Raw genomic sequence first — 288,358 nt, forward strand, 5'->3', positions numbered from 1 at the left:
AAAGTTTGGTTTTGATGCATTTGAAGGTCATTATGAACATCCATTAAGGCATTATAAACGTGACCTCTTTTAGCATGCATTTGAGAGCTCACTAAAATTCATCAGAGGGTGAACAGATGGTGGAACCATAGAGCGCTTATATCACAATATTGTGAATACATTTTTTTTATTGTAACCCTTGAATGTCAGTGGGTGGATGTTCAGTACTGAGGCAGGCAAAGAAATACTCTAATCTGCCATGTGGTTTTTAATGCCTGATTTACTGCATTGTTTAAACATTCCAAAAAGAGCCTTAGGTCACCTCTTTTATCTCTATCCATGTCTGTTTTTATTTTTGCACTAAGAGAGAGTATAGTGACCGACTTTTCTGAGTGCCTTAATAAAATACCATGCATTTGTAGGTGGTTGTGTACTGATGAATAAAAAAGGATGTCCACAACATTGGGTACAAAAGGTTTTTGGGTTAGTTTTATGTAAGTAAATGGGTTTGTCTTGGCAAGATGAGCAAAATGAGCATGTGAAGAGAAGACACTTTTGATGTCTCTCCTGCCCTACACTGTATGTGTGTTTGGTGTGTGTTTCTGTGTGTGTGCTAGTGAGGGAGAGTGAGTACTCTTTGCCTGAGTACACAGATAACACATCTCAGTCCATTGTCTGCCATAACATTGACTGTTTTGTTGCAATAAATAACCAACATGACGAAAACCCTCAAATATTGGCTTAAAATGTCACAGAGTGATTAGTTGGGCATAACCGTTGATGTCATAAGCTCTTGATTTTCACACATAAATACACATAAACACACTGTCAGGGTTTACCTTTGATGGACCAGTCTTTCTGCAGTCCAAACATTGTAAAACTGGAAATAATGTTGTACATACATTGTGAGTAATAGAAGAACAAAGACACACATAGCACATCATTTCAAACATTTTAGAACAAATAAGGCTTTTCTAATCAAGCATTGAGGCACTTTCTATGATGTTGTTGCTCAAGGATTTACGTGTTTTGATTATATTTAGGTTATTTGATTATATATGTATTTTTAAAAATACACTTATCAGATTCATATGTATTATGATGTGAAGTTTATCCATGTTAAGTTGTGAGGCTAATATTCAATTTCTTCCCAGCACATGACTAATTAATGAATTTCTCCTCAATTAAATTGCGCTAAAGCTGTAATAAACCTCACCAAATATTTGCGAACTAATAGAGTCAAAGCTATCATCTTTTATTTATTTACATAATTCGACCATATCCAGAGGGAGGAAGGTAAGAGAAGAGAATGGATTACTGCGCAGTGCTTAATACACCTCTACAGCTCGTGGTCTTACTGTGGAGTTTGCGCCTGGTCTGTTCTCAGCAGGTAACACTTCCCTTGGATCGTCTGTCTGATATCCATCCAACCCCACAGAGATGGAAGGGCAATATGCCAAAGCACATGGCCAAAATAAGGAAGCATCATTTCACCCACTTACTCTCATAGCTGTGCCTTTTATATAGCCTTCAACAGTGTAAAGATACAATACATATTCAGGTATGTGTGCGTGCATTTACCATTCTATTTGGCTTATAACTCATGAAGATGCATTTCATGTTTGATGTAAGTAATAATCTTAACTTAGATATATAGTATAATCAAACTCAATTTGCCAGCCATAACGAGCGTTTGTACTGTGCCTTTCTCTTTAATTAAAACACCTCTCTGTATTTCTCTTTTAGGTGTTGCAATTACAGCATTGACATTGCTGATTAGCGCTACTTAACACAGCAGGAGGACTCTATTAGAGGCTTATGGAAGATTTAAATGATAGCCTTTTCATTATTGACAAGAGGAAGATTTAAGTCTTTGAGAGACAAAATATATTCAGAAAATAAAATCAAGAAAACTGTAGTGTAATTAAAGCAGCTAGGAAATGACTGGTCTTCATTATTTATATTATTTTGTTAAGGCATCTTTTCCAGGGCAGGAAATACAATTAACCACATACCTACAGTCATGTAGTATTGGAGGTAATATAGACTGTGTTTCTCTTTTGCAATTTTAACGATTGGTCTGGTTGGGATTTGTATATATATATGCAGTTGATTACAAAGCAATATATTTTCCAACGATATAGCATATAAGCATAAAGTAGCCTAGAAAGCAAGTACAGTATATGAGGGTATGGGTATCTCAAAATTGTACTCGAACGACAACTATAGTTTAATGCATGTTTGGTTTAGTAAATTATATTGTTCATAACATAATAATCAATGAAGTTATTGCTATTGTGAAATCTAAGGATGTTGTGACATTTCTAAAATGGGTTATATTGGGCAATAAACAAGCTGAGAGTTTAGCCAGATAAGCAAAACTAGTTGTTCTCAACTGGGGGTCGGGCTAATGTAAGAGAGTTGTGACTCTTCTGATTTCTCAACGGTTTTCTCCTAAACAGAAGTTGACTGACTTGATTTGGAAAAAATATGCAGTGAGTTGGTCACCGCAAAGTAAAACAGTAACTGTCTATTCTATCCAGCCTGTTTACAACCTGTCTGATTGTCACCTAGGTGGACCAATTTATTTTTTTGCATTTCAAGCCATAACTTTTGGCAGCTGATGTAATAACCCTAGACCTCTTGCACACATGCACCACTACCTTAAAAGTATCTTTAATATGACCAGCAGGAGCTGTATCTTTGAATCATCCGGATATCAACCTGACTTTAATTTACCCGCTCCCTAGTACAATGATGAGCCCATGTGTAAATTAAGCCATTCATTCTCGGGCAGAATTAACTGTTTTGCAAGTGGACACGTTAATTACATGACTATTGCATCTTTGCACAAAGACGCCAACAAAAATCGAACTTGAAAGACAGCAAGTTTCAGAATATTTCCAATTGAAACTGAAATAATTGGCTTCAGACTTTTTCCTGCACCCAGGTTGTGAGAATCTCACTCTAACTGGCAATAATTATGACCTTGTCACCAAACCCCACAAAACGGTTGGCCACAATACTAATAATTCCTTACATTTATTATAGCGCTTTTCCAGATGCTCAAAGCGCTTGTACTACCTACAATGTTTATGATCGATCCACCCATATTCACCTTAAGAGCCCATCGACATAGACTCAAAATACCCCTTGATGTGTCCTGAACTGCAGGGGTTTCAAACACACCCTGGGGGCTGTTGTTGGCCAAGATCTTCACCTGTCCCTGGCAAAATGTCATGTAGTGGTTTCAACCTGAAGATAAGCAGGACAAGCGAAGTCCATCAGCCAACATGTATACCTCATTACCCTCCCTCTACCAGAGGAGGCGAAACCTGCTACCTTCTCAAGGTTGCGGTGTCCTTCCCCACCTAGTACCCACCAAAACAGAAGATAGTTGGCTGATTCCTTGCCTCTCTCTTAATCTCTCTCTCTCACTCCTATTTCACTCTGCCCCTGACAGACGTTGGTTAACACTGCCAGAACTGCTGACAGCTGTCCAGGGTGAGTGTCAGCTTTAGCCACAGTTGGAATGGTTGGAAAGATGGAGGGCGTGATGGAAGGAGGGAAGCATAGGATTATTTGAGTACCTCTGCCAAAAGCCCCTCTTTTGGTGTCTTGGCGTCAGAAGTGATGGTTTAGAAGATGACACAGGATGGCAACACAGCAGTTGGCCTCTAGTGTCGCCGTTTCACCATGCCACCTGCAGATTACAAAGATCAAGCGCTACTGTGACACAGTAAGGCCAACACATGACACTGAAAGTCGGGCTATAAATTCAACATGGCATATCAGCTATTCAAATAAAGGAGAACATTTATGTAGATAGGACCAAACTGAGATATATTCTCAAACTATTCACTGGACATTAAGAAAAACTCAATATTAATCATATTTTCTTTCCTGCTGTCTTACCAGCCCCATTATGAAGTGAATACAACCAGTACAAACATATATTGAAAGGCTGCATGTATAAAAGTTACCCATGTTTTTACATTTATCTCCAACCCTAGTTAAAACCCAATTAGATGTAGGTTTAAAATTAGATTTAGGGACTAGTTATGGATTTCTTTTCTTCAGAAATAACTACTTAAAGTTCCAATTTATTTAAGTCAGTGTATTGAAACTTTGACAGAAAACAAGCTGCTTTGACCAGGTCAATCTTAATCGGATCAAATCAGTTTGAAAACACAGTTTTGCAAAGTTGCCAGAACAATCTCTGCAGGCTGGCTGACTTTAACTTGACATTGATTATTTGTCCATAGCTACCACTGGTAACCATAGCGACTGCATACTAAATCTCTATTCTTACATCTGCGGAAGAAGGAATATGATATGCACAGCAAAGAATGAAGCCTCAACTAAATTATTTGTATGTTTGTCATAAAAATACAAATTATTATAGAAAAAAACATTTATCTCAAAAGATGTGTGGCTTCTCTGTTGCATACCATGGTGGTTTATTGTTTAGTGTGTAAACATTTGCAGAGATTTTCATATGGAAATAGTTTTCTATTTATACAATTGTCTTGATTTTAGAAATTATAAAGGGATGTGCCATTGTGATGGCAGGGATTCAGTCATCAATCATTATTTTATAACACATAGATACATCACATGTTCTTTGTTAAAGTGAAGACCAAACTAAGTTACTGGCTGCACAGTTTGTATTGATGTGATTGCAGTTAATGTTTTTGAAAAAAGGCAACAGTGTTAAGACAAACATATTAATAGTTTAAAAGAACTTCTCATCCTTAACAACATGGAAATGTAATGTTTACTTACTAACTTGTTTGTGGACTCTGGGAACCACCAACAGACCTGCACTCTGGGATCTTAATGCCCTAGAGGGGCAATAGGAGATTAAAAGATCCTGTAGGTAGGATGGTCCCTGACCATTGAGCGCTTTGTATGTGAGTAAAAGTATTTTAAAAATCAATCCTGGACTTAACTGGTAGCCAGTGCAATGCTGCTAAAACAGGAGTGATGTGGTCCATCGTCTTTGTTCCTGTTAAAACCCGTGCTGCAGCATTTTGTATTAATTGAAGGGTATTTAATGATGAGTTTGGACAGCCTGATAAAAGGGAATTGCAATAATCCAGCCTGGAGGTGATAAAGCATGGATTAGTGTTTCTGCATTGTTGTGATTTAGGATGTGCCTGATTTACAATATTCCGTAGATGGAAGTAGGCAGTCCTTGAAATTTGCTTTATATGGGATTTAAAAGACAAATCCTCATCAAAGATAACACCAAGATTTGTTACAGTGGTGCAGGAGGTCAAGGTAATACCATCCAAAGAAATTATGTTGTTGGACAGTTTGTTCCGAAGGTGCTGGGGGCGAAGTATAATGACTACTGTTTTGTCAGAGTTTAATAATAAAAAGTTGCAGGTCATCCATGTCTTTATGTCTGTGAGGCATTCTTGCAGTTTAACTAATGGAAATGTTTCATCTGGTTTAATTGATAGATACAATTGTGTATCATCTGCATAACAATGAAAATTGATGGAGATATTCCTTATGATATTGCCCAATGGTAGCATATATATGATGAACAGGATGGGTCCAAGTACAGACCCTTGCGGTACTCCATGACTGACTGCAGTTTGTAATGTAATATAACACACACACACACACACACACACACACACACACACACACACACGCACACACACACACACACACACACACACACACACACACACACACACACACACACACACACACACACACACACACACACACACACACACACAATATAGATGTGTTCCCCCCTCCTCTTATGTGCCCATCCCCCCATGTGAATCACACACAAACACACAAATACACACAGAACAATTTGATACATTTCCCGCTCTTATGTGCCCATCCCCCGACATGGATCACACCTGGCACACACAATACATGTTCAGTGTCTATTCTTTGTATATTTACTATAGTTTTTCATGTATACCAGTAGTCTTACAGTTGAAAAGGGTGTTAAATGAAATTTGGTGATGATTAATGGGTTTTGTGTTAATGTATTGCAGTTTAAACAGGACCGGTCAAATTTGACCGCAAAGACAATAGGAGGGTTAAGTAACACATCCCTCAGCAGAACACATCTATCTCCAACCTTAAAACCCAATCATATATATGTTTGATATGAGTTTTAAAAAGTTAAACTCCTAATCTTTAAGTGCATTGTGATTGTTTTTGAAAACTTGGGTTTTACCGTCTTTGTGTAATTCACTGGGGGCTGTTGGCCGAGTTTAATGCTGCTTAAGTTTCTCTGCCAATTCTTGTTCATACCTTTTTTGTCTGATGTTTACAGGTCAGCTGAGGTAGTAGGAAACAACGTTTTCTTACATTTTCTTGCAGTTACAAGAATCAGTCACCATAGAAATGGTCAAATATGTGTTTTATATACAGTTTTTTCATATGCAATTTATTTTTTATTTGCTTAAGTTATATATAAATATATACAGCATAAACTATTGCATTTACAGAAAGATGTGCCCCACGTGTTGTTCTGAAAGTCTGCCATTTTGAGAAAAGATCAATTATCATATGCATAACATTTACATTTCAATAGCAAATAGAAAGCCTGAGGCAATTAAGTTCATGAATTGAATTTCTGTGTTTTATTGCTGCATTAATTTCCTCTCTCTGTACTGCGGGCTGTTGGCAGCTGTTCATTGGGAGTATTTTGGCTGCACTCAGTTGAAAGTTCATTCGAGGCAGTGAGGACAACTATTTTCTCAAAATCAACATTTATTTTATCTTTCTATGATATAGTTTGGTCACCATGGAAACTGCAGTGAAAAAAATAAATCCCAGCGTCGAATCGACTGGAGGTGGTGCAGCACATCATGTCTGAAGGTTTTTTTTAGCTGATGTGGATGTGTGGCTATGGGGAGGGATGCAGGCTATAGCCAAAGTGAGTCCAAAAGTTTTCAAAGAAGGTGTTCACTGAAGCAGAAGCAGCAAACACAAACTGCAAATTATACGAACACTTACCAACCCTCCTATCATCTACAAAACATAACCTATACATTTAAGTGGGAATCTCAAACATCATGATTTATTTTCTAAACCCCTGACTTTCAACCACTACCTAACCATGACCCCAAATTAAGTCCTAACCCTCCTAACCTTTATTACCTCAAAGTATGGACAGAATGGACAACATTCTAACTTTACCCTAACCCTTATTCCCAATCAATTTTAGAAGCAATGACCAGAAATTCTTCACCTTTCCTTTCTTGTGAATACATTTAGTTCTCAATAGTCTAGAAATACTCCCCACACACACATATTTCGCCACCCATGCTGAGCTTCTTCTACTGTAAGTGGTTACCATAGATACCACATGGTGAGGCTCATGAAGTACAGTGGGTCCATCTCACGTGGGAGCCATTGCTTATTTATAGAAGAACTGTGTGTGGTGTGGCCAGAAATTAGTTTAGACAATGCACTGTTTTGGGGAATAACAAGCAATGAAGTGTCATAGCGTGTAAGAGGTACTGTGCACCACAACATACTAGTACCTCAGTAGTGACTTTTAGCTGTCATTGTGTGTAGTACTTCAGTGTTATAATAATGATAAGTTGGATGTTTGAACTGTGCGTATTGCTGAAAGTACAATGAGGCATTGAAAATATTCAGATCTTTAGCAAAAGAGTTCTTCCCTTGTCATCCATTTGTACAACATTTGAAGGACTTGAATAACGAGCACTGAACAAACAGCTTAGCCAAAAAACCTTTCAAGTGTTGCCATGTGAGAGCTCTTCTTCCTTTAAAAAGGTCAGCAAGTTTTGAAAAGTTACTTTCAATAATATGCAAGCTCTGCACCACACAGCGTGTTATGGGGAATCAAACACAGAGTACATATCATGACATGTTTAATTAAATCCTATTTTGTAGAATAATGAACTAATTAACAAACTCCTACTGAAGGCTTTTCTGTTCTCCTTCAAAACACGTTGGATTTGGAAGTATGTCTCCTTATCTTGCCGAAGTAATTGTATTCCCTAAACTGACATAATTGAATTGCTACCCACCCTGGCAAATGAGGTGTATTGTTCTCAAGGAATGAAGCATACCTAATTGCAATCCATCATAATCACTGTGCCTTTTTTATCTTAATTCACACCTAATTTTAATGCATGAATCAGTGATTATATTTTGTGGAAATATTTTTCTATTACATAAAACACCTTGTACTATTGAACACTGTTCACTTGACACACGCTTTAAAAACTAATGACCAATTACTGAGAGGTATAATTTTGGCCCTACGGATTAGAGAATGAGATGTCAGAGAGGCTTGCTATCAAATGATGATTGTCAAATGATTCACCTGGGCTTATTATAAGCTATACTGACTTTCAGTTAGGAGGATTACTATCTGTTTCATATAATGAACTGCATTTATACCGCTCCTAATTGATCCAGTCCAACCATCTGCTTCTCTACTCTGAAGCACTTGTGTTTCTGGCTGGGTGCCTGACGGAGCACACTTGCCTCAAGACTTCGTGTCCAGGAAGACAGTGATCCAGTCAGGAAGACAGGCATTACATTTTAATAGCTGTCTCTAAATCAGTCAGTCTTCCGGCCATTTACGAGATGCATATAGTGTCTCAGTACACCCTTCTATCAATCGGCCATTTAGCCGGCCAGTCAGACCATCAACCAGCCATCAAGCCTGCATTGTAAGGAAAATAATCACCGCACAAATACACGAGAGTGCACTTATATACGAAAGTTGATTGAGGCCATGGCAATCATCTCTAATCTAAATAATATTGCGTGGTTGCAGAACCCTTTTAGTCTCTACTGAATGCATGCGCTAATTATTTGTGAACACAGAATGCAATTGTTATATGTGGCATGCCTGAAAAGATTATAAATGACCAAAATGTATACATATGATTTGTAAATATGCTATATAGAGGTGGATTAAAGAGCAATGACTCTTGTCTGTGTCACGTGAGTGTGTGTGTGTGTGTGTGTGTGTGTGTACACTATACACATGGGTCTCTGCTAGCTTGTGATGTTAGAAGCCACTTCATAGCATGCTAAGCAAATTTGCACGAATGAGGCAAAGAATAAGTTCACTCTTGTCCAGGCTCATCCACAACCTCATCTAGTGGCAGCAGAATGAATCAGGTCAGAAAGCCTTTCATGGGCAGTGCGCTGTGGTTGGTCAGATGAGCTGACCTCACGGATAAGATCAAGTTGATCAAGGCATTAGGGTCAGATTACTTTTTCTACCAGCAAGCCAACAGAGTAACTGAAATGCAACTTGGTCACAAATCATACAAGATTCATTCTCAATTAGAGCTACAAATGTTACTTCTCCAGTAAGAATACATATGACTACCGGTTCTCTTGCACCTTGCTTCTTCTATGTTTACCATTCATGCTATTCTGCTTTTTCTACTCCTAATAATGCTTTTTCTTCTATTGCCACAACTCTCTAGATGATGGGTTGCTGAGGATACAAGGAACAATACAACTAAATGTTTTCGGGTTAGCCCCAATACACCCAGCAAGGGTACATATTGTTCCCTGAACAACCGACCATACCAAACAACCTCTTGCACCACATGAAGCTGTTTCACTGCGACCTCTCTGGAATAACATGTACACTCTCTGCTTATATGCAATGTACGGAAACGCTAATTCCAGTAATCTAATGTAAACTTGAAATCCTACTGAGCCTAGCTTTACTATGAGTATACAAGCTAAATCTACCCGTACTCACCAGAGGTTTTCCGTTAAAAAATTGGCTCGTTCCATCAGTAATGTCTAATCTTTAAAAAGGATGTGGATGTGCTTGATCTGAGAGTGATCCATTGTTGTGTGCATCATATATATCATATTTTGAGTTTGTTATATAACAGAGTTGAAGGATTATGTTACGTAATCAGACTCCACATGTTAATGCTGTCAGAAGAATATCCTATATGTTTCTCTGCTCACATGAATTATTGATAACATGACTATGATACCACTCATGATAAAAAAGTAATGATGTGCTCAAATTATTTATTCTAGCTCATTGATGAATGGAGACACAACACAGGGAAGGCATTGGAACACAATAAAACATTGGATATTTTTGTCTATTTAAGGAATTTTTTATTATTTTGATTTAAAGGGTTTATTAGTTATGTTCAGTGCAAGGGTTATAATTAGCATTTAATGTAGTGCAGGCAAAAGATTCCTCCCACACAGCACAACACTCAGTTTTTCACCAACCCTAGATCTAAAAATCAATACATTGAATGTAACACTGGGGCAATTATAAACTGTAAAAATGTGACAACTTCACACACACACACACACACACACACACACACACACACACACACACACACACATACACACACACACACACACACACACACACACACACACACACACACACACACACACACACACACACACACACACAAATGCAAACACACAAATTCACATACACACAGTAGTTACAAAAGCTAAGAAGGCAGTGGCAAAATTATATTTAAAAATTATACTGCATTGAAAAGGTCACTGGGTAAACGTTTCATTGATATGATAGCAATATATTTCTGCATGCTCTCTTCCTCTACTTCTCCCTCCCTCTCTTTTTCTCTCCATCGCAATTTTCTCCACAATCTCCTTAATCACAGGCACAGTATCCGTCATTATTTCCACCAACCAGAAACATTTTCTGGATATCTAAGTTTCACTTAAGAACAGTGTATGTCTAAAATGCATTGTTCCGTTAATGTAAATGCCCCCCTTGTTCCTCCTCTTCACTCTCTTAAAAACTCTTCAGGTTTTTCCAACTGAGCGATTCTGAGGCGGGCGCAACCGCACTAGAGGGAGAGTCGTGCTGGACTGGCGCGATATCCTCGCACGGTTCACAACTAAAAGAAGACCTGACCCGCGTTTAATCATGATTTTAAATGATGGAACATGCTGATTTTAAAAGTTGATCAGGGATTTCTAGTTGTGGGTCGTTTGCGAGGCATGGCTTTCCTTTTAACTTGCTTATTTCTGTCTTGGTGAGTATTGCAACTCTTTTCTCTGCATGTTCGGACTTTTACGCACGGGAACCAAAGACTGTGGATAAATGTGCATTTGAGAAACTCTGTATTTTCAACTGTTTTATTATTTGTTGTAATTATCTGTCATAACTGCATATGTACTTTAGTTACAGTGTGAGCAGTGTCTGGGGAAATAAGCCCGTTGATACCAATATTTATTTGGATAACATCACGCGCATATTGGATAGATTACTGGATGGCTATGACAACAGGCTGCGACCCGGATTTGGAGGTATGTTAATGACCGTGTGATATTGTATTTCATACGATATTTCCTCAAACAATATTCAATCGAAGTTCCTTTTCTCAAAATATAAAGTTATACTGCAGTAGTTAGGTGCCTCGTTTGTATTTAGCTGCTGTACTGTAGTGGTTAAAAATTGCAATTCATTTTCGTTTATATAACTTTAAAACAACTACAAAAATGGTCACCTAACAACTGGAAACTGAGTTTGGCACTTCATTTAGAACCATTTCCATGTTATTTTTAAGTTTCATATACAATGTTGCTTTATGCATAACTACACAGTTGATATAGCTTTATTTTGTACTGCTTTATACTGTGTGTATAAAAACATGAAAATGTCTAATCGAAAGTTATTGTTTTTGACTGTTTCCTTTTGTTGTAGGTCCAGTCACAGAGGTCAAAACTGACATTTTTGTCACCAGCTTTGGACCGGTTTCAGATGTTGAGATGGTATGTAAACTAACTATGGCTGAAACAAACAGATACAGGGTGCACAGGCCAATTCAATGGCTATCATTCACAACAAAGACCATGTCAATGTAAGAACACAAAAAATAATATGTAATTTTTTCCCGGTAACTCTCAGCATATAGCATCTCATCATGGCTCAGCTAGCCTAGCCTTCATTATTACAGCATTTGGGCAGGATGTCATTAGTGCAGCTTAGAATTTTAATCTGTTTGACAATCCCCCCGTCTGAGAGCGAGAGAGAGAGAGAGATGTGGCTGATGTTGGGACGGGATAGGTTAGCTACTTCTGCCATGGGATAGGCTAAGCGCTGTATGTCAGTTTTGCTCTACACTTTTCAAGCTTTAGGCTTTCACTGCATATAAAGCCCCCTTGATTTGCCATGTGATATGTTGGTTGCAGTTCTATAGAGATGCATATAAGAGGCTATTCAGGGCAGCAAGACCAACGTTTTTGAACTAAAAGCATCCTATCCTTTGTGCTGACTCTTAAAAAAGTTAACTATATTTACTTAATCTTTTACGTGGCAGTCCATAGAAAATCCAATAAAGGCACCATTAAGTTAATCATTGTATGTCTTATTATCTGTTGCATTGCTAAATATTTCGAAGGAATTTAATATACATGATAAAGAAACATCTTTAAGTGTTATCTTAAGAGAACATTTCTCTATGTCCAAGAATATAAATTCAATTTAAACTTGCTTTAAAGAATCAACGAAAGATTAATGTCTGGATTTTAAAATGTATAAATAAGTGCAAATTTGTGTTTTCAATTTGATTAGTACTGGCTGGCAGCAATAGTAGAATAGCCCAGAGATGAAAAAACAACAACAACTGACTACATTGCCAGTACTGCATCCAGCAGGTCCAACAAAAACCATTGCTCACAAAACCATCTGCCATCCTCTCCGGGGGTAGTGGATATAGTAGTGGCAGGAGCAGAACAGCATCAACAGAATGATTGGTAGTAAATAAATCTTTAACCCACACTCCAACCTCCATCCAGGAATATACCATGGACGTGTTCTTCCGTCAGTCATGGATCGACGAACGGCTGAAATTCGAGGGCCCCATTGAGATCATGCGGCTCAACAACCTGATGGTCAGCAAGATCTGGACGCCGGACACTTTTTTCCGGAATGGCAAGAGGTCCATCTCTCACAACATGACCACCCCCAACAAGCTGTTTCGCATCATGCAGAACGGAACTATCCTCTACACCATGAGGTAACAGTGCTGGACAGTGAGCTCCAAACCAAGCCAAGACCGGAATAGAGCACAGACCTTGAAAGCTAATCAAACAAACAAGCATCCAAGAATATGCACAGACATGAAAAGAAATGAAGAGCGCCATTCCAAAAAACAAAATATGTACCATCTGATTATGAAAACAGGTCTGGAAAGCAATTCAAACAAACGTGACTTCAAATCCCTGTTGAGTTACTGATGGCACAAAAAACACATTTTTAGAAAGAATTTGATTATTTAAGTGGGTCAAATTTACTTTAAAACACTGAATAATTAATTGAGGACTTTATTAAATCCATTGTGTCATTAGTTACTTTCAGGAGATGTACAGTTAAAGGTTTTATGACCTTTTAATAGGGCAGAATTCATACACCCACTTCAAATCAAATACTGCAGCATAATGACTGGATCCATCTTAAAACAGTGATCATTACTTGGCAAGTAACACTGTATCAAATATAAATCAAACACTTCTTTCAACTCTTCTCTATTCTGACAGATTAACTATAAATGCAGAGTGTCCCATGCGTCTGATGAACTTCCCGATGGATGGCCATGCCTGCCCGCTCAAGTTTGGGAGTTGTGAGTTGTTGTTTTTTTAAACCTCACTGGAATGACATGTGGTATCGCAAATGATCCCTCTGTCACTGAGTTACTCACTGTCTGACAGCATGTATTCAAGATTTCCTATCCGCTACATTTGGTGATCTAAAACAAGTCAATCAGCAAAAACACAACTCATTGCTGCTTTCATTGGCTCAAGGAGTAATGTTTTAGTATTTTGGTCAGGCATTTCGTATATGGAAGTTATTTTTTTCAGGTTTATTCATTTACATGCTTATTTTATTTATTATTTTTGAGAATACAAACAATCGGGAAAGTTTTGAAAGCCAGAAACTAGGAGGCAAAAAATGGTTTAGTCACTTTGTGTCCTAAACTATTTAATAAGAATAACTTTATATAATGGTTAATGTCTATCTTTTAACAAAGTTCTTAATTGCCCTGTCTAGATGCTTACCCCATCAGCGAGATTGTGTACACTTGGAAGAAGGGCCCTCAGTCCTCTGTGGAAGTGCCCGAGGAATCCTCCAGTCTGCTCCAGTACGACCTCATCGGCCAGACAGTGTCAAGCGAGAGGCTAAAGTCCAACACAGGTGAGCAGGATTCTTAAATTGGTGTAAGGTCATTTTTTTACATACATACTTTCTTTAAGTTTTCACTGGGTTCATATTTTGCATTGTACATTACTTAAATAATTGTTTTCTAATGTAACCTAAAAAGATGGGTGTCTATGTCTATGAGTTACTGATATGCCACCGAAATCACAAACATCGTTGCTGTTTTCTCTCTCAGGTGAATATGTCATCATGACAGTCCACTTCCACCTGCAAAGGAAAATGGGATTCTTCCTGATTCAGACTTACATTCCCTGTATTATGACTGTCATCCTGGCCCAAGTGTCTTTCTGGATTAATAAGGAATCAGTTCCAGCTCGGACTGTGTTTGGTAAGTTTCCTTTAAAATTAATATTCTGAATAAAACCTGATGTACATTTCAAGGGGAAAAGGGACAAAACATATCAAATGCCTGTATTGCTTTCCTGCTGGCAAGGAATCATTTGGAAAATTCAAGAGCATTTTTATTTTTGCTGGCAAGAAATGTACTATGACTTGTAGAAACAGTTTGAAATACTTCAGGTTGTGGTATTGGGTCTTATTTTTGAATGTTGCAAGCCTTTATGTTAAGTTTTCAGTTCTCAAAAGTCAACTTCATTTTCTTCAAGTATCTAAAACTTAAATGGGAATGTATTGACCCACCACCCACTGCTTGACCCCAGATGGAGTATCGCTCTGCAAACTTTAAGCAAGTGTACTTTTCCATATTTACTGTGCTCTGATTAGTTTGTACTTAAAATAAAACCTTCCTAAAGAGAACAAACATATACACAGTCACCACAGTATGTGTTAACCTTTCTTCATTAGCTCCATCTCTATTAAATGTCCTTTTTAAAATGTGCCATGCAATGGACGAGAGAGGGAGGATTTTTACTCGAGCCTTTTCCGAGCACTCACAGGTTCCGCTTGGTCACATTACATTACGCTTAAGTTGCCACCAAGCTCTAGCCTCAGGAGCAGAGAGGGTAAGAGACACTGAAGAGAGACAGGGAAAGTAAGACTGGGAGGAATGCGAGGGACACAAAGACAAAGTAAAGACAAAAATCACTAGAAGAAGGTCATCTTCTTTAGAATTCAATTTCCCCTTACTCTAATTTCCAACAAGCTGTTGCTGAGCAGACTAACACTTCTGGCCGCTGTAGATCACGGTTGTGTAGTTTGTGCCTGTCTTTGGAAGAAAGCCAGCTCTCCAACGAGCCTGCGCACTTATTCAGAATAGATCCAAATCATTAGTGTTAGTGTGGAAGTCGAGGCCCCATGCGGAAAGCACATCTGTGGTAACTCATTAACCTCAATCGTCTTGCTGTTTCCATTTCACTCACTATAAAAAATGATACAATAAATGCTCATTCTCTGGATGCTATGCTTTTAAAAAAGAGCCCTGGGCAGACCCACGGCATGCTGGGTAGAATAAGGTAGAAGAAATGATATATGTTGGGTATTCTGTACTGAAAGAAAAAGGTCACGCTATATCTTCAAACTCAAAGTCTATTTACTAAATTAAGAGCTCTTGGAGTCACAGTCAAATATATGTTAAACAAAGCCAATATTAAGTTAAATAAATGCTGTCGATGTGAGGTTTAAGAGAGGAAGTAAAGAAGAGGATATGAAATGCTATGTGGATGTGCTCCACTCTGAGAGTACATTAAGTCATAGTATGTTCTGTGCCGGATTGTCAACAACCTCTCTAAGAGCTCAAAGTCCCTTGAGCACAAGTCTCACAGACTTAATTGAGTGTGGCCTAATTTGTACCTTGCTTTTTTCATATAAAAGCACATAAATGCCCCAAGCACTTCATTTCTATCCTGTCTTTATACGTCATCCCTCTCCCTCCTACACTTTTTCTTTATTTCTTTCTCTATCCTCTCCCTCCTACCCTGACAGGCTTTCTTCCCATGTCCGTCCTCCCCTTTGCAATCATGTAACTTGTGCTTGAGCTATTGACAGTCAATGCTGGCTGGTTATAGGAGGAAGTTGCACTCCAGAGCTGTTAGCTTTCACTGCAAAAGTGTTGTGTAGAAAATGCCATTGAGACATTATTAAGTGCATTAAATCCCCAATAATTCCCTGTGCTGCTAATGAAATGTGCACAACTACACTGCACATTTGGTAAAAGCACGGAAGGGAGTGTTCAATGGCCCCTTTTCCCTGCTTGCTTTAGCTTGATGAAAGTGAATTAGATATGTACTTTGTAAATGGGCCATTACAAGAGATGTTCATTGTCAGCATCTTTATCTGATTGAATAAGATTGGAGTCTGTGTAAGTCAGAGGAAATCCCTTTTCCAGTGTTTTGTCTAACACTAACAAAATATCCTCTGTCACAGATATTTTATATATATTATTATGTAATCAAGAGTATTTATGAATGGCCTCGGAGTATACAGTGTTTTTCTTTCTGTTGTATACTTTGAGGCTGTGCTCAAAGTGATCTTTGCTCTGGGCTGTGGTTAGAAGTTAGGAAACACTTTTGACAGACTTGGAAAGTCTAGTGCAATCCCAAGAAAGACATCAGACAACCATGTTATTTTCACTCTCCCACATTCACCATTTATGCATGTATTTGTTTTCTTTAAAAGTGTTTCCATTATATTATCCATAGTTTGCAATATAAACAGATATTAGCAAATTATGTCTGGCTTCTGTCCGGGTCATCTTCTTGAATCGCTTTTTCTAAAGTGCTTCCAGATATTTGGATGCCCTTATTGGTGTGATAGTGCGGGGCATGGGTCAGTCTGCTTATTGACAGATTAGTATCTGGAGAGAGGACTTTTTAGCAAAGCCTGCTGGCCTGAAATGTCACATGGCCTGACCTTTCTGTTATATACCATCTTGTATTGGTGCCGCTATGTGTCAGAGTTATACTTGGGCAAATCAATTGTGAGTTCATTATTATTTGTAATAATATAACATGTAATGCATTCATGTTACTATTTTTATAAAAAGCTGAAGGATATACACATACGTTGTGTTGCGTAATAAAAAAAAGCCGATTTATTTCGACATCCTCTTGTTCGTGGGATTAAACATTGATTAATTAACTGCTTTTAATTTCAATTTGTTTGTAGCGTTCATGGATGTTTAAAATGTCAATAATATTAATAGTTGATTTAAACACGGTGCAACATGTTGTAACAGATCTCAATTTGTGCACATTATTTACTGTAACAATTTAATTATTACATTTATCAACATCTATGATTCACCACCGTACATGCTAAGATCTCGGTAGGAAGTCATTTTGAATCATCTCTGCAGCATTATTGTCTTATAAACATCGAAGCCACGAGTGTTGCAACTGTCCTCTTTGCAATGCTAAACAGATCACAGATGTTAAATGCCAGATAGTATATTTTGCAAAGAGAGTCAAAATGAATCTTTCAAAATAAACTCTGCTGCTCCGTTTTCCGCTCAAATAATATAACTGTTTTGGTGAGAAGTCCTGATGGAATTGACTGTGTGTGTGTGTGTGTGTGTGTGTGTGTGTGTGTGTGTGTGTGTGTGTGTGTGTGTGTGTGTGTGTGTGTGTGTGTGTATGTGTGTGTGTGTGTGTGTGTGTGTGTGTGTGTGTGTGTGTGTGTGTGTGTGTGTGTCTGTGTGCGTGTGGTCTCTTATAATCAAGCCTCTACACTGTTATTCATTAATAAACATTTCCAGGCATTGGTCATATGGATCACCAAGTGACAAATAAATAAATAATAAAAACAATTAGACTAAAGACTAAATTATAGCTACTGTAAAGCACAGGGCAGCATAAAAACAAAAGAAAAACAAACAAACAGGGTGATAGACTCGATAATCTCTGCCAGCTCAAAGCACCTAAACAGTTTCACTTACATGGGACTACATCTTGCTGAAATAGTGCTAGCATACACTATATGACAAATATATTTTTTATGAAATCTTAAAGTTCAAATTCTGGGACAGTTGCTGTATTGCCCTCTGGACTGTTATCTGGAACTTTGGTTTATTTAAAAAAATGGGAAGGTAGATTTCTTCATAGGAATAATACTAATATTGGCTTAAACAAGGGGGACCAGCAGCAAAGCTTCCCGCCCCGAAAAACTAGATTGAATTGTACCGAAGTACCCACGTACTTGATTGGGCCATTTAAAAAGGTACATATTTACTGAGAGTTTACGATATCAATGTCTTTCTGATGTTTGTATGCTATGTTTGAAGCTAGAGCCAGGAGGCTGTTATCTTCAGTGTTGCATTTACACAAGAAAAAGCAAGCATACTAATTTGCATAAAATAACTATAAAGCTGAAGTTACTATTTGTGGGCGAACAGTGGATAAGCGAGGTGACTTCTTGTGTGCAGATTAAAAAACCTCATTTAGTTATTCATTTGTGAACTTTGCAGAAGTTTGTAAAGCAAGCATATTTTTGAAAGTTGGAAAGAGAAAGGCAAGTCTTTTTCCCTGTGCTTTCAGTTCAAACCGGAGAGATGTGATGTAAGAATTACATATTTATTGTTTACACGTCATATGAATGAAATGATTGCCATGATAATACAACAGGATAATGTAATGGTGTTTGGCGATTAGGCCCCGGTTTGCAGGATAATCATTCAGGAGGGAAATAACCGCTCCGATGAAATCCCCGGGGTCTAGACACTGGTGGTGGTGATGAGTAGGTGAGACCGGTCTGAAGGAGGAAGGTTTAGCTTTGTCCTGAAGGATACGGGAGGCGAGAGGGGTGGAGGCGGGTTGCGTGTGATCATCTGCAATGACAACTGACAGGGAGGAAGAGCAGGCATTTAATTAATTTAGCATGTGCAGCGATTGGCTGCTGAGGGGTGACGCCCTCGTATTTAATGAGGGGGGAAGGGAGCCATAGAGTGACGTGTAAGTGACTCGTGTTAGGTCTTCCTTATTGAACTTGCGCTAAAGCTTTCATTTCTTATCCAAAACAAGGCTTACTGCCTTCTGGCTATTCTCACTGACATGTGAGTGGTATTGATCTTATCATCTAGCTCTCTACAGACAAAGTAAATAAAAGCATTTCCAAAGATGTCAGATTATTCCAATTCTTTAGGTTCCTAGCTATGGTATACCAAAGCAGTAAACACATGACTAAATACAAACCAATTTATCCCAGTGCTAGGTCAGATAATATTGATTGTTGTGCTTTTATTTATGTCTTAATGTGTGCATATGTATAAATGTGTCTGTTGATTGTGTATATAGGATATACATATTTCATATTTTTGTATTTGGTGATTTGGCATTTCGACTGAAAGATTGACAATAAAGTTGACTTTGACTTTTGACTTTGACTTGAGATAACATGTGAGATTCCTAACTCCCGTCTCCTTTTTGTCTCCAGGTATCACCACTGTCCTCACCATGACAACGCTCAGTATCAGCGCTCGACACTCCCTCCCTAAAGTTTCTTACGCCACAGCCATGGATTGGTTCATTGCCGTTTGTTTCGCCTTTGTATTCTCCGCCCTGATTGAGTTTGCAGCCGTGAATTACTTCTCCACCCTGCAAGCTAACCGAGAGTTGAGGAAGGCAGCAGCCATGAAGGTGGCGGCCCAGGAGGCAGCGGCTGCAGCAGCTACACCGACCTCAGCCACGGGGATTGACGGAGATCTTTCCTCAGTAAGTCTACCCCTCTGTTTCACACTTGCTTTGTTTACATGCTTTGAACAATCAGTTCTTAAAGGTCATCTATTATGCAAAATCTACTTTTTCATGTATTTTATACATAAACATGTGTCTCCTCTGTGTAAGGAGATTCTGAAAGTTTCAAAAAAGATTCGTCTCACTTTTTGTCCAGATCCATTTATATAAAAACCTGTCAGAAAATGAGCTGATCAGATTTTGGCCACTTTATGATGTCATAACGATTCTTTGGCTTGTGTAACCATTAGCCAATCACCAACCAAGGTAACCCCCGCACACCTTATCACCTGAATCTCCTCCTAGAGCACCATTCTGTTCTTTTTAACCAAATATCTCACAGAGGGGCGTGGGGAGTGGCTTCTTATTTTCATTTAAAGTAAAAGACAGAGAATCAGCACTTTTGAAACAGGGCAGAAACAGAGTGGATTATGGGATGCTACAATGGGTGATTTGTTTGGTGTGGGGAGGCTGTGGCTCAATGGGATAGTGCGCTGAACTTTGAATCAGGGGATAGCAAGTTCGAGTCCCACTGCAGTGAGCATGTCGTTGTGTCCCTGGGCAAGACACTTCACCCCAAATTGCTCCTGTGGGGATTTTCCACATTATTGAGTATGTAAGTCGCTTTGGATAAAAGCGTCTAAAGTGACATGTAATTTAATATGTTTTGAGCAAAACACTTCAGAGACATGTTTGTATATATTTGTGACCTATAATATATCGACGAAAAACAGTATAATAGGGGACCTTTAAGTTCAAACCTGTGTGAACGTACAGGTTTACCATATATTTAGTTGTCCGCAAAATGCAAAAGTTACTAATATCCATGCTCCATGTAATGTGTTCATCAGTCAGAGGATGGCAGATCGGATGGAAACATGATTCAAGTCTTAGAGCTGTACCAATTAAAGTGTTTTCACTTAGACATGTAGGTTACACACAGCAGTGAGATTACTGATGCTGTATACAGATACAGACCTTACACGTTGCACAGGGTTGCTATGATAAATGATGATCAGAGCTCACAGGAAGAGGGCTTCACTTGGCCTCATTACATGCCTCTACATCTCCTCATCAAACCACTCCACCTCTCGCCCCACCACACTTCTGTCCTTTCTCTCACAAATACAAATTGAGAGCTAAATAACATTACTGTCCTCAGAACTTTGAAGTCCATTTGCTGAAAGTTTGTGAATGTAAGGTCAGTACTTCATTTGAACCATTCCCCTTATTGGACTTTGTCAAACATGTTTTTTGCCCATGTAAGGCCCTGTCACACTGTCCCGAAATTGACACCCGATGGACACACGAATATGGAATTGTGAATTTCGCACGAAGATGGCCCCGAACCACACACGAAGGCAACATTTACATTACATTTAAGACATACAACTGCAATGAAAGTACCAAAAACAATTATGTTACAGTACTATGATACTGTACTGATATCTTCAGACTTTGTTCTTTACTTTATCCGTCGTTATATGTCGAAAATATTACGTTTTCTCCGTAATGTTGTTTCCATAACAACAACAACTTCCTGTCAACTGTCCTTCAAAATAATATATTATATCGTTTTTAGTTTCACAGAACACAAATTGGGTTATTTACATAATATATTTACATGATTTTGTTGTGCAATAAAACAACCCGATGGACACACGATAAAGGAAATGTTCAAATTCGGCTGTGATCGTAGCAACATCGGGCCATTCGTGAGGGCATCTTAAGCCATCGTATGACCGCCGGTGGAGTTTCTCAGGCTCCGGCAGCAACTTCGTGAGCGGTGGCAAAATCTTTGGCATGCCAAAAAATTGCCGAAGGACCTTGCGAAGGTTCATTTTCGTGTTGAATTCGTGTGTCAATTGTGCCCTTCGTAAGGCCATCGTGAGGGCATCTTGTTATCATCGGTGCCATCGGGCATTCGCCCCGATCAGAGTGAGGGTGAATGCACCGATGATAACACGAAGATGACACGATTTGACAAGATGCCCTCACGAGTGCCTTACGAAGTTGCCGCTCACGAAGTTGCTGCCGGAGCCTGAGAAACTCCACCGGCGGTCATACCATGGCTTAAGATGCCCTCACGAATGGCCCGATGTTGCTACGATCACAGCCGAATCTGAACATTTCCTTTATCGTGTGTCCATCGGGTGTCAATTTCGGGACAGTGTGACAGGGCCTGTAAGGTTTCCCAAAATAACGTCTAATTGGAAAATGCATATGGAGTTTAATTTAGGTCACTTTGATGAAGACAAACACACCAGTAACACATCAATGATGTACCACTGGTATGGTTATGTAGCCACTGTAGCTTTGTTTATCAGAATGTGTTAATCCCCGCTAATTGATAGAGAACAGTTCCATTTATGTGGATGAGTTGCATGTGGCTGACTTGAAACCTTACTTTATTTGTTTACAGTTTCAGAAAATTGCATCATGCAAGGTCATGCTGCACTAGCTTAAAGACGTTCCTCTGTCACAATAAGTATACAAATTAAAATATCATGTGTATGACTTGTCAGTTATTCTGTTAAGTCCTGACTCTGAGTAGATAGGGAGCGGTTACACAGGCAGTGTGTGTCTATCAGCGACGTGCAGTCAGGGGAGGCAGAGCCTCACCTGTCATACTCATAGACTGGCCATACTACAATGTAACGGAAAAACAACTAAAGAAAAACTAAATAGTAATAATAATAAAATGTCTCCACTGATCTGTGTTGTAAATGTGATTTATGTATGATTCCAATCGCTTTTTATAGTCAAAATCAGCAAATTTGCCGAGCTCCGCTACAACTACATGGGAGCGATGAGGAGTGAGGCAGGGACGAGCTCTGCCTCACGTAAGCCTGCAGTAACTTGCTGGAGCGCGGGCACTAATTTAGCGCGGGCACTTATTTTGTGAGCGCGCTCAAGCCAGTTACTGTGTGGTAAGGTGAGGCACAGATGAGCTCTGCCTCACCTCAAAATGCGTCACCTCACAGAAACTGGCTGGAAAGCGGGCACTCAGCGCATGCCTGCACCATCTCACTGTATGTCACCAATGTAATGTTTGTAGATCCCTCTATTACATTTATCCTCGCCATCCATAGTCTCTAAATAACTTATTTCACGTATATATGATATTTAGGCTCGCTGGTCTCATCATACAACGGCAATGAAAAAAGCACCAAGGGAGGCAGCCATAACCTCTGCCGCACTGAAGGGGGCGAACGTGATCCCACAGGTCCTTGTTGCTACTGTTATTCTATGCAGAGACGGTATAGACGCGAACAACAAACTAGACTTTTGAAACTAGAGGAAGATGGACTTTTACAAAAAAGTAATAGAGATTGTTGTCCAGAAGGATAGCATGGACTTCATCTTCAAGTCAAGGTAAGACCACATTGGTAATGAAAATGGGATCTTACTAAGAAAGAACAATCCAATATTTAGATTGTGGGTATCCTTTTGTTGAACGGTCTGTTTAAAATGAATCGAAACATCAGACCAAAAAAGCTTTTGAAAATAACAGAATATTTCGATTAAGGTCAGAATATAATATTTGTAAATCTGACTCTGAAAGAGTCAGTGCCTCACCAGCCATGAACCTCACCGCACGTCACTGGTGTCTATTGGGTGCAAAGTGTTACCCAAAATATTAGATAATGTATAATCTTTCTTTAACTTTCATCTGTATTTGGTGCTTTTATACTTATCATGCCTTTCATCTTTGCATTATTTATTAGTAGTTGTTATATCTTGCTAACCTTTTCTTTGTTTCTTCACCTGGCTGTCTCTTTGTCTTTTCTGCTGTCTGAATCAGTCTTTGCCTTTATGTAACCATTTCCATTTGAATGTTCTGTATTAGCGTACGGAATGGTAGAAATGGGTTATTATAATACAAACTGGTGATGAAATAACATATATTGTGCACAGGTGTACTTCCAGTGCTTTTGCTCTAAAGCCGATTGGTTATACTGGTTAATAGCCTATGGTGAAGGTTACAACATAATATAACATTGCACTAATGCCTCGATAGAGTGGTGTATGAAATTGTGTTTGGTATTGCCTGGTGTGTGCCTGGTATCTCGTTTTCTTTTCCACTTTTTGATTTGCTATAAGTCTACAATATCTCTTTCTTCTCCTGTTCAAACTTTTGCTTATTTGCAGTCACAAATGCAGCCTGTGCAATATAAACAATCCACACTATATACAATCTTTCGTTCATCCTTTGTCTCCTACCAAAGAAAGTCATACTCTCGCTTACATCTCATCCATATCTCTTTTATTTTTCCACCTCAACACACACAAAACGGCACCAGCATGTAACAATTTCCCTCTTTTGCAGCCCTTTCTCCAACCCCTTGCTGTGCTCTCCATGTGAACCCTCTACACACACTCTCTTACGCACACACACTTCTTTTGACAACCCCTCTTTTGTCTCTCTCACCCTCTTTTTCCTTGTATGTGCTGTCCAAACATGCACACTGAAACCCAGTTATCTCCACTTTAGCCACGCTTGTCCTCACAGTACAAAACGAGCACAGGTCCATGCATAATCTGCAGGACACACTCACACCAATATACCAAAGGCTCGTATATATGCACACACGTAATCTGCAGCAAAGGATGCCCACACATCCATACCCTCATCACTCTATACGATCATGTTTTATCCATCCATCCATCAACAGTATCTATCACCCATCCATCCCTCTCTCCCAGTCCTCTATTCTGCCCTGTAACTGTGTGATAACCACAGAGTGACACGAGGAGACAGCCAGTGGCTCTGTGAACGATGTTGCTGCAGATTATGTAAGAGCCATAGATTAAGGGAATATCCAGCAGATCACTGCAGGCTCACAAGAAGGAGGGCAGCCACCACAATGAAGCGGAGTGGGGGCTGAGAGAGCTGGCCCAGTCCATTTTTGTGGAGCAAGATGGAGGATTGGATGGATGGTGGGGGGGCCTGTGTGGTTTTGTTTGTGTGCATGTGTGAGGAAGAGTTACACTAAGAGAAAAAGAGAGTGGGAGGGATGCATCATGGAAAATGACTGCTTTCAGAAAATATGTAGGAGGAAAGACTTCATTACACAGAGAAAAGGAAAAATACACAATGGTGTATCATTGGGAATAAAATAACCGTCCTGCAGTCACGATTTTTTAAAAACTACGTCCAGTTATGACTGGCAGGTACAGCCACAACAGGACTGAATACCTTATAGTGACATAAGATAAATATGTCATTGAATGATTCAGATGTCCGTAAACACAAAGGGAAAGGGGGTGTTTGCAAGTGTGTGTAAAGTGTGCTGCTTGCTCTTTCAGTGGCATGTGTGAGTAGGTGGTGCAGTATGTGGTGAAGCAAATAAACAGAAAATAAAACATTTGGTGGGAGGAAGAAAAGGAGAGACAGAAGGGACCTTTATTTATAGGCCAGGGCACATGTGCTGGTAATCAAGCAATCAGTGACAATTACTGGGATGAGGAGATGTAGTTATTAAAGCGGGACACGTTTGATTTTTAGATTCGATTTCTGATTAGTTGTAGGGTGTAGAGTTATGGTTTTCATGTACAAAAGATACCAGGGAAGTTTTTTGTTGCTGTCCCCTGAGGCCTCCCACTACTAACTGTACAGTAGATCATATATATTTGATATATATGATATATAATGAATAATTATATATAGGAATAATTATATATGTGTATGTCTAGTTTACATACACTATAGATGGACTACATCAAAGTTTTGTAAGTCTCACCCATAGCCTGAGCACCAATACATTATCCTGGGACTTTGTCACACAACACTCAAACCTTATGGGTAATAGAAATGTATTTTTTGACTTGTTAACCTGCAGGAGGTTCCATCTTCAAATGTAATTTCACAACCTCATAAATATGATCTGCCTGCCCGGAATGAGGACAAATCAGCGTTGAAATTCCATCACATAAGAAGCTAGGGGCTTGTATTATACTAGAGTTAAATCTGGAGTGTGATCTTGTTTAACTAACAATAAACTAGAAAGCAACATTTCTTTCAGAATCAGAAGTAAAAGTAGTCTTTTTCCTGCATGTCATTCAACAATCCTGAGATTTCTCCACTGTATATGGAGTGGATAATAAGAGGACCTTGGATACATTTGTTGGATGATGATCAGGTCTTACATTCATAAAAACATCTGTGGATTTTGTATTTCCAGCCATATAGCCAAATAATTTGTTGTTCTCTCACTTTCTAAACCTACATTTTTTTATAAAGAGCACTATAGTTGTTTCTAGGATACCTTCTTATTTCAAACACATTTATATATTTACATACACATGTACATCTTCCCCGTCAAATTATAATCCACACACCCACTCAACACCCACATAGATGAACCTACAGTACATGCACTTACTCCCATGCCATATTGGTAGTGCACAGTTAGAGTAACCTTATGTCACATGCACGCCTACACACACATACACTATGAAACACACTTAGATGGAGAGACCGCCCACGCATGCACATTAATAGCCACACCCAAACAACATCCATGGATCCATCAGGCAGCGCCCATCCTCCCCTGTCAAAGTGGGTCTGTTGAAAGTTGAGCAGTGGATAAAGAGGAGAGGAACTGATCCCTCTGGGATTTGACCAGGAAGAAGCCAAGGCAGCCTGTTGTCATTAACACAAATAGCTTGTGTATCAGATCAGATGTGCACAGTACGCCACACAGGCCACACTCCCAACATGTACTTAAAGCATGATCTTTGACTTTAAAAGGAACCATTGTACTGATAGGGAGCTAACATGTAAAGCTGCAGCCTGGTGTTGTTGGAGGTTTGGACATCATCCTGTAACAATAGAAAACAAATAGACCTCCATGTTTAAATTCCTGTTTGAACTCAAATATGTTGCCCTTTAAAATGAGCAGTTATTCAACACAAGAAAGCACACCTAACTCAGAGTTACGGGCACACATTGTAATTAAATGAAGAGTAGATTAACGTATGGATGACCAGCTGTTAGATTGGCAGGACAGGACAGGACCCCTCCCCCTGTCATGTTGCTAGAGGGTTTAACACATCACAATCTAATGTTGTGTTTTATTCTACTCAGAGGACCTTCCATAGCAACCATTGTGTTTCAACTCAAGCCTTTATCAAGAATGAAACGGTGATACTATTGTTTTACATGTTGAACTGGAGCGCAGTTCCTTAAATAAAAGTCTCACACTAATGAAGTCTGAATAGATTAGAATATGTTTGTATCTCTCTGTGTAGCATCATTATTTCCATTCCATCTCTATCTATCTGTCACTCTCTTATAGGTCTTTCTCTCCTTTTGTCAGAGTTAGGAAACTATCAGTACTATTCCACAGTTAAATTGATTGTGTTTCAGTGATATGATGATAACAGTTTCACCATTTTTCAAAGGGAAGGACATTTATTATATATTGGTTTCTTTTACTATCAATACAAAAATTATATTTTCTCGATTTACCGATTTACCTAAGCCCAATACGTATAGATATTCAGTTAAATATAATATCAAACTGGGAGAAAAGCCAAACATTTTAATATTTCATATTCCTATTTGGTGGGTTTTTTCTGTCAATTGGCACATATTTGCAGCTCTATTTCTTAGTAGAAAATGTTGTCCTATAATTAACCAACATACAACACTCTCTATTTATAGACCTCCACTGCTGTTTTTCTCTGTTTCATGTTTCCATGGTTATGATCATGAAGTCAGACCTTCATACGGATTAGAAATGAAAAGATTTCTCAATGTAATCTAATCAGCAATGTTAAAAGTCATCAGTTGTACATCTGAAGATAGCTGCCAAAGTAATAACACTAGAATATCATTTTATCATTTAACAAACAAGAAGTACACTGAACATTTATTCGTGGGGGAAACAATCGTGTTCGCAAACATTTTGTTATATGCAGAACTAATCTAGTTTTATTTTTAGCTTGGACAGAATACAGGTTTGGAAGTGTTCCCCTCAGCCAGAGGATTGTAACAGTTTGTTTCTCAACCTGTATGAGCATGTAATCCTGTAGCCGCACAAATCCAGCCTAAATCTCACAAATTCAGTTTTTATTCCAAGACTGTACTCAGCAAAAAAACATCCACTGAGAGCTGAAAATGCCCCGTTACATGCAAGCTGGAGCAGTCGGTGAATTATACATTTTCTGAAACCTCACAACCAAACTTAAATGGTCAGGTTGTTTAGTAATAAATCCATTTGAAAAGGTACAACATATGTGAACATTGTTTTACCAATAAACCTGCAGTCTTGCATTACAGAAAAAGAGATGGCCCTCTTTCAGTCTCTCTCTCATTTCCTTTGACTCTACCTACAGAGACTGTACACATTGTGCAGCTGATTCACTGCTATTGGATCAGGGAGCATGTGTTGAGATCACACTGGTTTACTGAAAGTTGATGAGGCATAGCGATATGTGTGTCAATATGTATCGAACCTCTTTTGTTTAATATGTTTTGTTTGCCTCCCACAACTGTTACAATCTTAATGAAACGGGTTGATTAAAAACACATGAAATCAAAAACAAACATCATTGATTTCCTTTGTTAAGCTTAATTACTTGTGGTACTCATTGGTATTCCAGACAGTTTCTGGCAGAAACACACATTTCCCGCATGCGCAAATCAACTCAAAGCTGAGCAAATATGGCACTGACATCAGGCTGAATCTTCCATTTTCTCTTTAGTTGTTTGTAATGTGTTGATATCAATTCAATTATGAGAGGTTGTTCTTTTCCATGAAGAATCAGTATTACTATTCTAAGCACTATGAGGATTTTCTGACCCTCTGGAAAAAGTACAGAACCACTTTTATTCTGAATACCCACATATTAAATCACGTAACATTCTCTTTAATGCCAATTGCCTCTAACAGATCTATACTTTTCTTTCTGCCTCTCCAAGGTGGATGCGAGCAATGTGCTGAAGAAGAGGATGAACTCTGCCCTTCTGTTTGAACGGCCTTCCAAAACATTTCCCAACCCACCCGTCAATGCCCAAGCCTTCCTGCAGCAGGGTTCGGCTGTACCAGACAACAACGTTCTGACCGGCACCAGCATCATCGACAAATACTCCCGCATCCTCTTCCCTCTTTCCTTTGGCGCCTTTAACCTGGTCTACTGGATCGTCTATCTCACTAAGGACACAATGGAGATGTCAAGGTGAACAGATGGCATGGTTCTTACAAACATTCTAATTCTTAACTGAAAATACTGTGTTTGGAGGAATCTAGCACAACCTCAACCAGGCTACAAAACATATCCAAAAGTTCCAAACGTGTGTTAAAGTGCCACAGTATGATAATGTCTTTGTCCCAAAACGTAACATACAATATTTCACGCTAAGGCTATCAACGAGGCGATACTGGTTGGCACATGCATCATGGCCGCCGGGGATTTTGGGCCCCATGAAAATATATCACATTGGTTACTTAAACATTTTGTTCTTAATGTTCTGAAATTGTTTGGGCCCCTGTCAGTCACGGGCCCTTAGAATCGTCCTAACTGTTCACCCCCTTACGGCGCCCCTGCACGCAACCACAATCTATCACAGTACAGTCACAGCACACTGAGTATTTTTTAACCCATGGTTTTCCAAAGTACATAAAATGTATATTGTGGAACATTCGCAATACGCCACCCATAAAATAAGGCCTAACAGAAAAAATGGGCATTCATGTAAATGGCAATATACAGTATGAGAAAACATGGCTTGGATTACTTCTATTTGTTGGTGCATGCCATTTGAATAAACAAAACCAAGAAAACAAGGCAGACAACATCATATATCTGGACCCTGAGTCTGTAATAAAGTTTTCATTCATTCATTCATATATATACTGTACTATAAGCTATTATTGTTTTGATGTTACATGTATGTGAGTATGTCTTTACATTATTATGTATGTATGTATGTATGTATGTATGTATGTAGGGAGGCTGTGGCGCAGTGGATAAGTGCGTTGGTGTTTGGATCAGGGAAGCACAGGTTCAAACCCCACTGCAGTCAGCATGTCGTTGTGTCCCTGGGCAAGACACTTCACCCCAAATTGCTCCTGTGGGGATTGCCCACAGTATTGAGTCGCTTTGGATAAAAGCATCTAACAAGTAACATATGATGGAGGGGAATGTACACTATGTTTTTGTATGTATGTTTAGCCGCCCGGTAGTGCATATTTTATTTAGCAGCCAAACAAAGCTCCTACACATTCAGCTCTAATTAATCACCATATGGCTTTTTCGAATACGTCAGCAGAGTTTAAGAGTTGGTCACAGGCTTGGTACAGTAGTTAAGTCCTAATTGCGATACAAGACCACAAGGCAAAACTGGCAGGCTATGTATTTGTCATTTCTACCACTGTACACTGCCAACGGGCTGCAGTACACATACCCTGCATGCATGCTCTGTACACAGTGAACATAGGCCCAATGATGGCAAGACAGCACACGCTGACTGGTAGAAATGTAGTTTATTAGAGTAGTTAAGAGTTTAAATACTAACAATAAAATGCTATCAAAATCCTTACCCTGACCACAATTGTATGTTTGCTGCTGAACAATTTAAGTACATACTGTAATATCTGATGCACTGTTTATATCACATCATGCTATATAAAGAATGTCATTTAAAACAGCAAACATGCAATACAGCTGTCATTGCCATGCTGAATTGTGAAGGCTCAAAGGCACATTAAGGTCATTTTCACAAGTGGTGTCTTTCAAATGCACATGATAAACTGAGACATACATATGACTCACATGTGTAACTGATTGTAGATACACACAGCACTCTTCATGGCGTTGCTATTGCCAAAGCAATATGTCTGTCAACGGATTAATTCACACTGCAGTGATAATATCAAGGGATGTTGCTCTCATACATCACCTTTCTGCATCCTGTAAGGTTCGACACTTTGTCAGAGTGCTTTGGGTTATGAGCGTTAAAGGAGAACGCTCTGTTATGATGCACGTGTGTGTATGCAGGTTCAAGTGTTTAATTAGTCTTAACCATATGCTCTAAACAGCTGCATACTGTATGCCTGGTTGTGCATTTATGTGCACGCTATCAATGCACTCCAACCCTCCTAACTCATGGGCTTCTGAACCGGTGGGTTCAGCTCCTTTCATTTTCTCATGCTCTTTTTCTAAATAGGGAATAGCCCTAAAGCCTGAGCTGAGACAAACCAGATGACATGACAGTGTTGGCAGGCATTGGGATAGCTATGTGTGACTAACCCTCTTAGTGACACTGTCTCAACAGTTTTTATTAATTGATAGGGAGTGTAAGCGAGAAGCCCATCCTGACAAACTTCATGTAGGCAGCAGAGTGCTGGCCTTCAGGCCCTGGGAAGCAGAAATAAGGAAAAACACATGCAATATAGCTTGCATGCATGTTTCTAAAGGAATGTGGGTGTAATACACAGGAATGTCTCCATGCAATCAAGTGTATGACTGAACAAGCGCTGGGAGTAGGGGAAGTGATGAAAGGATCAAGGAGGTGATACAACACAGAGCCCAAGGGCTAAAAACAGCAAATCCCAGCGGTGTTTGAACCTAAAGCTCACCAGTCAATGCAAGAACACGAACAACCACAGGTTGTCTCGGCCATTGATTGTGGTTTCATCATTCTCACTGAAACATTCAAGATGTTTTACATGGAAACAATCTATCACACACACAACAGATGGATAGGTACAATACAAAGTTGAGTTAATTTTAACTTACAAAATGACTGCATCAACCAACAATTAAGTCAAGGTCCTAGTTAATATAATGATGATGTATATATTACATATAGTGTTGATACATGTTTTCCTTTTTTCTTTCTATTTTCAACAAAATAAATGCATAATGTCAATCTAAGCCAGCGTTCTTCCAGTCTTGCGGAACTTACAGAAGGCGTTATATATGTTTTTACTGTAAAATGTATCTGATCTCAATATCAATATTACTCCTGAAGGATCAGTATAGATGAGAGAGCAGTGATCCGTGTGGGTGAGGGAGTTGCGTGAGCCTGGGATAATGATGGTAAGATGCATTATTACAAAAGCCCTCTGGACTGGAGTATGGCTTGTCCAGATTTGCATATAACTCAAAAATAGATTTGGCTAATGGAGATGAATTCAAGTGACTAGGTGTAGGTTAGAGATAAGATTACAACAATGGAGCTGAACGGCAAATCTGCACAAAGCTTTAGCAGTAACCAGCTCTAGTGCTAGAGGAGCATTCCTGCACAGTTCTCCGTACAATGCTTCACACCTTCATAATTAACACTTTACATTTCATAGTTATTTTTATGCAGCACCACCCACATAGTGAACCCTTAATTATGAGTTATATCCACCTTAATCCAAATATCACATCCATTAAATGAAAGGAAGCAGTCCTTTTCACTCCAGATAAATAAATATACAGCTCCAGTGGCCCCAACTGAAAGCAGTGCATGTCACAGACCCCTTTGTAGCTCTGCTTTTATCACAAAAAGCCCTCCTGCAAAGATGAGCTGGACCAGAAGAAAAGTGTATATATTAGTGCAAGTGTGTGTGTGTGTGTGTGTGTGTGTGTGTGTGTGTGTGTGTGTGTGTGTGTGTGTGTGTGTGTGTGTGTGTGTGTGTGTGTGTGTGTGTGTCTACTTATGTGAGGATACAAGCAAACAAGTGTATAAATGTGCGATGGCAGCAGTGCCTACCGACTGGAGGCTATTTTAATGAATAGCACCATTCAGGGCGGGACATGAAGGAAACAAATTTGCTGAAAACACTTCCTTCCATGGAGGGCCCCAGCTGGTTGACTGACTGGTTGCAAGCTGGCTGGCGGACTGGTGTTAGAGTGGTTACAGCAGGCGATAAGCCTTACCCCTCTATTGCCCGTCAGAGTGCCAAGCTTGAAAAACAACTTCCCTATTGTTGCTCATAAATCAAAACCACTGAATGCTGTTTCAAACTCAATTCCTATTTTCGACTGCGGGGCCGTAGCAATAACTTTGGTATAATGATCATTCAATTACAGGCCACTCAGACAGGGAGTGAAGAACACCGATATAAACAGCAATCCCCTATCTATCATATTTCTCTAGGCGGCCTCATTGGAATTGCTACATCCGCCTTTGACACCTTGTTTGTGTGTGTTTGCATTCACACATTTCTCACACATCTACCTGTTTACACGGATGGATGGATGTGTGCCAACTCAAGTGTGTAAATGTGAACATTTACAAGTTGTTATCACAAAAGATGTATTTCCTTTCACATATGCTCCCTCTCTCCTACTATCTCTCACGCTCAATTGGTTTCTCTGTTTCCCACTTAATCTCAGGCCCCGGCCACATGAGGACGATAACGGTAAAACGCATACGCAAACGCAATCGCAATCGCAATCGCAAAAAAGCTTCCGTCCACACGCAATATTCACCGGATAGTGTCTGTCCACACCAAGCCCCCAGGAAGTGCGCCGGAATCAGATGAAAATATTCGTGCTGGCCAAACGGCGGTACTACACTTCCGTTTGGTTGCCAGGCCCAGAAACACTTTTTCCCATTGACTTACATGGGGAAAGAGTGGTCTGTAAATCGTTGGATAATTTTTTTTAAACTATATAAACTACCCAGTATGAACACTTGTATAGCCCTTATTAAAAACATTCGTTCCTCAAGTTGTAATGATGTGCTAATAATGTTATTCTGAGAGTTATTTCCCTCGGAAATAACTCGGGGGTGGTAGTACCCCTCACTGCAGTGAGGAGTACTACCTGCAGTGCGCAGTACCTAGATGGGCGGGAGCTCAACATGGGCGGAGCCTCAACGCCCCTCCTTCTCAACCTTTGAGGCACGTGACGAGCTTCACAGATGACGCGTTGCATCCTGTTTCCGGGGTAGCAGTTCTGTTCTGTTAATCATAGCGTCAGAGTATTAACTATTTTAACATATTATATCTTATATTATTAATATATATTAATAATGTGATCATTAATGTGATAATACATTATATATATATATATATATATATATATATATATATATATACAGTATATATAATGATACCGGTAATATAATGATACCTTGAGGTCTGTGATGATGGCGAGTGATCTGTCGCCATGGCAACGGCATTTAAAAATGTAAAACTCAAATTAAACACATTAACAGCCTTCAAATCATATTTTAATGTGTATTTGCATGTTAATTGCATCAATTATTTCAGTTATGACTTCAAGAAAGGGCCTTCATTTGTTTTTTAACGTACACCTTTTTAATTTTAATTTCAGAGGCAATATTGTATATTTACTCACTTTTTACTGAAAAACATGTGATATAAATGAAATCATATAGTACTGTATTTTCTACCAGTATTTTAAAAAAAAAATAAAAAAAGTGCCATCGTATTGACAAATTGATAGAATTGACAGGATAATATCAATGGTAATATAATACTGTGAACAGAGCCATTCCGCATGTACTTCTACTTTTGATACTTCGAGTACATTTAGCTGATAATACTTATACTCTTTTACTTAAGAAACACTTTGAATTCAGGACTTTCAATTTTATTGAACACAGAAAGCAACAGACAAGACAGGACAAAATAATACACAGACAGATCATGACAACTAATACATTTTGAGGCATTAGTGAACCTAATACAGCTGATTGTAACAGCTCCCCCCAGCAGCGGTCACTCATGACCCCATCTCAAATGATGGCCTGCTTCTTTTGTGGAACCTCACAACCTCTTCATCCTGAAATATATTTGACAAAGAGAGGTTAAATGTTTAACACTCACACTGGTTCAAGACATTTGTGATTCAACAACTTCTACCTGCATTGTCTTTTCCTCCCGTCGCCTCTTGCAGTCTTGCGACCTCTCTTGTTCAGACCTTGGTGAATGAAAGACATTAAACATTAAAAACATTCATTAAAAATGATATAGTCAGGTTACAGTGTAACAAATAGTTTCAAGAATGCAAATGTAAATTGTAAAATTAAAGAAACATACGGCATGGGAACGTTTTTGAGGAGAACTAGGCACCACCAGTGCCTAATTTGCTGCATGTTTGTCTTGGAATATAAAAAGCACACAACCAGATGGGTCAACAACACATGTCCTGAAAAGTCTTGTATCCACAAGTGATATTAATGAAAAACTGAAATATGAAACCCTTATTTCTACATACCTCATTGAAATCAAATTGGGCTCTTGCCACAATGTAAAATGCGTACTGTAAATAAAGAAATAATATATTATGTTAGGTTGTTGTGATGCTATGGTGTTCATTGACAAATAATATTCCTCCGTGAATGTTGTTTTGGATATAAATAAATCACAGCATGTCTCAAACTATGAGTAATAATGGAGTGGAGCTGAAAGCATTATACATTTGTATACATTATTATAAACAGAAAAATAGGACTACTATATGTATACTGTATATCCAGTATCTTACCATCAAAACAAACACCCCACAATTGTTCGAGAACCCTTGTCTTGGTAGGCCCTGTAGTGTGAAAAGTCAAAAGTGTCAAAAAGGACAATTACATCATACTCTTCAGTAGAATAATTTTAACAAATCTAACCTGGACATCATCCACACCAAGACTTGCCCAAGCCCCAGGGCACAAGATCTGAGCAAGGTTTCTGTGAACACAATGTATGTGAAAGTTAAGAATAAGTACAATTTAATTCAACTTTATAAGTGCTCAAAAATCATGCAGAAAATATTTGAACACTGTTGGAACAGGAACAAACTTGAACTTCCAAAATAAAAGTCATTAAGGGGTAAAACAGAACAGCCCCGCTGTCAAGTGGCATCTGTGGTTCTGTTCAATGCCTTTTATTTAATACAATGTATCCCATGTTAGTTCAAATAAAACAGAGCCATAGATTAAAAAAAGATAGACAAGTGGTCTAAAACAGAACTACCACTATCCGGATGTGATGTAACTGTGCACCAAAAGACCTGAATGGTTTGGTGCGACTATCATCTCTCCAGCCAGTGCCACGGAGGGGATCTAGAAAGAAAATCTCCCTAGCTTGTGGCCTCAGTATCTGTTAATATCACACGTTCCAATATCAACAGGTATACTTTGACATACAAACGTTATATTATAAAGTTGTAGGATCTGTATTATACAACTAAATGAAGCGTTGAATTTAAAGATAGAAACACTATTTGCGGCATGGCAAACTTCATTGTACAGTAAACAACAATAGCAAAGACTGAACTACATGTACTTACACAGAGTGTCCAGTGTCCAGGTTCCCACACTGGAAGGAGAAGCCATTGGAGATTTGCTGCATTGTCCTGGAAAAGCAAAAACCAGTTGTGTTGATGTGACTACAGTAATGAGTTGGTACAAGAATATGGAGCAGCAACATGGATAATCATGATCAAAATACCGGCAGGTGTTGCATCGGATTCAGAGAAGATGGTGGAAACCAGGCAGCTATAACATGGCTGTTGGCAGCAAACACGCCATCTACTCTCTGTAACAGATGTAGTTTCATAATGTAATATCTTATAAGTGTTTGGTATAATATAGTATGTTTTTATATTTACATATTTTAGAACAGCTTCAATACCTTCTCTATAACTGTAAGACAGCTGTTTAGGATCTGGCAGAATACAAACACACCGTCAGTAAAATACAGAGTACATGAAACATGTCAACAATTAAAACAAAATCAGTTAGAAAAAGTACAAGAAACAAAGAGCGTGATCACTCTGATTACCATCCCATCCATGTCATTAGCCAAACCCAAACTCCAAAGATCTGACCGCGTGAGAACCATCTTGCTCACAATGGCTAGATGTGTGTTTGGATTTTGGGTCTTGTCCAGAACCTGTGCCAGCGAAAGGAATAAAAAAGAAAATGAAAACCGGCATTTTAAGTAATATTTAGCATACATACAATATTTTGAACTGTTGACTAGTTCACTTTACTTGTTTGTTTTGAACCTCCTGAAGCTCCTGTCCCCAGCAACCTTTGCTTGCCATAATTGTGTTGATACTAGTAAAGTCTCCCTGGTCCTTGGCATCATTCACTTGATAACAAATCAACAACACAAAATGTATGTCTGTATACAGTACAACTTGTATGAATACAAGTTGTCAATATCAAGCAGATAACTTACACTCCTGTTGCTCCTGACCATCTCTGTGGTGTTCTGAAAATGCAGTGGCCATCCCAACTTGTGAAGGAGGAGCTGTTGAAATTAAATAATATTAGTTCTCCAGATAACCACATAAAATAACAAGAACATAATGATTCTACGAAATGCTTCACCTAATGATATCCTCCCATTGACATCAAGCTGTATTTCCATATCTGCTGGGATGATTTTTCTGTATTGTTCTTTAGCTTTGTTGTTTGTTGTCACATTGTAGTGGTGCAGTATATTTCTTTGCAGAAATATGTGTGTTAAGGGTGTTGTCATGTTCAAAAAGTAGTTGTTTTTCCTCATTCCTGAGAACATCCCTTTCATCAGTGTGTGATGTGTTTCTGGTCAAAGAAAATAAACACGAACAAAATAGTTAGGCAATAGGCAGGAATAAAATAAGCTGCATATACATTTATTTTGTAAAAATCGAATTGAAATATAGGTTATGCATAGTAAGTTATTAGTATTTCTCAAGTAGTGCAAAAATAATATAAAAACTTTCCTAAAGTTTTCAGGACTTTGCTTATACAGCAATCCTACTATTTTGAAGCAACACAAATGTAGTTTGTAGTTAATTAATAGTTATTAAATGTAGTTAGTTTCTGCATCATTAGGACATGCACGTCCTAGTAGCGACAGCGCACATTTGACAGCAAATAAGTGAGACTTAAAATCAACACATTTTAAACCGCAGCAAAAACAAATAGTTAATTTATTCAGGGATTACTTACCTCCATTTTACTCTGACGACATGATTAACAGAACAGAACTGCTACCCCGGAAACAGGATGCAACGCGTCATCTGTGAAGCTCGTCACGTGCCTCAAAGGTTGAGAAGGAGGGGCGTTGAGGCTCCGCCCATGTTGAGCTCCCGCCCATCTTGAGGTACTGCGCACTGCAGTGAGGGGCTTCTCCACACGAAGCTGTTGGACCCCCCAAAGCGTTGCGTATGCCGTTCTATCCACCTTGGGACCCGTTATCGCTGCCGCAGTCGTTTAGTGCCATACTCTGTCGTCCTAGTGTGGCCGAATGGTCTATATGACACAGAACGGTAACGGAAACGACCGTTATCGTCCTCGTGTGGCCGGGGCCTCAGTGTCACACAATCTCACTCTCTCTGCTGCCCCCTCCCTCAATCTCGCCCTCTCCCATGGTGACCTGCCTGTATTCTGCTTCCTCTTTGATAAGACAGGATAGCCCAACAGGGTCTGCAGAGTGGTGTCCCTCCACCTCATCTACGCAGCATTAATCATGCAGTCATTTAAGAGCAAAGAGCAATCGTGTCTCAGTGAAATGTGTCTCGACAACCAGTCTTCTTTACCGACAGCATATATGCATATTGCAGCAGCGCAGCCTCGTTTAAAAGAGAAATGGTCCCATCACCAAAAGGTCAACAGTTCACTCACTCAAAGAACCAATATGAGCCTGTCAGCAGTTCTGTGACCTGCCAGTGTTCCCTAGAGACAGACACTGCATACTGCTCCCTCATTAGTCACACTGGATACAATTATACGTTATTACTCTCTGGTGGGCCTTTTTCGATGACTGGTGACTGATATTGGAAAGCCTGTCAACAATCAAATGCATACAATTCACACGTTTATAAATAACAAGGACATTAAGTGTTTTCTGGCTTGTATTTTTAAATGATTTTAAGGTTGTAGGAAACAACATGTTAAAGTCACTACACGATACAGTAATATCATTTAAACTTCATATAATGACAAGAATATTTCTGTTCAAAATGTATTATCAGTTTGACACGTCATTTTCTGCAGCTATGGGTCTCTCGGAAATTATTGACAGCAGCTGGCGGACTACCAACATTTGCAAAGAGGATTATGAAACGAACCAATAATACAAAACTACAGATTTTTATATATTTGAAAATGGCAACATTTGGGATAGTCTAAGTAAACAACTCACAAAATACACAACACATTTTGCAGGGCGAACATATAACTCTCAGAGGCAATCATGTACCAGACAAGTACAGACAAAAGGTTAAATAATTGAACATGACAAATAAGACTGAACATTTGCCCTAAGGTATTTGTTTGCACTGGTTGGTTTTTGAGACTTTTATAGGTCTATATGCATTTATCTATAATAACCAATTGCATATACATACAATGTGTGTTAAACCTTTTATATATTTGAATCAAGCAAACTATAGTTTGTGTTAATCAAATATAGACTTGTAGCCATTGTATGCATATGGGCAGGCTACTTATTATTCAGCTCACATTTTCACACCAGCCCACAGTCAGTCTTAGCTAATCATACAAGCACACATACTGCAAACATTTGAGAAATAGATTTAATTTGCAATTTCAATTTAACTAAAGAAAAAGTAGGCCCATGTTTGCCTTTTAAAGCACAGAGACACAGTACCAATTATATCGAAACATGACTTCCCAACCTACCTAATTACCAAACAACACAGAAAGTTGGAATTTTTTGCCAGCTTATAGGTTCTCTGGCTGAAAGGGGCTCTCAGTGCTGTCAAAAGTGCTGCCTGCTCTAACACATCACGCGGAGGAGGTGGAGGTGGAGGTGTGAACTACCTGGCACAGGTTCCTAGACGAGTTTCACAAGGTCTTTGTAAACAACATTGGCAGCGAGGGACTGAATACATTCAAATGTTAAATTCAGCCTGGAATGGATGCCAACCTTCACAGCAAGACGGAACTGGAGCATGCTGTTACATCATACCAATGTGTGTTATGCAGGCAGATGTGGACGCATGTAAAATGGTGGAGGTGTGTGTGGAGGTGTTTGCATATATCTGTATGTTTGAATATGGTCAAATATAACCCTTTAATTACTCAACATACCAGGCTCCCCCTCTTTCTCTCCATGTCTCTCTCACACATTGTCCGCAGTTACCGTTCTTACACTAATTATACCTTTCTCTCTCTTCTCTCTGTCTTACAGGGACCCTGTTTAAGCCACAAGTTCGTCTTTCTGGAAATCACACGTGCACTCACTTTCACACACATGCACGAGAAAACACACATATTTACACACAATACAAAGATGACAGACCCTTGCCAAGCATTCATTGATGCCACCTCAGTGCATTGTATTTCTTTTTAAGCACTCTCCTGGAAAGTGAGTGTTTTGAGAACAGATGATTCAGCTCTTATTGCCAACATGACCAAGGAGCTCAGAGTGAGTGGGCCCAAGGCTCTGGAAACATTTCAAACAGGTACTGCATCTCTCTGTCTTTACCTTTTGATGTTTATTTACCCCAATATTTAGAAAAATGTATGACACTTTTTCCCTCTCCATCCTATATCCCCTGTCTGAGTGGACGGGACAAGTTGCAATGGCCAAGCTAACTAGGCTGTAGATCCAGAGGTAGATCCGTTACTTCGTTGTGTGTTTTAATTTATGTGTGCTTGCGACAAGCATGCAGTTCAACACATGATAGTGATTGTGCATGTGTTTTTAAAATGACACATTCTTATCCATGACATTTAGAGCACACTAGAGGGAATGAGTGAACCCGTTGTCCTGACTGGATCCAGTGTGACTGACTGAACTCATTCCCACAACACTCGCTATGTTTTGGTTCATTGGCTTAATTTCCCTTCACTGATGGGAGTACAAAGGATGTGAGGCAACATCTTCAAAGGGGTTTTATGATGTGTTCCACGAATACATTGGCCTGGCTGAATATACTGTAGACTGGCACATGCAAATAATGACCGTGAAATGTGATGTATAATGACGAAATATATAGACAACTCGCTTAACTCCCTTTCCATGATTTCCTGTGTCTTGACATACCTTTAGACAGAAATTAACAAAAGATCTGCACACTGTATTAAAAGCTCCCACATCTTAATTGTGCAACGTTTCGATATAACACAGATCTTCCTCAGGCATTGTCCGATTAGATTTCTGGAAGCCTTTCAATACAATGTGCAGATCTTTGTCTTATTCTTGCCTAGTTTGATTTTTTGGTCCAGCACCTGTAAACGTTTTCAGTAAGTGCTGACAACCTGTTTATCTATAGACAGAAATAAACTTTCAATCCTCACGGCATGATTAAATGACTATCATAGAATAGCTTGTGTCAGCTCAAAACTGTAATCAATCTGGTATCACAAATGTCTTCTTTTTTTTGTTTACAGAAGACACAGTACCTGACTTTAGGAACACTAGGAAAAATGGTTCTTAAAACACATAAACTAGTTTAAGTGCGCCACATTTATGTAGTGTAACAAAGAATGTAAACACAATGGAAATAGTGGGAGAAATATAAAACACAGTAAACCCACTACAGTGAACTGCAGAAATACTTTTTCCAGTAACCTGTATCCTGGCAACAGCCAATCTTACCCCAGAGAAGATTTAAGCCTTTATACGCTAACATTGTGATCGTTTTCATTTTTATTGTAAGTATTTATTGTAGTGTTGTTAATTGAAGTAAAAAGGTTTCTTCTACTGGTTGCCAATTATTTCTTGATGACAGCTCTGGGATCGTTTTCATTTAAAGAACCGGCAAAAATAGAATCCTAAACCTATCATCATCAATTATACAACATGCCAACACATATTCATAATAATCTACTTGTGTGGATTTGCATATTATTATGCACATTTTCCAATTAAGTAGAGATGGTGACATGTTAAACCCATGTGGTGTCTAAATATAAGCTCATGTGTGTTTGCTTCCTCATGACATCCATCATCCAAGAGGATGTTCTTATTAAAGGTGTCTCTTATTAACACTGGCACCGATTGAGATAGAAAACCTGCACACGGTGCCAACAGATGAAAGTAGTCTTGAAAAACGGTACAGCTACTTTTTTTTTGTATCAGTGGATATTCAATTCTGAAAATTGTCAATTCACATAAACGTTATGTTAAAACAAACTCAACAATTAGTGTAAATTAACCCTGTGTTCTTATCCAGTCTTGCACATAGGCTACTGCCCTACAAGTAATTGAACAAGAACCTGGTTCTTTAATATTGTGTTAGGATTGTTTGTCCACTTTGATTTTGTTGTAATTATGTATATCTGTTATGAGCCCTTTCATTTGTGAACAGACAAGCATGGTATAGCTAATTTAACAATACTGATCGAATGAATTAACAATGCATGATTAAAGCATCATTAACATGAACACGTTTTTATAAAACAAATATGCAATGTTATATAAAATGCAATATAGACCATATTGTTGAATCTTTCATGAACTGGTTGCAAATGAGCAACTCTATTGCCAGAAGAGGCAATTCAGCCAAACCCTTGAATTACAATCCTGTGCCATGGATATTAAAAATGTTGCTTCCTACAATATCTGTACATTACAACTATGGTATAGCTGAAGTAGGTTAAGGGTCAGGCTAATAACACATAAAAAGGCAAACTCCGGGATGAAAAACTGATGTAATAGGACTGACTACTTTTGTACTTTAAATCAGCTCAGTTGGCGTTGAAAAGACGTCCAACCATGGCCTGGTGTCAATTATGGAGTGCCAATGATTGGTTCTTTTTAAGGTCTGTGGTTGCATGTTCTTCTTCTCTTCAAAATGCACACCAAAGGATAATAAAAGCAATGGTGTCAGGCTGTATGAACTGTTTTTGTATCCTCCCTTCTTCTCTACTTCATTCATCACCCTCCTCCCCTCTGTCTTTGAGGCAGAGGCTGATAAGACGGGGCATTTCAGCCCCATTGCCCTGTATGTCAGGTCCCAGCCAGTGAACTCGGACTGCTACACAACTGCTGGCTTAACCCCAGCGGAGCCTCAGAACATCGTCGACCCCCCGCCTCCAGTGAGGACTCAGTGTGTTGCTGGTAGAATAAACTTTTGTGTAATAGTTGAACATAAATAAACTGCAGTGAGAGGGTGTGTATGGATGTGTGTGTGTGTTTTTTGTATATGATTGAGCTTGTTTGCTTTTATCAGTGACCCGGATAATCGGATTTCTGACCCCAGCCCAGCTACTCAGCTCCATCTCACCACCACACTTGCATGACTACCAACTCTTTATACGTGGTAGGCCCTGACACACCAAACTGACACCAAACAACACGTCCCGACGGAACACGACTGTTGTGTTGCCTCACGTCTCCTGCGTCTTGGCCAAACAGTCACACTGGAACACACCGCAAAGACTTCAGCCGACGGCCAAGTAGCACGTACGCACTACGCATGCGTGAGTGGCAATAACTCTCCTTACCAGCAGGCTGCAGTAGTGTGTATTTGTCATTCAAAAGAGGCAACCGGAAGACAGACTACGTGATATACAAACAACAAATAGCGTGTGTGTTCCATTTTCACTCGTCCATCGGAAACATGTTTGCCGTGTTTGGCGTGTTTGGCATGTATGGCGGTATCAGCCCTTGGACTGTTGCTTGTGGAAGCAGATAGCAAGAAGAGACAAATAATAGCTGTCTGATGTTTGCCTTCTTAATCGTTTGTTTGCGTACCTCACTTCCGTTTCGCTTCTCATGCACTGATTCGCTAAGCTGAACAGCCAATCGGAGTGATTTATTTTGCCGACAGCCTCCGCTGCCGATTCAACTTGGTCAATCGGCAGCGGAAGGTGTCGGCACGGCCGAAAAGACACGACGGTGCGGGACACACCAATCTGAATAGGGCTTGGTGTGTCAGGGCCCGAGTTGTTGAATGTAGAAGGTTATGTAGAAGCTACATATAATATAGAAATATAATGCCATGGTGATGGTGGCCATGAACTGCCCTTTAGACATTATATTTCATTCCACAGGCATGGGCTTTATTAGGCTCTTTCATTTAGCCAGCGTTATCCTATTTTTATTTGTTTCACTGTACACTTGCCTGAAAATTGTTGACACAATTTAGAAGACAATGAATGTTCTACGGGGACGTGGAACGTCACCTCTCTGGGGGGGAAGGAGCCGGAGCTTGTGCGGGAGGTGGAGCGTTACCAGTTGGATCTGGTTGGGCTCACCTCTACGCACAGCGTCGGCTCTGGAACCTTACTTCTGGATAGGGGTTGGACTCTATTCTTCTCCGGAGTTGCTCAAGGTGTGAGGCGCCGGGCGGGTGTGGGGATACTCACAAGTCCCCGGTTAGGTGCTTCTTTGTTGGAGTTTACCCCAGTGGACGAGAGGGTCGCCTCCCTACGCCTGCGGGTTATGGGGGGGGAAAACTCTGACTGTTGTGTGTGCTTATGCACCCAACAGCAGTTCAGAGTATACGGCCTTCTTGGAGACCCTGGAAAGAGTCCTGTATGGGGCTCCTGAAGGGGACTCTTTAATCTTGCTGGGAGACTTCAACGCACATGTGGGCAATGATGGAGACACTTGGAGGGGCGTGATTGGGAGGAACGGCCCCCCTGATCTGAACCGGAGTGGTGGTTTGTTACTGGACTTCTGTGCTAGTCATGGATTGGCCATAACAAACACCATGTTCGAACATAAGGATGCTCATAAGTGTACGTGGTACCAGAGCACCCTAGGCAGAAGGTCCATGATCGATTTCGTTATCGTATCATCGGACCTGAGGCCGTATGTTTTGGACACTCGGGTAAAGAGAGGGGCGGAGTTGTCAACTGATCACCATCTGGTGGTGAGTTGGGTCGAGTGGCGGGGGAAGCCTCTGGATAGACCTGGTAAGCCCAAACGTGTAGTTCGGGTGAACTGGGAACGTCTGGAGGAGGCCCAAGTTCAGGAGGCCTTCAACTCACACCTCCGGCGGAGCTTTTCGGGCATTCCTGTGGAGGTTGGGGACATTGAACCAGAGTGGTCGGTGTTCAAAGCCTCTATTGCCGAAGCCGCGGCGGGGAGCTGTGGTCTCAAGGTCCTAGGTGCCTCAAGGGGCGGTAACCCTCGAACCTCCTGGTGGACACCGGTGGTCAGGGAAGCCGTCCGACTGAAGAAGGAGGCCTTCAGGGATTTGTTATCCCGGGGGACTCCCGAGGCAGTTGCAAGGTACCGACAGGCCCGAAGGGCAGCAGCCTCATCCGTGGCCGAGGCAAAGCAGCGGGTGTGGGAGAAGTTCGGAGAAGACATGGAGAAGGACTTTCGGGCGGCACCAAAGTTGTTCTGGAAAACTGTCCGACACCTCAGGAGGGGGAAGCAGGGAACCATCCAAGCTGTGTACAGTAAGGATGGGACGTTGTTGACCTCAACTGATGGAGTGTTAGGGCGTTGGAAGGAACACTTTGAGGAACTCCTGAACCCGACAACTCCGCCCTCTATGTTAGAGGCAGAGCTGGAGTATGACGGGGGATCAACACCAATCTCCCGGGGGGAGGTCACTGAGGTCGTCAAACAACTCCACAGTGGCAAAGCCCCGGGGGTGGATGAGATCCGCCCGGAAATGCTGAAGGCTCTGGGTGTTGAGGGACTGTCATGGTTGACACGTCTCATCAACGTTGCGTGGAAGTCGGAAACAGTACCGAAGGAGTGGCAGACCGGGGTGGTGGTTCCCCTATTTAAAAAGGGGGATCAGAGGGTGTGTGCCAATTACAGAGGCATCACACTACTCAGCCTCCCCGGGAAAGTTTACTCTAAGGTACTCGAAAGGAGGGTCAGGCCGATTGTCGAACCTCAGATTGAGGAGGAACAATGCGGATTCCGTCCTGGTCGTGGAACGACGGATCAGCTTTTTACTCTCGCAAGGATCCTGGAGGGGGCCTGGGAGTACGCTTATCCGGTCTACATGTGTTTTGTAGACTTGGAGAAGGCGTATGACCGAGTTCCCAGGGAGTTACTGTGGGAGGTGCTGCGGGAGTATGGGGTGAGGGGGTCTCTACTCAGGGCCATCCAATCTCTGTACTCCCAAAGCGAGAGCTGTGTCCGGGTCCTCGGCAGTAAGTCGGACCCATTTCCGGTGAGGGTTGGCCTCCGCCAGGGCTGCGCTTTGTCACCAATCCTGTTTGTAATATACATGGATCGGATTTCGAGGCGTAGTCATGGGGGAGGGGGTCTGCAGTTCGGTGGACTAAGGATTGCACCACTGCTTTTTTGCAGATGATGTGGTTCTAATGGCTTCATCGGTCTGCGACCTTCAGCACTCACTGGATCGGTTCGCAACCGAGTGTGAAGCGGCTGGGATGAGGATCAGCACCTCCAAATCTGAGGCCATGGTTCTCAGCAGGAAACCGATGGACTGTCCACTCCAGGTAGGGAATGAGTCCTTACCCCAAGTGAAGGAGTTCAAGTATCTCGGGGTCTTGTTCTCGAGTGAGGGAACAATGGAGCGTGAGATGGGCCGGAGAATCGGAGCAGCGGGAGCGGTACTGCAGTCGCTTTACCGCACCGTTGTGACGAAAAGGGAGCTGAGCCAGAAGGCAAAGCTCTCGGTCTTCCGGGCCATTTTCGTTCCTACCCTCACCTATGGTCATGAAGGATGGGTCATGACCGAAAGAACGAGATCGCGGATACAAGCGGCCGAGATGGGTTTTTCTCCGCAGGGTGGCTGGTGTCTCCCTTAGGGATAAGGTGAGAAGTTCGGTCATCAGGGAGGGACTCGGAGTTGAGCCGCTCCTCCTTCGCGTCGAAAGGAGCCAGTTGAGGTGGTTCGGGCACCTAGTTAGGATGCCACCTGGGCGCCTCCCTAGGGAGGTGTTCCAGGCACGTCCAGCTGGGAAGAGACCAAGGGGTAGACCTAGGACCAGGTGGAGGGATTATATCTCTTCGCTGGCCTGGGAGCGCCTTGGGATCCCCCAGTCAGAGCTGGTTGATGTCGCCAGGGAAAAGAAAGTTTGGGGCTCTCTGCTGGAACTGCTACCCCCGCGACCCGACCACGGATAAGCGGGAGAAGATGGATGGATGGATGGATGAATGTTCTACATTGTTATTTTATGTGTATATTTTGTGAATATAATTAAGTATTTCTGTAGGTTTCTATTTGTATGCAAACTATGACCCTGCTTGATGAGCAGATGCACTGCATCGACTATTTGTACTGGTTTGAATGACAGACCAACAACTTTTGTATTTATAGCTGTTTAATTCATCCACATGTGTTCCTTGTACACATTGCTCTCCATTAGTGTTCATTGTCATCAGGAAGGCCTGTTTTTATTGCAACTTAAAACAATATTTGCATATTCAGGTCTCTAGTCCCCTGTTAATAAATGAACTCCGACACCCTTTTCCCAGAAGATTGTATATTACTATGTTCAATAAAGCCAGATTATGTACATATATATTTATCTCTTACTGTTTTATAAAACTGCAACTGTGCAGTAAAGTATACTATTTTAAAGTACCCTTTGAGGCTCTGCTTGCTGTGCGATTTTGAATATACATTCTTTGTCGTAAGACTGAAGATGCTGTAGCCCTTCTGAGCAAGACATTTTATTTTCATTATTGCCACAATATTCTCTATATGACATGTTATGTAAGGAACTGTTTGTTGTCAAAATAGATGCCTTCAATTACATCTCTGGATAATGTTTACATTCCACCCTTGTGCAGAAGATCACAATGGTAAATCTAACCAGTTCTATTTTAAATCACCAAGTATAATACCAATGATTCCTATTTCACACATGAATGCAACTGTACACTAAATGTGATTATGTTACTCGTTCCAATGCTTGTAGTTTAATTATGTGATATGGAATGATGTGACAGAACTGTAGGGATGTGGTTTTAGTAGGTGACTCACACATTTATATAATTAAATTTCAATATGTTCTAATATGTGAGTGGGTAACACAAAGGTTAACTACAGCTTATGATACTGCGTGTTGGTTGGCATTCAGTCAGACTGCATTGCACACACAACCCTGTTAATGCAGCTATTTCTCTACAGTTACACACTTACTTTCTGCATTTCAACCTTACAAACTAGTCAGTAGTTGTTGTTTTTTTTTTGTTTTTTTAACTTAAAACATCAAATGGCACACATAAATGTATGCATTTACCCCTTGCAGCGTTAACTCTCTTTCATTCACCCAAAGTGATGTAAATACACCCCCAACCCCACACTTCACACTCTCCTCTCACTCTGCTTTCCTTCCTCTACACACTAAGAACAGCAGGCAGGACAAACCAGGGTCCTAGGACAAATAAAGGAAGTTTTATCATCCAACTTCCTGTTCCTTTCCAATGCAAAAGCATTAGTTCTCAGACCTGGCTCGGTCTAACTCACCGTAGCCAATCACAAAAGGGTAGAGTGCCACCTATTGGTGCAGCACCTGAATCCTCTCTCCTCTCCATCACCACCTATCCACTCTCCCTCCTCCCACAGACTCACTGGCGCTCAACTCCTACACACTGACTCACCATATGTTTTTTACACACGCACAGAGAAAATCACAGTTTGACTGCACACAATAACCACACAAACACACACACACACACACACACACACACACACACACACAAAGACTGACATGTAGCAATATCTTGGTGTGTGTGCATATGTTTCAATGCAACACAGATGCTTATGCATGCACAAATATATAATATATATATATAAATATAAACATTTACAACAAAACAATATTAAAAAGGTTACACAGCTGAATAAAGTATCAGGAAACATTTTGTAGGATTTGGAATTAAATTGAATCAAATGAGTAGCTGGTATATAGAGGTATAAGGGGCCAAACATGAACCACAAGCCCCCCGTGCGAGGTCAGCTGTTGACCTTTATATGGAATCCACCATCCCTCCCCCCATAATTGCCCATGCATCATTGAGCCACTGTCCAATCTATAATAAAGGCATAAAAATGACTCGCAAATATATTACAAAAATAAAAGAGAAATTGTTCTCTGAATATTGCATGACCTTTGGCCTCAAAGTGTATTGAGAAATCTATTTAGTATGTAGGATTAATTTTAATTATGTGTTTATTTAATTTATTTAAAGATGCAATATGGTCTTAAAGCAAGTCTTTAGGGGGAAAACCCTGAACAACTATATTTAAACAATATATACATTTAGAAGAATAGAGAAACATTTACATATTTAAGAAAATTCAAATATATCAAGTTATCAATAACCTTACTTGAATTACAAATGTTAGTATGACTTATGCAAGACAGGAAATAAAAACATATTGCTAAATCCAAGGTAAGTGATTGAGTGTCAGAGTAAATAAAATACGTTTTAGTTGAGCATTTTTTTCGTGGAAAATGACCTTATTCAAAGTAAACCAATATGCAACATGAATTTTGTGAGTACTTTGGTTTCGTGTAAGCCCAACGCTATGACGGGAGGTGAATGTGAGTATCACTTTAATTCATCCAGTGAAGCTCATTGGTTGTCCCTCTCCTGGGGATGTGCACCCTTGACGGAATAGCTGTTAGAGAACGGATGATATGTGTGGGCATAGAAAAAGGGAGGCCGTTTACTGTATGCTGCTGACCTTTGACCACAAGGAAAAATTGTCCATGCACTCACACTTGCAGAGGTAAACACATGCTCCCCCCACGCAGACATTGGAGCAGCAGAGTGATAGAGGGCAGCTAGGCCATAGTGTAGCTGTGTCTCAGTGCTCCTCCACTGTGAACGATTTCCACAGCGCTGTCAGCAGGCACCATATTAACCACATCAGATTCACTCAAATGCCAGACTGTCACTTGGAGTCTGATTCATCAACTTTCCACACTGTCAACCCAGGAGAGGAGAATATAGAGAGACAGAAGGCAGGAGAGAGGGAGGGGGCATAGAGGGAAGATGCAACGCTGGAGAGGTGAGAGGATAGGCAAGAATAAACTGAGAAGTGGATAGCGGATAGAAACAGAAGGGGTGAGATACTGTAAGTAGAAAAAGGGGATGGGGATAGGAGATCCGGGTACAAGATGAATAAATAAAAGGGGTACACAAGCAGAACTCTCTCGTGCCTGACATGCCAAGCTGGTGCTCGAGGAGAAACACAGCGGCGCAAACCAGCCAATAACCCGGAACGGAGTGTCACACAGATGGTAAACATATACTGAGACTCTCTCATTCTGTCTGTGTGTGTGTGGAAGAGCCTCGGAAACACTGGCTGAATCTCATTTCATTTCATTCCATCTCCTTTTCCTCTGAAGAATGATAATGGTAATGTGGTGTCATGCACACAGATCTCCAATTATTTTTGCTGCTTAGTGGCAGTACGGTACATGAAACAATGCTTAGGAGGTTTCATTTGATGTGGAGCATTTTTAATAGAACCACCACTGATCATACTGTATTTCAGCTGTTGAATATATGGAACACTATGGGCCTGAAGTGTTTCGAAGAGTGAGGCTCCTTATTCAGTCTATCTTTAATCGACCCAAGAAGATATTCCTTAAGCAATGTGTCCCTGTTTGAAATGTAAATGAGCTCTAAAGAGGCTCCTCACAGCTGGAGTGACTTTTTAACTGTCTACTTGTTGCAAAATCATTTTAAACAGGGAGAGTTTGCTCTTCACAACTTAATTGATGATGTGTCATAACAATTGTACCTGTTTTCTTACCCAAACATGACACTTTTACTGATCTTAGGGTACTGCGAGATGAAACTCCATTTGTAAACAAGCAGGACGAAATGTCATAAATATGATTCGACTCGTAGTTGTAGAATATAGAAAGATGATGGGCAACCTTGGGCCATAACTCTAATAAATACTACAGATCTAAAATGCACAGGTTACAGAATGAATCTTTTTACTATGTAGCTGCTTTTATATAATGTCTTATTCCAATTAATGGCCTTACATCTACAACAAAATAGTTAGCTTGTCACAGGTAACTGATACAATATGCAGTTAAACTAAACACTTAGATGTTAACTTCAAGGTCCACTTCAAACAATGTACTGGGCTTTACTAGACAAAGGAAGAGATTCATTTCCATATTTTTGTTATGGTTTCTATAAAAAAGAATAAAGAAGAAGAAGAAAAAAAGAACTGTGCTTATACTTTTCATTAAAATCAAATATGACTGTGTCAGTGTGTTATTGCCTCATTACAAGGTAACTAATAAGCTTAACCTCCGCTGGTTCTGAGCTTTTAGTAGAAAAATTGCGATACTCAACTCTGCATTAGGCCCCAGAAACCCTCCTGTGTAATCGACCTTAGTCTGCTACATCGTGGTAGGGTATACGTTCAGACCCAGTCTCATTTCATGAAAATATATTCCTGGTTAATTTGATGAGGAACATCCTGTTCTGATTAGACCTGCACACGGGGGATGGTTAAAAATAACCGCAGAATCACTGACGAACGACCTCCTTCGATATACTGCATACCCTCTTGGAGCGGAAACACCACACTTGGCAGATGAGGAGCATCTATGAGAATTTTAATGAAAGATCAAAATCTGAAAGGAATACAATGAGAAAATGCTCCCATATTTTCCCATTATTTGATTCAAATACTTCAAAAAGAGAGGTCTGAATGCTTGTTGCCAGTGTCTTCTTTTAAGGCAAATACCCAGACAATCAAAAGGAAATGTACTGGTACGAAAAGGTTGTGCATGTTTTACTGCCATTTATACCACTCATATTGATACGAAAGACAAGCTCCTAACTAAATATTATGATACATTAATTGCATTCCCAAACACTGAGCTCAATATTTTCTAATCAAATATAATGTATCATATCCATTAGACAGATACATGCTGCATCCGCTGCCAGCTCTAAACTTGTCTGCATAAAGTCTCTTCATATGGCAACAGCATATCATTTAAATTCCTCTTGATACCATAGCAACCAAGTTTTTCATATTGCGTGAGGTTAGTGGAAGTTTGCAGAGAAGATGGCAGGGTAACAGCGGCTGGGTCTCCCATGCTGGCAGGTTAAAGGTCAAATCTCAGCTTCTGCTCCGGGTTTGTGTTCTCCTCCAACAAATGTCTCATGAGAACACTTTTCTCTTTTCCTGTAACTCATGACCGAGCCATATTTCCCAGACACTCAATAACTCTAACTGTATGCCACACTAAGACTTGTTTAGTGTTTATTTTTCCCACGTTCACGCTGTGTTGTCACAGAGAAGATGAGAAAAGTCTTCGTTTATCATTCATGTTTCATTGATTTCTCTCTGAGACACAAATATCTCTGTCACAAATATCAAACTAGTAATTCATACATTCAAAGTATTACAAATGGCTTGTGTATAACAGGGTAACAACATCACATTTGGTTACAATGTGTAACGAATGTATCTGAGTTGAAAGCTACACTTTAGTCATGAAGTTGCTGCAGTTTGTCTGACCGGTGAGGACAAATGAATAGATGCAATTCTGTGGGCTGGGCGACGAGCCTACTGAATTATAATCAGAATCACCTTATTTAATCAAGGCTTTACAGATGCTGTGTTTGTTTTAGACTGCATGAGGGACAAAATAACAAAACTGTGAAACACCTCTTTTTTCCATACACATGGTGCCTGGAAATAAGATTTTAAATACAGTGCAGTTGCAAAATGGAAAAAATGCAGATGCGAAATAAATGAGTCTTTATAAATGAGATGTTTGCTTTGAATTGACTCTGATACACTTGCTTTTGTCAGACAACAAAATAAATGCGTCATGATGCTGTTCATTGTGAATTGAACCTTTAAATGACATCAAGGTGCCACCCACCGTGACTCAAAAGGTGTCCAGCAGCATGAGTTAGTGAAGTTGAAAAATGCATCAAATGTGTCTACCATTGCGGGGAGGTGACAAACTGTAGATGCCTATAGCTACATGTATTCATCTCCCTCGGGAAACGTTAGCTCTGTTGTTTTTCTATGCTACTGCAAACGTTCTGAAAACAGAATAAAGGAACATCTGATCTGCATCCCACCGATCTGAAGTGAACATGGCTAGAAGAAAGGGACAAGGGGGACTGTTTTGAGTAGCTTTATGAATTATATTGATTATGTGTCTCATGATACGCAAAATACAATTGGAGGCTGACCTTTCTTTGTCAGCCTTTCAATGGGCACACAAAGGTACTAAGGATAGCAAGACTTAACACTCCTTGACTGTATTGATCATCACAGACTGTGTTGGTGGTATTAACATTAGACATGTATTTTCATTGAATTGTTTATTTAAATGTTAATCCGTTAAGTGTTAGGCTAGTATTTTGTCCATTTTGTTGTCACCAATTCAAATCTCACTTTAACATTTTCCAACTGTTTTTTTTAATTATGGTTCATCACATCGAAGTGGAAGTTTTATTTGACATATTTAAAAAATAAATAATAATCAAGCCTGGTAACCATTTGACCGACATAAACATATTTTGACTCTACATTGGTGAACAAATTAACAGGCAGACCTTATAATAAGAAGCAATCCATTACTGCCTACAATAAGTCTCTATCAGAAATCAATCATGATAGTATAACATTACAATGATAGTAATAGGGATATTGCATGTATTCACCCATACGTCAACATGGCTGAATCATATTCAATACTATTGAGAAAGTACTGCTGGTTGCTCAGCTTTTGACTGATATGTGATTTAACTCCGCCCCTGTCCACAAACGGGTACAACTAAATCTCACATTCATTCACTGTGAAGTGTAGTGTTACTCCTGACACTGCAGTTTAAGTCAAAATGCATTCATTCTGAGGATTACAGCAGGGAAGAGAGAGAGAGAGAGAGAGAGAGAGAGAAGAGAGAGAGAGAGAGGAGAGAGAGAGAGGAGAGAGAGAGAGAGGAGAGAGAGAGAGAGAGAGAGAGAGAGAGAGAGGAGAGAGAGAGAGAGAGACAGAGGAGAGAGAGAGAGTAGAGGGTGATGGGTTTAGCCGATCTGTACTTGCAGAGGAAACCAGTGCTATTAACAGCTTGGTGATGAAACTCAACATCTAGATTATACTGTACTGTAATACAGAACTGTGGATGCAACACCCAGCCATTAGTTCCACGTAACATGAATGAAGAAACATGCTGTGACGTCTGTAACATATCGAACGTCAACTATTAACATGGTTTGCATGTTGTTTTTAATTTAGTTTCACATTTGTAAATGCGTAGTAGCATTGCTTTAACAAAAACAATAGGAACATAAGACGACATACGCACATCCTTTAACATCCAGCACTTACACGATAACAACAACACTATAGGCAATTTATAGCCTCCATCAATATATTAGGTACCATGATTTAGCATTAAAGGATCTCAATACATCAACTGGGCTTCCTGGCACCATGCACTCAGGAGGGAAAACAGTTTTATTGGCAGGGAAACCTGCCTTCATAGCAGTAAGAACTCCTTATTGAGATCAATGCATTTAGAATTTTTGATTTTTGGGCAATTTAGAATAGGTCATACAAGATGCAGGATGAGAGTGTGAGGAGCAAGTTCGTTAGCCAGTAAAGGAGGAGATCAAGATGTAAAATTCAATATAGATTTAAGAGGGCTGAAGGTTTCTTGTACAGCAGTACCTGCAGTAGAGTTTATATAAATAAAACACTTACTTAACTAAAATAAATCACAGGCTGTACAGAACAGAGAAATTATTATGCGCATAAAGAATATGAATATGAATGAAGCTCCAGCATGCATCTTAATCATATACTGTGGCTATCTGCAATGTGGTAACCACTTTTCCATTTCAACAGCTCTTCCCTTTCCTTACATTTAGACAAAAACTCTGTGGTTTATATGAAGAATAACGCACACATTAAACATAAACATTGAATTGTGATTAAATGATGGAAATTCTAAAAGTACAATGACCTACTCTGTCAGCCGGTATTTGACTGTGTAACATTCACCTGCTGTGTCTGATTTTTTTCCTCCTCTTTTTGTGCTGCATGTTTGAATATCTTAAGTAGAAGATTGATGACAGGCCTCATGCTGTGGACAGAACCTATGCTAATGAGCAGCACTGGGGACCTCCCCTGGGTTTAGAAAGCACGTCAAACAGAAGAGGCAACAGTGACTCTAAGCACAGCGGGGGCTGCCTGATCCTGCTGGAAATAGTGGTGTACATACGTGTGTGGGCAAAAATAAATAAAGTGTTTGTTTTTTGTTGATGGGTAATTTAACAGTGTGTTTAAATGGATATCCATGTGAGCCATTTATGTGTATATAAGTATGTACATATATGCCTATATCAATTTTCCATAAAGGAGTTTTATAATAATGGTCGGGGGCAGTAGAACTAAGACACAAATAAGGTCAAATCCACATTACCATGGTAACCCACCAGAAGAGACCAGCTGGTCCATCTGTTCCACGGCTAACTTTGAGTCGGTTCTCCCACACCTCATACCAGCTGCTGTTGTTATATTCATACAGGATCTGCTCAGTCAAGCAGCAACGTTCCTGCTCTATGCAGATTCACTGAATTCCTATTCTCTTAAAGTACATACAAAAGCAAATTAAAACATTCGCCGGTATGAATAGGCTATTATTATTTATGAAAAACAAATAACGCTTCACGTTTTGGTTAGCGGAAAGGTCAGAAAAAGTATTTATTATGTTTACCGAAGGCCGATCAGGGTATTTTTTGCCATGGGTCATAAAGGTAAAACATATTCTGTGTATATACCTTTAGATTAACTGATATGTCATTTTTAAGAAAGACAATACATAACCAGTTATTTGAATCTCTTTTTCATTAACTTACCTACACAGTAGCTCTTGTACTTTGGATCTCAGCAGAGTCAAGAGCATCCTACCTTTCTCCGCTAACTGAACCGAACAAAGTGACACCTAAAGTTTACACTCATGTGTCCCTTTGGTCAAAAATCCAAATCAGCTGTGCAAAAAAACAAGTGTACAGGTGGAGCCGCTGAGCGTGTGAGTCATGCAAAGTTGTCTTCTTCTAACCGACAGGTCAGTGACTATTAGAGTTTCAAGAGTTATAAACTAGTTTTTCTGATATTTGCAGAACAATCGTTGCTTTCTATACCAAGACATGCCTGTTAGCAGTTTCTCCAAAAAGATTACTGAAAAACCTTTATTTTAGCCTAGAGCCTTTATCGTTCCCCTGTTGCACAGCAGTCATACCTGAGTTTTCCCCATACCAAACCTATTAATGTTGCAATGCTTATATGGAGCATCTTCTAGCAAATACTGCCACATGAAGTGCACCCTGATTCAATAAGCATTCCCGTAACACAGGACATTTCAGTGCCACACGCTCTACTCAAAACAACTGCTATATTGCTCACTATTGCAAGGTGAGGTATAGTAACAATACTCTGTTTTGAAATTAAACCATATCATAACCCATTGGCTTCCAAACTAAAGTGTAAGAGTTGTCTCTTGTGCCGGTTTAAAAGGTCAGTCATATAAAAAACCTTTTACTGTGTCATTTAAATCAGCAGACTTGCCTTTTCTGCCCCAGAGCCTTCACTCCTGCAGAGCACAGAGACCAGGGTCACAGTTGCATAGCATTTCCGGCTGGAGTGCTTTCACTCTGTTTGTCAAATTGATACTTTTCTGGGTAATTTCTCACCATGGCGGCCACTCTGATTATCATGTGAGTGTGGGGGTCCAGAGCCGAGAAGCTAATGAACTGCTTACATAAAGTCTTCTTCAAAGGTCTCCCCGTCAGGATGTCTGGGAAAAAGGTTCACTGCTCACTGGAGCAGTGAATTGTGAGTGAATTGTGAGTTCATATCATAGATGGGATTTGGGAGAGAGAGAGAAAGCAAGCCAGAGAGAGATAACAGATGAGAGAGGTTGAAATAGAAGGAGAAAAAGTTGAGAAAATAACAGATGGCTAGCTATAGCTTGCTGGCTGGGTTAGTGGGTGAAAGAGCAGATGAAACAGGGATACACAAGTGGATGGATGGATTCTTGGATGTATGGTTGGGTGATTTCAGCTCACATATCTATAAAATGTGAAGAACAAAATGCCACTGGGTGAAAACCTTTTGGTCATCACACATATGTTGCTGCCTGCTATGAATACAATGCAAAGAGACAATGAGACGGAAATGGCAATCATCTGAGCAAACCTTTCCTTGCATAAAATCCATGAGAGTAAATCTTACTGAATACGAAACCTTCAAGCGAATGATAAGCTCTGACCGGACAGTTGTGTCACCTGGGTCGAGGCATGGTTGAATGACTATAGCTTGTCTGCCTGGACACTTGACCTAATCCTGACTGCCTAACCCTCATGACGTGAAAAAGTAAGAGAAATGTCAGCTAAATTTAGAATTTGCAGTGTGTCTGATTTACAGTGGATTCATGTAAGCTTCCTGATGGACTTTCTGTCTTTTTCCCCCCCTGAAATCATCATTTTAGTTTTTGACTGTTTCAGCATGAATGCTACTGTTGATCAGGTTTGATATAGAAACTAAACAATGACTTATAGACCTCGATCATGTGTTATTTAAAGCAGAACAACGTACTTGCTGTCTTATATGACTGCAGTACTAACAGTCGTTGTTTGCAAATGTATTATGGCTCTTAAAGGATTAGTCTGGTGATCTAGCGAGCACATATTTATCCGCAAATGAAAATATTCCCCAACTGAATGTACTATTTATTCCGTGCACTTTATGTACTAAAGATGTACGTCATGCAGTGGTAAGGAGCATGCACAAAACAAGTCTGTACCGTCAGTACAGTCTGTACTGTCAGAAGGATTAATTCAATACTGACTAAGTATGATACACAAACCTGCCCCTGAAGAACTTACCATTGAGTAATCATATAGGCTACAACAGACCAAGGAGGAAAGTAATGTTAAGGTTTGGTTGTTTTTTATTGTTTTTTTTAACAGTTTTCCAAAAAAATGCATGCGAGTTGTTGTTTATTGTCTCAAAATAAATTATGACTTTCTTACAACTATATATTCTGCAATAACTCTAAAAACATCTAAGACTTCAAGTGATCCGAGTGTATTCACAGACAATGTTAATGTTGTGTTAAACAACGAGTTAGCCTAAATCAATAACAACAAAGGTTTTGCATGTGGTCATTTGTGAGTCATTCGCAAACTAGGACACTAAGAAATATTGTCTAAAGACAAAGCACATACACCAGTGTTTTACATTCAAAGTAGCTACAGACTAAATGTTAAGACTATAGACATTTTTACAGTCTTACAATAGCAAACCTGTCCTGACCTTCTAATATGAAATGTTAAGGACAGATAGGTAAGAGGAGAAAGGCAATGAGGGATAAGTACAGTATGTGTCCTCAGTATAATGTAAGTAAAGGGCTGGTGGTGGAAAACAGAAGGGGAGAGGGGCAATAACAGGATTTTTGGAAGATGAAGTAATAGACAAATGGTAAAGGTGAAAGGAATTATTGGAAAAAGTGATTCCCCTTCAATGAGCACTGGAATGAGGGGGCTAAAGGATCAAAACAGGGGCAGAGGTAAGATTGTTGGGGGTTACAGGTCAGCAATTGAGGAGGCAGAAGAGAGGAGAGGAGAGGAGAAGAGGCAATATGGGAAAGTAGTTCCTATAATGCCAAAATGGTGAAAGGAAACTGGGAAATCTGTCTTGTGGAGGGATCATGTTGCTACAAAATGAAAAAAAAAGGCAAGGAACTGAAAAATGGTGCGAAGAAAAGATACAACGAGTCAGGGAATAGTAAGGCAGAGGGCTCAGCAGAGAGTGAATTAAAAGAAGATAAATCAGCACTGGAAGGGAGAGGAAGCAGATGGGTGGAAGACATAACAGTGGAACGAAGAATAGGAGATGTAGGAGGATGTAATGGACACTGTTGGAGGAGGATAAGGTGGTTGGATGGACAGTTGGACGTCTATGGGTGAATAAATGATGCTTGATGGGTGGGCGATATCAATGAGAAAGAGGAAGGTTTCCAGAGAAGACAGATGACAGGGGAGGCCTCTGAACATGGCCAGTGTGCTGTACAGATAAGTGAGAGTGGTGAAGTAGTATTAAATGATAAGAGAAACTGATTAAGGCAGAGACACATGACAAAGCACAAGTATAGTGATGTAGTGCACTGATTGGTTAACAACAATAACAATGACCGTGAAGCCTCATAAAGTCCATCTCCTCTATTCTGTGTCATCCCAGCATAGATGGCCTGTTTGGCAGAGATTGCTTCCCACATAAATACACATGAGGAGGTGTGCGGCCGTATTCTCCATCAACCAATTTATAGCCTGGTCCAATATGCTGACGGCGCTCCAGTAAATACCTGCTCCAAGGAGAACCTTCAGGCCAATGTTGAGTTGACATATTTCGCATCAGCATATCTTTTTAGGCCTGACACTCAACCTGAACAAAAGAAAACATTCCTCTTCCCATACCCCTCGAGAGCACAGCTGTCATCCAACAAAAGCTCAGCCAACAAAAGATCCCAAGAAAATTATTACTTCCAGGCAATTGAACGTTGACAGCGTATGCCGTAACATGAAGGTCACAGATTGTATGTACTTTTTGCTATATTATAGCAAAAGTAGTTTTTTTGTCACACATGATTAAATGAAGTTAATGGTCCAAAAGAAGCTACAAAGGAACAGGTTAAAATATGAAGTACATCAAGGACTTCTTAGTCTTTGATTTTTCCTTTCACATGTTAGCTTCTCACCAGCCTACAGGGACAATGCAGGGTTTTGAGGCAGGTACATGAACCAGATTAATATGTTTTCCAATGTTTGATCTGGCTAGGCACCAGGGCTAAAACATGATATTCACCAGGTGACTTGTTCTCTGCCAACCTGTTCAAACCAAGTTTGAAATGCCTCTTTTTTCAATGGGCTTTTTGACAAGAAATAGTTTTCCTTTTAATTCAAGATTGCTCTATTTACTGTCCTGTCAGACATTCACTGCCCATTTTAAAAAGCTCTTGTTCAGAGCATCAGCTGCATGCGGATATGTAAATAAATATGTGCGGCCACTTCTACATTGACTGGGGCATGGTGGTTAGCATCATGTGTCTTTAAACCAATTTCTGTGCTTGAATTGTTTTTATCAAAACACACTCAGGCAAATTATGAACAAGATAACCACAAAGCGTTCAAAGATTCCAATAACACTGCCTCAGAAAAGAGATAGCCAACCGGAGAGTTAAACTAACCCCCATGTCCTGGAATAGGGCCATCACCATAAAGTGGATAAGTCATCTTAGCAGAGTGAATGGCTCCAGGTGTCTTACACAAATCTATTCCCTCTTCAGAGATTGATGTCATGACCCTGGAGGTCAGAAAAAGCATTACCATGACGATTCCAAATCATAGCCTGAGAAATGCCACAGGTGCAGGAAGGACACAGGACACACAGGGCAAGCTAGAGAGGATTACAGGGTTGGCTTCAGGGCAGATGTGATATATGATGAGTCAATAACTAAAAAGGAACACATATGTTGTCCACAGGATCAAATGCTCCACAAATATGCATTGTTATACATAACTGTTAAGCAGCGGCAATTCAATTAGCATCATGCATCCCATGACTAGTTTGGATCAGTAGCTCGTTAAAAAATAAATGATCATTTAAAAAACACTTTTTTTGCTTAAAGAATGATGTTTCTATATTTAACATCAATATGTCAAGATGTGGCATACTCATAACCAACATTTCAGCTGAAAAGAAGCTTGAAAATCAGTCATCAACCAGATTAAAAAATATATATAAAACAATCACTTAAAGGTGGGGTAGGTAAGTTTGAGAAACCGTCTCGAGATACACTTTTTGTTATATTGCATGGAATGCTCTTAACATCCCGATAGCAATGAATATCTTAAGTGCTTTGACAAAAAATCCATAAAAAAACTTCATCAGTGGAAGCTGTAGTGCTGTAAAAAGCACGACCAATCATCTGAGCCGGCCCGGCTAAAGTAACTGGATGGCCTACCTGCCTGTCAGCCTTCCATATGTGCACAAACTTATCTCGTGCCCTCATTGGTCATGTGCGCGTTCGTGTGTGTTGGAGGAGGGGCTCTGTAAGGAAATGGCAGATTTTTTCCGGCTGTGTATTTTCAAATTCTAGCGCACTCGAGCTGGTTTCTCCAAAATTACCTACCCCACCTTTAAAGGATCAATTACCACTTGTGCTGTCACAATGAAAAATCTTTAATAACAGATCATTTTCGTCTAAGTAATAACAGGGGCATGATAATCAGGTGTGAACAAATAAAAAGGCAAAGAACCCCAAAATCATAAAATAATTAAAACGAGCGTTGTGTCATACATGTTGTAATATTTTTAGTGTCATGATTTTTTTTATTTTGTAAAATGAAAACCTGTAGAGGAATTATTGTTCCCAAGAATCATCAAGGAGGGACTACCTTTGAACACATTTAAGCCAAAAGACTCTCAAAGTGACACAACAAGCTCTTCTCACCAAGGTGCTTTATCTGAAATGGGATTGATGCTTAAGAGAATATGAACCTACATGCTACTGTATGAGACACTAATACATCTAACCACCATCGCACCTTATTACCTCTGTAAGCTCCAGTGGTCACCTCTCCCTCACCATTGTGGTCTAGTGCCTTTCATCAATCATGGTCAACTAGCTATGGAGGCTGAATGGAAGCTGTAGGGGGCTGAAAAGCAATTGGGACAAGCTCATGTAGCCTAAACACACAGCCTGTAGACACTGCTTACAGTTATATGACATCTAATCTGAAATGTATTTACACTCTTGAAACAGTCTCTGTGTGATGTTGTCCATCTTTAATTCTCACTTTCCAACTTATTTCCTGTTTACACACAAACACATCCCTCCACACACACACACACACACACACACACACACACACACACACACACACACACACACACACACACACACACACACACACACACACACACACACACACACACATACACACTGCCGCACAGTCAATGCTGTCAATTTTAGTCTACATCACAGCAACATCAATCTTCATTAAGCATCTGACCTTGGAGGGGACTGGTGAAGAATGGATGATATCATCTAGTGCAAACCTTGAGGGCCATTGTGTACAACATGCTTGTATGTCCATATGTGTCCATGTGTTGTTTCCAGTGCAGCACCGCATTTTAACTCTCAGCAGGAGAGCTTGTTTGATGGCATCCTTTTCAATTACAAAAAACAAAAGACAATTTTGTTTACAGGACTATTAAATGGAAATGCATGTCAACACAAAAACAGGCCTTCTGTGTATATCTACAATCAGAAAAGCCTTTCAATCAGCTATTATGAGTATATTTTAGCATTATCAGTAATGACTGATGTTTGTATATTTTAGCAGCCGTTTGTCCCTGGCTTTTGAATACATTTAAATTAGAAAGCTGTTATTAATTTTCCATTAATGGTCGAATGAACCTTATAGGAAATGTAACCTTATGAAACACATCTTTAACATGTTATTGATCTTTCCACATTAGAGGTAGAGTATACCTCATCGGTAAACAGTACATCCCGTAAGCTGTTTATCCGAAACACTCTTCTGTTTCCTGCTCTGCAAAACAGTTGCATGTCTGAAGGTCAGAGATGAAGGCAGCTCATTCTGACAGGAAGCGATGGTGCTCATGCTAATCTCTGAGGTTTTTGTCCACAGGGGCTTAGAAAGTCAGCCAAAAGTATTAGTCTGGATTTCACTTCCGCTGAATCACAGGCTGCACTGTGATGTTTAATTTACACCACTGCTTTAGATCTGTAAGTCATTTAACTGCAGAATATTTTTACTTCAGCTATTTTGTTGATGGTTTGTTGCGTCCTGTAATGGATTCCCTGGTTAATGTGTCCCAACCATCCATTGAGACATCTAAGACTTTCCAAATCACAAGAGAGAGAGTGCAGTCCAGTCTCATAAATGGCTTCATAATTTCTGTGAGTGGCCCAGATTGCTATTGAGGCGATCAGCTCAGGCTACCTCTCTGTGGCTTGTGTACAAATACTGTTTCCTTCAGCTGATTGGGAAAAGGCCTGACAACCACTTACAGTAAGACCAGATACAAGTAAAAAGGCTTTCTTAGTAAATAAAGTATATTTATTCATTAAAGTTCCCCTACAATAATACAAATAAATCCTCCTACAAAATAGGCAATGTGTATCAATGGTGTTTTATAACAAAAAACTATACAAGTTATCAATTAGCAAGCATAAACTGTATTTTGCTAACATCTGCCTTGATACGGATAACCTAAATGCATCTTTTCAGTATTCACTCCAGCTAGGTTTCAAAGCTGAGAGGGTTAAGTCATCTAGCTGCTCTCATACAGTTCCCACACTCTGTGACATTAAGTCGAAATAAATGAAGAAAAGTGAAAAGTAAAGAAAAAAATGAACGATTGACACCAACCAACCAACTAGCTATTGTTGTTGCAGAAAACCAATCACCTTGGTTCAGTCAAAACAACTCTAATGGAATGGATTATTATATAAATGAAGAATTTGTAAACCTTATTAGACCCAGAGCTGACAGACGGATGTTAGCTCGGAGGTGGGTTTGTTAAATGTTATATGAAAAAAAAGAATTACGGTGTAGCTTTTCGGAGAGCACTGTTAGTTACCTTATTCTACTTATTTAATCAGCAGTGTTTTATAATGAAAATCAAAGGAACTGCTGTGCTAATGGAACACACTTGTCAATTCAGTTTTGAAGTCTCTAGGTTACCCTGATTGACCTCTTTTTTGTAGTACTGCTTTAGGCCAGCAGCTGTATAGAGGCAGATAGAACATAAGTCTTTTTGCCGTTATTCCAAATACGACTCTCACTTTCTCTCTTTTTTCTTTCACTCCCTTTAACATATTCTGGGTGCTAAAAGAATAAACAAAAATAGTCATAATGTTTATGTTTCCCTTCTGTTTCGAATCTAGGATGGGCAATTGTAGGTCTGTGTCTGTTGAATTTGCTCATGTCAGCAACAAAAGATTGCAGTCACAATGTCTGAAGTGTGGCTTAAAAGTCACTTCATAAATGTTTTGATTTTCTCTGTTGGTGATGACGTCTCATTGATTAACTCCTTCTTTATCTTTGTTACACTATTGCATTGCTCCCCATGAGAAAATAAAACCATTAAGTCCCTTAAAAGCATTGCTACCATACCATTATAGTTTACAGTTTAATTATATTTTAATTATACGTTTATATCTTTCTTTTTTAAATATATATTTTACACATGGATTACATTATTTGTTTCCACAGTTAACCTAATACCAGAGTACTATTTTTAGAATGTAGCTTATACAACTGATTTGATATTACACGGTATATACATTTAATGTATCTATAATGTAAGACTGCTTCTCTCATTAATCCGTATAAGCAGCTTCTTTTTTTTTCTTCTACAGAGACCTAATGGCAAGGGTAACTTCAAAGCACACTGCACTGCACAACAGCCGAAGCACCACCACTTTCAACACAGTCAATGGGGGTGGACATATACGCATGCTATAAAGAAATTCAGCACAGATCAAGGATCTTCAGAAAGAGATAGAATTGTAAAATCATGGTTTTGAAGTGTATTCACAAATGATAATTAGGATTCATGTTATGTACGGTATATGTGCAATACATTTAAGTCACAGCCGTTCCAACTGTACTGAGTAATTCCACCAGCCTAGCTTTGTGTTAATAAGACAATGGAACTAGAGTTTGTACAGCAGGCCATTTTTCTGCATATCTTACCATTTGACACGTTAAAATGTACTTAGAGCAACTCTGAAGGCATCGCTCATAATGACAAGAGTCAGATAGAAATATCCTCAGTCTTGGCTGCCTGACGGGACAACACTTTTTTTGTGGCTGCAACCCAGAATAGCATAATTCACAGTTTTGCTGAATGACTGGATGATAGGCTCTAATGAGGTAGGGGATATGGGAACTTTTTATTTTAATGTTTCCTCCAATCCTCCCCTCTCACTCTATTCTTTCTCTCTGTCACTTTCCTTCTTTCACACACACACACACACACACACACACACACACACACACACACACACACACACACACACACACACACACACACACACACACACACACACACACACACACACACACAAACACACACTGACATCATCCGTATCTTTTTCAATCATACAGAAATACACACGCACGAACACACACACACACACACACACACACACACACACACACACACATGCATACACAAATACTCCTACACTTCCAGAAATAGAGGCAGCAACAATCTCACTGAATCTCTCAGCCCACATGTTGATAATGTCACCTTTTCAGTGTTGCATTACCTTGTGCTAACAATCAGAGAACATCTCTCTCTCTGCCTATCTAGCTTTCTCACTTTGTCTTTATTTTAGAATCTGTGGGATGTTGAGAGGAGCTGTCATTTGATATAATTGCCATAGTTACATTAATGGTGATACTCTGCAATTTCTCCATCACATCTGGAGTGGAAAGAGGGTTTAAGATCCATTAATGTCAGTATGCTAACTTATAAACTGCACTCAGCGGGAAATATTGGACATGAAGGAGGATACATGGAAGTGAGGTCCATCGCAGAGGAGGTTGAGTCATAACAACAGATGTCGAGGGTTCTTTGACTAAAACATTATGTTGATCCTTATAACACAATTAGGTTCTCGAAGAATAGGTTTACAGAAGAAATGCTAACCTAATTTTCTTTTGTGTTTTCAAATTTCAATATATTTATCTTTTGTAGCATAAACATAAAAATAATTGCAACAGTCAAGAATCAGAAAGGAGTTGTTCTGTAAAACATAATGGACTGAATACAGCAAGGTACTTTACACTTGACATAACTAGTTCTCCTAATCCGGAAACTTTTTCAGTAAAGGTTCCCTGATCCTTTAGAACACACCGCCCCTGTCTTCAGTACAGTATAAGATCTCAGTATCTTCAGATGTGATACATTTGCTATTTCTCTCAATCATAAATCATACGCGGGTAAAAAAAAAGGCAATTTCTTGCAAGGTTCACTTTTTTCGCATCGCCATCGCAAAAACAATAGCCATTTATGTGTACCTTTAGGCAAGACATAACGTGTTTGTAGCTTCAAGGAAGGCATAGGCACATCAGACACATTATCATTTTCCAACAGCCTCAGAGAAACAATGAAAGGTTGTCTTCTAATATGTAGAAAGTTTACTGCATGACCAGAAAGAATGTGGTAAGTTATCAATCATAGACTTAGATTTATCACAATAGTTGAAAATCTGTAATAAAAAGTTTTAAATAAGCTGTGACAGTTCCCTTGGATAAAACAGTCAGTGTAACATTTTATCTGTATGAGTGTATGTCTGATATTGACATGTATAGTGTTTAAACGTATGCCTCAGACAACAATTGTAAGTTGCACATTTAGCTCATCCTTGCACGCCTGTCCAAGTATTTAACAGAACTCTGTTCTGCGAGTAACAGGGTCAAAACATGTAATTGCCTCCAGGAACTCATGCTGGTTGAAGATTTCAAAGTTAGCCGTATGCCTTCTGACATAGTACACTTTTCTTAGCGTTGTGACACTTGCAACAGTTCAATTTCATGACTACACTCTACTTATGTTATAGAGATACATAAAAAAGTAAGTTTACCCTTGACTGCATCGCTGGCCACTATTTCTCACAGACCTTGAAAAGAAAAATGGTCACTGAAGGGTCAGCTAACCTTAGAAAGTGTTCAGAAATGAACATCTCAAACTGCAGGTTGGTGTTGGAATTGAGTTGTTGTGGTCTAAGAGGTGGTCAAGATGTGTGGTCTGAGATATGACTGCGATAACATTTACATATCGTAATGTTTGCTGTAAAAAGATGTGTACTGTTCAGAGAAATAACCATCAGAATGTATTAAACATGTCCTGCTTTATGCAATGAAAATATAGCTGTCACTTTAATAAGTCACTTACTTTTACTGATTACAGGAAGTCCTGAAATTAACACCCAACTAGCCCAAGGCATTCAAACATCCTGCTTCATGTTGTAAGATGGGGATCCGGATATAGGAGCAGGCGTTATAAAAGTAAGCTAAATATAAACATGAATGAAGAGAAAACTAGTGAGGAGAAGTAACCATTATCATCAAAATGTGTCTTTCATCACAAGCTTAAACAAGCGTTAGACACAAGAGGAAATACAATTAACAATAAAATACTCCCACAGTAAAAGTATACTAAAAATAGAGGTCTTTATCATTTTCAATCAGCATGTTTATATATCGGTCATCAACAAAGAGAATCAGTCTATGATCATTCTGCAACGCTGATCATTCAAATGTCTTCCCATGTTTAAGATGTACTCAAAGTAAAAAGCTTGCCAATTGCCCCCCAAAGTCTCCTCAATTAATTAAGCTTCCGGTATATTGAATATTGGTCCTGCCAGTCGGCTTTGACATTCAAATGTATTGGCAATAGTGATGTATCCCTTTACAGACTTTGTTTCCATTAGGTAATGGCATACAGTCAATATCAGAAAGACAGCTAAGCCTAAAACCAGGCAAAGTGTGCACATTTATTCTCAGCCATGTTGTTTTATTGAAAATAGATTGCTTCAATCTTTAAGAACAAAAGCTCTTGTGCTTGTTAGGTTCATAACTTGCCTTTCTTATATACTCTTAACTAGGATAAATATTAGTTATACAAGTGATGTAGAGTACAACATTTGTGATAAAGTCACATCATTGCTCTGGGATTCTTGAGTGGCAGGAGCATATAGTTTCACTAGGTAGAATCAATGTCCAGGGAAAGTATTTGAAGGAAAGCAACTAAGCAGTGGAGCAGATGGTCAGTGAGATTTTAATGCCCGGGCCAAACTAAACTGTTGCACGTCGGTTGGCTCAATCTCAGGGTTATAATCAGTGTTATGTAAACTGACGAGTGAGAGTGATGCTGCTGCTGTGGGTTCTGCCTCCGCTCCATGGCCCCACTCACCCTCTACCACAGTACTGTTTGTTTGTATGTAGAGAGTACTGATGGGAAGACATTCATGTTTTTAGAAGGAGAGAAGAAGAATCAGTATGGACGGAAACCAAGAAGCATGAGAAGTAATAATATAAAGGCTAGAAACCATAGGCCAGCAGGAAGATAACACATATGACTTTTAATATAATTTAAAACATGTGATTAATATTTACATGTCTAAAGTTAATCCATATATGCAGCAACAACCACAGTTGAATACTGAAGTCAAGTGTTCACTGAAGCACTTCCTCTTATGGCCACTAGAGGCTGGCTCCATAAAGCTTTAATGAAGTGACTGGGAACCATAGCTGGGAACCCAGCATACGCAAGAGATGTACAGATCCACTGTTCAATCAAACAAAACAAGCTCTAGACAGTTCCATCTTTCAGTTGTAGACCATATACATATACTGAGTATCCACAAGCAGCTAATATACTCATGCTCATATTGTCAGTGAAGTGAGTTAAGTGAGTTATAGATGAGTCAACTGAGAACTGTACATATGAATGGTTTATGTAACGCTATTGTAGAATTTACTAACAGTGAGTGGGAAACAACTGCATTGGATAGCATGAAAGGGAAGTGTTACATTTAACCTTGCTGGAAATTGTGTCATTGTGATGATAAGATGCTGACATAGCGTGTTGTGGGTGTCTTGGTGTACAGAAAATCCAGAGTATACTGTGTGTACTTGGTGGTGCAAAGATGCAGCAGAGAGGATTCTAAATTATTTATCTCAGCACAAATATTCTAAAATTAGAGCTGAGCCGTGTACTTCCTTTTAATATTTATACACATTGTGTTTACAAATCATGACGTTTAATTGGATGAATATTTGAGTGTGAAATAAAAAATGGTTACATTATGAAGTTACCTGCAGAGAATTCCAGACAATCCCGAGCTTTAGCTTTGGATTTAACTCTTCATGTTGTCCTGCGTTGTGTTGTGCATGTGTGTTTGTGTGTGCATGCGTCCAAGTAGATGGATGTCGGTGTGTGAAGCTCATTCCAAAGCCTTTACCACAGCCTTTAACTTAAGGATTGATATTATTTTGGACCACTGCAATATAACATTTTACTTTTATTACTCCAATGATTATTATTTCTCACGGAGCAATACTTTGAATTGTTTATGTTGCCTATTCATGTCCAGTTGTGAGAATAAAAGTAGCTGGTGGACCTGGATTAGGTACAGTATGCTTAGCCACTGTACTTATACACTGTACATTTCAGTCAAATACTTATTTTAAATTAACGTTTTTGACTGTCTTGTGTTGTGTCCATTGAACATTTGTATTTAGTTCAGTGCACTTGCATTGTTTTATATGAGGTATAACAAGTACAATCTGAAGTGCCTAATGCTGTCAAACTCAGGTCTTTAAATACACAATTAAACAACACTGGTTTATGCTTTCCAGTGCTGTTAACATCAGTAATGAAAATAATTCCTCATTTGTCTAAAATAATATGAACTTCAATGTTAAAAGAAACATACCTATCATAAGTTGTGCAACATCCTATTTTAAGAAATAACTGTTTAAACCTCTTCACCATAGATGTTATAAATTCTCAATTTTAGCAGATGTATAGGTCTGTGATTGTGTACACATAAAGTAAAGCTATATTAATGTGTTCACATGCAGTCTGTATGTGAACAATATGCATTGTCTATGTGTGCATGTCTGTTAACATGAGATATAATGTTCTGGTAGGTATGAATGTGAACTTGTTCCCCTGTGTGTGTGAGTTACGCTGGACCTTGTGCGACACAGTGATTCAGAGGAGACGCAGCTTATGGCTGATTGCAGAGAGCAACTCACAGAGGGGAAGCACTATTTTGTCTTTAACAACAGCCTGATGCATTCCTCAGGACGACTGATTGAGGCAACTCACCCTTAATTCTCTGCAGAAAGGGATCCACAGGCTTTAGCCACAAAACTGCCTGAAAGTATAGATACCCTGCAATTTGTCAGAATCAACTTCTGACACTGACGTCAAAGGGCAATCTAAACACACTGGTTCCAAACTTTGTTCATCCCCGATTTTTTTACTGTGAGTTTCTCGTCCTTTTGCTACCAAATGCCCATAGCACCTCACTGAAACACACATTTGGAAAGTCTCTATTAGCCTGATCCAGATTGGATGGATGAGGGATAACAGATGATACCAGGAGCTCGAAACGAAGGGAATGAGACACTGTTAAGCAGGCACAAAGGTTCAAGAGACTGCTGGCACTGTGACATGAAAAATACTCAGGGGCGAAATAACGGCAAGCAGAAATCAAGCTTTACTGCAGTAATTGAAGGGAACAAACTACACTTGGGTTTATCCATGTCACCTGCTAAAGTCTCAGTCTGAGGCCAGATGGGAGCACTACCTGCTGCATACTGGATAGAGATCCTCATCACCGAGGAGCAGCCCGACCGCGCAGGAGCCACAACATACCGCTGACTAACAGAGCCTCAGGTATCCCAGGTCCAATATCACATGCCAGTTAAGACATTCCTCCCTTTTCAAGAGTGGTTCATTCCACAAAAACTGGAAAATCTGTAAAGCCTTGCCCTGCTTTTATACATTTTAATATACTATTAATGCTTGAGATAATCTGAGGTTGAGATCCTTTTTTGTTTCCTGCAGTGTGGTTGCGGACCAGCACTCTTAAAGAATCTGTGCTAGTTGAGAATGTGACAGTGTCATTAGAAGCCTTGTGTTCACTTATAAAAAAAAAGGTCAGGAAATCCTTTCAGGGTCACCAGTGTTCAGAAGGCCACTTTTGCTTTGAGAGTCAACAATCCCTTTAAGTGCCGGATAAAAGCTCTATAGGACGCCCGAAGGAGCAAATGGTTGTGCACTTGAATTTGTTCACATGAAAACACTGATATAAACTGCAGTGTTAATGAATTCCCTTTAAAAGGGACACTAAAAACACACTGATATATTAAACGCTGATTGGGCACATTCACAATTAAAAAAAATGATGTCCTAAAACAGAGTGACACCAATGTTCAGTGTGAATACACAAAGTTGTTATGACAAGATTGACTCTGCCACATATTGATGTTGAATATGAACTCACAGCAGTTGGTAGCCTACTAAGTGTGTGTGAAACGGAACAAATGATGAGCACATATGGCCCCCGTGATAGATGCACACACACAGAGGGAAAAGGGGGGGGGCGTATTCCGTCAATATCAGTTCTTTTAAAATATAAAAGCACTGCGAGTGATTATTTATCCATAACCTGCACATCTCTCACCGAAATTACCGTCATCCATCTCTTTCCGTTTAGTTCTCACACACACACACACACACACACACACACACACACACACACACACACACACACACACACACACACACACACCCACACACACACACACACACACACACACACACACACACACACACACACACACACACACACACACACACACACACACACACACAACTTTGCTTTTCGTTCCCATCAGCTGCCCAGAGATGGAGCTGTTAGTGGGCAAGACGCCTTTGCTGGTGTCTATTTGTTAGAGCGGCATCGCTGAATGTTCGTCTTATATGATCACTTGCAGTGTTCTGAAAAAGCTGTGTTTTGTTGCCCACGAATAACTGTTCCTCGTTGGCACAAATGAAGGTTATTAAAACGTGAGGAGGCGTGCAGAGAGACCAGAGCTATATACTTTTTTTCCTCCTCTCCACTATCCGTCTCGGGTGTGCGCGCCAACACAACTCGCACGCGGGCACGTGTTGGTTATGCATGCCCGCACGTGCACGCGCGCGCACAGGCAAATCGAGTCACATGCAGCGGTTGCGTCTGGCTTTAAGGAGGAGGGAAGCAGCTTGAAATGATACTCCACTTGCATTACAATAGCATTAATTCTGCGGGAGGAGCTCGGTGGGGTTGTGGAGGGGTTTCTTGTTGTCATTAGTCAAGAAATGTGCGCGTGCAACCACAGCATCAGGTTATAGGAACAATATGAGAAGAGCTCAATAAGAGAGGGGAGAAGTCCATGTCAAAACATTCGGGTTGATTTCTTGTCATTTGTGTCATTATTTTAAGGTTTCACAATGTTTCTATAATGTTTGTCCTGAACGTGGAACAATCTCAGATAGATAAATAGATAGATGGATGAGAGAATACAGAGGCACGTATAAGCCAATGACGTCCCTCATAACTATAACGCTCATCCACTACTTTAACTACGCGCGAGGAGACAACACACATACACACAAACACGCACACTGAGGAAACGTTGCACTGCAGACCAGACTGACGTGACTACACTGCCAGCTCACTATGCCTGCTCTGATGAAAATAAACCCCCAGTCAGAACTGAAGGCGAAAAATGAGTTGTTCCTCTGTCAAAAGCATTCCCAAATCAACAGCTGGGATTTATAGGAGGCTTATGCAACCATGAATTACGATGATGTGATATAAACTGCCCATAAGAATGTTCTTGTTTTCCTTTTATACCTCCTGCTGTAGTCCTTGGAGATGAAAATGTCTTCTGATTTGTAGTTTAACTTGAAATACGCAGATGACTACAAAAATATACGCTGGGTATCATCAGCCCAATTTTTTTTTCCCTGCCTTGCAGATGCACGCGGCTCAGCGCTCCTCGCCGTTCTCAGCTCTGTGTGGAGTGGCGCGGCTGTAGCAGCAGAATATTTGGCTGTAAACTGAGACACAGTGCGGTTGTCTCGATGCGAAACGCAGGCTTTTAGGAGACGGTGAGTGATACGGTGAGTGATTCGAAGAGGATTTTATTGCAGAGAGAGGCTCGTCTCATCAGTGCAAGCTGGTGAGGGAACACGATTTTCTTTACATTTTGGAGGTGTCTTTTCCCCTTGCTTGTGTGCGCGCGTATCCGAAGCCGTGTAATCCATTCGTGTTTCATTCGCTTCTTTTTTGCTTCATCGTAAATAGTCACTGTCCGTTTTATGACTATTACTCATGTCAATTAGATGCCCTAGCTGTCTTGGGTTTTTCAACGGTCTTTTGATGTATGTCAGTTTTATCTCCTCGGAAATCATCACGTATAGGAGCGAGACAGAGAAAACACGATGGGGGAAAAACAAGGGATCCCAGTTGAAAATGTAAGAGCATTTTTGTATGGCAGCCACTAAAAAGAGATTAGGGGCGACAGCAGTGGAAGTTAAATTGTGCTGCATATAAAATGGGCGGGCTAGTCTTTATATTAGGTTGGTTCAGCCTATTCCAAAATGAAATGGTCTGCGGTTGGACACAGTCTGTTTGCCATGCACTTTATTTACAGGCACTATTGATGAACTAACTGTTATTTTGGATAGGGACCTTGGTCCATAGACCAGATGTGTTAGTTTAGTGGAACATTTTTGTTGTTGCCGACAGACTGAGAGAGTTCAACTCACTACAGCAGCACCAATGAACAGTGAGAGAGACCTGCGCATATCGTCAGCAGCCGCTTCTCCAGCCTCAAGCTAAAATTCGTCAGATCTGAGATCACAGAGGATCTTTCTCATTCAGTCCGGCTAGAAAAGATATTCTCAAAAGTTTGGGGATATAGCCAGCGGACACCGAATATACCCCGACTCGTCAGCTGTAAGTGCTATTCTCAATTGTCTTGCCTTTTCATCAGGCAGAAGAAGGAGAGAGGGGAGTAACACTCGGATTTAGAAAGGGATGGTTTGTGTTGCTGGACACCGCTAGAAACGAAGACGAGTTTTATTGGGGAGAAGGGGAGTTCGTCGTCGAAATTAGGACCGTTTAACAGGTATGTTATGGCAAAGAAGAACCATTTGATGTTTTAAACGGGAGACATCATCACGGACGGCGCTCAAAATAAAACAGCATCAACGTACATTTGCTTAATTACTCCGCCACGCACCAATTGGATCGCCATGCATGCATTTAGAGCAACCTTGCAGGGATGCCAGTTGCATGCTTAATGTCTACCCAGCTCGACTATGTGCATGTATTGTAGGGAAGAGGGTGACATTTCCTCTGAATAACTTAGAAAGTGTGCCTGTGCGGGATTTTCTGATCCAATCGTTAATCTGCATCATCCCCGCTTTGTCAAATCCTTGTCAACCAAAGGATTTATTTCATTTTTATTTCATTTTATCAGATTATTGTACGTCCACTGACTCCCATCCACTCCCAGTGCACCTTGGAACATCACAAGCAAGTCGCAGGGGCATTGTCTTCTATGTGGGCTGTGTTTCGCGGCAGGATTCTGTGGTCGTGTGTGAAATGGTTTAGCGCTTTTCTATAAGTAAGTAATTGGTCTTCGCGTGGACACATCGATTATCCCTTCAAAAATGGACCGTGAATGTGTTTTGCATGCACAGTAGAGCAGGCTAATTGCTTACATACTTTATGAACCGGCAGACATTATTGCTTAATGATTGAGGAGGACGCGAACGCTGTTTTATTTAGGTGGATTTGGTTTGATATTGCGGTAACGCGCTGTTCACATTGCAGGGCATTAGAGGAGGCTGTGTACAGGTGCTACGAGCTCACGCAGGGTGTTATGTGGTCGATGATGTGTTGCCTTCTTATTTCGTCTTAATTATTATGCGCTACAGATGCAGCCATATCGTATGCGTGTGTTGTGCGCGTCAGTTATGAAAGTCGTTTTTCCACTGGGTCCCTTTCTGATGATCGAAATGCTGAGCTGCTATTTAAATTCGATCCCCCACATAGTTATGGTGTCTGTCAATGTGACACATCGTTTAAAATGATGATGTGAAATCTTTGGCGGGTGCGTGTGTCAAGTGGCATGTGATGGCCCAATGCATGTGGCAGGGCCATTTGGTTTGATTCATGTGCTGTCAACGAATCTGTGAATTAAGAGCAAGGGACCAACAGCCTAATCTTTTAAGGAACAAGCCTTTATCTACACAATAGCTGTTTGTGTTTAACACATCTGCATGTTTGTTGACTCTTGAAGAGAAGAGATGTTTGGGTTAATGGTGGAACATTAACTCACATGACTTGGTAATGATGTCAATTATCCCTCTATTTGACCTCCAACAGTGAAAGGTCCTCATAACGCAACTATGGGTGGACGGAGCAGGACGGCCTTTCTGTGTCTGTGGGCTTCCTTACTTGTGGCCAACAGCGTTCTAGGTGGGAAAAGGTAAGAACAAAACTTTTATTTACAAATGCATGTATGTATGTTTCATTAGGATCATTGGATAATCCTAAATATATGACCGCCACACTAGACATGCACACTTTTCATATGATTTGGTTTTGAAGCCTTTTGCAGAGTTAGAGATAAACGGTCAGTGGATTTAAATATTGTTTATATGATTGAGATGTTAATGGAATGATGTGATTGCGCCTAGTGACATTTGGAGGACAAACTCTAAAGACCACCTTGTGTTAAATGCACTTTTGTTGGAGGAGAATTACAGTTTATTATTGGTCTCAGTTCTTGCCAATGGTCTACTTGCTAGTAAATATGTCAGTAAATCAGTCAGCCAGCGAAGGAGGCAAATTACATTACATTACATTGCATTTAGCTGACGCTTTTATCCAAAGCGACTTACAATAAGTACATTCGACCAGGAAGACACAACCTTGAAGAAAACAGAATCATATAAGTACATCAGGTTTCATAGAGCCAAAACATTTCAAGTGCTACTCAACTGGCTTTAGATAAGCCAGTCCTTTATTAGTATATAAGTGCTTTGTTAATAGTTCTATCGCTCGAAGTGGAGTCGAAAGAGATGAGTTTTCAGTCTGCGCCGGAAGATGTGCAAGCTATCTGCTGTCCTGATGTCAATGGGGAGCTCATTCCACCATCTTGGAGCCAGGATAGCAAACCCACGTGTTTTTGCCGATGGGAACTTGGGTCCCCCTCGCAGCGAGGGCGCAGCGAGTCGTTTGGCTGATGCAGAGCGTAGTGCACGCGCTGGGGTGTACGGTTTAACCATGTCCTGGATGTACGAAGGGCCAGATCCATTCGCAGCAAATGGTGGTACACCTGCTGAGTTTCAATTATATCTTCCTGCCTAGTGTTCGGTATATTGGGTTACACCCTTACAAAGCAAATTCACTGTGGTTGTAACTGCATCCCCACAGGACACCATGCTTAGAGTTGCATGGAGGCAATAATAAATGCAACACAGGGAAGAGGTTAGAAGCCAAAATCACAACCTTCTTCCTCCCCTTTTTTCCTTCACTAGTCTTGTGGGACAACATCTACATTCTCAGTTCTCAGACCTATAGACTGTGGACAGTGGGTGATGTGTGTTGCATTGGGGCAATTGGCAAAGATGTGTGCATGTGTTTCTGACGGTGACTGTGGGGATGGTAGGGTTGATGTTCCAACACACATCTCAATATCAACACTGAGGTGTCGGATGTCGTCTAACAAGAAGTAGACAAACATATTGAGGGAAAGACGGAGAGTGATTGGATAAGAGGTGGCAGTAACTCACTGTCATATGTCTGCAACTGCATTAATTCCCACTGGAGTCAAATTCTGGGCAGCCATGTAGCAAACCTCAAAATATCCTAATTTGACAACACTCTTTGGATTAACGTGGATAATTTTGACATTGAACCCTACATTAAATAAGAACGCAGACTATTTACAGTCAAAAATAAAACACCAAACATGCAATTCATTAGCTGTTGCAATGGCATGAGATCATTTTAGCTCTTTCGTAATCTTGGAGAGACTCAAGAGATCAGGCTTTTCTGCATGGTTGAATTATTCAGTAGAACTGTCAGAGGCAGTTCACTTGAATGGCGATGTCTTGAGATGGACCAGCTCGCTTCTCTCTTAGTGACAACAACTACACCACAAAAACACACATGCATATAGTACACAGTACATGTTTCATCTTACACGCCCTGAGCGAGAGCAGAACACAGATGGAACCTGTCCTATTTTAAATGTATGATGAACTACAATACGTCATGATTTCCCACTGGTTTGATTTAACTGATTCATTAAGGTTGTAGCTAAGGTTTTGGATACTGACTAACAAATGGAAGGTTTGATTTACTGGGTCTGATGTGCTGAATGTTGAGCACATTAGAGGACATGTAAAAGTACTGATTACTTTACTGGGGAACTGTCACTGCAATCTGCAAAGCAATTATCACCGAAAGATTTACTGTATAATCCAGTCCCTCTTTTGAAGTCAAATACAGAATCTCACACACAGACGTACACACCTTGGGGGATTTCAACAAGACACGCTAATCAGGAAGACCTAGCACTCTGCTACAGTATGTTGCCAACGAAAGAAATTGCCTTATAATTAGATATCCGAGTGACGAGAGCGAAGGGGACTGAGAGGGAGGAAGAGAGAGAGAGATGTACAGTAAAATGGAGAAAAGGGGAGAGAGTGAAAGAGAGACATTGGCAAAGTGAGTGTGAACGGCACTGTTGCTGTTCAGATGACCTGTAGATGGGGATGGTGTACAATGTTTTATGAGGAAGTGGCCCCTGGCTGATAAACATGTGTATTCTTCCACATCACCTTTCCTCTCTGCTTTCTTTTCTTTTTCTTGACATACAACCCCCAACCACCTGTATTTCCCATTTACACTGTGAAATAAAGCCATGTGTTATTCCATCAGTTCCTAATGTGTAAAATGGTTGCTTTCTACTATAGATTATGACTTGTCAGTACCTTAAACCAATGAAAAAAACAGCAGCCTTTCATTCAAAGACTGCAAGGTCAAAGAGTAAACCTTATAAAAAGTGTTTTTTCCACTGATTATTAATCACTTTTTTTTACTTTGATTTGTTTTCCTTGTATTTTCGTGTATTTAAGTACGTTTTAATTATTGTTGAACTTGAAAGAAATACAGGACATCCTGACTTTTTTTCTCGGTTGGTGGAGAGAATTACAAAAGGACTGTAACCCTTGGAGTGGACCAAAAACTGCTTTGGTGTTTTGTTCTGATATAGGGCAAATTAAAATTGCCTTAATGAATATGAAAAGTATGAATAATAATCAGAATCAGAATTCCTTTTTTGTCCCACATAGGGGAAAATTACAATAAGGAAGGGAAGAGGAGATTGTGTTTTATTTTAGCCTGTCAATGGATGCAAGTTATGTTTTTGTATATACATCATTGGCTACCAAGACCAAACAAAACAAAACAGACCAGTTATTGTTTTGAATGTGAATATTTCAAAGCTGTTACCTTCAAGACTGACGTTAAACAAAATTGCTCATTGCAGTTTCCACAGTTTAAATGCTGGCTCAGATAGTTGCCTTTTTTTGGCAGATGGAAGGACGCTTGCAAATTGAGCAAAATCGGTTGCTGAGAGAAACACATTAACCATTTTTATACAAATCCGCGTGTGATGCGGATGTGGCAGCCTTATTTAGAAAGCAAAATGTTTAGCGGCTCATGTCCAATCCAACAGCTTTGAACATGAACTGTTTACACTTTAATTTCCTAACCTTTTCCCAACCTCGCTCTTCTTCCTTTTATCCGCCTCACATCCATCTTTTTTATCTCCAATCTTTTTTTATTTTCTTTGTCTTTCTTTGGAGCTTTACTCACATGTTTCTCCAGAAGCCACTTTCCATCCCTCCTACTTTTCCAACCCTCCCGTTGCAGGTCCCTGCTAAATAATCGTGATGACCTCTCCCTCTCCTTGGAGCAGTTACGCTTGCAGAGCTTGTTTCCAAACACTTTCTGTTTATTTAGGATGCAATCAAACCAAATGCTATTGGCATGAAAAGAGGGAGAGGATGATTCCTTAGAGGCATACAATGCCTAGTGAGAGACTTTCATCTGATTATTATCAGCCCTCACCCACATGCAAACATATGCATGGTATGTACCAAAGCTTGTGCGTAGACCCTAAGCCTATGCATTTCTTTATTCGGGTGTGAGAACACACACACACTTTCCTGTCGTATCCTGCCTTTATACAATGTAATTAGGGGCCATATTCCTGATTATGAGTGCGTTGAAATATTTATGCGGGGAGATGCTTCAAACTCTGCTCTTGCAATTACTGATTGTCACTGTTTTCGGCATTGCTCTTAGCATTTTGTTTCATGTTGTTCATAAAGCACATTCAGCAAGGCCTTTGTAGTCTGAAAGACCATATTATGGTATAAATAATGTATTATGATTTCTCTATTCTCTCTGTGAGATTGTGTCTGCGCGTGGGTGCACTGCACGCTCATGTGTGCTTGCATGCCCATTTTCACATTTGGATGAAAATAACTTTAACACTCGTCACACTTTCCGAAGGGATAATACAGGATTATCTGCCCTTTGGCAACAACAGTAAAATGCGGCAATTTTGTCAATTTTTTCAACAGAGCTGTCCTGCTAACTACAAAGCAGGGATCTTTCTGTTTTGTCTTGATATACAGTATGATTCATATTCAGAGTTTGTTCTTACTCTTTTGGAAGTTTTGAATGTGGTTTTGGACTCTAGCTGTGACGACTTTAAATCTTATTCTTTGCTTTGCCAGCTCTGGGACGAACGGCATGACAGATGAACAGAAAGATAACACTACAGTGTTCACCAAGATCTTAGACAGCCTTCTGGATGGCTATGACAATCGCCTCAGGCCAGGACTGGGAGGTCAGTAAACCCTTTGTTCCCTCACAGTGACTGTTTGAATATTTTTCTTTTTTTTCAAATGTCATTGGAAAAAACCTCTACAAATAGCTTTATTTTCACATGACTACAAATAGAAATATCCACATGACTACATCTTGTGGAGGTGGGTTTGCTTTGACTGTCAGATTGTGTGTGTTATAATTGAAAAAAATAACCGGGGACTTATTCTTCAACTGCAGCTTTTGTAAAACAGTGAATTGCCATAAAGCCAGGACTTCTAATATAACACAGTGAATGACATTTTATCGTGTGGGCTGCTCTTCACTCTATTGTCAACTGACCATTGTAAGAGAGAGAAACAAAATGTCAGGGAGACTGAGACAGATCCAGATAATGGAACATGAGAAAAATAGAGAATAGGAAAGAACAGAGTAAAAGGGAAAAAAGAGGAGAGATAATGTGAGAATTGGTGTGTGAAGGACACCGAGGACTGTGTGATGTAGCAGGCATCAAACCGACAGGCGAATAAAACCAAGCCTGCTAAAAGTTCAGCAGCTGAGGGGAAGAAATTATGGTTTATGATAGGTATCATTCATAAATCATGCTGTCGTATTTTAGTTTCAGAATCGCAAGAAACCAACCCTAACCCATGCATCGCCTCTGCCACCAACTCCAATTGAATCCCCAGTAGACCCATTTTGGTTATCAGTATTATGGGACCAGAGTGGTATATATTCAGTAACAGAGCAATGTGCACATTTATGAAGGGATTGAACCACTGGCCCGGTAATGGAGCTGACACTGAAACCAATACCAGCAGAAATGGTTATCGATCTACAAAATGGACGTTTTTATTGTGGTGTGTTTATATTTTTCCAATTTATGTGTGTGTAAATGTGTTACATAATGTTGAATGGATCAGAGGCTACAGCCAGGTAGGCTTGTATTAACAGGTAGTTAGGGGCTAATGAATGCCACTGATAGTCACTCACTCTGGCAATTTCCTGCTTCAACAGAGCGTGTAACTGAAGTCAAGACTGACATTTTCGTGACTAGTATTGGGCCAGTTTCGGATCATGAGATGGTAAGACTCTTTTTGCTTCTTTAAATGTCACCAGTTGCCCCCTTTCCCTGTTCCTCCACCCTCACCCCTGTCTTATAAACTCTCCAGGCAGACTGTTGTGTAAACTGTCAAATAAGTATTCATTTGATGATTGATTCCATTAACTCCTGATTTGTTAATAAAACTGTTACATGTGTGAAATATATTTCCTTGTGCATGGTTCGTAACCCAGCTCTACATAAATGCCACCCCGTCTCGTTAATACGACTGCATGTGACTTTTATGTGTTGATATATGCTTTAAAATTTGACCCTAAACAAGTTTTAAAAAAAGTTTAATGTAAAAGATAAATAATAATAATACTAATAATGTTCGGGTCTACACATATGCTGATCTGTCTCTACTAAAAAATACAGAGCTAACTAACAATATATTACAATTGAAGAACTGAATGTGCTGTAATGTAAAAGTAATTAAAGGGCAAAATATAATTACAGGGCAAACATAGCACAACCAATATGTTATGTATTGCCTTTCTTTTTTAAATTCAAGCTGTTATCATATTCCAAATGGATTGTTCTAGTCATTACAGAATAGTGAGATGATTTGGCAGTAGATGGCAATACAAATAATAAGCTACGATTCCATATTGAAATAAAATGCTACCTAAAAATATTGAGTCATCATATTTATGTTTTGCTTAGTCTTCTTCAGTATGCTACCTTAAAAAAAAGCTGTGGGCCGCTCCAACATGAGCATGATCTGATCTTTACTCTCTGCACTGGAAACCAATTAATCTCATCCAAATGTCTCACTGCCTCTCCTTTACCGCTTTAAAAAAAGAAAGGACTTCTGTTATCTGCACGTAAAGTGTGGTACTCTATTTGACATAATCTCAGTTAATTGCAGTGGCTGACATGCGGGCCAGGACTGTTTTTCTGCTGTGTTATAAGGCCAGATGGAAAGCCGAAGAACAATTTCTCCATCTCCAGCCTTTCCCTATCCCCCTATATCACCTCAAAGCTCTGTTTCAGCTCACACTAATTATCTTACGTGGGCCAAGTGGAATGGGGGAATAAGAGAACAAAAGAAAAACAGGCTGCGCTGTAATTTTTACAGCCTCTCTTTACTGTGCCGGGCAGTCATGTGGAACCATTAGAATCTGCTCTCAGCTATAGTCATTAGCTGCCTTCAAAATGAAATGTCTTCCTAATTTTGTTGTCCAGTGCTTCCTTTTTGTGTCCATTATTATTTAGATTACTAAGCGAAGAAGTTTCCCTAAAGACAAATGCTAACAATGATCATGTTTGGCACTTCCAAACAATGCCCCATTTGCATACATGCCATTACACTGACCATAATTGTGTCACAATTGTGTCAACATTTAATAGAAAAAGCAACCAAACATATAACTAAATAAAAATAGAGAACAATTACTATACTTAACATTAGAGGCATTCTTTTATAAAAGATACCAGCCAGGAAACCATGCACCTCCCTATATTTGTGAAAGGCTTTAACACGAAGAGACAGCTACCAGCAGGGAAACAAGGCCAAGACTAACATGAGAAAGTCAAAGTGACATGAGGATCAGAAAAAGAAACATTGCAAAAAAAGTAGAAAAATAAGGTTACTCAGCATCTTGAGCCAGCAGCAGTAGATGGAGGTGGAAATAAAACAGCTACCGGGTTGGGGGGGATGTTTTATGTTTCCTTCTTGACTTTTATAATTCTTTACCCCTTACTGTGCACCCGTAGGAGTACACTATTGATGTCTTCTTCAGACAGAGCTGGAAGGATGAAAGGTTAAAGTTCAAAGGCCCCATGGCCGTGCTACGTCTCAACAACCTGATGGCCAGCAAGATCTGGACCCCCGATACCTTCTTCCACAACGGCAAGAAGTCCGTGGCTCACAATATGACCATGCCGAACAAGCTGCTGCGAATTACAGAGGAAGGAACTCTGCTGTACACCATGAGGTAGGCTGACTGGATTTTAAAAATCTGGTTTAGAGCTGATGCTGAAAGTCTTATATTACTCAAACTGAATGAAATAGTGCATTCTGTAGGCACCATTTTTCAGCTGTGGGTAAATACACAAGTGGTGTGCTTCTACGTATTTGTGGCACCAGAGCAATGTATGTGGAATTGAGTAATGATACATTTCAGTGCCTATATGCATGGAAAATAAGTAATGTGTCACCCAGTCAAAGGGTGATGTTTATTGATGTGTTCTTAATAGTTTTTGGACATTTTAGAAGATTTGTGGCACAGAGGGAAAAGGGTTTTCTGGCTTTACTGTTGGTTTTAATCTTGGTTATTTAAAATGTAATTTATTAATAGGACTAAAATGAAAAGAATGACCAGCTTTATTTTTAGGCTATTTATTAAACATTTTCATTGAGTAAATGTTCTGAGGTAGATTGCTTCTATCTGTAAAAAAAAGGCAGTATTATTATAGTGCTGCATACTGTCCTTCTCACAGAAAGATGATTCATTAGTCTTCTAAATGTATATTCTCTCTATTTTATATATCATTTTATATTAAGTATTGTTCTAAGATTATAGTCAGCCATTTAGAAGTTCTGTGCACCACATACATACACAACAATTTGTCATTTTTCCATTGTAGTGTTCACCAGGAAAAATGAAATAGTTTTATCCTGTCATGATTTATTACTTTGGGGATTCTACGGGACAGTTGCGAGCAGGAAGATAAGGTGTGTGACCAGCTGAGCTGAGTTTAGAACAAGTCGTGGCACCTCTGTATCCTTCGGCAGAATGCGGGTAAATAAAAGCCTCAGAGACGGCACAAACCTTGACGCACACTGCAGGGTGATGCTAATGTGAGGTGTCAGAGTCAAGGATTGTAAAACATTTGTTTTAGCATCTTATCCAGCAGGGGAGGGGGTGGAGGCGGAGCCCATATTGCTGTCACAGATGAGCGAGATGAGGGATGGATGGGAGATTAGTGTGTCACGGGTGACCTGACGAGCTGTTTTTCAAGCTGTCAGGAAATAGAAACCCACAGCTCAGGGAGCTGGAGCGTTTCCGTGGGTTTGGGTAAAGTATAGCTGCTGTTTAACTGTTTGGTGCAGAGATTTAGAAAAATAAATAAGTAATATATTACATGTTTGTGGTGCTTGAATTTGAATTGTCATTTTTGTGCCCTAATTCTTCCAATCCTCTTCTTCATCCTTTTGACATCATTGTCGCTTTCTTTCTTTCTTACTGGCTTTGCTGTTCTTTTCTTATTTGCTTGCTACGGTTTAGTTTTTTCTAATTCACTTTCCATGTCTGTATGAATCTCTCTAGGCTTACAGTAAGAGCAGAATGTCCCATGCACCTGGAAGACTTCCCGATGGATGCCCATGCTTGTCCACTGAAATTTGGCAGCTGTAAGTGGCCGCTGCACTCACACACAACCTTACATACAAATGCACCCCACACAGACACATGCCTCTCTGACACGCTGTCACTACTTCATCTAACTGGAAGCGTGAGCCTGCACTAGTCCCAGATACGAGATGACAGTGTGGTAACAGCTGTTCTCCCAGAGCAACTGTCCGCCAAGTCCCCTCTGGCCCCCCCATTCAACCCTGCCAGGCCCTGAAAGACCCTGCAAGACCCTGGCAGGCGCACAGACCTGTGTTTATCCGAGGCAGCACTCTTTGTAACGTTTCCAGAACATCACACCAGCTGCTCACCGCTGACAGCTACCCCTACCCTGCATCATCGTTGAGAAGACGTAACAAGATATAGAGTGATTGAGGCCGCAGACAAGAACAGAGAGAAAAGCTGGATGCAAAAAAAACTGCGAAAGTGAACGTCAAAATGTCTCTGTACCATTCTTCAGACAGCTGCACAGCGTGAGTGAGAGGACCTAGCATCAACCCCCCTTTAAATTGAACTCACTCCCTAAATATTTCAGTGATGAGCTCTCTTCTGTATGCTGCAGTCTGCAGTGGAGCCATCCTTTCCTCTGCAGTGGTCGAGCCACACTGCAGCTTTGACAGGTTGGGTGGCCGGAGGGGAGAAAAGACTGGCTTTGCTGTTTTAAGGTCATGTTGTCCTGTTGGGAGGTTGTTTGTTTGTTTTCTTACAAGTAGAGGGACGACATGACGTGATGTGAAAATACATCACATCAACGCATGCTTAAATGTTTTAAAAAGGACAGCAAAATATGAGACAGCATGACCTGAGGAGTATTACATAAATCAGTGGAGATGACATTAGCAGACACTCTAACAAGGTGAAAGAAAATAATGTGCTTAAGTAGCAAATGAGACAAGACAGGCAGAATTAAGATGAGAGTAGAGTAGACGAGATGAGAGAAGACAAGATGAGGTAAAATGGCACTAGGGGATTTTAGTGGAGAACCGCACTTTAGATGTGTCCTTTTCTTTCTTCAAATGGCATCCCTAGCAACACGTGACAACAGACAACCGGCAGCAAAATAATGTATAGGTTTTTGCTCCGTTCTTCCTTCCAGATGCCTACACTCAAGCAGAGGTGGTGTATGTGTGGACCAGAGGGGCCGACCTATCCGTGGTGGTGGCGGAGGATGGGTCCAGATTAAACCAGTACGATCTGATGGGGCAGCATGTGAATTCTGGTGTGGTGCAGTCCAGCACAGGTAGGTTTTAGTTATGTAACAATGTGATCAGAATGGTACTATTAACCGTGAAATAAATAAAAAATGCATTTGAGTTTACAGATTTAACCTTATTTCAATGTTAACACTGCATTGGCCAGTCAAAAAAGCTCAGTAGAAAGACGTTCCCTACATAAACATTTACACAGTAACTAATCACTGCACCAACTACTGGTCTGAAACTGTTCATTCGAGACAGCTGCAACAGTTCATCTGTAACGTCAGTGGCATCAGTTTGACGCTTTACAAATGACATGCCCTAGATTTATAATTTCCCTACTGGGCATCACGTCTTTTTTCCATCTCCTCTTTTCTTCATTGATAGTGGCAAAAATTAGTGACAGCATAAAATGGGTGACCTGTTTGGAGTGGCGCTAGCTGCAGGCGGAAAGTAATGCTTACTGTAAAACAGCCCAAGACCCCAATCTGCGCTTTGCTTTATTAGCTCCCGAGTGACGAAGTCGATAGGGACTTGGCTTGGCAACTGGAAGGTCACCAGTTCAAGTCCCGGCAAGACCAAGTGCTACCGAGGTGTCCCTGAGCAAGGCACCATTCCCTACACTGCTCCCCGGGCGCTGTTCAAAATGGCAGCCCACTGCTCCTAACACTAGGATGGGTCAAATGCAGAGAAACAATTTCCCCACGAGGATTAATAAAGTATATAAAATATCAAATAATAGACTAAGCTTGATTGAATAAGCAATGTTGATGTATAAAGTCATTCTATTTTGTATTTGTTCCAGTTATTTACGTCTTTTGAAAGCCTCAAAAGCCTCAACATATTTCTATAACCCTTACCCATAACATAAATCTCCGGTGCTGGTCCTCTGACATATTATATGTTCGACCCGGTGTAACTGCCTAATGAAATGGATCATGCCTTGGTATTGAGTTGTTCTGACGAATGACACCCACAACTATGCCAATATATCTCTATACTTAAACTGAGCACAGCAATACATTTAAACAACCCTAGTACAATAGATGTCCTAAACATATATATTTTAAAATGTATCTGTGCATTCTTTCTGACTTCATTTGTCTGCCCACTACAGGAGAGTATGTCGTGATGACAACCCACTTCCACCTGAAGAGGAAAATTGGTTACTTTGTGATCCAGACATATCTACCCTGCATCATGACAGTCATCCTCTCCCAAGTGTCTTTCTGGCTCAACAGAGAGTCTGTCCCTGCCAGGACTGTCTTTGGTGAGTTGTCTGCTCTTCTCACTTCTAAACATCTGTGGCTTGAGAAATTAGCACTTCATCAGATGCTTTCAAATCTGGTTGTGGAGAAAATAAATGTGAAAGATATGATGGCTTGACATCAGGCATGCTGTTGAGAAAGACTACAAACTAAATAAGAGTCATAATTAAATTAACGCATGAAATGATGTAAGGGTTTGACCTCACAGTTTTTACACCAATGTTATTGTTGCCCAATGATAGAAAATGTTGTTACATAATACTAAAACATATTGCATGGTTTGAAAAAATATATCACTGAGATACAAAAAGTATCCATTATTTCATAAGTCACTCTGACATTATCTGATTTAATTTTTAAATAAGAGCTTTTTGACTCAAATGGAATATAAATGAAAATAGGACAACATGCTGTAACAATTTCATGAAGAGTGGACGGGCACAGTGTCTTCCTGGTGTCTCTGCTGGTTGCCTGGCAACCTCACAGAGATAACACAGTGGTATTAATCTTCTCATCTAATCCTAGGCAAAAAAGCTAGAAAGCCTATTTGCCAAAATATCAAACTATTCCCTTAAAGGATATTAAATGTTAAACAAAGACGGGATATATTGCCTATTCAGTCCAAACGTCATTGTACGATAGTTCCACTCTATTCTCCTCTGTCTCTGCACCAGTGAGGGGAACAAGAGCTTTAATCAGTGGTGGCTGGCTGCGGTAGAAATTCAAGCACAAGGCTCAGTGTGAATTTGGATTTACGTGTTCGGAATGTTTGCCAACAAGTGTGTGTGCGTTTGTGATCTAAGTGTGTGTCAATGTGTGTGTGTGTGCGCACTGACTGACCTATGTGTGTTGTGCACATGTGTTTGGGCGTGTGTATGCAAGTGTCTGTATGTGAGTGTGTGTATCTGTCTGCCTGTCACACTAAGGTCTTACATAATACCGCCCAAAAGGAAAGCTCTTGCTAGTCTGCAGCATGCTCTGTAGCAGCAAAGAACAGCAGCAGCAGCAGCAGGCACAATGTCCTTGAGTTACCTCACCCCGCACTCTTTCTTCCTCTTCTCCTTCTCTCTCTCTCTCTCTTTCTCCCTCTCTCTCCTCTTCTCATGGACGGCAGTGTCTCCCTTTGCCTATTACTTAAGGAGCTTTCACAGAAAAAATAATTCAGACGCCAAATGTTGCAGCTCCGCAGTCTCCAGCATGTTTTTTTACTCCTGCAATGTCTCGGTGTCTGTTTGTGTGAGTTGTGAGTATCTTCATGTGTCACCGCAAGCTACCTGCGGTGCCCGTCACGTGTCGAGGGGAAATGAGGATGGCCTAGATTAGATACGAACAACTATCTAGGGCATGTGTGTGTCCCTCATGCTATCACTGCTGGTTCTGCTTCATGAGATTACATGAATGCAGGATGTGCATACATGCGCACACACACACAGTTGAATAAACACATGTACGCGCTTTTCGCGAATACGCAGAGCAGCGCCACATCCCAGTATACTAGGTAGATCATCCATATGATTAATATGCATCATCTGAGACAGCAGATGAATGAGCGTGTTCTTCAAAGATGTTACAATGTCAATATCGCTGTAAATGAATCATTAAAAATACATAGCCGACAATCAGGATGTTTTATTGCCATCTTAATCCTTTGGCGATAATCTAAGTCAAGGATTTATGTGGTATATGGTATAAGCGACCTTGGGTCCCCTGAAAGGCGCTATAGAAATCGAAGCTATTATTATTATTATTATTATTATATCAAACCATTGTACATATGTCTAGTGCTATTAGGATGAAGGAGTGCATTGAGCAGCCTTTACTCAGAAAATCCTTTATACAATGTGTCTTTATTGTGGTATATCATATGGAAAACGCAACCTTAATAACATGGTTTCTGGCAATGTTCAATGTATTCTCAGGAATAATGCTTTCATGTTATATAGAGGTTACGGTCTCACTGCTTGCAATGTTGCTGTGCAAGGGGAACTACGCACCTTTGGTTCCACTTGTCTCGTTGCAACTTTATATGCCTATTTACATTGATTATTTTGAGAGCTGGGCTTGTAAACGGTGCTTTAAACATTCAGCATGATGATGTGAGGCAGACAGATGTCAGAGTTTTGAGAGAGGCAGCTCGACAGGAACAGATGCAGAATGCTGATAGGCACAACAACACAATGGTTTGTAGTCCCTTCAGAAAGGCACCTCATTACCTAAATGTGATTACAATGTTACAGATTTGCCCAAGTCACAGTGATCCTTTTTACAAGGTCTTACATTGTAACATTTCCGACATAGCACTATGCAGTCACAATAACACAAAGGTTACAGTTAAACACGGTGCAATAAATTATGTGCACAAGCCGTTCCACAATAAATATAACACTTAATGATAACCTTTTAAGCACAAATAATGTAATATAGTTTAATAAACCACATAACTGAAATGATAATCAGACCAGCATAGCCATCTTATATTTTTGATTTTCAATAATGCCAACTTTGAATGAATCAACAAAGCACTTTAACACATCATGGGCATATATGAATCAATTGAGAGTCCCAGTGTGCCGTGTAGTGTTGCACGGTGTACCGATACTTGAGAGGTACCGCAATACCCTGCCGTTAAAAACGTTACGATTCCTCCGTTTCATTAGTATCGGTACTTTAAGAAAAGTATCGAAAAATAATCGGAATCGCAATTCTTGACTTGGTATCGGTATCGAAACCAAAATGTTGGTATCGTGACAACACTAGTGCCGTGTGCATCAAATCTCTACAAATGATAAACATTTGTATTTGTATTTGTATTAAGGGTATTCACAGCAGGAGTTGTGGAGGACTGTCACTCATGCCCACACTGGTCATTAATTAAACCTTCAAAGGTCAAATAAGTTTTCCATCATAAACACAGCCTATGAAAGAATAGAAAACACTTTAAACAGGACTATTCAATTCACCACTGTTTCCATTTGTACCTCTGCATTATGGCTCTTTCCATAGTGGTCCTTTCAACCCTAATAAAGCTGTGCAAAAACATTTACATAAAGCTCACATATATCTGAAAGACAAAAAGCCATTATTTTTAACATATACGTAGATGAAGCCAACAACACTTTCAAAGTGCAAAACAAAAATGTGTTGTTTTATTATATTTACAGCAGGAGTCCTAACTAAATGGCACACATTAACTTTAGTCATTCCTCCTGCAGACACCTATTCACAGTTTGACTTCTCTTTGTTTTCATTTCCGAACAGAATCATAATGTATCAAATGGTGTACGGATACTTAGGATAAACAAACAACTACTGTAATGCTATGTTTTCTCTTGTTACAACTGATGTGATCAGGTTCATGTTTCCAGCACAGATGTCCAAATGTGACACAGAAACCTTATTAACATGAACAAGCACGGCATTGCAAACACTGTTTAAATGCCATTGTGACTATGAATCACAGCCGCTGCTCTAAATCTCTTCTCCTAAAGCTTTCCCTGCAGATGAATAGGCAATTTAAAAACACAGCAGTGGGTAGAGTTATCTTATTTATCATTGTGCCAATTAAGAGGCTGATTAGTTTAGAGCCAATTTGTTGTAGTGGAAGACTGTTTGCTTTGTATTTATTTGCAGTCCAAAATATAAAAACCAAAAGGAAACAGCCACTGATGGTGCTCTGTCTCACTTCCCCTCCCCCCTCCTCCCCTCCCTCTCACTCTGTTTCCGAGCTGTCAGGGAAAGCAATGCTCAGATTATCTTGCTTCTTCCTCTCCTCTTTAAGTGATTGACTGGGTATTTATTAGTTTTCCCATGATGCTGTTTAATGTATCGGCTCATTAAGGAATAACACCGTGTGTGTGTGTGTGCGTTTGTGTGTGTGTGTGTGTGTGTGTGTGTGTGTGTGTGTGTGTGTGTGTGTGTGTGTGTGTGTGTGTGTGTGTGTGTGTGTGTGTGTGTACAAGTGAGACTGTGTATGTGTCACCGCATGTATTTGTTTGCTTTGCGTGCACATGCTGGTTGCGTGCCAGTGGGTGATCATAAATTCATGATTACTTGCTGACAACATTGTAGGCACTGCAGCGATGTACCGTGTATGCGCACGCATGCATGTTTTTGTATGTGTGTGTGTTGTACAGTTCTCACAGCTGTGGTGTTGGCACAGTCAGTTAACTTAAACGCCAATCAACATGATTTATTTCTCCATTTATGTAAATCAGAGGTGATGTAGTGACACTGAATGAGATTTGTTTCTGAGTGAGGCCCTCCTGAGGCTTCAGTTATTGATAAGGCATGAATAAATAAGTAGCCAGAGCACAGTGGAGATGTTGATCGACATCCAAAAAGGACAGCTTTACTCCAGGGACTGGTTGAACGAATACAACTTGTTTGACAACTCCCTACACACAAATTGTCTTAATTCATCAACAGTCTTTACAAATTATGGTTACTAAACTGTACTTCACTAATTATACCCTGATATTGGTATCCTTACTAATGTATTAGTATATGGTCCTTTGTGTTTTTATATCTGAACTTCTCTGAAAAGATGCTCAACTATGACTAAACTGTTCTCTGATATTCATGCAGCCAACCTGTTTTTCAAAATGGTGTTCATTTGCAGCTTATGTGAATCAGCATATTATTTATTTGTCAATTCTTTAAATCTAGAGTTGTTGTATTTGTTTCCCGACAACATTAACAAATCACTTGGATAAGGGGGGATAGACAAAGCTGATGCTTGAAAAAGACTAAGCTGGCACAAAGCTCAATACAGGAGAATTATATTTAATGTTAAACAATCTCTTATCTTATATATCGATTAAGTGTTTTTAGCCAAAATCCTGTGGTTGTATGCCCGCTATCCAGCCTCCGGACATTATAGTGTAATATAGTCATAGTCATACCCCAGCTGCAATGACGGTGCAGATGCCAAAAACACAGAGAGCACAGACACATTGACCAATCAGAAGAGATCTGGCTTTCGGGCCGTAAAGAGTCAAGCTGCTTGAACGTAGTGTTTTAGACAGAAGGTGAATGCAGGTATATTCAGGCAGGCATCTCAATAGAGTTTATGTCACACATAAAGGATTAAATACTCTTGGATTGAGCGGGCATCCCACTTCACAATGTCCTTTTGACCTTGCCCCACATTTTGATTGTCATGTTTGGTTTACTGCTCAGTCAAAACATTGTCAGAGGGACATTTCTACCTGGAACAAGGCAGCATAAGCGTAGAGGGAAGTCAGCCATTTTCCTGATGGCTGACTCTCCACCACACAGATGTGAGATCTGTGGCTTGGCTGCAATCCAGTGGCTGAGAAAAGTATGTTTTACTCACTGACTTGAGATTGGTCAGATTACCAGAAGCTTCATTCAAGGGTTGTCAATCAAGTTGTCAATCGGAACCGAACAAAAGGAAACCATAGAATGACAGAAAAGTCAGTAATGATAATAAACAAAAACTCCTATAGCACCTTAGGCAGGAACAACGTTTGGCCAAAAGGGACAATAAAGTTGATCTAAAAAGGTCTATTTATTTTCTTTCCATGCATGGAGCAATTTATTTTGTTATCCATGGCTTTTCACTTAATTTGAACTAGACTGATTACCCTGATAGGCATTAAATCAAAAATGATATAAGCTTTACCTTGCTGTGTCAGAAACCTGTTAACCAATTAGACATAATCCTCCCCATATTCTCTAAAAATGCACATATGGACTGCTTGCCTGCATATACGCATATCAAAATGAATTATTGCCTGAGGCAGCAGGGATAGTCACCCTACCTTGAAATAGTTTGAGTCACCTTGTCATTAATCACCATACAATCTCTAATTTAGTTTCCCCACATTAGCTTCCTTGCACCGTCTTTCACTATGTCTTGCCATTTTATTGTCAAGTTTGTGTCTGGAAGTGAATCTGCAAACAGAGGCCAAACCTGTGTTTGTGTACAGTGAACTAAATTAAAGTGAATTGAGTTACATCACTATTAATCCAGTTAGAACTTTCCACATCAGTGACTTTGTTCATTAACATACTTCAAAGCCTCAAGTCTATTAGTTACAACATGTCAAATGGAGTCATTTAAAACCAGCTCTGGAGTCATGTTATAATGAATCAACTAACCAGTGTTCTAAATGATTCCTAAGTAGGCCTCACAGTTAACAGACAAAGGGTAAGCATTTTTCCTCTAGGTAGGAAATCCATACCTATCCATCACACATATTCACAAGTATACATAGGCTTACAAATATATTATGCAGAATAATGTAACCAAAGATAAATAAAACCATCAACACATCACTGTGTGCAAGCAACAAAGCAAACCAACACGTAACATCAGTCAAATTCCTGCTTCATTTAGATTTCATCGCTACTTTTCTTCCTCTGGTGGTATTAAGATCTTGGAGGAGTTGGAAGACTTGTTTCCATGACAACAGAGCTTGTCAAACACAGAAAAGTATAAATGATTTCAAGCATCGGGCCGCTTTTGTGAAGACTTGTGTAATACCCAATGGTGCTGCCTTCCTCCTCCCCCACAAAATTAACTGATTTACTGGCAAACAAAGTACCTGACAGATTGACACCAATCTGTTGCCCTCCCATCTTTCCGTTCACCTTCCTTTACCTGCCTCCATCCTTTCCTAATGCTGTAACCCACGTATCTCTAAATATATTTGTACCTCCTACATGTATATTTGGTTTATCTAGTTGTTTGATATCCCATTATGCATCTTCCTTCACTCAGCTATAGCTCTACAGAAGCAATGGATGAGAGGTGCTTTGTTTTTAACTCCAGCATGTCCTTACGCCATAAGCACAAATGATTGTTGTCAACATTGCAGCAGTATTTAGATCTAATATGAGACCATTTTCGTTGGCTTAGTGTTGGCAGAGGTCACACAAAGCGCTTGACTTTGACAAATCTCATCCTTTAAGCATTCCTTTTATTATCACTCTTCAACCCAACGGCCCAGTTCTCACATAAGCAAATGTAGTACTACCATAGTCATGCTGAATTTGTCCTCTACAGATACTTTATTGAAAAATAAATGTGAACAAAATGGAAGCAGTTTTCAACATAAGACATTACCAGCCAAGCACCTGATTTAGTTTTCCTGTTGTGTGTGTGTTGTTTTGTATTCCTAGATGGAAAACAAATGACAAATGTAGTCAGGAAACAGCTAAGTTAAATGTGATGGTTTTGTGACATTTCATAGTAAAATGCACCATACATTCCCCCAAAATGTTATTTAGCTAATACAAATGAGTTATATGAACATAATTCTCGGTTGGGATGGAGGGTATGAAAATCTGGTATGAATTTGTGACTAAGCATCATTTAATATTTTAATATCTCCTGCCGCCATGCATTCCCATAACAACGTATCAACACATTCAATGCCCTACTTAGCAGTGGGTGCAGTGCAGCACATGCTCATGTGTGGACTGTATTGCATCACATAACTATTTTAATATATAGAATTTACTGCAGCATATTTTTTTCTTTTCTTTTGACATTCACATATAGTGCTCATGCAATGTATACATGCACCATGATGATGAGGCAGTTGCTACTCTTGATTATACTGTAGCTGTATGTCCTTTCTTCATCTAAACAAAATATATATATTTATCTAGGGAAATCTAATAAAAGAACAGGAAGAACACATTTCGACAATGAATTATGTCAGAATAAACCTCTGATTAGTTAGTCCCTTTTTAGTCATAGTGAATACAAGAACTGTAGACCCACACTGTGTACCCACTATGCCTATCCAGTACATCAATCAGAGGTATCTTATTCACTGGTTAATGACCAGTTATTTGGTTCAGTCTAATTAGAACATAACAATCCGCCTTTACGCTTCATGTCGCAGCAACAAGTCAGTACTGCCAAGAGCATGTGAAAGTGAGTGGGAGAATGAGTAGTCTGTGATTCATCTCTTAACACTTCTTCATAATCGCGGAGGAAGAAGGAGTGGAACGATTATAATGTAACATTTCAGGACACATGATAACCCAGTACCACCTGCTTATTCAGGCTGTAGGTGGTGGATACATCAACAGAAACACTCTTAATATATTACAATCCAATACAAACAATAACGTTCTCTTTAGACTCTGAAAAAGGAGGTTTTCTTAGATCAAAAATGATAGGATCACCTGGTGACAACCATGTTTTCATCATAATTCACCAACCCTTACTTTGCCATGTGTCACCATTAATCCAATCCAATCCACTTTATTTCTAGAGCACATTTTAAAAACAGAGGGTTTGTCAAAGTGCTTCACAACGAATATAACATTATCACAAAATATAATATTACAATAATAGATAAAAGGCACACATAAGAATAGATAAAAGGCACACATAAGAATAGATAAAAGGCACACATAATAATAGATAAAAGGCACACAAAGGCTATGGACAGACAATAAAACCATACAAATTGGTAGAGCATAGCTCAGACTGACTTGAAAGCGAGGGAAAAGCGGTGGGTCTTTAGGCGGGACTTAAAAGTTTGAAGAGTGGGCGACAATTTGACATTGGGGGCAGGTCGTTCCAGAGCCTGCGGGCTACCGCTGAGAAGGCTCGGTCTCCCCTGGTCTTTTTCTTTGTTTTTGGGACTACCAGCCGCAGCTGATCAGCCGACCTCAAAGCCCTTGAGGGGGTGTACACCTGTAGGAGGTCGGAGATGTACTGAGGGGCCAGCCCATTAAGCGATTCAAAAACAAACAATATAATCCGTTTTGCTCTCATTTATATTTAAAAAGTGTAGCGCCATCCAGGCCTTTATGTCATTACGACAGTCAACCAGGGGCATCAGAGAGCTGGTGTTTTTTTTTAGGGGTAGATATATTTGGGAGTCGCCTGCATAAAGTTAGTAGGAGACGCCATGTTTTCTAAAAATGAGTCCAAGGGGGAGAAGGTATAAATAAAATGGGCCCCAAAATAGAACCTTGGGGAACTCCACAGGATAGGGGGGCAGAAGACGATGCAAAGTCACCAAGCCTAACAGAGAAGGATATCTTGGACAAATAGGACCTGAACCACTCTAAGGCAGTGCCCCTGATAGCCACAAGCTTGTAAAGGTTTTTCTTTACTGTCATTTCAGATTTGTTGCTAATAATGTTTAGAGCATAGGGCTGTAAAAAACCAAGGGAGCTATAAAATGACTTAGCAAATTAAGTTAAGGATCAATAAACTGTATTTAGCAGCTTTATGCATTAAACGTGTCTGTACATGTCTGTGCATATTTTAAACATGGACGTGTGTATGAGGGGATATCACATACATGTAAGTTGGGTTCTTTTTTTTTTTAAATATTGTATTATTCCTGAACAAGCCAGCTGTTCTTCAACCCCCTCCATGGCAGCCAAGGCTGAATTAGTGGATTGTTTGCTCCTTGGGCTGATGTTATTTGGTGTGTAAACATCTGCAGTAGGCTGTTGTGTGATGAGCGCCGCATTGTCAGAGATGCTCTGACCCAGTTCCTCTCCCTCTCTGTACAGTGTCTCATCTAGGATTTTAATAGCTGATGTCGTGGATTAGAGATTACGTTTTCCAGGTTTGCTTTTTAATATCAGTCATTTTGGTGCATCAAATTTATGAATGTATGTGTTTTCATTGCTGCTTATACATTGGTGTGCGTGCGGGTCAGTTTTGAGAGAAAGCCTATTTTCCTGGTATTAGTCAGCAGCAGTATCTCTGTTGCCGGCATCTTCCAGCTGCATCTGTGGAAATCTCTACCTCTCAGAGTCTATTAAAAGCACCAATCTGCAACACTGCATCAGCTGCTCATATATATTAAAGGGGACCTATCTTTTATACATGAATATGTGTCCCGGTGTGTCAGGGAACTCACCAAGTGTCAGAAAACACAACCGTCTATCTTTTCCTCCATACCCAAATCTCTAAAAACGCGGCTGGAACGGATCTGATACAGATTTGAAAATAGTCTGACGTCAGTGACGAGGAGCTCCGCCTACTGTATATAGGCAACTCTCCACCAATCAGGGGAATGAGAGGTTGCTGTGGCATGGTAACAGCATGGTAACAGCATGGTAACATGACAGCTCGTAACTCGGCCCCTCCTTTGCAGGGGGGCGTGGTCAGCTGCAGCTCATGCAAAGACAGGGTGGAGGAGAGGAAAATAGAGCAAAATGAGGCATGGCTAAAATGCATGATCTGTTTGGTATTTTGAAAAAAAAAACGTATAAATATACCTTATATAGGTATGGCCCTACAATATATTATTCAAATATAGCATAATTGGTCTCCTTTAAAGTAAATTAACTTTGTGCTCATTTTTTTAAGAAAAGAAAATGCCCTAAACAAGAATCCTTATATATATGGAACCTTGAGATTCACTTATTAGCACATTAGTATATACAATGTACTGATTCCTGCAAAATGTTGAATTATACCAACAATACATTTGCATTAATTACACAATGCTTCAGCTCAACAAATAAAGCAATACAGTATGTATTGTGTTTTATTCTTATTGTGTGATGTAGACTACAATACAACCTTTTTCGATTGAACAATTCCATCTTGTTTTTCTCCCTGCAGGAGTGACCACTGTCCTGACCATGACCACTCTCAGTATCAGCGCCAGGAACTCCCTCCCTAAAGTGGCCTATGCCACAGCTATGGACTGGTTCATCGCTGTGTGCTACGCCTTTGTCTTCTCGGCTCTCATTGAGTTTGCCACAGTCAACTACTTCACCAAGAGGGGTTATGCCTGGGATGGAAAAAGTGTGGTGCCAGAGAAGGTAATTGAAGACATTTGTTATGTTACTTACATTCCTCAATAATTCACTTGGAACACATTGAAATTGAGAGTCCATAGAAGATTTGACAAATATGGTTCATCAGGCAATCATTTGGCAATTGACATTAATTATCACTATTTCTACGGATACAGTGAGTGCCCTTGTTTTTAACCAAAAAAATAAATAAAAAATTACGTCAAGCTAAATTAAGGGTGAATCCTACAAACTAAAATATGATTCGATGTATGGACTTCTGCCTCAAAGAGTCATTCCTTTTTTGCACCAAGACAGTTAGCACTTAACTGTTGAGGGAGCGTGGCCAGGTGGAGAACATTTAGTTGTTGTCGCCAGCTCATCTCATAGAAAGTTCCATTTGAATAACATGACGTGAACATTAATAGTTTAGTGTTCATCTTGTGCTTTCTGCTCCACTTGTCCCTATAATTCAGTAAGCAGCACCGCACCCTGTAATCTCCAGCAGCGTTTCAAAGAAAAGGAAACAGAGCCTATTATTAATTATGGGTTTGATTGTTCTACTTCGGAATATGTAGTTTTAAATAATTATTATTTCTCAATTTACACAATATCCATATTTTTACAGAATATTCACCAGGCTGCTACATTGCCCATTAATACCAATAATTGTGCAAAATGGTCTGTATTACATACATGTTTCAAGAATATGAACCTTATCCTCTTTACTTTTTCTAACCCTTTCCCCAACAAACAAAATCAGCAAAAGAAGAAGAAGGAGTCCCTCCTCAAGAAAAACAACACCACAGCCTACCCAGCTGCCACTGCTACAGCCTTCGCCCCCAATATTGCCAGGGACCCTGGATTGGCCACTATTGCCAAAAGCGCCCCCCCACTCCCCTCTGAGCCCAAGGAGGAGCCAAAGCCCAAACCTCCAGAGGCCAAGAAGACCTTTAACAGTGTGAGCAAGATAGACAGGATTGCCAGAATAGCCTTCCCATTGCTCTTTGGAACCTTTAACTTGGTCTACTGGGCAACTTACTTGAATAAGAATCCCAAATTAACGGGGATGGGTCACTAATCCATGTTTCATTCCTTTAAAATTATACCTGTGATTTTCTTTTTAGTTTTCTTTCTTATTCTTCCTTAAACAGGTGTGTATTTACATTTTCAGACAAACATGGTGTCCATGCTGGTTTGAATTCCCAGTTGTTGCATTGCTTATATGTTTACCTAAAGTTTGAAGATTTTGAAAAAACTAAATAGAGAAAAAAAGAAAGATAACTTTACAGACTTTTGAAAGGGTGTTGATCAGGTCTCGGATGATGCTACTAAGAAAATGCTACTATAAATATATAGCCAAGAGAATGCTACTCTACAACTGCACATGGCCCACACTTGTTAAGGGGCTTTTGTTTGTATTATTCTTATTTAATTGTTTCTATTTTATTTAAACATTGAATCACAGACACATTAAAAGGCACTTGTGTATATGCATGGGCAGGGCATCTTTTAATTTATCTTTATTTATTAAAATACAGATCAACTTCGACTGATAGCTTAGTTTATTTGATATCAACTGCAAAAATGCTACACTCACTCTCTGTCAAAATATCTTCAATTCTCTGTAGATGTTTTATGAGATTAATTATGTCATTCTTCAAAATATGTTAGGGGTTTCTGCAATAGCAATAACACATGTCTCAGTGGACACACCATTTATTTAGGGACAAAGAATATAAAATCCAATCATCTCTGTGTTCAGCATTGAAAATATTATGAATTTCCTTTCACGGCGTGGTAAATATTATCAAGTGTTAGAGATGTCAACATTATGTTTAAGCTTTGCAAAGTGTAACTAAAGGGTATGTTTATTAAATACACGGAAAAGTAATTTTTTTATTTAATTTATTTTTGTTTCTGTTTATAATTTATACAAAAAGAGTATAATCTTGTCTAATTCACGCTTAAGTGACTGTTTCTCGCCAAGTTTGCGTTCCATTCAAGCTGCTTTCACACTGAAGTAAAATACTATTAAACTGTGTGTGTGTGTGTGTGTGTGTACACACACTGACGGCAACAACAGCAACAACAACATTAATGGTGTAATCTGAGATTGGCTAGTTATGAAAATGTAAACATCATCTCAAATCCTGGAGTGCATTTGACATTTAGAATTAAAATATTAATTATGTACTTCTTTTGTTTGTTTTATTTATGGTGGAAAACGCCATTTTTAACAAAGTACAGTTGGCATTGCTTAAAGATGGGCGGGGCACATTGAGAAGGATAAGTGCCTTTTTTATTTTCAGAGTTGAAGCTGTGATGGCTTCTACTTTGTTGATGAATGGCACGTCTGCATTGTCCATCCCACTGTGTCCCCTGACCCTGACTCCCATAGTCCCCTTCTCCTTTCAGTTGAAAATTGAGACATAACACTCAGAAAGTACCAGCTACACTGCCTTCAGTATCACATGCCCGTTTGGACTCATTTATGGCTGCTTGTTGGTGAGCAACAGCGAGAGACAGGGACAGAGACAGAGAGAGACAAAGAGAGAAAGGAGACATTGAGTTGAAGTGGCACTGTAATCTTGCTTTAGCCAGCGCTGTGTTTCGCACAGAGGACTTGTCTAGTAGTTCCACGATAGTGACGAAGATGAATATATTTTTGTTGCATGATGTCAATCCCTCTTCCGAAAAAAACCAACAGAAACTAACGCAAATGTGAAAATAATGCTTATTGTTTTGGTCTTGAACATTGCTTGCTCTTTTTTTCTTTTAGCTTATAAAAAACACACATTTTAAGGACATGCTTCTTCTCTGATGTGGCACGTTGAGGTTTCTGAACAGTCCATTTTAAATTATGTTAATGTAACAATATTAATTAGCAAGGGCTTTTCTTAGGACCTGAACCTGACACTCAGTCTGGGGCTAATATCCATTGTAGCTTTACATTGACCCCTAACCACATATTTGTTTTCGATATACATGAAAATCCATGAAATGTTTACATTTGGCAAAAGATAACAGGAATCAAATTGTGTGTTCATCTTCGGTTCTCGAGCCTTTGGCTAACACTCTAACCTTTGTTCACAAAATCTCCAAATTTCTTGTCAGGGAGTGGGGGTGCATTGTATTGCATTATGGGTTTTGGGTGTGCTTTTCAGAACATGTTTTACAGGGCACTGAACAGGCTAGAGGGCATGTACGCACCCCGCAGAATTATCTGTGTGTTTGTACGCTGGGGTGAAAATATCACACTATCGCCAGAGGAAAACTAAAAATATATAGTTGGTTGTCGCTATTGTTGTTATTTGTTTTTATTTCATTATGACCAATGCTGAACCTATCACCTAATGGCAGACTTCTTTGCAGCCATATGCAAGCGGTCTACTGTTAAGAGCCACTTAACCTACAAGCAGAGGGTCGAGGAACTGCAAAGTCTAGGGTGAAGAGTTGTATAAAGATATTTGAATTCTAAACTATTGTATGTATGTTTATTATCATGAAGAAAAAATATATATACATATGTAAAATACATAATGCATACAGTATTTGATTATATTAATGAAGATATTAGCTAAGATGATGATGAATATTGTTTGTATTATCAACTTATTGTTATGCATTTTGCACATTTAGAAGAACAATAACATTACATTTATGTAGTCAGCTTCGTGCTATGCAAGGACAGCTTTGAACCACATCATTGACCTTCTCTCCCGACCATTGTGTTTCAGATTTACAAGCTATTATAAAAAAAAAAGAAATGAAAAAAGCTTAGCTTCTATATCAGCTGTGCACCTACTTGCTTTTTTTTCTTTCAACCATGGCTAAACAGGGTGACATCAAAGAAAACAGTGGATTATCTCTTTTGTTTGCGCTTTGGATTTGTCGTTGGTTGAAGCGAAAATGGCTTTCATTGTTGATTGCACTTTTTCTCTAGAAACATGCAATAAAGTGATTGAACTGAAGAACCAGGAGCAAAACTGTAACAAGATCACCTTGTTGATAACATTTATGTTCATTTTTTGAGCTTGTTTGTCATTGTCAAAATGGAAGCAGGTGAAAACTTGACTTTGCTAAATGGATTGTTATGTTTATCTTTTGCTTTCCAAAGCTACATGATATTACAGGGAGCACCAGAGAGTGTTGACTTTGACAAAGTACATTTTGTTAACTTTTCTGTTCAGAATATCTTTGCCAAGTCCTTTTCTTGTACTCAAAGCAGGATCAAACAAGTGTTGTAGACCATATACAAATATTTTTGAGACAAGTCTGATTTTGCTACATTTGATGCTCCAGAGAGAGAATGTGAAATGTGAGGCACAGTGCAATCATGAGCTTCCAACGTTTACCTTCACACTCATATGCAGAGCAAACATGTACATATCACATTTGTAGGCACATCAGTCATTTGTTTCATTATGTTTGATGCAAGGTCCATTACAGTTCTCAGCAGCACTTGCTTTTAAACATTCAGTCTTTAGTTATTCCTAGATACCTACTGGAGTTTTTCCTTGTATTTTTATCAAGCAAAATATGTTCTGATTTTCACTGAAATGTAAAAAAAAAAACTAATTTTCTAAAGCACAAAAGTTGATTAGGGTAAGAGAAATTAGATCGATACTGTATACATATGGACATCGACAAAGACACGCTTTCAAAATGCACACAAACACCCACGAGCAGTACACAGGAATGTGTTGGTAGTCCAATGATACTGACAAAGGGTTCTGATTGGTGTAGATGAAACGGTGAACCTTCTGTAAATGTTTTCTTTTGGTTATGATATGGCCCTGTAGAATCTGATTCTCTGCATTAGTCTTTAAATAAAAAGAAAACAAATGAAAGTTGTGGCTATATCTCTGTCCTTGTGCTATGAATTACCACACAACGATTGACACACTGATACAAATGCACTTGCACTGTTAACATCAATGTATTGAAAATAGAATATGTGGCATAGGTTTCTAAAGACTTCAGACTGAGTCGCTTTAAACACAGTTTAATCTGCTGAAAATGGCTAGATTAAGTAATATAAAAAAGGCTCTAGTGTCAGTCAGACATTCAGTCTACTATTTTCTCAACAATGGATAGCCATTACATTTTGTGACATTTGGTAGCCCGAGGATTAGTCCCTCTGACTTTGGTCGTCCCCTTGACTTTAACTCAAGCCTTAAAAACATCTTACCCTACCAGAAACATTGACACACAATCCGGTACAAACATCTATGGTTCCCAGACTGTATCCCTGTGACTCAGCTGATCTGCTGACTTTTCCTGTAGCAACACCACAGGTCCAAGATTTCACATAACATATATAACATTTTAGGGTCTACTTGTTTCCATGAAATCAGATCATTGTTTGATGTCTTCAATACTTTGGTTTATAACAAATAATTGCATGATTCAATACACATGATAAATATTGTACTTGCTTAACATCAGCATGTTAGCATGAATCATTTTTATTATTATTATTATTATTATATTAGCGGTAGTAGGCAGTTTGAATTGGATGACGCCTGTCTTCAAGCTTCCAAAAATGGCAGTCCAATCATCTCTAAGACGACATTTGTATTTTGGTCCTCGTAGCTTTTCCCCTCACTCTTGTTCTTCCACCTCTGCACTCAAGCCTCCCCCTCACCTTCTCCCACCCTGCCATGAGATTTCAGGTGCAGGGGAACGTGTGCTTCTTGCCAAGCCCTGAGACCGTTATGTAATAAAGCTGCTTCTTGCCGGCAGAAGAGCAGAGGCTTTTTCTCTTTCCCTCTGCCTGGTTCTCCTCCTCCTCCTCCTCCTCCCTCTCTCTATGTCTGTCACTTTTTCCCTCAAAGGCACAGCTTTCAGTTGAGGGGGTGGGGGCGATGGGGAGATGTCCTTCTCAGTATAGGCGCAGGCTGACATTGTATGCCAATTGTTTCTCAGAAGCATATACTGTGTTTTTCTCTTGATCTACTTTGTATATGCATATTGAACCAAAGCACTATGTGGATGCCATCGTCACTGATAAGAAATATCATTCTCTCCCTTTGGAAAAAGTAGTCCTTTTCCTTGTCTCCTCGTTCCACTAGAAAGCCATTTAGATGTGCATTGAACAGTCTGTCAAAGAATCAATTAATCATGTTCATGCAAAAACTGAATGGCACGTCAACCAATCCCTTCATTGTACACAGGTGCTTGCATCTGTCAACATTTTGCACACAAATAGGCAAATCAGCAAAATGCATACCAGTGTCCAACCATTTTAACACAACATAATCCAATTCAAGCGCACTCAGTGGATATTGGGATCTATTGTGAGTCAAAGCAGAATAAAACGGATGTATTCTTTTAAGGAACAAGCTATGTTTTTTGTTTACATTGAGTAGTTTGTATTAAAAGGAAAGGTCTCTGGTCTCTAACAATTACATTATCATCATTTGTTTAACTAAGAGAGCTTGTTACTCTGCTGTACTGAGTATTTGAGTAAGATGTATTTTCTATTTCTTACTACTTTTTCACACAAGTACCTTCTGCCACATTCGATTATCCAGGCTCTAAATTGTTAAACAGCAGGCACAACACGGACTCACATCTCCTGAGATTTATTTTAGTTCTCTTCCTACATGCTTCTGTCTCTTTGCATTGTCTCCTCCATGGCCCGTTGTCTCTCTTTCACTGATTATCCTTCAGAAGACTCCACAAATTCCATAGCCAGGTATCAGGATCTGTGGGTTTCCTTTCTCCTTCAATTGAAATGAATAAATCAACACATAAACAGCAAGGAAAGTGCAATTTGGGAAACGATAATGGCTTTAAGTTCTGCTTCTGCTTTGTGTGTTTTTCCCAGGGTAGAGGTTTTATAAAAAATGTAATCAGTCATTTATTCTCCTCAACAGGGCTTGGGAAGTCATGATTGGATTTGTCTGTTCAAGGCTGTAATTATCTCAAGTACTGTTTCTGAAGTACTTTAGGTATCATGTTGAGGCACTTAAGTAGAGTCTCCCATTGTATGCTAACAATGCTTCTATACTTTAACAGGAAGTCTATTTTGAATACACTGAATTACTATAGTTGCCTAAAACATCAATACATAATTTGTTTGTTGGTTTTCTGGGGGCTTCCAAACTATAGTAACATATTGTCACATTGGCATGCTGTTGTGGCAAACATGTTACCACATCAAGCAAACACAGGGCAAAAACATTAGCGTTCATTGAAGCCATGTTTATGTCCACCTAATGAACAAAAGCCAAATAAATTATAGATATTCTCCTTTTAGCTGTGTTTTGTCTCCACCAATTATTGATGGAAATGTCTTGTTCTTTAGCTCCTAAATGCTTCGCTACCAGCTAGTTGTTAAATGTTTCAGTTGATAAATGTGTCCAAACCAGAACCGTAAAGAGTGGAAAGTAGGGCTGCTCGATTATGGCAAAAATCATAATCTTGATTATTTGGGTCAATAATTGTAATTGCGATTATTAAATGCGATTATTCATTGACTTTGAAAACATCCATTTATTGGAGAAAAAAAATGTGAATAGTATGTTATTTTGTTTTTTACCCTGAACTTTAAGTATAATTCAACTGAAAAACCAAAAAAAAAAAAAAAAAAAAAAAAGTAATAATAAAAACATTATCGTTTTATTTGGATTACGTTGTTTTCGTAATCGTTGCAAACCATAATCGTAATCGCGATTAATATATGATTAATTGGGCAGCCCTAGTGGAAAGGCGATTATCTGCAGGTGTGTGAGGGACTCCCTTCACACATACGGTACCCATGTAAATGCATATATGCTACAGTGAGAACACATTGCTGTCGGCATACTCTGCAGGGATGGAACACTTTTGACGGGTGTAACTACAAAAATCACTACTTTTCCAAGGAAACACATCACTTCTATAATGTGTGACAAGTGAACGTATCTCATGCATGTTTTCTGTCCATGACATTCAACCTTAAACTGAAGTCTAGAAATGTGTTTTTTTGTATTTCAACCTCAGAAGACTACAGCTCAGTTTCCCTAAGGGACTCTGTCGCACTGCCTGAGATTTACACAAATTAACAAGACACAAAGCAGCACCTTAAAATGACAGTATCAACCTCAGTGCTGATGCAAATACTAAAAACACGAGTCCCTTTTTCAGGATGTTACCATTTGGAGCTGTGATGTTGCAGTGAACACAGAACATGGCTCAACTTGGCCAGACCAGTTTGTAGAAGCTCCAGACACTAGCCCACAAGCTGTTCTTTTTCAATAAGGATAATGTTAGTCATATAACACAACATCTGCAGAGCCACCACAGTGACAGGTCTATCTAAATGAGCTCTTCATTTAGTCGTGTTTGAAGGCTGCAGAATACTAGGCATCAGCTAATGATGGTGGAAGCAGCCAAAGGCAAGACTCGTCAGTCCAGAGGAAAGACTGGGTGAGGAGAGGGGATGATATCATCAGCACATTGTCTGACCTCCTGCATACGCATGTTCTATTGTCTTCTCCTTTCTATCCTTGTATACCTTGTCTCCACAGTTGTCTATTTCTGTTTGTTTTTTGGTTTCCCCATTTATTTTTTCAATGTTTCAAGTTGAAATACAGGGTCTGCATGAACAATGAACCATTGATCTCTGATGTAGCCTTCCCATCAGTTCTGGCAGCAGTTGATGCTTTGCTTCTACAGAAGTACTACACTTAAGCCAAGACTGAAATAAGGTACGTGAGACAGAGAGCACAGGCAACTTAAGGTGAGCAGTGATAATGGAAGGGAAGGAACAGGACAAAGAGGGGTACAGGGGGTGAACAAGGGCATGTCAAATGATAGATCAAGCAAAAAGGAGGGATGATCAACAAGAACGAGAGATGACCAGGAAGCAGGAATAGTCCAGGAAAGAAGTTAGATAATTATAAAGGAGTAGAAGGATGAGAAAATGGAAGGCAAATGGGAAAACAAGAGAGAATTACAGAATAAAGTAAAGGGTATTAGAAGAAGATAGGGATTGTGAATACAGGGACATTGGCAGTATAGAGAAAGCAGTTTGAGAAAAGAGAAAAGTTTTAAGTTTAAGACCACTGTACCTTACACAACACTCTGAGAATTATGAAATATATTGTAATGTTTTGTTATGGTTGACAATATTCTGTGGTAGTGTCTAACTGAATGTTTCCTTCTGATTACTTTAATTCCCTCAAATGTCAGTTTGTGGATGTTTAAATGACACACTCTAATTTATTTCGAATCACAAACTGCATCCTCCTACACCAACTCCCAATAAGTTTGCTGGACTTGAATAAGACAAAAGCCTTTTTGTCATACACAAAACTGCTTTCCTTTGTCTGGGACACACATTGTGTTTTGTCTGTAGGGTTGTCTTATATAATGGAAGTTATGTAACATAATTAAAAGTTGTTGTTATACCATCATTGGATTACATTTGTGTGCTCTCTCCATATGCCAAGCAGCCGCAGTTATATTTAATACCAGACAACAGAGGGGTTTATTTGGCTTACATCACCAAACGCACCCTGTTCCTTAAAATTGCAAGTGACGGCTTTAATGCAGAATTAACTAGTTTTCTGAATGCTTAAAGAAACACCAATTCAACTCTACCAGTAAATATAAATACATTTTGAATTATAGCGGTATAATAATAAAAGTCTAATTGTGGCGTACCTTTTCTTTTTGCGCAGCAGTGAGGTGCTGCTTGTGTATTCAGTGACCATATCTGCAGCATACAATCCACTCTTTGTTGTAATACAACTGGATTTATGTGGAACAAATTCGACTCGCTTGCGGTTTTGAATTATTTTACTCCAGACAATGGCCCTGGCTTCAATTTTTGCTGCAGTAAGCTAGTTGGCTACACAGTCAGTAAACACTGCCTAATTATTGAAGGTCAAAGCATAAACAGTCTTGGATCCATAGTGGACAATGTGTTTGAATGTTTCAATGCAAGGCTATTTGGAACCTTCTATTTGTTCTGAAATGACTTTCTTTACAGGGTATTATCAGAATGTGTGTGCTGTCAGCTGTCTTGTGATAATGTAAGCTCCAGTACGCTGCCCAGTATTGACCCAGGCACAAACGCATTTGCCCACAAGTATAAGTATTAAGCTGACAAACAATACATGTATTGCTTCAACTTGGCCAGTGTGATTTGGTTTGGATGTTCTGTGTCTGCACATACTGTAGTTATACGGTATGTTCTTCATACACACATGTGTGTGTGTGTGATTGTGCGTGGGTTAATGTGTGTCCCACCAAGAGCTGTGTTCCTTTCATTTTCACTGCTATAAATCAAAGTGTAAACCCACATTTACCACGGTCAGTGCAAGCATCACCTGGTTATGGTTTGTCTTAATCATATGCCCTGTTCAACATGAGCACAGTTTCCCCCTTTAGGGATTCAGAGGATCACCTGTGTTCATTCTGTCCTTGTAATATAATTGAATCTTTTATTATTTTCCCTTTATTTTCATCTGTTGTGATTTCTCTAAATTGTTCTTCCCTCTCCAAGGCCTTTCAGATTGTCTTTGTCAAACCTAATAGTTGCAACACATACCACTCACTAATAAGCTCTGCAGTTTAACATGCTGTGAAGATCACTTCTGCTCAGCCAGACATTGGCATTCAATCATATCGTGTTTCCATGAAATGCCCCTTCGAAACCATCTATTATGGGTTGGAGATTAGCCTTTCAAAGGGTAGAAGTTGTATCGGATCAATCACAAGAGCATAACTTTTGTCTTTTACTGCCTAGCACATGTTTGTATTGCAGATCATTTTACTATGGACTCTCAGAAAGAGGGTTGTGCTGTTTTCTACTTGGGATTGCCCTGCTAAACTGACTACCTTTAAGTTTGACACATTGTCAACTGTAACCTTAATAAATGTATTGGCTTGTACACGCACAAAATATGATTTCCTCCGGGGCCAGTGGTTTCCCAGTGTCAACAGCATAAATCAATAAAGAACTTAGAGGATAACATGGTTTGTGACCAAGGAAGCACAGGTTAAAATACTGATTGAATGTAAAGTAAAGATACATCATGTTTCTGCAATGGATTGTGAGGGGAATCAATCCAAGAAATGCTTCTTCACTTCCATTTCAGTTCAACAACATGGACCTGCACAAAGCCTTTATCTTTAGATGTATGGTTTTGATCTCAATCTGCTGGTCTGTGAGGGTAGGCAGCACGCACTGCAGTGAGTTGAACAATAAATCAAACCTTGGTAGACTTTGTACACTGAATCGACACATCTCTCACAGCGCCTCCCTAGGGATGCATGGGAGGCTAAGGCATCAATCAACAGTTAGCAGGTTAAATGCAAATGGTCGGGAAGGCAAATGGATCCTGATCAGACGAGAAGCAAATGAAAACCTGTGGTGCTTTCTTTCAGAGTGCTTCTTAACAGGCCTAATAGCAGTTGCTACAAAGTGAAGTCAACTGATGTTAAGTGCGAGTAAAAAAACGCAGCATGTTAAACAGGGACATGACATGGCAACATATGAAAAACCTGCACATTTAGATTTACCCAGAAAAATTAATCAGAGCCTCAAAATGCATGACTTGAGAACTGACTTGACACTCAATTGCTATACAACATTATTTGCTTTTTCCTTTCACGCATCATGTTTTAAACGAACATATTGAACAAGATGAATCTGACATGGTTAAATGCATTTTATTGAAAAACAAATTAACGTTCATTCAATAATCATAATGGCTTTAGCACGTCAGAGTATAAACTAAGCCAATATACTTTATTAGGTTTCTAAGAAAGACATTAGTTTTTGTTTTTGTTGTATATACAAATGTTGGTGAAGCTTTGCCTTGTATTTATTGTATAAGACCATGCATTGTTATTTGTATTTATCTTTTGTCTTTTTTAAATGCTCCTTAACTCTCCCAGCCACAATTGTTAATGCTGGACTCAGCTGTGTACAAACACTAGTCAAATGACATTTCATATTGCAATTTGTTTACAGACTTTTGAACCTGTAACATACTTCATAATAGTTATATTATACGTTATATGTGTGTGTGCAAATGTGTACATAAATACATACCAATACATTGTATGTCAGTGTGTAAATGTAATAATGTAAAATATTCAGATCTGTTAAAGTAATGTCCAAGACCCCAGGATTACGAAAGAGCATCCGGACTTTTTGTTTACAGTATGGTGCTGTGGGGCATTGTGTAACTTTAAGATACCATGCGCAATAGAGGAAAATATTGAAAAAATGTAATTCTGTTTATAAATAACTATTGCACAACCGTTATTTTTGGGCAACAATTTCATATTACATTGGGATTTGCCTGAGTTTCTCTGTCTCATAAAAACCCTGCAGATGTGCTTCCTAAACATGAAACATGTATGATTCATATGATTTTGTTCTATGTTTGTCATGTTGTGTATTCTTATTTTACCGTACATGGACCCATATGGCTCACTCAAACACACACACACACACACACACACACACACCACACACACACACACACACACACACACACACACACACACACACACACACACACACACACACACACACACACACACACACACACACCTTTAGGGGAAATAAATCCAATATCCATCATAATTGAATCCAGTGTATAATTGTGTGGTTGATTACCATAGACATTGCCATATACGTTATTTCAAAATCCTTATGGAAAACTTGTTGTTACTCCTCCGGTCTCTCACACACAAACATACAAGTACCCACACATACAGTACTCACACGCTGCTGATGCGGATGTAATTTATTATTGTTGACATTTGTTCCACCCTCAGCCTCAGGCAATGCATTTTCCCAGTTCATCCACCCTTTATTGTGTCATCTGGCATTTTGACCCCGCCTACCATGTAAACAACATCACCAAAGGAGAGGTGATAGATGGATACTAGACAGACAGACAGACTGACTGACATACATATACTGTAGATAGATTGATGGATAGATAGATAGATAGATAGATATATAGAGAGATAGATAGATAGATAGATAGATAGATAGATAGATAGATAGATAGATAGATAGATAGATAGATAGATAGATAGATAGATAGATAGATAGATAGATAGATAGATAGATAGATAGATAGATAGATAGATATATGCTAGACAGAGTAGAGAAACAAAGCTCTAGTAAGAGAGTAAGACAGAGAGATATGGAGAGATAGATAGAGAGAGATAGAGAGAGTGTTTCCATTATTTATCTGCTCATCTCACTGCAGTAGATCCAGCAGGGGGAGGTGTTGCAATATCTGGTTGATTGCTGACCGTCCATTGCAAAAACCCAACTAAACACACAATCAGACTCACATTATAAAACATTTAAAATAAATAAATAAATACAAAAAGTGTACAAGGTCAAAAATGTGAGTTTGCTTTGATATCGAATAGACAGTTGAATTGTTTTTATGTCCAATGTTTTTCTTCAAATATGTCTTTTTTACTCTCTCTCTTCTCCCCCTCAACTCACTTGGTTGGAGGAAATGTAGGGTGGAGAAGAGCTGTTTGAAACCATGAAATGTCTCCCCTCACTAGGGAAGCTTCTCAGGGTTTGTCCGTATTGAAGTCAGGGAAAGTGAAAAAGAGAGAAGGGGTGTAAGAGAAACAGAGAGAGAGCAAGTGAATGAGAGCAGGATTATTGGATGAACCCAGACACAGGGGAGAGTTGGATCTCTCTCTCTCTCACACACAATGTGAGTGTCGCATTCAGTAGGTGGACATTATCACAAAACAAAAGAATAATGGAAGGTCTGGGATTATGGTTTCCTGTCACATCCACACACAAGTCTATTCTTTCGATTTAATTTGCGTACACACAAGGTGTCTACCAGGATTTCCTACGTGACACTGCTAGGATATTTCTGTATGCCTTTGGACTGCAGCTCCACAACCTGGTCTCCCTACGCCATGAAGCTCTCAGACAGTTTTAGGTGTTTTTATGGGCTTTTGAATTGCAAGTTGAACATGTCAAAACAAAGGTTGTTACACACCTGTCCTGCTAAGCTAATGAGACCTTGTTACTTTTGCTGCAACTGTCGGATCACAGCGGGCCAGTGAATACGAGACTTACGTTCTAAAGAAGAGGACTCTAATGGCGTCAGGGCCACACTAGGCCGATGGGCAAAACTGATTTATAGCCCCCTAATGAGCCTCCCATTTATCTGAATAGTGTCTATGTTTTGCATGTATTAGCTATCAAAAGTTTCTAACTGTTTTTAACACAATTCTTTATCCCATTCTGGGTAAGTTAGGAGGTTGTTTTGACAAATAACAAACGAAAAAATAATTTTGCAATTTTTACTTTTTCCTGTGTCATAAAGCCAACATCACAACAAACAAGCATCAGATACGGGTGGCAATTTTGAGAAGAAGTCTCATTTTCTGCTACATTATTAACACATTGCCCAGGCACACGCACAGCCAGAACTTGAAGTGCCTTGGGTGCCAGCTATTATTCATCCTGCGAATGGCCACATGTATGGTCGTGGTTTCTTAGCACTGAATAAATCATTGTTGTATTTCAAGCCTGACACTGACAAACCTCTCCTCTTATTTATTTTTGCTATTCTACGTCTCAGAGCCAAACTCAGAAAACATTCATTTACATTTTTCCTAAATTAATGTTTTGTCCTGTGAGAAATTGCTCCCCCTAATTCAACTGCTTAAATTAAATTAGTTGAAGGAAGCTAATTGTGTTTCCTAAACATGCTGGGAAACCAAATGTCTGAACAGATGGGTGTTTGTTAACATATTATAATTGTATTGATTCAAAGTGACAATTAACTCAATTGAAGGTGACAAATTATATTTAAGGCCACTGAACCAGTTTCCTGTTTTTCTTTTGTATAATGTGTTTGGGTAGGTCTAACTCTTTAGGTCATTTCATCATGCAAGTCAATACACGCTGTACTTTATTATATGTTGCAAATGTGTAGCCAGATGTAAAATAGGCTCTTGATGAAGAATTGTAAAAACAGGGAACACACCTGACAAAATGTCTGTTGAAATAAAAGGCCAGTTGTGATGATAGAAATGTCAGTTTGTGTTCAGGCTTGCAGAGCAATTCATCTTCCTACAGGTGTACAGGTGTGCTCCTAAAACTCTGGTTCTATGACATCTACTCAACTCAAGACAACAAAAACGTTGTTTTCAACACCGACCATCAAATCATAAGTTCAAACCTGTAGACATTTTACATATATTTAGCATTGTTTGATTGGCTTGGAAACTCCCCTGAACATGTTTCTACGATAGGTGAGCGTTACACTACAACAAAGCAAGACAACAGCTGTTCCTTCATATATTTCCCCACCTTGATAATGCACAACCCTTCCGCATGGCTGCATGTCTTTCTCTCTCTAAATCCAGATGGCCACTTCACGCTTTAACATTACATGTGGTTCACTATTTTGAACTTCTGTATATTTTCCTGCATATTTTCTCACTATTAATTAGCCTCTTGAGTGGGTCCTAGAATAAATAAAACATTTGATCTGAGCTCTCTGTACTTTCTGCCTGCAGTTGTCTTAAAGGGGCCGGTTAAGCTCATTTTCAGGTTCATATTTTAATTTTGGGTATGTTGGAGAAACTCTATAAATTGAAAACTATGTACCTGAACAAAAACATATAAAACACCCAAGGAAAGGGGAAACCCTAACAAGCATAATAAGGTTTGAGGAAAGTGAAGAACACATTTGAAGTCATAATCACAGCATTAAAGCGTTTCGGTTATGGAATAAGTATGTTCATACAGTACAACAAAGTAAACCTGCTATATGCTCTTGAGACATTGTTCTCCGTCAAACTGTCTAGTCATATTTCAGCTTTTCTGGACTTGTTGCATCCCTGCATAATATCCTGATGTAAATGTGCCTGTTACTCAACAACTTGCATTCCAGTCCCCTGCTTGTTATACTCAATTGTATTATGATATAATAGTTTGCAGAAAGATACAAGAAACTATCCTGAAATAAAAAATAAAAACATTCAAACTGGAAAACAAATATCCATTGTTTTGTATTCCGTAGGTCCAATACTTTATGCACTGAATATCAAGTACGGTTGCATGGCAGGTTAAAATGTGATTGACAGATTATAATACATACGACTGGCAGGGCGTAGCAAGACCACTGTTATCTCATATACTCTTTCTCTCTGCAATCTCTAGTGACACTTCCACGCTGTCTTGTAGCTGTCCAAGCGAGTTTCATACTCAACCTGAGTGGCACCATGACACCAGGGGAAGGAGTAGAGAGAGGGACAGAGAGCCAGAGGAAGAGACACAGGGTGAGGAGTGGAGGGAATGTTAGAGATGAGGGAGGACTGAAAATAAATCTAATATGGTTTTGAATGCTTTCCAGAAAGGGCATTAAGGAGTCACTTAGCTTAATCCATTATGCTTCACAGGATGTGTCTGGCGATGTGTCTACTCTAAATCAAATCTTGTATCCAGGTAATTGTTCCCACATTAGAAAAAACGACATCATGCTTTCATCCCCTGAATGCTCACTCACCCTGAACCATCTATCTGAAATGGGCAATGGTTATAATGTTGATGATACAATAAACAATTTGAAGACGTTGTCACAAAAATGGTTTGTTATGAACCTAAATTAAGTCAAATGAAGCGAAACAATAACGCTGATAACAAAGAGGAAAAATATGGTTATGGTGGTGATAATGATGATGATGTTATTACGCCTCTTTATAAGTGGTTTAGTGATTATGCCTGTCACTGTTTCGCAGATACACACTGTAATACTTGGAGGCTCCAATGTACAATGCAATTCGTCTGCTGAGTAGCACCACTGGCCACTGCAAAGGATGGATGAGGTCAAGTTGTCAGAACAACTGCAAAACACATTTTCAATGACCTTCTGTGTTGGCAGCTACGGAAATAAAGTGAGTTGAACTGCTTCAGTCAGAGATCGCTCAGACAAACTCACCTTGCCACAAATCCACCAGATGCAACAAATATAAGAAAGGAATTATATATTACTCTTTCTAAAGTAGTACAATATTCATTCATTATACTATCCAGGCACTAACTTGTATATTGTGTGGAATAAACAAATGCTTAATCTTAACATACAATGATTGTGTAAAAGAGATGTCTTCAGTTTATCTGTGGAGATGTCTTTTTGGCTTATTGTTGTTTTTGTTTTGTTTTATTTGTATTGTTTCAATGTCATTTAAGTCGTTTTATCTGGGGCTTTCAATCAAAAGCCGTTTGTTCAGTTATAACCAGATGACAGCTAATAGTTAGCGTGAAAGTGTATCTTCTATTGGACATAATTCCAACTCAATTCAATGTTTGTTAATATGGCTTGATGCATCATTTGGGAACTCCTATAGCGTATAACAGACTAACACCCAATCAGAATTTGCAACACACTGCAGCCAGACCACATTAGTCCTCATTCGTTTTGCAGCAAGTAAGAAAAATGAGTGTGCCACAGCAAATGAATTACTCAAACCTTCAATGCGTGAAGCCCAAATTGACCTTTACACGGCGGCCATCAAAGGGGTGCATCGCATAATTGAAAATCTTTGAAATATCAACGGACACTGAATCTCATCAACTTTCAATGTAGAACATCAACAGGAGCGAACTCATGTTCCGTCTCTGCGCTTTGAGTTCAGTCCAGTTCTTTGGCTTGATAGATTTTTGTACTTCACCCAGAAATTGTGATTTGAATATCAATTCCTCCCCCACTACACATACGCTTCGCCCACCCAGTCCTTTTCGGCCAGGATATTGTTACATTTCTGGCTGAAAAATTCCTTTAAGACTCTTCATAGAAAAATGTTTTTTACCTTGCTTAGCATTACTAAATGCACACTTTCACGTTTTTGTTGTCAGATGTAACATAGATACAACAAACCTAACTGTAACTCCTCTGCAGCATCAAAACGCCTCACAATGTGTCTGGAATAAACTACCAGTAAACCGCAGGTCCGCTGCAACTCTCCTTACTTAAGACTGAAGACTGCTTTGGATTAAACCCAATGACTATTCATATCTTACATTGCACTACTACTTCATTTATTGTGTGTTTCTGTTGCACTATATCTTAATCTCTTAATGTTTTTACTTGTAAGCACTTTGAATTTCCTTGAAATGTGCTTTTTAAATAAACTCGCCTTTCCAAAGTTAAGTGTTTAACTCAAACTGCACACTTTGTCTCTCTGACCTTGGCTCATTCAGTCTACCTCTGAAAACACGAACAACTCTTCATACACAAAAGAGTGATGAATAATCTTTGATGTCATCAAGCAACACTTCCTGGAGCTGTTCCATTCACCGTACATGTGCCAAACGTGAACAGTGTAAAAGCGCCCGTGGCTATGTCTTATATAAAGGCACATTGTTTGGTTCAGAGCCCCTAGCTCTTTTAGGAAATGAAAGCCCATTTGGGTGTAAAAGACTTTCAACAGTAACCAGAGTCGACCCTTATTTCTTTGACAGGAGAGCAGCTGCAGAAATAGAATTCTAATTACATAGGTTGCCTGGATTTTAGCTTAGGGGTATATATGTATTCATATTCATAAATAATAATTGCACTGAATGTGACATTTCCTTCACAATATTATGCCCAATCTCACTTTGAATTAACATATGACTTGAAGTGTAATTACTAAGAATTGCACAAACTGTAGCAAGAGTAACAATTGGGGCAGCTGTACATCTGCAGCTCTACTGTATATGATAGCATTTTGTAGATACAGTCATTTGTAATATTCATTAACATTTTAGTAAAGTTGTACAGATGAATGTTGCAGTTTGTGGTTCTGGGAAGTAAAGTGCTGGTATGGATAATAGTTGTCTGTTTGGAAAATGTCTCAAACAAACTTTACAATCCTGAGTGAGAGAGACATATTGCCAAATGAACTACAACAGTATGGAGGCTTTGAGAAAACAGCAGCTCATTTCCAAAAGCTTATCAAAATAAAACATTACCAGGGGGATCACTGTGAACTGCACACTCCCGAAGCGGAGTCCTCAACACGTTTTCAGCAAGTGCACTGCTTTCAGCCAAAGGCACTTTACGTTCTGAATGAGATGCAAAGCATGTTTCAACTCCCCAGGTAAGAGTATCTAGCCTCGGGTTAGGCAACAGACATCACGACACTCCTGCTGATCCAGAATGCATTGGCTGCTTTCTAAACAATGCACTCTCTGTGAACCCTGTGGTTTATCAGACGTGTCACAGTATGATTTCTGTCCATTTATGTGATCTCTAATTGTCAGGCGGGATCTATAAACAAAAACTTTTGTTTATGTTCACTTCTTTCATTAAGCTATTAGGTTGTCTCTACAGTCACTTTCCTTCTGTAAACTTTACAGAAGGTATTTATGTGTAAAAGTCTCAAGGATATCCACCCGTAGAGACACACATATAGCGTTGCTGTCCAATTACATACAGCGAGCTGAGTCGGCACTGGGGTTCCCACCAGGGTCTTTATAAGCCGTTGATCAGAAAAACAAAAAAGGATATGTTTCCAGAGGCCCCCCACTGCTGAGTGGAGAGGGGTAAACACACACAGAGGCAGGTGGATCACTTGCACTTCACATCAGGTTAATAGCCTAATCTCAGGATACATAAATACAGGTGTGAGATGAGGCACTTGTAGGTTGTATAAACCCTGGTGCTGATTCTGCATGTAGTGTAATGTCAATAAAAGATTGGATTAGCGGACGGTATGCCTCCTGCACCCCATTAAACAGCCAGTGAACACAGCAGAGTGATTTGTAGCTAATGAGCCTGAGATTTCCCTCAGGAGATGGAGGAGACCAAAACAGAGCTCAAAGGAAAGTTCATGTTGGACATAACCCTAACCCTGTCAAAACACATTTCAGGGAAACATATTGTTTCCCGATTACACTTGTACTGTATCAATATATCTTCGCCAACAATCATCCAATCACAGTTCGGCAAAAAAGTCCCTGTAGGAGGTTTGAGTGGATGAATGGGTAAAAAAAAGACAGGCTTCAACTGATTGTTGTGGCCGGTGTTGTGTTTGAAATCCAAAGGTGACGTTCACTTTTTTAACTGTACATTACTTCAATCATGGAAAAGAAAAAAAAGTGTTGGTTTCAGTTGACCATATTTTCAAATAGTAACCATAATGCGAGACAAAATGAACTTCCCACCAAAAGTAATTGACAATGCAAATATTTGGGTGTATAGGTAGAGTATTTAAATACTCGAGAGTGATGCTTGGTGAGGGAGGTTCTATCCCGAATTGCTGACTGCTATTTAGAGTCATTCACACCTTTACGGAGGTGTGCAGATATACTGATTTAGGTTGGGCAATCCCATCCTAAAAAAGGACATTCATGTTAAATCTTTAAATACCAAGAAATGCAACTGGCAACTTATTTGGAACCTCTTTAACATTCGGATAGACAAAGGAGAAGTGAAGTGTGTTGCAGTTTGAGAAGCTTGTATACTGTCTGTCGTCTTTTGCAAACACCTATGTTGCCATTTAAATGAATTCAGCAATAGTTCTGAATCCAAGCTTACTACAGATGCCAACATCTTTCAAGCCTTAGGAGGAAGAGTTTCCATAGTATACAAATTGTGGGCACATTTGCTGTGTAATTTATAAAGGAAAAAAGTACTCTGTGTTGTTATTTGTCATAGAAACCTCAATAAACAACATTGAAAGGTGTTTGCAGGGAGTTCGATGCTTGAAACTCTATGGAAACGTCAACCATGGCTGTTGTGTATCCCCTTAGTCAGAGACGAAATAGGAGGCCCCTCCACCATGAGCACGACAAGGCCGAGTAAATTATCAACGGTTGTTGTGAGTAACCAATATGCCTGCCATGCACAATGGGCCAGAGTGCTATGGCCTTGGGTTGAACAAGATGTTGCGTAGCATCCTGTTAGAGACACAGAACAGAGTGATGAGCTTGGGATAAAGCTACTCCTACGCACTGAATGGAATTCAAAAGCATTTCAAACCGGAGAGACGTGATGTAAGGAATACATATTTATTGTTTACATGTCGTATGAATGAAATGATTGCCATGATAATACAAAAGGAGAATGGAATGGTGTTTGGCGATTAGGCCCCGGTTTGCAGGATAATCATTCAGGAGGGAAAGAACCGCTCCGATGAAATCCCCGGGGTCTAGACACTGGTGGTGGTGATGAGTAGGTGAGACCGGTCTGAAGAAGGAAGTTTAGCTTTGTCCTGGAGGAAACGGGAGGCGAGAGGGGTGGAGGCGGGTTGCGTGTGATCATCTGCAATGACAACTGACAGGGAGGAAGAGCAGGTATTTAAGGAATTTAGCCTGTGCAGCAATTGGCTGCTGAGGGGTGACGCCCTCGTATTTAATGAGGGGGGAAGGGAGCCATAGAGTGACGTGTAAGTGACTCATGTTAGGTCTTCCTTATTGAACTTGCGCTAAAGCTTTCATTACAACTCACTGAGGTGTGTGAAGACGTACTGCACTGATTATGTGAGATAGACCCCATATTCATTCAAATAAAACTTTTGTGTCAAATTAAGGTAGTGTATTTCTCCTCCAACTGTAGAGTTATATTTGTATTTATTCATGTTAGCAAACTATGGATAAGCTTAAAATGGGAATAATTTGGGTAAAACTGTGAGCTGCATTTGGGCCTGTTGACATGTGTTTTTGAGGACAAAGGAAGATGGGAGAAGGTGAGAGCATGTCCTGATTTGCATTCAACTTAGAACGAGCTACAGTGGTTGTGATGTTAAGAGAGGTCCCTTGGGTTTCTATGGTGCTTATCAATAGTAGCAGTTAAGTGAATACTGTTCAAACAATACCTGTGTTTGTGTTTTATATTGATTTCTCTGTTTTATCCTTTCATAAATGTAAGGACTACAAATGGCTATAAACATTCTGGGCTGGTTGGAGTAAACAGGGTTTTATGGCTCTGTGGGGGAGGTGTAGGTATGCAGGCCTTGAGACCTTTTGTTGGAAAGTGAGCCTGTTTGGTTTCCTGCTGCGTTTCCTGCTGCGTTGCGTCTCCCAATGAGATGACCTGAAAAGATGACCAGCTGACCTAACACCAAACCCCTCCTTCTTACTCTGGTATATATCCGGTGGATCCCTGGCGTTTTGCCTCTTCTTCACATGCTGCGCTCGGGTGAAAGTAGCTCTGCAGTATGCGGACTAGAGCAGGAGTAAGCCGGCATTACTCCTTAAGCATTGCAATATAACTGTAATATATCATGTTGTATTGTAATGATTGTATTGCATTGTCATATTGCCATTAAAGTAGATTATTGTTAACGGTTACTTTGTAGATATGGATTCCTTCCTGTATTATAACCAGCTTCATAGGAACGCGCGGAGATTTGAAAAGCGGACCAGTTATCCCTCCAAATCTCTAACACAACCCATTTACATGTCAAGGTAAGTAGAAGGGATGTGTTGCTTTACATTGTGAACATATTGTTTTCAGTGAAAGCCAGGATCATCTGTATTCCTTACAGGAATGATACAGTATTCTATAGCACATCTCAGGCAGTCTTTTCTTTTTTATTCAGGGTATATGAAGGAATCCTGAAGTCAAATGTAAGACCTATTAAGACCTTTTTTAAGACCCTTTCCATACATTTTAAGACCTCATCGCCACTTGGAGTTTTAACCGGTTACATTGGCGACACACTTTACCTCACATTGACTATATACAGTATTGATTGTCCTTCCTCCTTATCTTCCAACCATTTGGACGCAAACTTGCATTTCCCCATAACGATGTTTAACAACCGTCGTAAACGGAGCTTTGCGCGCTATCAAGCAGTGAGCGTGCGATGTCCTGTTCAGATGACGTCACATCCAACGGGATGCCATAAATAAACGACACAGAATCACACTACACACCTACGCCATGATTACATTCAGGCAGACTGTAGAATACAACCTCTTTGGACCATTTATATACTTATTGAAAACAAGCTACAACATGTAATACCTTGGAAAATGCCGTTTAATACTTTTTAATAGCCTTAATTTTCGCTAAATTGATTGATCAACTTTTAATACTTTTTAAGACCCCGCGGACATCCTGTTATTTAATCGCTAGTGGTTGGAATCTCTTGTTCTCGTATTCAAGTCATCATGTTGTCCATATTATTACGACACATTCTTCCACAGTTACAGCCCAATCAAGCTGCCATATTCCATGAGAACCTGGTGATTATGTTGTTAATGATCAATTGAAGAAACAGAGGTGCTCTCTTTACAAATCTGCAGAAGTGTGAGTCGCCATTAGGAGAGCCTTTTCATATTCCCAAAATGAGACATAAAGACAAAATATGAGCTTCAGAATGAATGTCGCTGCTGTTTTATAGATGATTTAAGAGACTCCATCTGAAGGGATGTTAAGTGTATAGCAGAACACAGATGAAATGGCTCCTTTTCTAGTGTGGTGCTTTGGATGCAAGACAAGACTTTATAGCTGATGGGCGATGTGATGCTGAAGAGTTCCCTAGGGACTGTCCATTTAGTGACAGCCATTGCTAGCATCCTCTTCTCTTTTCCGACGCATGCATCAGGCAACATTAGAGCTTTGTAATCAAGGTAAATATGCGTCTTAACAGCTATTTCAATCTCCCGACAAAGAACGGGCCAACAAGATCATTTCCAAACAATGTTTTTGAAGTTTCTTTGGAAACTCCAGCCCATGATGAATGGGGGAGGACAGGGCATTAGTGTTCTTCAGATGACAAAGTGGGGCTCTGGCACATCTTCAACTATAAAGCAAGGTAAATGAAAACAGAGAGGCCACCCTCAAGGTGAAAATACCAGCAACGCATGCAGTGTTGAGGGGAACAACTTTATTTTGAAAACATCGGGGTGCATCAAGGCCACAGGCAGAAACGCATTGGGATTGCAGTATCAAGTTGTTCCCTACAGCTCTAGAAGCATTGCTGACATGTTCAAGGGGTTAGCATTCAGCCAATGGAACAGCTAATCTTGATGGTGATGAGGGAGATTTACTTTTGATAGAAAAATGCATCATACAGTAAGTACATCCCAAAGCAGATACATACTTTGGAATTGGCACCCGCGGTGTAGAAGCAGTTATTTCCCCCTCACACAAAAGGCTTTAGAAAAAAAGTAGACTAATTCCTGAGGGTGTGACACATACATAGTCTAAACAAATCCTCTCCACATATTCCACCATCCATCTTTTAACTTGGCAGTCCTCTGTCTGCAAATTGCACCACTCTTTCGTTCTGGCATGTTCTCCTTCACATGCAATCTGTGGTTTCTGCATCCGTGACTTTGGGCTCTATTGTGGTTTGTTTTTTCTATAAAGCCGTGACCCTGAAGAGAACATAAAAGCCTCAGAAATAATACCAGAGCTGAAAGCAGAAACTCCCTGTGATCTACCTTTGGGAGTGGAGATTATACCTGCTTAACGTCAAGCAGACCAAATACCATATAAAGAGGCCATGAAATCAACCAGCTGAATTTCCCCCTGATCACAGTGGAGAGGTTAGATGCTGGCAGGCGCCTCAGCCACCATTCAGGAGCATGTGTGCATGCCTCATGGAGAGCAGACCAATAAGCTTGACTGATACAGGCTTAGAGAAAACTGAATATCCAAATAATCCTGATGGTTTGTTCAATCCATATACAATGCATGGTTTAATGGATCAGACCAATTTAGATAGAGCCAGAGAAAATGTCCTTTTCAACCTGATTTCCACTCATTAAAATAAGTTGAAACAACTGTAAAAGTAAACAAAATGAATTACAATATTAGTTACATGGATATTATTTCATTTTGATTTAATATATTTTCAAATGTGATTAATGTAAAGGGCATTGCTTAGCTGTGAAGAATGTATATTGTGTATACAATGATTGTAATCAACAAATAAAAGGCATGGTTTTAGACCACACAACGTTTACATAATGATGTCTGACCCAAACAGGCTTATGTTTAGGAATGTGATGCTTCATTATTCATGAACTTTGTCAAAGTAGCTTTCAAACCTTCACATTAAAGATTGGACTAGTCTCCATTACATTGTACTTTATTGGCAGATTCAGCTTAACAAGCAGCTACAATCTATATGTCACCGCTTTACAGTACAGCATCCTGCTTAAGTGCACCTTCACTCCCCCTAATATGTCCATCGTTCAGCATATATGCTTACTTTCAGAGCCAAGAGCAGTATTTCAAGTGAGATCCACCCAGAATCTAACAGAGTCCACATAGTTATCTAGGTGACATGCAAACAGTGTGAGGATGAGAGCCTGAGAGGAGCTTGATTTGGTGGTGTGTGCACCCTTCAGGTTGACTAATCAAAATGCCCAACACGTCTTAAACAGTTCACACCCTCTGCAGCCGACTGTTCGCAGTGAGGAGGTTGTTGGCATCTCACATCAATCCTATTCTAGTAACATTATCCTCCATGGTGATAAGGTGGTTGTTATTCAGCTGATAACCTCAAGGTGCTCAAGCTGTAACATGATATTTTCAAAAGAGAAGCCAATAAAAATACAATAGTAAAAATGAAATAAGTAAGAACAATACAGTGTTTACATAAGGTACTTGAGATACTTGGGTGCAGTTCGTTTTTTGGGGGAAATAGTAGGGTCCTATTGAGCATTAATATCATGGGAGAAAATGCTCGTGAGTAGAAAACGATGAGAAAATATACTTATAGAGAGGCGAAGTCCCTCCCCTTCCGGGGGAGCTCCATGGGACCGTATTTCTGAAAAGTATGCATTGAAGTCAATGGAGAGAGAAAGATTATCTTCCGATCCCGTTTGAATTGTGCCACAAATTACAAATATAATGTTTGTCAATTTAAAAGAACATTTTACAAGTCAAAAAAATAAAAATGTGTTGTAAAACTGTGAAGTAACACATTTTTTGTGTGAAACCGCTCAATGAACTACATCTCCCGTCTCGCACCACACACCAAGACGGCCGCTACGTTGGCACATTTCACTTCTTTCTTTCAGAATGAGGCGAAAAGTATTAAAAGAGGTGAAAATCACTACAAGTCTGGGCATGTTGAGAGCTGTACATACACACAAGGGGAGTTAGTCGGTTCCGTAAGAGCCAGCATGCGGGACCGGGATTCTGGGATTTGTAGTCTTTTGGGATTTGCGTATTTTTCATAGTCTTATATTTCAACAGTTTTACGACAAACTGTCACTTTTTTGACATGGAAATGATTTTTTAAGATTGACAAACATCATATGTGTAATTCGTGGCACAATTCAAACGGGATCGAAAGATACGTTTTCTCTCCCCATTGACTTCAATATATACTTTTTCCTAAATAAGGTCCCATGGACCGGAAGTAGATGGGCGGGACTTCGCCTCTCTATTTCCAAAGCCACTACCTTACGAGAATGCCCACGAGTTTCTTCCTTAACATTCTTCTTGTAGTTGACTTTGTCTCTCAAGTAGAACAGGAATCATTATCATCTTGTAGGAAAAACACAGAGCAGCAAATCAAGAGACGCATTGATGTTACTCTTAATTTGGGCCCTCATTAATTTAGCTGAGAGAACTGAATGACTCAGCATGACATGTTGTGAGATCAAGGAACCATTTCTAAATGCGGACTTTAATAAAGATAGATTTGAAAGAAAGTAGTGCTTTACAACAGGCTTGGCAGAATGCACAAACAAGTCTGTTGGACTAAGAACAAGTTAGAGACAAAGTGCATTAAACCTACAATGGCATTTCAGATGTGGTTTAAAAATGTTAGTTATTTCAGACCACAGAAAGTGCTTTCTCATGTTCATGTCCGAAAGCTCTCAGTGAGAAGGGATGTGTTTGCACATTTGCTATGTTGAATAAACAGGCCACCTGGCCTTAGACTGCATTTGTCCACTCCAGTTTCACTGCTCTTGTTTTGTAGGTCTTGTCTTTGCTGCAGTACAATCCTCTCAGGAAGTGTGTTGTTGTTGTGTATGTTTACCTTCTTTGTGGATTTTTGATTCTGATGTTGCGTAACTGTGGTCTGAATGTCAGCATGTTTCTCATATCCAATAGTGCTTGCAGTAGATCATTCTGCTCCCACAGCTTGATGCTAACAGAGCGGGGCTGTGACAGCATATGTGTGGGTTGTAAAACTGGAATGATAGTGAAACTGGGCATCTGTGTGTCCAATGGTGCCATTATAGAAGACTATACATTCCTCAGCTCATATCTACAGATGGCACAACATATCAAAACAACTAGCCCCACATGTGCCATCCTGTCCGCAGAAAGAACAGGGGTCATAAATGATGAAGTCATTCTTGAAATGTTTTTTGAGCAGACATGTCACTAAACCAAGTCTTCAAATGCCAGTACTCTCACTGCCCACAATGCAACCAATCTGTTTGATTACAGAAATGAAAACCCTGGATGCTTTGTAATTTGTAATATCAGCCTTCTACTGTGCTCAATATCTTCATCCACTCACCCTGACACTATAGTCAAATACACAGTTTAGATTACTACATGTATTTGTGCTATACATCTGAATTGGACAGGTCGAGCCCGGGTGCATCTATGATGTGAACGCGCCAATATGGGTCAAATTGTTGCTGGTATTATTGAACAAAGTGGATCTAACCTCATCTCATTTGGGAGTGTGAGTGTGTGTGTCTGTGTGTGTGTGTGTGTGTGTGTGTGTGTGTGTGTGTGTGTGTGTGTGTGTGTGTGTGTGTGTGTGTGTGTGTGTGTGTGTGTGTGTGTGTGTGCGTGTGTGTGTATGTGTATGTGTGTGTGTGTGTGTGTGTGTTGCCTTGTATAACCAGAATAAATATTTGGTATAAGGCATTTAGATTAAAAGTAGACAAATCTAATTATCACCCAACAGTGAGTGTCTCCCACAAACATAATACATCGACATGGGTTAATTAACTGTTGCGATTTAGTCTCCTGTGTTGAATTTCTCTAAATGACTTATTTCGTCTTGGTTAGATCAATACCTCCTACTGCTAACCAGTATTCATGACGCTGGTGTTTGGGTCATGACCTGCATGGCTAGAGTCTCTGACAGCGGCGGTGACATGGCCGCTGGGCAGGGAGAGATCCGTGGCCCTCAGGACTGAACGGTATATGTGTGTGTGTGTGTGTGTGTGTGTGTGTGTGTGTGTGTGTGTGTGTGTGTGTGTGTGTGTGTGTGTGTGTGTGTGTGTGTGTGTGTGTGCCTGTGTTATGACCAGTTTAATGTATAATTCATGATATGGATGGCCTATCTTTCCTTTGAATTTTCCCAAACCGTAGATATGTAGAAATACAACATTTAAAATACTGTATGGGCAATGGAGATTACTATTCTCTGCTATTTCTCTTAACTAATAATACTAGTACACGTAGAGTTTTACCTGCATAAAAAACAAAACAAATAACAGTTAAATGCAATGTGTTTTGTAAGTATTACGGCCTTTTTTGCTGTAAAAAACGGCATTGCGTTTTTGGCTTTTGAAGCCCTTATCCACATTTTTTTATTATTGGGAGGTGTGGCCAGGGAAAGGGAATTGAAAAAATGGTTATAAGAATATTAATAAAAAATGACTAGACTTCATCTCGTAATTGTTTACTGGCTGCTGGTTTGTGCATCCTGCCCTGATGAAGCATCTGTCAATTTCCTCAAGATGATTAACCTACACTGAGCCTCACTTGCCACAAACACATGACGGTGTTTTCAAATCAGACACAGCTCATCTTCCATGCATGTCACACTTAGGCGGAAACAGCTACAATCAACTTTGATTGCCACAGTTGAATTTTAATATCTTGTGTTTTAAAAAAATAAGGAAACGTCTGGTTGTCTTTCGAGTAAATGAGTTTCTAAGTACGCAGATTATGTGATAAGAACAGTGCAGTTCACTTTGGCTGTCACCTCATGGGACTAAAACAGTGATGATGCAGCATGTTCACTGCCTGCATGCTTGTAGAAAAACTGTTCAGAAGGGAATTCGGGCTAATGCACCACGACAAGACGACTACTCTGAAAGCACCTGCTTGTTTCCACTGCACCTGCCACTTTTTTTGCTGCTAACTATACCTTTCACACTGGTAGGATTTCATTTTAAATCAGTTCAATTCATTGTATTTTTCTGTGTTTGACAACAACATGTTATTGGATATGGACACAATACCAAAAAACAAAAGACAGAGAAAGAAGAACAGAAATAACACTGACCTATCTTCAGCCTCTAGTCTGCACACTTGACAATGGAAATTTGGAAGCAGTGTCCTTGGGTCACTCAAAACAGAAGACCGAACAAAGCTGCTGAGGACACGTGAGCTGCTTTGCTCTAGGCATTCACATCACACACAGTCCTAACAAACACCCCTTAATATGCGTGTTATTTGCTATGTTTAGCTTAATTTTGGTGACATCTACATCACAACATATTGTCAATACTGTTGCTTAATGTTTTATTGTCTGCATTTAAAAACATGTACTACTAGCACAATATAAGAGAGAGAGAGAGAGAGAGAGAGCGAGAGGAGAGAGAGAGAGAGGAGAGAGAGAGAGAGAGAGAGAGAGAGAGAGAGAGAGAGAGAGAGATATTGCAGTGTAACAGCATTATCAAAGTAATGTATGAGACAGTCTGTGATAGGCTACAATTTTCTATTTTAGATTATGAACACATTTTTTTTTCACAAACGCCACCTCAAGGAGTCCTTGGTAAGAAGTTACACCCCTCCAAGGGGGGAGCATTAGTATACTTACATAAGGACATTGAAATGGGTACTAGAGCACCTTACAAAGGACAATAATGTAAACCTTGGGATGCCTTTTCTGGATCGGTTTCAAAATATCTCAAAGACTTGTAAAAGCAGATATATTACAGAAGAGAATGTACATATATCATCTGGCACAGGCTGCTTCTACCCTATTCAGACAAACAATCAATTTGTGTACTAAATTAGCAGAAACAAACAATGAATAAGTTCCCTTTTTGCATTTGACAGTATTTTTTTGTTATATTGTCAAATCAACTGGGCCCTGAGAGCCAGTGTTCAAGCAGCAACAAACTGACAGTAGCTGTCCTTGGTGCTGATTGGTGGTTTGTTTTGCAGATGAAACTAATAGAGCTGTCCAAGGTGCTCAAAGCGTGACTGCATTCCACTCAGGCCGGTGGGTCGTTTAGGATTCTAAATAGCTCTGTATGAACACACACACACACACACACACACACACACACACACACACACACACACACACACACACACACACACACACACACACACACGCACACACACACACACACACACACACACACATACCATGTATACATCACTGCAGGGGACATTACATTGACTTACATGCATTTCCTGGAGACTTATCCTAACCTTAACCATAACCAACACATGCCTAACCCTAACCCTTACCCTTACCCTTAACCTTACCCTTAACCTTACCCTTACCCTTACCCTAACCCTAATCCTAAACCTAACCAAGTCTTCACCCTAAAATTAATGATCCCCCTCATGGGGACCTCCAATTTGTAAGGGCAGCCAGTCCCCACACGTGACTATGTAAACAGATGTAGGTCCCCACAAGTATAGTAATGCTAGACCACACACACACATACACACACACACACACACACACACACACACACACACACACACACACACACACAACTATTTGTATAATTACGTTATACAAGAGTTTCTTTGTCTGCATTGTATGTAGGAAAAGTGCAAGTGAAACATGATTACAACTATCAGTCTTCTATGTAACCTCATTGTAGTCACTGACACTGCATAAAAGGGAATACTTGCTCTTCATTAGTCTGTTAGGGACCACAGGATGTCACCTTATATATCTCATTGTGTAAGCCCCCACATTAAATTATGTTAACTGCTTCACATTATTGGGCAGCAGCTACACCAGCAGCCAGTAATTACATCATAACTGCAAAATATGATTTTGTCATTAAAAAAGATTATATAAAAACTGTGCCGGTGGTGAGAAATAAAACCACCATTTGGTCTGTAGCAGCAAGCTAAGGTTATTTTCCCATTCACTGTAGCCCTGCTTCCGCTCGGTGAAACCACGCATGTGTTGTTCCGTGCTGCAGCAACGTGCATCAGCTCTTCTCTGACCCCACTGTTAATCTGCATCCAGACTGTGGCTCCACTGCTTTTTTCAGCAGCTGATTTTAGAGAAGCATATTACTGGGGGGGGGCTTTGCCGTCTGTGGCAATTTTTTAGGGCCTTGCCAGGCTGACGATTCGGCAAACAGACACGCAACAAAAAACCGAGCGACGCGAAATCAAGACTCGCATCGATTTTGTTTTGGCTGATTTCACTTCACCGTACGTCCGCCTCGGGTCTAGATTTGCAGACCCGCTCCTTCTAACGTGCGTAATGTATCGTAGAGAGGAACCCAGTAAATAGACGGACACGTCCATCTGCAATAAAGAGGAAACGAAGATGGTGACGATGGCTTCACCAAATGTAGCCTCCAAATGCTCGACAGCAATGGCGAAGCCTTCCCTCCCCTTGAAGCTGTTTCTCTGGGTGTTTATTGTCGTTAATCTCCCGACAAGGTAAGCTATTCATGAGTGATATTTCCTCTCCAAATCATGATTCTTTGTCAGCTTTGATGTGTAGCGTGTCTTATTTTAAAACACATCGTTTTGCGGTTCTTCCCATACAATGCCAACACAGCCCTGCTATTCAGAGGGATCCTGGACGATCTAGTTGTAATTGAACAAATCAAGGAATACTGTAGTGTAAATACTGCACGTTTAATTGTGGTTCGACATGGACGTGTGATCTTTTAGATTTCCACAGCGACACATGCATCGCGTTACTTGGAGACGCCGTGGGTTATTTTTTTTCACATAACATTTAGGCGAACAACGGATACAAGCTGCCTTTATTACTCGGATGTGGAAATAAAATAATGTAATACCGGGCATTTTGCAGATAAGCGAATCTATGAGCAGACCAGTATCTCACACAATCTGTCCAGCGTTAGAAATAGCATAGTGGCAGGCTAATGTGCTTGAAGCTAAGGCTGCATATAGTCTCTGCTAAGCTGTCTTTAAGGATCACGTATATTCTAAGACACTAAAGCCTCATTATTAAACGCAGGTGTTGGATGTGGCCGAACTCGAACAGCTATTTACTAAAAATCGCTTGTTATAAAGACAACTTGAGTATGACTGAGGGTACATTTCATCCCACGTATTTGAGATAAAAAAGCATTTCAAAATGGCAGACAATCACACAGAAAATGCAAGTGTAAAGGCACAATAAGGACAAGGAGAAGACATATGGACTCATCCTTGTCTTGCACACAGACACACACAAGCAAAGGACTGCCATTTCAGCTTTACTGAGGTGCATACTCGGGTTTATTGAGAGAAGCTGTTCGGTTGTCCCTGTCAAGACATTATTCCCGTTTACTAAGGAGAGAGAAGCCAAGGGGAAGGGTGGCAAGGCTCCTCGCTTCGCTCTCGTCTTGTGCTGCTTGAGGGTGAAAAATGGAGGCAGATAAATCAGACGACGTTCAATCACCGTCATACTGATCGCAACCTCAGGGCTCCCTGCCCAGCCTCCATTGCCAGGCCTGTGTATTTTTCTAATTGTATGCACAAGTAATGTTCACATTATGCATGAGTAAACACTACACCTTTCCCCATTCATTTAGAACCACAATTGAGATGTATAGATAAGTTATGGATTGTATGCATTCCATGGGTGTTTCAAACCTAATGAACTAAGATTTAACATTCGGGTGCTCCTTATACTGTAGATAAACATGACAAGGCCAAATCACAGCTGTGTATGTAAACACTCATTCATTATGTGTTGTTAATACCTTGCTATGCCCCAATGTCAGCAAGATATTTTGTCTTTTCGAATTGTCATTCAAGTCCTGTTTAATAATTAGCTAATTAGACATCTATTGCTTGGGAATATTGCATTGGACGTCATTTGTGATTCATGTATGGAACTTGTTACATAAGACATCTCTCAAGGCCTCTGGCATGTTGCAGTAATCTATGCTACTTTGTGACTCATTGACAGTTACTATGTGTAGTGATGTCTGATTGCACCACCATACATTAGCCTCCCTGTACAGCCTCAAGTAGAATAGTACAATACATTTACAGATAACATACTAATGTGTTGGGATTATGATCCATCGTCTTGTAATTAGACTTCATATGTAGGCCCAGGATCCACTAGGATATGGCCATGATAGGAGGAAGTGATGTCAGAGTGAGGAAGCATACTGGTGTTTTCTTTTCTTTTGCTAAGTGATGTTTACTCTTCTGCAAACTCCCCTCGAGCATTTTGAGAGGGAAACGAATATTAGAATATAATAACATGTTGTGAATCGAAAAATAACATCTGTTTTTAGTTACCTAACCATAACCACACCAGAACATATACTAATTTAAATGGGTCATGGATTAAGACTGATTTTGGTTTAATGGACATACACATACGTATGGGACAATAGAACATGTCAGATTTCAGGAATGTTGTTAGTGGAAATAATTGTTTGATTATAGGAGCTAATGAAATGTAATGCCTGCCATAATATGACAAAGAAAGGAAATGCACAACATGCTTTTAGAAGGGTTACCAGGCTATTACTAGATGTCAACAATGTATTTTCTCAATATATAGTAGTACAAACGCTACATTTCAGGGTTTTACAATGTCACACCATAACAATTATCTTATTTGCTGATTTAGTCTTGTGAAGTTAACTACTGTATATCCCTCATCACTTGAAATGTCAATGTTGAAAATACAGATAATGCCATGTATCAATGCCAGCAATACAAGATTACAAAAAGGTGATCAAAAAGGTGTAAGCAATACAATATATAATGTAGTTGTGCTTAAGAAAAACCTCCAACAGCAACCTAACCAAAGGTCATCTTGCTTAACAACAAGAACCAAACGGATACCTTGCCAACAACACACTCACCCATATACTGTAGTCACCTGTTGTTTGCATTATGTGTATTTAAGACAATTAACAATAAAGAAACGTAAGCCTTCAGCTGTTAAAAAAATTACTTCTAGATTTGCACTGTTGATTTCTAGCTAACATTGCCGTGCTAGCAAGATAATGAGACTGAATTATTACGTAAAATTACACAAACAACAACATCATTTTGAGCTGGGAGGAGTGTGGCTGATGTCAGACACATTTCAGAAGAGTACACACATGGTATGCCAAATGTATAGAACAGTCCAGCAAGCCACTTTTGCTTTCCAGTTATACCTTATACAGGTACACTTCATAAGTAAGTGCAGCTCCTTTACAATTCCATACATTTAAAAGGGAAACTTATAGTGTATTGGATTCAGCCAAAACCTCCCTCATTATCTGCCTCTTGTCATTACTCAGGAAGGCATGGGATGAAACTGTCAATCTGTCATGTATGTCTATAATGACTACCATGTATTTATGTCTCAGAATTCCTACAAAAGTTGTTGATAGCCCACAGATGTCAATCGTATTTGTTCCTATGTGGATTTAAGACATTTTGACAGAACAGTAGAAGACGACAGTCCAAGCTCATAGCTGTCTCTAGCTTACACTTGTAGACAGTCTGTCATATTCACTCCCAGGAGGTCTTAAGGTCAGAGTGATTTTATATTTCCAGGACAGAGTTTTATGAATTAAAAACACTTGTGATTAACCCCAATCACCCAACCCAGTCAGTATAATAAGAGCTGAAGTAGGGTCATGGATATTAGTCCATAACATGCCTTGTTATTTCCAGGTGGCCTTTCTGAAGTATTTTCACTTTAGCTTTGACTAGTTCTGTCTTTATTCTAAGGAATCCTGTTGATAAATATAGTTGTACTACCCGAAGTCCAAAAGGGTTTGTCCATTTCTATTTTAAGGCCACAGGTACACAGCAGGTGAACGAGGATACTACAGTAGAGAGAGGATACTTTTAAAACTAGTCCACAGAAGCATGCATGGAAGACTTTACTACTAAACACTAAATGTTGCATTATATTTAGACACACTGTAATATTCCAGTTTACAAGATGCTCAAAGCAACACCATTTACATGCAGCTTACCCCACCAACAATTGAACCCAGCTGCCACTCCCCTAATGATTTACAAGCCTCTTCATTCTACCAATGTTAGACAGCATCTTTACTACAAATTCATATTTTCATGATGCTGCCGCTCAGGGTTTGTTTACATCATCGTTAAGTGAAACCTCACTTTTAAATAGTCCAAGAAGGTATTTATGATTGGCCCTTTAATCGTGATACACAACTTCAACCTAGTTTACTTCATTGTACTTCATCACTGGCAGATACAAGTCAACATCGCAAGCCAATGTCATCTTGTCTATAGGATCTGGTTTAGATTGGACTGAGTGAAGCCTAAACTGGTTCTCATTGACATGCTGAGGGTCCAGGTGATATGAGAACCATAACTGCAGATGTTTTTTTCGATATTGACAGCTTGAGTAAATAAGCAGAAACACCATTTGAATCCACTTTGAATGACTACAGTTTATTAACTAGTAAAAAGTAGCCAAGGCATTTTGTTTAATTAACAGTATAGCTTGTGATAGGAGGGTTATTGAAGCAATGTGATGTGCAAGATTGGTTTGTTGTGTTGTTGCCATGGATGAAGGCAAATATTGTGTTTGCTGTTAATAAGTATGAGCATTCATTAGATTTGGTTCCTTCATTTGAAACATGCACTAATCATAGCTCAGGGAATGTGGATGCTAATGGAGAGCACATAGACGTTTCTTAGCTTGTACTGCTGGCTTTGCCCTACTACAGTAAGACCATCTCATGAATGTGTAAAACCGAGGAAACAGGAGCAGCTACCTACCGCTTTACATGAAAACTGAAAGAACTGCTTTGTAGTACGGACATATTGCATATTTAACAAAAATGGAGTCTCTCTGTATGAATGTATGTATCTAAATATACAGTTTGACTTACTTTCTATTTTCCCTCAACAACCATCCATTAGATCAACTTCACACTTGCCGGGTATTGCTGAGAACCCCAGGAAATGCAGTGTCGAGTGTGAAGTTGTCTGTATGATCGTTGCTCGACAAAGCTGCTAGTAGCAATACCTGGAGGGCAACTAATGGGCCTGTTCCGATCGGGCACGTTTTAAACGGGATGTAAGAGTGTTTTTTGATGACAGCACTGAATGTGGAGGGTTAGTATGTGCGAATATATCAGATTGTCCTCAATGAAAGTATCTGTGAGCACAACACTTACCTCCAGTGCTCTCTATCATTATATACACTGCCACTGACATACATATGCATGAAAAACAAACACTAATAAGCTCACAGACGCATAAAAGCATGCACACATACACTGGCATACCTCTCTGTGGATCTTCAGGTACCAAATTAGTCGGTAGAACTTCAGATCTGACTGCAGTGGAGAACACATGGCTCTCCCTTTGATCCGCTTGTCTTTGGAGCATTTCCATATGCAAGATGCGAGATGAATATAGATGATGCTAATGCGGTAGACTAAAAAAGAAACACACAGACGTTACAAATCATACACCCTTCTATGGCCTGTTTATCGATCTACCCATATATCCACCTATCTCTATCTTTTTGTCTATCCATCTTTATATAAATACATCTGGACTGTTTTTGACAGAGAGATATACTCCCTGGATATGTATATGTTTATAACATCCAGTAAGGCCTATCTAAAAGGTTCCACCTGAGAAGGAATATTAAGATTTAATGTGTTGGGCATTAGTGTTACAGGGGAGATGGGTGGCACTTAATGGCACTTAATGCAGTCTCAGAAAGAGTACTGGTCAAAACATTATTCCTTGCACCCAGCCTAAGAACATGAGAAAGCTATCACAGCCTCTATCCTTCTGCTTTACCATTACTGGTTCTTTATTATTTAATACAGAAGTATTTTTACCTCTCAATTCTCTAAAGCCGAAAGATCCCAACTTTTTCACTGTTGCTCTTTTGTGCTACTGGCAAATTCTCCAAATCTTTCTTAATTTGAGTCTCTCCCTTCTGTCTTGTTAAGTTGTTTCTGATGTCTGTGTTATTTTTCAACGTTTTTGGTCACCTGAGGTACATTTCCTTGTAACAAGTGAAGTAGGCTTCTATTTAAGGCATAAACAAGGAATTTGCACACATTGAAGGAGCTGTAAAACATGTGTTTCAGCCATATTCCATTACATATTGTTGTAATTCATAAGTTAACATAACAACAAACAAAGCCCCCCAAAAAGAGCATGGTTGAATGCTGGTGTATTAATATTAAGATTAACACCTGGCGACATTTTGTTGTCAGCATATTAATTGGCCCTTATGCCTTGCCATACCTTCATGTCTATTCTGGTCTCAAGAAATGTCTATGTAACAGAGACAACACCTTTATTCCAGAAGTATACTTTTCTAAAATCCCACTTGTCTGTAGGATAAAACTGGAACAAGTTTCACTGCTTCGTCAGGATGGTATTTGTGGTCAGGGGCTTTTGAAGCATCATTATCTTTTCAGTTTGAGACTTCTGAACTTAGCAAGTAAACTTAGCACAATTGGATTGTCTTTCTAGCCTCACAGAAGCTTGGGGGGTTCTAAGAGTGACACTTATGATTCACCAAAACAAATGTGATGTCAAGTTCCTCAACACTGACATCTTAGAATTTTTCAAAACAAAGAAGTTATTCAAATGAATGGAGCTGAGGCTGTCAATTCTTCAACTATGGGCCTCACAGTAGTATATGCATTTCTAACATTTGTTTAGACTTTCCTGTCATGTGTATGCAATGAAGGGCCGGCCATTTTGCGAAGCAGTGGGAAGACTGTAATCTTACATTGCCAAAGTCATGTTAGTTACATTTTACTTATTGTAGTAGTAAAACCTAGCTTGGGTAAATGTATAGGCCTTCATTACACGAATCCCAGCTGGCTGCTTTGAAGAAAGCCAACACAACTCAAAAGTGTGACCATAATTAAACTTTATTCTTAACAGAGGAATATATTCATCTTCATGATGAAGCCGTCCAGATGGGCATATAACACTATGTCAAATGTACTCTACACTAATGCTAACATTAGCTGTCTAAACTGATCGGAGTTTGCATGACTGATTCTAACAAAGTTGCTGACTATGCAACTACATTAGCTAAATTAAGCATTACCAACACAATTGTAGTGATGTAGGTTCTATTGAAAATAAACATGATTTGATATATATTCTCCAAATTATCTAACCCTAGGAGACAGCATAATTCCCAATGGCCATAAACTCTATATATCTATGTTATGTCCCCTTTACTGAGCATATGTCTGAGCATTATGTCCTTTTTAGGCCATGATTGGTCTCTATTACGTCATTTCTGCACATCTTGACATTGTTCTATGGCACAGATAAACTGAGAACAAGGGGATTACGAAACAATTAACAAATATGATGCAAAGACCTGAGGCAAGTCTCACCTGATATGGTACAAATACATGATACAAATCGCCTTGAGATGACATTGCTGCAAGAATGAAACTATATTACAGGGAAAAAATGATGTTGTAGACTAGTACTTTACATTATGGAGAAAACAAGAATTGAAATAGGGGTAGACCAAAAATGAATATCTGATTCTGAACAACCTTACAGTGTGAGAATTGTAAGAAATTGCATGTTTTGCATTACAAATGTAGCACTAAATGTGCACCATATATTTACCAAATGATCAAGGAACTATCTTATTAGGAAATCATGTCTATAAAGCATTACAAGGACATAATATGGTGGTGCAAGCTTTTTCTCATTGGTCAGATCTGGCCAAGTCAGTTATAGTCAAGTACCTCTAATGCGGTAGGCTGACAGTTAGATTGTGATGCTTGTCTATCCAAGGTGTTTTGTTCCGTGTGCTTGGAGTTATTCTGTTTCACGATAAATCATTTCAATAATTCAGACATTTTTCTCACTGTGTTGCTTTTTTCTAAGACACGTGACTGAACACACTCAGAAAAGTTCTGCTTGCTCCGTTTAAAAAAGTATATATTGATTGCTTGATTTATTTTCTCTCTCCTTCCTGCAGCTCCTTCCAGACTGAGGAAGATGATGAGACTGCTAACAAGACGTGGGTGCTGACTCCCAAAGTGATCGAGAGTGACGTTACACACATCCTAAACAGCCTACTAGACGGATATGACAACAAGCTAAGGCCTGACATTGGAGGTTGGTGCTAATCTGTTTAGTCGCAGAATCATAAAGAAATACACCTACGTGCATTGCTACATTTGTAATTGAGCACTCATTCACCTGAATGAGTGCCTGGTAGTGTTGCACGGTGTACCGATACTTGAAAGGTACCACGATACCCTGCCGTTAAAAACGTTACGATTCCTCCGTTTCATTAGTATCGGTACTTTAAGAATGAGGAGGAAAAGTAGACTACTCCGGTGAGAAAGCGCTGTTTTAATCCTTACCCTCTCAAGCACGCTCTAAGTCAGTGGTTCTCAACTGGTGGGTCGCGGACCCGTTTGAAGTGGGTCGCGGATGTGTGAGAGAAGAAAAAAAAAATGTAAAAAAAAATTGGGAATTTTTTTTTTTTGGGAAAATAGCCAAACTTTATTTTGAAGGCCCGATTTTCTAACGCTGTGCATGCAGTAGGCGTTGGACTGGAAGCACCGGAGACCATAAACGGTTTTGAAAAATTCTGTCACGTAGTGATCATCCACTCAATAAAACATATTTGCTGATGTTTTTTCGAGTTTTCTGGCCAATCAGAATCAAGATTGTAGCCGGAAGTCCCCACAGAGAATAACTTTGCGGTATAACTACTCTTTATACATCCATGGTTACAACTTCAGATATAAATGAACACATAATGAAATATGACCCCTGGTTTGATGACTTACAGGTCACAGAACAATGGGAGCTATCTACCCTTACCCACAATTTAAAGTAATTCACACAGACTATCTCCTCTTTACTCTACTCTCTGTGTGGAGCAGCAAGTTCAGCTGTCAGAACAAAGTGACAAACAAACAATGGCATCAAATATTATTAATATGTCGGGTTGTAATACATTTATTTATTTTCTTCTCAGAGTGTACCAGAATGTGTAGTGTATGTTAGTATTTCTAAAAATCTCCTGGGGGAGAATCCCCCCAAACCCCCCTTCTGGGGATGGGTTTTCAGCACATGTGCCTTTTCAGCTTTGATTCCATTAACTCATAAACTTTTTTTAAAAGCATACTTTAGTTCTGTGAAGGGATATAAGGGATATATGCACTGTACTTCACTTTAATTAATATTGTATGCTGAAAATATTACAGCACGATTTTTTGTTGAATGGATTTGAGTGCTTAAAAATATTGGGCCGCGATTTATTGACCAAGTAAAAAGTGGGTCCCGAAGCCTGACCAGTTGAGAACCAATGCTCTAAGTCCCTCCCCTCTCTCATGCACGCGCTAGCTGCCAGAGCATGTGAGAAAAGGAGAAGCATGGCTGCAAGTGGGAGTGCAACTGTCGCTGCGCCTCGGCTTGTTGACAAAAAAGACGCCAGAAGCTAAATTTTGAAGTATTTGAGCTATATCTCTGACAGTGAGGGCAAGCCTACGGACAGCACGAGGCCTGTCTGTAAGACATGTTTTAGATCCCTGCAAACCAAGGGAGCCAACACATCAGACTTGGCTAAACACCTCGCCGACCGGCATCCAGAGCTGCAAATAATTTAAAGACAGACAGGTTAGCGAATGTGATAGATAACATAATTACATCATGCTCAAGCCCATGCCCTCAAATCTAAGTCAAACAAGTGTAATTTATTTTGTGACAAACGAACGTTTTCGTAGTTTGACGAGGCAATTAATGGCAATGATAACTGTCTAATATGGCTATCTTTTTAGCTAACTTACCAATGTAGCTAACATCTGCTAATAATTATTTATATTACTGTACTGTACATGTTAATAAAATATAAAGTTAACTATCAAAGAAATCACATAAACTCAAGTGTAAAGAAGAGACCATGTTGTAAGAAAACACTTAACAGATAAATTACAATTGTATTGATCATGAAAATAATAAAAGAAAAGTATCGAAAAAGAATCAGAATCGCAATTCTTGACTTGGTATCGGTATCGAAACCAAAATGTTGGTATCGTGACAACACTAGTACCTGGAACCTGCCATGTTGTCATTCATTGAAGACTATCCATGATCTGCAGACACAAACTGAGAGGAGACACTTTAGACAAGCTTATCTAGTGACACATACTTTTAGTCTACTTTATTTTGACTCCGTTTGAAATTCTACATGGCATTAAATCTAAATGGACAACTGACTTGATAGCGACTAAAAACACAAAGTCAAGGATTGGATACTGTAGCTCAGACTTGTGACCTTCTTGTGACTTGATACATATACATAATGTATTAGGGCTGCTCGATTATGGCAAAAATCATAATCTTGATTATTTGGGTCAATAATTGATATCACGATTATTAAAAACGATTATCCATTTACTTTGAAAACATCCATTTATTAAAAAAAAAGATGTGAACAGTATGTTTTTAACAGTTGATTACCCTGAACTTTAAGTATAATTCAACTGAAAAACCAAAAAAATAAATAAATAAAATAATCGTTTTATTTCGATGTTGTTGTTTTCATAATCGTTGCAAGCCAAAATCGTAATTGCGATTACAATACGATGAATTGAACAGCCCTAATATGTATACATATGTAATACATATTGTAATCTTGCTGCATAAAGGCACCAAAGGACAATGGTAGCCATATACAGTATGATCTAATCACTGTTAAAATTAAACACTTGAGTGTTTAATATGCACATAATTTAGTTAATTATTACGCCATGCTGGTTAGTACACTGTGTCCTTGTGTGTTTGCCTGGGTCCATTCTATGTGTGTGTTTGTGTGTTGTGTGATGACAGGCAGCCGGGCTCTTTATAAAGAATGTGTATGCGTGTTTGTGTCCATACATGCATTATGGTTGGGAGAGCAGTCCGTCATGGCGCTGCAAGCCTTGTCTTGTCGATGTGAGAAGTAGACAAGTAGCTTACTCCCTTCACTTTGACAGACAGCTGGGCAGGGCTCCCTTGTCAAGTGCACATTTATCCTAAAGCCTGTCACGTCCATCTGCAGGAGCAGAATATGGAGCTATTCAGTACCCTTGAATACTTGATTCATGGATCGGTATTCCTGGGAAAACGGGTTCAAGTCGGAATATGTTACTCTTACAGAAAGATACAGATGTATCACTATATATGCTAGCAGTGAGTTGCTTCACCCCTACCTCTGTAGGGGCAAAGGGCTGTATTAAAGTAGGAAATGGCAAGAATGGTTTGGAACAAATCGTCTTATCAGTTTATGTCATAGAGTTGCAGCTGAGACTCTTACCATTTGTTTGCTCAAATGCAGTGTTTTGTCTTGCGGTAGTGTACACAAACTTGAAGTGGGAAACAGCAACTGTCATATGAAACACACACCATTAAAACATAATACCAGAGGTGGGGGACTCGAGTCACATGATTTTTGGACTTGAGACTTACATTGATAAAAGACTTGACTTTGACTTGGTATTCATGGATTGAGACTTGACTTGAGACAGATGACTAGAAAGGACTTTTATAATTAAATATTTGCATTTGTTTTTGTATTGTACGGAGCCCCTAAAGGGCAATGAAAAAAATATATATACTGTATCTCGTTCGCACGAGAAAGTTACCGGAGCACCAAGTAGGAAGTGGAGCACACAGGAGACAACCGTTTAATTGCAGACTGTAATGTTTATGTTGGGAAATGGCAGTGCATACATTATTTTAGATATATTTCAAATTCGGACTCTCATTCACTTCATGAAATCGCTACAGAACCAGGAGGCAGCGGGACGTGTAACTCCGCCTCTGAGAAGTGCAGCACCAGCGTGCAAAGAGCTGTGCCTTTTACGCAACGCCTTCACTGTGTTTACTTTCATTAGAACAGCTGAAGAGCGACCGCAGGCTGCTACGTTTAACCACACACCTCTACACACATCGAACTGCCCGATTAATCCCCCTATTACTCGTTTTATGAAGGAGATGTCCGGTCACTAAGGCGCATGATGCGTGTGTGTTTGTGCTCTGCTCAGCTCTGCTCTGTGTGTGTGTGTGTGTGTGTTCGGTGTTTGTGTGTGTTCGACAACGGCATTTGTTTTCAAATGACCATGAACAGTAATTTACACACATCTGGCCAACTCCATATGTATATGTGGGTGTTCCCAAATGAAATAAATGTGTTTAATCTTAATGTCTCACTGTCTGCACACAAACACACATGCGCCCTGGTACATCCACTATTCCGTTGTATTGGCTTTGATGCAATATTTCTTTGTGCACGGACACAGTTAGGAGAACAATGAGACAGTGTCATATGGGAGCACCTTAGACAGACCATGGAGAAATGCTGTGACCCTGCTGAAGGGGAGCCAGGACAGGAGGCTTAACATGTTGATGTAAAATATTTGTGTTACTCCTGTTATCACTTTAGAGCCCTTTTAGAACTTATAGGGTTATCATTTCAGCGCCCCACTCTCCATTGCTGTTTATGTTGAAGATACAACTAAACTTTTCATAACCACAATATTTTAGATGATTTAAATGCGGAAACTGGGGGAATTTCGTATGACTCACTTGACTTGACTTGCTTGACCTGAGCAATGACTTGACTTGATTTGCTTGACTCTCACCACAGTGACTTGGGACTTGCTTGAGACTTGTAGGTTAAGACGTGAGACTTGCTCATGACTTGCACATGTAGGACTTACTCCCACCTCTGCAGAATACACCTTTCAAAGATAAAAACAATGACCTATATGTTGTAACTTTGGCCAAACAAGTGGTCTTCGACTGAAAAGCTTTATATAATATTATTTGCAGTTAACTGACTCATTTATAGGAGGTTGATGCTTGATTTTTCTGAAATAATTAGGTGTTTACCTTTCAGTTAGACTTACCTATTAACAAAACAATTCATTGCATTTGGACCCTTATTAGATCGATGCCCATGCAGAGGCAGACTGGATATGTTGACGATAAAGAAAGGGATACTACACGCAAAGGCACATTGAGGTTTTGTGGCATTTGGCATAACCAAGGAGTTCTGAACTTGCCTTATATTTAACGATTATCCATTTTTGGGAATTGTTCATGCTTTCTTCTCATTTGGAATGAGCTGCGGTCCTCCACTGCTCTCTCCACTGCTGACCTAAGGTGATTCTTCAAAACTGCCACTGAGAGGTTATTGCTCTCCTCCCCCAAGGTTTCTTCACCTTCCTTGATGGAACCAGCCAATTAGAAAGCATCTCAAGTACAACACAAGGATACAATTACCCAATGGCTAGCCTATTGTAAACATGGCTAATCTTTCCAAGTAGGGAGACAAATGACCAAGACAGATGAACAACTGCAGAGAATTGACAGGATGCAGCTTTAAAACATGACTAATGAATTGACTGAAATGATGCAGCCAAGTAACATGGATGTTCAAACTGGCTTTTATGTTTCCCTCATGTACAGTATGTACAATGCTACATATGATGTGACACATTTCATGAAGAGCAGCATCATTATTCTGAAGTCTTTAGAAGTGGGCTTGTGCTATAAATTGAAGAGCAGCTCAGATGTGCTTTGAGGTGCGTCTTCAGCCCAGAGAGCCGCCGAGAAGCTGGGTGGCTGGCTGCCACCGTCTTAACCATCATCTTCAAACACTCTCGCTCACTCAGTGCTGGTATTCCAGCTGCTGCCAAGTAACACAGCTACAGAGGGGTTATAATTAGCTGGCTATACTGTCATCTGATCCACCAACCAATCAACCAACTACTGTATACTGAAGCAAAGTGAAGATGCTGCTCCACTCCTCACAGCGATGCAATGCTGTGGATTTAGATTCACTGCTGATTGTGCCACAGCCTCCCTTTGAATTCCATCGTGATGCACATTCAATTTTAATGCCCACAGAGTCTACTGTATGTATGAACACTGAAGCAAATATGACAGAGAGAGAGAAAGAGAGGGAGAGAGAAAACGTGTATTCTTAAATCAAAATACACACATGGTGCTGATTGGAAGGGAAACTTCTGTGTAGCAATGCAGTGGGAGTCACCGACTCAGGAAAGAGACACGGGAAGAGCAGGAGCTTTGATGTCAAACACTGATGGTTTATTTGGAGCTTCGGCCGGAGAATTCACATCACAAGTCCAAGAGCCAGAGGTTCTGACTTCACGGTAGAGTTGCCACGTCAATTCTGGAGCACCTCTCTCTCGTTAGCCCATTTAACTGGTTTTGCAGAGAGTAATCAACATATTTGAGAAGATAGCCTAAACAGTTGGGAACACTGAGTTACTTGCGTCTGACACTTACAGTATGGCCTCGAAGATTTCACACCTTGGAGTCCAGAGAGTACAGAGAAGGAAGTGTCCCAGTGTACCCACAACAATAAACCATCTGTGACCTAGGGTTGCCTGGTCATAGAATGGGAACAACAACATTATGGCTGAAGCAGCCTATCTCCTTAAAGGAGATAACAGACGTCAGGGTTGGTCATGCACGTCATATCTTGGAGTCTAGGACAATTATTTCCCTAACACTGATGAAGGACAGTGCCTTTTAAAAGAAAATGATGTTCCATATAACTCACAAATAATAACTAATAGGTCTAGATAACTCATGCATGGTGCAGTATTTGGACAATATGAGTTAATTAGATCAGGTATTTACCAATATTCATGTGTAGTGGTTATGTTGTCTCTGAAATCTTAGCACAGCCACTGTGTTCACTGGCCTCTTGAAATGATGTTTCTTTGTCACTTGTTATTGCATTTATGAAAGATATCCACTTGCCATGTCTTTTTGCGAATTAGTGTCCTATTCATGCCATGACTGTAGTATGTGATGTACTAATAATCCAGTCCAGTTTTACATCGTTTCTGCATCACATACATTCTTAGTATGTCAACTCAATAACATGCACTCATTTTCCATGCCACTGATATATCATGCGTGTGTTTGTGAGTTTGGACGGGTTGCAATGCATGTATTTATGTATGTTTGCCTGTGAGTGACATGAAAAATGGATGTAAAACTGCACTCACTCCATCTGTATATCTCTCACACTCACTATAGCTATCTCTCAACCTTACTCTCCTCTCCAGTCATCCATAAACATACTCATTACACAGCAAATAACTGATCAAGGCTGACTAGAGCATCTGACAAAGCATTAATTTGACAGTGAATACATGACGAAAAGATACATTTGCAACATTTAACAGTTTGTGATGTAACCGCTGCTGTAATGTTATCTGACATATGTGACCGCTCTATCGAAATCAGTCGGAAGTCGCAACGGCTCATTTCAAAATAAACGTGGATTTACGTAAAAAACTATTTTTTCGGGGTTCGGGTGTTTTGTTTGATTTTAAACAAACAAAGTATTGGCTTTCAGAATATGAAACTTTTATTTCCAAAATCACACGTTAAATACATTTTTGAAGCTTGTAAAGGGACGAAGACAGGCACCTCTCACTTGCAATCTGCTCTTCCGCAGCTCCGCCCCCCCTCCCTCCGGCTGAAATTATGAATGTAAGAGTATAGTAATCATAGATAACACGGCAGGGTCTGTTACAGTTTGTTTTCATCTGATTTCAATTAAACAAAGTCTTGGCTTTCAGAATATTAAACTTGTTTCGGAAAATTCAGATGATAAATACAACTTTGAAGCTTGTAACGGCATAATTACAAGCGGAGAACGGAGTAACTTAACGTCACAGCAGGCATAACAACAGCCGGTGTTTCTCGTTGAGTGTTTTCCCCGGGAAACAAACACAATACACACACACGTATACACTATATATACAGTGTATGGCAGTGATTCTCAAATGGGGGTACGCGGACCCCTAGGGGTACGTTGGGGTACTGCAGGGGGTACGTGAGATTTAAAAAAATAAATAAATAAATAAAAAGTTTAATTAAAATAAATACCATGCATAGGCTATAGTGAAATAGAAAACACAATTTTATATAAAATATTTCTAGAACCACTAAGGGGGTCCTCATATAAACATGTCAAATGTGTGTATTGTATTTTATAGTTTTTCATAATATATCATTTTGTTCATTGGTTTGTTAAACATATATATTACTTCAATTGAAAAACTCCTTTTTTTCATGCACAAAGATGAACAAATCCTTAGTTTGTTGTAATTCATGCATGAAGGAGTTAATAAATCACACACTGATGGAACATCACTATATTGTAATTATGTATATAGGCTTTTTCTATCAAAGATGTTCGGGGTCGGTCAGGGGGTACTCGGCTGAGAAAATGTTTCAAAGGGGGTACATTACTGAAAAAAGTTTGAGAAGCACTGGTCTATGGTATACACACACACTCGCGCTTCCCCTCCAACGAAAATATCTTCCCTCCGTAGTATTTTGATAATTTGCTCCGCTAATAATCAATCAGATCGATGAATTCCAGAGAAGAGAAAACTTTGAAGGCCTTTTTCTCAAAATGTTGACTCGGTGACAGCCATTATATAATGGGACATATTTCGCTTAATATTTGGAGTACAAAAACAATCCTGATATCATTAGAAAGCTAGGAATATCCTCTTTCCAACAGTGTATACAACTCAAAATGTATCTTCGGGTCAATGCGACTGATTTCGATAGAGCAGGTCACATATGTGTTCTTGGGAGCTAAGAATTGTAATCTTCCCTGCAATCTTTGTCAAGATGTCAGGGCACTTTTAACCTAAATGTGCGTCTCAGCAGGTCCGTAAGAACAGACAGTAACTGATTTGTCATCAAGAGGTGCTCACAGGCCTGAGGCATTGAAGAGTAGGAAAGGGATGGATGGGATGTAGCAGAAGGCACAAAGGTACTGTGGTAAATGGGACGGGAGTCAGGCCCTGAATACAGACAAAGCGTGTGATTATCTCACGTCGGCAGGAAGCCTTTTTGAAGATGAAGTTGGCCCTGAAGGCTCTGATGTAGTCTGCTTGCACTCAAAAGAACAAGGGTTTCTATTTCATCAGCACTATCGGATGTATCCTAGACGTGGTAGAATGATGATAATGTAATAGGGTGGTCAAATTAAAGTTGGACAATTTAATTTAAGTTTATGTCCGGGTGACATAAACTTGTACAGTGGACCTTACATGAATAGGGCCAGATATTATAAAAATATGAATTCTCCAACCTTTGTTATACTGTAGCCACAGGCAGCAACAACGGATTGAAAAGTTCAACCGCCAATCACAAGAGACAGTTAGAACATCATTATTTCTTAAACCAAAAAAAACAATTTTCTGTTTTGTTTTTCTTTTACATTTGGCATTCAAATATTGGCTTGATATGTTATATCAAATCGGTTGGTTGCTTTTGCCTGTAGCAAAATTAGAATGATGTTTCATATTATTGTGAAATTGATGTCCATTTCCATGATAACACATTGCATTTTACTGACCTTACTGCAGACAGCTTGCAATAATTCAAACCTTCTTTCAGATGATTTAATCATATAGCTGTATATTAGATTTTAACATGGCATTAAACTGAAAGCTAGCTGAGCAGTGATGTTTTTACAGCAGCTCCGTATTCAAAGCATTATCATGTCACTCCTTTGTTCACTGATAATGAAAGACAAAACTTCTGAAACTTGTTGTGCAAGTGTATGATAAATCATCTCTAAAATGTATTTTCTGTGCTTTTTTTGCAGTCAAACCAACAGTGATCCACACAGACATGTTTGTCAACAGCATCGGGCCGGTAAATGCCATCAATATGGTGAGTAATACTGAAATATGGAGTTAATGTGTCATCTTGTTATCAATAATCAGCCTGACATGGCATGTATAACTAAAGGAGTTTATCTGTATTACAAAAATGTGAGTTCAGCCTAACTCTTTCCTCAGGGAGCTGAGCGTATAATGATCCGGAGAGTAGCTCTCTTCTCTGGTAGAGTTTCAGTGTCTTGCTCAAGCACACTTCAGCAGGGCAGATGCTTTCTGTCACGCTAGATTGGTGGGTCCATCTAATCACTATGCTGCCCCACTGCCCTTGTAGTGTTGCAACACAATGCAGGTGTCAATCTGCTACTTAACCACTGCACTGGCCTTTGCATCTGCGTTGCTTCAGGCACTTATAACATCCTGATTAACAGTTGAGCAATTGTGTTGCTCAACACACAGGCCAGATCTCAAAGCCGCATATTTGCAAATGGCTGCATGAATTGACAAATCCCAAGATGTTTGCACTCTCTAGTTGCCAAGAATTGCATCAGCGACAATATGACGTGTCACCTGTTAAAGCTCATTGTGTCTTTCATTTTCTTTTTGCAGTTTGTGATTATTCTTTTGATCACATCTGTCTGTTGTTATGATAGGAGTGAGACATTTAAATGGTGGAAAGTCAATGTGTTCACCAACAGAAATACTGTTTATATTCTATTACTATTATATTACAGTCAGTTCTTTAATTATTATGTCCAGATACCTTTTTTTTATTATCTAATATTTAAGTAATCTTAACATGACCATACCATTGGTTATTTATTATTTGTAACGTTGGAAATCAGGTTGTGTATAGGTTAACCTTGATGATGAACAAATTCACACAAGTGTTAATATTGCACAACTGTTGAAGTAACATTAAAATTAACCTAGTAAGAATTTGTTAACTTAACAACATTTCTCATTAGATGTAAGAAGCTTGTTATGTCTGCTTAGCCAAGTCTGTTTCTTTGTTATATTACTCTTTCAACCGATGATCAGTTTGAGCCAATATGAGTGGGAGGACTGCTTGTTTGTACAATAGCAGATTCCAAAAAAACACATCAGTATATTTCTATTAATACAAACAATAATTGCACAGTTGGAAGGGTTTGAAATGCTGAATTGAAGCCATCAAGTTCATAAAGGTAGGAGGACCCTACATTATGTTTGTGATGAGCAGTGTTATGTGTGTTACAATACACAACTCATTATTGCTATATTTGAAGACTGAGGAATAATAATAGAATGTACAGCTGTCACCCTGCAGTGAAGACTAACAGCATTGTTCATCTGATAGGGGAGTGGAGAGAAAAAAGGATTACAAAATGAGAGTCTCTTGCAAATCCCACTTCGAGGTTGTTTTATGTGTCATTGTTTTCTGTGGCACGTCCCCGCTGAGAACCCTCTTCAATTGTAATTCTGCGGAGCAGTCTGCTCTACATGGTGGTGGCGTTCCATTTCACTTAGTCTTAGCTAAAACACCCACTCTCAATAACTGCAGTCACTGTGATGGTGGAAGAGAAGCATTGTGTGTGTGTGTGTGTGTGTGTGTGTGTGTGTGTGTGTGTGTGTGTGTGTGTGTGTGTGTGTGTGTGTGTGTGTGTGTGTGTGTGTGTGTGTGTGTGTGTGTGTGTGTGTGTGTGTGTGTGTGTGTGTGTGTGTGTGTGTGTGTGGTGTGTGACGAGGGCATCACGCTGAACTGAAATAATGACATTGCTTCACTTTCGTATGTCATAAGCGCGGTCGGGCCGGTGTGTTCACACTATGACGTGACAAATATAGTGTGGTAGGTACATTTTCTAAAGAGCATCAAAGCATGAACATTATTTTTTAATCATGCAGAGTTATTTGAACTAAAGCGAAATTGCAACTCATGTTAGATAGGGGGGAAGGGATTGGACAGATGAACAGAGAGAAAGAGTGGGAGAGATTTGAAGAAGATAAAGAATAATACATGTATGCTTTTAGCCACTAGAGTTCAGAGTTCTTAGCTTTTCTTGGATACGTTTAGCTTTTTGAAAGAAGTGTGGCTTTGCGAAAGATCCGAGAGAATATATTGTTGAAGGGGAAAAAAATATGTTCATCCGACTCAGCAAGGCCCAGATGAAGATCCTAAGGCATTCAATCTCTCTCTCATCATTGGATTTGACCTGTCTGCCTTTCCTCCGTACAAAAAAGGATGTTCAAAGGATGGGAATGTTGCCTGGTGAAAATGTTGTTTTTCAAATCTCGTTTAGTGCTCTTTGGCATGGATTTAGGCTTTATTGTTGGGCTAAGCTTTGTCAGAAAGTTAATGCCTCTATGCCCTCTTGCACACAAATCCTCAGATTTCTTTTTTTCTCGACTGCTATACTTCTCATTGAACCTAAGGGCTCAACCATCCAAATAACAAAATAAATAAGAGACTGATAACCCCCTCTCACAGCATCTATTTTCCCTCTCACATCAGACCACATCACATATTTGCTCTTAGCTCTTCAACTGATGCAACGGCACTTGCCTCTTTTCATCGCTCATATGTGCGTTCTAACACAGCTCTCAGGGGCTGAATAGGGAACTGGTTTTGTCAAGCTCAGGACAAAGTGCTGCCAAGGCAGCAGGTTATGAGGTCAGGTAATACTTGAGCCAAACAAGGGGATTTATTAATTGCCCGGATGAACATTTAATTTTCAGGTTGAGGGCGTTAAGATGGTCTTTTTCAACAGAAGTCTCTAGTAGGGACACAATAACGTCTTGGCCTGAATAGAAACCATCTTGTCTGAGAAAATAGTGCATGCAAATGTGTTCCACTATTAAGTTTCCACTGCCAAAAGAAAAAAGAAAAAGAGTCGTGTTTTTGCAGCCCACAGTTTGGTTTGATCTCATTGCAAAAGCCACATATTGTTGACAGCACTGGTTGCAAACAATACTGTTTGCAAGGATTTCCTGACAAACTGAAACTTTCATCTAGTAAAACATAAAATCTGTTCAGCTTCTAAGCTAAAAGTTAAACACAACATCCTGGTAAAACTGTGTTCTATCCTTCATCAGGAATACACCATCGACATCTTTTTTGCTCAGACCTGGTACGACAGGAGGTTGAAATTCAACAGCACGATGAAGGTTCTGCGTCTCAACAGCAACATGGTGGGGAAGATCTGGATCCCTGACACTTTCTTCCGCAACTCGAAGAAGGCTGACGCCCACTGGATCACCACGCCCAATCGCATGCTTAGAATCTGGAATGACGGTCGGATACTCTACACCCTCAGGTAAAATGTTAGGGATGCCTGAGATTAGATATTTATACAAATAAGTGATTTGTATATTCTGTAGCACTCATACATGGTGCTTTAAATGGTGGGTGTAGTTCAATATTGAAATGATAGCTAAGATGATGGGGTTTTCAGAATCTATTTGCATAAGTACTTAATTGTAGTGGTCTCAGCTGAATAAATAAGACATAATAGATTAAAGTGAAAATACATGGAAACAAGTCTTGACTCAACAATTCAACAACTCAATAAAAGGAGCATTACAACTGGACTAAGAACTGATCATAGCTGTGCAGCATTTCATTGTTGATTTTAATTATCATCAATTTGTTGCCACTGAGGTGATTCCTGCTGTTCCTAGTATTCATCACAAGCTATACGAGTACTTGGGAAGGTATTCTAAAGTACCCCAGCATTTATGGCTTCACTTTATTAATGCTTCATTGTATTGGTTTACTGAATAGGCCCAGGGCAATTTCAAATTGTAATATTTGAAATGTGATATTAATGTGTGGGCAAGAAATCTATCCTACTGAATGAGGTGCTGTTAGTGACAACAGAAAAACCTGCATTGCCCTAAACAGATGTTTATAGGCACACTTTCCTCATTAGGCTAGCATATGGATTTAAAGGCAACACTATTTATGCTATTATTTATCTTCCTTAGTTGCTGATATGTTTGGGGAGGTTTTTGTTGTCATATAGATATTTTGCATATTAAAGATATTGCTATATTACCTTGTTTGCCTGAAGAAAAGGAGATTTGACAAATATCATAACCATGAAGTTACAGCTCTTCTGGAGTGAAAGTACTAGACAATGTTTGCTTTTTAGCCACCCAGATTGAAATTAGTTCATGCTTAATACTAATATGACAACACACTGTTTGTGATCGTAAACCGAAATAACTAACAAGAACTATGTAAAAGGTGTGAAACAGGATAGGAGGACAGAATGGAGGCAAATATTGATTGTGCTTATTATCATGTTTTGCATAGCATCATAAATAGAGCGGATGTTTAGACTGACGGCACAATGTATCATCAATGATAATAAGAGAGAAAGTGCACTATTCTGGACTCAATCAAGCCGTGATGGATGTTCTACTTTGCAGCACACGACCCCTTCACTTCATTAATTAGTTAAGGAACTCAGAATGTAACCACTGGTTAATTAGGATGACCGCTGTGATTGGGAGGACAATGATACATGACAGTAGCACGTTAATGGATGGGTAAAGTCATATAAGGTCATTCTCTCATTAAGGGGAAGTTTAATGACTTTGCCTGCAAACTCTCTCAAGTGTGAAAAAGAAGAGAAGCGTGTGTTCCCTTGAAAAACATCAATTTGGTTTAGCACAATTCTGATTAATAATTCCTTCTGTTGATCATAATAAGGCTAGTGTCTGCATTTCTAACACATGTAAATGATAGTTTGTAATATTATGTTTTTATTTGTATTTAAAATGTACAGTATATTCACCATTCTATAGTAACTAAGTGGATGCAAATATTGTGTCTCGGCAGGTTGACCATTGATGCAGAATGCCAGCTTAAACTGAACAACTTCCCAATGGATGAGCACTCGTGTCCCTTGGAGTTCTCAAGCTGTAAGTTTGGCCATATGCTGTTCCCCTACTGTTTTACCTCTTCCTCTGTTTCATCTCAAACACACACACGCTGTGGCAATGAACAGGCAACATATGAGCCTAACAAAAACATAATTTACGGGATAATTAAGCTAACAAGCCAAAACAACAAATCCAAGCTCTTGAAGATCAGACCACTATAAAAAAAAAAAAAAAAAATACGAGTCATGTGTGAATCTAATAGACGTATGCATTAGGGTTGTACCCTTCAATTTCGTTATTCGGATATTTGTTGTTTTTTTTCCGTTTTTTTTTTATTTATTGAAAACTCCAATATCAACGGAAGAGCTTGTGTCTCTTCGGGGAGTGCTAACACTTAACCATAAACGTTATCGTTTACTTTCTCCATTTTTATATGTAGATATTACTTTTTCTCCGTTCATCTCCGTTATGTTGTTTCCATAGCAACAACAACTTCCTGTCAACAGCGCTAACTCTCCTTCAAAATAAAAGCATATCCATACAAAATAGGAAGCCAAGCCAAATTACACGACATACAACTGCGACGAAAGTAACAAACACAATGCAATATCCTTTTCAATATCCCCCCCCCCGCGCGGGCCGAATATTCGAATATTCGCTGCTGATTACTACCGAATATCTGGAGCCCGAAAAATGGTATTCGGGACAGCCCTAGTATGCATGAAAAACAATGAATGGATGTACTGTACAGTTTGTGCATAAGTGTCACAATATGAAGAAAAATACTAACATTGGTCAAACTATTTCATCCTTCTATTGTATGTACTGGCATTTGGTAAAGGGATTTCATATTAGATGTCTTATTGCTAAATGACCGGAGGCAAAGTACTGATTGATTTCCTGCACTCTGTCAATACAGTTCAAAGTGACACATGAGTCAGTTCCTGTATGTTAGAAGACGGTGTGGGTAAGTTATGCTAACGAGGCCACTCAGATCTACAGAGAAATGCACCATGGGGTACTCTCCGGAGAGGATGCTTCCTAAATAGCTCCAGAGCAACAAGAAAGAGGAAGCAAGGGGGTAGCAGGCCTAAAAATGGAACAGTAGCATTCATTTAAATGTGATGAAAGCCATGGATGTTTTCTGAACTTTGAAAATCGCTTGATGTACATTACATGAGCTCAATCTCAGAGGCAGCAGGCGGAGCAGTTTGCAGCAATTTTCTCAACATGTGCCAAAATGCTACAAAACATTGTAGCTTTTCTAGTTCAAACTCTTCCGCAGTGGTTTCTGAGAATGTTTTATCGGCACACACGATGCACTATATCATTTTAGTTCTTTCAAAATTGCATTCTCAGTAGTATGTTAATCACAGCAACTGATTCAACAAGACGAACACTTTCAAATTAGAATTTACGACATTGAGCTGCAGGAGCATTGTTGTTCTGGCTTCCCAACAGTACACTGAATCAATCATTTGTCCTGGATGCATTGCTAGCAGAAAGCATACTGCCAGCCTGCCGGGCTGTAATGTGGCAAATAGTCAGAGCCCTCCATCGCTGCTCCTCTGAGGTCCAGCATTACTGGATGTCTGAGAGCACTTTAGTAATAAAGCCATTTAAAGTTCGAACTGAGGGAAGTTTTATATGCATTATTCAAGCTACTCTTCAATCAGCTGTACATATCATCACTAAACTGAAGACAACATTACATCAGATAGCCCGGTTTCAAATTAAACATACTTTTAAAGGAAAATAACTGTACCTATTTAATACAAATGTGGATACAAGAAATTCATTCAATACTCACGAATATAATTCAATGATGATAATGCATCTGCATCGTCTAAGTGAATCAGGGTAAGGCTAGCAAGAGTGTTATTGTGATTCAAACAACTGGAGAACTCCCTCTTGAGGTGATAGGATTACTGGAATCCAACTTGTGGAAAGAAGTAGATCAATATTGGATTTTTCCCAAGCCACTGATCGACTACATTTATTGTAAGAAGTTTGTTATATAATGTTTCTTTCCTGGAACAGTTTATTTGCAAGCTAGCTGACGTTTTGTGCATGGATTACTCCCACTTAAAATGTGGCTTTCCAGCACTCGGTGCTTATTTAAGGGGTCAAGTCTCAAAATATTTCCTTAAAGCCCCTGTCACACAGTCCCGAAATTGACACCCGATGGACACACGATAAAGGAAATGTTCAGATTCGGCTGTGATCGTAGCAACATCGGGCCATTCGTGAGTGCATCTAAGCCATCGTATGACCGCCGGTGGAGTTTCTCAGGCTCCGGCAGCAACTTCGTGAGCGGCAACTTCGTAAGGCACTCGTGAGGGCATCTTGTCAAATCGTGTCATCTTCGTGTTATCATCGGTGCATTCGCCCTCACTCTGATCGGGGCGAATGCCCGATGGCACCGATGATAACAAGATGCCCTCACGATGGCCTTACGAAGGGCAAAATGGACACACAAATTCAACACGAAAATGAACCTTCGCAAGGTCCTTCGGCAATTTTTTGGCATGCCAAAGATTTTGCCACCGCTCACGAAGTTGCTGCCGGAGCCTGAGAAACTCCACCAGCGATCATACGATGGCTTAAGATGCCCTCACGAATGGCCCGATGTTGCTACGATCACAGCCGAATTTGAACATTTCCTTTATCGTGTGTCCATCGGGTTGTTTTATTGCACAACAAAATCATGTAAACATATTATGTAAATAACCCAATTTGTGTTCTGTGAAACTAAAAAGGATATAATATATTATTTTAAAGGCGAGTTGACAGGAAGTTGTTGTTGCTATGGAAACAACATTACGGAGAAAACGTAATATTTTCTACATATAAAGACGGATAAAGTAAAGAACAAAGTCTGAAGATATCAGTACAGTATCATAGTACTGTAACATAATTGTTTTTGGTACTTTCATTGCAGTTGTATGTCTTAAATGTAATGTAAATGTTGCCTTCGTATGTGGTTCGGGGCCATCTTCGTGCGAAATTCACAATTCCATATTCGTGTGTCCATCGGGTGTCAATTTCGGAACAGTGTGACAGGGGCTTTAAGAGATACATGTTGAAAAGGTGGTGTGTTTTTTTGGCTCCAAACTCCACTCCTGTGCTTGTTTTAACAGAGCTCACTGTAACTGTGCTCTTATCTGTTCAGATGGCTACCCCAGGGAGGAGATTGTGTACAAGTGGAAGAGGAGCTCAGTGGAGGTTGGGGACATTCGCTCCTGGAGGCTCTACCAGTTCTCCTTTGTGGGCCTGAGGAACACTTCTGAGATTGTCAGGACTGTATCAGGTAAGAAAACTATCTTTAATTTGTTTAACAAGTCTCTGCTATTTCTTCCTTACTCATTTTGTAAAGGCTGACTGAATATTCACGTTATTTGCCAGAGACACCCCGATGGTGTCATTTGACATGTCGTGCTTGTGACAGAAGTGATTTCTTGAACATGTTGCAGCAGAATAGGGATTCAACAGGCGCTGCACGACACAATATTCATGTTGGGCATGATAGATTTAATCTGATGGAGTCGCGAGCGTGACTTCAACATCACACTAATATGATGATATTGTGCAATCTCATATATGAAAATATGAGGGGTATTAATTGTATTCAGCCTAACCACGAATGCCGGTGACTCTTCAGCTTTCAGGCTGAATCAGATTTCCCATTCTGCTATTGGTTCGTATCTGTTGCTAGGGGTTACAACATAAACTGTTATAGAAACAGAGACTCAGGATGTTTTTATCCACTTTTAGTTCACACTGCCTGAAGTAAAATCCATAAGGGTCCATAAATGCACCTCCTTCATATATCAGCTCCTGTGTGCCATGGGCATACAGATGCTGCTTGCAGAGTGGGATGTATTGTAAGAACAATACATCACGGATGGCGTTCCATTCATGTAATTCATTTTATGGACCATACTTCAGTGTGTGGTGACTGTGAACCTCCTTAGCTTCACTGCTCCAGCAATTCATATTCAACTCTTTCTTAGCGAAACATGAGCTGATCTACAGTGTATGGTTGCTACTCCAAAATTGGCAGGTGCCTGTTGGAAGGTTTATCAATCATTAATCAATTGACAACAATTACAATTGCCAGTCATTGTTTAAACCAACTTAGCTAGAGCGTAATAGTGGAGATACAGTACCGAAAAAATACAATATACTGTATATATATTTATTTTTAAAAAATAGGTTTTTTCTAGAGACTCATCCCATCCCACATGTGAAGTAATTCACTGACATTCAACAGTATATTTATGGTATACCAGCCAGACTCCATTCAGATTGATGCAGGAATATGAATGTTTGCTTGAGGAAAAACAGCTGCTTTCCCCATACCGTGTTGATGTTTGAGAGGAGAGCCACTATGTTTGCATGCATACAGTATGCTTGTTTGTCCATGTTTATATTCATGAGCTGTCGGTAAGTAATGTATGTAATGTTCTGCAAGGAATTATATGTATTCTTAACGCTGGTCTCTGGTGTGATTTAAAGAAAGCCTGCAGGCAAAAATGTGCTTCAGCCCGAGGAGAGTTTATTCTCATTGGATCAGCTCAGCATCCTGGAGAACTTATGTTAAACAATTAAATAAGGGTGTATTATATTTTATGTATAAGTAAAACATTCCCACATGAATATAAACTGTTACATCGATCAGAAATAAATAACCATAACCAGCAAGTATTCAACTAAAGGTGCAACTTTAGAGGTGATTAAAAGTTTCCCTATGAAGGCATCGCCAATGTGAATCTTTTTTTCTAAGCTTCAACTCGATCTTCTTTTGATGAAATATTACATTTATCCTACTCTGTCTGCTGTGTGAGTATTCATCAGGGGAATGGATTATTTTTGGCTGTGCTCCATCTGTTTAGAATATACTATGATAGGCTGGAAGGCTACAGAAAGTAAAGTCATTGTTTTATACGGTAGCATTAATATTGTGATCATTTGCATCTTAGGATCTCTCAGCATTTTACACAGCGCAGAGGTTTGGATTCACAAATCATATAACTTAAAACTCGACATTGTAAAAAATAACTTTACAAATATCTCACCCATAGCCAACAAATGTAAAATCATGTTATTTAAGAAGTGTGCCACAAATGTATTTATTTTCCTCCATTTCCTGAACCAACTCAATTTATAGTTAACAGTTTTTTTTCAGGCAAGTCAAGACTCAATTCCATTATGATTTATATAATCTAACAGCATTGAAACAAGTTGCAAGAGAGCACCATGAAGAACTAGTGTTACATTATTGTGCTCCATTTGGAAACATGATACCATAAAATAATTTTACAACAAAGCTCAATCAGACATGTGTAAAAAATACACTTGTATGCACTACCACACAGAGTAGTGTATGGGAATAACTGAATTCACCCAATTGTTCTGTTCTCTACCACAGTTCAACAGTGTCACTGCAACATAATGCTAACAGACACACATACTGTACACAGAGGCATGTTGTGGTGTGTACAGTATAACCACGTTTTAAGACAAAATAAGTGGTGCAAATTAATTGAAAAATATGTTAAAAAACATCTAAGTAAGTTACCTTTCTGTTCAAATCTAAACATGTGTCTAGTGGCAACATGAAACGGCAATCTGCATAGGAGGATGAGCGGAGTGGAGAATGTGCAGTGTCCTCTGACAGCCATCTGCTCTGTTGTCAGAGCAGAGAACCTTGGCTGTGGCTAAGAGACCTCTTGTCTCATTTTGCAGTCAGTTTGGGTGTCTGACCTGCTTCAAGATTCACAAACACAACATCTGTCTCAAAAAACAGTTAGTTAGGGCCCTATAATTACCCAGTCATCTCATGTTCTCGCCATGCGTGGGTAGGCCTCCTAAAGGTTTGTTAGAGATGTAGAAATATTCCCTATGGTATCACTATAATCTGCAGCTTTTGTACATTTTGAGAGTAAATAGGTACTGGTGATTTAGATGTTTTTAAATGTATATTGACACTATTGCTTTAATCTTGTTGTGTAAAGCAATTTTGTTAAACATAGCATTCTAATATGTTTTATAAGAAGAACAATCACTGGGATTTGTGTTGTTGTTGGTACATTGACCTACAGTGAAGACCTTGGACTCAAACTTGCATTCCAACATCTTCTGTTTTATAACACACTGTGTTGGTCACCATCAAGTCCCTGAATCCCTGCCTGTTAAAGGGTTTCTGTCCTGCCTGAAAGGTTTAATATGGTATAGTTATTCTTTGGAAATAAAACCTTTTCACAGTATTCCAGTTCACGGACTCTGCTGAATCACCCTCAATTACAACTGAGTACAAATAGGTCAGGTGAGGCAAGAGAGCGACACATAATGGTAAGCTGAGCAGACAGGTGAATTGACCAAATCCAGACAATGAAGACTAGGCAATAGTCAGAGGAAGAGATTTCCTCTCATTCTAGGAGACAGGCTAGTCTCTGCGGGCTCAACTTGTCACAGGACTCCAGCTTTAATGAATCTGTTCCTGTATACTCTGAGTATCTTTTTTCATAATAACAAGTGATGCACGATTAAAGAAGGATTGAGTGACATCGTAGTGAAAGGAGGCCAGTGTCGTGACATGCCATCTGCTGCTCGTATCCAGTTGTGCTGTAGATTTTTATAAAGGATATGTCTGTTTTTATTTTGATTCTCCTCCCTCTCTGAGCCAGTGTCCAAGGGGCTTGGTCTCTCAACATGTCACTTCACATCAGAGCTGTACTGCCTGGAAGCTCATACCTGCATTTACAAACACAGAGACACACACATTTGCATGCACGCACACTATTTTAGGCCAATAACAAAACATTCACTGATGCTTGTGACAAACAAGGACTCCTTGAAAGGACGCCAGTGGATAGAATAGAGAGAAGCTAAAAGACATAAAGAAGATTTTGAAGGTAGGCCAAAGCACTAGGTAGACAGCTAACATTGCTGTTAAGCTAACCTCAAAGTTTACACCTAAGTGAATTGGCTATGCTTAAAGCTGGGAGCTGTGTTCTCATCCATCTGCCAGGCTGGAGTTCAGGGATGAGCATCATAGTGCAGACAAGGACAGAGAGGCGACAAAGCAGGGGAGAGGAGGAGCGGACCAATCATAAATAGGGATTATAGAAGGGACCAACATGGAAAGGGATGATGGTTATGGTACTTTTTTGGTCCTTCAAAAAGGGAAATAAAAAAAAACAATACATTTTAATAGTCTACAAGAGTGAAATGTGTTGACCTACTGCATTTGAGGCTATATGTTGGGGATTTATATAAATGTAATTGGGGTTATTATATTTGGGACAGCTCTGGCTTAGGTAGTAATTGGGCGTCTACCAATCAGCGGGTCAGTGGTTCAATCCCCAGCCCCTAGCAAAATACCTCAAATTGCATCCGTAGGCATGTATATGGTACTGAACTAAATGTAAGTGGTTTTGACTGGAGTGTCAGCTAAATGACATGGAACATATTTTATGAGCAGCAACATATGAACTACCATTTTGCTGTCTATAGCTTTGACTCTATTATTGGTTGATAAATGTATTTACTCAAATGTACCAAAACACTTTCAGAGTTTGTCAAAAGATAAATAGCCATGAATGTGCATCCAACAACAGCTTTGTTTACATTAGTGGATAATAGGTGCAAGTATTTGATTGATAGAGAGGATGTCAAATAAGATAGATTGTGAAAGGAAAACCAGGACAAATGACTCATTTGTTTTATCAAGAAACTGGTGATTAAGTGTGATGCATTTACATGAACTATCAAATACAGGGATCTCTCCGAGGGCGTGTACCATCTTCCCAGCACATTAGAGGAACAAATGAGCTTAGAAGACCATCGCTTGGTTTGCCAAGAAGCCTTTCCTTTCAAGCATAAAGAGAATCAATGTTATTTACGGTCTATCTATCTGGTTTTGCTACTAGACTCACTTTTCTCAGCAGTGAATCATGGGATGGTTTAAGCAGGACGTGAAGTGCTTAATTTGCTTTCCTTTTAGGTGAGCACAAATGTACGCTATGTGCATCAGCCTGTGGTAAATATATGTGTGTGTTAGACATTATTCAGAGTGCTTTGGTGTGCGCCTGGGTCCCATGAATTAATGCATGTTCCTATGTGTCCATTTGCTTGCATGCACATTTAAGTTTGTGCTCTCCACTGGATCCAAGTCTTATTTTTGTATGTATTGAATGCTATTCTTAGAGTGACCTTCCAAAAGCCAAGCCGTGCAGCCCAGTTGTCTGTGTGCGTCCGCCTGTGTGATTCAGTTAGAGTGGAGAAAGCCCAGGGACACATCAGTGGCCCTCTCCCGATTACGGAGCTCCACAGTTTGCAGATGATTCTTTGATGGGGCAAATCTTGAGGCATTGTGGTTGAAAGGAAGTGGCCCAGCGAGAGGGAAACAGTCAGCCAAACAAACACATGAACGCCCATGCACACGGTATATATAAACACACTCTTGTAAGATCAGTCACTCGCTGACACGCCAAAGGACTCCCCTTTTAGCATGGCAGAGTGCATCGTTGCTCTATTCTGCCAATGGATCCCATAATCCTCAGCTACAAAAATACACTCTCACACGCTACTACAGTAAATGCATTCCTGATGCAACACAATCTCTTACATCCTTCATTCTGACAATTTGAGGTCTATTTATCTTATATAGGGGTTTTTGTAGAAGAAAAATAGTTTTGTCCTTAGATAATATTTTAGTTTTCTGTCTGGAGTATGTGATGGTTATTTGGGTTTCTTTGAGGTTGTGTTGAAATATCATTGCCAAAGAAAAAGGCTGTACCCTGGGCAGACATGTGACATTGTCTTGGCTTCTGGAGGTTTGTGAAATCCAGCAGCTGTGGTGTTGTAACAGGCACGCCACAAATGATGAGTTCAATAGCAGGAATCCAAAGCAAATTAAAGAGAAAATGTTATCACGTTCCTTGAAACATGATGCTTCAGAGGCAATGGTGCTTGTCACCACCTGTCTGGTTTAATAAAAAAAAGATGGAGGGAGACAAAAAGCAATAAAACCAAAATGCCAATATATATTTTTATTTGTTCTCTCTCTACAACTGTATCTGAGACAATGCATCAACACTGGTGAAAGGTCAAGGGAAATTGCTCTATGAGTAGCACCTATTTCCATAATAATAAGAAAGTAGGAAAATGTTCTAATATATTTCCCCCGGTTTTCTTATACAATACTTCTTGATTTGGTTCTTCGAAATTATTTATTTGAAGAAAATATTAATAATAGGTGTGCAATAGGTGCAACACAGTTACCATGACTGTGTGCTGTATATAAAAACAGTAATTTAATCACAGTAATAATCCATGCGGGGTTTTTTATCAGATGAGGATCACTCCATCTTTGCTGAAGGAAAAAGGTTAAGAAGCGCTGAAACAATCCATTAGCCATGGTGCAACTCTGTTTCTATAATAGCTGCTCTCTCTAATCTCTCCCCCCCTGCATCCCCCCTTCTCTCTCGCTCTCTGCGCATTCTCCCTCTTTCCTTCTGGGTGATAGTTATGATGGGCAGGAGTGGGAGGAAAAATGCTCTGACTCAGCCAGAATCCTCCTTTTGTGAAGTTAAATTCCAATGTACACTCCTCCCCATCCCCTCTCCCCTCCTCACACACACATCCTAACCCACCTTATACACTAACAAGTGTCTACTCTTTACAAGCCATTCTCCTTTCTTCCCTCCTCACTCTCGCAAGGGGGATGATTTTTTGTATTTTGCAGCCTTGCATTCCTGTGTCCTACTTTTCACAACCCCCTTCCCCCTGCTTTCTCTCCCTCTCTCCTCTTTTTTCTCTGCCTTCGCCCATCGGCAGTCTAATAAGCTGGTAATTCAAACCTGGAAACAGAGAATAGTGATAGACTTTAGGAAAATAGATTGCTTTGGGAAAATAAGACAGCACCTGCTTATTAGGGCTGTCCCGAATACCATTTTTCGGGCTCCGGATATTCGGTAGTAATCGGCAGCAAATATTCGGCCCGCCCGGGGGGGGGCGTAGTAATCAGCAGCGAACCGCTTCAACACGTGTATTTCGGTGTATTCACGGCATTCATTTTGTTATTCTACAGTATTGTTGTTTTATGGTTATTTGTTAATGTAACCCTATTTGTGTTCTTCGAAATTGAAAAGGATACCGCATTGTGTTTGTTACTGTCGTTGCAGTTGTATATGTCTTAAGTGTCATTTGGCTTGGCTTCCTATTTATGGACATGCTTTTATTTTGAAGGAGAGTTAGCGCTGTTGACAGGAAGTTGTTGTTGCTTTGGAAACAACGTGACGGAGATTAACGGAGAAAAGTAATATCTATTTATAAAGACGGAGAAAGTAAACGATAACGTTTATGGTTAAGTGTTAGCACCCCCTGAAGAGGCACAAGCTTGTACGTTGATATTGGAGATTTCAATAAATTCAATTTGGAAAAAAACGGGGATAAAACGAATATCCGAATAACGAAATTGAAACCCGAATAGTACTCCAACGAACAAATATTCGGATATTCGGGTACAGCCCTACATGCTTATAAGAAGCAACTATTTGTTTGTGTCCTTCTGGTTAGTGTTGTCAGTGCTCTATGTTTTGTCTGTGAGGGTTAAGTCCAATACAGTCAATAATATTCAGTGTCGTTTCTCCACTCCTGCAGCCGTGTTACACCTTAGAACGGTCCTCATGGTGAGTATTTCTCCATCATCGTTAATGGCAGCAAACCTTTCCAAAGCACAACTGTAGTTTCTACATGAGCTTGAGGACGTTAAACTAGGACACTGGAATACATTGACTACAAAATGAAAGTCATCTAATTTGCAAGAGAGCGAAAAAGGAGGGAGTGGACGTAAATAAGTGAGGATGTTGTTGTTTTTCCGTTTTGATGCTGGTAGGCAAAGATGGAGGGCATGGGGTGGAAATCTGCAATGGATTTAAAAAGAACGAAGGGAGAGAAGAAAGAAATTAGAGGTTGTTTTGCCAATACCGAAACAGAAAACGGGTCAAAGCTGTTAAGACATTAAGTTTCTAGAGGTTTAGTGTCCTTGACTTCTGCTGTTGCAGCTGTTGAAAGTGTATTCATAACAAGTTGTACTATTTTACTAATTTATCATATATTTTGCAGATAAAATATATGCACACAAGTACCTACAGTATAGCTGTGAAATAATGGATAAGTCAAATAAAAAAAAACACATCTTCTTTTGAAGCATGACAAATATGCTTAGGTTAATCACAGCTGCCTCACAAAGTGCTTCAGTATTGCTCAGAAATGTACTCAGAAATACATTCCACCACTGAAAACAATGTAGTAAGCCTAGTAGCAGGACTGGTAGCTCTTAGAAAGTATACAGTATTATTGGTCAAAGTGCCAATAATTTTGCCGTGGCGGCAGTGGTTCAGTCTGTAGGGGATTGGGCTTTGGACCGAAGGGTCGCCGGTTCACGTCCCGATCAGACCAAAAAATACAGAGTGTTGACTGGTTCTGGAGAGGGGCCAGTTCACCTCCTGGGCCACTGCCGAAGTGCCCTTGAGCAAGGCACCAAACCCCCAAATGCTCACTGGCACCGGCTAGACTGGCTGCTTCCGCTCTGACCTGCATGTGTGCATAAAGCTGTGTGTGTATGTGCATGATGTAAAAAGTGTGTACTGTGTGTACCTGTATAAAAAAGGCATGTGCGTGTATGGCAGAGTGGAAACTGAATTTCCCCCTCTGGGATTAATAAAGGTCCATCTTCTTCTTCATTCACGCTTCTGCATGCCCTTGCAAAATAAACAGCCTCTTCTTGGTACTCTGTTGAGACGTACAGAGCTGGTTTAGAGGCTACATGTGCTCAAAGTTGATACCACTCAGTGGAGCAGTAATTGTTGCTGGGCCAATTCCTCAGTGCTCAATCAATTATAATAAAGTTTGATCCCAGATACTGTTCTCACTCAGCTTATTGGCCTTACGTAATATTCTGCAACCCAAGGTTTCAAAGTAATTAGCCATAAGAACAATGGAGAGAGTAGTTGTGGAACATCCTTTGTCTGGTGTGTTATGGCATAAGAGAATGAATTTTAGTAATCCAATAAAAAAACGCTGTTTCCCGTTAAACATAATGACAACGTACAACACATCACCTTTCACATTAGCAAGCACTTAACCAACATGTTTTATTGTGATATTACAACTCTGCAGATTCCATAACTATATGTTCTTTTAAAATAGCATTTTATGTGTGCATGTTATGCTAATACATCTGAGGCCTATTTGGACAAGGCATTTCATGTAATCTAATATTAGTTGGAGATGCATTGTTAATATTCATGCTTGATATCTAGTATCATGCATGAATGAATTTAAGAAAAAAGCAGTACATTTGTTTATAAGGCTTATTTATTTAAGTGTACATGACTGTGTTTTTCTGAGAGTGCTCTTTTGGAAAAGCTTTTTTATTATTGAGGTGTTTAAAATAAAACATAGTCTGAATATGCACAGGCCTGCGTCAGTGCTGTAGTTTGCGGAAAATCATTATTTTAGTTGAATATGATTAATTTGATTTCAAAGCTTAAAAAACAAAGGTCCAAAAATATAATCTTTAATAGCACTAAGCGATGGCAGAGAAGTGGGGACTGATTGTCTTGGCTCATAGCGTTTGTCTGAGCTCATCTATCAAATTTAGATTTAAATTACATTGTTGCTATTGTAAAGACCATTACAGTATGGAAAATCAGGACTGGAAAATCACCCCAGAGATATCTTGTAATTGTACATTCCTTTTTTAATCTGACAGCATTTCTGATTAATTAAAGTAGCATTATAATGAAATTGGACAAAGTTGATGTTACTGTATGATTTATCTGATTAACAGTTCAACTGTTTCTGAACATCACAGCATTCAATCACAAAGTTTATATACTGTTGTTGTGATTCTTAAAGGTGCATGTGAGAGGCACGTGAGAATGTGTTTCAAGCATGATAGATGGTGGCAAATGATAGATACTCAGTTATTACAAAAAACAATATATAGTTAGCCAACGCGTGACATTCTAGCCCTTTGATTATCTATTTAGAACTCTACTGGCTTTTCAACTGAGAAAGTGTGATTATTATAATGTAAGCTAAGTAGTTAGCACTACTTATTTGTATTCCAAACAAATTAATGTTCATCCTTCAATACTGAAAACCATTGCAAATATTGTCCATCCTTCTCCTTCGATTGCTCATCTTAACATATTAACTACCAAGAGGCCCCTAGAAAGCGTTTTGTCTTCTGTGTTTATCAGGACATTTGTGATGATCACACACTGCACTACATTCTCCTCTCCTAACTTTTACTTAGCTGCATTCCATCTTAATTGTAGGCAGCTTATCTGTACTTGTTAAATAAGCTAAAATAGGTCAAGTTATCATTGACGTGACTGTTCAGAGACTCCTCTCACCCAGCCAAAATAGTTGGAACAGAAAATGGGTCTGAAAAAGAGGAGATATATTAAACATGGCGAGAATAGATGGTGAGAGTGGATTCTTAGAACTTGGAGCTTATGTAACCAGTGTGAATAGCATCTCTCCTCAGCGTGTGAATAATAAATAATGAAGCAATTTTTAGACAAGGTAAGCTGGAACACAGACTGAAAAAGCTTGTGAATGCGTTTGCCTCGTTTTTTTAATTATCCAACGGGGTGGAAATAAACTCACTAATGATGTTGTCTTGAAACTTCTGTTAACAAGTAAAACAGCTTAGGTGAGGACAAGAAATAAACAAGAATTGTTTGTGGCCTGAAATAGGATGTTACATCACAAAGCATGGTGTTTTTGTTGGATGGTAGTCGTAGCTGGACCGGGGATTGGACAGTTCCATGGTCTTGGTCTAAACCAGGGGTGGGGAACCTTTTTCCTCTCAAGGGCCATTTCAATTTAGGCATCAGTAAATTACAATTGAAATTGGGCCATAAAGTGGCACCTTTTAACGTTTTCAATTTGAAACGTGGTTTTCTAACTTTTCCATAGTCTACTAAACTCTTAAAATAATGGCAAGGAAAACAGTTTCTGACAACCTGTCATAAATCCTATTAACTGCCTTATAATTTGAGAGCCATTAGTGCGTCTGAGAGAGGGATAATCATCTTTCTGTGTCACATTCAACAGAACATTAACAACAAGGCAATCAAACTCGGCAGACTCTGTGGTCTGTGGTTTAATCATGCTGCTGTGTTCCCACAGTTACTCACCGAGACAATATTGAGCATTTTTTCCTCTGACATCATCTTGCCACCCGCCAACAGGCTGGAATAGCTGCAGCAGCCTGTGGAGACAAAAAATAAATAAAAAATAGTGACTAGTTAATCACTGGCATATTGCCCCTAGTCGTGTCATAGAAAGTGGTGAGTTAACATCCTCTGTAAGTATTGTTGACCCTACGGAAGCCCAGCCATGGCATGACCATGGTCGATAGCAAAGCTTCTGTATTTGACACACAGACACACATGCACAATTACATCCGCTGTCACCTCTGATATAGATGACCCTTGACAGGAGAGGAGCTCAGTGAGACAGGCTGTCAGCCGCTCTGCAATGTGTCTGCTTCGTCTCCCTTCATTGGAAGGCCAGCATGTGCCTCAGGTCTCTCCTGCCCATCCATATCCACACCAATTTACAGCCTAGCCGCCAGCAGAATGATATTCCCAAGTGACAGGTTTTTTTCTTTTTTTCAATCCTGAATTAACCCATTTCCTTCCGATGAACTCCCCTGTGGCGATTGTGCAATAATGTATAGCCCCATCGGATCAACATTGGTTCTCTCAGGTTCATTACTCTCCTGTCAAATACAGAATGTTATAACAATTTCTGCATTATAATAATAATAATAATAATAATAAAACACAATGTTGTGTATTTTCTCTAGAGTACAAGGGACTTACTGCTGTGTGTCTCTGTAATCATTTTGAGTGTGTTGTCTCTGCGGCTTTTAATAACAAAGCAACACTGTTTTGTGATGAATGATCATCCCCGCCAAGTTTGTATTGCTTTTTGTAGATTACATCAGCTTGTAGCAAATCGCTTTTGCAGAGGAAATATGTGATCCTAAAAATACTTCAAACCATATCGTAATGCAAACACTAGTTTCGAGCTGTTGTCTGCATAATTGATTTTTCACCCCGGTGTCATCAGCATTTTTAATTCACAAATGATAAACACAAAAGAAGCAGATTGAATAGAAAGTGATGTAATTATAGAGATAAATTATAGGATTTGAGAAATGTGAACATTTAGGAATTTGAATAACAAAGTAGAAAGATAAGACTATGGTTACAAAATTCCAGGAATTTTCAAAGATGGAAACTTTCCATGAGAATTAACGGGAATCTTTGGGAATAAACGGGAATTTATGGGAATAAACGGGAATGTATGGGAATAAACTGGGAATTTTCTAAATTGAAGGTTGGCTCTTCATATGGAACTTAAATATAGTTGGGGAAAGTATATGTTAGCATAATCTATCTGACTAAAACAAACAGATGCCATTCAAGAACACTTGAATATCCATGCCAATCCTCAATCACATGCACATAGCACACTGCTTACTGCATGGCTATTGAGACCACACCCCCTATAGGCACTGTCCATCACATGCACAGATCATTTCTAGAAGTAGTATTTAACTCAACATTCATGTTTTTGTTCTTCAATGAAAAAAAATTATTGTATAATTTTGTATGGATGTTTTCTTATGACAAAACAAAATGTTTATATTTATGCTTGGATATGATACAATTTGATTACATTACCCTCAATTCCCAGTTAGTTCCCATAAATTCCCATTATTCCCATGGAAAATTCCCAAGCTTAACTTCCCATGGAAATGTACCGGAAATGATCCGCCTCTTTGCAACCCTAGATAAGACGCTGAATGAGAAGCCTTAACAGAGAAATGAACTTGTAGAATTGAAGGAGTAATGACTGAAGCTGTCTGTAGGATCACAGAAGATGTGGGCATTGATGGATAGAAGCAAACTACAGTAAGATCATACTGTGGCATCTCATGTATGAAAGCTTCTTTATAATCCTCGTTCATCCACAAACAGTAAGGTACATCTCAGTTCAGTGGTAACGTTGTTTGTAGAGAGAGCTTTCTATAGACCTTGTGAAGATGTGTGACCACTCTTGCGAACACGCCCTCATCTGCTGGCGTTGACAGATGGGGACTTCTATCTGAGGTTAGTTTGAGGCCTCCCATTATGAGGAAAGCCGGCACGAAGGCGTGGATGCTTTGGTATTCCAGCTGCAGTCCTATGAGAAATAAACAGCGACCTTTCAACACACTGACCCACACACACACACACACACACACACACACACACACACACACACACACACACACACACACACACACACACACACACACACACACACACACACACACACAAAGTGCTACTTGAACAAAATGTACACATGTCAAGAAAAGTTAAGTTTGAAGCAATAACAATCAGATTCAACTTTTATTTGTTCAACTCTTATTTAACAGGAAACAGTATATATTGTTCAGAGTTGCTAGCTCCATAATATGCTTTTATAAATTGTATTAATATTTGAAGCTCCTATGTGAAGGGTATTAACATATCTCTTAGCAGTGGCAATGAGCACATACTGCAACACCCTGAAACAAAGACTGCGTCAGTTTTCACCAGGATTGTATATCTTTTTATTATGTTCCATTCGAATAATGTAAAAGGTGGCCGAAAACACAATCAGAAATGTATTTAAAAATTCACTCCAGCAGGCAATCTTGTAAAAATAACCATACAAACAAACTGTAATGTAACATGTTCACACTAATTGTTGTGGGACTACTTGTCTGGATCATTTACCGACCTGCTCTCCCGTGCAGTTAAACCAGGAAGGGAACTGGAAACCATTTTGTTTTAGTGTAATCAGGAAGTCATTAACAAACTGATACGTTACAGATTCCTAATGGCAGGGCCAAAACAGATACATCAGCCTGCCAGACAGGAGGGCAGAGGTCGATAACACATCCTCAAAGAGTCTTCCTGGCAGGGGCTGTGGCCTGTAATGAAACTAGAAAATGGACTGAGAGAGGCGTAGGCTACGGCAGGAGGGTGTTTCACCATCCGACCTCACCCCTGTGGTGGAAGTCCCATTACCATTAAGGATTTGAGGAAATGTGAAGAAGGCTTTGTGCTGCTGACCGAGCTGGAATAAGTGTATTAACAGGCAGTTTCTCAGCTGTCAGGGGTCTCAGTTTTGGGCCCTCGCTAATGTAATGTTAATAAAAACAAAATAGTGGGCTGCGAGATCCCTGAGAGAAGCATGCTTGTGTTTTCCGTACTCGTACAAACCAAGGCGGCACACTGTAATTTATGAGGGGCCGTGTAGGCCAAAATTCAAACTCACCTCACACACACACTACTGAAAACATCTGGCCTTGCACACACACTACTGAAATACTCTCACATTCACTACTGAACACCTCACACACACACACTACTGAAAATTAAGCCTCACACACACACTATTGAAATCCTCTCACATTCACTACTGAACACCTCACACACACACTACTGAAAATTAAGCCTCACACACACACTACTGAAAACATCTGGCCTTGCACACACACTACTGAAATCCTCTCACATTCACTACTGAACACCTCACACACACACTACTGAAAACATCTGGCCTTGCACACACACTACTGAAATCCTCTCACATTCACTACTGAACACCTCACACACACACACTACTGAAAATTAAGCCTCACACACACACTACTGAAATCCTCTCACATTCACTACTGAACACCTCACACACACACACTCCTGAAAAGCATTTTACTGAAAGGTTCTCAGTAGGGAATGTGCATGTGTTTCACCTATGTGTGTGTGAGGGGATTCTTGATGTAACGGAAGTCATTCTAATGTAACGGAAGTCATTCTAATGTAACGGAAGTCATCTGCTCGTGGTCTCTTTGCTAGCCCCGTTAGCTTCATTAGCTCCAGGCTGCTACTCGGACGTGTTTTTTGTGTTGATGCCTGGTGGAGTATTCTTCATTGAAATATCGCACTTATCTTATGGCTCTGCGGTTCAAACAGACCGTCTATGAATGCAGTTTATTCGGTAAGTGAAATTCAAGCACTTTATTTCTTACTTGTCTTTTTATTCAGCTAACAAGCGAGACGAAGCTACATCTGTGCTAACGATGCTATCCGTAGCATACAAGTTAAAACATAATAGAGAAGTGTAAAACATTAAGAAGGATTATACTGTAAAACATACGGCTTCTCGGTGAGGTTGGTAAAATAAGGTCATGCTTGTACATTAGTTAGTTTGCTAGTTAGGTAACTGCATTGTTATTGTTAATTTAAAATAGCTATGCTCGACGATGCAGACAGCTAGCGTCACATTAGTGTTGAAGAGCAGAGTATGAGATTAACCTCACTATAAGATCTGTGTATCTGAAAAATATGAATCTCACATTTCCAGTTGGTTCCAGAAATAACGTTGACGTAGATATTGCAATATGGTTTGTTGAGCTGGAGTTGATTGTTGAAGCTTACTGGTTAACGTTCATCATATTAAACGAACGAACCCAAACGTTGTTGTTTTTATTAATATTATTACCAATACTTACTTAGCATTTTATTATCATTACACTGGAGAAACCGACTTATTGTGGCAGCAGAACGTGAACATGTAACTTAATGCCTGCATTTGAGGACGAAAAATAGCTCAGTCAATGCTTTAGGGACAAGGAAATGATTTGTTTAAATATTAGATATGACGTTATGTGTGCTTCTGTGACAATGAAGCTTATTCATTGCATTACATTTGTTGAAGATGTTTGTCTTTTACCCTTACGTGTGTGTTACAAATGAATGTGAATATGGCATAGTACAAATATTTAAATTGACTGTCTCATGAAAAACGATTCTAAAATAAAAAGGACCCCAAAGTGAGTCAACAAAACTTTCAATAATAATCTAAGGTATTGAGTTTTGGGATGTTACTTGCATACAAATCTATAAATGCCTTAAGGTTTCTAAAACATACAATATGTGGTAAATTCAACAGTGGATCCAGCAAAGATTCACATTTTTGCATGATTTGTTATTGATTTGTTGCTGTTACTTAATTTTAATAAATTCAAGTCAAGCTTAGTTACATGTGATGGTAGCTATATGCTCTTACCTGTGTGCCTCCTCCGCAACCAGACTGTATTCAAACTCTTAAGTACCAGTTCTATCTACTTTAAACAATTAAAAAGACAAAATCAACTACATTTATTGATATACCAATCTTTATTTTTGGGGCCTCTTCTTCTTTTAAATTAAACTTTCAGACATGAGATATTGAAATACAGTAATAGTTTTGTCTATTTAAAAAAGAATGAGCCATTCCTTACAGTTAACTTCATATTTCTTATTGTCTAAAGCATTTATGACACACATTTCCCCCTCATATTCACAGTGTGGATATCCTCAGCATGACGGATGTCCTGTCTGTGGGTTTGGCTGGAGAGGACTTTCTCTGGGAGGAGGCCCAGGCCTGATGAAGAAACCCCCCAACTGCATCTGTGAGCACATACTGGGCTCAGCTGTCACAAACAAATGATGGTCCTGTTTGACTTTGTGTTCACAATAAAAGTGTAGTTTCTTAGTGAATGTCCTGTATTGGTCTTTAATCTGAAATCAGCTTTTCATTTTCTTCTTGCCCCTCTGAGAAAACGGTGAGGCAGTTGTGTCCTTCAGGTATGTCCTTTCCTAACAGAAATGACAAGAAACATATGACATTATTGCAGAGCAAGTGTGTTATTTATGAAAGAGGTTTGTTTATTTAGCGGCTGTAGAAATAATGTATTTTTTTAATTTTAATGTGTTTTTTTAATTCATCACTTTGTACTACAAAGATAATCAGATTATGAATGAACAGTCTGCAGTTAATCAACATTAACATATCTTATTAAATAATATTCAACTGCTCGGTTGTCTCACTGCAAGAACCACTTTTACCACGTCTTTTACAGACAATATGTAGAGACAAATGGTAGCAATTCTCACAATGTAAAATAATAATTGCCTTAAATACATTGAAATGTGAAAGCTGATTATAGTTGTTACTTTATCTATTTAAACCAGAACGTTTCTCGATTCTTTGTACAGTATGAAAGGAGTCTTTGTACCTTTGAGTCCATGCTGAAGTTCACTGATGTTAGGAATAGGTCTGTCTCTCGTGGTCAGCATCCTCTGGTCTGTCTGCATCACCTGGAAACTTTAAACAAACAGATGTATATGTAAAGTAACAATGTGTTGGTCACAGACTTTTTTTTATATGCAAACGTCATGTGATAATCTTTTTGTTATCCTTAAAAAAAAGTGCTGGATATCAAAGCCCACACACACGTAAGGGTAAAAGACAAACATCTTCAACAAATGTAATGCAATGAATAAGCTTCATTGTCACAGAAGCACACATAACGTCATATCTAATATTTAAACAAATCATTTCCTTGTCCCTAAAGCATTGACTGAGCTATTTTTCGTCCTCAAATGCAGGCATTAAGTTACATGTTCACGTTCTGCTGCCACAATAAGTCGGTTTCTCCAGTGTAATGATAATAAAATGCTAAGTAAGTATTGGTAATAATATTAATAAAAACAACAACGTTTGGGTTCGTTCGTTTAATATGATGAACGTTAACCAGTAAGCTTCAACAATCAACTCCAGCTCAACAAACCATATTGCAATATCTACGTCAACGTTATTTCTGGAACCAACTGGAAATGTGAGATTCATATTGTTCAGATACACAGATCTTATAGTGAGGTTAATCTCATACTCTGCTCTTCAACACTAATGTGACGCTAGCTGTCTGCATCGTCGAGCATAGCTATTTTAAATTAACAATAACAATACATACAGTTAACTAACTAGCAAACTAACTAATGTACAAGCATGACCTTATTTTACCAACCTCACCGAGAAGCCTTATGTTTTACAGTATAATCCTTCTTAATGTTTTACACTTCTCCATTATGTTTTAACTTGTATGCTATGGATAGCATCGTTAGCACAGATGTAGCTTCGTCTCGCTTGTTAGCTGAATAAAAAGACAAGTAAGAAATAAAGTGCTTGAATTTCACTTACCGAATAAACTGCATTCATAGACGGTCTGTTTGAACCGCAGAGCCATAAGATAAGTGCGATATTTCAATGAAGAATACTCCACCAGGCATCAACACAACAAACACGTCCGAGTAGCAGCCTGGAGCTAATGAAGCTAACGGGGCTAGCAAAGAGACCACGAGCAGATGACTTCCGTTACATTAGAATGACTTCCGTTACATTAGAATGACTTCCGTTACATCAAGAATCCCCTCACACACACATAGGTGAAACACATGCACATTCCCTACTGAGAACCTTTCAGTAAAATGTTTTTCAGTAGTGTGTGTGTGAGGTTAATTTTCAGTAGTGTGTGTGCGAGGTGTTCAGTAATGAATGTGAGAGGATTTCAATAGTGTGTGTATGACGTTAATTTTCAGTAGCGTGTGTGTGAGTTGTTCAGTAGTGAATGTGAGAGTATTTCAGTAGTATGTGTGCAAGGCCAGATGTTTTCAGTAGTGTGTGTGTGAGGATTTCAGTAGTATGTGTGCAAGGCCAGATGTTTTCAGTAGTGTGTGTGTGAGGTGTTCAGTAGTGAATGTGAGAGGATTTCAGTAGTGTGTGTGCAAGGCCAGATGTTTTCAGTAGTGTGTGTGTGAGGTGTTCAGTAGTGAATGTGAGAGTATTTCAGTAGTGTGTGTGCAAGGCCAGATGTTTTCAGTAGTGTGTGTGCGAGGGGAGTTTGAATTTTGGCCTACACGGCCCTTCATAGTAATTCACTATGCACCTGCCTGCATCAGCAGAAAACACACATGGCGATATGAACAGTTATGGTTCTGCTGCTGGGGTTATTGCACTTTATTTAATGATGCTATGCATGGGTGGGTGAACAGAGGTGCTGGGTGGGATGAATCACAAATACTTCGTCCTTCTCCAGACACTACGAGAACTCGCTCACACACACACACACGGAGTGAACATGTTCAAAGACATAATAAACACTGACAGTCTCATCTCTTTCCCTCTCTGTCGCTGATTAACACAAAAACACACAGATGTTGGCTGTTTTTCAATAAACGGCAGTATTGTGCGCATGAGGACGATTATTAGCCAGCTGTTGAATCCACAGCTGCAGTGACTACTCTGCGTGCGGTGGGTGCCTATACACACACACACACACACACACACATCCAATACATGGCGAGAGTAGGTTTGCCCCCTGCAGGTTACGTGCCGCACTGAGAGGCCAGCGGAGGTTTCCGACACTGTTAACAGTCTGATGTTAATCAATTAGCAGACAACTGACTTAGCTGGAGGCCAGCAGTACGCTGCCATTAAAGGGAAACAGACAGGCAGGTACATGGGCACACCACTTTAGAGGACAGTAACTATTGGCAGGCTTTTCTGCATTGTCAAGCTGTCAGGACTGGAATTGTGCGTTTGTTCTTGTACATGTCAATTCTCCTGTTTGGTTCTTGTTTATTTCCCTCTCCTTGCAAGTGTTTTGAAAGCACACTGTGTCTGCATGTGGCACAAGAAGGTGCACGCATTCATGATTAGAATGCATTTTAAACAGTCAGGCTGAATGATCCGTATTGTCAGGGTTAGGGCTATCTGGACTCAGCTAACCTCAACCTCTTAACACCGAACATCTGCTGGGGTCAGACAGCCAAGCCCAGGGAGGGCTCATCATCAGCTGGATGCTAGTGTTCATGCTCAAGCTAACTACTGGCAGGAGACGAGGGTGTGTGAGTGTGAGTGTGAGTGTGAGTGTGAGTGTGAGTGAGTGTGAGTGTGTGTGTGTGTGTGTGTGTGTGTGTGTGTGTGTGTGTGTGTGTGTGTGTGTGTGTGTGTGTGTGTGTGTGTGTGTGTGTGTGTGTGTGTGTGTGTGTGTGTGTGTGTGTGTGTGTGTGTGTGTGTGTGTGTGTGTGTGTGTGTATTCAAGCAAGTCCTGCTCTGGCTCTCTGAAACACTCTGTTTCATTTAAGATCTCCAGTTGCCCTGGGCAAACATGCTGTGGAGTTTTTGGTTACACAACATTACGCATTGATCAGCCCTCACTTAGCAGTTTGTTTTAGCTTAGCTCGGTGTTTCTGTGTTGACAGAATTTTTTTTCAGGAAGTGAATGGGCCACTGACTTTCTCAGTGCATTACATTTTTGATAATTTGTATTTTCTACTATGGACTGTGAACATTAATACTCACGGCTAATTACTATGCAGTGTTTGCACTGTATGTATATCCTGCATTTAAACCTTCTATCCCTTATGTTTGGTCACACATGCCCTTCATTTATCAATTTTCTCTCCTGTTATTTCTCTCTCTCAAGGTGACTATGTGGTGCTGACCGTTTTCTTTGACCTGAGCAGAAGAATGGGATACTTCACCATTCAGACCTACATCCCATGCACCCTCATTGTTGTCCTCTCATGGGTCTCATTCTGGATCAACAAGGACGCAGTACCTGCCAGGACATCATTGGGTAAATATAAAGTAAACCTGTTTTGCTGCAAGCTGTCAACCATGTGTTGTACATGCTGGAATCATGTAAAAGTCAGTTAGCAGAACACATTTTAAAACAGAATTTTACATTTCCCGAACGCACTTATGCTGCATTGAGGTTCATTAGGCAGCCTAGCCCTGATTACTCTCTGCTGTGAAACACAACTAGCACCCTGTGGTGGTCATACAACACCAAAATACAAAAAATAAGTCGGCTTAAGTTTCCTGCTTCCTGCTGATCTCTCCTTTTCATCTTCCTCCTCTCTACCCCCTCTGAGACAGGGCAGCTGCTTAGGAATCTAGTCCATCTTGATTAGAAGAGCCTATCCTGGCACATATGTTTTCATGCATGCCCTAATGAGGCATTAATTATGCAGTACAGCAGGGAAGTTGCAGAGATGCAGCCTCAGCACAATAATGATGCAGGTGGCCTCTTCACTGAATGCAATAAGTGGACACTGAATGAAAAAGTGGGCAAGACTGAGGATGTGAAGGATATTTGTCAGCTTTGAACTTGCCCTTGGCATCCAGTGGACATCCTCAGAAGTTCACTCATGGTGCAGTAACATACATATTCCTTCGTCAGCTTATCTTTCGGCCCCCTAAGGCTCTAAACCCTGACCTCAAGTCAATGTGATGTGATCATTAGCGAGCATAACTGAATGTAAAGCAATCCCTGCAGGCAGAAGCCCATATTCTATCCCACTATGATCCTCACTTTGTTCATCATTAATCCATCTCAAAATAGGTTGTTTTGTGTTCCTCCTGCTAATGCAGCTCCTGACATGATTTCCGGCTGAAATAATAACAACATCAAATCATTGCTAAAATTGTACCAAGAGTCACAAATCTTAATTTCCTTTGAAAGATGAAGTCGGAGGTACAGGAAGCCAGGTGGTTAGGAACGGATTAATGCAGATGACATACTTCTTAATCCTTCAATGCCAACCAGAAATATATAAATTCACTCACAATACTGCAATGTTAATCATGACGCAGACTGATGTCTTTCACTCAGTGTTACATTTAGACATAAATCATCAAGTATGGTCGATTTAAAAAGGAAAGAGGCTGCGTTGTTAATGCTTGTTTGCTGGTGTTCGGCTTGTGTGGTGTGTGTGCTGTCTCCAGTCTGGTGTATCAGCTTACTTATAAACGCATTTACTAGTCAGGTGCCATAACCCAGCCTAGAACTACATCATCATTAGAGACTAATAGAGCGGGTAAAATGGGAGAGCGTAACCAGATGGTGGATAAAGAATTGTTGTATGTCAGTGTGGTGGTCAATGGCAGCTAAACCAGTAAAGTATGTGGATCATAGGGACAGTAAAAACAGCTGCTCACTCCATCCGCATGGAGCAACAACAGCAAGAGCTTTCAGTTCAAAAGCCAACATTTATCCTCTTTTATTTATGTATATATATATTTATAATATATATAGTTATATAATCAGTTGGTTGATAACCTCTAGCATGACTTTTTCTAATTAATCTTAGATCTGACAGCTTTCATCACAAGGAGTTTCACATATGCAACTCAGTTCAATTTGAATGAGGCTGTAATTCTAATTCAGCAATTGTTATATTTTCCAACATGTAAAATGTACCTTCTACATTTAGAAGGTACCTTAAGGTACATTAAGGTACATTAATGGGTTATTGGGCTGAAAAAGGTATGAGAACATTGATGAATGAATTATAAAATGTATTAACACACTGAACCAAAAAGGATGCAATCAATGCAAAATATTAAAAAACATCTATTCCCAGTTTCAGATGACTTCCTTTATGACACTATTTTGAGGAGAATATCCTTATTGTGACATGTATTCAATCATATCTTTAAAAACAATTAAAATATCATGACCGAAAATGCGTGTATAAATGTTATGTATATTATGTAATTGTATTGCATTTTTTAACATTATAATATACAAAATATATCAGGCTTCTGTTTGCAGATTAGACACAATCAAATAAAGCACTGCATTCACTGTTATATAAGAAAAAGGAAAGCAACTTGTGAATATGACAAACCATTGCGCTCTATGTAGCAGTGCAAAAAGAGTACAGTATCATTCATTAATACATTTCTAATGTTTCTTGATTCAGAGCTGATTTAATTTTTCTCTCTTGTCTTCAATCTCATTATCAGGCATCACCACGGTGCTGACTATGACCACGCTGAGTACCATAGCCAGGAAATCCCTTCCGAAAGTTTCCTATGTGACGGCCATGGACCTGTTTGTGTCAGTCTGCTTTATTTTCGTCTTCGCCGCACTTATAGAGTATGGCACGCTGCACTACTTTGTCAGCAACAGGAAGCAGAGCGCCAAAAAGGACAGGAAGAAGAGAAACCCGGTGAGTTTATTTCTAAAAGTAATTCAAGTGAGGATTTTTTTTCTTTAGGTTTCAGTGTGACAGAAACATTGCTCAATTTCCCAATGTAGCTACAGACAAGTGATTTTAATGTATTTACCATGTTTTGAGGTTAATCCTGTGTGTTATATATTTGCAGTGTTTACAGCAGTATCCTTTATTTAGGTGAAAAGTCAAGTCCTGCATCTGTCCACCCCCCCACACACTTTATAGCAGCACATGGATTAAGCCTTCGGGAAAAAGAGAAAAACTGATTTCCTAAGGGAGCACATTCCCAAGGGGCCAGCCCACAAATTACTCAATGATCGAGGCGTGCAGCTCCATCCTTTTCCTGATCCACCATATATCAGTTACAGTTGTAATTTAGACCAATGTCACGTGACAGGAGAGTAGTAGTCAAGTGAGCTTTTAAATCCCTCAAGCGATCATGGCAGCTATGTTGGAGAGCCATGATCCCTCGCCATATGAGCTGAGAACGCTAACCCTCAACAGCAAGACCAGCAGTTGACCCTAATCAGCTAGAGGTGGCTTATGGTTCTACATATGAATGTCTGCATGACAATTGTTTTAAGTCTACTTCTTGAAGTCTACTTAATGGCACAACGTTTAGTGTTTTAAGTCAGAAAATGTTTAGGATTACTAAAATCTCTTTTTGAAGTTATGACTTTTCTAAGGACTTGGAAGATATAAAATCTTAAACCTCTAAGTATGATGTGCTCGGGTACACCGCAGTATTGAACTGGAATGTTGGGGAAAGTGGAGCACTCTAGTTTCAGCCTCTGCAACTAAGGATGTGCACATGTTGAAACTGTCCAATGGACGAATTAATGAGTAATGAAGTGGAAGGTGTTTGCCAGTCTGCCATCTCAGAGGCGCTTTTACAGGTATTCACTGGTTAAAATGCAGTACGGAGGAAGTATGCTATAAGAAGGAGGTATTTTACTGAAATTATTTTGTTGTTCATGAATTGTTAAAGTGCATTCGAAAGAACAGGTCATCGAGGAAATGTAAATACATTAAATGTTTCTCTTTGTTCTGTTAAGCAGATGTGATTTAATTTGTTTTAATGTTCTTATATTACCAGCATATGTTACCACAACGCCTGTTAAATGTCACAAACCAAATTTGTCAACGAGCTGCTATGTAAGGCGAATTTAAACGTAATGATGTCACAAGCACAAGGAGTATTTGAACACTTTATTATAGTTTTGTATCTGTAATATTTCTCCGAAGGTAATGCTGGCGTAATCATGTGAGATACATGTTTCCCGTCTAATTGTAACATGTTTGTCCCTCTACTGTATATTTATTCTCTTTTCATTATTGATTTAGACAATAGAGTGATTGTAAGTTTCACACATTATCCTGTGTATATTTCTCATTTTATCGTTTATGTTTTTTGTGTCCTCTGTTCACATGACTTCTTTGTTTTCTCTCTTTCAATTTCACATATTCTTTGTATCCTGTCTGGACAAAAGCTCCTCCGGCTCTTTTCCTCAAAGGTATATTGCCTGTGTCTGACTGCATGTGTCTGCTGCATGTTGGCTCTTTGAGCCCCCAGCATCTCACTGCCTTTTCTGTCTGTTACACAGCAGATACGCCTCTCTCTATTCCCTCTGTATCTACCTGCATTCTAACTGTACATACAGTACATTAAAAGGGGCGCTCTGCAGTGCACAGTGCGGAGGCAGCCAGCCAGACGTACTTATTCCATTTTTAAAATGAAAATAAGCATCCAGAGGAATGTTAAATACAGGTCCAGTGTGGACTCATTCTGGCTCCCTCTGTCCTGTCTCACTCTTTGTTGTTGTTGTTGTTGTTGTAACCACAGTGACCCAGCAGCCGCTACAAAAGCTTCCTGTCCTTTCCCTTCTCTTGCCAGTAAATCTATACCTGCGTGTTTGTTGGGCTTCTCAACCTGACGCTTCCTACAGAGTCAGCAGAGCCTTAACAGACTGAAACAGATAACCCCCTGCTCTGTGCTGAGTCAAATTAGATTTGGAGGTCCATTCAGAACATTAACACATGCTAATCTTTAAACACCTATAAAGTGTGTAGGGTGGGAGCAATCAAAGGTCTACATTTAACCTAACACACAAGACAAGATTATATTTTTCACATAGTGGTCCTCAGATATTTTACTCGGGGGAATAATATTATCAGTTGGATTTCCAGCAAAGACATGAGTCTACAACCATTACATATTTAACTTAGGCTAGATAACAAGGGCATCCTCCTCTAATGAATGTTTCCGCCGTCTGCCTTCTATGAGAGGTTGTCTAATTTCAGCCAGTTAAAGTTGCCAATGCCACTGTGTTGTTTCTTTGTTGTTCTTTTATTTTGTTTTTGCTAACACCGACACAGCCCAGCTTGACCAGGCCATGCGGCAGGATGCTGTTAATGCTCCTTCTGCGCTTCCTCAAGTGCAACCAATCCCCTTGAGAACTGAGTCATAACCTTTTTCTTTTTTGCTTATCCCCACCTCAACACACTGCCCATTAATAATTAAGGACAAATAGGCTGAAACTAACCCGTATGTTGTTTTGTTTGTGGTTATGTATCGTTTTCAAAGGGACCGCAGGTTTGTGCACTAGTGCTGGGCAAGATTATAATTGTGGGGATGAACAGCTTAATTAAATTAATGTATTTATAGCTTGTTTGAGGATGCATGTGCACAGCAGATAGTGTTATGTTCAAACTAAAACTGCAATGACCATTTTTTGTATTATTTCAGCAAGCATGTCTATTGTAGATAGAAAAAACATCACTTTTGTGATGTACTGTATTAAGCAATTAAAAAAGAACAGATTGACACAGAGCATACATATAAATTGTAAAACATATTGCGAGTTCTAGCAAAGTCTTTTTTATAGCTTTGTGTTCCTATGTTAAACGAATAAGCATAAAGAACATTTAAATGACAGCTACTGGCACTTTTTTTGATCGGAAGTAATGTGCAATTCTTCAGAAGTTCAGCTTTGGAGTGTGCTTGAATCGCTGTGTCTTGATATTATATATCAGCAAGGTAAAATAACCTCTGCCAAAGGGGGGGAGAGTATTTCATCTGCCATAAAGCCAGTATTCCAATTTGTGCAAAGGTGGCATTTCAAGATAAAAGATGATGAAAACAGTGCGTTTGCATGCTAATTGTCTCACTGTATAATGGACCACGTACTCACTGATGTCACTGTCCTATTTTGGGAATCTTCACAAATAAATAGCATGTGCCCTCCAGTGAGTGGTGAGCACAGTTTGAAAAGGGGTTTAATTATGTTGGGATTTGGTGACAGTGAGAGTGGGCTAGAGAATGATTGAGCTGTGTGCTGAACATCTGCCAACGCATGCTCCTCCCCAAGCTTAGCTTTATGATGCATCATAAGCCATTAACAATATATCCTAATAAAACATTTCAGAAAAAAACAATGCTTACAAAATCAATACAGGTCCAAATGATGACTGTTGTTCAGTCACTGAGCATTCAATTAGTTTTTTCTACATGGAATAAGTGAGGCACTCGTGTGTTTGCTACAGTGTTTTCACTGCACTTTTAGATGTCATGGTCAGAATCAACATGAAATTGAGGGGCACTGGCACTAGCTTTATATATCTGCAAAATAAAGAAATATGAACTACTGTGCTAAACATTTTATAACTTGGTCAGCGCCCAATTTATCCCCAGGCAAAGGTGTCACTATAATCCTCACTAATGCAACCACAGTTGGTAGCTACGAGTCAATTTGAGTTTTCTTGGCATTAAAAGGGTCCATTGGCGAGTGAAGGTGAAATTTGCATTTCACTGACTAAAGTTAAACTGAAGCAAGCGACCCAAAAAATGGCAGCTCAAACGAGATCCCATGTAATGTCAGTGAGGTCTTTGCTACGGCATGCTGGGGCTCTGGTATAGCTAACTAACTCTGTCCTTTTGTCCTGTTAAAAGCAGAAACCCACGGTTGACATCCGCCCCCGCTCGGCCACAGCCATCCAGATGAACAACGCCACGCACATGCAGGAGCGAGACGAAGAGTACGGTTACGAGTGCCTGGACGGGAAGGACTGCACCAGCTTCTTCTGCTGTTTCGAGGACTGCCGCTCCGGAGCCTGGCGGCACGGCAGGTTGCACATCCACGTCGCAAAGATAGACTCGTATGCACGCATCTTCTTCCCCACTGCATTTGGTCTATTTAACCTGGTCTACTGGGTGTCATATCTCTATCTCTAGGCCTGGGTGTGTGCCCAGCCCTATCATACAGCTCATTACATTCTACATAAGCTATGTGCCAGCAAGGGACAATATGAAGGAGGGGACCCACTAAAACGATACAATGCATTTCCTTTATATCCATACATTTGATCCCGCTGAATTTTATTTTATTTGAAAACGTTAACACACATTGCAAAAGTTGTAGCATTACATTTAACTGGTATGAGGAGGTTTGTAGATTGTGTGACCAATTATGTTTAGTTATTTTTTCTTTTCATTCATTAATTCTCAGTTAAACTTTAGCTAATTGCTAATTGATAAATAATTTCCTTATGTATAAAGCAATTCAAATAAATAGAAATTGAGTTGACAGCAAACACTCATCAGAAAAATCTAAATGACATTAATTTCATCATTTCCTTTCACTTAACCTACTATATCACACAATCTAAAGCACTTTAATAGAGCTATTTTAGACAGTGATGCTAATTTATTTTTAGTTTGTTTAGCTTTAGTGTTGGCACAATTAAACATTGCATTTTTCAGGTGCGGTCAGAGAAAGACAATGCTGTTTATGGACAATGCTCAACTGTACAGACACTGTATATATTTTACTATTACATAGTGGTTTACATTTATTGCATGCACCTTTCAGGCCAAAAATCAACATATTTTATGGTCTTCTATTGTTGGCTATGGAAATATAAAAAAAAGCACTGTTTATTATCATTCAAGATTGAATTATACTATTTTCTAGGAAAATTGGAAAATGAAATTATAAAAATGTGCCCGATTTATCCTTTTTAATTTGTGGAATCATCTCTGCGTACAGGCCAGACAGCTTGTTTAGTCATTTTCCTCACAGCTATTAGCTAACAGTATTGACAACCCTGACCTCTCTTCCTCTCCTATATTTGCTTTTAAAAGCGTGCATATACACAATGACACACTCCTGTTGTTTTTTGGTTACGCAAGCTTTTACAAGACACCTAAACTGAAACAAGTTTTCTTATAAAAACAACAGTGTTAATGGCATCTACATTACCAGATGTTTCAAATATAAATTCAAACTGATTGAAACGAATATCAAAATACAACACAAATGTTATATGAAATCAACTAATGAGCTTTGTTCAAGGGGGAAAAAAGCATCTTGTGTTGAAAGAGATGTGCAAGCCTTATTATCAAGCATCTAACTTCCTGTCTCTTTGAGAAGAAACACGTTGAGAATGTAAATGACTACATAGTGAGGAAACTGATTTACTGGCTGGGCATAATTTCCTTGTTTTTGTATTTTTTCCATTTAAATTAGCTCTGAATGCCATAGTGTGTGAAGAGAGCGGAGAACACAGTGAAAGCATCTGAAAAGTAAATGTCACGATGAACATGTAACACACATTAATTACAAACCCTACAGATTACAATTTTTGATAGACACCAGTATGCAACAAATGGAGACAGTACTTCAGTATGATTTGTCAAGGAATGGGTGTAAATCACATTGTTTATGTACATATATTATTAATGGAAGAAAACACTTGTCAAGCCCTTGGGATTTTGTAAAAGGGAATATATTTTGTAATTTCAGCATTGTTACAGTATATCATCCTACAGTATATTATACCTATTGTATTATGCTGGACTGACCATGTAGAATACTTGGGGGTAACGGGGTATTTATTTATTTATCCCTTTATTGTATTTATTTATTTATTTTATCGAGAGAAAAAAAAGTATGTTATGTTCATATAGTCCCTGTAAAAAAAGAACATAGAATGCTGTCATTTATATCAAAGATGCATTTTTGTTTGATGTGTCAATGGAGCTTGAGCTTATTTATCTTGTGTTTTCTATGTTGTGATTGATGTACACTACTCTCACAAGGGCCTGTCAAACTGTTATATCTGTTAAATTAGTGAGTTGCAACATAACCTGTTTTGCAGCTTCTGAGTAGTAGACTTGAATATTTTCAGGGGGGGGGGAAACACAAAAAAACGTTCCCAAGCCACCAGAAGAGAAGAACATTGTCTCAGTGACTATTGGTTATTTCCACTTTGTACAACTTTCACAAGGTCATTGGTCATATTTGCCATATTTAATAAAGTATCAGTGATGATACTTCCATATGCATTTATTATCAGATTATCTCATATTTCCTGAAGTTTCTTCCCTTTTGTATTTAACGGTAGTCCAGTTGTGTTCCGAAGCTGCCACTTAGTAGTCTGTCTTCAGTGTGCACATACTCTATCTCTCACATCTTTAGAGACACAAGTGTGTCAATAGCAATTTAGACTGGTCATCATCTGTGTTCTGTAGTTTAAAGAAGTGTAAAAGAGTGATTACATCTTATCAAGTGCCAAAGTGACACACATGCAATAGAGAATATCAAAATGAAATATCATTTGTGAATCCACTTTTAATGCCTTGAAGAAATGGAAAAAAAAACATGTGCTGAAAGTGAGTGTTTTCGTGAAGGAAATGCTATACGATGAAAGTTGAACACACCATTGAACACATTATTATTGTATGTTTTTTTGTTCTTTTTTGAAAACGTTACACAACCAAAAGCATGAGTACAATTATTTGAATGTAGACCAGATTGATAAGAAATACATGTTGTATCAGGGTGAACAGCTAAACATTTCTGACTCAGACTGACTCAGACTTTATTAGATTGCTGGGTTTGTAAATAACCAAGCATGTCTTGTGTTTGAACAGTGGTGCAAAAAAACAACATACTTTATGCTATTTTACTTCTCCATGATGTTAAAAGCTTATTTCATTTCTGTTCATTATTGTTTGTGCACTCTACTGTAAAAGCAGAGGTATAAAGGAGTATGGGAGACACTGTTATATTCAGTAGTGTGCATGTTGGATATGTGTTCAGATTTTGGACTAATTCAATGTTTCATCTGGTTGCAGTCTTTTGCCTGCATTGAAATGGACTTTTATTACACTGTACATTTGACAAAGTACTTTTATTTATGTCTGGACCCACACATGAGACATTTATGTGAACAGCACATGTAGATATTTTCTATTGTTATGTATTTTGTCAAACTGCAGAAAACAAAATAATATGCACTGGTATTACAGAGCTCAAGCTATCCAAGAACAGCATACATTTCATATGATCCTCATACATACATTATGTTTGTTGTTTGCCATTTATGTATATTTGAGTATTGTATAAAAGGGGCACTGATCAATTATGTTAGGGTCTGCATAATATGCTATACATGTACTGGAAAAAAATCCTTTTCATAAGGAAATTGCACATAGCTGTGAAATTTTACAATAAAATGGTTGCATTTATCAGTGTGCATAAGTTCATTATTATGTTTGGGTACTCTTGTTTGATAAGTAATATTACGCACAGACAAGTATTTATTTTAAAGTCATATGTTGCTAAAGGTGTAGAAATATTAGCCAATGTACTTAAAGTAATAGTTGTATACTATTTTATTGAATTATTATTGATTTATCAATGTGTTGGAAACATTTAACTGTTTAGGTGGAGCAACTTTTGAATATTGTATATGCAGTTTAATCCAGTGGCTGAATATCTCAAGTGAATGTAGTGGATTCATTTCCTGGAAACAGTCAAATTCCTACAGTAAGAGCCTCACCATTTTATTTAAGTTTAGCACTCGAATAAATGTTCTTCCCATCACTTTTTTGACAACTTGTCATAAACTCAGGTTGCTTAGCAGGAGAGAACTTGCCAAGTAATTAGACTAAAAACATTTGAGTTAGTTCGAGAAGGAATCCGGGCTGTATGTGAAGCAATATAACTTTACATTTAGCTAATGGACGAAGACAGTCTTTAAATTAACAGACTAACCTTTCGTCACCATGAACGGTAATTGTAAATTGGTTTGACCGGCAATTCAAAAGGTCAAGCCATAGACTGATCACATCAACCTGTCAGGAGTCTAGCACTGCAGTCTGTGAGTACAATGAGGAGACGAGGTTTAAGTAAATAGAAGATTGATAGAAAGTAGATAGAAATCCAAATATTGAGAGTGCGGAAACTAGGATTTTAGAACTACATCGATGTAAGCCACACAATGTGGTGATAATTAGTAAAGTGCAGTACTCATTGCCTTCCCTAAAGGCAAACAACTGCTGATAAGCTAAACAAATATCCTCCTCTGCAGTGAGAACAGAGCATACTGGTATGGCTATATTTGTTAATTTCATCAAGCAGGGTTAAACAAAAATATGCAGCAATTAAAAGTCCTGGCATGGATACTAAAATATTCACCATAATAGCAGAACAGAGAGTTTACACCTACACTAATATGGTCAATTACAAAATTGATATTTTATCCTTTTTTCAGGCAATGTGCTTGAACACATTGTAAATCAAGTAGACTGGGATAAACAGCCGTTTGATAAACTGTCCATAATTCACTTTAATTACATCTTACAAGTCACATGCCGAGTCAAGCAAAGGTTTGATATACATTATTCTTATTGAAGCAAAACATTTTAATAATCCAGTCCTTCTCGTTTCGGATATCCACATTACGCTTCACCACTAAGCACAAATCTTAATGCAATTTGAACAATGCAAATGTTAGTTAAGGCTAAGCAGCATCCATACAGCCAGCACATGTATAAAGGACGCAGATGGTGGATGTTAAAATGAATTAATGTACTGCACCTATTGTTAAATATCAGAAAAGCCCTTCAAATCTTCAAGTACAACTGCAAACCGAGTCAACGAGAAATATGATGAACGAATTAACAAAGGCAATTTAAGTTCTAACCTGAAAAAAGGACATTAGTTTAGGCATGACAGAAGATAGTTTTCAAGTTGTTCAGGACAGTTTTCATGTAGTTATATATCACAGCCTGCTCTAGTCTCATCCTGTGACTGTCTTCTTCCAGGAAAGTGCACTTCAAACAGAGCGGCAGTTGGCTGATGGAGCCCTGCTCTGCCCCCCCTCCCCCCTCCCCTCCCTCCACAGGGCAGTGTGGCAGCTGCAGAGGACAGCCATGTGAATCCCTCTGATTATTACACAACCGTCTGCAATGTAGCACTGCAGCGTGCCATCGCAGCCAGCCCTTTCATCAGCTGAGGTGCAGGCTCTTCAGCGCGGACTGAGCTGAGAGTGCAGGGAGTCCTGCATGAATAATGCAGTCTGCACATGGCTCGCTTTTTAGGACTTCACCCTACTGCTTTCATCACTGTGAGCAATGAGACATCCAGAATATGAATGCACTGACTGCTACTTTATTTCCGATAAAGTAAGAATGTACTGTTTTGGTCTTGACAATGATCAGTAAACTCAAAATGATGACTTACAAAACGGTTATCTACGGAAAGATCAAATGTTTTCTGCAACATGCTGCACAGAGGTGAGAATATACTTAAAGGTCCCCTATTATACTGTTTTTCATCGATATATTATAGGTCTCAGATATATACAAAACATGTTTCTGAAGAGTTTGGCTCAAAATACCAAACAGATCACCCATTGCAGCATCCCATAAACCCCTCTGTTTCAGCCCTGTTTCAAAAGTGCTGATTCTGGGTCCGTTACTTTAGATGAAGTAAAAGTGCCACTCCCAACGCCCCCCCAACAAGAGATATTTGGTTAAAAATAACACAATGGTGCTCTAGGAGGAGATTCAGGTGATAAGGTGGGAGGGGGGGTTACCCTGGTTGCTGGTTGGCTAATGGTTACACAAGCCAACAAATCGTTATGACATCGTAAAGTGGCCAAAATCTGATCACCTCATTTTCAGACAGGTTTTTATATAAATGGATCAGGACAAAAAGTGAGCCAATCCTTTTTCCTGAAACTTTCAGAATCTCTTTACAACATCAACAAAGTCCAAAAAGTAACAATGACTTGATCCTAATAAACCTGTTGTCTGAGTCTTCAATGCCTGACATAGCTTATTTTTTTGTGACGAAGACCCTATGGTTGTTACATGAATTAATAACTTGCACAGTACATTTTTTAAGACACATGTTCAGCTGGCAGAGGCATATAGCATGAACCCAGACACACTGTGATCTTGCTAATTACCCTAGGCACTTAATTGCCGTTTCTGGCAGTACATGTATTTAAAGACTCCTTCTTTTTATACAGTGCTATTATAAATATATCACATCAGGATAGGAACACCTCAGGGGCTTCTAGACAGAGCTATTTGCTTAGGAGAGGGACATCTGGAATACCTTGTTTAGCCCGCTGCCCCCGCGACCCGGCCCAGATAAGCGGGTGAAAATTGATGGATGAATGATCTCAACCATTATTTCAAACCGATTAAGGAAAAGCATGAAAAATACCTGATGAACATACTGTACTTGACAAGGGTTGACATGTATTTAACCTGCAGTTGATATACAGCAGGTTCTCAGAGGAGATCATACAGGCATCTCTGACATAATGACAAAACAAAGATGAATGTAACTGACTGTGGGAATTAAAAAAAAGGAGTTAAAGTAAAGGGACAAATACATCTCTGCAGACCTTCTGTCAATTAACATTATAGCGCTTAGACTTAGCGTTAGAACATGTAAAACTCCTCTAATAAACCTACTGTTAAATTGCATTTTACAAAAACCTTTGTTGATTTCCTCACACCAATCAGATATATTACAGCCACTAATGCCCCTTTCACACCAACGCGTTTTCAGCTCCGGCTCGGAGCTGGAGCCTGAAAAGTGCCGTTTTTTCTTGTTCACACCGCAGCGGCGCCGCTCCGGAATCCGGTTCACTTCCAGCTCCAAAAAATTGTCAGTCTAGAGCAGGGGTCTCAGACTCCATTTACCTGGGGGCCGCTGGACGTAGAGTCTGGGCAAGTCTGGGCCGCTTCAAGTATTCCACAAAAAATGTATTAAAAAATACAACATTAACAGTTCTTCAACATCTTCTTAACATGAACGGTTCTTCACAACATTACTATTTACAGTTGCTCTTGCCTACTCCTTGCTGGTAGAGACCTGGCAGCGCTTCCTCTCACACAGCTGAGCCACATTTGGTTTGAGGGAGGAAGCAGTTGAAACCCTTAGTATGGCTTGAAGATGTTCATCAGTAAGTCTGGACCTGTACTTTGACTTATTGAAGTTCATGGTGGAGAAGAGTTCACACATATATGTGCTCCCAAAAAGGCACATGGTCCGCTTGAACATCCTGGAAAGCTCAGGGAAGGAGGGGGGCAATTCTCTCATGAACTGTCCAAGCTTGTCTGCTTTCCCATTCACTTCCCTGAACTTGGCTTTGAGCTCAGAATTGCACTGCAGGTCAATGAGCTCCATTTGAAGCACACCAGGGGCATTTTCCACATCAAAGGAGAAGGGGTCTGCAAACATTTGGAAAGTGGCTCTGTGTGTCTTGAAGTCTGCAAACCGCTGATCAAATTCCTCCTGTAGCTTCAAAATGGCATCAACATACTTCTCACCACTGAATGCTGTGCCCTTGTCCATGAGAGCCTTGCATGCTGGGAAATGGCAGAGGTTTTTCTGAGGGAGCTGGGCTTTCCATAACACCAGTTTTGTAGAGAATGCTTTGACATTGTCATATGCTGCACTGACAAGCTGGCCCTGGCCCTGCAACTTCTTATTCAGTGCATTCAGCTCCTGTGTGATGTCAACAAGAAAAGCTAAGTCCATGAGCCATTTGGGATCACTCAGCTCGGGAACAGCCATCCCACCCTTCTCCAGCATGAATACTTTCAGTTCTGTTCTCAACTCAAAAAACCTCTTCAGGACGTTTCCCCTGCTGAGCCAACGCACCTCTGTGAAGTAGAGCACATCCTATTCTGACTCAATTTCCTCCAAAAAAGCACGGAACTGGCGGTGCTTTAAGCCCCTGGATCGGATATGGTTGATGCATTTCACAACAGACATCACATTGTCAAACTTCAAGCATTTGCTGCAAAGGGCCTGCTGATGGATAATGCAGTGCAGAGCAATAGCCTCCTCCACACCCTCCTCCTCCAGTTTTCTTTGAACAAGTGCCACCAGCCCATTTTTCCTCCCTGTCATTGATGGCCCTCCGTCGGTCGTAATTCCAACAAACCTCTTCCATGGCAGACCAATATCCGCAATGGCATCACACAGTTGCTGGAATATCTCCTGAGCGGTGGTCTGGCCATGCATTGGTTTCACTGTAAGCAACTCCTCTGTCACTTCAAACTTGTCATCAACACCACGGACATACATTGCGAGCTGAGCGGTGTCAGTGATGTTCGTGCTCTCATCAAGAGCCACAGAGTATGCACGGAAAAGTTTGGCTTTGTCGCACAGCTGATCATATATGTCACTTGATAAGTCAGAAATGCGCTCTGCCACTGTGTTAGCTGACAGGCTGATGTTATTAAACTGACCCTTCTTTTCCGGACAGACTATACTTGCAGCCTGCAACATGCACTTTTTTATAAACTCGCCTTCCGTAAACGGCTTTCCCGCCTTAGCAATCATCTCACTCACCACATAGTGTTAGAAATTAAAATCAATGTTTTGATAGCATAATGTACCCTAAACATACCGTCAGTTTAAATGCTGTTTTATACTGAAAAACCAGAAGTTATTGTGCACAACCAGTTGTTAAGCTTTTATTCTGAAAATCCTTCATGACGACATCCGGGACTACCGCCCATTAGTATCATTAAAGTGGCTATTGACGCCGTTAACATGTATTACATATAAAGTTATGAAAGAGATAAGGAGGAGAAAAGGCATGTGGAAGTAAGCAATGAATGTAAAATGTCGAAATCCTCTGTTTAACGCGATATCGGACACAGACGAACGAGAGGGGGAAGTCCCTTACGTCACTACAGCTCACAGAGAGGAGGAGCGAACAGCGAGCAAGCGGGAAGGACGGATGCTTGTAAGGTCTCTTCTGCACGGCCAGCACTTGGGAGAGGAAGCTGCAGACTTTCTCTCCCGTCTAACCATATCCTGTTTGTGACTTTACCGCACCTTTTTTATTAATTAAAGTACCAATTTTGAACCTCCAGAGACTCCATTTAGTCTCCTTTTTAAGCTTCTCTTTCCTGGACGCTGAGAATAAGAACACAGTTAACAATAGCTAGCTTCGACTGCTAAATCAGCCTCATTGCTTCCTTTCTTGAAGAGATTTTGTTGCTTCCATAGACATTTTTTTAGCTCTGTGACTCTTTTCTCTCTCTCGTCTCCCAGGTATTTTGCATACTCTGCATGTTTAGTTGAGTAGTGACGTTTGACGTTATACTCCTTGTATACAGCGATTTTCTCTGTGCATATAAGGCACGCTGCGTTTCCCCTGTAGGCCTACTCGACAAAAAAATATTCAGTCTCCCACTTCTCCTGAAATCTTCTGTGGTCATCATCAACTTTTCTTTGACTGGGCGATATATTTTCCTTCCACTCTGTGTCACTTTTGGATCACTCGCTGCACGCATTTGATTGACGTGGCGGAGTTCCCTCGGAGGGGGGAGGGGCGAGGGAACTGCGCCCAGCAGTTCCCTGCCAGCAGCGGGATCAATCCAAACATTTTATTAAAATTTAAAAGCGCAAACGTAAACGCGAGGGCCAGATTAACACTATTACATGATATCGACAACGGGGCCACGAAAAACTGTCTCGCGGGCCTGGAGTCTGAGACACCTGGGCTGCTTCTCAGGTCGACTATTTTCATTTCCTCGCTCCTCGGTCCTCGGTCTCACCGGAAGTTGATTTGCCTGCGCCATCTTGAGTACCGTCCCATGGCTCTTATTTCTGCCGGAGGATCGAGGAGCGATCATGGAGGAGCGATAACTAGGGTTGGGAACCGAAACTCGGTTCCAGATGAGAACCGATAAGAAAATGCCGGGTACCGGGTACCCATACAAAATACACAATTTCGGTTCTGCTTAACGGTTCCTAAACGCGGTAGACCCTGTATTCCAGCGGGTCCGTCTGCACCGCGGTGCTGCGGTGACCCGGTGGAATACAGGGCGGACCTGGAGAATCACAGAACGGTCGGTCGTCAGCGGGCCGTTGACGGCCGGCTCGGTACGCTGACGGCCGGCACCGCCCTTCATTTTTTTAAACGGCATCATATAAATTGCGCTGACAGGCGACAGAGGTCCACAGTTGCCCCGCAGCGATGCTCCCCCGCCCTCCCGTAGACATTTCACGAGCTCAGTCACTTCATAACACCAAAGATAGGTCGCGGTAAACACTCTGAAGTGAGGCTCCACTACACTAAAAAATAAAAATAAAAGGCAAAGTGTAATGCCTGTTAATAGCTTGCCACAGGCATAGCTCAGTTAAAATAAAGCACAGCTATTGTGCAATACATTTGTATTGCATGTATATTTTTTAGTAACAATTTCAGTTAAAGCTTTTAAGAATAAATATATTTTTGTTATCTAAACGTTTGACCTCTTTATTTTACAATTTTGGAATCGAAACGGGGAATCGATAAGAACCGGAATCGATAAGCAGAACCGGAATCAAAATCGGAATCGATAAATTTCAAACGATACCCATCCCTAGCGATAACCGAGGAACCACCAGACCATCCTCCGATGAAATCCTCAGATACTCACTCCGCCCCCTTACTGTGTGTGCATCTGGACCCGGTGACGACATTACCTATTGACGCAGCAACCACTGTAAGTTATATTCTTGTTTAATTAGACTTCTCTGTTTCATTTATTCGACTCTGTATAAATTGTTATTGTAGCTTAAACGGCTAAATCGCGTTTGAGAGATTTTAAATCTCAGATCTGCTCAGGCGAAACCTGCTTTACAGGTCTCAGCACTCAAGCCTGCATTAATATAGGCACGGCCAGTCTATTGTCGCCCATCAGCTGTAGATAGTTAACTAATTAGAGGGCCGTGGCCCTACAGCTGTGTGAACTGAGCAATCAGGCGTCCATTTTTGGTCAGACAGCCGAAGACTGACAAAGACATTGGAGTCCTGCGGGAGTAAGACTGACAAAGACATTGGAGTCCTGCGGGAGTAAGACTGACAAAGACATTGGAGTCCTGCGGGAGTCACGAGGGAGGCAAAGAGGAGGCAAATCCTACTCTGATTGAGCTGGTGTCTTATTTATCTTTTCTTTAGTTTTCTAGCCCCTCATGCTATAATCATGTGTATTTTCTCCATTCCTGTTCATGTGTCTTCTCGCAATTATCACTGGCCCCGTGTATCTCCTAATCGATATAACCGGCCTGCTCTCGTCTATCCCACGTGCTCCACTGAGATCCAACATCTAGTTTCTGGTGGCCAGTGGAATTGCCAGTCAGCTGTTCCTAAGGCTGACTTTATCTCTGGCTACGCCTCCCTGCAGTCTCTGGATTTCCTTGCTCTCACTGAGACCTGGATTACTCCATCCAACACATCCACCCCAGCAGCTCTCTCCACTGCATATTCCTTCTCCCATACACCCAGACCCACTGGCAGAGGAGGTGGCACTGGTGTCCTGCTCTCTCCCAAATGGAGCTTTTCCCTCTTCAAGCTACCTAACTTCACTCCTTCCACCTTTCAATTCCATGCCGTCACAGTAACCCATCCTATACAGTTAACCATTGTTGTTCTCTACCGTCCACCAGGCGCCTTGGGGGACTTCTTGGAGGAATTAGATAATCTCCTCTCACTCATCCCTGAAACTGGCCCTCCCGCTGTACTTCTCGGAGACTTCAACCTCCAGACGGGGAAGATAGACGAACTAACATCTCTGTTAACCGCCTTTGCTTTCTCACTGTCTCCGTCCCCACCGACTCATAAAGCTGGCAATATCCTTGATCTCATATTCTCAAGGAACTGCGCTACTTCTAACCTCTCTGTAAACCCGCTCCACACATCCGATCACTTCTTCATTTAATTCTCTCTATCCCTATTCCAAACATAACAAACTAATCTCTTCCCATCCTGCACTTGTCCGCCGTAACCTTCGCTCCCTCTCCCCCTCTACCTTTGCCTCGTCGGTGCTCTCAGCCCTCCCTTCCTCTGATTCGTTCCATCTCCTGCCTCCAAACTCTGCTGCAGAAACTCTCCTCTCTACTCTCTCATCCACTCTGGACTCGCTCTGTCCTCTCACATCTCGGCAGACTCGTCAGTCCCCTCCTGCTCCCTGGCTAAATGATGCACTGCGTGCTAATAGAACCGTCCTTAGGGCAGCAGAGCGGAAATGGTGGAAATCCAAACACCGTGACGACCTCCTAACCTATCAAGCTCTCCTCTCCTCTTTCTCTGCTTCGATCTCTCAGGCAAAAAGCACTTTCTTTCAAGATAAGATCCAATCTTCCTATTCCAATCCTAAAAAACTATTTTCCATCTTCTCCACCCTCTTGGACCCTCCAAAAGCTCCTCCCCCCTCCTCACTTCTGTCAAGCGACTTTGTTACCCACTTTGAAAAAAAGGTTGATGATATTCGCTCTTCTTTTTCTGACTCACCTTTACTCACCGCTGGGTCACCAGACCCTCCTTCCACCAACACACTTACCTCCTTTTCCCCTCTCTCTCCAAGTGAGGTTCTTACCCTCATTACCTCTGCCCGCCCTACCACCTGTCCTCTGGACCCTATCCCTTCAAACCTCCTTCAGACTATCGCTCCTGATATTCTACCGTTTCTCACCCATTTCATCAACACTTCTCTAACTTCTGGTCACTTTCCAAACAGTCTCAAGGAGGCAAGAGTAAACCCTCTCCTAAAGAAACCCACTCTCAACCCGTCTGATGTTATAAACTACAGGCCTGTCTCTCTCCTCCCGTTCCTGTCTAAATCACTTGAACGCGCTGTCTTTAAACAACTCTCCTGTTATCTCAATCAGAACAACCTTCTGGATCCGCACCAGTCTGGTTTCAAGGCAGGTCACTCCACAGAAACTGCTCTCATTGCTGTCACGGAGGAACTGCACACTGCCAAAACTGCATCCCTCTCCTCTGTCATCATCCTATTGGACCTGTCTGCTGCATTCGACACGGTGAATCATCAGATCCTCCTTCGCACTCTCCAAAAACTTGGAGTTTCAGGCTCTGCACTTTCCCTCCTCACCTCATACCTGAAAGACCGTACCTACAGGGTGACTTGGAGAGGGTCTGAGTCCGACCCTTGTCAATTAACTACGGGGGTCCCTCAGGGCTCTGTTCTTGGTCCCCTCCTCTTCTCCCTGTACACAAACTCGCTCGGATCAGTCATTAGCCCGCATGGTTTTTCTTATCACTGCTACGCTGATGACACCCAATTAATTCTGTCCTTTCCCCGCTCAGAGACCCAGGTCGTTGCACGCATCTCTGCTTGTCTAGCTGACATCTCTCAGTGGATGTCTGCTCACCACCTCAAGCTCAACCTTGACAAGACTGAGCTGCTCTTCCTCCCGGGGAAAGATTGTCCCACTCTTGACCTAACAATCAACATCGGCACCTCAGTTGTTTCCCCGACTCAGACTGCAAGGAATCTGGGTGTGACCCTAGATAACAACCTGTCCTTCACTGCAAACATCGCTGCTACAACCCGTTGCTGCAGATACACGCTTTACAACATCAGGAAGATACGTCCCCAGCTGACTCAGAAAGCGACTCAGGTTCTGGTCCAGGCTCTCGTCATCTCACGCCTAGACTACTGCAACTCCCTCCTGGCTGGTCTACCTGCATGTGCCATCCGACCTCTGCAGCTCATCCAGAATGCAGCGGCTCGTCTGGTCTTCAACCTTCCTAAATTCTCCCACACCACTCCGCTCCTCCGCTCCCTTCACTGGCTTCCGGTAACTGCTAGAATCCACTTCAAGACACTGGTACTTGCTTACCATGCTGCAAATGGATCTGGCCCTTCCTACATCCAGGACATGGTTAAACCGTACACCCCAGTACGTGCACTACGCTCTGCATCAGCCAAACGACTCGTTGCGCCCTCGCTGCGAGGGGGACCCAAGTTCCCATCAGCGAAAACACGTGGGTTTGCTGTCCTGGCTCCAAGATGGTGGAATGAGCTCCCCATTGACATCAGGACGGCAGATAGCTTGCACATCTTCCGGCGCAAACTGAAAACTCATCTCTTTCGACTCCACTTCGAGCGTTAGAACTATTAACGAAGCACTTTTATACTAATAAAGGACTGGCTTACCTAAAGCCAGTTGAGTAGCACTTGAAATGTTTTGGCTCTATGAAACCTGATGTACTTATATGATTCTGTTTTCTTCAAGGTTGTGTCTTCCTGGTCGAATGTACTTATTGTAAGTCGCTTTGGATAAAAGCGTCAGCCAAATGTAATGTAATGTAACTGTGTATCGCTCACTGATTGGACGAGGCAGTGCATGCACTGATCTGATGCTTCTTGACATGAGAGCAATACCCCAGCGGAGTGAAGAAAATACATGAACCTCACGGGACTCACTCCTCAGTTTATACTGTGTTTTGTTTCAATTCATGTATCATTTAGTTACAAATATGTGATATATCTAAACAACAAAGTGGTCAAACGTTTTTTTATTCATTTATTGGAAACATTTTCATGATCGCTTTTTTCGTTTATACATTTTAAGAATGGCGTTTATCTTTTTTGAGAATGACTTCTTATTTTATTTCATGTATTTGGATCTACAACAGATGATACTAATGTTTATGTCAGTAAATGTGCACTAACAGAGGCGGGGGTGTTTGTGGAAATAACGGGTACAGAGCTGGCTGCTGCCAGACGAACAGCTGTGCAGCGTCATCACAAACGGACGTCGCTTCACCTGACGCTCCGGAGGAAAGGACGTCCCATTGCTCTTAAAACTCATTTCCCTGCTTCTCGTGGTTTCCTTGCGTCCCTCCATGCTTCCCTGGTGGGAGGGACTAAACGCAGGGAAACGACGCAAGTGAGGGAAGCAAGGATTTCATTTAATCGACCTGAGAAGCAGCCCTGGTCTAGAGGCAAGAGCTTCGAGAGCTAAGAGGTGGCGTCGCTTACGTCTCTCTTACGTCGAGGCGTGCAGGAAACTAAACCCACCTCCCCTTAACATGGGTCAACTGTCATGCCTGCCTACAAGCAGTAGTGCTTATAAACACACTTTATAAAGTCAGGCAACACTAACCAGGCTTCGTGTGATTCTGTTTATTTGTACCTTACTTTGACCATCCGTTCACTGTTATTGATCATTGTGGAGAGAGGCAGACGTTTTGTATTGTAGCAGCTATCGGATGGAATCAATACATGGGCTGCACAGGTTGTCGTGTCCGACTATCACAAGTAGAATCATAATAAAAATACGCCGGTAAAATGTGCCTGTAGAAAACGGTTTATGCCACAATAGGATAGCAATAGCAAGTAGTCAGTTTAGCTTCGGTTGCTATGCTAACATCACCCATTTTATACCAGAGAAACTTTCATAACAGCGTTGTAATGCCAAACAGCGTCAATTCAGACTGACACACATTCACTTAAGGGGAACTGGGGATATGTATCAGCTGCTTGTGTGAGTCGGACAGTGAATACTTTAGAGCGGCCGCTGCAGTGTGGGCTAACCGGGAGCTAACGGGAGAATAAACTCCCGTGGAAGAGCAGCCAACACTGCAGCGGTCGGTAAATGCCGCAGAAACACATTAATAAACAATGAACCACGGCACTCCGGAGAAAAGCATAAGGTTGGAGAAGTCGTTATTTAATTTAATCTGGCTTCGTGTGCAGTGGCGACTGGTCATTAAGGGCAGGTGGGGCACAGCCCCACCTAGTGTCAGCAGAAAGTATTAAAATAATGATTACAACAAAATGCAAAAAATAAATTAAAATATATATAAAAGATATTTTAAGATCATGTTTAATCATCTGATTTGTCTGTACATTGCTGTTTTAGTGTGTGTTCTTCTAATGAGTGTCTATAGTGTGTGCCTATTGAGCTGTTTAGAGCCATATGGGACAAAACCCGATCCTGCCCCTCCCTCTCACTGTCTAATCAGGGGTGACCAACCAGTCGATCGCGGGGAGATTCCCAGTCGATCGCGAGATGTGTCTAAAAATACAACAACAACAATATTCTGTTTTATCGTTAATGTCCTATAACATTATCTTCCTGTGCCCGAATAATGCACTTGAACGCATCAAGGCTTTGTGATTGGACGGCGTGACCCCATGTGTCGGGGCGTGGCTGGTGGACAGTGGGCACTATTTCGCTGACGTTGTCCGTGTCAACAGGAGTGACAGTCCGCACACACACAAGACCGCAATTATGGCAGAAGCAAAAAAGCCCAGCAACATATATGATTTTCACTCCGAGTGGGAGGATGATTATTTGTGGATCTATTCCAATTCAAAGTCCATCTGTCTCATCTGCAATGCGAGGTAATTTAGGAGCGGCATTTCAAAACAGTGCACAAACGCTCCGAGACGGAATTCCCTCCTAATTCTGCCCTACGCTCCCAAAAGGGGAGGGGCCTGAAAGGACAGCTAAATGCACAGTAGTCCATTTTCACCAGGCCCAACAACAAGAGCAAGGCTGCTACCAGAGCATCTTATCGTGTCAGTCACGTTCTTGCGAAACACATGAAGTCTTTCAAAGACGGCGAAGTTGTGAAAGAAGCTTTCCTGGAGGCTGCCGACGCGCTTTTGGGGACAGTAAAAATAACAGTAGCATTTCAACAGGTTTTTGATATAATAAAATATCAAGTTAGATACTGTTATTAATCATCTGTAAGTTTTAGTTTGTTTGAACTTATTCATTATAATTATTGTACAAAATGGTATAAGAATGCAAACTTAAATTGATTATAGTCTATCAATTCAGGTTAAGAAACGAGTGTTGCTTGCATCCTATTTTAAAGGCATTTATTTTTATACTCTACTAAAATGTAAAAAAAAAGAGGATTTGATTCTATTAATGTTGTCTTTTTTATTGCACTTTGGCAGCAGATTCCTGTGTAGCTTCAGATCTGAGTTGTCTTATTAGTAAGCCTAATTTATACTTTTGTAGCAACACTATTTTTATATAATGGCAAAGAAAGGGTTCAGAGTCTTTCCTTTTTTCCTGTGTCATATGTGGCAGCACTGTTCAATGTTTCTTGAAAACATGACCCACTGTAGTATGTGACATGTGAATAAACTCCAACTCTGTATCAACAACACTGTTGTGTAACTTCAGTTAAATACTTGTATGTGTGTAGATTAGAAAGAGGTAGGATCTGCAGTATTTTATGAAGTATTCATCGTACAAAGGTCAGTTTTATACAAGTAGAACTGTGTATTTACCTGTCAGTAATGGCTACGCCTCTCTATTTGGACTGGTAGATCTCGGCAGACTGGCAACTTTAAAAGTAGCTCTCGGTTCAAAAAAGGTTGGGCACCCCTGGTCTAAGTGAACGGTGACTGTAAAAACTACACTGCGCATGCTCAGAGTATTTTCCTATTTAATGTGTGTGGCAAAAAATAATGGCCATAGGGGCATAGAGCTGCCATCCCCACCATACGTCATCTCACATCATTCAGAGCTGATTGGCTGTAAGTACGTGTGCCGCGAAAAGTGTGGTGTGTGAAGAGGAGGAGAGAGACGCGTCCTAAAACCAGGAAGTAAGCTGCGTATGGCTTCCCTCCACAAAAAAGCAATGAGATTTCTCCATAGAATTTTAAAAAATAGCTCAAAAAAAGATCTGTGGGAAACGTACCTGTTAGATAAATGCACGTTTTGTTCAGCCAGATAATATCCTACTTTTATCATTTTCGAATCATAAATCTATCGATTAGATTTATGATAGACTTTTGAAACTACAAGAAGATAGGGAGGACTTTTACAAAAAAGTAATAGAGATTTTTGTCCAGAAGGACAGGCAAATGGACTTATTGAAAATGGGATCTTATTAAGAGAGAACAATTCAATATTTAAATGATACAATTACATTTTTTGGGTATCCTTCTGTTGAACTGTCTGTTAAAATTAATTGAAGCATCAGACAAAAAAAGCTTTTGAAAATAATATTATATTTTGATTTAGGTCAAAATATAATATTTGTAAACCTGAAGAGTCAGTGCCAGTGCCTCGCCAGCCATGAACCTCTCTGCAGAAGCTTATATATAGACATCTAAGTTTTTTGTGCCCCACCACTTTTGCACATATAGAAACGCCACTGTTCGTGTGATTAAAAGCAACACGATCATCGACCCGACGCAGTTCCCCGTTGTTGTTGTTGTTGTTGTTGTTGTTGTTGTGTGAGCGCCGTAACGCCGTTGGGGAGCAAATCAGCGATGTAAACTGTGACGTCATGACGCAGCAGCGGCAGCACCAGTCGGGCTCTGGGCGGTGTGAACAGAGCGGGAGCAGAAAAGGGAAACCGGAGCTGAACCAGAAAAGCTCTAGCTCGGAGCTAGAAAGGGAATAGCGCTGGTGTGAAAGCCACGTACACTTAATTTCTCTAATGTCTTTTTTCAAATGTTACTCATGACAGTAACAATACAACCATTACATCAAAACACCACATACTTCATTAGAGATGACATTTAGGGACTTTTGAAGTGTTCAATCAATGATTCACGTTGTTAAATGTCAGTCATCAAATAGTTTGACCTTTCACATTCATTTAACGTGTTGCCACTGAGGGCTGATGGGAGTAATCATGTCCAAGTAGGTTTTTTTGAGGTTTTTCAGGTTTCCCCATGTGTATTAAACTGTGCTTGCCTGGTTTCCTGCACCACTCATTAACAACTCAACTGTAAGTGCCTGGGCTCAGTAACAGTGTGAGCAGGGTAACAGAGGGATGGTTGTGTAACTTCTTCCTAGACTAAGACAATGTATAAACAGGGATTCATTATCAGTGTTTACTTTCACGATACTCCAAACCACAATCATCACAGGCAGATAAATAGGATCCTAAATGCATCAGTGCTATTAGGACACACAGACACACTTAGTTTAAAGTATCAGATAATTTAAACATTGATATTATCGATTTACTTCTGAAAACAATAATATAAGTTTATAATTGAATAGATGTGATATGCAAACATTGTTCAATTCCAGTGTAAAATACCTAGTCTTGTGTGTTAAATATCTCCAAATTCAAAATGCCAAATAAGAGGACATTGAGGGTATGTAAAAGATAAAAAAGAATATTTAATTTCTGGTAATTAGCAGATGCTTTAATGTCTGTAGAGACCTCTGACATTTGTGCTTTCTAAATTCCCACTCAGCTTGTTCCTTTGCAGCTGCCTGCAGTTTCCTTCATAAGTAACACATGCCAGCTAGGATTTCTTACAGATATTACAGATCTAAAAATATATTTGTTTATTATACTATTCTGCAGTAGCCTAATGAAAGAGAAATGTATAATTGTTTTGCTTCGCGTCGGGCCGAACCACGCCCCTTAGCTGTGATATAATGAGCATATACCACGGCCTGTCGTGAGCTAATGCTTAAATATATATCCTTTAAATTGTCTTGAAATAGCCTAAATTATCTTTGTAAATCAACAAATATGCTTTCTGTAACATCCTGCCCATTCAAACAACAGCAAATTGTATTGGCAAAACTCTATTTAAGGCACATGCTGTGTCAAAAGGGAAAAGTGTCTAAAGTAGTATTGTCATATTGTAACATTGAGGCATATTTGTTTTTATTTTTCATTGCTTATTATTTTGGTATAATGGTAATCTCAAATGCCATCTAGGTGTTCTAAATTGAAAGATAATCCCTTTTGTGTTTTCAGGTTTGAAAAGCACTTTATTTTTAGCAGCTAATTGAGCCTCTGGTGACTAACTGGTGAGTAAAGAAAAAACAAGCCATATTGAAAGCACTTGTACCTTTAAAAAAAATCATCTGAAGTGTACAACGGCTGAAGTCTTCACAGAAGTGCATTACAAATGCAATCGTTTGAGACTAAGAAATTACCAGAGCCATATAATAGAAGAGTTACGACAACGGAAGTCCAAAAACGGTTATCATCACGTGGTTCATGTAGAAGAGGATCGTTCCCCGGAAGTTTATGGCGGGCAATGTGAATGCATTGATAACAGGAGATAGAACTACGATTTTTGGTAATTATTAGTGAATAAAGGTTTTGATTTGCAATATTTATACAACAAATCGATATGTGTATGTATTTACATCAATATGTTTTAAAAAATAAAATAGAATTTGCTAATATTAAGTGATAATATTAGGATTAGTGTGAACAACTAGTTTACATGTTAGGCTAACAGTGCCTTGGTTAAAGAGCCTGTTGCTGTTTATTTATAGCTTTGAATTCTTTAAAACCAATATTATCTTCTTAAACTTGTATGGTAGTCAGGAGCATCACTTTCTAATGTTTATTGATATATTTAGAGGGAGGGGATCTAAAGTAATGCTTTAAAATTCAGATTAGATTAATGTCTATCATTTTCTTAAATTCATGGTAGTTTCAGTAATCCCATGGTAATTGAGGACACAAGTTATCTAAATGACTAATGTCATCTTTATGGCTTTCAGAAAGGACAGGAGACCGACAGGTGACTATCAAAGGACTAGCAGCAGCAGCATGATGATGATGATGTTAAATGTGTTGTTTTAGGAACATCCATTGCAAATACATGGAATTCAATAAACATTGAATAGCATATCATGCAGTTTGTCTGTGCCTTTTCCTCCGTGTTGTCCTGGTTTGCTGTGCTGCCTCCTAGTCGCCACCATGGTTTGCTGTGCTGCCTGGGGATGCTCCAATCGCTCAGAGAAAGGAGTACGAATGTACAGCTTCCCCACTGACACAGAGCGGAGGAAGCAGGAGCAATTTCACGACCAACAGCAAAAAAATATGTGATTTATATACAAACACTGCATTTGCACTTTTTCACAAAACGAAAACCACACCATTGGGAAAGCTTAATGTTTTGTTTAATACAAAAAACAGGGAAAGGCTTGAAAAACACTGAGAGTTGAGACTCAGGGTGCAGGGTGAAGGTCTCAGTGCAGGTATTCAGGCTCCATTGAATCCCCCTCTGGTTCTTGTGCTGAAAGAGGGAGTAACAGACAGGAGAAAGGGTTATACACACTTATATAGCACACCTATTGGATGGGGAATTGCCTTGGGGAGATAAGGTGTGGTCTTTGTTCCCAACTAAAGTTATGGAACTTTATTATTTGTGAGTTTAACAAAGTATGACAAATGGCATCAGTAACAGATGTGATATGAATTTCTATAAAGTTGTCTCACATTCTTGGTCATATTGTATATACAGTATGTAATGAGTATAACATGTCCAGTAAGTATAAAGTGTTTCCTAATACTGTGTATTCAACCACTATGGAATATGTATGTGGGCAGACAAAACTGAGTTGTTCTGTGTGTGAAGTAACCTCAAGTCACTCCGCAGGCACATTTTGATGCAAACCAGTTTGTCAAGACAAAAAAGGGCAAGACTAGGCTGAGAGCAGAGGCTATACCCACCATCTTCGTGCATCGCCCTGTGGTCAAAAAGAGACACCACGATTCACCCCGGGACCTGTATCTACAAAGCCCATAGCTCATGATCACAGCGATAGTGTGAAAGGTGACACAGGTATAATAAGTATGAACTCTTAGTAACAAAAGTAATATTTCTTATTTTTAAGTGGTATAATATTTTAAATGTTCGAACATTTACAGTGCCATGTCTTCTACTTACATTAGTCTCAAAGATTGAGGGAAGAAGGGAAGGGATCACTGCCAGAGGAGCGCAAACAACAAAAACAAGCAAGGTGTCCCGTCATGTACCTGGAAGTTTGGGTTGGCAAAATGGAGTAAGAGAGGGACTTGAAAAACCTTGGTGGCTGTCTACTCATGTTGTTACAGTTGTCTTGGTTACAGCTCTCAAGTTTTTTTTTGTGCCATTTCCACATCTTTAGAAAATATGAAAAAATTGAAGTAAAATCAACCTCATCTCTGGAGAACAAACTTTGATTTCTCTGTCTTGTGAGTTTGCAGTCTTGCAGTTTTGCTCCTCCACCTGTAACATCACTGCCCCTCCACCTGCCATACAGTAGGTTACTAACAAGATTACTTATATAATACAGTGATATAATACATGTTTAGTATGCTTACTTATATAAAACAGTAGTATTAAATTCCCTCTCCCTTTGCCATCAATCCAAAATCAGCTGAGCTGCAACATTATACAGACAGGTAATAATCAACATAATCACAAGGACACAATATGGCTCTGCTAAAAACACTCACTCTTACACGCACCAAAGTTATATTTATCTAATATTTAACTCCCTCCACCCCCGCATACAATCCCGTTTAGAAGCCCCTCTTCTCTAATTCAACAACGTTGGACGAAATGACATTAAGAGAACGGAATTTACAATTAAAAGGCTGTTCAACGTGTGTTGCTAACTTGATTCGGTATCCTAGCTTGATCTGTTATCTGTAAACGTTCCCTAAATCTACTAATTTAGGGATAATCCACTGACATCCTTTAATACACATGTTACATTGAATCAGATGTACTGATAATATCCGCAATATAAATCTTTAAACTTCTTCTTACCTTTAAAAGTCCGTCACGAACGGTCTATTATGCTGCAACTCTACAGCTCTGCTAGCCTTGGCGCTAACTTCCGGGGAACGATTGAGAGGCTCCACGATCCGCCATTGCTGTAAAAAAGTGGTCCATTGGAGTGAACGGAGATGACGTAACTCTTCTATTATATGGCTCTGGAAATTACCATACGCACTTGACTTCCTATTTCTCCATTTGCAGAACACAAATCGGATCCACATAAAAAGTATTTTATCCCGTTCTTTTCAATGTAAGAGCTAAGACCTAACACAGTATGGCCTCTTTGAACAATGTGTTTTTGTGGACAAGGTACATTTAGCATATAGTGAAAGCACCATAAAGCACAGGCTTTATGGAAAACTTAAGTTCAATGACCCTTGGTGCTTGGAGCTGCAAACTAAGGCTTCCTATAGTCCTTCAGATAAAGTACACCTTGATGTTAATCTGACCTTCCTAAATCTCAGGAAATGTTTACATTTGGGTTGGATTACTGGAGTAAATTCTAAGAAAAATATTTAAATTGCAATTAAAAGAAAACACTGACATATGGCAAGTCATATGATCTTTCAGGTCCAGCAACGCTATAAGCAGGTGTCTAATTTTCGAAGAAGAGCATTTACACTTCATGCTGAATTGGTAAACACCCAACAACTGAAAAACAAGGTCATGTGCATCTGGTCACCGACAGCCAAGAGGATAAATATTGGCCAGCACACCACCAGCGCTTAGCGCTTAGCCAAATGCCAACAGCTTTCGCTTAGCAAATGTTACAGATCTGCTTACAGCAAACATTTTTGTTTTACTTATTAAATAGAGGCACAAAACAAAGCCATCCTGCAGAAAGCAACAGAGGTGAGAACAAGGTACTCCATTCTAGCAGAATTGTATCTAACACCCACACCTTCTAAAGCTGTCACCTTTGTCACGCTTCTCATACCTCCCAGGCGCAACATTCCGCTTCACACTTTTGCCAGATAACAGTTTCAATTCAAGCATTGTAAATTCTTTGCATTGGATATTTATTTAACACACAGTATGGCACTCGGAAAAGTTTGGTTCTAAAAATGTAAGCTTTTTAGGAAGCGAGATCTAATAGCCTTCCGTACAGCAGAGGACCACAGATGGAAATTAGCTATTAGCTATAATCTGGCATATTGCATCTCTTCTCTTTGCTGAGATTAATGTTTTTGTATGCATGGTCCTTCTATAAATACATTTTAAAAATAAATAAATAAAGCTATCTTTCTATGTATGATCACTCTATCCATTTTTAGTCTTCCTTACTTTGCTAGATCTTGTTGCTATTTGCTGATGCAGTTGAGCTCGTTCCTCCTCAGGGGTCATTAAACATTCATCATATCTGAAGTATGAGGTGCAGGTAAGTATTCACCATCTCACATACAGAACAAAAATAAGGCTGTTAAATGTATCAATTCTGTCAAGGAAGCCTCAGGTGTTGTTTTGACACAGAAAAACACCGGGGAGCAAGATGCAGGAAAACATGCATTTATTTCAGATTATACCAGATGAATGGTTGGCTAGCTTTGACCAACACCCACATGGGATTTCAAGCTATATGTATGTATATAACAGAGATAGCAGCTCTGTCAGGTAGGATTTTTATATACGGTCAATTTATGTCAAAAATTGGCAGTTGCTTGTTGTTGTCCTTCTCGGTTTTAAATGATAACAAATCTTGACTCGTAATCTATTGATAAAAGGACCAATTGAGTAAGATATCACATCACTAATTATACTGTTAGTGCTGTGGGCTGAGCAGACTGATGGGATGAGAGGATACACAAAACCTAATCTCAGTTCAGAGTTTTTAAAGGTGTCGGGTTTACAACTAAATAGTTTGCACAAAACTAACAATCTAAGATCCAGATTCTTAATCACTATCTGCCTGCTGTACAAACAACCAACATTTACAGAGACTAAACAGTAAAGACAATGGGACGAACCATTATTTTTGTCTTTGGTCACAATAAAACGATTAGTAACCATATACTGGCAAAACTAAAAGGTCTTTCCACTTCTTTTGAATAATCCCATTTTCCCCTTTAGAGCCTCTACTCTGTTCCTTTAAGCATGCTGCCACTGCAGGGAGAAAGGCTGCAGGTGTAGAAATGTTTAAACTTCTAATCTCTCACAGTCACAGACTTCTTCTCGGTGACTAAATCTGTGAAATTAGGACACTGTGATGCTTTGGGTTACTCTGCAGATAACAGTAAAGTCTGGCTGAAAGTTTAAAACATTATTTTCTTTACAACAACTTTCCATGCCCTATTTAAAAAATAATTATACAGCTACGATGAAAGAACTCAGAGGTTGCTGTGATTTCAAATGATATACGCTTCACATGTAACGCACACAGATAAGCTCATTGTGTTCCTGTGAGGCTGCCACCTGTTCTGGTGTTTCATTACACCTACTACTCTCTGCTCTTGTAGGTATTCTCACATGTTGTTTTCCTGAACTTACTATTTCTGTATCATCGATAACTGGTGCAGTGCCTTTCATGTCTGTTCAGATGGGCCAATAGTTTGGCCTTAGGGATTGCTGCTTGCAGATTTCTTGAGAACCACTCATCCAAAGAACTTCACACTCGACACTGCACTCTTTTTGGTCCTGAGCGATACACCCACTAAGTGTGAAGTTGATCGGATGATGGGCTGTCAAGAAAAATACTAATAAGTACAAAAGTGTCACACAGACCTCCAGTCTCTCCAGTCTTTCTTTATCTGTCCCTGAGCAAGTAATGGAGCTTGATATGTACTCAGCCCACTATTCAGTGGTGTAACAACTAATAGGGGTCCTCTATTAATACACTGCAAGCTATTTACTTTTCTAATAAATAGTTCCTCTAGATCTCAAGAGTATCACTCAACACTCTCCTTGCCTAGGTCCTCAACATTACACCTGCCAAATGTAAAGTTGATCTTATGAAGAGTTGTTGAGAAAATCATAAGGTCAGACATAGAGACAAAGGGACATTTTAGTATTCAAGTAATAATATAAGACTTAGTGAACATTAGACCCAGGGCCCTTACATCATTGTTTGCTCAGCATCGGGCAACTATCAGACGCAATCAAAGCCTGATAAGTCGAGTTTGGTTTTGTGATGAACTGTGGCAATGAGCTTTGACAGGATTGATGGAGTGTGCAAACAGGAGTGACTTAATGTTACACACACACACAAACCCAACAAATCCTCATCACTTTGTGCTAGGATATAAATTGTTGGAGTGTCAAATGTGCTGTGACAGGGAAGGCATTAGGATTGTTTATTTACCCTACCACACACATTGATTAAAAAAGATGATGATAACAGTACAATTGCAATAGTAAACATGGTGCACTCACCCTTCCAAATGTCGTCCTATATAGGACATGCAGCTTGATAGCCAGTTTACACAAATTGAGATGCTTGGACAGCTTGTCCATGAATTCTTAACAACATCCCAACGTAACTGCTTAGAAAGAGAGTGTTCTGTAGAGAGAGTACAACTGACCAATGGCACCAATGTAACACTTTTTCCATGTCTTTCCAGCCCATTATCCTTCGAAGATATGTCCATGTTGGACGACTAAGTACTTCACAGTGTACATCTGATGCCAACAATGCCATCGACCGTTCTATCACTTCAATTAATTGTTTTATATGCTTAACCATACCCTTCTTACAGTACAGTATAGCTTATTTACCATAAATACCAATAACCAATGCTATAACCAATATAATTAGGACTCAATAAAATAGGGTTATTTTGACAAAAGGTCCCCAAAGATCCCAATCGAATACAACATATTATTTGTCCTTCTTTTTCAGCTTCTTCATTCCAGTCATATGTGCCCGGACTTCCCTTAGTCACAATAATACTGCACACACTCAAACCATCTACAAAGCAGTGACAAAATCATATGGAGACATTCAGAAAACACAAAAATACATATGCACTTGAGCATATGTGGATATAAACACTGGCATGTTGTGAGAGTGAAACATGATGTGACAGGAGGGGCAAGAAATTGGTTTATCTGATGATATGAAACACACACAGTCTACTGCCTGTTTTACAGTACCTTCGGCATCTGTCTTTTCTAATATATCAACTGAGTATACTTGAGCTGATCCGTTTTTTTGAAGCATTGAAGCACAATGCTCTAAACGTGGTGTGTTTCAGTTTCACTTCATTAGGCATTTGTAAAATGCAAGGGAAAACTATGTTTTGGCGCTGAGGTTATTTTAGAAACAGCTTGTCAAAAAATGTTCTACCTCTGAAAATATGGCCCAATGAACACTGCCTCAGCTGTAGGATAGAGGTACAGCCTGATAACACTGCAGTGCAAGGGCTGAGACGTAAATCAGTAGCCTGCATGGGGAGCCATACACTGTGGCATGGAGGATGCTTTTAAATGTAACGTTTGTTTGTTTTTATAAAAATTATATACAATAGAAATGTATATTATTGTCAGAAGTTATATTAATGGGATCTTAGAACAGCAAACTCCCTTGAATCTTTTGACTATGGCTTTTAATTTGGGTTAACTTTACATTCTCACTGGTATCATTGTGGCATCATCATGTTTTTCTGTATTTTTTCTGTTTTGCTTTTATTTGACATTTTTTATTTTATTTTTTAAATTGTTTTATTTTAACCTATTTTAATTTATTGTCAGCTTTACTTCAAGGGAATTTCATCAGGATCACTGTTGATGTTTCATCTTGTTCTCTATTTATTTTAATATTGTTGTTATGTTTTCTTCTTGTTCTGTAAAGCACTTAGGACTGCTTTGTGCATGAAAGGGGCTATACAAATACAGTTTATTATTATTATTGTTATTATTATTATTATTATTATTATTAATGTTATGAAGTATTAAAGACATACATTGCAAGTTGCTAAGAATTTAAATTATAAAAGGAAACCAACCCTTGAGTAGGACTAATTATTTTCTCAATTTGCAGTGTTTATAGGTATGTCATTATTCTGTTATTGGTATACATGCACATCCGCCTCTCCTAAATGCGTGTGCCTGGATTAGACGGCTGGAGGAGCAAACCTCTCGAACACGCTGCCCTTGACACCACCTCTACTCACGTGACCGCCCGGGTCCGGCTCCCTGAGGCGATGGCGCTCCAGTGTCAGACCTGTCTAGTCGAGAAAACCAGATCTCTCTCTCCCCACAGGGCTAAAGGCCCATGGTTGCGTGACTTAGATATCTCCTTCACTGGCTGTCTACTCCCCCCAGGTGCCGTTGACTCACCCAAACACACAGCTGAGTCACTACCTTAGAGGAACACAAACAAAGGCACAACAATTCTGGAAAAGTCAATTATGAGGATATTTTGAAATATATTTGGAATATAGGGCTTGGATCTAGAAAAATATATTCATATACATTTTTAAGAAGTTGAAATATTATATTTGGTGTGAAAAGGACACTTGTAAAATGTATCACCAGGGGTAGAAACCACTTGTCTGCCTAATGCTTGGTAAGTATTGTAAATGGGGGGCAGAAATGCACTCCCCAGATACTTCTCTTTAGGCCTCCTGGAACTTCCTAAGACATTCCCAGGTGAGATAAAAGTCCCTTGAACATGTGGTGGGTTTGCCTTCAGGGTATGGTCCCAGTTGGAAGTACATTTTACTTGAAAATGCTCTGGAGGTATAGATAAAGGTTTGGATTACTGATTTGGACACCTCGTAAAACAATTGTATGCAGCCACCACTGCATTGTATTTCTACTGTATATTACTATGTATCAGTGTAGCCTCACTGTATTTGCAACAGTGCAGATATAACAGTCTAAAACAGAGTTAGACATGAACAAAAAGGGAGATGGCAGAATGGAATTGTAATGTCAACATCAGGAACAAAGCTTTGAGATGTTAGGTTTCTATTATCATGATATTTTCTCTTTTATAGATGTATTGATGTATCACTGGCTTATTGATGCCTGTGGTGTTTCTGGCCGGAATATACTAAAATCCCCTTTAACAGACTTAGCAAAGAAAAATCCATCTATTCTGTGCCCCGCCACAGGGATCCACCTCAGATGATTTATTATAATCCTATGGGGCAGCAGTTGTACTCCAATCCTCTCATCGTATGAAGGAAACTAATTTCAGCCCATTGTATCAGTGATCTCAGTATTTTCAAGGGGAACTCAGAAGTCCTCGCATGAAAAAGGAACCATTCCAACCAACCCAAAAGTGCTCTGGCAAAGGCATAATCAACGCATGAAAGGGAAACAGTGCAGCCCCTTTCCGGAGGGGAAATTATAAGACAACTATACACACTGCTGGCAATACTACATGGATATATGGACAATTCATACGGTACATTAGCTTAAACAAACATGCACACAGTAACGTATGACCATTTGTGGATTTCCTAATGAGCATCACATAGTGAATGATCAGCTTTCCTATTACATTGAGGACATCATCTATGGCTGCACACTCCATAAACCAAGGATGAATCCCATATACACAGTACTGTAGGTGAACACACATGCACACACAAACTATAAATAAAGCACTGATGCATGCTACAGTATGTGATGTTTAAATGTAGACTGGATCCATCCAATCATCCAGGAATTTCCTGTCCTGCCATTTGGCCTGGCAGGGAGAGATGTGAGTGGGAAGACATCTGCAACATTGTCTCCTTATATAACAGCTGGATCGTCTATTCACTACTGAGCCTGCTTTGTTGAATCAGTGTGAGTTGTTGTCACGTGTGTTTGATTCTGAACAATCTGACATATGGGGACTGATTTAGAATTGAAGCCTGTTGATAACAGCTTGCCTAAACATAGACACCATTTTTGCGATCCAAAGTGTTGGTTGCATTTCTATCAGCAAAATGCTAATCTTGTTTAACCTTTTCTGGAGTGTTAACGTGGCTAAGTAGTAGCTTCAAATAACAGCAAGAAAGATTGCATAATTTGGCTGCTTCAGTTTCTTCATGAAGTCATAAAACATGCATGTTAGATGAATCCCTTTTTTGACTGGAGGCATTTAGTTCAGAAAATGGATGGATAGATGGATTTCTTTCATTGGCAGAAGGTTAATGATTGAGTCAGCTATGGTTAAGATTAGCATGAGCCTGAAGGAAATACATAATAATCGAAGCATTGAACCATTTTTTACCTAACAATGTGTGCTTATGTTATGAGTTTGTGTCCATGTGTCCATGTGTTTGTGGCCCTTTTATACCACTTTTGGCTTGGTACTAAAAGAGCGGCAAAGACCAACATTTGTGAAGCCTAAATGATGACACAGCATCAACATCAAGGCCAACATGTCACAAGTAATGTCATCCATTAAAATAGAATCATATTGAACCCACTCACACGTATAGTATGTGAGTGAAAAACGCTGTCAACTGTGTGATAAAATCACTTATAAATATAAATGTCACAACAGATGATGGGATGAGAACAGCCATTGAATTCAAATGACTGTCCGTGTCAAGTCGGATAAATCACAGGCATTGACTAAAGGTCAAGGGTTTAGGGAGCTTTTTTATTTAATTATTTACCTTCAGCCTGAAATTAAATCCACGGTCCTTGGGCATTAGATGGCCTTTAGGAGTATGCCCAGCAAGGTGGCATTGATCGATGAGATCCCTCTAGATGCTAATGTGAGGGCATTTAGATTTGTTTTGATTTCTTCTGTGATTATTTTTTCCCCTCGTGTTGTATTACACGCCAGGTACTCCCAATGTCAAAAGTATAAATGTCCCTTGAACTTTGAGAAGAGCCAAGTGGAAAAAATAAAATAGAAATGAACAGTGACAACTGATGGAATAAAGATTATAGGTAGACCTGGGCTGTTTTGCACCTGTTGAAACTGAGTGGCAGATGGAAATTGAAATTGTTATATGTAACACAAAAAGCATTACACAAGTCTGAAAACAATGGAGCTATGACTTAAGCATGACTAAGTCTAATTAAGTAACATCAGTGATCTACAATATGCCCATCTGCTGTTTTTTCGGATGTGAAAAAGAGTGAAAAAGCCACCGAAGCGTGCAAAAAAAACGTTGGACTTTGGAACAGCTGTTCCCCATTAGACTGTACTAATATTAACTTTGTATAAGGTAAGATAGAACAATGAACATACAAAACACAGACATTCAACCCATATCAATCAAATTATCCTCATGCAATCACATGATCACAAAAGAAAATGTGCGTGATGACAAAATGTAGCCTGGAAGCAAGCATAAAAATGAAAGAGAAAGACAACTAAACCAAAAGAAGTTTGAAGGAAATTCAATGAGCCAGCTGTTAAAGCGTGTTTTGTCATGCACAACCAACACGCATTAAACTTCAGCTCATATTTGCATTGCTTAGAACAACTGCAATGAATATAACAGCCAACATTATATAAGAGAGGGTAACATAATTCGGTTGAAAGTCATAGAAAGTTGACTGAGCGTGCTTGCTCTTCTGCCAACTCTGTTTACATTCATCTAAGTCCACATCCACACCTGGAAGCTGCCAGTACAGCCGCAGTTTTCATACGGTTGATGAACAGCTCAGCGGGAGTAGTTAGGGCTTTTGTGCTCCACTCAAGGGCAAACTGAAAAAGGGGAGGGTGACTCATTTTAGAAACCCATACTTGTTTTCCAGGCCATCCATAATTTTGCAACTTTAACAAGCGCACTTGTCTGATTACGCCTGAAACATTGACTTCCTACCTAGATATAATCAGCAAGATACTATGTGAATAAATAATCAGATGCTGAAATGTCCAGCAGCAGCAATTAAGAGTTGTTGAAAAAACTACCCACCTGTCAGGGAAAAACACACTGTTTACAATGTGTTTTTCATTTCATTTTGGCAAGGCGTAGGAGTGAAGGTTGGTTAATGTGTATAGATATAAAGCCTCATATTTAATTGGGATTTCTATTTCCCTGCCAGCAGTTGCAAAGTACAATTAAGTATTTACTGTCAATGTATGGTTAAATCCCTTGCTCAAAGGTACAACCCTTCAAATCTATATTTTTCTTGTGCATCTTCATAGTAAATGTAAGGCAAAGACTGATTGGCTAGCGAACATTTCAAAATGGCATGTGTGGCAGTTTTGACAATTTTGCCAGCTTAGAGTTCCAACTGTGGCACCAGATTTGCTGAATCGACAACCTCTTTAACAACTTGATAAAACAAAAAATAAACTTACAGTTGTAACAAATCAAACCCATTTTTGGCTGGACATAAGTCCCCAATTAAACTTAGTGAAACTGCAGCCCAATTCAGCTGCGTTCAGTGAGTGGGAGAGAGGACAAATTCAATTGACTGCAGAGACTGATACAGTAATCCAAGTATTCACTGCATGTACAAAAAAATTAAAATTAAATATGCACTGCTACACTAAGTAATGACTTCATCATTTGACTGCAGGCTTCAACAAAGAATCATCGCTGTAACATTGCAAAGTATGAACACAACACCTGATGTCAAATGGCACATTTCAGACTGAAGTTAGGCATCACCGTGGAATCAGACATGTGTGTTGATGCATTGCTTTTTTATCATAACCTTTGCAAGCTCCTCGTCATCCCCAGAGCAAGGGGAATTATGCAAGACTCATTGCAATGCTACACTACTCTCCCTTTTATCTCATCACATTCCCTTTTCAACCACGAGTCTTTATGGTAACGGTGGACTCTGGCCCCTTAGGTGTAGACTGAAAGACCTTTTAATCTTCTCGGCATTGAATTCTTCCTTTGTCACATCTACTTACGTGTTACCTCTCCTGGGGAGTCTGTAGATTTCTCTTTTGATATTTTTCAGACCTGTTCCTCTTTGCAAAGCGACCTTTTATCCTACTACCCAAAACAACTTCAGTGAAGAAAATACTGAAAACTGCTACAGTGTTACCAATGACTTTGTGGACTTTTTTTGCATGTAAATTAAATATTTTTTAGCTTAATAGCATGTTGACAGTCCTTAAAAGTAATTAGGCCGTTAAACAATAACCTACTAATAACACAAAATATGGAAAACATATCTTATATTCAGGGATGCACATAACTTTTTTGCCCTGGTTCTCAAAGGAGCACCTGGAGATGTTGCTTGGTGCTCATCCTTAAAATGAAATAAACCGTAACTTTTGAGGGGGTCTTGACTTTATTTGCCAGACACACGGCACTGAACACACATGCAGAGGTGAACACAGAACACACATGCAGAGGTGAACACAAGACAACATTAGCACGACCAGTAATCCTACAAGCTGTCATCACTACCCTCCTGACTGTTCTCCTCACTGTCTTCCTCTCTGTCAGACATGGTAGCTGATGATGTAGGCCTACTTCTTTCTCTCTGGTTGAGTCTGCGATTAGCTGCTTGCATCCACAAGTCAACAGCTGGTTTTGGGTCGAAAGTCTCTGTTGTCATCTTAGACAAGTGGATGTAATCAAATAAGTATGTGAACATAACCAATAACCTACCATAGCCAATAACAAATGAATGTAACTTATTTTATTTGTGTTGTTCATTCATATCTTATTTTACCTTAACATTTATTTATGCATTTGTTTTTATCTCTCCAGTTTTAAAGGATATTTTTGGTTACTGTCCTATAGTATACATTGGAATGATTTAAAACCTGTTTATCCCAATAATTATAAAGGAGTGCCTTGGAAATATGTGTTTACATAAATTGCGACCAAACCGTTTGAACTTAGACTTTACCTCACTGAGCTGTAGTTATCAGTCTGAATGGAGAGGACTCTCCCTCCACATTATTGTAGAAACATCTTCTTCTTATATCCGTTAGAGCAGCTAGCACGGCACCAGATTCTAATAACAACAGCGCTGGTACCGGTGCACCCTCCCTCGCTCACTCGCATTTTGTCTGTGAGCTGCGGGCGCCAAATAAACCAACATCCCCCATTTTCATCACTTACAGCGCCCATCGTACAGGGCAAATGAAACGTGTAACCGGGGTGAAAAGGGTGTTACATTTATTTAATTATGAATATTGTTACATCAAGGCCGAAAATTAGGATGAGCCCCAACGGTCAAAATGTTTTTTTCCCTCCCAGAACTGCCAGCGCAGCGCCTCCACAGATCTGGCGCCCTAGGCGAACATCTAGCCAGCGCTACGGGCCGACCCTGAGTTCATATCATGGTTCATACATGTATGCAACTCGCAAATATCTTTCTCTCTCTCTCTCTTCTCTCTCTCTCTCATCTCTCCTCTCTCCTCTATTTTCTCTTTTCTCTTCTCCCTTCTCTCTCTCCCTCTCTCAATGTTGGTACGCAAATGCGCTTTGTTTCAAATGACCCGGTGCTCTTTTTTTGGCGGAGGTGCGCATGCGCACCTGCGCACCAGTTATGTGCAGCCCTGCTTATATTGGCAGATATTAACAAGCCTCACTGCATTCTATATGACATGGCTCTTCCAAGGGCACAACTAAAGCTGAACAAATGTTTTACTATATGGTCATAGATAAAACAAACAGGACAATGCTTTTGTCACTTGAAATTCATTTAAACTTCTTTAATGGTTCTATGTCCCTACATTGATTGCCAACGTATTGCTTTCATGTACAAACAAATCTCCAGGTTCACTTTGACATTTATAAAGAGAGACTTGGCCTTTATAATTTGGAATTGAAAAACGCACGACAATCGTTCTTCTCTGACATCATTACCAAAAACAAATACAACGCACGTGCCTTGTTTGCTACCGTCGACAGACTAACTAATCCCCCAGTGTCAGTAGCCTCTGAATTTCTATCCACCAGGGTGTGCAATGATTTTGCCTTCTTTTTCACTGACAAAATTCAGAAAATCAGACAAGCAGTCAGTGCCTCTGCATCAGGAACAGCAAATGTGTTGTCCATATGTCCACCTAACATCAATTCAAACACCATGACACAATTCCATCAGATTAATGATAAAAACCTAGAGGACATTATTCAACTTCTGAAATCCTCCTCCTGTTGCCTTGATATTATTCCAACAGGATTTTTCAAAGATGTTTTGCCTTGCATGGCCTCAGATCTACTTCATATAGTAAACAAATCTCTTCACTCAGGTATTTTTCCACAGGCCCAGAAAACTGCAGTCATTAAACCGCTCTTAAAAAAGAATAATCTAGATGCTTCAGTAATGAATTACAGGCCCATATCAAACCTCCCATTTATAGGTAAAATCATTGAAAAAGTTGTTTTTCAACAGTTGAGTAATTTCTTGCATTTAAATAACTGTTTCGATGTGTTCCAGTCAGGCTTTCGTCCAAACCACAGCACTGAGACTGCTCTTGTAAAGGTCTTTAATGACATCCACTTAAACACAGACAGTGGCAGAACTTCAGTGTTAGTATTATTAGATCTCAGTGCTGCGTTTGACACTGTTGACCACAGCATATTACTAGACCGACTGGAAAACTGGGTGGGACTTTCGGAAACAATTCTAAATTGGTTTGAATCCTACTTAAAGGACAGAAACAACTTTGTTTCTATAGGTAAATACACATCTGAGTTGACAAATATGACATGTGGGGTTCCTCAAGGCTCCATCTTGGGGCCTCTTCTTTTTAACATCTACATGCTACCACTGGCTCAGATAATGAAGAACAACAAAATAAGTTACCATAGCTATGCAGATGACACACAAATGTACGTAATAATTTCACCAGGAGACTATGCTCCAATTCAAACACTGAGTAAGTGCATTGAACAAATCAATGACTGGATGTGTCATAACTTTCTCCAATTAAACAAAGATACAACTGAGGTAATGGTTTTTGGAGCCAAGTCAGAACGTATAAAAGTTAGCGCTGAGCTTCAGTGTGCAATGTTCAAAACAACAGATAAAGCCAGAAATCTAGGTGTAGTCATGGACTCTGACCTGAGTTTCAACAGTCACATTAAAACAGTTACTAAATCAGCCTACTATCACCTAAAGAACATATCTAGGATTAAAAGACTAATGTCACAGCAGGATTTGGAAAAACTTGTCCATGCCTTTATCTTCAGTAGACTCGACTACTGCAATGGTGTCTTTACAGGTCTCACTAAAAAATCTATTAGAAAGCTGCAGCTGATTCAGAACGCCGCTGCTCGAGTCCTCACTAACACTAAGAAAGTGGATCACATCACTCCTGTTCTGAAGTCTTTACACTGGCTTCCTGTGTGTCAAAGAATAGATTTCAAAATACTGCTGCTGGTTTATAAAGCACTGAATGGTTTAGGCCCAAAATACATTTCTGACCTCCTGCTAAATTATGAACCATCCAGATCTCTCAGGTCTTCAGGGACTGGTCAGCTTTCTGTCCCCAGAGTCATAACTAAACATGGTAAAGCAGCGTTCAGTTATTATGCTCCAAATATCTGGAACAAACTCCCAGAAACCTGCAGGTCCGCTGCAACTCTGAATACTTTTAAATCCAGGCTGAAGACTTTTCTTTTTGTCGCTGCTTTTAATTGAACTATTCATATCTTAGACTGCACTGTAACTTTTATCCATGTATTTTTTCTTTTAATGTTTATTTTATTAGCTTTTCTTTGACTGATTTTAAATGCCCTTTTCTTAATGTCTTTCATTTTTTGTAAAGCACTTTGAATTGCCTTGTGTTGAAAAGTGCTATATAAATAAACTTGCCTGCCTGCCTTGCCTTGCCTTGCCTTGCCTTGCCTTGCCTTGCCTTGCCTTGCCTTGCCTTGCCTTGCCTTGCCTTGCCTTGCCTTGCCTTGCCTTGCCTTGCCTTGCCTTGCCTTGCCTTGCCTTGCCTTGCCTTGCCTTGCCTTGCCTTGCCTTGCCTTGCCTTGCCTTGCCTTGCCTTGCCTTGCCTTGCCTTACAACAAAGCAGCAATGCAGCTCACATGCTGCACAAAAGCAGTAGTAACTGTCAGCTGTAAAGAACACCATTTGGGTAATACTGTAGAGGATGCCATTTAATTACCTTAAACGCCTTTCGTTCCTTACATATATTACATTGCCCGCTGGTTTCCAGGTGGCTGTCAAAGCTCCACTTTACTCCTCTCTATTTGCCTGATTCATCTCTGGTGTTGAGGAGGAGGAGAACACTGAAGTGGGGAGATGAAGCAATGGACCTTTTATTTCTCACACAAGAATTCAGCTGACTTTCGCAATGGAGGGAGTGTGAAGCCAGTGATTAAACACTCTTCTTTTGTATTTGTTTATCCTCAAAGAACCCCATTCTGTGTGTTTCTCCTTCTGTGACAACATAAACACTTTCCACAGAAACATTTACTAACACTAATTAAAAAGGAGATTGTTAAAAAACGTTTTCTATCTCAGTGGGAATCACTACTAGTGGTTTGATTTGTTTTACCTGGAGTGTGTCTCTCCCTACATTGAATACACATTTTTCTGGCTGTAATTGGTTATACATTGCTTTGTTGCTGCTGCCAAAATTGAGGTGGATATTTGTCCTCATGCAAGCGAGTCTGGATTATAAACTCTCTAATATAAATATAATATAAAGTACCGTACTTCATATCAAAGGAAAAGCAAAAACCATTTAAAAGTCATCAAAAAGCTCTCTCATATTTCAAGAACATCAAGTTATTTTACTTCAAGTGTTCTTTACCAATCTGAAATTGTTGGAAAAATCACAAACTGGCATCTGAAACATGATATCATAACACTAACAGCTAATGGCTACTTACATCTAATACCTCGTTCCTTTTCTAACGCACTACAGTATATTTCTAGTGATGATTTATTCCCTCTAACTCTCTGTGGGTTTCTACAAAAAGTGAGCAATTACAAACAGCAATATTGTACACCTTATCCCTTCAATATATAGCTTTACACTAAATCCCCTAGAAAGCCGCCAAACCTATGATATCATGGTTTCATGCATTTGCTGGCAGCTAAGGCTGGAGATGTGGAAGGGCATTTGTTTCCAGCATTCACAGCCGGCCCTCTGGGAACGACATTCAGCATACCCAAAGGCGGGCAATGGCTCTTATCTGAGTAATACACCTTTTAGTGCTGTTGCTACTCTGGCTCTTGGGCTACCATTGCTACAGCTGCTGGTATAGGTATCCGAGTTAACAAAGTGTTATTGCTTGAGGCAAGGGCATTTGGGAAAATACACGATGATTAACCTAAGCCAACAGTCTTGTTAAAGCTGACCTTATATTGTCCTGTATCATGATGTGTGGGAAAACTGAATAACATATGTCCTTTAAAGCTCTTAAACTAACCTGTACTGTACCATAGGTCACTAAAAAGCTTGTTCTGACCAGACAATTCTTCTGACCAACAGAAACATAATTAAAATATGTTTTCATAGATACAAATGTGGCTGAATTTCACATCAATTTGTATATTTGGAAATGATACCACTTTAGAATCCTTGAAAGTTTAATGGGATCTGTAGTGGATGATTTCTGATTGTGGCTCTAAGTGTGAAAGCAACAAGGGAAACAACATCCAATCAAAAACACATTATGTAACCAAGATATTCTTTAGAACCCCTTTTTTTTTAACCAAAACAACCTGCTTATACAATGAAAACAACTTGTGTGTGTGTGTGTGTGTGTGTGTGTGTGTGTGTGTGTGTGTGTGTGTGTGTGTGTGTGTGTGTGTGTGTGTGTGTGTGTGTGTGTGTGTGTGTGTGTGTGTGTGTGTGTGTGTGTGTGTGTGTGTGTGTGTGTGTGTGTGTGTCATACTGACCGTGAATGCCACACATTTAAATAGCCCTCACAGGAAAACAGCCTCTTGACAATCGCTAGCAAACATGTCAAGCACGAATAAATATTAGCGGTTCATTTTTGCCTTTTTTCATGATTCGTGAGGATTTTAGTACAAACTATTTTGGGAAAATAGTGCAGATAAGCTGAAAGATGATTGACCCCAATGAACCAGATGTACTTATTATTTTCAGTAGTCTGGCTTGCTCCATTTAGCGAGCAAAACGTTTACCTATCTTTGAGTGTTATCTCATAAGACCTTAGGTTATGCAGAATGATAGATATTAGGTTGGAAAGACCAGACATCAGAGAACAGAGAGTTCCTAAACTCCTTTAAGATAAAGACACACATTCAAACTCCACCTGTCCTGGCTTGAAGATAGAGCCAGCAAGCACAGAGATACTACCTTTTCATTCAAGCTGTCAGAAGCCTTGCTCCACCCTACAGATTTGAAAGTCTGCGTTTGGATAAAGCAGCTGCTGAGAGCCACTGTGCAGAAACAAGGGGGCTGTAATTTCACTCCTTTCAGTAGATCAAAGAGTAACTCCTGGTGCTATCTATCTAAATAGAGCAGCCTGTTGGTTGTCAATGATGCCACTAACCTGGCTAAAAGATGGATGTCCTTATTTGGCCATTGTCTGTTAGAAGGCAGACATGTTGGACATCAATGGAGGGGCTGGCAGTGCAGTGAGCTGTGGCTGGAGTCCTAATGCCAGAGTGAGGAAGGTACAATGGATATCACAAGCACTATATACAAAGTTATTTTGCAAAGGTTAGTTAGAGCCAGGGCCAGTGGTGCAAAATGCCCTGTGATTGAATGTCGACCTGCCCAAGGTGGTACACGCCTCCTGCCCAATGTCAACTGGGATAGGCCTCAGCCCCCGTGGCACTGAGAGGGATAAGCGGTCACACATAATGGATGGATGGATAGATAGTTGAGCAGCAGCAAACTGAAATCCTCCTAATCAATACAGGACCCTGGATGACTTTGAATGTTCAACTTTCTTCGTAGATAGTATATGTGACATGCCTAATGACGAGATTGCCTTATTTGGGCACTATTTAACATTAGTAACTCTTATTATTGGCAATAAATAGCATAAAATAAGGTTCATAACATCATTTTGAAGGTAGGTGTATGTCATATGTAAGAGGTAAATAATATTGAAACAAAATGATGTTTCCTGTAAGGCCTCTATAGTGCAACATGCTTTTTTCAAATATGTAATAAAAACACTTTCTTACTAACTTCAATTAAAACAATGTTTTTATCCCCTACGTTATCCTCTTTTCTTACAGTTATCCACTCTACATCAAAGGAGAAGTTCTTGATATTACCCCATGTTGTGTTTTTTTGTGACAGTTGGATATGTGCTCTCTTACGGTGACACAAACATTTGTGAGTATAACAAAGAGACCTGTGCTTACCAGAGAGCCTGGCCTTTCCTAATGGGGTTATCTGGATTTATAGAGGGCTTAGAATTTCTGAGAATACACTGCAGTCAATGTTACAGACATACCAGCTGAATTGTGAAGGAAAGGCCACTCCCATGGAGGGTAATATGAACACGAATTAAAAAATAGTTGTCCATAACTCACAGTCCCTAACTGGATTATGAGCACCTGTAGACTTCAGCAATTTAGAAGACTACCGGATCAGCTAAAGACCACCCACTAATGCCCTTTCTGTCTGACAAACCAATAAGCAAAATCAGGGGTAAACCAAAGCCTCATGAGCCCCCTGCTGAGGCAATATACCAGGCCTAAAATATGTCCTAAAGACGAAGAAAATCAAACAGTTAGAGAGCAACCAAATTCTAGCTTTGCTCAGCATGTGGTGGATATGCACCTCCACTACATCCGCTTTCAAAAGCCTTGCAGCCAAGACTAACACTCCAGGAGAGAATGAATAACTCCAGCACTCTTATGGTTGGATTGATGAGGGGAAGCTGGGTACAAACATAGTCTCTCACAGTATATGAACTCATGGTTACTCCATCCAGCATAATCATAGTGACACCTAATCCATCTATCTACTGATCTCTTTGGGTAGTCCCCATACATTTGAAATATACCCGGAGAAAGTCTCTATATAATAAAAAAAGAAGCATTTCAGAAGTTCTGACTATGTTTTTGCTTCTCCACCAGCTGTACAGAGAGTACTCATGTAGTTGTGTCATGCTCATGTTTCAGTCTCTTCCCTAAAGGCATGTCATCGAATGCTCTTTCTTGTAACAAACATGTTTATTGATTTTCTTTTTCATCTGAAACCTTTACTTCAACACTGAATTATTGAAAATAAATGCATAGGGACTGGTACTAGAACACTAAAAGGCAATACATGTGGTTACAAGAAGCACACATACATTACAATTGCATTGACATTCTGACTCATCCCTTTCTACTGGGGGATTTTTTCTTTTTTTTCACAGGGAACATGCTAACATTCATGGTGTGGTTAGAAACTGTGTGGTAAGGGATTGTGCCATTTCTGAGGCACTATTATAACTTCCCAAAGACACATTGTCTAAATCAATTGCTTAGGTTTTTCTGGCTAACAAACAGGAACCCAATTGGCTTTTTATTTCATTAAAGCAAATGTGTTTTATTTAACTACATTACATGTTTCAGACTCCTACCCGACTGTGTCCTAATGTATGCTTCATCTTGTTTTCATGTTATCAGGACCAGAAATCTTGTGAAAGAGAGGTTTGATTACGTTGGCCCTGCATTGCCCTGGAGTCCCAAATCTTGTGAGGTGAGAATTGAGAGCGCCCTAAAATGAATTAGGCCCATATGGCAGTGTGCTGCGTGCCAGGGAGGCCAACAAGTGTTCAGCTCTAAATTAAGAAGTGTTACATGATCCAAATTAACATGCCTTAGGACCTTGCACAAGAAGATGTGCAATTGCATGGTGCCTTTTACATGAACAACTAAGTCATTTCAAATCGGAGTCTAAAAATCTCCTACCAACTCAATGAAATAGGGCTATCAGACAACTTTTGAGCAAGTTTGACCTAACTATATCAAACAAAAACACAAAAAGACTGTTATGTCTTTGTATGTTTAGTTTAGTATGAAGCCATTTTATTTTCAGTACAGACAAGTGTTTGAGTTTGAAGACATGCAATTTAAAATGGAGACTCCTGGCTTTTGGTATCATCGAACAGTTGATCATGAATTATTTAACACTAACGAAATATCCTTGAGCTATCACAAGACACTGCATGTGTGATGAAGAGGTGCGAGGTTGCTAGTCTTAAGGGCAATTACATATGATTTCTTTCAAAAGGTAAGTGATCAAAGCTTCCATTTGATGGGTCTTTTTGATAATGTTAAGAGGTAGAGAGAAATATAAAGCTAGTCATCCAACATGAGGATATCAAGTAAATCAGCCCAATGGGACAACCCTAAAGCTGTTCTTACAAACTGCAAATTACAGAGAAAGTAAAGAGAAAAATAGTAACTACATAACAAGAAGATGTGCAAGAGTTTTTGTGCGTTGCAACTCACACATGTACATACACACACACGCTCACACATATACACAATGTGCAATGACGGAATATATCTCAACAAATCAGTGCATGTTTTAACACTCAATCAGACTGAATGAGAAATGATAGTCTGTGCATCTAATTATTTCATATGGTGATAGAAATTATAGTCACACCATGTTCTAAGTATGATTCTATTCATGAATGATCCTCAGCTGCAGTCACTTCTGCAGTAGCCGATATAGAGAGATCAGGAGCTAAGGCACTGCAGCTAGAATGTGTCAAACAAAAAACATCCCAGTTTGAATTTCCCCATGTGAAAGAACATTATAGGAGGCTGTAATGTTTAGGCTGCATGATGGTGCAGATCCAGTGCCTGCTGTTCTTCCTCTGTTCACAGCACCCATTCTTTCGTTTTTAATAAATGATAGACGTTTGATGGGTTGTCTGGACTGACTAGAATTCAGAGATCCAACGTGAAATAACTTTTGGTAAAAAAAAAGCTGTCCTCAATGTGATGTCATGCAACCCAGTCTCACGGCATTTCGTGTTCACCAATACGAATTTTAATCTATTGATTCGTGTTCACCAACACGATTTCCCCCTTTTTTTCGTGTTGCACAGCACGATTTTAAAAGCAATGTATTTCTACTGGTAATGTGTTTTTCTCCGGTCGGGTCGTGGAAGACCGGAAGCTGTGTGGTTCATAAAAACATGTTCTTACTCAATATCAAGCCACAATTATTGCTTTTATTTTAAATCGTATAATTTCGGACTTTTGTTGCCGTCTGTGAGGAAAATAAATGGGGCTTAGAGCCTCAGAATACTGAAATCTGTATTTTTTAAATCTTTTTTTCCTTCTAATTTGTTATTCTTTTCAAAATAACACACTGTTATTTACTCACCAATAACACACAATTATCCTTGCTTTTATTTATTGGTTTAATTCCATAATCTCTGGCTTTTTTGGCGTCCGTCAGGCACTGAATTTCAAAATAAAAGGGACATTTTGAGCATCATTGCGATTGTCAACATTTCTGAGTTTAGGATGGCCGAAGACACTACCCTACCCATAATCCCCAGCTATCGTTTAGGACTACAGTCCCTGTGATTAATCTTCAAACTCTGGGATTGGATGTTGGAGTGGCAGTGCGCCAAGGTTACAACGAGCGTCAAACAGCTGTTTGAAATGGAACGAAACCACGCCAGACTATCCAAAACTGGAACCGAACGCCCCCCCAGAACTACACGCTGGCTATTGTGTTTCGCAAAATGTTCTATGGGACATCTCTACTGAACGTTTTCGTTTTTCCCACAATTAGAAGTTGCCAGTATTAAACACATTGGTGTTATCAAATGTAAAACATATAATTAATAAATGGGTGAAAATCGCTTGTGTCCATAATGCGCAGCATTAATATATACCCATGCAGCTCATTGTTACTTTGTAATTCTACTCCACTACGATTCAGAGGTTAACCTGGTATGTTTACTCCACTACACTTATTTGAGTTACTTTGCAGATTCTGATTAATGATGTGAAATATAAACAACCCTTAAATCAGACTTTAGTTACAGTAAAATTCAGGTAAGGTGATTGTCAAGTGCCAACAATCAGGAGAGATATTTGATAGTTGGTGCTTGAGAAGACTAAACATTTATCTTTAATTGACATGAATGGAAACGAGTAATAAAGTATATTCATTACTCGTTATTCTCTACTAAGAGTTCATTAAAGACTGTATATTATGGCTATTTTGCACATCCCTTTCAAGATTTCAAGATTTTCAAAGGTTTATTGACATAATCATACACAACTACGGTGTATGCAATGAATGAAAATCTTAGGTCACAGGTTCCTCAACAGTGCATTACAAGACATCTATCAATATGTGTGTACCTCCACCATTAAACTGTCATATTCTGCACATTTCTTATTCTATCTACATACATAAGAGTATAATTCATATGTATAATATCAGTTAAAATAAGTGTTTCAACATAGTTAACATTGCAGGAAAGCAATTATGTTAAGTACTTTGTCAGGCTTAATATTTATCTGTAGATAGATACCCCCAAAGTGTTTTTCTTATTTAAAAGAAGACCTTAATCTAAAGTATTATTTAATGTTTAAATAAAGGTTAATTCGTGTTTCTCTTTTGCACCTCCTCCTATTAATATCTTTGTACATCCTGAACTGTTTTATTGTAGAGATCACTTATAGTATCTTCTTGATTTTTTATATTCTATATTTCTATCACAGACCTTCTACTTTCCCCCTATGAAAGTATGTACTCTTAATATTTTGTTTATCAAATATAACACATAAAAACAATAATTCAATAACCTGCTTTAACCACTAGGCGGTGCACACAAGGTACACACAGCCATAATGACTTTGTATTATTAGTGTAGGACACTTATGTATGTACAACTTCTGAAGATGTGTAGTTTTATTCATGCTTTCACATCATTTTATAGCATATTGCAAGGAGACGTATTGTGTGAAGATAAATTGAAGATGTTGTTTAATTGTTGATATATTTATGATCCAGGTCAAGTATTCAGTTTCGGCGGCATTTCTTCAGTTTTTCCAAAGGTCTTCTCATCAGGGCTCTATAAATAAAGAACTACGGCAGATCTGTAATGTAATGCAGCCGAACCGTGTATTACAATGCCGTTATGTGATGACTTTCAAAGAGAAAAGCAAGAACACTCGGAATTAAGTATTATTTTATTCTTTTAAAATGTTTTCCGGATTTCATATCATATAAACACCAAATCCCAGCATGCATTGCAGCTAAAACATCCAATAAGCGAGCTTAAACCATAGCTGAGGATCTTGGGTAATCGCTCAAAATGCCTACGTCTGTTTCCGGTTATTTTTATTTTGAAATTCAGTTCCTGACGGACGCCAAAAAAGCCCAAGATTATGGAATTAAACCAATAAATAAAAGCAAGGATAATTGTGTGTTATTGGTGAGTAAATAACAGTGTGTTATTTTGAAAAGAATAACAAATTAGAAAGGAAAAAAAGATTTAAAAATACAGATTTCAGTATTCTGAGGCTCTGAGCCCCATTTATTTTCCTCACAGACGGCAACAAAAGTCCGAAATTATACGATTTAAAATAAAAGCAATAATTGTGGCTTGATATTGAGTAAGAACATGTTTTTATGAACCACACAGCTTCCACAGTCTTCCACGACCCGACCGGAGAAAAATAAGTGCTGCAGGCACGAAACACATTACCAGTAGAAATACATTGCTTTTAAAATCGTGCTGTGCAACACGAAAAAAAGGGGAAAATCGTGTTGGTGAACACGAATCAATAGATTAAAAATCGTGTTGGTGAACACGAAATGCCATGAGACTGGGTTGTGTCATGTGATACACGATCGCTCTCTTCACTGTTTCACAACGGGATGAGTAAGAAAGTTTGGTTTGAATTGTAGGAATATATTATTTTTATAATGTAATGATGCAACGTGATATTGTGTTTGAGTGTAAAACACACAATATATTTGTTGGACTGAATTCAGATGTGGCTATATACTACATGTTCATAGAAATACTTTTTATTACAAAAGATGTTGACTGATGGTCAGCCAGAAACCAGCAACCCCAAGCAACTATAAATTCAATTAACTTGGATGACAGATGGACTTGGACTTTTGGTGACATGGGAGTTTATTTGTTTGATTTGATTTACTGAACTAGGCTTTGCGAGGATCTAGGGGCTGGGTGGGGGCAGTTAAGAGTGAAACAGTGAGCAGCAGACACTGAAGCAACAACCTTGGTATATTCAGCTTAATGTACTTGATATATTTTGTAAAAGGACAAACAGTTGTTTTTCTTTCAGTAATACCAAATATGGTCGTATGGGTATTGGAAGAAACAGTGAGTCTCAGTTCATGAACCAGCAGCATCCATGTCAAAACCAAACAACTGAGACACAAGTTTTAAGTGGATGACAATGGGTACACCCAGCACCATTAAGGGTTCCTGCAGCATTTTAAAGTGGGAATTAGAAATAAACAAATTGTAACATAATTATCACGTTCTATATAGGTCATTTCAAATACACTGAACAAAAATATAAATGCAACACTTTTGTTTTTGCTCCCATTTTTCATGAGATGAACTCAAAGATCTAAAACATTTTCTATATACGCAAAATAACCATTTCTCTCAAATATTGTTCACAAATCTGAAAAAATCTGTGATAGTGAGCACTTCTCCTTTGCAGAGATAATCCATCCCACCTCACAGGTGTGGCATATCAAGATGCTGATTAGACAGCATGATTATTGCACAGGTGTGCCTTAGGCTGGCCACAATAAAAGGCCACTCTAAAATGTTCAGTTTTATCACACAGCACAATGCCACAGATGTCGCAAGTTTTGAGGGAGCGTGCAATTGGCATGCTGACAGCAGGAATGTCCACCAGAGCTGTTGCCCGTGAATTGAATGTTAATTTCTCTACCATAAGCCGTCTCCAAAGGCGTTTCAGAGAATTTGGTAGTACATCCAACCGGCCTCACAACCGCAGACCACGTGTAACCACACCAGCCCAGGACCTCCACATCCAGCATGTTCACCTCCAAGATCGTCTGAGACCAGCCACTCGGACAGCTGCTGCAACAATCGGTTTGCATAACCAAATAATTTCTGCACAAACTGTCAGAAACCGTCTCAGGGAAGCTCATCTGCATGCTCGTCGTCCTCATCGGGGTCTCGACCTGACTCCGGTTCGTCCTCGTAACCGACTTCAGTGGGCAAATGCTCACATTCGATGGCGTCTGGCACGTTGGAGAGGTGTTCTCTTCACGGATGAATCCCGGTTTTCACTGTTCAGGGCAGATGGCAGACAGCGTGTGTGGCGTCGTGTGGGTGAGCGGTTTTCTGATGTCAATGTTGTGAATCGAGTGGCCCATGGTGGTGGTGGGGTTATGGTATGGGCAGGCGTATGTTATGGACGACGAACACAGGTTCATTTTATTGATGGCATTGTGAATGCACAGAGATACCGTGACGAGATCCTGAGCCACATTGTTGTGCCATTCATCCACGACCATCACCTCATGTTGCAGCATGATAATGCACGGCCCCATGTTGCAAGGATCTGTACACAATTCCTGGAGGCTGAAAACATCCCAGTTCTTGCATGGCCAGCATACTCACCGCACATGTCACCCATTGAGCATGTTTGGGATGCTCTGGATCGGCGTATACGACAGCGTGTTCCAGTTCCTGCAAATATCCAGCAACTTGGCACAGCCATTGAAGAGGAGTGGACCAACATTCCACAGGCCACAATCAACAACCTGATCAACTCTATGCGAAGGAGATGTGTTGCACTGCGTGAGGCAAATGGTGGTCACACCAGATACTGACTGGTTTTGGACCCCCCCAGACCCCCCCAATAAAGCAAAACTGCACGTTTCAGAGTGGCCTTTTATTGTGGCCAGCCTAAGGCACACCTGTGCAATAATCATGCTGTCTAATCAGCATCTTGATATGCCACACCTGTGAGGTGGGATGGATTATCTCGGCAAAGGAGAAGTGCTCACTATCACAGATTTTTTCAGATTTGTGAACAATATTTGAGAGAAATGGTTATTTTGTGTATATAGAAAATGTTTTAGATCTTTGAGTTCATCTCATGAAAAATGGGAGCAAAAACAAAAGTGTTGCATTTATATTTTTGTTCAGTGTACATTATACTGAATAAGTGAATACATCTCTACACTGTTAACAGGATATATGCACAGGAACAGCATCTGTCAAATGTGTGATGATGGCAAAATCATGGTAAAACAACTAGTGAAGCTTTTTACAGAATGTCGATCACTGTAGTTGTTGTTATAGATTGAGTTTCCCAACATATACTATAGTAGTTGTATCATTGTCCATTGTAAAAGCCTTGACAAATGCAAATCAACATAATTGTTGCTTTATTTGACACTCACTGTGAAATAATACACAAAATATGGAGAGAGACCGCTGTATGACTGAGAGCTGAACCGTGGACATTGTGGCTATGTTGTCTGTTTCTTAATGCTACTGTAGGCTGCAAAGGTGCATTGCGAATCAAAAATGTATGACACCTCTTGTTATATTATAAAGGCAAACCAGCAATAAAAAGCCATTTTTAGAATCCTTGCAACACCAACACATCAAAACAACTCAACTATTTCCAACTATGGGATGAAACTATTTGTTTATTATTTTCCTCAACCAACAACTCAACATACAATATAATATTAGTGACTTCTCCATTACATAAAGCTAGCTGGATGAGCGGGGAAAGGATCTGCTTCTATTTTCAACACCTGCAAAGTTTCAAAAGTTCTTCACTTGCAGCATGTCAAAAAGAAACTTGGTGTACCTTTTTTTTCCTTTTTTAACACCGATGTCTGCTGAATGACAGAATAGACTACCGAAAGACAGACCAGATAGATTTCCTTCTGAGTGGCTGCTGGAAATGGTACTGAGAGACAGGGTGGCAGGATGAAGGAGAGAGTGGAATCAAACTTTTTTAAATGCTAGCTGGAAAAGACAGAATGAAGGAGAGCAGCTCTCCCGTGTAAGCTCGATGGGGCCTGGGAAAACATGGCATTTAAGACGTCTAGTTTTCCGAAACTGGTGTCAGGGGAGGTGAGTCTCTCAAGCCCTAGACGCCAATTATTGGAAACCTTTGCTAAGCAGGTAAAGAATGGAGCTCCCCGATGCTAATGAAAGTCCTGATCATTTCAGGCAAAGCATCTGGGATTGACTTCATTGCCTTCATGCCAGACGTCAACAGTAGCTTGAGGAGAAATCTTTGGACTGAGCAATTCCCACAGGGTGAATAAGAATTGTGTGGTTATGGACATATATATAGAAATGAGAATGAGACAATGTGAAGACAGGCTCTCTGTCACCTGAGTTGAAATGCAATAGAGGTAATATGTAGTCATGAAGAGCTCTCACTGAGTTGCACTGAGGGTCCCCGGGGAGCTGTCATGCCTTAACCGCTGCCGTTGCCTTCTAAAAGCTTAACGCTGAGGACGAATTAAACCACTCTGCGTATGCGTGTGCAAATGAGTATGTGAGAGTTGAGTGTGTTTTCTAGTCTAGTATGTATGATTTCTGTGTTTCACATGCTTGAACAGGCAGAGCAAATAATCAGGCCCATTAACGATGACTTCCTCAAACACTTCCATTATTGGCTCAGTAGCAAAGAACTGAGCGTGGGTCAAATGACAATCCTTTCATGAGCCTCAGAGGGACCACATGTACACAAACCCAGACATGCTCACACACACACACACACACACACACACACACACACACACACACACACACACACACACACACAAATCCATTACTACACAGATGGATAAACAGTAACGCTGCAGACCATTAGCAATCTCATGTCAAGCTACTGCATATGCTACATTGTCAAGGAACTACTTCATAAGATCGGAGTACTAGCTGTTGCTTATGATTATAGTGGTGGTTTGTAACACGTTACTCAGTAATTTTTTACAATGATTTGATCACCTTCTAATTAGTAACTCATTAATTACATATTGCATTAGCTCAGCCTGCTTTTCATTTAACAACATACTTGACTTCTATTTAGAGAAAATAAGTGTTCCTTTTAGCATATCCTGATTGAGAAAGTATGACTTATAAAACGTATAGATAAAATGTCACAAAAGTATTGGTCACTCCTGCAGTAAACTGTTACATCACATCTTTATCATAATAGACACATGCACACACACACATGCACACACACACATAGTCGTTAGCAGAAAGCACATCACTAAGCTTATTTAGCGCATTAGCCATCAGCAATTGCTCATGTTCCCTTGGGTGAAGCCTACCTCTGTCGTCCCAAGATTTCCCCAGATATTTCCCTCCGGAGCATTTAACAGTTGACCTGGCCGGTACTTAGCACTTGTTACGTGTACATTGAGTATGTTGGTGATTAATTAACGCAATCTATCTGGAGCTCCAGAGGGGAATCAAGATGCTGTTGGAAAGATCAGTGGTAGAAGAAGCATCAGGAAGTCTATATACAGTCCCCTCAGGGTTCAATTATGTTCAGCCAGGAGAGAATACTGCTTGTTAAAAACACCTTGCAATTCCCTATAGAGTAACATTTGCAGTCAAATGTTTACCTAATTATATTAAAATCCTAAACAATCAAACATTTGTGTCACATTGAGCGGGAAATATCTGCATACCACAAAAGCAACATTTGGACGTGATGCAACACAACATTTACAAGGGAATCAATCAAAACAAAGTAAGTCACACAGGACCAAGAACATCCCTCATATTTATCCTTTCTTCTCTGTCCTACCTGTCAAATGTCAATCAATAATAGATTCGAACAAAATAACGTGGGAGACTTTCATAACAAAGACATGTTTCATTCAGGTTGCGACAGAAATATGAAAATACTGAAGTATGTACAAAAATCCCTCTCCCCTCTCTCTTCTCTCTGACTCTCTGTCTGGCCACGCAGCAAGTCTATTTCAGAGTTAATTTTGTTCTTGTGTCCTTTCATCCATAATTAAAATAACAAGCAACTAATTACTTTTGAATAATGTCAAGCCAGTCAGGCGGGTTACACAATCCCTCTCCATAATTAAAGTGCACCCAACAGTTTTGGCAGACATTCCCCTCATAGCCACATCACTTTGCATTGTCTCAGTGAACCAGTGTACAGGCCAACCCTTTGGAGAACCTCCGAGATACTCCAAGGTCTGAATGTCAGCTCGAGTTCACATGCTCAGGGCTTGAGTTATTTCAGGTTTGGAAAAACAAGACAAGCCGTTCTGAGGGCAAAACACATTGTAGCAGGAAGTTTGGTTTCAAACAATCTGGGTATTCTCTTTTAAAGTATGCCAAGCAAAGACACACTGCAACGTTCACTGTGAGGAAGCATTCAAAGACTGAATGATAGCTGCACACCATGTCCAATGTTTTGAAGTAATGCTACAGTATCTGGGTGGCCACATGAGATAGGCATCTTACAAGAAAAAACAGTTTTAGATTTGCTTTTTTGGCTATTTGTATCTATAAAAACACATTTCCACCTCAACTCACTCCGAACATACTTTCAGCTCCTTTGGGCATTGTCTGAGAAAAATAGTGAGCACCCTCCGTGGTTTCCAACAGTATACATATCAAGAAAGGAAAATGCACTCCAGCACAGGCATGGTATACAGACATATGATGTTTACATAATATACTATATAATGTATGGTGTTGGTGCTTACATTTTATTGTATATGTGAGTATAGCCTTTCATTGCTTGTCCATTCTCATGACAGATTGCCCCACTTGTACTACTGTCCCTCAATACTGAAGCTCTAAAACATTGCTCCCAAAGACCGTGGGGAACACCCCGGTGTATAATCGTGCCAGGACAGGCAATTTATCAGGCGATATTGCTTCTGTGTAGAGTGGGGGTCCCTCAGCTCCTCCATAGCAAGGACTATTGGGTTTGGACCAGCGGCAGAAAGTGGGGGAGGTCTCCTAACGGATCTGTGCTCTGCCACGATCAATCTTACAGAGATCCCAGTGCTTCAATGGACACAGCTACACAGGGCCTAATGAAGGCCTCACGCCGCGCGCTGTCTGAGCAACAAAACATGTTTATCTCTGTCAGAGTGTGCTGGGATAAAGATTGCAGGCTGGATAGATAACTTGGTTTATGGTAGGTATGTTTTCATCTGCCAATGGTTTTACTTTGTTAACAACCTACCAGATAATAATGTATTTATATTATTCTTTGAATGTATTTTGCTGTATGCTCTGACATAAGATAGAGCTTTATTGTCTCCCTTAGGAGAAATTTGTCTTGGGCATCGAGATAATACACATAACACTTTCAGGTCAATCAGTCATAGATACAGAACAGAGATCACATATCACATGGCAAAGAAACAAACAAGAAACATACAGGTACAGCACATATCCCTATTGCACATATCCCTATTGCACATACATAAATAATCAAATTGCACTTTCCCTATTGTATTTAAACATAAATCAAATATTGCACCTTCCCTACTGTATTCATACACAAATCAATATTGCACTTTCCCTATTGCACCTATGCATAGTGTCCGTCAAATTGCACATATCCCTATTGTGTCCATACCTATTTACACATAATGCACTTCCCCTATTTAACCTTCTCGATTGCACAAACTACACTGTAAACATTGCACCTCACAACAACTCCTAACACAGCATAATCACTATTGTTTCTGACTGTTCAGCAGCTTGATTGACAGTGGAACAAAGGAAAACTTATACCTGTTCAATTTACAGTTTGGTAATCTATACCTTCTGCCCGAGCTCGGGCAGCAACTCAAACTCTCTATACAGGATGTGTTTGGGGTCGCATGTGATTTTACGGCCTTGCTTTTTCATCATCTCCTCAAATATCTCCTGAAGAGAGGATGGTGGAAGCATGCCAATTATTTTTCCAGCCCTTTTTATCAAGCTCTGGAGTTGTGATTTAGATTTAACTGACAAGTTACCAAACCATGTTGTGATGCCATAACGAATAATAGACTCAATTGCTGCCCTGTAGAACATTAACATGATACATGTATCCACTCCATGAACCCTGAGCCTACGCAGAAAATGCAGGCGCTGGCTTATCTTTGAACATACCTGATCCACCTGATGGGCCCAGCCTAACTGAGCATCAAAATAAATCCCCAAATATTTAAAACGTGAAACCTGCTCAACTCCCTCCCTGTTGATAAGGACGGGGCTGTGATCACCTACTGACTTAGGGTCAAAGATAATTTCCTTTGTTTTTTTAACATTTAACACCAGGTTGTGCGCCTCACACCACTTCACGACCTCTTCAATCTCAAGTTTATAAATAGAAATATCTGAGTCTCTAGTCAGTAGACTAAGTATGGCTGTGTCATCAGAAAACGTTATAATGTATATATAGTTTATTTAATAGATAATGGTGTTCCTCCACACACAGGATGCCATGATGTATTGTTGTTGACTGTGAACCTTTGACATACCTATAATGCCCGGTGTTATCGTTTGGACAATGGTTTATTACAAATATAATATATTTTAACAATATAAATGCAATATTTATATTCAGAGGTTTGGTTGTATCTAAAAGTGTATGTGTTGCTCTTATTTTCTGTATGTTTCACAATTAACTGCCTGTTCCCCATGGACTGCTATTGGCTGATACACTGTGTAAATGTTTTTTTCATTCTCTGACTGACCTGCCCAATTACATGTAAATTACTTGGATATTGTGTATCAACATAATTCAATTTTTAACCTGGAACACATACAGTGTAATGATCTATCTATATTCACGTTAGTCTGACACTGAGGAAGATTATATGAAAGTTGGTGGAGTATTATCTTTCTCAGCTTAGGGTAGGCAATCATCCCTCATTCTGAACTGTGACACAATGCAAATTAAATGATAATAACATTTACTCAAACTTTGATAGGCAAACAACTGTTGGGATTACACCTGGCCTTCTGGAATATTTTGCTATTATTTTCTGAAATTGATGTCATCATTACTTTCTATTAAACTGACTGAATCAGGAAGAACAACAACATTGTAATATAAACTTAACTGGAGACTAATAGATTCATTTTTTTTTGTTGCAATTTAATAGCACAGTTGTATCACTGTCATGCTCTTAAGGACATGAAATTCAATATTAAATCACATCAAACCAAAAACTTCACGGAGGACGGTAAATGCTATACAGTGATATTGAACAACAAGGGCAGAGATCTATGTGTGGGTCCTTGATGTGAAATAGTTTATTTTCTACTCACAATATGCATGTCTGTCCTGATCCCTCCTCAGTTACTCTCCCTGAAGTGTCTTCTAATTTTTCCGCCATTATTTAGGGGGATGGAGTTTGTCATTGTCCCCTCCAAGGGTCTAAGGACAAAAGCTATTGGATGCTCTACAGATTGAAAAGCCTCATTGAGGCAAATAGTGATTGTGAGTTATATAAAATTTGTTTTGTTTTGGAAAAAAAAAAAGCAACAATGTGACTTCCCATGGGATTAGTGCCAACTGAAAACTTTCAGGAGATGACATCCCCTGTGTGAGTATAAACAGCTGTGGGAGAAGTGTCTAAGTGGTTTGCTGTAAGATGTCAGCTTTGTTCAAGGAAAGTAGGTTGACTTGTAGATGGTGATGGCACTTTGATGGGCAGACAGCTGTGGAGTTTCTGAAGCCGGATGAAGACAACAATGTGCAGAGTACTCTAGCTTCTATTTAGAAAAAGAGAGAAACATAAGAAAATATTTAACTTCACTTAGTTCTGTAAGGGCTAAATATAAAGTGTAGTATTGACCTCATTTACTACGCAAGTTGCAATACCACACTTAATGTTTTGCTTTTCATCACTTCTATTGATTGAAAAGACAATGTGCCTGTTCAAACTGTGGAAACGTTACATATACAACAGCAGAGATAGTACTTAAAGCAAAGATAAATAAATCCACTTATTAAGCATGTTATATTCACAAGCTTGCATACACTTACAGCCTCGTTTACGGTAATTTATTAAATAAAACAATTTCCCTTCATCAAGGAAAATTGAAAGAGTAGTAATTACCCCAAAACTAAGTGACATCTCCTTTGTGGGCTTCTAAAATGCTGTGAAGGAAATTGCTCAATTGCTTTGTGTTAATGTATGCTTGGTTCCTGTCACCTAATTGGTTTATAGCGCTGATGGTTGCTGGTTACGTTTGTCTAATGTTCGGCTGTCAGCGATTGTTAGAAGGGGGTCCGAAGAAAACCCCATTACTGCAATGTCAGGCTATATTTTCACTAAGTTCTTGCAAAAAGCACTCGAAGTTATTACTTTTTTGTTATATTGTATTTTGAAAAATGTGTTTAATCACTTAGAGCTCTTTCCAACAATAAATAAATGTGTTTTTCTCAGGCAAGGCAAGGCAAGTTTATTTATATAGCACCTTTCAACACAATGCAATTCAAAGTGCTTCACAAAAAATGAAAGACATTAAGAAAATGGCATTTAAAATCAGTCATTAAAAAGAAAATATAATAAAATAAACATTAAAAGAAAGATTCTGAAAGTTTCAGGAAAAAAGATTGGCTCACTTTTTGTCTTGATCCATTTCTATAAAAACCTGTCTGAAAATGAGCTGATCAGATTTTGGCCACTTTATGATGTCATAACGATTTTTTGGGTTGTGTAACCATTAGCCAATCACCAACCAAGGTAACACCCACCCCCCTTATCACCTGAATCTCCTCCTAGAGCTCCATTGTGTTCTTTTTAACCAAATATCTCTCAGAGGGGCGTGGGGAGTGGCTCCTTATTTTCATCTAAAGTAACAGACAGAGAATCAGCACTTTTGAAACAGGGCTGAAGCAGAGGGGATTATGGGATGCTGCAATGATCTGTTTTGTATTTCAAGCCAAACACTTCAGAGCCATGTTTTGTATACATCTGAGACCTATAATATATTGATGAAAAACAATATAATAGGGGACCTTTAATATGTAACTATGTACAGTAAGCTACAACTTAAGACTGCCATGACACATCTTCCTAAACGTGATCACACCTCTTTGGTCCCAGAGTTAAAGGAGGTATAACTTTAAAGTGCCTCTACCCTTACTGCAGCCATGGCCTCATTATCCCCACCTATAACGGCCAAACAGACGGACTGAAGTAAAGACATTTTGAAACCCTTCAGATCCTCGCTTGCACTGTCCAAGCCTATTAGATCACTGTGACACATGGAAATGAGGTCATGTACTCTCTGTGGGGAAATCCTTATCCATATTTCTGGGATTTATTCTCAGAGGGAGTAGGAGACAGAGAAAGAGTGAAAGAGAGAGAGAGACGAATGGGGGAATAAGTCCCAGAGAGGATCATTAAAATGTGAAAAACCCTGACCAACTTGTCTTTTGAGCCATTTGACAAATGTTCTGAGTATATAGATCTGAGAGGAGCTTCTTGTTCCTTTCAAAAAGATGATACATTTAAAACTTCATTCGCTGCTCTCCAGGTCATTGTGCTGCAAATAGCCCTTGAGTGTAATATATTGCAATATCATTTATATGAATAAAACAATAATTAGCTTAGGCATGGTTGAACTGCCGTTACCTCTGACTCTGATGCCTTGGGATATTTTTGTCATGCTGCTGCTGCTGCTGCTGCTTCTTCTCTGTAGAAGGACGGCACAGAAATACAGCTCTACGCCTTGGGAATATGGCTGTACAACTGTTCTTTGACTTTTTGAACTGAAGAGAGCAGATGTGGAACACTATCGAACCCTCTGCTACAGTATAATGCAGCAGAACATACTGAACTGTACCTTTTCTTAAATACATTAAAGATGAATTATAGTTTAAATGGAGGGATGGTACCAATGGGAACTTATGTGATATTTACATTTTATATTTATTTATATTCATAACAATATGTGTAGTCTATTTTAGCTATAGCTTTGAACCTACAGCCATACAAGCTTTAGATAAGAGACATGCCCTTGTCTCTTTTTTTATAATGATGTGTTTCATACTTTGTTTTTGTACATACATAAATAAATTCCCTTAATGAGGACAATTAATAATCTAACTATCTGTCTATCCATCTATCTGATTATTTATTTTATCAAGCCAGTGAAATTATCAAAGACTACATAATATCAGTTAATGTACTGCACATAACAAGGAGATATCTGGGGCTAAATGTATCGTTTCTTTCCTGAAATTGTTTTAAAAAGCAACACACTTGTTTTTAGAAAAGAGATTGGTAGAATAAACCTTTAGCGTCAAGTAATGGACAAAGACATTACATGTAATAAGTCAAATGAACCACAGCACTAACATGCACACTACACGAGTCAGGATTACTGGATTATTCGTGATGTAGGCTCATCCATCCCATCTTTTATTAAACCACAATTGTTTACATAATGTCGACACCTTCTAAACTTGAAATCAAGACTAAATTAGCATATTTACAGTTTCATGGCATACACGATTGATTGTCCCAGCTGAAATGGGATAGCTGTGTCATTTTGTTGTCCCTGTGTGGCATGTTTGATTATAAAATGCATTCATAATAGATCTGAAACAATGTCTCCCCCTCTTTGACACAGTCTGAAGATAAGCTGTATATGCTTTTGCTTCTTGGTGATATATGATCATTTATTCATGACATGGAAGAATTGAAGATTAATTGAATTTCAGATGAGTAAAAGATGATCCAATGCACACATAGGTTGTCGGCATGATTGTTTTTTCAAACACAAGCTTTGAATGCATATTGTACCAAGAAGGTGCAATCATTGTTAGCTATTTTAATACCCTAGCTGGTGTGCTAGAGTCACTTTAAACTTGTGATACAACACTTAAAGAACAGTTATTATGCATAGGGCTTTGTATTTTATTACTGCCAAAGTTCCTTAAGAATTACACTCTTTATATATTCAGGAGTTGTTTATAACACCAAGATAATTCCTAAGTAGATTATAAAATGGTGATGTACAATAGGGCAAGTTGATTTCTAACTAACACTAGTAATAGTTTGGTCTTTTAATTTGAAATATCCCAAGTGCCAGGCCTTTCTGATATTGAGTTCATTACTTTACACTTTTTCTATTTATTTCCCGTGTCCCCTTTATGTAGTTTCTGAAAGAAGATAAACGCGTTGGGGCTCGCTCTGCATTCAATGCTCTACAAACACATGTTTTATTGCTCATGTATGCCTCTATCAAGTGAATCAAATGGCAAGCACTTTAGGAGGCAAAGCTATGAAAGGTTTCCCTTCTAAGTGTGCTCAATCTGTTCCTATACTTTATCAAGTAAATCTAATTGTGAGGCCATTTGTTTTTTAATTAAAAAGGCATACCCAAAGAGGCTTGCCCTTATACTTGCATTCAAAAGTTTGATTATGCAGTCAGTCATGTTTAATTCACAACATATTTCAGTGTAAAAAGAAGATACATTGCAGAGTGATGAAATATTGAGAAGGCCCCGAGAGGCAAAGATCGCAAGCTTGCTCTCTCAAAAAGATCAAAAAAAATTAGATAACACACCAGCGCACATCCAGGGCAGCGGTGTGTCTTCTTTATCCTCTTATCTCATGCTGAAACGCAACCACACATTGCATCGACAGAGCATGACTAGCTTGTATGTGAGAGGAACTAAAGCTCACAACATATTGGTCATACACACACATGCACTGTTGAGTTTTGATACTGATTAAGCAACAGCACTTTAAATATAAAGACTAGAATAGTACTACAGCTGCTCTTTTGATTCAAACCAAACGCAAATCAGATGCAGTGTAAGGAGTAAGGTTTTGACCTGCGCTTTAAGAAAATATAGCATCAGACGAAACAATAAAAGCCATGACACTGCAGAAATTGCAGAGTAGGACAATAGCGCACTGTAACTAAATAACAGAGAGGACATAATGACACATTGGTCATACCTTGTCATCAGTCAACACAATATAGATTGTGTGATTAATATCACTTGGCTACTTGATGGATACACATGTGAGGTTTTAGATACAAATCAATTTCTAACTTTAAATGGAGACTTACATCTTAACAGTGGAGTCAGCACTCCTTGACATTGAGAAGTTGAACTCACCTACGACTTTTTAGCCATTCTTATTTATTTAGCTTTGAATAAAAACTGTTTTATCCGAACAGGGTTTGAAAAACACATCCCTTTCCTGTTAATTGTATTTATAGTATGTAGGATAATCTCTACTGTGAGGATGGAGAATCACTGAAACTGAAACTACTAATCTGGATTTCAAACCAATTTAGGAGTAAAGAGTCCATCATGTTAAATTCCATTCAGCATATTTAATTTCCACATGTATAATATAGAGATTATTGTGATTAAAATAACCTTAAGAAATCACACAATATCATGTCTGCTATGTTTCAGTTGATGGTGAACAGTAATTGTTTGAACAGTTTTGCATGACACAGGTGACTCACTATCTGCTAACCGTTTGAATTCAAGAGGTATTTATCGAAACGGCTCTCTTGTTACAGCTAAGTGATTGTGCTGCTTTAAAAAATCTACCACGTTTAATCCCTGGGGATCGATTATATCAGCTGATAGCTCTCCGCCAAGAGCCATCTCCACATGCTGTGTTCCTTCCACACACTCAAAGAAATAACTCATTGGATTAACTCAATTTTATTGTTGGCAGGTTTTCCATCCAATAAATATATGTGGCACAAACTCAAACTAATGGCATCCATGCAGTATAATGTAAATGAGTTAGTCCAACTCAAATTTTTCAAATAGAGTTTAAGTAAAATGATAACATTACCTTTATGAATTTAAATAATGCTAGTCCACCTAAATCCTATTTAATTAATTGAAAATGAAATAATGAGGTTAAATATAATTTAATAAAAATGTGTTACACATGATAGAAAACATGGTTTAGTTTTTTTTATTTTTAAATTCACATTATTCAAAACAATCCTCCATTCAATACAGTCTTTTTAAAATGAATGAATTCACACTGAAAGATGAAAAACATTTCTGAAAGATAATACCATTTTTAAAATGGCAGAGAAATGGAACTCCTATAATTAACTTACAAATCTCCCTTTGCCAAATACAATGAATACAATATAACAGGGGTATGCACTGCTCTTCTAACAGGACAATAACACATAACATAAAGAGTGCACTGCAAACACCAACATATGGAAATAGTGTTACAGTGTGTTGAAACAAATACAGAAAAGCACAGAACAAATGATTGATATAACGGCTCAATCTGCTCTGATTAGGAAACTCGTGAATAAAATGACAACAATGAACTCATGAGTCACTTCTTTTTCACATTTCAATCGAACAACTTGATCTTCAGACTTTCGATTTTACCATTCAGCTTGTGCCCATCCAGATTCATCACTACCTTCTGCATGAACTCGAAGGTGTGTTTGAGGTTGTCCGGAAAGCTCAAATCCAGGGCATAAATAAGTCCCAATAGCATGACAAACCCCACAATCACGCTGCCCAAGTTGTCCATGACTATATTGCCTTCGATGACAATTCCCACGTCCTCTGGCTGCCCATCCACATCTCTTTGAAGTGTGTATATGCCCATGACTGTGTTTGCCATGTCCCTCTTGGCATCTTCAGAGGCAGAGGCCTGAACAAAGACACAAACATACAACATATGTGTTAACTAAAACCTGAATTACTACATTTTATAGAAGCAGATTTACTTATGTGGCTCTCCTAATTGATCAAAACAGTTTTAGACTAACCCTCTGGTATCACTCAAATGTACTACCCTATTTGGCCACTCAGGATAAAAATGTCCACTTTCAAAAACTTGAATGATAAAATGATATGATACAAATATTATATTTAAATATTTTTCCCCCACACTTTTTGGGAAGTGTGGGAACATTTTTTAAATGGACAATTAGGGTAATTTGTACAGTGTATTCGAGACCGATTAGAAAAATTGAAATTCCAAAAAGTATCTAGAAAAAACACAAAATCATTATAGCCAAATCTGATGTGAAAAATTACCAATTTGGACAAAAATGTCCGAGTGATACCAGAGAAGGTTAGGACCTCCAACACAGAACTAAATTAAGCTTGAAAGAAAATGTTTGCATAAATAAGTTATAAAGATATATTCCTGTATGTTCTGTTTGATTATCAACGTTATCTTATTTATTAATTCAGGTATTATTTGTTTACATCCCTACTTAATAATGTAATTTGTTGTTATTCCTGTAGTTAATTATGCATTTACCTACTTATTTCGATATGTATTTGATTATTTATTCTTTAATAATTTATTTCCTTGATTTATGTGATTATGTAATTATTCCTTTAACAATTTAGTAATTGCTGCATTCACATACCTTTTTAAACATGAATCTATTGATTAATATATTTCAGCATTTATTTATTATTTTATTTATGTATTTATTCAATTATTTATAAGTTCTTACATATGTATTCATGTCCATATTTATTTATTCATTTATAGATGTATTTATATATAAATGTAAATATTTATTTCAGCATTCATTTATTATTTGTATTTATTTCCAGATATATTCATGTTTTAATTCACATTTGTATTTATCAATTGTATTCCTATGTTAATTTATAGATGTATTTATATCTGTATAAATGTATTAATTCACTTTTTTCTATATTTATTTTAACACTTGCCCGATGAAATTACTTCTGTATCTATTTATTATTATTTTTTTATTTCTGTATTTATTCATTCTTACATATATTCATTCCTATATTAATGTATAGATTTATTTATTTCTGCATGTATTTATGATATGTGATAAGATATTTAGATGTAAGCAGGGATAGGGTTGTGTGCCATATAATTTTCTTATTATAAATGTAAGTAATGGTGGTTATAATTGTGGGTAACACTGTTAACCAATACATTGAAAACATATTGTGATAAACATACCTGATACTCCTTAAAAAAAGAGTCTGGATCCTCGTTGAGGTAGATCGCGATGCTTCGCAGGATGCACCCCCTCTTGATGTGGATGTTTTCAAACTAAAGCAGGGGCGATAAATCAAAGACAATTAAGCACAATGCATGTGCAACAGAGCAGGTAGTTTACAACGTAGAGGGCTGTATCTGTCGTGTGTGTCCCTAAGCAGGACTCCTTACACCTACATTTCCACAATAAGCTATTGCCTTAAAAACACTATAAAAGCAGACAATTTCTTAAATGTGTTCATATGATCATGGACAAAAACAATACAGTGAAAAACGAGGTTCTCTGCATTTATACTAACCGAATCTGATATTGCAAGGGCTTCCTTGATTTTGTGCCCCTTCACTCCTCCTTTGGTCTTGAAGATCTTCAAGAGCTTGTCTGAGAAGTGGTCCAGCTGCCACATGAACTTTGATTGAAGTGGTGATGTTGTGATCCTCAAAAACTCCGCATTCACCTTAAAAATATTATTAACAAGCACAATACAACCAATTGTTACTTGTTAATTCTACTGGCTTTGGTGTTAGCTGTTTAGCATGAGTTTTGTATGTGTGATTTAAAAGTTTACTCCATGTGTCAAACGAACATGGGCAATCAGTATATGGACATGGATAGCGACAACTGCCCCTTAAATGTGCATGTGTCTGCCGGAAATGTTTTAACAACAAATACCTGCTAGCTAGTTCCAAACTGCAGTGTTTGCACTGCCACATGCATAACCTGAAAAAGAGAAAAAAGAGAATTAGCAATTGACACTGAACAACTGACAATGTCACAGATCAGCTTATGCAAGTAATGTGAAAGTAGCCGTGTACTTACCATAAATAAGAGGTTGCCCCAAGATGCTTGTTAATGCTGATCAAACTGCAAAAGACAACATAAATATATTAGAGGTGTGATTAAAATGCTTATATATTTGAATTTTCACAGACAACACATAATTGCCTAAGATTGCACAACCCAAAAAAAAAATGATAACAGATCACACTTTAAAATTAAGAGTCTAGTAGACATGTTTTATAAAGCAGGCCTACGTTTCTGCACAACTCTGGGTGCCTGCTTGTGAGTGAGGTAACCCATACAAGATTCACATATATATATTATCTCATTATTTATATTAAATATTTGGCAGTAAAAAACTAAACTCAACTGAACTCCTACAGAAACGAGTGGCTCCGCCTGTCCTCCTCTGCCTGCACTAAGGCCAGGAGAGAGATGGACAGACCTGCTGAGCTTTATGATAGAAAATGGCGGCGCTTACTCTTTGCATTTTTTGGTTGAATTTAAACTGAATTTCGGTGTACTGTGTTCAATGACAATAACGTTAAATCGAATGTAATATAATCTAATGATCTCCATTATCCAGTATTCAATGCTAACCGTATCTAGCAAGCTAGCTAACAAACCAGTTATCCAGCTAGCTAGCTTTACCTCGTGCACTTGAATTACTCTTTGCATTTTTTGGTTGAATTTAAACTGAATTTCGGTGTACTGTGTTCAATGACAATAACGTGACATCTAATTTAATATAATCTAATGATCTCTACTATCCAGTATTCAATGCTAACCATATCTAGCAAGCTAGCTAGCTTGCTGTTTAGACCCAACTAAAAACGGAGCAAAATATAACACGGTGGTTTCAAATATTCTTGTCGATATAATGAAAAGGCATTAGGCCTACTTGGAAACAGGGAACATTCTAAACTACTAGAAAAAACAAATACTTACCAAATAATAGACTTTCCACCGTCAGTTTCACACCGTCAGTGTTAGACAAAAGGCGGCAAATGACAGAACGGATCTTGTGCATGCGCAAAGGTGATGTGCAAAGGGGCGGTCCCAAATGAAAACAATTCATTTTGAGTTGCTCTGTCTTAAATACATTTAATAAGTGAATTGATTAATGTAATTTGTGTTACACTAATGAACTATACTTAGGTTTATTTCTTAAATAAAAATATTTAAGTAAAGTGAAACAATTATTAATGTGTCAAGTCTAAGAAGGGCTTGAATCGTTTTTTTGAGTGCAGGAACAAACCGATCTAAAATCCTTTTCCCCAGAAATCTCCTCTGAAACCATGTGTGAAATTGTTTTCAATCTAGACTGTAAATTGACAGCTAGTCAGTAGGATTTTGGAGGGTTTTGAGCACATATTATACCTGTCTGAACTCATAACATGATTGAGATGCTAATGTAAAAAGTTGTAGGCAAATTCAACCTTAACAAGAGGGCATTACAAACACTATAAGCCCACATGTACATCCAATTGACATTGTCCTGTATCCTGGTTAAGTTTGACCTGAGTCAAATCTGACTGTGTTTTTTTTTTTTTTTAAAGCATTTGTTATTTTGAATGGAAAATGGGCTTTTGAAAGGTTGCTTTGAAGGTCAAGAGAGCTTTTCATAAGGCTGTTGTTTTTCAGTCTTCAGAGCTGATTGTTATGGGAATATTTATCGTCTGAGAATTTCCTGCACATAATAGAATATTTATGAAATCTATTTTGCACTTGCTTGAATAGAATGGATATTGACCACAGCACAATCTATCTATAGGGGTAAGAATCCCACATTGGGAGTAACCGTATGTATTGTGTGTGCATATGAGAGACTGAGCTGACGGTAGCCCACACACACCCTTACAGGTATAGGATGCCTGTGATTTCCTGTACTGCCAAGTTAATGAAGTATACCAGTGTTCAGTTAACAAGCTTCAATTGAGTTGAAACAAGCGTTCATATACAGAAATATCATCATCATACTATGTCGGTTGATTCTGCATCCATTAATTCAAACCTTGTACTTTAGCTTAGTCACAGAATTGACAGCAGTGTTTGTTTTAACCTTTTTCACTCAATTGTTTGTCACACTGACAATATGACACAAGTTATGTTAATGTTTTTTTTTAATGTTGTGAGACACAGACATGTAGCATACTTGATGGGAATCTTCGACTTTTCAATGTTGGTCGCCACATTTAAAAATAATTCCTTAATGTAAAAGTGATTGAGGTGCAATACATAGGCTCCTCCTGAAAACAGAAATGATTGGGTTCTTACTATCTTCCAAAAAGTATTGTTATCAGACACAAGTCCAATGCAATACATATGAGAAAATGTTACGTCCAGATTTACCACAATGGTTGGACGATCACAAATACTTCATTTAGGCAGTAGGCCTATACACACGAAGGTGGGTGGATGTTGATGCGCTGATATTGTTTGCCAACTCAAAAAAGGCATTCAGAGTTTCAATCCAAATGGACAGTAGTAGTTGACCGTGGGATCACTTCTTCTTCAGGGCAGGGAAGGCTACGCAGTATGCAAGCTACTGTCCCGCAGCTGCTGCCTCTCTGTTGGACTCCAGTACTGCACATTACTCACGAGACGTTGTTAAAAAAAAAATTAGTGTGGGGCGAACGCACTAACCACTCCGCTAGCGCCACAGCGCGTGCTGGATGAGAATGTCTGGCGTGCCAGATTTGGCCCGCGGGTCGCCAGTTGATGGTCACTGGTCCAAATATTCATGCAGATTTTATTTAATTTAGATTTGTATCAGTCTATTTGGTTATTTCTCAAATGTATCACCAACACCCCGTCGGGTTTGAATATCAAAGTGATAGGCTAGAAGATAATATAATATAAACATTTCCTGCTAAAGTGCTTTAAAACTCATGCAGTGTATTTGCCTATTTATCAAAAAAATTGGGATTTGGGTTGGAATCCAAAGCCTCCTCTTCCTATGTTGTAAAGTGTAATCTCAATCAAATGCCAGCCTGATAACCATTGGCCAGAGATGTTCTGAAGAGGAACAAGAGGTAAAAACATGTTTCATGGAAAACGGTCTCACTTTGGATGCTCCTAATCCCTAAATTCCCTCACTGAACACCCTATAAACAATTTACATAATCATAGTCCAAGTCCTGGGCTAAGCTCGTGCAGTACACTTATCCAGAGTCATCCACTTTGGGCTAACATCATTGGGTGTACATAGAGAGACCAAAACAGCTCCTCATCCCAGACTCTGAAGGACTGAGGCCATTCTTTCTGACCCGAGTGTGTTCAGTCTGCTGTTTGTTCCAGCGGCTTTAAGTCAGCCTGGCACTGGCCCCTGGGAGGTGACACACACAGTTTTTCTCAAAGACCACAAACAGGTGAGGAGACTTTATTTGGCTCTGGCCAGAGGGTGTCTGTCTGCTGACACATAAGCATCCACGTAATAACTCATGCACAAACGCCGCTACGAACCCTCGCAGACATCTGCATACACATACACAACATGTTTCTCTCTCTGTATACCGGCTACACATAGACACACCTGGAATGAGTCATGGCTGCAGAGGAGCAAGAGGTAGTTGTGAAGGACACACTTTCCCTCAGGTGTCTGACTGTCATGGCAGCAAATGGGCAGCTCAAAACAAAAGACTTTCACCCTTCACATTGCATCATATCAGCATGCTTCATCCTCAAGCAGAACAACAAATACGACGTTGTTGTTTTAAATAATTATTTGACTTAAGGGGAGAAAAACTACATGAAGAAAAACTAAATCGTGTTCTTTTGGAAAGCTTTCAGAATTAAGATTTTTTTCATAATAAGTTAGATAAGAATTTATTGAAAAAAAGAGGGGAAATGCAGGTGTTTAATAATAATAATAATAATAATTTGTATTATCATATAACATTAAATACAAATAAAGTAAATATATATAAAACTAATATAAATGGAACATTTGGATTTGAGTTATTCAGACTGTTAAGAGTGCCTAAAGCTTGCATAAGTATAATGGTAGCAAACAAGGTCGCCGTTCATCGTGATTTGTGTACTTTTTATTTCATTGCATCTTATCTTCCTCTCGAGATGTCCTTGAGCAAGCACTTATGCATGGCTTCAGTGAATGTAGCCCATGCACCTCTGTGGCCAGACAAAGGAGAAGCTTTTACTTGTGAATGAATTAAACTGTATGTATTTTTTTTTTTTTAAAAAGGTCAATGCTACGAAAGCATGTCAATTTAGACTTTTTTGGCTGGTGCTCAAAATAGTTTGAGCTTTCTGTAGAGAAGGAAAAAGTTTTTGAATTCACAGGAATTTAAAATATACTGCATCTCGGTAAAAAGAAGTGGCACTCATTGTCACTGTAAGTAAAGAGAAAACCTCCCCAACAATTCAAACCTGATATACAACATATGATATTCTTATTTAACTCGGAAACATTTCAGTGTTATTTGACAGTAGAGTCCCAGCCCTAGTTACAGCGCGTCATCTGAATCTTCCCGAGGACTGCCTGTTGTTATTATTTACAGTGTTCATAATGCTTTTCTAATGGCCTGTTTGACTGCTGCTCCTCAGCTGTGAGTAATCCATCAAAGTATGATGGATTAGGGAAACACACACATACTGTAGGTCTACAGCAAAGCACTGATGCCATTATGCACAAAGTGAATTAGGCTCCTAGAGGCAACACTGAAATTAATTATGCAGTCAATAACATAACATAACAGTCAGTAACATGAGAGTGTTAAATGTGACAACATATAGTATCACACCTACTATTACAGAACAGACACACATGTGAAGAAATGCACCTACACAGTGTTTCAGAGAATTATCTACAGTAACAGTAAATGTCAACTTTGACATTTCAGTCAGACAACTCACGTGTTGTTAATATGTTTATTAGAGCAACATATAGTTGAGTTTGGCGTCCAGGCTCGGGCCTCATCACTCCACAGATTTACATAGAAGATTGAGTGATGATTAGATACTGTAACTATCCCCCGAGCCTACAGGTGGAAGCTGGGGTGGTGGTGGGGCAGGCAAGCAGCACGTGAACGCATCAGCAATGTGACAGAGCCGCAGCATTAGCAAGGCAGAGGCAGGCAGATCTGGCAGCTTAAATAGAGCAGCAAGTTAAGGAGATTGTGTTTGGTTGGTTATAAGAGAGACGCGTCTCGAGTTGACTGCCGGAACTAGCTCGCAGGATTCGCCCAATCAGTGGTGGGAGGAGCTCTTTTCTAAACTGTAATGACTTTGCAGCAGAGCAGAGGGGTGTGCATTTACTTGTGAGAAATGCAAACATTTATACATGATATATGCAGAGAGGAATTTAATCATCAATCCATGTCATACTCAATCATACCCTGACTTGTAAATAAGACCCCAAGTCACTGACTTCATTTATATGGGAAACCCAGTTGATCAACCCACCCCACATTTATGTATGTTAACTCTTGGCTTTTAGGGGGGTGGGGGGAGAACACAGCAGCACTCAAACTGTGGTTTAAGAATATCCTTCCTCAATTAGCTCCTGCTGCTTCACCTACAGAAGACACCTTCCAAAAGACAGTTTTTATTTCATTTTAAAGATAACGTCAAGCTCCATTGCATAACCGTGCACATCCTAAGCCTAAATGACACAGGCCCATCACTTTTTTCACAAATCTGAATTCTTCCCACCTGCTACTGCTTTGGAATAAAAAAATACATGTGAGGCTTGTGAGTCGATCGATCATCTAGTCAGACTCCTTGGAAGTGTTGTATGGCGCCGAGAGGATTTAGATATATATTTCTTCAACCTTCTAAACTCCTTTTTTTAGTGCCATAGTCAGCTTTTAACAAGAGACCAATCTGAACAACTAACGTCATTTCCAAATCTAAGAGGCAGTTTGCGTTGATGAAACACATTTTATGCTGCCGACATTTGATTTTTGCATCACCCTGAGTTGTCTTCTGGCAACGATCTTAGCTTAACCTGACACTTTGGGCACAGAAAATGAGTTGTATTTCTGTTTTGGAAAGTCTTTGGAACACTCAGCATCAAGCACATTGTTCTAAACAACCAATTACTTCAAAATTATTTAAAAAGTAAATAAATGTTGGAAGGCATTTTCTTTTACGTCAGGTGGTTAAAGTTAGGTGAAGGTTGTCATGTGTGTGATAAGCAATTTTTCTAAGCTGCAGTGTCCTGACAAAAATACACTCAGCATGACTCCCTTGCACACAAATACTGTACAAATACTGTACACACACACACACACACACACACACACACACACACACACACACACACACACACACACACACAAACACAATGCTAGCTGACTCGGAGGAAATGCTGATCGGACACACTTGCCAGAATGTGATCAATGCACCCCATAAGTAACGGAAATAGGCTCCTGATAGGAATCTAATGGAGGCTCACTTAAGCAATGTATACTTAAACATGCTATTACATGCTGTTCCCGTAAAAGAGGTGCTTTACCAGGAGAAAGCACTTACTATGCATTCCTATATGTTCCCTTACAGCTCACCAGACAGCTCCTTAAGTCGGTCAAAGGGGAGGGGGAATAGAGCAGCTTTGTATCGATAAAATCAAATCTTCTGCCATTAATTATTAAATCGCATTGAGTGATTCCTTTTGAATTCAATCTACAACAAAAAAGATCATTTTTGATGTGTCTTGAGTTTGAGCCAAAGGGACTCAGTCTTGAATACACTTTATAAAATATACATTCTTAATAAGCACCTCAATGTGCCTTAATCAGCCAAATAAAGACTAATGTTGTTGTTTTTATTGAAGAAAATAAGGCAAAATTACTATTAATCAACTTGGCTGAACTAATAAGTAAATGAAAAGTGAGCTTCACTCTGACGTGACACACTGCCAAACTCATGAATAACTTTTAAATAAAGTCATTTTAGATTGACGCATTCAACTCTAAATTAAGCATGACTATGTAACTGCATGGCCTATTTCTCACTTTTAAATGTATTCAGAACTCTGACTCGGGAGTAAAGCACAGTGCCTATGAAGTTAGGGAGCGCTCAAGTTTCTGAAAGGCTTATAATATATGAGGTAATAGAGATAGTTATGCATTACTTCACTATGAAATTGTATGATATGTAATACCAACACTACAAACAAGAATATATACATATCTCCCCTCTCCACAAACTGTGTCTTGTTATCCACAAAGTCTTGGGGAGGATGACACCTCATTAAAGGGACAAGAGTTGCATGAGACAGCACAGAGAAGCTTTCTTAAAGCCTGCCTTTGAAGTCATAGTTGAAGTGCGGGGTAACACACACACGCACACACGCACAACACACACACACACACGCACACACACACACACACACACACACACACACACACACACACACACACACACACACACACACACTGTCTTTAAAAGCGTTTGCATATTGAAAAAGCCTACAGTCACATGCCACAAAAGAATACACAACAGGACAGACTGCAACACAACAACAGCTAAACAACAGCTAAATAAAAATGCTGCTACCCCAGTGTTTTGGGAGCAGAGCCGAGAATAAATGACTCAACTTCAAAACCCCTCACATCTTCCATATCCCTGCTGACTCTCTACCAATGAAACAAGGTCCAATGGAACACAATCATTGTGCTTCTCACAGAGGCTGCTCATTAACAGTTCAGTTGTGTGTTTGCGGCACCCTCCACTTCAAAGCTTTGTGTGATTCCTCCAACCATCACTGAGAGGGAAAATAAGCCTTTTGTCAGAGGAGAGGGACAGCCAAACATCATCCACAACTTAAAATGTGGGGTAACAAGCCTACTAGCCTTGCAAATCCTTAAGCCCAGACAGACTTTATAATAAAGTGTTGCCCCGGGAAGGAATCGTCAGTTGGTGAAAACGGCAGGAATTATATATGGTCTAGCAGATATTGCAGAAAAAGCTGCAGTCAAATGGATAATTATGAAAAACCAGATTGACCAGATTCAGTGGTTCTTAAAAATGTAATGATTGCGATAAGGCAATACTTAAACTTTTGTTTCCCTAATATATAAATGATACAATGAAAGAAAAGAAGAGCCGTAAGACAGGAACTAGACATGCAGATTGATAGTTAAGGTACTGTACTGTAGATGGACAGATTGACAGACAGGATTTATCTGAACCACATTTCACTGGTCGTGATTTACCGGTTTGATCCACTTGCTATTGTGAGGATAAACAGCACCCCCTGCTGGTGACTCTTCTGGTCAGGTGTTGAGGGAGCAATCACAATCCGTTGGAGACAGCTCGGAGCACAGGTGGCAAAACAAATATGAATGCGGCGCAGCCCAAAATGGCTAGTCACACTTGAGGAGAATGACAACTGCATTTGTCATGCGGAGAGAAAGAGAAACGGCCTTGTCTCCTCAACTTTGATGTAGTCTTATTTAGGAGACCTGCATATGGGAAAAAAGAAGGGAAAGAAAGAACCATTTGTAATAAAAAAGGTGATTCATGAAACCAGTAAATACCTAAAAGTCAAAGCCAGGCCACAATACATACAGGCTCATAAAAACCGGTCAAAGACAACCTAGAAAGCAGGGATTTGTGGTTTGTTGGTTCAAGGTTATTCCAATGTCACATAAGTAACTTTAGGCCAAATGATACACGCTTTCAAAGACATACAAGTTTGCTAGCATGCACACATTTTAGGTGAAGATTAAATCATTTGTGTTAAAAATAAATGCTGATCAAAGATTAGTTACAAAGGGGAGGGTGTACCTCAATCCAAAAGACTGAGTAAAATGCACTAAAGTCATTAAAAAGACAAATGTATTTCAAGATGGTAATCTTCTTAAAAACATCCACTTAACCAGGCATATCTGGAGCATACGATATAATCTAATGTTGTTACATTTTAGTTTTGTAAATAATTACAACCACTCATCCTCATCAAGGCAATCATTTCCATGCAAATCAACCAACAGTTGGTGTGTGAAAGAGTGTGTGTGTATGCATGATTTTGTTTTTATGTGTTCACGATCCCAACATTAGTATCAGTTAGGTGTGTTTTTTATTTAGTTTTTTTTAATGGCTTACAAGATATGTTCTATGTCCATGACAGACAAGGTTTGGGAATTTGATGAGCTAATTGGGTGCTTTAAAAAGATGAAAGAGAAAAGGACAGATTTCTGATGACATGGGGATTCACCGACGAGAGAGGGGATGTGTATTGTTTCAGAAATAGAGCCTTAAGCTGCGTGCATGCTGTGTAGACAAAATAGATTTCCTGTCAGGAATCATTATTTTCCAGATCTATACTGCTTACCGCCATTAGTGTTTACTTATACAATAAATACGGAAGGGATTATTACATTATCCTCGGTTAGCAGTTTGAAAAGGCACATGCAGGTTCGAATATGAGAGCTCCGACTGAATGAACAAGTCACTCTTTTAGAATAAAAATAAATCTGCAGGCAGAATGTTAATTGCTGCTGGACAGATGAATGGACTAGATCAGGGGTCTTCAACTAAAATTCAACAAAGTCGTTAGAGAAAATGTCCCCATGCAAAGGTCCAGAACATCAAACTGTCTAACTTGCTTCATGAATTAGTGTGATATATTTTGAAGTGACCTGTAGCTTTATCAACGTCTGCATGTAATCAACAACTGACTGCCAATCAAATAAAGAAAGTACAATTCAAAAACAACAATATTTATTGTCAATTAGCATTGAACTAGATATACAGTAAATACTGTGGATATGTGTAATGTTCCTCTCGGGCTGCATTTAAAATAAAATAGAGAAAATAAATAAAATAGCTTTTAAAAATATGTGCATCTTAAAAGTGCTTAATTTTAGATAAATAAAACAAAGTGTAGCAGCAGCTTGAGTTTCCCTTTTTCTTTGTTAACCGTTTCACATCATGACTTAACAGTTTCAGCCGATTATAGAACAATATCAGTCTTTACATATCATAACAATTGAACAGTTTTAAAGTTTCTCTTTCTTTCCCTCTTATATTGCAGTCCCTCACTCGCTTTTTTTTAATTCAGTGCGAGAATTGAGCTGGAGCTTGTCCTGCCAGGAGTTTGTAAATCTGGGCTGAAATGGTGTCAGGGCCATTCTCATACACATGCAGGTGCTCATTGGTTTCAGTGATGCAAACACAGGTATGGTGAAAAAAGAGAGAACTATTCGAAGCAGAAAACAAACAGAGTAATATACCATCTGACAAAGGCCTGTGCTATAATGCTTCAATTAACTGCTATTCTTTATAATATACTCAGATCAATAGGAGACAGAGATGTTAAGTTAAAAATCAAGGGTTTTTATTATTATTTACAGCAGGGGTGGGGAACCTTTTTCCTTTCAATTTTTACAACATCCTCCGAGGGTCGTACAAATTATTGAACTCAACCTCTGCTAAAAAAAACTAAAATCACAGCCCATTCATTTGGCCTTTCCTTCATGCTGTGCAAAGAAAAAGCAACCAATCCAGATATCTCACCATGACTCACGTATGCATGCATGCATGTGCACGGTGTGGCATGACCACCAAAACAGAAAGATATGGACACAAGATGTGTGCAAATGTATTTAGTATCCTATCCATGTGAACATGATTTAAGTGTGGGGGGGGGGGGACCTAACCTCCTCTAGGGGGGTCCGGGGGCAGGCAAATATTGAAGTTAAAAGCATCAATCTGGTGCACTTTGAGAGCAACATTAAGAGATCTATGGATACATCTCTCAACACCAGGGGTGAAAGTGGTTTGAATTTCTTGCAGGTACTATAATGCTACCCCGACCTTCATTGGTTCATATTGTTCTCCTCCCGCCCCCGGCTTCATGCATTCCTGAACACAAACTTCACATTTGTAATGCCTTTATGGGGTAGAAATTAGAAACACTTGACAATATGTGAACCGCTCTATCGAAATCAGTCGGAAGTCGCAACGGCTCATTTCAAAATAAACGTGGATTTACGTAAAAAACTATTTTTTCGGGGTTCGGGTGTTTTGTTTGATTTTAAACAAACAAAGTCTTGGCTTTCAGAATATGAAACTTTTATTTCCAAAATCACACGATAAATACATTTTTTTAAGCTTGTAAAGGGACGAAGACAGGCACCTCTCCCTCGCAATCTGCTCTTCCGCAGCGCCGCCCCCCTCCCTCCGGCTGAAATTATGAAAGAGTATAGTAATCATAGATAACACGGCAGGGTCCGTTACAGTTTGTTTTCATCTGATTTCAATTAAACAAAGTCTTGGCTTTCAGAATATTAAACTTGTTTCGGCAAATGCAGATGATAAATACAACTTTGAAGCTTGTAACGGCATAATTACAAGCGGAGAACGGAGTAACTTAACATCACTGCAGGCATAACAACAGCCGGTGTTTCTCGTGAGTGTTTTCCCCGGGAAACAAACACAATACGCACAAACGCAAAAATACACAAACACACACACGTATATACACACACACACACACACACACACACACTCGCGAGCTTCCCCCAGACCAGTAATCCAAACCAAAATATCTTCCCTTCGTAGTATAAATTCCACGGGTGGAGCTGTCAATTTTTCCTGGTCCTCCGGACCGCCTGGAAATCTCTTACCGGTACTAAGGACCGGGTAGGACCGGCACACACTTTCAACACTGCTCAACACCCATATGAAACAGAACTGTAAGCATATTTTTCTTTTGGGATATTTTACAAATCACTCCCCTTTTAAACTCTATTCTTGTTATTTTTAACAACTTTCTTGTTACTGTCATATAGTATTTTATACCTGTTTTTCATTTAGTCTCATTAATAACTATAATGATCATATCAAGGTGTGCCTTAACCTCACTGAGCTGAGGTTATTTGAGCCTCTCAGGAGAGTAGTGATGGGTCGTACGCGAACGATTCGTTCTTTTGGAACGAATCTTTGAAGTGAACGAGATGAACTGATTCCTCCCACAAAACGATTCGTTTGTTTGAGTCTTAAAGAACAGGCGGAAACAGTTCAGAACTGTTTCCTACAGTGTACTGTAATCAGAGCCCTCTCACCTGAGCTCCGTTACACACACACACACACACACACACACACACAACACACACACACACACACACACACACACACCACACACACACACACACACACACCACACACACACACACACACACCACACACACACACACACACACACACACACACACACACGAGCGGGACATCCTCCTCAACCTGTCCGCCATAAAGAGGACGGATACCTGAACCGTAGCGTCCAGCTAGCTTAGCGATAAATACACACATCGTTGTATTCTCCTCCCCCTGTCGGCCCTAAAAGCTGAGCTCCATAGCGTCCCGCTAATGTGAAACACACACACACACAGCGTTAGCGGGACATTATCCTCCCCCTGTCGGCACTAAAAGCTTCAGAGGGCGGATAGCTGGGCTCCGTAGCGTCCAGCTAGCTTAGCCGCTAGCTTAGCGATAAATACACACAGCGTTGTATTCTCCTCCCCCTGTCGGCCCTAAAAGCTTCAGATGGTGGATACCTGAGCTCCATAGCGTCCCGCTAATGTGAAATACACACACACAGCGTTAGCGGGACATTCTCCTCTCCCTGTCGGCCCTAAAAGCTTCAGAGGGCGGATAGCTGGGCTCCGTAGGGTCCAGCTAGCTTAGCCGCTAGCTTAGCGATAAATACACACAGCGTTGTATTCTCCTCCCCCTGTCGGCCCTAAAAGCTTCAGAGGGCGGATAGCTGGTCTCCGTAGTGTCCCACTAGCTTAGCCGCTAGCTAAAGGTAAACATAGATGGGTACATAGAATATGAATAAATCGTCACCGATGTAGAGTATATATTTTTGTATTCACTTTGAATTCTGCCAAATGGAGTTTAATGCTTTGGGATTTAAGTTAGGCCACATAGTACGTGCATGGGTTTGAAAGTATAACGTGCTAGCCTGCTGTAATACATCGTATAGTCAGGCACAAAAGAGAGATTTAACAATGGCCAATGATATTTCTTAAATAATATGTAGCCTATTCCCAGAGCATAATTCATGGGGCAACAAGGTGAGGTGTAAAATGTGTTTTAATATCATAAATGTTACGCCAGCAAACTTCTTGTACGAACTTCGGCAGTAGTGAAGACTCACTGAACGAATTAAGTACAAAGACGAATCGTTCGCGAACGTGCAAATCACCAGAAGTCGTTCGCGAACCGGTGAACGAATCTTTCAAGTGAACTGAATCAAAAGATACGTGTCCCCGAAGGGAATCGGGATTCCCATCACTACAGGAGAGAGCTCTCTTCCACCTGGTTGTAGAAAAGCTCTTTCGTTAGCATAGCTAGCTAACCAGATGCTAATAGAGAGGCGAAGTCACGCCCATCTACTTCCGGTCCATGGGACCCCGGAAGCGAAAAATTATACATTGAATTCAATGGAGAGAGAAAACGTATCTTTTGACCCCGTTTGAATTGTGCCACGAACTACACATATGATGTTTGTCAATCTTAAACAATCATTTCCATGCCAAAAAAGTCACATTTTGTCGTAAAACTGTTGAAATATAAGACTATGAAAAATACGCGACTACAAAGACTACAAATCCCAAATCCCATTCTGGGTCGCGTAAGTGATGTCACCGGCGATAATGCTCCAAGTGGTTGGTTCACTTTTACAAGATGCCTGTGTGCTTTGTACCAGGTTGTAATCACAAAAGTGATCATACCACTTGCTCGTTCTATCGCTTCCCGTCTGATGAAAGGACCAGGAGTCGCTGGATCAGACATATCAGGTAATATCATAGGTAATATACATGTTGTGCATGGAACATAGTCAAGTTAGCTACCTAGCTAGTAGCGACGAGTAGCGAGCACGTTAGTTAGCATTACATTACTTAGCCTTGTCATTTTTAGTAGCCTTACCATGAAGTTATTATTTTATTACATGAAGTAAACCAAAATGTTAAACAGTAAGAGTAGTCATGATGGTAAGTATTTCGTGAAACATTTGAAGAGTAGCCTACTGCGCCCTCCACCGGGTGTTAAGGAAGCAGTTCATGGAGAGTCGAAGGCAGGCAGCTTTGTCAGCTTTGCATGACATTCTTCTGGACGTGTTTCATTGTGATGACAGTGAGGGTGAGTCAATCTGTTTGTTGGAAAGACAGTCGTTGTGTGCTTACTGAGAGAAAATTGTTAGAAGAGATAATTATTCAAAGTGTTTCAAAGTGTTGTTACTTTAAACTAAGTGTTGTTACTGACCTTTTTCTCTTTTATTTTCTTTACCTCACCTGTAACTGTAGAGACGTTGAGGAACATGCACACTGACCTGCTCTGGCAACCTGATTTCCACTGTACGTAATAGTATTTGGTTATGGTATATTATTTATATACATCAAAGGCACAATGCACCCCCCAGAGACACACATGTATTGAGTGTGATATTTTGCATAGGTCATGTGAAATCATCTTTACATAGGCTACTAGAAAACTGTAGGAGCGGCAACTTGTTTTGAAATTGAATTTTTAATATCCGATAATAAAGTTGATCTGTTTTCTTTATTCTTCTCTCTTCCCAGCTCCATCCATCACCATTCTCTGTTCCTGCAGGTCCTGCTTGCTAATCAATGCTCATATCTTTTTACACAATTACAAATAAAGTCAATGTATTGTATGACATGAAGTTGTGCTTCATTCGGAGTCAATAATACATTCATTCTGCCTTCAACTGCACAATGATTGTTGACTGCACCGACATCCATGTAGCTGCCCCCCAGTAAGATGAACCAAGCAAAGAGGGTCACCATCATGCCCAAGGACATCCAGCTGGCCCGCCGCATCCGCGGAGAGAGGGCTTAGACTGACCTGAGACCAGCACACCCAAACACAACGGCTCTTTAAGAGCCTCTACAGCAGGGGTGGGGAACCTCCGGCCTCCGGGCCGGATATGGCCCGCGAGACAATTTGGTACGGCCCTCGAGGTAATTTATAAACACACGCAAAAAATAAAAAAATGTAAGAAATCTAGACCGCAAAAAAAATTAAACAAGCGAGTGCCTATTTTTCCTGGCCAAGGTCAGGGTCCTTGAACACAACACGAGCCTAACGTGTCATCACGTGGTATATGTCTCGTCTGACAGGGGTGCAGTTCTGACGGAGAGCAACAGAACGCCGCTCCAGCACTTCAGAAATTGCAGTACCGATAAGGAGCCGTACACATGCCGCAGTTTCTGCGTGTCTGTGTCTTTAGTTGAAAGCCCAGTGGCGATCTGCTCATCTGTCATTCTGATCATACAGTCAATAACTTTGTTGTTATTAGCATCTGGTTAGCTAGCTATGCTAACGAATATAAGAAGCTTTTTCTACAACCAGTGAGGTAAAGGCACATCTTTATATGATCATTATAGTTATAAAAAAATAAGAGAATAAAGTAAACAGGTATAAAATACTATGACAGTAAAAAAAAGTTGTTATTAATAAAGAAGAATGCAGTTTGAAAGGAGAGTGATTTGTAAAATATTCATAAAGAAAATTAAATCTGCTTCCAGTTCTGTTTCATCTGGGTGTTGAGAGATGTATCGATAGATCTCCTAATTTTGCTCTTAAAGTGCACCAGATTGATGCTTTTAACTTCAACATTTAAACAAAATCTTCCCGGGGAAGCATGCCCCCCGGACCCCCCTAGAGGGGGTTAGGTCCCCCACCACTTAAATCATGTTCACATGGATAGGAAACTAAATACATTTGCACACATCTTGTGTCCATATCTTTCTGTTTTGGTGGTCACGCCACACCGTGCACGTGCATACGCGAGTCATGGTGAGATATCTGGATTAAGAGGTTGCTTTTTCTTTGCACAGAATGAAATGAATGGGCTGTGATTTTAGTTTTTTTAAGCAGAGGTCAATAATTTGTACGGCCCTCTGAGGATATTGTAAAAATTGAAATGGCCCTTGAGAGGAAAAAGGATCCCCACCCCTGCTCTACAGTTTCAAAGAGTTGCAATCCTACGTTATTATAATGATTAAACTGGTTCATGTATCACTTAGTTTACTGAACCGTGATGAATGAAATAAATTAGTGAGGTAGTGGTTTACTGAAGTTACAAAGACATTAATATATGAGCAACAGGTCAGTGTAAACACAAGCTTCTGTCAATTATGGATCATTCAAACTATTTATATAAAAATATGTAATAAAGTTCTAAAACAAGTATTCGGTATATTCCTTGATAGCTTTTGGAGAAGGTTGTTTTTAAGTTTACTAAAACCTATCGTTTCAACTGTTTCACTTTATAAAAAGGGAACAGGTGAGTAGAGCATCATTGAGTTTCTTATTCTGTCAGTAAATTATCCAAATGAATGTTTTTCATTATTTTAGTCAACCCTAACCAAATTGATTGTACCTTTTAATAATGACCTTACATGGTTGGCAAAGTTAAATTAACTTCAGAAAATCAAATCTGTTATGAGAAAAAACTAATAAATGTTTAAAGATAGGAACTTGCCATCCCACTGAAAAACAGTCCGTAGAGATTTTAAGGCGTAGTTGTAGTTCAGTCCAACGTTTCATTTGGATTCATTTGACAACAGTCAACTATTTTCATAAAGAATATATATATTTTTCAAAGTCAACTTTATTGTCAATCTTACTCCGTTTGTGTTTATAGACAGAGAGATCAAAAAGACGTTTAAATAAAATTATACAATTTACAGATATGTATACAAATATATATATCCTATATACACCATCATGTATAATGATGGTGTATAACAGGGCTATTCAATTACACATTCAGTTGGGCCAGATTTTATAACTAAAAAATTCAGCTGGGCCAGACATTCAGCGGCCTGTAAAAAGCGGGTAATGACAAATTTTAAACCAACACATATTACTGCGATGAAAAACATGCCATTTGTATTAATTGTTCATCTAACAAAGGTACGTCAAAAAGTGCATAAAAACACAACAAATTAGCATTAATTTAACAGAATCTGAAAAAAAGTGCACAGTTGTAGCATTACATTTGTTTGCTTTAGAAGTCAAATATTCAGGTTTCCTTTTTTTTTAACCAGGCACATCACAGTTTAAATGCACATGCATTTAACTGAATACAATAATAGCAGTCTTAATAAATGTCCTCACATACAAAATAAAATTGGATACATATGACACACGCACATCAAAAAGTGCATTAACAAACAGTTAAAGAGCTCCAATGTAACAAAAAGAGGTAGTACTATAATTGTTTCACTTTTCAAGTAATAACAAAAAAAATCATGCATTTTGGTCACATTTGACCCAGACACATTACAAAGTTAATTTAAATGAATACAAAAATAACTGTCAAACCCTGCACAAACCCATAACAAGGGATAAGGGTAACTAACATGAATTAATACTACACTACACGTCTACTATAGTAAACTAGGTGCTTACTATCACCTCATTTGTGATTTGTCATCGCTGACTTTCTTAATGGGAGAAGTGACATTTTTAGTTTTGAACAAGAGCAGTGATTGTTGGCTCATAGGATGTCAATGCAATCCTAAAACATTGGTAAAGAGTGCTGTCAGTCAGGGAGCAGCGAGTGCTACTTTTTATTGAGTTCATGTGTGAAAACCTTGATTCACATTTGTATGTTGATCCAAACATACTGAGCACACAGATCAAAACTTTCTGAATGAAGGGAACTGCTGTTTTTTGACATCACTCCAAAACTTCGCTGGTCCGTTAGTGCGCTGCTCTTGTGCCATGGTTACGGATGAATGCATGTCAATAAGTTCCAGTGTACATTTCCCCTCGTCGATGCAGGGGACCACTTCCTTTGCTCTGGTTGATACGTCCCCCTCTATTGCAACAGTGAAGGGGTCTCTGGCAAAGCCCATCACCTCTGTGGGCAGAGCAAGTCCATCCAATCGACCTGCAAAGTTCTCTTTCAACCTCGCAATGAAATCTGTCATCACATCCGTGATTTGTGCCGGGGATGTGATGTGTTTGCGGAGCGTCGGAAAATGCAGGATCCGACCCGTACTCAAGTCGGTCACGAAAAGGTCCAGCTTGACCTGGAATGCGCGCATCTGCTCCACAAGATCAATGACCGTTTTGTCTCTGTTTACACTTCAGAGTTGAGAGAGACATGTTTTAGAGTTGCTATCATAGGACCCCCGTTACTAGCACCACTAGATGCACTTTCAAAAAACGTCCTGCGTTGTGGTTTAGTGGTTTCTATGCAACGCGGAGTGTTGCGTTCATGGTCTGTACTAGTGTAGGAATTTGGCTACGGGAGGCTGGGCCACTCGGGAGTTGGTTCTGGGCCGCATCTGGCCCGCGGGCCGCCATTTGAATAGGCCTGGTGTATAATGTAGAAGGAAGTGTGGTAGATAACAAGTAAATATAGAGTTACATACAGATCCATGTTACAGCAAAAGATGGAATAACTAAGAAGCACGCAGTATAATAATAATTACATGCAACAATTAAATAACTGCTCAGCATCTCCACCACAATCCCAATCTGCTGTGTCCTGTTTTCCTCCCCCCTGCATAACACCCCATCACAGATACGAAACACAACGCAGAGTCCGAGGGTGTTAAGAGTATGTTTATTTAAATGTCCTCCTCTCTACTGGCCAACACAGGGAGCATACTGTATGCTGGGTGCATAATTTTTCCAGGAGGAGGAGATTTCCATGCCATGCAGGGTCTTTGGGGATGGGGATGATGATCGCCTCCTTCGTGGTCCACACAACAAAGTAGCAGAGACTCCGGTCTGTGATATGCAGCTGCCCTTGGACTTGTGCCAGTATGGGTGATTCTCCTTGAGAATATATGACCCACCCTCCTCACGGAGACAGAAGGATGGTAACTGGACTGCCTCCGCGATGGTCATGTTCCTCTGGCTGTGTGGACACTTCACCTCCAGCAGGGCAGATGGCTGCACAAGTCCATCGGGTGATGCTCCCAAAACACCCGACTCACTCACAAAGAGACCAGACTCGAACACTGTCACCCGATAGGCCTGCACAAAAGCCTTCACCCCTTCGGCCTCATTTACAACCCCCCAGTTGACAGTTGGCGATGTCTCTGGCCAGTGGGTTGTATGTCTCCTCTCGCTGTTGGTAAAGTTGAGACACCGGCTGGACTACTTTTTAAGTGCCAGGCTTCCTCCACTGGCACTCAACATCTGTGGAGCTGATCTGCCACATGGCAAATATTGCCAATGCTGCAGCGTGGCTGCATTTGTACATCCCCCGTGCACAATCACAGACAGCGCTCTGCATCGCGCCATCGTCTCCCATGCAGATCTGTAAAAATAAAGTAAGTACCATTTGTTAGCATGCGATAATAGATTGAATGAGCAATAATACAAGGATGGTCCGGATCTGGGGGTGGGAGGGTTTATTTTTCCATAGTGTTGTCCTCTTGTCTGATTGTTGTTATTGTTTGTTTTTTCTGTATTTTTTGTAATTTGTGTTGTATTGGTTGTGATTGTACATTGTATTTTTCTAAATGTGTATGAATACATTTTTGAAAAACATTTGATCAACAATAAAAAAGGATTTGGTCAGGATCTAGACTCAGTGTGTAGTTTATTAATTAATCAATGCTCTCTACATTAGGAAAACACATACCAGTGTACCAGAGGGAGTCACACACAGCTGTGCCTAGATAACCAAAATCCTTGAATCTACACACAGCAAATAAAGTCAAATGACACAATGAGAAAAAGGTGATCACACATACAGTATAGTCGATATAAAACTGGCCGCTTCAATCTGAAGAGCAACTAAAACAAAACACGGGAGTGTACCTTGTTCTTGTGAACACTTATGTTATCCACAGCATACACAGAGACCACGAAGTTCTTAAGGAGAAAAGTAGTTACTAAAACAAAACACGTTAGTGTACCTTGTTAGCTAATGTTAGCTAGCTGACATTAACGTTACACATTGCACTCATATTACTCACCGAAACCTTGTAAAGCCGGTCCCGCATGCTGGCTCTTACAGAACCGACTAACTCCCCGTTCGTGTATGTACAGCTCTCAACATGCCCAGACTTGTAGTGATGTTCACCTCGTTTTATACTTTTCGCCTCATTCTGAAAGAAACAGGTGAAATTTGCTAACGTGACGGCCGTCTTTGTGATGGTGACGCGTATTGTGCGAGACCAGAGACCTGTAGTTCACTGAGCGGTTTCACACAAAAAAAATTGTAACTTCACAGTTTTACGACACATTTTTATTTTTTTGACTTGCAAAATGTTCTTTTAAATTGACAAACATCATATGTGTCATTCGTGGCACAATTCAAACGGGATCAAAAGATAACCTTTCTCTCTCCATTCACTTCAATGTATAATTTTCCGTTTCCGGGGTCCCATGGAGGCTCCCGGAAGGGGAGGGACTTCGCCTCTCTATAACAACAGATCGCCACTGTGCTTACAACTAAAGACACAGCCACGTAAACACTGTGGCATGTGTACGGCTCCTTATGGGTCCGTATAGGTCGGCGTCTGGGTCCGGATCCGGACCGCGGTCCGCCTGTTGCCGACCCCTGGACTAGATGAAGCTTTACAACTAAAAGTTTGGATGGATCGATGGCTTTGAAAGCATGTTTCAAATGTTTTAATGTGGTTGATCTAATTCACAAAGTTTCCACCATTTATCTTCCATTCATAACAGTTATAAGAGACTATATACTGTATGACTTTACACTGCCAGACAAATATGTAAAAGCAAAATTAGCATTAAAACAAACGTATAGGCCTACAGGGATCATGTTCTTGGAAACAAACACCCCACAAAAATGTGTTTGAATTCACTGTCCCTCCACAATTACAATAGGGGTTTGTACAATACATTGAATGTATAAATACATATATATATATATATATATATATATATATTTAAAAAAAGTGTTTAAATGAATAATTGCCTTTCACTGCCTTCACAGTAACATTGCATTATGGGTATTGTGTTTGCCTTTTCTGGCAGATTTCTCGCCACCGACTGTTTTAAAAAATAGCGCCATTTATTTCTTCATATCACCAATACAGGGACGACAAAGAAGCAGGGTCTCTACCGTTTAATAGACATTAGTTACAATTGTATTCAAGATACAAAGTTGCAGCCATGTGTTTGATAGTAAATGTAATTATTTGTAATAGATAGATTAGAGCAGATGAGCAGCTTCACATGTTTATGATTTAATTTACCGAACATCAAAGCATAAAATAGAATACAAATACCTTTTCCACCCACATGTTTTCTGCCTTTGTCAGAACCCGGCGTGTCCCTCGGAGTAGCCTTATGGATTAGCTGAGAGGTATCATTTGTCTCAGACGTTTGATACAAAGACTCTGAGCTTCTTAAGGATTTCCCTGTCAACTCAGCATAATCCAGCAATGGACTTTTAGATGCTTATGAAACTCATAAGCCTATTGAATAACAATCAGTAAGGCTGTCAAGTAAAGGCACACATAAATATGGTGATGAAATGTGTGAGGATCATTCTGAATATAATTAAATAAATAAAGGGGTAAAGCAGGAGGACGTTCTTACATGTATTTATTTTTAGACAAACAACTACACCTAAGGCTCTGATTTATCAGATCAATCACAGCAAACAGCTCAAAGCCCCTGCAGGTATTGGCATTGAGAGAGGATTTGGTGTTTCTAGCCATGGTAGAGGCTTCAGTATTAACTCGGTCCCATTGTTGGCCCACCACTATCAATTATTGGATGGATTTCCATCCATGACAGTCACGGCCCCTAGAAAATGAACACTAAGGGCTTTGGCGATTTGTATGACTGTTCTTGCAGTGCCACCAGCAGGTTAATGTTTTCACTCACGCTGTTAAATATCTCAACATCTACTGGATGGCTTCACTAATTATTTTTACAGACACTCATGGTTCCCAGAGGATGAACCTTAATGACTAGTGATCCAACCTGATAAAGAAATAATTATATTGCTGTCCATGTGGCATTAATGTCACTACTACCAAAGATGTATATAACAGCCATTCATTGAAATAAATGCTCTAAACAGCTGACAAACGTCGAAGAAACCAGGTAGCTGGTGCATAATGCTGCATTGCGAATCAAAGAGACTCAGAAGTGTGTTGGTCCACAAAAAGAAAGGCTTAAACCCAAATGAATATTGAATTCAAAAACTGTCATATAGACTGAGAGCATAACATTAAACCCTCAAACAGCTTCAGATTAGCAGGTTAAAGGAAATGTGGGCCAAGGCAGGAAGCTTTTGAAGCTTTGAAAAGATTATGCTCAAATCTCTTCAGATGGATCCACCAACCTCCTTTAGGATGATGTGTATCAGTCACCTTAAGTATGCACAACAGGGCCTCACTTATGAATTCAGCGTTGTTTGTTATTCCAGCTTTCAAAAGTTCATTCCAAAATAAAGTTTAACAGAGTCAGCAAAGATAATTAAAGAGAAAAGGAAGAGCTCTTGTTTCCCTCTCAGTGTTAAGAAGTGCTCTAGGGAAGAGTTTGTTTATAGTGACTGAGAACGCAAGCACTTAATGAGCAAGAAAGTGGATGCTTCTCAGCGAGAAAATCTCAAGTTGAGGGATTTTCGTTTGTGCTGCATGGATGCTCCTTTGCTTGTATACAGTATGCGATCCAATGTTTTGTGTTCTTTGTTAATGTATTGTTGCCATATAAGTGTACGTGTGTATAAGAGAAAGACAGAGCTTAATCAAATATCTGTGTTTTCTAAGTAAATGCTGCTAACGATACCTCATGTTACAAAATGCAATTTTACCAGAGGTGAACCGTCAATTACCATAACTGTGTCAGCCTTTTTCATGTTGAGGCCACTCGTGGATTAACCTTATTTATTTATTTAATAGTTTATTTGAACAGGGATTTTAGCTTTGAGCTAATTTACATCCGTAGTCCCTCACATACAACATATAAGAACATGACATTTATAAAGATAGCAAAAATAAATACATGATATGCAGAAAGAGCATGAGCAGCATATACGAGCAACCTTAATGTTAAACAGCATTCAGTATTTGTATCGCCTTACTCTAAATCATATGCACTTTTCTCTAAACCTCTGATCTTATGAGTGCAGCAGAGAGGGCAAAGTGGGTAAATAATACATGTGTTGTGCGTATCATCAATGGAGCTTGTACCAATAGGTCAATATATTAAATGTAATTATCATTATATATTTTTTTAATCTTTTGTTTTAACTGTACTTTGGAATAGAAAGTCCCATTATTTCTTTGTTTTCCATGGACAGATTTCAAAGTGAACATTTCTGATCAGGACAGCATGTAATGAAGACAAAAACAACAAGTTATTGAAATATGATGTACACAACACTAAACATAACTGCGTCTGTATAAGGAGCTGAAATAGGAACACATGCCTGGTGTGTAGACTGCTTTCCATTTTAATACAATAGCTCAATTTCAGTTGGCAAAGATAGAGTTAATATGAAGACATGTTTGCTAGGCAATGATTGGTAAAGCCTCCCGAGACAAACCACAAAGAATACATAAAGAGTTCCATTTGTAAAAGTTAGGGCACTTTTTTGACTTTTTCAAGGGGGAAAAAAAAAATCAAGGAAAACTCACATTTTCAGTGAGTTTTTCGATGCAGGCACATACATTTGTATGAAATAAAGAATCGAGTGCACATACAAGCTGTGAAATATGACAACCCAGTGCCTTTTTTTAAGGCTGCTTTTAGGTTAAAAAACAAAGGATTCAACAAGCCACTGAGATGTTGCTTGCTTTGCTCTGTCACATGCTGCCTCATTAGAAAACAATGGTGCTGTATCTTAGTATTGCCATTAATGGCTGGAGAACAACTTTAGCAATATTTTCTCGCGAGACAATCACAACAGATTAGGCTTTTTCAGAAGCTGGCTGATAGTGAAAGACTTTAACATGGAACATTCCAAACAGAGAACATTAAAGCAAGTATTGTATAGGAATCTAAAAAAATAAATGTTAACTTCAAAATTAGCATACGTCCCTTATAATTTATAATATCCCACATTATTTTGTGTAGTCTTTTTGTAACAATGTACCATTTGCACCAAAAAAAGCATATTTTCTGAGCTTTTCCTTGGAAAGGCAGTGACAGAACATGTTTTAAGTTAGGACCCTTAACTCCGTTTCTCAAATTGTAAAAGCCACTATCTTTGTCTTTTTTGTTTTATGTATCTAGGGCCAGTAAAATGAAAAGATCTTCATCCGTCCTTTAGTTGTACTGTGCACCATTATAGTCAGGAAGATCAAAGCTCACAATGATGAATATAATCATTTGTTTTACTTTCTCATGAACATTTTGATAATATATTTCAACTGAAGATTGTTTTAAATATGCGCAAAGGGGCTGATTATTTGTTCTTTGACAGCTCACAAAGAAATAAACTATAAGAAAGCAAAGAAAAAAGGACCAGGGTTGAATAGTGGCATAGATTTCAGAAATGAAATGAAAGATGTTTTTTATGTCACAGACTTTAATATGCTTTAGGCTACTTCTATTGATGAACACCATATAAACTGACACTAGTGATCTACTGTATGCACTGCATTCTTTCAATCCTACCAGGACGACAGTCTTTAAATACGTATGAGGTAGCAAGTTGCTTCACTCCATCTTTACAAGTTCTTGAAAAAGCCTTTTGCATGCTCAGCTTGGTTGGTTATTTTTCATGAAAAAGGTCGTGTGGGGGTTTCCTCTGTCTACAAAGGCTTGCAATTATTATATTATTACCAGCACAGTTGTATTTATGGTGGTATTTGTACCGTATATTTTTCTTTATACATTCTTCTCCAAATGGAGTTTCTGTAGAAGTAGAAAGAAACAGATCTGACTCAAGTTGCAGCATTCAAACGATCCTTGCTCCCAAATGAGACAGTAATGAATAAAGAAATTAACAGTGATTATTAAGTGCTTTTTAAGGTTTTCCTTTGCCAACCTATCATGCATGTTGGATTCATCAGACCCCCTGGAGACATGATGATGACATAATGATAACGGGCGGCCACATACAATACACACTGTCTGTATGTCTCAGATTGAACGATGATGTGTGCCCTTCTCTGTGTCAAGACATCATGCTCGTTAGGGCTGCACGATATTGGAAAAAACTGACATTGCGATATTTTCTTCCCCTGCGATAGATATTGCGATATGAAAAAATACAGGAATTGAAGAAAAGACAGTTTTTTTTTGTCCGCAAACCATCCTTTCTTGAACTTTAAAGGAATGGTCCACTCATTAGATAATTAATCAAAACTTCAGTATTTAGTGAAACATTATGTTTAGACCATACCCTGAAGAAATCAGCGATATTCCCCGGTAAATAATGATTTTATAGCTCTTTTTTATCAAAACCTGTATATTCCGTCAGGCCGCTGCCATTTTGCCCATTTTCAGTAGTCACGTGATGGTCGTGACGTCATCCATGCGTTCACTTTGTAAACACACGAAAACATGGCGAAGTTTTGAGCAATATGAAGAGATTGGAAGGGGGAATTCAGCCATACAGGTTCGAGCCTACTTAGTACTACTTAGTAGATACAATGATTTTGATTACTAGATATGTATGCATGTAGTACCACCCTTGCTAGCGATTCCCTCTCTAGTTTAGCATACTCAGCCTCGTTGTCCCTGGCCCTAGAACCACGATTTTATGGGGCCGGAAAAACTGGGGGGAAATACCCACTAGCCGGTACTACGCTATATGGAAAGGCCACCAAAAACTGGCCTGGCCTGGACGATAAAGGACGTTTAAACGGGGCTACCCGCTGCAATGGAAATGCGCCATAACATACCTTATTCTTACTCCGAGCACTACTTCTGGTCCTCCGTCGCTTCACACTTGCAGAGGGCGATTTCTCAACTGGCCGAACTGGTGTCCTGGTCGGTGATGACACCAGAAAGACCGATGGTACTGCATCTCCATTAAGTAATGGTTGTTCAATAAATCCCATGTTATGTTTTATCATACTCTCAGAGTAGTCGTCCGGAAACTTGAAATGTTCGCTGCATACATGCGCCTGTGGATCTTTCGGTTCGGGCCGGCCACATTTCGCTAGCCACTGCCTCCGAACGTACTTCCTACGCTTACCTTTTGGCAACAGATGGAACCGAGCATTCCGTGGATTGTTCCTATCAGAATTGTGGCAATGTTTCGCGATACAATGAGGCATATTTGAAGAGAGTAACTACAGTAAATAACATGAACATCAACGTGTCCTCGAAACCAAACGCATGGTTTACGTCACGTCCGGTAAAATGGCGCCGCCCACAGTGTTGATGTTATTTCGGTAATTAATCAGTTTAAAATCACTGATAATGTCATCGGATTAAAAAAAAAAAAGAGAGACTGGTCTGTTTTATCGGATGATAATTTTTTTTAAATGAGTGTCATGAGCATACCATTCTTTTAATGATATACAATCTGTATTTTTTTAACTATATTTAACCCGATGAAGGATTTTAGTCACAGACTTCTGGATCTTAAGTTATCAGAGCAACAAGCTGAGCTAACTCGGTTATCCTGCTGTGATCTGATCAAGAATGGTTGTCATTGGTGGTTTGCTGTGCATGCAGAGCCTGCATGTCACTCACTCAAGTACCCCTGACATGAGAGCCACGCAAGTTTTCCTTTTGTAGCAAGCAGCAAAATAATTGTAACATGACGTGTTTGAGTTCATTTGCCTACTTAATATCGCACGTCCTAAAATAAAAAATAAAAAATCGCATGTCCTGCGATGTCAATATCGCGCATGCGCATAACGCGATTATCGTCACGACACGATATATCGTGCAGCCCTAATGCTCGTCTTCCAACACAATAAGATCAGACAAGCGACACACACTAAAACACAATCGCAGCAGAGGTTAACAGCGAACAAGAGAAAAATACAATGCTGTGGCCTTTTTAGTCTGCCAAATGAGCCTTGATGATGAGGATGTATACTGTCACCCCATCCAATGAAAGGTACTATTGATTCAGTCGTACCTTACATGTCCAGTGCATGCACGGTTCATTAGATTACTCAAAACTCTATGAAGGCATCATTAGATCCCTGTAGCCATTGTATAACTCATATCGAGTGTTTGCTTCCACAAACCCACCGACTGTCAAGGTCGTTTTCATCTGAGCTCTGACCCAGAAGTGCTGGCTGTCCCGCAGGGTAGACATATATTTGTTTTGGAGAGCATGTTGTGTTTGATCGAGGTGGGAGGTGCAGAATAGATAACAGCTTCGACCAGATGCACCTATAGAAGACTGATTACTGCCTTTCTTGTGCTGTGTCTGGCCATTTATTGTGCCACTACATATTGTCCTTCAAAAACAGCTTGGTTGTCATAATCTTTTAGATTTCAGTCTTATTGACCTGAGGGGAAGTGACAGGGTTGTGGCAGAGTTTGATGTAAACATAGTGAATCAAGATTAAAGACGACCAGTGTGGAAATTGTTGCAAGCATTGTTGTCTGGCAGAGGCACATCAAACTAATCACTCTTGAAACTGTCCCTCAACGCAGCGTTGGTGATATCCTGCGTGACACATCAATCATATTAAAGGCGTCTCTGAAAACTCTTGAAACTGATACTTTCTTATTTGAAACGTCAAAGCATTTCACATATGAGCAGAACATTGTTAATAAAGGAAATCGATCCTGGGTGTCAAAAAGTACTGATCTGTTCTGTTTGACAATGAGTTTGGTGTCAAGTCACTGAGGACTAATGCTCAGATCTGAAGACTTTATTGTGCTCGATAAAATGTGAGTGTATAGGGAAGCAATCCAGCAAGTTAATGAGGGAATTGCTTGATTGTGGCTTATTTATAGGTCAATTATTCATTAAGTGTGCCAGGGCAAGTAGTCTACAAGTGAGCGTGTTGGGGCTATGATGTACTGCATACTGCTGAAGCTTTATTTAAGTGGAACCACAAATCGACTAAGTAACAGAGTAACCAAACAGGACCAAATTGGAGAAATAAAAATGCTGCCATGTTATTAAATCAAAAGCTTGAACTGTTAAAGGAAAATATTAAAGTAAGAGCCATGCAAGCCCAGTGGACAAGACAGAATCCTTAAATACAACCCTTGGATAAACATGTGATACATAGAGTTTTCATCACAAGTTTGGCACCATATTAAAAAGCTCGAGAGTAAAAGTATTAGTCATGCAGGAAGAGCTTCCATCATTTAAACCTGTCCATGATTCTCTCTGGCTTCAGGCACTGGCTTTAACGTCCATTTCCCCTATGACTCACCATTTTCACCATGCTGCTCTAATGACTTACGGCATGCTTTTTTATTAAAATTAACTAGCCAAGACGCTTGAATTTCCATCGCTAACTGAAAATAATACACTAATAATACACTATATGGCCTTTATTAGTGCTGTACATATTACATGTAATTAAAATCATGTTTGAGTGAGGTTGTGATTAAATTAAAGCTAATAGTTCTTATTTAACTGTATATTCTCTCCAATTGGAAAAAGATGCAGAGGAGAACAAGTAATATGAGTAACATGCCACAGGCAGTGAGAATAAGAGAGGGATATAACTGGAGCTAGAAGGTTAGTGTGCCCCAAGAGGTAATCCATTTTTTACAATATCAATGCTTCAGAAAGGCATGAAGCACATATCAAACTATTTCAAAATGTTCACCGTGAGGAGAGCGAAAGGATATAACAATAGAAATGTATTTCTTTGGAAAATAAAGACCACACTCATGCTGGTGCAGTCCATATTAAATAGGCTTGACCTCCATAATTTGCCGTGACTTGTAACAATTTCCCCACGGGGATTAATAAAGTATATCAAATCAAATCAAAAAAATCAAACACTGGTGCAGAAGTTGAAGTGAAGTTTGGAGAAAGTCCTCCCTGCTGTGTTCCTTCCCTCTCACTGCGGCAATGCTTTGTCCATTCTCAGTGCAATGAATATTTGATCAAAACTGTAGTTTCCATTCAAATATATTCTCATTATAAAGTCCTCTTAATTAATGAATATAAATTAAGCAGTTCACATCAATGCATGTGTGTTGGCCTAATGTCACGCACATGTTGTGTTAAATTGATATTAAATCATTTGTTTAAAAGCCTTTACTTTGGGTTTCAGTGATTTTCTAAAGTCCTACATGTTCACTTAAATTCTGCGGCGTTAGATTGTCAGACATGATTCCACTTGTTATGAAGGTATGAGAACTTTTCTTTCTACTTAATTCAAGTCCAAATCTCATTTACATTTTTCCTTGATCCACTTCAAAGGAGGCTTTACTTTGATGAGTCTTAAAGAGTTAAAGTTATTCAACTTTACTGTGATCATGGGATTCTGACTATTGCTTTGGTGGGTATATAGAAATGTTTTAATAATGCATATCAGAGCATCATCTTTATGCTGCGAGGCATTTGCATATATATTGGTTTACCATTCGATTATTATCTTAGCAGCTATCACAGCATTCATAATCAATGATAACAATGTTATATCACATGACACCAGTTAAGATATATCAGCCAATGTAAGAGGATATTAAATTGCACATTTTCTAATCTGTTGTGTTCATATCAGAACAAGGTGTCAAGGCGTTGTTGCATTCGGAACAAGATGCAACTGGATTTATTTTTTTAAGCCGTTCTCAACTTTCAGGAAAAAGGGTCTGCTCACATTTATCTGTGTCTATATGGTGTATTAAGTCAATGTTTATCTTTCCTTGTGATCCCTTTTTAGCATGACCACACAGTAAAAAAAAAAGGCTCAAAATCTATTGTTTTCGCTATAATACGAGCAGCCTGTATTTGCCAAACCAGGTGGGTATTTTCCTAACAGACTCCTTTGAGAACATCTTTTAAAACAACAGATGCAAACCTGTTCCTAATATACAGAGTCTGAGGCTAAAACTAAGAGTCTGAAGGTAAATAAGAGAACCAGCTGTGTTTTAAACTTGAATTTGTGCGATAGTACACACACACACACACACACACACACACACACACACACACACACACACACACACACACACACACACACACACACACACACACACACACACACACACACACACACACACAACAAACTCATTCTGCAGACACTGAGCATGTTGATAGTTAGCAAGAGCTAATATCAGTACTGTAGCTGCATTAGCCATCTGTGCCGATTAAACAAAGACTGCAAAAACACTCTTATCATCAAATGTGTGTTACTAAAGAAAGGGCTTTAGTTTGAGCATCAGTAAGTAGAATCCCTCAAACAAAACACAATTACTAGTGACTAATTTTACTTTTACTAAAGCTCAGCAAATAATCAGAAAGGTGATACTTCCCTAAAAAGACACACTATGGAGGATGCACATGTAAGACTGCTGAAGCTTCATGTTAGCTTCATTTAAACTCAAGTCATAGAAAAGATTATTAAATAGTTGTTGGTGTTGACGCCTTTAGAAAATAACAGAACTGGTATTGCCTTGAGGAAAAGGCTGCAGGGAGACTGAAAATGAAAGTCAGAGGAGATTATGGCTCAGCATTAACTTGGCTGAGGTCAGAGTTTAGCCTAAATTGAACTCTGAATTAGCGTCATTCACCAGGAACTGGGTCATTCAACTAAACCCTGGTTCAGTTCTTCAAACACATTTCCGCAGTAACATCATCATTGCTGCAGTAACTGAGAACAAATAAGCCTTTTAGGAGTGTGGACTTGCTTTTAGCAGGCCTCTAAAAAATGGGTACTCCTGTTTTTAATTGGTCTGTTGTTCTTACATTTCTGCAGTTGCTCATTTGTGGGCTTTTTTCTATCTTAAAAGTGTTAGGGACCACTGAACTATGACTTCATATTGCTGTGTGAGTTGATAACCAAATTCCCAAGCTTTATTGGTAACATTAATAGGCACACATTTGGCATGAAAGTTAAGTGTTTGTGAAGTGGTATAAATGTGTAGATGTGGTGATGGCTCCTGCAAATTTGTATTTGTTATAGTGTTCATTATGCTTGCTCTTGTATGACAGAATGGGTTCATCGTTTTTTAAGGACTGAACAGTTTTGTGAGTTGTAAAGTCAGAGTGGCTGTGTCATAGATGTATATTGTACAGTGAGCTTTGATCTGCATATGTTCTCTACTGAAATGTCACTTCAAAGACCCCGCAGACAGTGGTACACATAATGCAACCGAAGGCAAGACCCTATTTCGACTCTTTCAAGACCTTTTTATGTTTTCCCTCTCTTGAAACCCAAGGTTCATTGTAACAGCAGTGTGACAAACTGTCAGCAAACATAAAATCCACCGTGTGCTGTTGTGTGGTGTCAACAACACAGAAAGCTCAATTCGCCAACAATCCGTCAACCGTGACGGAGGGACATCAAATAGCACAGCGGATGCTACATTTATCACAAAAACCTGCAAACGGAGACGACCGCTTCAGCCCACCTCTCTTTCACCTTCCGTTGTGATTTCACTTTTATTTAGCTTGAGTAGTTGTTTGCCTCTCTGCATGTCCGTCACTGCAATCATAATCGAATGTGTACACATGCATACGTAAGCATGCATACGCACATGGAAGAATGCTGACAGCAACGGTCTGTTTCAACATGTCCCTGCCAGTTACAGTATCATGTGCAGGCACACAATACTCACATCATCCCATGTGTGCAGTCTCTGTCCCTACACATGACAGACGCCATTGTGTTCTTTTGTATGGGAACTCTTATAAATGTCAAAGGGATTGTGGCTGTGTAACAGTGGGTTAACAAACCTATGGGTGGAATACAACCACAGTTCATCTCAACCGCTTTAAAGACTCCACACAGTGTCTAACTCGGCAAATGTTGCGGGATTGGGAAATCGTACTTGCATATATGGTTGACTTTACTATAATTAATTGTTTCAGGTTTGCATATTTGTAAATAGTCTTATACTGTAATTATAATCAATTAATGTGAAAGGTTTAACTTTAATTTACTGTAAAAAAGTTTCCCCAGTGCTTTATTGAAGAACTTGAAAATGAACTTGTGCAGTACAACATATAACAAGGTGTTTACCTCTGTTAGGAGTAACTGCTTAATGATTAACCAAGGGGACAGAGGGTTAATGTTACCAATAGACACTGTTGATTCATTTAAGCTCAACCGGCCTCAGTTAACATGATGTGAGGTGGTCTGCTCCATTTGTGACTTTTGTATCTGAAAATAATGAGAAATTGTTGTATTTAATATCTATTTAGTGGAGAAGGGCAAGAGTGGGAATTGTCTCACAAACAATAATTAGTTTCAATGCTGATTTGCTGTAATGAATACTTTATAATATTGCTAGTTTTTAGGGTTATGTAGAGCTTTTAATTTTTATATTTACTCAGATTAGGGGCAAAAACCTAAAAAGTCCCATTCTTCAAAATGTGTCCATCATCTCCGGGATGAACCGCATCCATCCCGCTACAGCTGACCTGTTCTGACATAGGGAGGTATCTTTCCAGGCATGAGGGGCTTGTTATTTTCCCAGCAGGCACCCCATTAGAGTCCCTATGACCTTTTACAATTGAACAGACCATTGGTCGCGTAACGTTTAGAATACAGATACTGACATTATTCGAGGACATTCTGCCCTGTTTTGAGAATGTTTTTCCAACCTGAACATTGGTTCAGTCGTGCATGAATCAATTATGCTGTGCCTCTGGCAAATTTGGTTCCTGCAGTTGGACTGTTGATTATCAGACATAATTATGCTTTTCTCCCCAAAAATAATAAATTGAACCATATTTGGCACAAATTACTTTCCAAGACACTGTTCTGAGGTTTTTCTTTTACTAATATATATCAGGACATCCAGTAGAAATTACAGGATAAATACACACAAACTCACGCCACATACTACTCTCTTTATCAGCCTATAGGTGACTTATAATAGCATTTTATCAGTAGTTAATAGTAGTATGGTATTATGTAGTACAGAAGTTAGTTTTAAAAAATGTACATGTTATAGCCATCCTCCGATTTATTTCTTGTACACCCTTGGATAAAGCCTCTATAAACTATAAAGTCAGGTCTATAAAAGTAAAGCTGATCCTTCATGCTCAGTAACACAATAGATGAATTGCTCTATTCTTCTGAAAAACAGATTTTAATAGCGGTAATGAAAAGCTTGATTCATGGCATGCATGCTTCTTCTACAATGACACAAGAGTGGCTGAAATCTATTCCAATTATCTCCACGGCTGCTATTGTGTCCTATGCGTCCTTGGTAGGCCTGCCATTTTGCATCTTGCATATCATTAGCACAGAAAGCACTTAATAGTCAATGCAGTTTGCAACCTACTATAGATGACCTTCACCCAAACCAAGAGCATCATTTTCACACATGCTGGTTACAGTGTTGTTCTCTTCTCCTTTATTTACTCTTTTGTATATCTAACACGTAATTTGTTTTTTCTCTTTAACCCAAGCAGTACTTTATATAGGAATAGTATGTGAATATATGAAAGCCAATGGACCACATTATACATAATAGTGGGAGAAAACCCAGATCATGTCTTTTGACTTTTTTATAGATTTAACATCTTGCTCGAGGTTGCTTTAGCAGGTATGAGGATAGTTTAATTGAAGGATTGGCCCTCAGCCAACCCGCACCTGCTTCCTGAACTTCCACTTCCCCACAACTAAACTGCTGTACAGTCTATCTATCATGACCTCATTGTGCATCTCTCAGTTCACCTCCGTAAAGCTGCACACCGTGCTAAAAGGAGGTAATGGACTAACCCAGCCCAGCGATACAGAGGGCCACAACAGCAATAAAAGGGCTGTTTAATTTGCCCCCAGTTTAAGATCTCAGTGATATGGTGGGATGCACACATAATTACGGGGATCAGGGACAGTCATCTAGATTGAAAAGAGATGCCCTTGGCTCTTTCTTTTTATTTCCAGATTCACTCCCTCTGGCATCAGCAATAATTCATTCTTAACCGTATATTTTAAAGTTGTCTACTTTTTTTTATTCAACTCTGGTTTGATTTTGATAAAATGTGTGTTTATATCTGAACTGTTCACATCACATAGATTGTTGTTGGGGATGTGAATACAGGCAATTTGTACACAATTATGCATTCTGTTGCGGGAGTAGTTTATTTTAAATAACAATATCAGTGCTTGTGAGGTTACAGTATAGTCCTCCTGTTCTACATTATAGGTGGTGGTGTTATCAAAAGATTAGACTAAGGTCAAACAACAACTTGGGTTATTATTTCTGGAAAGCAAAACTATTTGTAACACTCAATACCCAAAACGCTAATATGCAAATACTCTGAATACAGTTAACTTGAATTTTGCCTCCATGTTTAACAGAATGTTCTTTTCCAGGATGGAAATAGATCAATATATCCAATGGTTTATTTTCAATTTCATGCTTTTCAGCTTCCATCAAAATATGTCAGTGGGTGACAAATCCCATCCCTCTCTACTGCAATGTAAACAGGATTTGCTGACTGAATCCCCGCTGTCACTCTCATCATAAACATATTCCGGATTCCTTATTTATACTACATGCGCTAATCAGGGTCATGACTTCTGAATTAAATGTGACAGACAGGGACAGTGTAGCGTGTTTATTTTTAAATTGAGGGAGACGTGACGGCGAAAAACGGTTGTGCTGTTATATATTATTAAGAAGTGGTGTTTTTTTGTGAGTCACTGCGTCCCTGCATGCAAGTACCTGCTTTACTATTTATCATAAATATGTATTCCAAGAGTCCAACAGTGTAACACTGCATATGCATATGCTAAGGTTTACACCCTCATGGAATTACTTTATAGGCTTGCAAGATTATTCTTGAATACATGCTGTGGAAGAGACACATTTAAATGCAAACAAGCTGATTCACTGCTTTCGCTTCCTCCAAATACGGTATGCATGTTTGAGGCAAAGAAGCAAAACTAAGTTATTCACGCCCTTGGGACATGAGCATACTTCAAAAGAAAAGCCTGGTTTACTTTGCAACAGAACCAAACTGAAACAGAAAGGACAACATTTGTGTTGAATTACAATGATACAATGTAGTTCCCTTAACAGGAACTCAAAGACGTTTTATTTTGGACATTACATTTTTTTAACTTTTATAGCACTTTCAATGACCCTCTGACTGATTTCTCCCAAGACCCAAAGCAATATTGTTGGTACATTATGGCAAAGCAGCAGAGGATAGTTAATTCAAAGTGAATCAACAGAACCTTTGGCCTCTCTCTGTGGCCTGCTTTCTGACTGCAGCGAGTCCTCTGCTGACTAGAGCGACCCTGTCTCTGATGGAATGGACGAAAATGGGCATTGACCCAAGGCCAGCATTATAATGATTAGCCTGACAAGTTAAATTCCTCCCTAGAGGTCCCTAATACAACCTCAATTAAACCGTCCCAGTCCCTGAACAACCAGAGGCAGGCCAGACTCTTCACTCTCCAGTATATTACAGCTCATCATCATGTGTGCACGCCATAACGCCTATTTTCTTCCCTGGACATTTTAATTTCACACGCTTTCAGTTTCTGCTGTTTAAATTCAAGCTTTGATTCATGAAGATATCTAACGCATCAGTGGAGAACCTTCATTAGAAATGCGTTCCTACCGCTTCTTTCCATTTTGAATTGTGGTCCGTTCCGCAGAGTGGTTAAAGACAACCATTCAGAAGAGATAACATTACTATATTTTGAGAAAAAGGGGATTTTTTATTTCAGCCAATACAAGAGCCAATGGTTTTTCAAATACGCATCTCGAAAATGACTGCAGCTCATCCCTCCGTCTTCCCCCCCTGCTGAATTAAACATATCACCCCATTTTTTTATTCACTACTGAGGCTCATTTTACACTCTTTCATGGAGTTTTAATAAACACAGTTTGATGTATTTTCCTCCTGTAGTATTAACACCAGCAACCCACTCACTTTTCAGACACCTTTTCTAAATTAAAGGAGAGCAGACAGCAGGAGGAGGAGAGAAAAGAGAATTCAAGAATATACATAAAAATAAAAAACACTAAAAAGAGCCCCAACATGAAGATTACTGCATGACTAAGATATAAGGGAGAAAGAAGTAAGGAATCCTTAATTCAGCAGTCACATTATTTAAATCTCTTATCTCAGTTCAGAGGGGTTGGAAAGAAAGCAAATTTGCTATTTGGAGCAACCCGTATCTTTATAAAAGACGCCGTGACATATCTTCTTTAAATATTGTTTACCTGGTCATATCTGACACTAACTATTTTAAAAGGACTGTGTCTTGACAGTGAATGTGTCACACAGATAGGTAACAAATCAAAGTAGGAACACAAATATTGTCTAAGCAACGTGCTGGTCCACCACGGAGCCACAAGAACAGCTTCATGCTCCTTTGCATAGACTGTAACACTTTCATTCGAACATTATCAGAACATATTCACTCAATTTCTCCACACATACTTAGAACCAGACGTTCACTTTTTCTCTGTAGAGTGATCAGACATGAGGTGAATAAATAGGTGAATAAGTTGAGGAACTGAATCAATCTAATAATAAGGTTTACTTGCTTATTTATTTTTGTTTACATTGTAAGTTGTAAAACGACCATTAAAGGTGAATTACTAAACGTAATTGTATTGAAGTATGACATTTGGGATCTCTGTTAACATGTGACATTAAAGGCATTATTTCCTTTTTTTCTTCATGTTTTTTAGCATCTTATCCGTGTCAATACAACCGCCATGAACTAAATCATTGATTACGTCTGTAATGTTTAACGGGGACAGTGCGATCAAATAATAACACAAGAGCTATAGAAAAACAAGATTTGTTTAATGCATGGCCATGGCTGTCTTGTGTAAACACTGTACAGTACAATATCCATATATTCTTTTTTTAATGTTTTATGCATCTTGTTTGGGAGTTCTTTGGAGTCCAAATTATTTTATAGGCGTTTTACTGGGATTATATTTACTGACTGGCTTAGGCCGTGTCTCAATTCAGGGGCTGCGTCCTTCGGAGGACGCAACCTACGCGGTCCAGCCCACGTAGACCGGGTAGGCTGGACCGAGCGGCCTATGAAATGAGACGGTCTAGCCTACGGAGCGCTTCGTATTTACGTCACGTTATACGCGCTGTTCTAATGCGCTGCTCCAGCAGCCTGCTAGCAAATTAGCTTACAAGCTAACTCAGCTGAAACGGATCCAGAAACGTTACTTTTACTTTTTACTTTAAAGTGGACCTATCATGCTATATTTGAAACATATTGTAGGGCCATACATTACATTGCATTTAGCTGACGCTTTTATCCAAAGCGACTTACAATAAGTACATTCGACCAGGAAGACACAACCTTGAAGAAACAGAATCATATAAGTATATCAGGTTTCATAGAGCCAAACATTTCAAGTGCTACTCAACTGGCTTTAGGTAATCCAGTCCTTTATTAGTATAAAAGTGCTTCGTTAATCGTTCTAACGCTCGAAGTGGAGTCGAAAGAGATGAGTTTTCAGTTTGCGCCGGAAGATGTGCAAGCTATCTGCCGTCCTGATGTCAATGGGGAGCTCATTCCACCATCTTGGAGCCAGGACAGCAAACCCACGTGTTTTCGCCGATGGGAACTTGGGTCCCCCTCGCAGCGAGGGGCGCAACGAGTCGTTTGGCTGATGCAGAGCGTAGTGCACGCGCTGGGGTGTACGGTTTAACCATGTCCTGGATGTAGGAAGGGCCAGATCCATTCGCAGCACGGTAAGCAAGTACCAGTGTCTTGAAGTGGATTCTAGCAGTTACCGGAAGCCAGTGAAGGGAGCGGAGGAGCGGAGTGGTGTGGGAGAATTTAGGAAGGTTGAAGACCAGACGAGCCGCTGCATTCTGGATGAGCTGCAGAGGTCGGATGGCACATGCAGGTAGACCAGCCAGGAGGGAGTTGCAGTAGTCTAGGCGTGAGATGACGAGAGCCTGGACCAGAACCTGAGTCGCTTTCTGAGTCAACTGGGGACGTATCTTCCTGATGTTGTAAAGCGTGTATCTGCAGCAACGGGTTGTAGCAGCGATGTTTGCAGTGAAGGACAGGTTGTTATCTAGGGTCACACCCAGATTAACACACCTATATAAAACATGTCAGTGAAGTTCTTTTTTCAAAATACCAAACAGATCATGCATTTTAGCCATGCCTCATTTCGCTCTATTTGCTCTTTTCCAGCCCTGTTTTTGCAAGGGCTGATTCTGCTTTTGTGGCAGACTACAGCGCCACTTACAGGCCTGGCATATGTACTACAGCGTCTTCAGCGCTTTAGAGCGGTCTCTCATTCCCCTGATAGGTGGAGAGTTGGCCATATAGGCAGAGCACCCCTTTTCTGACGTCAGAACATTTAAAATAATAATCAGCTCCGTTGCAGCCCCGTTTTTAGAGATTTGGGTATGGAGGAAAAAAGAGAGGGTTGTGTTTTCTGACACTCTGAGTTCCCTGACACACCGGGGACACATATTCATGTATAAAAGACGTACAAAAGTGCATTTTGCATGATAGGTCCCCTTTAACCATTTTTTGGAGATCACCGACGGCGATGAAATAAAGAGGACCATGGCCAGTAAGATTACGATTAAGCTGTTCCTTTAGCCCCCAATAATGTTACATTAGTAAATTAACAAGTACATTATGTATAGCTGATGTCATTTAATCATATTATTTCATATTTTAAATAAGTCTTAATTTTTCTGTACTAATAAAACAATATGGTGTTTTTTAATTAACAACAAGATGATGTATATTGTGATGGCCACAGCCACACAGGGTAAACCAACTACACTGCATCCTCATCTTCAGTAGTTTTGCTTTAGTGCAGCTACAATAAAACATGCCAATTAACACCACACATTTGCTCTAGATGGTAAACTCTTTATTTGATTGTAATCTGACATTACTTCAAACATTTTAGCACAGCTAATACAGAAGTATTTGTTTGTATTAATTACATTCTTTGTCTCTTGAGTTACTATGTCCATTGGGGGAGGTTACTTCCTGGTTCAGCAAAGGGCGTGGCCGAGCGCTGAGGGCTCATAAATACTGCAAGGAGCCAATTGGGACAGATTGGGACAAACCACCTGCTTCCATGTCAAAAGGGGGATTTGGGTTTTGTCAGTGTCCTTTGTGTATGATGTGACTATTAATTATCCCTTGGGTTCAACTTGGTTTGGCCAAGCTACTATATAGGTTCCTTGGTTTTTCATTGTAGGAGGTCAGTTTTGTTGAGTTAACACCTGTTATGTTTCTTTGAGGTATTTTCTGTTGACCTATTTTATAGGCCTAGCTATTATATGATGTTTTGTGGATTTTTGGGTAAATAAAAACCCTAGTTTATTTAAACCACTCCTGTGTCCTGTTGTCTTACTGCTTGGTCCCTGACAATTAAATACATTTTAACCTAAATAAAAGATGATTACATCTGGTGGAAATATTTAAAATATGCTTTTTTGTTGCCCTACCTCAAAGCAGCATGAGCTGAATAAAAAGGTTTTAATGTTGTCCCAAAGTTGAATAAACAGTAAAACATTGCAAAATGTCAGAGAAATAAATAAAGCAAACAGCAGCTACACGTCTGGCTACCATTTTATAAATCCCACCGTACTGTAGGCTATACAGGTCTAACTGTTTTCACTTTGGTCTATTTATAGATGTAATATAAATTATAACTTATCTATAACAGAGCCAAGATCTCTATGACTTTATTAAACTTCTGAATTTAATTAACAATAAGTGTAAAACAACAGTGCAGCACGTCCAGCTAGCTAGTTAGCGTCACTAACGTCACATATTTATCCGTATTATTTAAAGAACATTTTAATTTGCCTAAATAATTAATGCCTCTTGGGTTTGACGTTAGTTATTTTAAAGTAAGTATTTATTAGTGATTCCTCCTGCTTTTAAATCCACTCTGCTGGGGAGACCGGGCCGCCATTTAATTTGAAAAAAACTCACTCGTCCCCAGTGCGCATTGCATCCTGGAATATGGTAGACCGCGGAGGATACATCAGATGTATCCTCCAAATCCGGGAAAAGAAGGCTACATTCATGGGCCACATTCGGAGGAGTCTTGTCTTTTTAAAAAATCGGGACAGCCTTCTTTCGGCGGAAGTGACGTATGGGGTCTACGAATGCAGCCTCCATCTGAAGGATGCAGCCCCTGAATTGAGACACGGCCTTAGAATATGATTCACTTTGATATGATCATTTCATCAAAACAGTGACAGAGGTTCCTTATGTCCTGTCATTTTTGTATTCTTATTATCTATACATACACAAATTGGTTGCACAGTATAAACAGTGATTAAAGATTATTTGTTTAACATTAACTGCTATACCAGTACAAATCCGTTGATTGCGAAGGCACCAAAGGAAAACATTAAAAGCTCATTTGTTCTCTCTCTACATTGCAGACAAAGAAATCAAGTTGAAGCCAGTGTTTTTTTTCACATTTGAATTATTGTATATTGTAGTATTTCCATGCCTGACATAACCAAAGCAGCTTCATGTAATATCCAAAGACCAATGGGGAGGAATATCACTGCAAGATATTGGTGTTACCTCTCACTCTACATGCAGTGACTTATCTCATTTCCTCATTGCGTATAGAGCCGCTCTGAGGAGGAGCTGTGGTACGGTGCATTGCATTGTAATAGCTTTCCAGGTCAATTGATATTCTGCCTGAGCCTGGGAACAAACACAGCTCTTGCTGCCTCTCTCATTTACATTCGTACCGGTTTGTAACGTGCTGAAGGACAACAAAATATGTTTGCATATCGAGACATGACGCAGTTCTCCCTATCAATTGCAGTTCTAACACACTATAATGTTTTAATCAGTTAGGGTGATGTTATTACCCTCAACATCACCTCCTCCCTTCATTCCCATCAACATCTGAACACCTGGTGACCCAGCGCTGATGAAGCAGCTCTAAATGGGATTCAGTCACCCTGACCCTGGAGGACCTGCATCAGTAATTTATCACTCAATGTTATGAAACACAAACAGCCTGTTAGTGCTCATTTGGAGTTTAAATGTGGTACCTGAGGGAGAGGTTTTACCTTTTATGACTCAGCAATAAATCTATGCTTATGAAACAGTATATTGTATAAGTTCAGTTGATCATGTTTTTATTGCTTGTGTGTTATAAAACTTAATTGAAAACTATAACTCATTAACTTCACATCAAATGTCATTACTGGATCGCATTTAGTTTGCAACTGTTTTGAATGACTATTAGAATTTGGAAGATCATCCATTGTCCCGCCCAACTTTATGCCCCTGGCCTAATTTGGCATTGCAGCTGGTGTGATCCCATCACAAGATGGTCTCTAGTGGAGGTTGATAAAATTAACATGTCAAGCTTGAACTGAAAATAAGTATATACTTGTAAGCTATGAGGGTTATGGTTCTGTGTCCCTTCAGACACACAATAATATGAGTCTTTGAATTGTCTTTATTGGAACAAACCCTTGGAGCTGTCCTATTTTGCAAGTAAAACATATTAAAATGGTGGCTGGCTTCTGAACAACAAATTAAGTTGTTTTCATTTCAACATCAGATAGGGACAGAAAGAGCCAAGTGAAATGGAATCAAGCTGCCAAACTGTTTATGCTGCACAATGAACCAAAAGTAATAAAGCAGCGCCCACGGGACTGCGTCCATACATTTATTCATCTCTGTAACCACAACAGCATGAGCCATATGAAAGGAAGGACACACAAACGCAGATCGAAAGAGCATCTGTACTATGCCAGAAGAAGGGCCACATGCCGAGTTCAACCACTACATGCACATGCTCACTTGTTCAGAGGCACATGTAAAGACAGTACATGCACACATGAACACACACGTTGTATAACGCCTTGGGCACAAGCTATTTCGCATTTTACACACTACAGGCCCTGTTCAAAGGAGACAGACAGGTCATCCGAACGAACATTAAAGGCCATTTTTCTGTGAATGCATATAATCTCCTGCATTTGACCAATTACTCAGATGCGTGGGCAGCACTGGGGCAGAGACGGGGACAGGCGTAAAGATTGGCAAGCTCCGATTCCTGCCTCGAGTTGCCACTACTACAGTACACTGTAGTCGAGCTGCACAGATGTCAGCCGCTAGATTGATCCTCCCGTTAGCTGACTCCCTCTCTGTGCAGTGAGCATTCTTTCAAAAACTTCCAAATGTGAACAAACAAAAACAACGACAGCAGCAAAAGCAGTCATCCAGAATCAGAAGACTTACAAGTGTACGACAGAAAAATGAAAGTGACGATTATTCTCTTTTTTTAGGTAAACCAATGGCGTGGTGACGCAGAACTTGATGACGTGAGATGAAAAAAATGGTAGTGTAGAATAAATGTGCTGTAGATAAAAGGATACTTTTATGAATGAAATAATGTTCAAAACAATTGAACATACGGTTATAATATTTCCCCCTTTTGGAATTAACAATTTCTGAAATCACTATCTATCTCATGGGTTTTTAAGAGTCTATTTGGAAGAAATGTGATACATGGTGAAATTAGTTTGTAGTTATGAAGTCGAGCTTCATAATAAAAGCCCTTTCTGTGAGCTAAAATGGGCATCCTCTGAACCCATTTTCTGTTTGAGAGGGACTGTAATGACATGCTGTGCATCAACAACGATGTTTACTTGAACTGAAGTGCTAAGTATGAAGCATGAAAAGCTAATTATGTATGTTTGAAATAACATAACTAATTGTCACAGAGGCAGACATTCTCCAGGGTGATCATGATCAATAGTCAGAAGGTTATGCTGCGAATGGATCTGGCCCTTCCTACATCCAGGACATGGTTAAACTGTACACCCCAGCGCGTGCACTACGCTCTGCATCAGCCAAACGACTCGTTGCGCCCTCGCTGCGAGGGGGACCCAAGTTCCCATCGGCGAAAACACGTGGGTTTGCTATCCTGGCTCCAAGATGGTGGAATGAGCTCCCCATTGACATCAGGACGGCAGATAGCTTGCACATCTTCCGGCGCAAACTGAAAACTCATCTCTTTCGACTCCACTTCGAGCGTTAGAACGATTAACGAAGCACTTTTATACCAATAAAGGACTGGATTACCTAAAGCCAGTTGAGTAGCACTTGAAATGTTTGGCTCTATGAAACCTGATATACTTATATGATTCTGTTTTCTTCAAGGTTGTGTCTTCCTGGTCGAATGTACTTATTGTAAGTCGCTTTGGACAAAAGCGTCAGCTAAATGCAATGTAATGTAATGTAATGTTATACTCTCTACACTAGGCAGGAGGAGAGAAGACCTGGAGAGAAAATGGAGATAACATTGAGCTATAATAATAAATATATAAGGAATTATTATTGAGATGGAGAAATAACAGGAGGAAGAACTGCAAGTGAAGACTTTATGTGGTGGAAGCTGCAGAAATGGGTGATGATGTGTGTGTGTGTGTGTGTGTGTGTGTGTGTGTGTGTGTGTGTGTGTGTGTGTGTGTGTGTGTGTGTGTGTGTGTGTGTGTGTGTGTGTGTGTGTGTGTGTGTGTGTGTGTGATTGGCTGTGAAAGCAGGGTGCAGACGAGCAGAGCAGGGGTTGAATGTGGTGGGAAGGTTTGATTAGATTCTGGGGTCTAGCTTGTGAGGTTAAATTAGCGCGTGTGTGTGTGTGTGTGTGTGTGTGTGTGTGTGTGTGTGTGTGTGTGTGTGCGTGTGTGCGTGTGTGCGTGTGTGCGTGCGTGTGTACCTTTGATGACATGTGGTGAAGATGGAGTGAGGCTATAAAGCAGGTGGCTGTGACTGTTGGAGGGTTTTAATGTATGTGGGGGAGCCTGGAAGACAACAGGGAGCTTTGAAAGGAGGTATTAAAAGGATGGCAGAAGGAAGTTAGAGAAGAAACATGAAAGTCGTGTTTCTAAATGACAACTCAGTGTTGTATGCATAGATAGTGCTACTGCTGCTGAAAATGATCACTTTTGTTGTTTGACATTTAATAAGAGAGGGAAGAGTACGCCTGGGCATTTAATAAATGGGGAAAATAAGTGTGTGCTGCCAAGTCACTTACATTAGGTAATGTTGTTTTTATTGTGTATATTATAAATATGTATTATTCAGAGATGAAAAACAAAATTAAATGTAAATAGCAAAGGGAAATAGAATAAACATGACCGGGCTAATATTTTTAGAGCCCCATTCAAATCAGTGTTTTCATCGAGGCTCATGCTTTGATGCCCCATCATTTGCTTAATGCATCCAGGTCACTGCATCAACTGATTTGTTTATATAAATCAAAATGCATAATAGTTTCAAAAAAAGCTAGGCCGAAAGCTGAACTCCATCAAGCAGAAATATTTGAGTGTCAACAGATATCAGATGACAATTATCTTAGGCAATGAAATTATGTTAACCTGACTGTTGCCTTACTCTAGCAGCAGTAAAAGGTGATCAACCCTAAACAAATGAGCCAAGTGTATAGTAGGGTATTGAGAACTGGTTCAAAATCAAATATATTACAAATGTGTTAATACATTTCGATTGAGATGATGTTAATCAGTCCCAAAAGTCCCTTCTATTATCAACCATCTCTCTCTCTGCTGGACTTCTTCAATTATTTACTCAGTAAACTTACCGCACTCAGAATGCCCCCTTTTCCCCCATAATGCTTCATTGTGAAATGACTTGTTGAAATGGGCAGAGGAAAGCTAGTAAACATTAGCTGTTAACTTTTGGAGCTGGCCTTTAATGATCTATTCATGCTCTTTGTTGTAATTTAACACTATGATGATATTTTGAAGTGCATTTTGTAAAGTTTAGTTTTTGGCAAAAAACGTGAATACATACATTTCTTTGGAATGATTTACATATATAGTTATATATCAAAGCGATCAAATAAAATGGAATGTAGAATTGTTAAAAATACAGTTCAATATGGGGTTAAAGTTCATTATTCCAACTTTCTGGCTTCCGACTGATGGAGGAAAAGTATAAAAGGCTTTTCCTCCAGGGATTTACAAAGCATTAAGACTAATATCATGATGAATAATTGAACAATAATAATGGTAAGACTACAGTATGGTTCCTTGTAGATGGAGGTTAGAGCCCATGGAATATATTTGGTGAGGTTTTGGGCGCAGGCCGGAACTGCAAATGGAAAAGGCTATGAAGGGTATCGTGGGATTTAGCTCATTTTGGAGCAGGTGAGTGGAAGAATGAGTGCGGGATGGGAACAAATAACAAGATAGAGCAGGATGTGAACTGGGAAATAAGGAGGAATGGAGGTTGAAAGGAAGTGTGGAGGGAAAGAGGTAGACAGAAGGTGAGGCGGGGGGAGAGGGAGAAGCAGGGGTGTTGAGAGGTGGACATGGCTGGCACAGTGAGTCCTGGCACGGCTGAGAGGCGGAGCAGTACACCTGCTCCCAGTCCCTGTGGATCTACAGGCAGACTGTCACCTCTCACACACACATTCACTAATCTTATACAGTTCACACACACACACACACACACACCGACAGACACACAGAGCCTGTCATGCATACTTTTTAATTTTGCAACCCTCAATCATTTGAGAAAGTTCTTCTATCCAAGCTTTTTGCTTTTTGCTTTTCTTTTTGTTTCTAAAGCAGCTAATATATTAGTGACACTCTTGAGGATTAGAGAATCCTTAATTCAAGCGTACTCGATCACAGAGGCCGACATGTTCCCTTTTGTTTCTGCTCCTTAGTTCAAAG

General features: G+C 39.5%; 3 protein-coding genes across 9 annotated transcripts; all 3 read left to right on the plus strand.

Annotated features, from left to right (window-relative positions):
* Positions 1 to 10,622: 10,622 nt before the first annotated feature.
* gabra6b (gamma-aminobutyric acid type A receptor subunit alpha6b) lies at positions 10,623 to 42,189 on the plus strand. The gene is made up of 10 exons (XM_034206760.1): positions 10,623 to 11,015; positions 11,165 to 11,289; positions 11,687 to 11,754; positions 12,781 to 13,001; positions 13,522 to 13,604; positions 14,033 to 14,176; positions 14,376 to 14,528; positions 19,526 to 19,803; positions 28,754 to 29,010; positions 39,936 to 42,189. Exons 1-10 carry the CDS (start codon positions 10,927 to 10,929, stop codon positions 39,946 to 39,948), a joined length of 1,431 nt encoding a protein of 476 aa, XP_034062651.1. The 5' UTR covers positions 10,623 to 10,926; the 3' UTR covers positions 39,949 to 42,189.
* Positions 42,190 to 72,170: 29,981 nt separating this feature from the next.
* gabra1 (gamma-aminobutyric acid type A receptor subunit alpha1) lies at positions 72,171 to 101,768 on the plus strand. Of its 6 annotated transcripts, none has more exons than XM_034206580.1 (10): positions 72,171 to 72,442; positions 74,718 to 74,820; positions 79,151 to 79,263; positions 80,259 to 80,326; positions 82,063 to 82,283; positions 83,619 to 83,701; positions 84,796 to 84,939; positions 86,013 to 86,165; positions 96,740 to 96,942; positions 97,679 to 97,996. In XM_034206580.1, the coding sequence occupies exons 2-10, from the start codon at positions 74,741 to 74,743 to the stop codon at positions 97,994 to 97,996; spliced, it is 1,383 nt and encodes a 460-aa protein (XP_034062471.1). In that variant the 5' UTR covers positions 72,171 to 72,442; positions 74,718 to 74,740. The 6 variants fall into 6 exon arrangements, with proteins under 6 accessions (XP_034062471.1, XP_034062475.1, XP_034062474.1 ...); XM_034206584.1 differs by having other exon boundaries at positions 72,191 to 72,430; XM_034206583.1 differs by having other exon boundaries at positions 72,212 to 72,501.
* Positions 101,769 to 127,919: 26,151 nt separating this feature from the next.
* gabrg2 (gamma-aminobutyric acid type A receptor subunit gamma2) lies at positions 127,920 to 184,042 on the plus strand. 2 transcript variants are annotated; one of them, XM_034206644.1, is made up of 10 exons: positions 127,920 to 128,453; positions 135,964 to 136,103; positions 145,657 to 145,724; positions 148,742 to 148,962; positions 150,492 to 150,574; positions 153,708 to 153,845; positions 173,976 to 174,128; positions 176,303 to 176,508; positions 178,005 to 178,028; positions 180,464 to 184,042. In XM_034206644.1, exons 1-10 carry the CDS (start codon positions 128,338 to 128,340, stop codon positions 180,743 to 180,745), a joined length of 1,431 nt encoding a protein of 476 aa, XP_034062535.1. In that variant the 5' UTR covers positions 127,920 to 128,337; the 3' UTR covers positions 180,746 to 184,042. The 2 variants fall into 2 exon arrangements, with proteins under 2 accessions (XP_034062535.1, XP_034062536.1); XM_034206645.1 differs by having other exon boundaries at positions 127,921 to 128,453; positions 180,467 to 184,042.
* The last annotated feature ends 104,316 nt before the right edge of the window (positions 184,043 to 288,358 follow it).

The sequence above is a fragment of the Gymnodraco acuticeps genome, unplaced genomic scaffold (genome assembly GCF_902827175.1).
Source record: "Gymnodraco acuticeps unplaced genomic scaffold, fGymAcu1.1, whole genome shotgun sequence".
NCBI lineage: Eukaryota > Metazoa > Chordata > Actinopteri > Perciformes > Bathydraconidae > Gymnodraco > Gymnodraco acuticeps.

Bases quoted from the DNA above. Each gene is read 5' to 3' on its own strand.
- gabrg2 (XM_034206644.1), top strand. From the start codon at position 128,338: ATGGTGACGATGGCTTCACCAAATGTAGCCTCCAAATGCTCGACAGCA. The intron at 153,846-173,975 runs GTAAGAAAACTA...CTCTCTCTCAAG, and splicing joins GATTGTCAGGACTGTATCAG to GTGACTATGTGGTGCTGACC. The intron at 178,029-180,463 runs GTATATTGCCTG...TCCTGTTAAAAG, and splicing joins TCCGGCTCTTTTCCTCAAAG to CAGAAACCCACGGTTGACAT.
- gabra1 (XM_034206579.1), top strand. The intron at 80,327-82,062 runs GTAAGACTCTTT...GTGCACCCGTAG, and splicing joins CAGTTTCGGATCATGAGATG to GAGTACACTATTGATGTCTT. The intron at 86,166-96,739 runs GTGAGTTGTCTG...TTCTCCCTGCAG, and splicing joins CCCTGCCAGGACTGTCTTTG to GAGTGACCACTGTCCTGACC.
- gabra6b (XM_034206760.1), top strand. From the start codon at position 10,927: ATGCTGATTTTAAAAGTTGATCAGGGATTTCTAGTTGTGGGTCGTTTG. The intron at 14,177-14,375 runs GTGAGCAGGATT...TTTCTCTCTCAG, and splicing joins GAGGCTAAAGTCCAACACAG to GTGAATATGTCATCATGACA. The intron at 19,804-28,753 runs GTAAGTCTACCC...TGCCTCTCCAAG, and splicing joins TTGACGGAGATCTTTCCTCA to GTGGATGCGAGCAATGTGCT.